The sequence below is a fragment of the Paroedura picta genome, chromosome 9 (assembly GCF_049243985.1).
Source record: "Paroedura picta isolate Pp20150507F chromosome 9, Ppicta_v3.0, whole genome shotgun sequence".
In the NCBI taxonomy this organism is placed as follows: Eukaryota; Metazoa; Chordata; class Lepidosauria; order Squamata; family Gekkonidae; genus Paroedura; species Paroedura picta.
This window is the reverse complement of record NC_135377.1, coordinates 82,126,420-82,387,593: the sequence shown is the minus strand read 5'-3', so window position 1 is coordinate 82,387,593 and position 261,174 is coordinate 82,126,420. Positions and strand designations below refer to the sequence as shown.

Below are 261,174 nucleotides of genomic sequence, written 5' to 3'. Positions count from 1 at the left end.
TAGCTGTTAATGGAACAAACACTTATATCATTTATTATAAACTCTGCCTTTGGGGACCCAAAGTGGATTCCATTGTTCTCCATTTCATCTTCCCAGCAACTGTGAGGTAGGTTAAGCTGAAAGTGTATGACTGGCTCAAATTACATCCAGCAAGCTTCCATGGAAGAGTGGAGATCAAAACGTGGGTTTCCCAGATCCTAGTTTGACACGCTTAACTGCTGCACCACGCTGACTCTCGTCAGTGGAATTGGGCGTGTTAGTGGTTTGGGAACATCAGTATACCTGTCAGTAACATATCAAGTGAGCCATGGAAGTGGGAAGAGCTCCTAGTGAAATACACCTGGCTACTATTGTTTGCATCCCATTGGCTTCACATATGGAACAGACAGTGGCCTAGGATGGAGACATCTACATGGGTGAGCTAAGGCCAAAGTGCTGTATGGCTGAGGTTGGGACTAAAATATCTCTCTCATTGGGGTCCAAAATGCAATATATTTGGACCCTCCTAAGAAGCCAGGTAATGAAATTCGTCCAGCCGTGAACAATGCCTTGGTCTCTCCTAATGTGGTCGTGCATACTGAGAAGAACAGTTGAATGTGTTTCCGTTTGAGCTTGCCATGCGCACATGTTCCGAGATACACAATGTGAGCCACTGGTCAAGATAGTTGCAGTGTCCGGTGGAGAGGGACAGGTTCCTGAAGCTGCTGATGTCTGCCTACGCTGGAGGCAATGGGTTTGCTGTGGACAGAGAAATGGCCAGGTGAGTGGAGCATGAATCTCCAGGGGCTTCTCAAGAAATTGACATGGGCTTCCTGCTAGTTGTGCATAGATTTTGTGGAGTGAGGATTGTTACTGCTGAGGTCTAGAGAGCAAAATCCAACCTAAAGACACCCGAGCTGTGGTAGCAGAATCACAAAGCCCATATTTTACAGTCCGACTCACCTGTTGTCTGTCTTGAGGTGCCCCTTGGCTGCAGGCAGTGAACTTGAGTACCGTGTGAGGCCGAACAGGCCAATGAGTAGTAGCCATGGCTGCAATGAGTGTAGTTTAAGGCGGCAGGGGTAGTCAACCTGTGGTCCTCCAGATGTCAATGGACTACAATTCCCATGAACCCCTGCCAGCAAATGCTGGCAGGGCTTCATGGGAATTGTAGTCCATTGACATCTGGAGGACCACAGGTTGACTACCCCTTCCTCTTAAGGCATTCTCAGCCCATAACAATACGTATTCTGTAGAAATAAAAGGAATTGGCTATTTCTCCTGTTTCTTGGAGTGCATAAGCATTAAAGCTTACATCTACCAGGAATAAAACTGCTGTCCTCGGGTGATTAAACTGCCCCTTCTACACAGGGCCTGGAGATCTCCCAGAATTACAGCTGAACTCCAGGTCACAGAGTTACCCCTGGGGATACCGGCTGCTTTGGAAGGTGGATTCTGAAGTTATACCCCAACTGCTATCACCAGCGTCGTCCGCCCCTCACAGACACGTTTCCTGGAACCCAGTCATGAGTTGAAAACGCTAAGCAGGTGGAGGGAATAGCTTTGTGAAGGGCATTGGATGCCTTCCCTTTGCCACAGGCTGGCTAGTCAGCAGGTAAATCTCCAGTGAACTCTTGAGTGTTCCAGTCCCGGCATGGCCAGTGGGAAGGCCCAGTCTGCTCTTCCAAGGTATCCCTGAATCCTGCATTTCCGCCAAATCCCAGGCTGGGGAATGCTTGGAGATGGTGGTGTCAGCCTGGAAGAGGCAGTTTTATCCCCTGAGGGCAGCAGTTTTAATCATGATATGAGCATCTGTGTGCCTTCGAGGTGCCACTGGACTCAAATTTTGTTCTGCTGCTTCAGACCAACATGGCTGCCTGCCCTCCTGAATCTATCAAAAGGGTCACGGGGAAACATCTCTGATACATTTAACTCACTGGGTGTTGTTGTTTTTTAACAACTCCAAGGAAACTCTTTGCCTACAGCTGAAGAATGAGCGACTTCCAGGCCTCAAGGAAGCACTTGTGTAAATTTCCCAGCATCCTTCCAGTTGTCGAGCCCCCACAAACCCTGTGATGGGGCTGGGGGAAAACAGGCACCTTTGCCGTCAAGGGGGCAGAGCTTCAATAGGGCAGATAAGTCCCTGTCCGGGGGGGGGGGGCGGCATTACTGTTTTGCTGAGGGTTGCCAACCTCCAGATGTGGACTGGAGACCTGGCCTTTCAATATATCCAGATCATGGAGGTCATAGAATCACAGTGTTGGGAGGTACCTCCAGGTTCATCTAGTCTACCACCCACAAAATGCAGGAAATGGCCACAAGAGCCAAGCACCTACACCAGGGGTAGTCAAACTGCGTCCCTCCAGATGTCCATGGACTACAATTCCTAAGAGCCCCCTGCCAGCATTCGCTGGCAGGGGGCTCCTGGGAATTGTAGTCCTTGGACATCTGGAGGGCCGCAGTTTGACTACCCCTGCCCTACACAATCCATTCTGTACACCCACTTGCAATCTGCCTAAATTCACAGAATTAGCATTTCTGCCAGATAGCTATCTAGCCTCTGCTTAAAAACTTCCAAAGAGAACTTACCACCTCCCAACGAAGCCTGTTCCACGGAGGAATTACTCTAACGGGAATTTCCGGATGTTTAGCTGAAAATTCTTTTGAATTAATCTCATCCCATTGTTTCGGGTCCGACCCTCTGAGCAATAGAAAACAACTCTGCTCCATCCTCTATGTCAGGGGTAGTCAACCTGTGGTCCTCCAGATGTCCATGGACTATAATTCCCATGAGCCCCTGCCAGCGAATGCTGGCAGGGGCTCATGGGAATTGTAGTCCATGGACATCTGGCGGACTACAGGTTGACTACCCCTGCTCTATGTGACAGTCCTTCATTACTGGAAGATGGCTATCATCACCTCTTAGGTGTCTTCTCTCCAGGCTACAACAGATCAAAATGGGACGGTTTCAGAGAAAGAAACCTATCCTGAGGCAATACGATAAACTTAATACAATTAAAAACAAGAGTAATCTCTCCCTATGTATTCTTCCTTTTCTTATTCCTTTATTGGTTGAGACCTAACAGAACAGCATCCTGGTAATGTGCCATTCTGGTTGAAGTCTCGACCAATAAAGGAATAAGAAACGGAAGAATACATAAGGAGAGATTACTCGTGTTTTTAATTGTATTAAGTTTATCGTATTGCCTCAGGATAGGTTTCTTTTTCTGATACAGTCTTCTCTCTAGGCTAAACAGACCAAGCTCCCTCAATCTTTCCTCATATGTGGTGGTCTCCAAACCCCCCACCATTTTCACTGCCCTTCTCTGGGCACGCTCCAGTTTGTCTACCTCCCTCTTCAACTGGGGTGCCCAAAACTGAACACTTATTTTGAACCCTTTTTTGTTGTGTTTAGCATTTCACTAGCCTGCATTGGTTATTTATATTCATCCTTGGTTAAAAGGCCCTCCTTCCATTTCCTAAATGCGTCTCTCTTATTACTCAAATCTTTTGAAAGCTGTTTATGGAACCACTCTGGCTTCCTCAGGCTCCTCTAATTTTTTCTTTTCAAGGGAATTGATTGTGATTGAGCCTTCAGTATTTCACTTTTAAGAAACTCCCAGCCCTCTTGAACTTCCTTCTCCTTTTTTCTGACTACTGGATTCTACTCAGCATAACTTTTAAGTTTGCTAAAAATATTGCTTTCCTGAAATCCAGCCTATATGTCTGACTATGTACAGTTTTTCTCTTCCCCAAGATTGCAAATTCCAAAATCATAGGCTCACTACTACCAAGTGTGCTCACTTCTTTAACCTCATCAACCAATTCCTTCCAATTGGTGAGAATCAAGTCTAAAATTGCTGACACCTTTCTTCTTGCATGCTTGCTTAGTTTAAAAGGTTAAGGTATCCCCTGTGCAAGCACTGAGTCATGTCTGACCCTAGGGGTGACGCCCTCCAGCGTTTTCTTGGCAGACTCAATACGGGGTGGTTTGCCAGTGCCTTCCCCAGTCATTACTGTTTACCCCCCAGCAAGCTGGGTACTCGTTTTACTGACCTTGGGAGGATGGAAGGCTGAGTCAACCTTGAGCCGGCTGCTGGGATTGAACTCTCAGCCTCATGGGCAGAGCTTTCAGACTGCATGTCTGCTGCTTTACCACTCTGCGCCACAGGAGACTTGTTTGCTTAGTTTAGATAGCGTTAAAGTGTGTTAGGGACTTTATTTTTGTTTGGTTAATTTCAAAGTTGGCCTCTGCATGAAATTTCTGGCTGAGAGTCTCTCCCCATATACATAGATGGAAGAATGTCACTGAATATCTCAGCAAGTCTCCTAGAATTGCTAATTCGCTCATCATATATTCAAGAGACAAATCTGTTTTAGGTAACAATCCCAAATGAATTGTGGGATATTTTTCTTCTGTAGCAACCCTAGTGGCATAGGCCAGCCCAGTCTTGTCAGAGCTGGAGATCTAAGCAGGGTGGACTAGAGTGAGTACCTGGGACTGTCAAGGAAGTCCTGAGTTGCTGCACCACGGTGAATCACCTCTGTTCATCTCCTGACTTCGAACCCCATGAGCTGGAATTCAAAGAAGAATCATGGAATCATAGGGTCGGAAGGTATCTCAAGGGTCATCTAGTCGAACACCCTGCAGAATGCAGGAAATTCACAACTACCTGCCCACCCACAGTGACCCCAATTCCATGCCCAGATGATGCCCCCAACAAAAAAAATTCCCAGAATCCCTGGCCAAACCTGGCCTGGAGGAAATTTGCCTCCTGACCCCAAAGTGTTGATCAGCATTATCCTGGGCAGGCAAGAAAGGGCCATAAGAGCCAAGCACCAACACAGTCCCTTCTGCCTTCCCACTGTCTTAAGAGGAGCTGATCTTTGTACCCCACTTTTTACTACCTGAAGAAATCCAAAATTGGCTTACAAACCCCTTTCCCTTCCTCTCCCCACAACAGGCACCCTGTGAGGTAGGTGGGGCTGAGAGAGCTCTGCGAAAACTGCTTTGTGAGAACAGCCCTAAGAGAACTATGACTGGCCCAAGGTCACCCAGCTGGCTCCATGTGGAGGAGGAGCAGGAACCAAACCTGGTTCTCCAAATTAGAGGCGAATCTGCACCATGCTGGCTCTCTCTGGGTCAGTTCTGACTGGAAGACCTCCTGGACTTGATGGTTGTTCCTCAGAAGCAGCTGCATTTTAGTTGGCACTCTCCCCCCCCCCCTTTCTCCTTTGGCTGAGGTCCATCTGGGCCACAGTATTTCCCACAAATCACTAAGCTTTATAGGAACATTTTTATGGCTAGCATTTCAGTAGTTCGTTGCAGTGGCAATTAAACTGCAGGACTGGCTTGCCTGTCCTCTGGAGAGCTATTCAGAGGAGAGGCCTTCCAGATTAACCCTGGAACTCCAGATGCCACAAGTTTGGGGAGCTTGTAGAGGCCTTCCAGGGGACTCAGTAGTCAGACTCGACCAGTCCCCTCCCCCCCCTTCCATTAGGGGAGAATGAGGGGAACTGTGCTGTAGCCACTGGCCTGGTTTGAACAGGGGTCCCAAATGCCCCCTGATTAAAACAAGGAGTAGTTGAGAGCTTGTTCCATGCCTGCGACTCCCATAGGCTTCCAGGTCTTTCTTGGCTACCAAGAAGAGGGGACAGGGTCACCAGATCCAGGTTGGAAAACTGGAGATTTGGAGATGGAACTGGGGAGGGGAAGGGGGACAGGGACTTCAGTGGGGTACAATGCCATAGAGTCCTTCTAAATCATCCATTTTCTCCAGGGGAATGGATCTGTATAGTCTGGAGATCCGCTGTAATTCTGGGGGTACCCAGGTCCCACCTGGAGGCTGGCTTCCCTAAACTCCCACCATCCAGTCTGCTTCGCAATGACCTGTGAAGAAGTTCCACTGAATAAGATGGAGATTACTTCTAAGCAGAGGCCCAGAGGCTTTCACCACAGCCTCTGCAGAAGATGCTGAGCATTAACATGACCTCCTCTAAGACCAGCTCCCTGAAGCACAAGGGGTGGACAGACCCCTTCTTTGAGATGCCTCTTCTTCGATGTCCATTCAGGACTACTTCCCTGTCATGCTGGGATACCAGGAGAAACCACTGTCAGGAAGGCCTCTTCATTGGTCCAATAAATAAATAAATAAATAAAAGTCCAGGTAACCTGGTGAAACCTTGACTACCTTACCCTATTCTCCCAGTCCTGAATTTCAGTTTCTTTAATTGTTGCAAAAAATACCCACATTCTTGTTGACATTTCAGAGGCTTTCACTTCGATGACCCCGGGGGACATTGGAAAGTGGAACAGAGAAGTTCTGACTCCTTGAGAAGAAGCTCAAAAACATTTATTTGTGTATTTATTAAATTTAGTTCCTGTTTTTCTTTAGCAGCTCAAACGGATGAAAGCTGGCCTTCTGGAAGGAGCCTCCGTGTCTCTTCCTCCATCCAGGGGGCCTTCCTCATGTCCAGTTCTAAATGAGATTTGCGCCATTATGAATCAGTTGGTAAAGAAGAGAAGAAAAGAAGTAGAAAACACATTTCTTTGTTCAACAAGCCTGACGCCAAACTGCTTGTTGTTCGTTTGGTTCCTTTGAAACTCCTCCACCCTCACTGTTCAGCACGTTGGCTTCATGTTGGGTTTCTGCCAGGCTGAACCCTGGATCATGGGTCTGTTTTCCCAGCAGAGAAGGGAAATACATTATGTGTCTGTTAAGAGGGGCTTTCCTGCTTGAAAAGTCCCAGGAAAGGAGAATTGCTAAGAAAGCTGCACACCGCCTGGAGGAAATAAAATGTCCTTTGCCTTTTGGTGGCCATGGAAAAGAACCATCAAGTTCACAGCTTAATTGTGGGGACTCTGTTGGGTTTTCCAGGCAAGGCAAGTCCAGAAGTGGTTCGCCATGGACTTCACAACCCTGGACTTCCTTGGTGGTCTCCCATGCAAGGACTAACCAGGTCCAGCCTTGCTGAGCTTCCAAGATCTGACCTCAATGGACTAGCTGAGGCCCCCTGGTCAGGGTGCTGCCCCTTTATCAGAGGCTTGGCGTGTGAAATTGGGCAGCTGAAGCTTTTCATGGTATCATGGCACAACAGTAAATCAAATCACCCATCAAACAACATCAGCTTTGGCTTTGCAACTTATCCTATACACAAAAATACCAACAACTGTAATAGGTCTTGTCTCATCCCTCATACCCCAGAGGGACTGCTTTGTATTTTTATTTTTAAAATATCTGGGAGTGACGACATATAGATTTTAGCCAGTCAGTCAGTCAGTAACCTTTTATTGGCATAAAATGTATAAGACATATAAAAATAGGGTTTAAAATTTCAACAAAATAATAAAATGGGGTTACATGACCAAACAGATCTTAAAATGATTAAATAAACTATAAGAGATAAAATACAAGGTAGGCAGCATATTATAAAAGCATCTTAGTTAAAACTCTGGCAACTAAAATGGTTATCTCTGGGTCTTTGTCAGAGAGCAGAAATTGCAAGGTCATAGATTTACTTCCAGAAGGCTTGTTTCCCAGCAAAGCGACAAAGCTGTCATCCCGACACTGCTCATATAAGGGGCAATCTAACAAAATGTGTGAGACAGAGTCAGGGCAACCAGACCCACACGGACAGAGTCTCGCATGGTATGGGATATGGTGGAATCTTCCCTCTAAGACCTTTGAGGGGAAAGCATTCATTCGTGCGAGGAGAAAAGCTCTTCTCGGGTGGGACATCAAGGAGATGCAAATATGAAGGCATAATATTTCTCTGCATAATGATGCCAAAGAATGCTGGTGAGCAGACTCGAGGCTGGGTAGGTATGAGTTCCTGCTGCTCATGGTCTAATATTCTCTGTTTAATAATCCGGAAGATACATTTTTCTTCCAGAGGTAGTAGGGAGTTCAGTTCGATGCCAATGGAGACTAAATTTTGTTCAATAGCCTGGAACCATCGAAATTTAAGAGGGTCACTTTTTAGACAAGTTAAAAGGCTGCCAGTTTCTATTCTAAAAAACAGTCTGACCCAAAATTTAAAAGTAGCTATCCAGGCCCTTGTCTCTACCCTAATTTGGCCAAATTCTGCGCAAATGGCATGGTAGGAGACACAGTTGGGAACCCCTGCAATTTGCCTATAGAAAGCAGATTGAACACCCTCAATAGATTTATTAAAGGCAGGAACCCATAAGGGGCATCCAAACAGGAGCTGGGACATTACTTTGGCATTAAAAATTTTAATTGCTGCAGGGATAAATTGGTTACCTTTCGCAGAGAAAAAGAACTGTTTTATCAAAGAAGATGAGGATTTGGCCAGATTGATAGCTCGTTGGCAGTGGGAGCTCATAGATTTTAGCCGTGATCTTATTTTGAAAGTTGGCAAACATTTTTTAAATGCTGGCAGCAAAGGATGGCAAAATGTCGAGGGCAGGCTTTCTCTGTAGGGGTTTCTCAACGGCCCTGGAAGGGTTTTGCTGACTGAGTTAATTAATTTTTTTTAATTTAAATTAAAAACATTTTTACTAAGTGATATGACCATATTTGGTTATGTTGACCCACCCCTCCATGGCCAATGATAGGCCTGGAGGGAGTGGGAAGAGGAGAGGCCCCAACCCTATAAATCAGGGGTAGTCAAACTGCGGCCCTCCAGATGTCCATGGACTACAATTCCCAGGAGCCCCTGGCAGGGGCTTCTGGGAATTGTAGTCCATGGACATCTGGAGGGCCGCAGTTTGACTACCCCTGCTATAAATCCTTGATGGCCAAGGCTTGTCAGACATGGCAATGACTGGAGTCCAGAGAGGGAAATACTCTCATTTTAACTTAACTGAGTTTGGGGGGGGGGTGACAGGGGGCAATGGAGTGACAGATGCCTGCCCCAGCCCTGTTTCTGGCCCAGAGAAGCAGGGCACTGGATGTTTTCTGGCCTTGGAGGGGGCAGAGAGCAATAGAGCATGATGTCATATCCTGTGGGAGTGTCTAGGTGATGTCACTTCTAGTGGCATGTGACAGAGAGCTGTGGCTTGCTGACATCACTTCCAGGTTTTCTTGAAACTTGAAAGATGTTTCAGCAGCAAAATAATTCACAAAAGCTGGTCTAGTGAGAAATTCTTATCAACAGACACAGCCTAAAACCCCCCAATTTTGAATTGTTGTGATACACCAGCTATGAAATCTTTAAGGTAAAGATTTTTTTTAATGGTTGTGGAGCTTCTTGTGGGTTTAGGGAAGGGTTGTGTGCTCATTGTGGCACATCCACAGCCCCCAAATTATCCTCTGTTCAAATTAAACAACATGGAGCTCTTTTAGGGCAAAAAAAAAGACAGGTTTGTATCAAATACAGCAGTGGTATTTTCAAACCTCTTTCTCTGAGCTTTGCCCTATTTGCTAGAATAACACTAGTAGCTCCTAAGAAACACTGCCATGCCCTTGAAGCCCTAAATTGCCTCACGTGAGAGGACCTGAATGAGTGTCGTCTCCTGCAGCTGACCAACCATCATCATAGACGGCCTTGCTTCAAGTAGCCCCAGAACTTGAGCTGAAGTGAAATGGGGCCTTCTCCCCTGTGGCATCATATTTATGGGATACTTTGCCTAAGGCATACTGTCAGGGCAGCTTACCTGACTGGGTATCTTTTTGTTTGCAGAGACATTTCTGGCACAGAACTATTACATAAGAACATAAGAAGAGCCCTGCTGGATCAGACCAGTGAGCCATCTAGTCCAGCATCCTGTCTCACACAGAGGCCAACCAGGTCCTCCGAATGGCCAACAACAGGGCTTAGAAGCTGAGGCCTTCACCTGATGTTGCCCCCAGCACTGGGATTCAGAAGATCAGTGCCTCTGAATGTGGAGGTTCCCCTCTGCCACCATAGCTAGTAGTCATTGAAAGATTGCATCTGTCTTACCACCTTGGAAAGATATTGATTCCTGTGACCATCACTACATCCTCTGACAGTGAATCCCACATCTTAATGCCTCTATGTATAAAGTAGCATTCCCTTTAGTCCACCCTGAACCTACTGTCTTTATTGGTTGCCCCTGGGAGAAGGTGGTTTAGTGAATAGAGTGGTTTGGCTTTGTTCGAGGCAGACCAAGGCGCACATCCCTAGTTCAGAGTGCTTGTGCTGGAGCTCTCATTTTGTTATAAAAGTGTTTTATGTATTGTTTAGACGTTTAATGTAAACCGCCCTGAGCCTTCAGGGAGGGCGATTGAATGAATGAATGGATGAATGAATGAATGAATGTTCTACTTTGAAAAATAATATAAATGTATCAAGATTTATAAAAAGAGCCTCTTGTGGCGCAGAGTGATAAGGCAGCAGAAATGCTGTCTGAAGCTATCTGTCCATGAGGTTGGGAGTTCGATCCCAGCAGCCGGCTCAAGGTTGACTCAGCCTTCCATCCTTCCGAGGTTGGTAAAATGAGTACCCAACTTGTTCCCTGCCTTATCAGAGCCAGTTTATCCATGTAGCACATGTAGTAAAGTGTCTCCCCCCCCCCGCCCATGGATCAAGGCCTTAGCCTCTCTCCTCCCCCCTTTTCCCTCTTAAGGACATTTGAGTGGCACTCCTTTTCACTGTGGGGAGCCCTTTCACCCCCCCCCCTTCTGGCTGCTCCCACCACAATAACACTCTGCCAATCCTTAAACTGGCTCTGGGGCTACGCGCCCCACAAATCCTTAAACACCTCCTGTGCCTTATCTCCTCCTACTGAAGGCAGTGCAGTGCTGAGTGGAACATTAATTAACTCTAATTAGGCATTAATCCTCCCCCCTCTGTTATCCCAACTTCCAACTTCCTTTCTCAGTAAGGAATAAAGAGAAATTCAGTGTAAGTTAAAAACTTGCAATTTTCTGTTCCTAAATTAGGAGGGAAAGGTGTTTTAAAAACTCTGTAGGAGGGGAAGGCCTATTTATCTTGGAGGCATTCCCAGAGCTGCTGAATGGGATCAAGAATCTATTATTTATTTTGCCTACCCTCCCTCCTTCATTGATGGGCTCCATAATGGACAATGGGATTCTGTCCCCCTGCCCAGACAAGAAGAAGAAACAAAGAGCTGTGTTTTTTTTGGTACCCCACTTTTTACAACCCAAAGGAGTCCCAAAGTGGCTTACAATCGCCTTCCCTTCCTCTCCCCACAGCCAACACTCTGTGGGGTAAATGGGGCTGAGAGAGCTCTGAGAGAACTGTGACTGGCCCAAGGTCACCCAGCTTGTGAAGAAGGGAATCAAAGCCAGTTCTTCAGATTAGACACCAGGCTGACTTTCCAGATATATGTTTTTTGGCTGTTAAGTCTTCTGTTCATATTTGAAGCAAAGATTGGAAACAAAGCTCTCTTTAGATCAGGGGTAGTCAACCTGTGGTCCTCCAGATGTCCATGGACTACAATTCCCATGAGCCCCTGACAGCATTCACTGGCAGGGGCTCATGGGAATTGTAGTCCATGGACATCTGGAGGACCACAGCTTGACTATTCCTGCTTTAGATCACAGAGTTACAAATCCATGCTTGCATTGCTGTTTTCCTTCACAGGTCACTCAACATTTCCCGTGAGCTTTATTTATGAACCATCCCTGGCTTTTGCTGCCCTCTGAAGGGCTGAATTAGGAATTACTCACCGTTGCCTCTGCTGCTAGACCAAAAGCCCTTTTGAAACACGGAAAGAGAGTTCCAGAGAAGCAACTGGCCCTGCGAAATTCGCTGGTGGGGGAGAGTCTCTCTACCTTTTTCCTGCCAACCGTTTCCTCTTCCAATCAGCGCCATCAGTGGCTTCACCTGGCCACACGCTGTTCCATATACAGGTTGCTTTTCAAACTCTATAGCAGTGGTCCCCAACCTTTTTATCACCAGGGACCGGTCAATGCTTGACAATTTTGCCGAGGCCCGGGGTGTGTGTGTTAGTCTTTTACCAAGGAATCGTCACTGCCACCTAAGCCCCTGTTCTACTTGCTTTCCTGCTGGTGCCCCTGACTTCCCGCTGCCCACTGGGGGGCGCTGCCAGCAGCAGCTGAGCAATACCACTCCGAGGGGGAGCCCCAGCCATGGTGGCTGCTGGAGAGCACCAAAGGTGAGCCAGCGGCAGAGTGGCAGGGCAGTCCCTGAGGCAGCAGCCGGGGAGGAGGACGAAGAAGAGCTGTGGCCCGCTACCAACTGATCCACAGACCGGTCCCGGTCCCCAGACCGCGGGTTGGGGACCACAGCTCTATAGGACGGGGGGGAAACAAGCACTCAGTGGGGGGTAGTTTGGAGCAGGGAACTGACAGCTAGAAGACGGTCTGGATTCATGTGGCCTGGTCTGTCCCCAGTCACTCGTGAGGGGTTAGGAGGCCTGATCCGTGCTGGGAAACTCCCGGAGCTTTGTGGATTGACCTTGGGGAAGCCTTTTGTGGAAAAACGTGCCGCCTTGGTCCTCCCCCACCTCTCCGCACACTGCCCTCTTCTCCATGTCAGCTCTCCTCCTCGCTTGTTGGCCTGGATCTGCAAGCTCGGCGCAGTCTGGTGGGGAAACAAAGAGGAGGGCTTCAAGGCCAGGCTGAGAACTCGGGGCTGTTTTCACCCCAGCCTTCCCATTGCCACTCCCAGAAAGAGTACACGATGAGCTGCATGCTTGGCACTCCGAAATACATTGATTCCTCTTTGGCGGGGTAGAATGCCACCCTCCCTTCATCTGTGGAGTTTGTATCCTGCTTGCCACAATTGGCTCCTCCTAGGACCCCGGCTGCTAGGGCAGGCCGAGTGACGGAGACAGAGAGGCTGATTCTGTGAAGGCTCACGGGGGTGGCAGTGGATGAGCGATAGGGTTGGGAGCGTCCTGCACTGTGCAGGGGGTTAGGCTAGATGACCCACGAGGTCCCTTCCAACTTGGTGATTCTAGGGGACTGCCCAGAGGCAGAAGCCATGCCGCACGACTTAGTATGAAGTGAATCCAGGGCTCCCCCAGTGGGATATTCTAACCACCCTCTGGTAATAGCTTGGCCACAGTGGACAAGTCCTGAGTTAGGACCCAAGGATATGTTCCTTCCTTCTCTTTCTCTTTGTCCTGTCAGTTCAGCTTGCCAGACGTAGCGAGTGCCTTCCTCTCAAGCTGGCAGGTCACCTACCTCATAGGGTGTCTCTTGTGGGGAGGGAGGCCATCATAGGTTGCTTTGAGACTCCTTTAGGTAGTGAACAGTGGGGTCTAAAAACCAGCTCTTCTTTCTGAACAAGCAGCAGAATGGGGATCAAGGGAGAAAGGAAGGGAAGGGGTGGATTGGAGGAACTTTGCTCAACTGTGATACAGTAGAGCAGGGGTAGTCAACCTGTGGTCCTCCAGATGTTCATGGACTACAATTCCCATGAGTCCCTGCCAGCAAGCGCTGGCAGGGGCTCATGGGAATTGTAGTCCATGAACATCTGGAGGACCACAGGTTGACTACCACTGCAGTAGAGAATGCAGCCAGTGAGATTTTTTAAAATTCAATTTATCCTCTATGAATAACACAATTAAGATGGAACTGATAGGAGTTGCCCATTTATCAAGTGCAAATCTCCTTCTCCACAGCTGCTAAAAAGTTCTGGTGCGTGTCGGTAACTTCTGTGCCCCTGCGAAAGCTTTCTGCAGGAGTCCAAGCTGTCGTGACTTGTAGAATCACACTGAAAAGAATGATTTGGGCCTCCAGTACTTACAAGAAAGGTGTGTATGGATGAGAATCATCATTTCTGACTTGTGGCAACCCTATAGATTAATGCCCTCCTAGAGTCCTTGCTCGGTTCTTACAAACTGAGGCCTGTGGCTTCCTTTACTGAGTCTGTCCACCTCCTGTTGGCCTGCCTCTCTTCCTGCTGCATTCAACTTTTCTGAGCATGATTGTTTGAGTATATTACTGTAGCCTGTATAGCACATCTTCTACCACATCTTTTAAAACTTGAACAGGGTAAACATTTTCTGTTACTTGTTAATGTGATCAATATGTTTTACGTGTAAATATCTTTGTAACAAGCCAGAAACTTTTCTGCACTCGAGTTAATTATTTAGGCATATAAGCATGATAGAGCCTCTTGTGGCGCAGGGTGGTAAGGCAGCAGAAATGCTGACTGAAGCTGTCTGCCCATGAGGTTGGGAGTTCAATTCCAGCAGCTGGCTCAAGGTTGACTCAGCCTTCCATCCTTCCGAGGTCGGTAAAATGAGTGCCCAGCTTGCTGGGGGGTAAACGGTAATGACTGGGGAAGGCACTGGCAAACCACCCCATATTGAGTCTGCCATGAAAACGCTAGAGGGCGTCACCCCAAGGGTCAGGCATGACCCGGTGCTTGCACAGGGGATACTTTTACCTTTTATAAGCATGATAGTTCTGTGCAGACGCAAAGTGGGCCCATAGTGCTAAACTGGCCCCTTAAGAGAAGAATTGCCCTCCTAGCTAAAACTTTCTGGCTATGAGCCTGGGCAGGGAACTCAGCTGGCCACCTGCAATGTATCCACTTTCTGCAGGGGAACTGAACTCTGGAAATGGGCTGTAAAAACAGGGGATCCCCAGGTCCCCTCTGGAGGCTGCCCCCAGTCCAGATTGGTCCTTAAGAGGCATGGGATGCTACAGACTAGAAAGGACAAAATAGGCTGTGATTGGGGAACTGCATTTTGAATGCTGCCTATGTAGAAAAACAAACTAACCTGCGCTTAGAAAACAAGCCCAACAGGGAGAGCTATACTCTTCCGGTTTTCTGCTTGCAAGGAGTTTTAAAAGGTGAGATACTTGACGTTCCCTGCCTGCTGTTTGAAATATTACAGCCTTCTTGATGTGCAGGAGACAGACGCTCCTTCAGCCTACAACCATCCTGCCTGAATGGCTCCCCCTGGGCATGATACTCCGTCAGAGCATTGGTGTCTCATGCTCAGTATTGTCTGCTCTGACGGGCAGCCGCTCTCTGGGACCTCAGGTTTTTCACTGTGCTCAGTGGGAGATTCTGAGTGGGGTGGACCCTTGGGCCTCCTATGCACAAAGCTGATGCTCTGAGCCACAACCTCTCCCCCTTTAACAACACCACACAGGCCTGATTTAAATGTTAAGCAAGAAGGTAGTCGTCACCAACACGCTCCTCTGTGGTCCAAACTCTACTCAGCTGGTAAATGATCGCTTCCTGTTCCCGTTGAGCTCCTTGGACGTTGATCTATGGACCGACTACGCAATCCGTCTGCAAGGAAAAACAGCTCTCTGGAGAAATCAAATTAGCTCAGTGAAATTAATTATTTAAGTTAAAATAACATTCAGACATCTGTTTTAGTGGAGGAAAATTATTTAATTTATATACCGCCACTCTCTAGAGCAGGGGTAGTCAAACTGCAGCCCTCCAGATGTCCATGGACTACAATTCCCATGAGCCCCTGCCAGCGTTTGCTGGCAGGGGCTCATGGGAATTGTAGTCCATGTACATCTGGAGGGCCGCAGTTTGACTACCCCTGCTCTAGAGACTCGCAGCGGTTTACAAAGACAATAAAAACACAATACAAACCCCTAAAACACCCCTTAACACATTAACTAGATGGCGATCAACTAGATGGCAATCAACTAGATGGCGATTCTAGTCTTTGCCCCCCCTCCCCCCGCTCAGCGCCTGGGTCAAAGAAGTTCTTCCAGTGGGAGCGAGGGTTCTGATCCGGCACATATCAAGGGATCTTCCAACCGGTCAGTCCTAGAGGAGATCAGCCCTGCCTGCCCCTTAGAAGGCCAGATCCTGAAGATGAAACTCAAATACTTTGGCCACCTCATGAGAAGGAAGGACTCCCTGGAGAAGAGCCTAATGCTGGGAGCGATCGAGGGCAAAAGAAGAAGGGGACGACAGAGAATGAGGTGGCTGGATGGAGTCACTGAAGCAATCGGTGCAAACCTAAATGGACTCCGGGGAATGGTAGAGGACTGGAAGGCCTGGAGGGTCATTGTCCATGGGGTCGTGATGGGTCAGACACGACTTCGCAACTAACAACAACAACAAAGGGATCTTCCCATGGTAACTCCGAGACCATACGCCTGACTTAAGAGCTCCATCTTACAGGCTCTGCAGAAAGCTGACAATTCTGGCAGGGCCCTTGGTTCTTCCAGGAGCTCGTTCACCAGGTTGGGCTGAGGATCAAAATGGTCCAGGCCCTGGTCGAGGCCAGGCAGATGTCTGCAAAGTAAATGTCTGTAAAGTATATTAACTTTACTTGGAATCATTTGACTACTTGAGTTAATCATAGAGGATACGGAATTGTCTTTGACTAAACCTACACCAGGCGTCCCTGACATGGGCACCATAGCATCTACCAATACCCCTTTTGGGAAGTGGGTGGGGTCGGGGAGGGCTTTTTATCCAGCAAGGCTGCTAGTTAACTACGGGAGAGCTAATTGGCTGTGCAGATTTTTTTAAATGTTGCTCTGGCAGTGGCTGCCACCACAGCACTAGGGTCTACACTGTGTTCCTGAAGTGATGCTGTGGTGATCATTTTGTGGCTGGCTCCGCCTCCTGCGGCAGCCATTTTATGGCTGCTATACCCAGCCAGCCATGTCAGAATTCCCAATGTGCCCGGAGGCTCACCAAAGGCTGGGACCCCTGCCCTAGGCCCTTTAAGACATTCCAAGCAGACCAAACATCCAGCAGGGAGCTGCTGGTTTCGCCTTCCTGATGCACCAGGTGTGCCGCTGTTACCCTCTTAGGCTGCAATGCGTAAATGCGGCCTTAATGGCTCCGAAGATATTTGTTCACTGTATTCCTTTTGGGCCATGAATATATTGACTGGGAACATACAGAGGTGCCTGTTGGCATCTTGAAGCTTGGAGGTAAAATCTGAAGGGTCCTGAATGGATCCCTTCTCCCGCGATTCCAGGTACTTCCTGTCAGCTGACTGACTTGCAAAGCCCTTCCCTTTCTGGCACACGACAGTCACAGAAATTACTACTCTGGACTTAAGCTTCGGTGCTTGTGCACGCTTTGTCAGGTGGATGCATACCATACATGCAAGCAGACAAAAGCTTATTCCCAGAATGAAACTTTGGAAGTCTTAAAGGTCTCACTGGACTCAAAACTTTAACCTTTCATGTTGTATTTCATTTAACCAAAACCACCAGGGCTCATTCCACACGCGTTGGATAATGCACTTTCGATGTGCCTTTGCAGCTGGCTTGTCCTGTGCAAAACAGGAAAATCTACTTCTAAGGCGCAGGTTGGAGGTGGTTGCAGGAATTTGTGGGGAAAGTTGGGTTTGGATCTTGAGAGTATTAAGCAGACGCCTTCTTTGTAATCTCTCCTCTCTCTTTTTCTGTCTGCCACATCACAGGAGAAGAGACTTTAAACCTGTGTAAACCTCCCAAAGAAAGAAGTTATCTGTTTGTTTGTTTTGAAAGATTGTAATTGCACTAATTTAAAAAGGGAGAAAGGACAAAGTTTAGAAAGAAGCAGCTCAGCTATAAAGATGCAGCACCCTTGATAAATCAGCATTTAGGGGGAAGGTCACACCAAGTATCACATAAGTTCGCTCTAAAGGCACAATTGCCATTCAGGTGGGTCATCCATTAACCAGCGGAGGAAACCTGATGTCACATTGCCACAGATAAGCATCCCAGTGAATTGTGATCACTCCCCAGAAGAGTCCTTCAGGTACTACTGGATGGGAGGGGGAGAGACAGAAAATGTCACAAGCAGGCAGGAATTATCCTTTTCTCCCCCTCTGTTTTTTTTTAGTTCAGGAGAGGAGGCATATCTGTTGGGCATCTCTCTAATGCAGGGGTGGGCAAACTGTGGCCCTCCAGATGTCCATGGACTACAAGTCCCATGAGCCCTGGGGCTCATGGGACTTGTAGTCCATGGACATCTGGAGGGCCACAGTTTGCCCACCCCTGCTCTAATGCAATATGGTAACCACCTACACCTTTTTTGGCACTAGCCAAGTGTCTTTAGAAAGCAGGCAGGGCCAAGGGGAACATTTACCCAGCCAGCCAGCCTGCCAGCCAGCCTGCCAGCCTTCTATCTATCTATCTATCTATCTATCTATCTATCTATCTATCTATCTATCTATCTGTCCGTCTGTCCGTCTGTCCGTCTGTCCGTCTGTCCGTCTGTCCGTCTGTCCGTCTGTCCGTCTGTCCGTCTGTCCGTCTGTCCGTCTGTCCGTCTGTCCGTCTGTCCGTCTGTCCGTCTGTCCGTCTGTCCGTCTGTCCGTCCGTCCGTCCGTCCGTCCGTCCGTCCGTCCGTCCGTCCGTCCGTCCGTCCGTCCGTCTGTCTGTCCCAGCTGGGTATTCTCCTTAATGAAAACAACTTTCCAGTTTACTTTGGACTTCTTTATTAGAGGTTTCTTAAGGGAATACCCTGGTTTACATTGGCAGAGATCCTGTAGTTACCCACCTCTCACTAAGTCTCCCAGTAATTTTCTAAATTCCCCAACTGAATTCAAGAGTCATCCCATTTGGGTGTCACATGGGCTCAAAAAGATTGAGGACCCCTACTCTGATTTTATTATTATTATTGTACAACTGTAGATTTGCTTTGCTACTGGTACTCTGGTGATTCCCTGGTATTTTCCATAACAAATGGAGAAGCCTCAATCAGTGAGTGGACCAAGGTAGGAATGTGATTTGCTCTTTGTATTGAAGGTGTCGCCCTGACAATTCAACAGGTTCAGACGGGCAGGGCACTGGGAAGGTGATGTGGCATGGCCCCATTTCCGCAGATCTCAGCAGCTAAGCAGGGTGGGTATCTGGATGGGAGACCTCCAAGCAAGGCTGCAGAGGAAGGCGATGGCAGATATGGAGACCAGACTCCAAGTGGGGCCTGAGGATTCCCTGGAATTACACCACTCCTCCAGCTTAAAGAGATCAATTCCCTGGAGAAAACAGCTGCTTGGGGTGGGGGTGTGGATGGCATAGCATTATACTCCATTTAAGTCCCTCCCTGCCCCAAATCCTGCCCACCCCCAGCTCCACCCCCAAAGTCTCCAGGTATTTCCCTACCCTGAGCTGGCAACCTAGATGGCAAACAAGCCTCACTTGGTCATTTTTACACACACTAACAACACACTTCCAGTATCTTTTCAATACACTTTCCAGCTTGGTTTTACAGTGATCAAGGGCTAGGCAGTCAGTGAGCTGTTCTTTTCTGAGTTGTTTGGTTTTAGAGCAGGGGTAGTCAACCTGTGGTCCTCCAGATGTCCATGGACTACAATTCCGAAGAGGCCCTGCCAGCATTCGCTGGCAGGGGCTCGTGGGAACTGTAGTCCATGGACATCTGGAGGACCACAGGTTGACTACCCCTGTTTTAGAGAACTGTGCTGTGACTAATATATCTGAGCATCCCCAGGATTATAATTAATTAAGATAAGATCATATATAACATTGGTTCAGGCTGGAATCAGCAGAGTTGGGTTGGGGAGATTTTCGTCCACCATCTTATGACGGTGGGATGGTGTGTTTTATGCTATTGCTGATTTAAATGGGTTTTTACGGGATATATTGTTTTATGATTTTATTCTGTAAGCCGCCTCGAGGCGACATTGTCGTGAGCAGCGGGGTGTAAATGTAAAAATAAAATAAAAATAAAATAATAAATAACATATGTATTTTTAGGGATGCCAGTCGCCAGCCTTAGAATCGCCTTCCCCTCCGTCTGCCCACAACAAGCACCTGGTGAAGTACGTGGGGCTGAGAGAGCTCTGAGAGAACTGAGACTGGCCCAAGGTCACCCAGCAGGCCTCATGTGAATCCAAGCAGCTTCCAATCACCTTCCCTTCCCCTCCCCACAACAGGCACCTTGTGAGGCAGGTGGGACTGAGAGAACCTCCAGAGACCTGTGACTGACCCAAGGCCATCCAGTTGGCTACATGTTGGGAACCAAGCTCAGTTCTCCAGATTAGAGGCTGCCGTTCTTAACCACGACTCCAATCAGGCTTTCAGAGCAGGCTGGAGGGGACAAGGAGGAAGCAGGTGGCTGCCTCTTGTCAACTTCGCCACAAAAGGTAGGGAGGAAGGGTAGAGCCAAATGGGAGACGCTGACCTGAGGAACAGGAGCAGATAGGGGAGGAGGGGACATTCTAAAAGAGAAAAGGTGAAGACCCCAGCAATGGTACAAGTAGAACTGACAACTGAACCGACAGCCCACTCACCCCTCAGAAAACCCCAGCTTCTATACACCAGCAAACAATGGATTACATTGCCTGCTTCGATCCTGCCTCAGACCTCAAGCTTGGTCCTCAGCAGGTCTACAGTTTCTATGGAAGAATTGGCTCCTGTGGAAGGTGGACTCTGTGGCATTGTACCCTGCTGAGTTGCCTCCCCTCCCTAAATCCCACCTCTCAAAATCCCCAGGGATTTCTTAGCCCAGAGCAGGTAGCCCTACAGAGATGCTTGTACCGACACAGAATTCGATAAATGACCTGACGATAGTACTAAAGAACAGTTTCAGAACACTAGCAAAGCTTCCTTGGGTGAAAGGGAAAGCACATTGTGTGGACACACTCAGAGGATGACCAAGATGTGCCATCTAAAGCTTTTCATGGTATTGAATAGTGGGTAAGATAAGGTGCCAAGTTGCTTGTGGAGCTCTTTATGAAATTACACCAGCTGGACTGGAAAACATGGCCCACCACCCGAACGCATACCCAGTCCCTGGTTCCCGCCAGAGCATGTGATTGGCTCCTTGCCAGATCCCTGGTTTTAACTAATTGGACGGTTCAAACGATCCAGGTGCAGGACGGATCCTGCATGCTAAACATTCGCCTTGAATGTCCCCACTCTTTGTAATGTGGCTCCTGCTCTGTGGGTCCCCTTCGCTGCATACATAATAAATGACCTGCTGGGAACTTGCAGAATGGTTTGTGTCTGTGTGTGTGTGTATCTGTTCCCCTTCTGGCTTTGGGAATTCTTGGAGATACGTGATTGTGGGAGGGAGTTGGGAGGGGGGTGCTCCATGGTCATGTGAAGCTAGAGTCTTTTGTCTGTAGCTGACTTTTCCTCCAGGGCCTCTTCTGCATGATGGATAAGCTGATGAAAACTCACTAAATACATTGTTGCTTTTCTGATCTCTGCACAGGACAGTGAATTTACTCTGCAGAACTGATTTTGCTCTGCATGGTGAACTGCCTCTTCGGTGCTTTAAGTGTCTTTTAAGCATTGTTTTTGAAAGATGCTTTTCACCGATTCATTTCTCTCCTGCCTGCCTGAGACGCCCTATTAGTCATGCAGAGAAGCTCCTTAGTAGAAGGTATTGAGAAGGACATTCTCAATACCATCTACGGGGAATAGGTAGTTATTGATGGTTAACGTTCCCTAGCAGGGGTCTATTGGAACAGTGGAGGGGCAGGGTCATGAGAACCCTCTTGAGGCGGGATCAGACCAGGCTCCAGCCCGCTGGTGAAATAGGACCGCCGGCTTACAGAGACAAGGTTAGGGAGGGAGGTTAGGGTGGGTTATTGTGGTTGGGATTGGGCCAGGTGGGCTAGGGTGGGATATATCAGTGTAGCTAAAATGGGATATATTAGTGTAGATTATTGGGATTATTAGTGCTAGGGAGTTAGATAGTTAGTTAGAATTGTGTTTCCACTGTGAGTATGACTGGAGTGGAAACACCACCAGGGGGGGCCCAAGCTGGGGCCGGGATTTCGCCCATAATGGGCTGAGGGCGATATGGCTGGGAGAGGAGGTTGGACAAGAGAAGGTCAGTGAGCACTTGTGATAGTCCTTGGGCCAAGCCGTGGTCACACGGCAGACACCCGAGGTGTGCTCGCTGCCCTTCTAACCTCCGTCCCAGTCTTGGTCCTGTGCAATGCAAGGTCAATCAACAAGGCCTCGACTCTGCAACAATTCTTCGTGGAGTCTGAGGCCGACCTTGCGTGCATGACCGAGACCTGGGTGAGGGGTGGCGAAATGGTCACCTTAAAGGAACTTGCCCCCCCCAGGTTTTGTGACCCTGCACCAATCCCAGGTCCATAGGAGGGGAGGGGGGTGGCAATCTTGGACCGAGAGGCTTTCTCCTACAGGGCTCAGCCGGCGCCGGACATCTGGGGAGTGGAGTGTGTCGGCATTGGGTTGGACTCGGTCGAGAGCTTGGCTATCTGGTTGGTATACCATCCGCCCAATGCACAACCAGATACCCTGCCGAGCCTGCTGGAGGCAGCGGCCGCCTGGGCTTTGCAGTACCCCAGGCTAATAATCTTGGGGGAATTTAATGTCCATACGAATGCACTGTCTCTAGGACTCGGCTAGGACCTAGTGTCGGCCATGGTGATGCTGGGGCTCTCACAAATTGTTGCCAGGCCCACCCATCAGGCCGGCCACACCCTCAACCTGATCTTCAGGGCTGGGATAGAGGTGGCTCTGGATATGGCCTTGGCCATTCCATGGTCAGACCACTATGCCATGTGGGCTCAGATCAAGAACCCACCCCCTCCCCGTTGGGCAGTGGGGATATTTTTGCCTGGCCAAGGAGACTTATGGATCCAATTGGTTTCCAGAATGCTCTGCGGGACCTGAAACCTCACGGCATCTCATTGGGGGTCACGGTGGAGGACTGGCAGTCCCGCCTGTCGACTGCCATAGATGAGATTGCTTCCAGATGTCCTCTCTGCCCTTAACTCAAACGGGCACCCTGGTATACCGGGGAGCTCCGGGAGAAGAAGAGGGAATTGAGACGACTAGGGCGAGTGTGGCGGAAGGCTCATGACGAGGCTACAAGAACATCTCATCGCACACTTATGAGGGCGTATGAGATGGCAGTGAAAGCAGCTAAATGTGACTTCTTTGCCACGGAAATTGCATCTGCTAGCTCTCGCCCAGCTCGACTATTTAGGGTTATTAGATCTCTCACCGCCCTGGAAGAAGGGCGCCAAAATAGTAGGAAATTGACCATCAGCTGTGAGGCATTTGCAAACCACTTCACGGATAAAGTCTTGTTGTTCCACCACTCCCTTCCTGCCACGGTTAATACAGTTAATGAACTGGAGGCCCGTTGGCCGCCTTTGGAGGCAACGTTTGATGGCTTCAGACGGCTCTCTCAACCTGAAGTGGACAGGTTGTGGGGAGGATGAGGGGAACCACTTGCCCCCTCAATCCCTGTCCGTCTTGGCTCCTTAAGGGGAGCAGCGGACGGATAGGTGATCAGCTCAGGGACATTGTCAACTGCTCTCTCCAGTCGGAGGAGTTCCCTGAAGCATTCAGGGAGGCGGTAGTATGCCCTCTCCTCAAGAAACCTTCTCTGGACCTGCATAACCCCGCAAGCTACCGCCCAGTAGCGCACTTAGCATTCCTGGGTAAGGTGGTAGAAAGGGCTGCGGTGGACCAGCTCCTAGTGTTCCTGGAAGATACGCTCCTTCCTCCAAAACCGGATTCGGAGGGTAGCTGTGGGAGAGGAGTTATCGGGCCCTTATCAGCTCCCTTGTGGGGTCCCACAAGGCTTGGTGCTCTCTCCCACATTATTCAGCATCTTCATGCGCCCTCTGGCTCAACTGGTACGGAGTTATGGGCTGGGTTGCCATCAGTATGCTGATGACACCCAGCTCTTTCTCCTCATGGATGGCCACCCGGACTCCCCCCCCAGATCCATTTACCAGATGTTTGAAAGCCGTAGCTGGATGGCTCAAGCAGAGTCGCCTGAAACTCAACCCCTCCAAGACGGAGGTCCTGTGGTTGGGCCGTAAGGAGGCAGATCAGGAAGCGCACTTACCCTCTCTTGCTGGGATGCAACTTAATATTGCGTCTCAGGTCAGGAACGTGGGGGTGACTATTGATGCCTCACTAACACTCGAGGCACAGGTTAAGCAGGTAGCTGGCCAGGTATTTTTCCACCTTCACCAGGCCTGGCTACTAGCGCCCTATCTGTCCTCTGAACACCTAGCCACAGTGATCCATACGATGGTCAACTCCAGATTAGATTTCTGTAACTTGCTCTACACTGGCCTGCCTCTGGGCTTGATCCGGAAACTGCAACTAGTCCCAAATGCGGCTGCTAGGGTCCTCACAGCTACACCGTGGAGGACCCATATCCAGCCAGTCCTGAGGCAGCAGCATTGGTTACAGGTTATATTCCGGATCATGTTCAAGGTTTTGGTTTTGACCATCTGTGGTCTGGGCCCAGCATATACGAGAGACCACCTTTCGCCCTATATCCCCCCGCAGGGCTTTACCAATTTATTGTTATCCCCGGCCCAAAGGAAGCCCACCTGGCCTCTACCAGGGCCAGAGCCTTTTTGGTCCTAGCCCCTACCTGGTGGAATGAGCTCCCGGAAGAGCTGAGGGCCCTGCGGGAATTACCAGCATTCCGCAGGGCCTGTAAAACGGAGCTCTTCCGCCCGGCCTACAGTGAGGCTGGGCGGTGAGGAGGATCAGGCCCCCCCCTCACAAAATCTGGCGGTAGTGAGTGCCAGCTCCCTCCACCTCCCTGTAGCTGAGGCTGCGGAGACTCGATGATTAGTACTATGCCAATTATTGTTGTTATCGTTGATCAATTGGTTGTTATTCACTGTAATTTTATGTTATTGTTATAGATTTTAGGGGATGGCATTTTATGTGAGCCGCCTTAGCCTTCGGGGAGAGGCAGGATATAAATATAATAATAATAATAATAATAATAATAATAATAATAATAATAATAATAATAATAATAATAATAATAATAATAATAATAATAATAGTTATGCACATTAGTGACTGCATTAGAGAACAAAGCGGAGTTGGCAAAACTACAGGGGTTAGGGCTATGAATTGTTCCATGCAGAGAGCATTGCAATGCAGTTTTTCAACAGACTATATTCAATGCAGAACAACGATTGCAATATAATAAAGCGGTCTAAACGGGTTGTTTTTTAAATTGTTTTATTTGGCTCCGTGCAGAATAACTCCAGGTAAACTGATCTCAGTCTAGAGCAGCTTAATTGTAATGCTAGAGGATCATTAGGTTGCCATGTCCCCCTGGCTACCATGAGGGAGTGGAGTGGGGATAGGGTTGCCAGAACCAGGTTGGGAAACTCCAGGAGATTTGGGGATGGAGCCTGGGGAGGACAGGGACCTCAGTGGGGCACAAAGCCACACAGTTCCCCCTCCAAAGCTGCCCTTTTCTCCAGGGAATCAGATCTCTGTAGCCTGGAGATGAGTTGTAATTCTGGAGGATCTCCAGGGTGTACCTGGAAGTTGGCACCCCGAAGAGATCTCCAGGCCCACTTGGAAATTAGTGATCTTACTATGGGGGGAAGGTTCCGGTGTTATCTCCAGCTCAAGAAAATCAACATGTGTTTGGGGAGCAGTAAAGTAACCTGTATTTAATTATTACAACACTGCAGCTGTTTTTGGCTGCCTTCACTTCCAAAGTCAAACTAAACCATCGTCAACATGTTGCTGGCTGCATAGCCATGATCAGCTGCAGACACCCCCCCTCCCCCATGGGCTTTAGGGTTCACATCCCTTAGCAGGAGAAGTGTCCAAGTTGGACAAAGGCCAGAGATGTTCTCCATTTCTGGTCCTGGACCCGAGAGAATTTAATGGGCTCCCTCCGACAGCTTGATTCAAATGAAAGTCTTCTTGAAGCCATGTCTGCTGGGGTGCTCCCCCCCCAGTAACTTTGCTTCCCATAATTCATCATTCTTCGGTGGGGGGAGGCAGAGTGGAAGCCTCGCAGGTGGCTGGGATTCTGAGTTGTGTTATTGTCTTCAGCAAGGTCAGCCAAATGTCCTCCTTTCTAATCTTGTTAGGAAGAAGAATGCTGATTTGCTCGCTTTGTTTTAGTGTATCAGAATCAGGATAAAAATATGCCATAAAATGCCATAAAAATAAAATGCCATTAAAAGAAACCCCCCAAACTCTCGCCTGCTATTTGGTACCGAATAATTTCTTATTTTTAGTTCGTGGTTCAGTGTAATCAGACACATGTCTCTTTCTCGGGAGTTAACAGCAATGTTTTTTCACGGCATTATTCCAAAATGTGTTTCTTGACCACTCCAGAAAGAAACTGTGCTGTTTGCTTGTGAGTGTGGGAGAGTTGGCCTTTCGGATTATTTTTAGCACAAAGGAGAGTCAGTCAGTTCTTGCGTAGGCTTCCAACAGTTTCTACAAGTAACTCATCTGTTTGTGAGGAGACCGTTTCTTTTCCCTGCACGCTCCCGTAAGAGTAATTTTATTTCTGTAAAATGTAATCTCCCTCCAAACTAGTAGAGGTATGTGTGTGTTTGGAGTAGGGTTCTGTGCTTCGGCTCGGTTCAGATGCCACAGTGATCCCCGAAGCCTGAAGCAGCATGTAGAAGGCCAGCGATGCAGAGAGAAGGGCCGCCAGCTGGCCCACCGCTGTGGCCCTCTTCGCCGTGCTGCAGTGCTGGCCACCTTGGGCTTTGGTGGTCACCGAGGCGCCCAAACCGAGCCAAAACACACATCCCTAGTTCAGAGAAGAAGAGCTGGTTCTTTTACCCCACTTCCCGCTAATTTGCTAATTACAGGGCAGGCTTATGATCCTGCTTCAGACCTCAAGCTCAGTCCTCAGCAGGTCTACAGATACGTGGCTCTGAGCTCTGTAAGAACTTATCTGTGAGAACAGCTCTAACAGGATTGTGACTCGCTCCAGGTCACCCCACTGGCTGCATGTGGAGGAGCAGGGAATCAAAGCTGGTTACCGGTTACCAAGAGGATTGAAGACAGCAGAGGAGCCAAGCGCAGCTGGAACCTCTTTCTTTCTTTTCTTGAAGGGGGGGGGGAGGATTGGAAACAGCAGAGGAGGGAGGAAAAAAACTAAGACACAAATCTCTCCTGACAGAAGTTAGGGCTTCTGCTGAGAAATTAGGGGCTTCCCCTTTAAAGCAAGCTTGTCATCTGGGCAGCCTTGGCCAATCAGGGCTTCTCTACCATGGAGCTCCAGCGATCTGCATGATTTCTCATTCCGATTCTTCAAATATTGAGGGTTAAAATGACTTGGATATCGTGAGGAAAAGGTAGGGTCACTCCGAATCAATCATGCTTGTTGCATTAGGAAATCAGACAAAATCAAAATGGAAATCGCATTCAGTTGAGATGGCAGGGACTAAATCGACCTGGGATTGGAATAAAAGCTCTGTGCTTAGTGGCTTGCTCAAGTCTCGCAAACGGAGGGCCAGGCTTCCTCAAGGGAGTAGATCCATTTCAGGTTGGGCTCTCCTTCTTCCCGCTGCCTTCTGCTTTTCCTAGCCTGATTGTCTTTTCCAGGGACTCGCGTCTGAATTGCACTTAACAGGCACCCACTGGGCAGGACCAACAGCATCAATGCTGCTGAGACACAGTCTCCTTTTTCCTCATGCTGCTCGGTGACATATTTTAATGGGCTGTTGGCTTTTTAAAAATCGGCATAGAAATGCTCTCTCAGTGTCCCTGAGAGCCTAGGAACTGATGCCCATATGTACAAAGTATGTAGAAACCTTTCCCAAGAATGACCAGGGGTAAAGGAAAAGAACATTGGCACACTGCTGAGCATGTCAAGGTCAAATGATATGTTTAATGTAAAGGAAGCTCTTTCTCTGTTCACCCAGCCTGGTGTCGTGGTTAAAAGCAGCGGCTTCTGGTCTGTAGTGCCAAGTTTGATTCCCCTTTCCTCCTCCGCCTGCAGCCAGCTGGGTGACCTTGAGCAATTCTGTTAAAGTTCTCTCAGCCTCCCCTACCTCGCAAGGTGTATGTGTGGTGCGAGGAAGAGAAGGCCATTGTAAGCTGCTTGGACACTCCTGATAGAGAAAAGCGAGGTAATAACCCCCCACTCTTCTTCTTTCTTGGCTCCACCATCAACCAAAAGGGAGACTGCAATCAAGCAATCTGAAGGAGATTAAGACCAGGCAGGGCAGCCATGAAGGAGCTAGGAAAGATCCTTAAATGTGAAAGTTCAATCAGCTCTTTTTCGTGATCTCAGCATGATGCTAGAAGAGGCAAAACTGAGCTGAGAACCCCCTCCCCTTATGTACAGCTTGAAATACAGAAGCAAACCATGGATCTTCCCACCAGTGCATGCTATTGGTCCACTTCAGTTCAAATTGACTGGATCCTGCTGATGCGCATTGGTCAGTTTCATTGCCTGCTCCAATCCTGCCTGGGACCTCAAGCTCAGTCCTCGGCAGAACCAGAAACGCAACAGCAACTTTCTCAGACTCCAGCCCCCCTCCAGACCATCCTGCAATGCCCCTTGTCCCTGGGAGGGGAGAGCACCAGGCTCCTCAGAGAGGCATATTTGGGGGTGAGAATTGCAGAAGTCCTGTGAGGGAGGAGAGGGACACAAACACACACACAACTTGTTGTGGGAGGCCCATCTACTCAATTATGTGGCAGATCCATGATCAACTCTCTTGATGTTTTTTCTAATATTGAAAAATGGGTGAGTCAAAGGGGGCTAAGCCCTTCCTCACCATTTCTTTCCTGAAAGAAACTGCCCTCAAAGGTGTCGTGATGAAGGGGAAAGGCAGGTAGCAACAGGCAAGCTGTAGCTAACAAGTCTTCCAATTTAGTTCTCCCTCCTAATGAGGCTATCAGTCAGGTCAGGGAGAGGACAAAAATCCAAATTGTCACTGCTTCTTCCACCCCACCCCACCCAGAGGCTAGTAGAAATCCCCCTTCCCTCTCTGAAGCGTCCATCAGAGAAAGAGGACAGAGATGTTAGTAGCCTCTTCTACCACTGCCTTCCCCCGATCCACTTCCACTCCTCACCTGGGCCACAGTTTAGGAAGGAAGCATCAGGAGAGCCCGTCCCCTGCGGGCCATGGTCTTCTCCATGGTCAGAGACGAATATTCTTTTAATTCTCTCCATCCAGTCATTAGATTTCTAAGACAGGCCCTCTTGGCCCAGCGAACAACCATTTCCGCTTCACAAAATTCGTACTGGCAACACGCCTCGATGCTGACATCATTTATCGTTTTTGGTCAGGACAGGCACCGCGCAAAGGGGGCTGGAAACAGATTTTCTCTCCCCCCCCCTCCCCTGGAGTCAGTTTTTTCAGTGTTAGTAATTTTTCACTCAGTCACCCAGGGCTGCTAACCTCCTCCTCCTGCTGAGTTAGGGGGAACCGTATCCTTCACTCTGGCCATCTTGGATGGAGCCTCGGGATTTGAGGACTCCTGAGAACCACAGAGCATGTGCATCTCACAGCTATGAGAGCTGCAACTGTGGCAGGACTGTGACCTTAAACCAGCCCTTCTCACCTTCTCTCCTGTAGGGAAACCCCTGAAATGTTCTTCGAGCTTTGAGAAACCCCAGAAGTGGCACGACTGTGCAGAATATGCAGAGCGGTGGACAAGCCCACCCGGGGCCCCTCCCCTTCCCACCCCCTCCAAACCCATCACTGGCCATCTTGGGAAAGGGAGGGGGGGTGAGTTGACATATATGGTAAAATCACCTGATAAATGTTTAAAAGGTATCCCCTATGCAAGCACCGGGTCATGTCTGACCCTTGGGGTGACACCAGTTTGCTGTAGTGGTTAGGAGTGCGGACTTTTTATCTGGCATGCCAGGTTGCACTCCCCCACGTGCAACCAGCTGGGTGACCTTGGGCTCACCACAGCACTGATAAAGCTGTTCTGACCCAGCAGTGATATCAGGGCTCTCTCAGCCTCACCCACCTCACAGGTGTCTGTTGTGGGGAGAGGAAGGGGAAGGCGACTGTAAGCCACTTTGAGCCTCCTTGGGCATATAAGTGGCATATAAGAACCAACTCTTCTTCTTCTTCTTCTTCTTCTCTAGCGTTTTCATGGCAGACTCAATACGGGATAGTTTGTCAGTGCCTTCCCCAGTCATTACTGTTTTACCCCCCAGCAAGCTGGGTACCCATTTACCGACCTCAGAAGGATGGAAGGCTGAGTCAACCTTGAGCCGGCTGCTGGGATCAAACCCCCAGCCTCATGGGCAGAGCTTCAGACAGCATGTCTGTTGCCTTACCACTCTGTGCCACAAGAGGCTTCATGATAAATGTTTAGCAAATTTTAAAAATACATTAAAAGTAAATTAACTCCCACACAAATGGGAAACCCTTCCAGGCCCATCAAGAATGGGTTTGGGCGCTTCAGCATCCGAAGCGGCCATTCGTGCCTGACACAGGTGCGTCGGGCCCGAGCGGCCGCTTCAGATGCTGAACCCTAATCAAGAATCCTCAGGATTTCCCAAAAGCCTGTCTTAAAACAAATGAAGCCAGAAATACCTCCCCTCCCCCCTTCTTCTGAAACTTGTACTACTCTGGTCCTGATTGTCAGCTGACCTCCATGTTCCTGTGGTTCTTCTTGACTCTTTAGCTTCCAGGGTGTGAGCCAAGCTAAGGGCGGAGCACTGGAATCCTCCCCCCCACCACCACCACTGGCTCCTCCATGTGCAGCCAGCTGGCTGACCTTGGCAGGCCCATGGCCGGAAAATTTGTCTGGGTGGGGGAAATGAGTCCATGGGTGAACAGCCGTCCTTATTTATTTTCTCTGCTTGACTGCAACCGTATTTGACTCGGCTGCCCCCCTTTGCAGGCTTCCTTTTGTGTTGAAGCAGGAGGACTCTTCAGCCCTGCTCACTGCCGATTCTGCTCTGGTCAATTCCAAATCACATCTGGAAGATCTATGACAGGAGTCACCCCTTTTATCCCCAATTCCTTCCTTTTTCACACAGAGAATTCACATTAGAAAAACTTGTGACGCATTTCACACAAGCCCCACATGCTGATTGGAGGGGCATGACAAACAATTGCTGGGGGCTGGCCTGTTTTTTTTCACCATTGTGGCTACAGGTCTGGACCTTGGGCCATCACAGTTCTCGTACTGCTGTTTTGGCTGAGCAGTTCTCTCAGAACTCTCTCAGCCCCACTTTCCCCACAGGGTGTCTGTTGTGTGCTTTCCCTTTGCTTTGGGACTTCTTCGGGTAGTGAAAAGCAAGGTATAAAAAACAGCTTTTTAAATTGTTGAGGAATTTCAGTGAAACCATTTAGTGCAAAATACCAGGTGGGTTTTGAAAAAGCCATAGGAAGGAAGATCAGTTAAATATGAGAAGAAAAATGTGGGGGGGAAGGGGGGACACACTAGTGTCTAAAGACTATTTTTTGTATGGTGTTCCTCCTATGGGTGCCAGGTCTCCTTAACACTGGCAGGTTGTGGGGAGCGGTAGGGTTGTCAGCTCCAGATGGGGAAACTGCGAGAGATGTGCGCATGGAGCTCCCAAGGCCGCCATTTTCAAACCCCTCTCTGTATTCTGGAGTTTTGTTTGTAGATGTCGGAAGAGCAGGAATCAGCTGGGCCAATGGTCTGTCCGGAGGAAGGGGCCAATCAGGCCCCTTCCTCATCACGGACTAAGCCCACCCTAACTCCTCCCACTAAGCGCTTAGCGCTTTATTTAGTCCGCGGCGCCCGCGGCGCCACGGGCGTGTTAAGGATAATCGCTCTGTAAAATGCAATGTGTTTTTATATTATTGTTGAAATATATTGTGAATAGTTCACAATTAATATGCTTTGTTGTTGTTATGTACGAAGTCGTGTCCGACCCATCGCGACCCCATGGACAATGATCCTCCAGGCCTTCCTGTCCTCCACCATTCCTCGGAGTCCATTTAAGTTTGTACCTACTGCTTCAGTGACTCCATCCAGCCACCTCATTCTCTGTCGTCCCCTTCTTCTTTTGCCCTCGATCGCTCCCAGCATTAGGCTCTTCTCCAGGGAGTCCTTCCTTCTCATGAGGTGGCCAAAGTATTTGAGTTTCATCTTCAGGATCTGGCCTTCTAAAGAGCAGTCAGGGTTGATCTCCTCTAGGACTGACCGGTTTGTTCGCCTTGCAGTCCAAGGGACTCGCAAGAGTCTTCTCCAGCACCAGAGTTCAAAAGCCTCAATTCTTTGACGCTCGGCCTTCCTTATGGTCCAACTTTCGCAGCCATACATTGCAACTGGGAAGACCATAGCCTTGACTAAACGCACTTTTGTTGGCAGGGTGATGTCTCTGCTTTTTAGGATGCTGTCTAGATTTGCCATAGCTTTCCTCCCCAAGAGCAAGCGTCTTTTAATTTCTTTGCTGCAGTCCCCATCTGCAGTGATCTTGGAGCCCAGGAAAATAAAATCTGTCACTATCTCCATTTCTTCCCCATCTATTTGCCAGGAATTGAGAGGGCCGGATGCCATGATCTTTGTTTTCTTGATGTTGAGTTTCAAGCCAACCTTTGCACTCTCCTCCTTCACCCGCATCAACAGGCTCTTTAGTTCCTCTTCACTTTCTGCCATTAGAGTGGTATCATCTGCATATCTGAGGTTGTTGATATTTCTCCCTGCAATCTTGATCCCAATTTGTGACTCCTCTAATCCCGCATTTCTCATGATGTGCTCTGCATACAAGTTAAATAGGCAAGGCGACAGTATACAGCCTTGCCGAACTCCTTTCTCAATTTTGAACCAATCAGTGATTCCATGTTCAGTTCTCACTGTTGCTTCTTGACCTGCATATAAATTTCTCAAAAGACAAATAAGATGCTCTGGTATTCCCATCTCTTTAAGAACTTGCCACAGTTTGTTGTGCTCCACACAATCAAAGGCTTTAGCATAGTCAATGAAGCAGAAGTAGACGTTCTTCTGGTACTCCCTAGCTTTCTCCATGATCCAGCGTATGTTGGCAATTTGATCTCTAGTTCCTCTGCTTCTTCGAAATCCTGCCTGTACTTCTGGAAGTTCTTGGTCCACATATTGCTGGAGCCTAGCTTGTAGGATTTTGAGCATAACTTTGCTAGCATGAGAAATGAGTGCAATGGTGCGGTAGTTTGAACATTCTTTGGCATTGCCCTTCTTTGGGATTGGAATGTAAACTGACCTTTTCCAATCCTGTGGCCATTGTTGAGTTTTCCAAATTTGCTGGCATATTGAGTGTAGCACTTTTACTGCATCGTCTTTTAAGATTTTGAATAGTTCAACTGGAATGCTGTCACCACCACTAGCTTTATTGTTGCTCAGACTTTCTAAGGCCCATTTGACTTCACATTCCAGGATGTCTGGCTCCAGGTCAGTAACTACCCCACTGTGGTCATCAGGGATGTTAAGCTCGCTCTTGTATAGTTGTTCTGTATAATTTTGCCACCTTTGTTTAATCTCTTCTGCTTCTGTGAGGTCCCTACCATTTTGGTCCCTTATCATACCCAACTTTGCATGAAACGTTCTCTTCATATCTCCAATTTTCTTGAAAAGATCTCTGGTCCTCCCCATTCTATTGTTTTCTTCTATTTGTTTGCACTGTTCATTTAAGAAGGCATTCTTATCTCTTCTAGCTTTTCTCTGGAATTCTGCATTCAATTGGGTGTATCTTTCTCTTTCTCCCTTGCCTTTCACTTCCCTTCTCTCCTTAGCTATTTGTAAAGCTTCCTCAGACAGCCATTTTGATTTCTTGCATTTCTTTTTCTTTGGGATGGTTTTAGTTGCTACCTCTTGTACAATGTTGCGAACCTCCGTCCATAGTTCTTCAGGCACTCTGTCTATCAGATCTAATTCCTTAAATCTATTTGTCACCTCTACTGTGTATTCGTCGGGGATATGATTTAGTTCATACCTGAGTGGCCTAGTGCTTTTCCCTACTTTCTTCAATTTAAGCCTAAATTTTGCAACAAGAAGCTCATGATCTGAACCACAATCAGCTCCTGGTCTTGTTTTTATTGACTGGATAGAACTTTTCCATCTTTGGCTGCAGAGCACATAGTCAATCTGATTTCTGTGTTGACCGTCTGGTGATGTCCATGTGTAGAGTCGTCTCTTGGGTTGTTGGAAAAGAGTGTTTGCTATGACCATTGTATTCTCTTGACAAAATTCTACCAGCCTGTGCCCTGCTTCATTTTGTACTCCAAGGCCAAACTTGCCTGTTATCCCAGTTATCTTTTGGCTTCCTACTTTAGCATTCCAATCCCCCATGATGATAAGCACATCATTTTTTGGCGTTGCTTCTAGAAGGTGTTGTAGGGCTTCATAGAACTGATCAACTTCATCCTCTTCAGCAGCAGTGGTTGGGGCATAGACCTGGATCACTGTGATGTTGAATGGTTTGCCTTGGATTCGAACTGAGATCATTCTGTCATTTTGGGGATTGTATCCCAAGACTGCTTTTCCTACTCTCTTATTGATTATGAAGGCTACTCCATTTCTTCTGCGAGATTCTTGTCCACAGTAGTATACCTGATGGTCATCTGAATTAAATTCACCCATTCCTGTCCATTTTAGTTCACTGATTCCTAAAATGTCGATGTTCAGTCTTGTCATTTCTTGTTTGACCACGTCCAGCTTGCCTTGATTCATGGATCTGACGTTCCAGGTTCCTATGGAATAAAAATCTTTACAGCATCGGACTGTCTTTTCGCCACCAGTTACTTCCACAACTGAGCGTCCTTTCGGCTTTGGCCCAGCCGCTTCATTCATTCTGGCGCTACTCGTACTAGCCGTCTGCTCATCCCCAGTAGCATATTGGACACCTTCCGACCTGAGGGGCTCATCTTCCAGCGTCATATCGTTATGCCTATTGGAACTGTCCATAGAGTTTTCATGGCAAAAATACTGGAGTGGTTTGCCATTTCCTTCTCCAGTGGATCACCTTTTGTCAGAGCTCTCAGCTATGACCTGTCCGTCTTGGGTGACCCTGCACGGCATAGCTCATAGCTTCACTGAACTACGCAAGCCCCCTTGCCACAACAAGGCAGCGATCCTTGAAGGGGGATTAATATGCTAGTATAAGGCATATTGTGAAACTGTTTTGAAGAGCTTAACTCTTAATGAAATTTGGCTTTGGGGATGAGAGAGATTTTGTAGATAACATCATGATTAGCAGGCATTCAAGAAATAATAAAATGTAATCTATTCCACATAATATATTTCTGGTAAGAGCTTGGAGGAGGAGCTGGTCTCATGGCTTAAGTGCCACTCAGTGCTTAACACCCACTCAGGGCGGATGTCCCGCCCCTGAGTGCCTCCTCCTCCAACCGGTTTGCCTGTCTGTCCAGCAGCCAGCCAATCCTCTTCCATCCCCCAACCCTGACCACTCCCTCCTCCTTCCACTTCTCTCTGAGGCATGGAGGCTGCAGATCCCTGCTGAGTGAGAGGTGCCCCCTGCCGTTTTGTTCCCTAACGGCTGCCTGCTGCCTTTCCTGGTCCTGGGGGGAGGGGGAGGCTGTCCACAGAGTTCTTCCACGCCACCCCCCGCCCCCTAATCTAGTGCCCATTGCATTCAGGAATACCTTCGCTGAATGCAACGGGCTTGGCCCCTAGTTCTTAATAAAATGTAACTTGATATCTAAGTAGTCTGCTTTTTCTTTTTGAAAGACGATGTGAGATTATTTTAAATTATTAACTCGGTTATTCATTCTAGTTTGTTGACTTTAAAATATGTATCTTCTGTGTTTCGTTTCCCCCCCCCCTTACCTCTCAGACGCCAAACTGTGAAACATAAGCTAAGGTACCATACAGTGTAGCGGTTTGCAGAAATCTTCCTCCATAGTATAAATATACATATTTTCTTGTAGCAAAGAAGGACATTTGCAGCTTTTATAACATGAACGGTACAGTTTGTTAAACGAATACAATCTGATGTGGCAAGATCCAGCCGGGGCCTGCACGTCTCCCAGAATAACAACTGGTACCAGATGACAAAGATCAGTTTTCCCTGGAGAAAATGGCTCTTTTGGAGCAGACTTAGGGCATGACATTGTACCCCACACATGTCCCTCCCTGGTTCCTCCCTCCAAATCTCCAGGGATCTCCCAATCCAGAGAACTCTATATGCTAAATGACAACACGCATATTATGTCATTAAAGTGTTGAAATCAGCTTAGATTTGATAAGGCGGAATGAACTGTTTGTCGTGATAACACTTATTGTCTGTGGCCAAAGGCCATTACAATCCGACATATACAGCGTAACATAATTAAAAACACCAGCGCTAAAACATTAAAATGCTCTTTTCTAGAAAATACTCCTCCAATAAAAGCGTTTCCCTCTTTAGATGCAGCTCCAGCCTGTATTTTTTTTGGCTGCTAAAGCAAAAAGGGACATGCTGTAAAATAGAAATGGGTCAACATAGGAAAGAAGAAAGAGCAGTTTCCCGGAGTCGGAAGAATTGGGGCTTGCTAAAACTACAGTGGGAAATGTGGTGCTGGGCTCTATAGAAAGAGGTCAGAATCAAACGTGATGTGGAATGGAAGGCCGAATGCTTCAAGGATGGGGAACCAGCGGTATTCGGGGATACCATCTAGCTAGCAAAGCCGTTAGCATTGTTTGAAACCACACTAAAGTAAAGAATATTCTGAGGCTATATGGCAGGGGTGGTCAAACTGCGGCCCTCCAGATGTCCATGGACTACAATTCCCATGAGCCCCTGCCAGCATTCGCTGGCATTCGCTGGCAAGGGCTCATGAGAATTGTAGTCCATGGACATCTGGAGGGCCGCAGTTTGACCACCCCTGCTATATGGGGAGATGGTAAACCAGAGAGGAGGCATGTAAAAGTGACATGGTCATTTTTGAGAAAGATGTTATCCCTATAGCCAAGCAAAAGCCTTAATGGACACTGGTCACTCTCAGTTCTGTTACCAACCTCCACCTTCCCTTCCTCTCCCCACAACAGGCATCCTGTGAGGTAGGTAGGGCTGAGAGAGTTCTGTGAGAGCAGCACTATCAGGGCTGTAAGGTGGCCAAGGTCACCCAGCTGGCTACATGTGGAGGAGCGGGGAATTTTGACCCATGCTCCTACAGCTACACTGACTCCCAGTTGAATTCCGGATCAAGTTTAGGGTTTTGGTACTTATCCATAAGGTGATCCGCAGTCCAGGTCCTGCGTATTATATCCCCCAAAGAGTGCTCTGTTCCACAAATTCCAACCAGTTGGGGATCCCATTTTCTGTCTGGCCCCTGTCTGGCGGAATGAGCTCCTGAAACACACCCGGGCCCTGCCAGAACTACGTGAGTTACAGATCAAAATCACAAGATGTCATAGTCCCATTGTATACGGCACTGGTCAGACCACACCTGGAGTACTGTGTGCAGTTCTGGAGGCCTCACTTCAAGAAGGACGTAGATAAAATTGAAAGGGTACAGCAGAGAGCGACGAAGATGATCTGGGGCCAAGGGACCAAGCCCTATGAAGATAGGTTGAGGGACTTGGGAATGTTCAGCCTGGAGAAAAGGAGGTTGAGAGGGGACATGATAGCCCTCTTTAAGTATTTGAAAGGTTGTCACTTGGAGGAGGGCAGGATGCTGTTTCTGTTGGCTGCAGAGGAGAGGACACGCAGTAATGGGTTTAAACTACAAGTATAGGCTAGATATCAGGAAAAAAAATTTCACAGTCAGAGTAGTTCAGCAGTGGAATAGGCTGCCTAAGGAGGTGGTGAGCTCCCCCTCACTGGAAGTCTTCAAGCAAAGGTTGGATACACACTTTTCTTGGATGCTTTAGGATGCTTAGGGCTGATCCTGCATTGAGCAGGGGGTTGGACTAGATGGCCTGTATGGCCCCTTCCAACTCTATGATTCTATGATTCTATGAGTTCTGCAGGGCCTGCAAGATGGAGCTCTTCCACCAGGCTTTTGGTTGGGGCCAGTGACATGGTAACATCTATTGGGCGCCACCCCACTCATCATTATACCACCTAATATACTTGTCTTGTATTAGCTACCATCATGGCAAGAAGCTCCGTCAATTAATAATATTTTCAGTTGTTTTAGTCTATTTCTTATCAAGTGTTATTGGCTGCATTCTGGGTTTGCTTGTGCATCGTCCTGAGCTAGCCTCACTGGGAGGGTGTTATAAAAGTCGAATAAATAAGATAAGATAAAATAAATCATAAAGGCACCTATCTAGCTGGAGAGGTGTGTGTGTGCGACTTGACCGTCTCATTGTGTTGAGCCAGGTCTCTCATTTGCAGTCAAGCAGCTGGCTACCACACTCCCCTCTGAGTTCTGCAAGAGGGAGAACCACTCTTTAAAAGTGAAAGGGAAGATTTGGCTCAGTCCAAACCTCCAAAGAAAAATGCTTTTCTCTACAGCCATGAAGATCTTTTCTGTAATGCTTGCAAGGTGTTGCAAGCTCTTCTAAATGTACGGTGCCGTTTTTCGGCCACAGTAACATTCCTGGTCAAAGCGATGGCCTCTGTGTAACATTGACCTTTAAGTAATGAATAGCTCTAGCACAGGGCCTATCGATTAAAGAATAGTATATGCTCTATTACTGGCATGAATTACGTACTGTAATAATTGCGGTGGGGAGCCTAATGACTTCAGCGTGGGATGAGAGGTATTGTGTAATCCATTTGAAACATAAACGAACAGGTCCTGAAGTTATTTTGTAATGGAAAGTGCTTGGTCACTGTAATAGAGACTGGGTTATTTCCTAGTTTATAGATCAGCAAACCAAAAAATGAACTGCACAGTTGTTTGTTGTTGTTGTTGTTGTTGTTGTTGTTATTCAATTTATTTCCCTCCACTTCCAAACTGGCTCATGGTGGGTTACAATGTCCACTAAAAAACCATTAAACCCCCCATTAAAAGACATAAAATCACGGGACATGGTGGGAAACCCCCCCCCTCCATCCCCACTGCCGGAGGGGCGAGGAAGGAGGTCAGGATGACTCAGTCTACTACTCATACCTGGGGGGAGGGAGCATCAGTCTTCCTCACCAACCCCAGCTTCAACCATAGACCTCTGTGGCCACAATCTAGATCAGGGGTAGTCAAACTGCGGCCCTCCAGATGTCCATGGACTACAATTCCCAGGAGCCCTTGCCAGCATTCGCCAGCGAATGCTGGCAAGGGCTCCTGGGAATTGTAGTCCATGGACATCTGGAGGGCCGCAGTTTGACTACCCCTGATCTAGAGCATGCTTCTCAGTACCCAAAGCCAACTGAAACTATCCCGATTCTGTCTGTTCTGCATTGTGGCTATTTTTTCAACTAATTTTCTTCTCTCAGCAAAACAGTAATACAGAAGATGCTATAGGTGGGCTGGGAGAGGGAGGGAGGCCCAGTCAGCTGTTTGGATGTACTTTCCACTGGCCTCAACCATAAGCCTGGCAGAATAGCTCTCTCTTGCAGGCCTTGTGAAACTCTCGTGGCTCTAGCCTTAATAGCAACAACTTAATTGCTACACAGTTGTCCAGCCCCCCTGGAACTCCCAACTTGGCCAATGACTTCAGCATGCCTCAACCTGTCTTTGCACAAAGCCTTAGCTAAGCTATCCCAGATAAAAAACAACAACAATTGCTCCTGCAAGAAGTCTTGAAAATGTGGGCATTGGGCAGTCCCTAAAAGCAAATCCAACAGTTCTGCTGTTTATTTATTTATTTTTGTATTTATATACCGCCGCTCTCCAATCAAACTCGCAGCAGTTTACAATAAAACAATAAAAACCAGTATAATCCCATAACCTCCCCTAAAAATATTAAACTTTAACAATAATCATTAAAAGATGGCGAGTTCTATGTAATGGGATCATGGATGCAGGTCCTCTGGTCACTGGCAGGGGATGAGGGGGTAAGGTGTCCAGAGAATCTCCTTAACATTTGGGGGTAGAGCCTGGAGGGTACATAGACCTCTGTGGGGTACAATGCCCATGAGTTCACCATCCGAAGCATCCATATTCTCCAGGGGGAATGATCTCTGTAGCTTAGAGATGAGCTGTATTTCCACGGGATCTCCAGGTCTCCCCTAGAGCAGTGGTCCCCAACCTTTTTGAGGCTGGGGACCGGCAGGGCAACTGCCCGCCCGCGCAAGCCGCTCATGCGTGCCTGCGCCCGCGCATTGCTCATGCGTGGCCGAAATCATGCATGCGTGAAAGTGCCACACGTGTGCTATTCGGCCGCACATGGCGCATGCGCGCATGTGCGCATGCGTGGTCCGGCTGAGCATGCGCAATGCGCGGACGCGGCTCTGATTCCCTCCCCCCCTCCTGCAGAAAGAAGCTTCCCGGGCTGCAAGCTTGCAGCCTGGGAAGTTTTTTACTGTGGGGGGGCGGGGACAGGGAGCCGCAGCCTGGCGCCAAGGCCTTCGCGGCCCGGTACCGGGCCGCGGGCTGCGGGTTGGGGACCACTGCCCTAGAGGATGGCATTCCCTAGCTAAATCTCAGGTTTGCCTTTTCCAAATCAAGCAGCAGATCCTGTGGTTGGGAAGAAGGAAGACATTCATTTGTGGCCCCAGTCCTGTGGCTTAGAGACCATATTTCTAAACACTCTCAGAAAGAGTCAGCTGTCAAGCAAGAACTGACCCATGCTGAATTCCACCCCCTTTCCCTTTTGTTCCCTCCTGTTTATGCAATTCATTGGAAAGGACTGCGCAACTCCAAGGGGGAAAGTGTTTGGACCCGAACCAAATTCCTTTGTTATTGTTCATTTCACTTTATCTCTGCATTGCCAATATCTGGGAGAAAGTAAGTCTTTGACAGAACTGCAGCTGAGTCATCTAGAACAATCAGTCATTTAGCTCTACACTGTCCCCACCCCACCCCACCCCCTAAGAAGCCTTTATCCTCTTCTCATCCCTCTTAAACAAAAAAAGCCTGCAGTTGGGGTTAGAGAACTGTGGGCAAAGGTTTAAAATGCTCTCCAGTCCTTAAAGTCTGTGGATCTTGCTGGTGGTACAGTTGCATTATATTGCACTCAGATTGATACATGCTGCAGGAATTTGCTTTGAATAGGTGGGTGATCCCTGGCCCACAGCAAGTGTACCTGGCCTCAACTTCATACCTGGTGGAATGAGCTCTTGGAAGAGTTGAGGGCGCTGTTGGAGGTATCACAGTAATGCAGGGCCTGCACGATGAAGTTCTTCCAACCAGGCATTTGGTTGAGGCCAGGATGTGGAAGATCCGCTGGGTTCCTCCTCCAGACACCCTCCCTGAGGCATAGGGTTAAAGGCGCCATTGAGTCTGGGTGGGGGGATACTATTGATTTGTAGGATTTTTATGGGTAACTAGCAAAAAAGCCCATTGCATCCAGGAATGCAATGGGTGCTAGTGGCCCCCGGCAGAGCGGGCAGTTGGGGGGCGACGTACCTTAGGCAGTGGCGGTGTCCAGGGCATTGCAGTGACAGCGGAACGTCTGTGTAGGTGGCTGGGCCAGTGCATGGGGTCAGAGGCGGCAGGGCCAGTTTGGTGTAGTGGTTAGGAGTGCAGACTTCTAATCTGGCATGCCAGGTTCGATTCTGCACTCCCACACATGCAGCCAGCTGGGTGACCTTGGGTTCACCACGGCACTGAGAAAACTGTTCTGACCGAGCAGTGATATTAGGGCTCTCTCAGCCTCACCCACCTCACAGGGTGTCTGTTGTGGGGAGAGGAAAGGGAAGGCGACTGTAAGCCACTTTGAGCCTCTTTCGGGTAGGGTAAAGCAGCATAGAAGAACCAACTCTTCTTCTTCTTCTTCTTGGGCTGGGCAAGGGGCTCTTCACTGCCTGGGGCAAGTGGGCTGCTGGTGCGCAGCTGGAGGGGCAGTGTGGCCTCGAAGGCGGTGGGTGCGCAGGTGGACCGGGCGGCAGGCTTGCCACCGTTTGGGGCTGGCTGGCCGCTGGCGGGCAGGTTAAGCCACGGTGCCCCATCGTAGGCTGGAGGTCTGGTGGCACATGGGGCTCTGGATGCGGCTGCATGTGCATTCGGCTGGCTGCTGGTGGGCGGGCCCAGGGTTGGGCAGTGGCCCAGCGTTGGGGAGCGCTGTCCTTGCTGGCCAGCAAGCCTCTGGAGGTGAGGCTGGGTGAGTGCCTTGCTGCCGGGCTGGCTGATAGCAGGTGGATGGAGTGGCGGTGCTCCATCAGAGTCTGGAGGTTCGCCAGCGCATGGGGTGACGGGCTGGCTGCTGGCGTCGGTTCCAGCATCGGAGAATGGCACAAGCCTTGGAAGTGTCCTCCTCACCATCCAGGTAGTGCCTGGCAGCGAGGCTGGGCGAGCAGCTTGCACATGGCTTGTGAAAGCAGGCGCTCCAGGGGCGGGCCCAATGTACCCAGATTGGCCCGTGCTGTCAGAAGCGCAAGTGTCCCGGACAGTGCTCCACCCTGGCTGCTGTTTCACAAATATTAGTCCAAACTTATGGTAAGGATGTGAGGATTTTATTGTTTTTATGGTTATTTTATGGTTATTGTTGTTGTAAGCCAGCCAGACCAATAGCGGCGGTCAATAAATATAACAAATAATAAATAAATAACTGAATAAATGGATTTGTGCTTATAAACATCTATGGACCTCCCTTCCTTCCAAAAGTCTATCTGCTTGGTGTTTTTGATTATATGCTCACTAGCAGTTTATCCTCATAGCACATGTAGCATGTTCTATTGGCCCTGCCATTCCAGGGGAGTCACAGCAAAGCCTTCCCACCATGGATGAGTGCAACAAGGTGCCAGAGTTCTGAGTCATGACCCATTGCAGCCATGACCCCCAACCACCCACTGACACTCCCACTAATTTCCCACTAACTTTAAATTAAGCATTAAAACAAAATCCCTAAATCAAATATTAAATATTAAAATATTAATTATTAAAATTGCCTTTAGTGCTTTATCTCTCTTACTAGGTTCAAAGCCCATTCGTCAGAATGGCTTTGAAAGCCCCCCCCCCTCCTGCTGCAGCCACCCAGCACACCCAGCGGCACAGCAAGGCGGAGGGTGTGCTGGGCGGCTGCGGGGAAGCCATCCCTGGCCCCCTCCCCACCAGCAAGGCCACGGCTTCCCCGGGGCCCACCGAGTGCACCCGCCATCTCTCAGAAGCCATCCCTGGGTCCCTCCCCGCCGGTGAGGCCACAGGAGAACTTAAATACATGCTTGAGACTCCCTCCGTTGCATGTGATTGGCCCTTAACAGAGAATCGTGATAGGTCCATAAGTCTGCTTGCTGATAGGTTAGAAACTGAGAGCCAGCAAATCCCTAACAAGAGTTCAGGACTCCCGTCTTTACTCCCAGCTCAGTTTTCCTGAATGTCCACAGACACAACAGGGGCAGAGCCAGACAGAGAGGCCAGGAGTTTCTGATGTTCCTTCTGGCCTTAGCCATAGGCCTGGTCGGGCAGCTCTATCTTGCAAACCCTGCAGAACTGTCAAAAGTTCCACAGGGCTCTGATCTCATTAGGCGAAGTGTTCCACAAGGCTGGGGCCAGGGCCGAAAAAGCCCTGGCCTTGGTTGAGGCCACTTTCATCTCCTTGGGGCCTGGGACTCTGATCTAATTTTGCTCACTGGACCTTAATGTTCCATGGAGGACACAGCTAAAGATGGGGATGGGGATAGAAAATGTTGGTGGATGGCTGAGGAGAGAAGGAGGAAAAGAAAGGGGAGAGGATATCGGAGAAAGAGGAAAATAGTGCAGGAAGGGAGGTACAGGAGCAAGTGAGGTTCTCCCTATCAAACCCTGTGGGTTGCTTGTCACGCAACTGGTCAAGTCCCAGTGCCCAGCACCACACAACTAGTCCATCTAGGACGGAAAGCTGAAAGGGCAGAAAGATAATGGTTGGTTGGCTGTTGGGTGGGAAGGAGAGCAAGAAACAAGATCGAGGGCTTTCAGGAAAGGAAATGATGAGTTATGAAGGAAGGAATAATAGATATCCCCCACATGTCCTTGCAGGCCCCTCATTTGTTCTTATAATTGAGGAGTCAGTTCTCCATAAATATTTTTTCTTTTTCTTTTTGATTTCTCCTTCTTTTTAAAAAACCGGTAAGCCATTTGTCTGCTGCCTCATTGTGTGGCAAATCGCAGCAAAGATGCCATAAAGCTAGTGAGACATAAGTAAGGAAAACAACATTTGGCAACTAAAGGGGGCTATGCAATGACCCTAGTGTGATAATAGCAGGTACTTAAAGTGGGGTGTGACAAATCCCAGGTTCTGTAATGCCTATAAGTGTCATTGTGGAGCCTGGTATTTTCAGCAATCATTTACTGGAAGTGCCTCTCAGTAAAGGTACAAAACTGATTTAGGTGAAGGATAGAGGTTAGCTTTTTTGTTGCGATGACAGCTAGCATTACCCTTGTATTTATTTATACTCTATAATATTTTGGTTATAGCTTTAAAAAATAACGGTGAAAGGGTATGAGGTAGCAATAAATAAAAAGTACGGTCATTACAATAGAAAACCCTCAAGGCTTAAAAATCAGCCCTTGTACTAAATATTTGGGGTCATTTTTCAAGTTGAACAGAATTGCTCAAGGTGTTGTTAAGGTGTTGGAACTAAGATTTGGGAGACCCAGCTTAATAAGTCTGTGGGTTCGGTAGACACAGACTACAAGTTCTTCAAAAACACAGCTCTTTTATTCAGCATCAACACCACCAAACATAGAACAGCAGAACAGGATAAATATAACTAAACTAAAATAAAATAAATAATTTACAATTCCACCAATAAACCTGATTGGTCCTTGATGGAAGCAGTTAATTGGTCTATGAGTCCATGTAAGGAGGTTCTTCTGTTGGCTACTTTTTGATCCTTAGTTAGCATAGTTGTTGGCATTAACACTACATATCAGTTTGAGCCCTGATTCTGCCATGGCAGCTGAATTTTTTGTTTCAAACAATTCCAATAGAACTTAATGAGAACATTTTATCAGATTCAGATACCTTTATTCGCATAAGATTTGATGTACATAAAACAAAATTTAAAACAGAAACAAATTCCGGGCATAGACACATGGACAACAATAATAAGGCCTTATGCCATATAGCCGATCTGCAGCATAGATAAGTTCTCGAGATAGTTGACAGGATTTTTGCAAGGTCCACTATCTGAGAAGGCTCCTTTACACTCAGCAACATCTACACTAGATGTTTCTCATCGCTGCACAGATACTTCAGTTTTCCCATAAAACCCCCCAGATAATGGTGGAACATCTGAAATTTGGGGCAGTTGAATAATAGGTGGCCAAGGGAATCTGGTACATTGCACCCGTGCAGACAGCTTCTCTCATTTCAAGGGATTTGAAGGAAGCGTCCTCTTAATAGGTTTGAAGGGAAGATGTTTAGGCGCGCAAGGAGAAAGGCCCTTTTAAGGGAATAGTCATCTAACACTTGAAGATATAGGGACATTGATTTATAAGACCAGGGCATGTCCCAATGGATTGGTGACCAGATCCTGTGGGTTGATGCGCCTATTATCTGAATATCCTGGTCTTCTAGTCTTTTAGTGATCAGCTTCAGGACCGTGCTCTCATCATAATTAACTAGAGTAGATAAATTTTTAGAAAATTTTATCAACTTGGCAAAAGTGAAATAATAAATTTATTTGGAATAACAAAAGACCTCAAATTGCTTTTAAGGTATTACATGATGAGAAATAAAAGGCGGTCTGGGAATTCCTAATGTCAAATTGTACTATCATGCAACAGTTTGGATTTCAGATTGGATTTCAGATTGGATAAAAAATCTGGGGGAAAGATTGATTAAATTTGAACAGGAAACTTTGGCGATGTGGCTCGACAAACTATTATGGCCAGGAAAAAAAAGAATCACTATCAAAAAAAAGTGGTTGGCAGCAAATTTGAGAAACAGCTTTATCAAGATTTGGGCAAAATATAGAGATAAAATAAGTCCCTGTCCTTCTCTACTGAAAATAATTACCAAAGGAGACCAAAAGATGGATCTATGGAATTTCTTTGCATGCAAGACCTAATTGATGAGTAAAGGAAAATGAAAAGTTGGCAGCAACTCCAACAAGAGGGAAAAACAACTGACTGGTTTGCCAATATAGACCGACAAAAAACAAAGAAAAACCATGGACTTATGCACAGTTTGACGAGTCTGCCAAAGAACCTGATTGGTCCTTAACGGGTACAATTCATTGTCTAAAAAGTCTCTCAATTCAAGTATCTGACTGGTTGTTTTACAATCCCTTATTTACATGGTGGTCTGAATTAGCACAACTAGAATCACATACTTAACAACCTCTGTTGTGTATGTGAACACACGAGTGATCTTACTAGGACCAAGCACATGGTCCGTGGTGGGATTAGATAGACCCGGACTCTAACTGTCACAGCCACCATAATAGCCAATCAGTTTAAATTAATCAAGGGGTCCGGGCCAATGGCTTGCCGCCATGGCCAGCCCCTTTTTTTTCTGCATGTTTATATGTTGGGGTCTTGGGGGGGTGGGTTGCAGAGTGAAGTCTTGGTGCCTTTATATCATGTACTTTCACAATTAAAAGAACTTCAACAATTCCAGTGCCATGTGGTTCTTGAACCCATAACTTTCACAACCTTTATCCATTCTAGCTAGGCTCCAAACTGGCTTCTTTATTTGTGGAAAACGTATACAAACTACACGTAATTCCGGGATGAATTTTGACAGACAGAGGAACCCAGTTCGTTGCCAAGTGTTAGCAGGAGCTTTTGGGATTGCTGGGGGTGGAGCAAGCCCTCACCTCAGGGTACCACGCAGAGACTAATGGTCAAACTGAATGAGTAAACCAAATTCTAGAACAGCACTATGTAGTTTTATTAATCATCAGCAAACGGACTGGGTGACCTTGCTCCCGTTTACATACAATAATGGGGTACACTTGTCCACTGGGGTCTCCCCTTTTGAGATGGTTTATGGCACGGACATAACGGCCGTGCCCACCTGGGAACCAGTTGCCAAAGGGTCCGTGGATGTACAAAAATGGACGGCGGGGGTTGCCTCAGCTTGGCTCCAGATTGTGAATTGTTTGGAGAAGGTGAAACAGGACTATAAAGAGAAGGCTGACAAGAAAAGAAGTGCAGCTCCATCATGGGTGGTTGGGGACCTGGCGTACTTGTCCACAAAGAACTTGCACAGCCAACAACCCTCCCGCAAGCTTGGACCCAAATTTGTGGGTCCTTTCGCAGTTAAACACCTTATAAACTCTGTGACTGTTGAACTAGATCTGCCAAAGACTTACAGGCATGTTCATCCCATTTTTCATTCGAGCTTGCTGAAAAAAGCCCCCACCTCCAGATGCTTGGCACCCTGCCTCCGCAGCACCCATCCCCGTCTTTGTGGATAAAGCCACACATTATGAAGTGAACCAGATTTCGGACTCTCACTGGCATTGTGGAAAGCTTCAATATCTTGTGGACTGGAAAGAGTTCCCCAAGGGGGACCACGAGTGGGTGGAGGCTGGGAATGTACGGGCCCCCAAGCTAGTGCGGGAATTTCATCGTAAATTTCTCCAATGCCCGAGGCCAGTAGACGAGGGGTGAAGGGGGGGGGCTGTTTATGGAAGGGTGGAATGTCAGGATCAGCACCTCTGATCTCTGTCATGATTTGTGGTTGACCAAAGAAACTCCATGTTGGTTTGATGTGTTTTGTTTGAAGAACCTTTTGTAACCCTTTTACAACCCTGAACTATTTTACATTGCTCTGTGTATCCTTTCATGCTGTGTCCCTGTCTTGCAAATGTTGCTCTGTGCTTTGTTATCTGAAAAGGAGGGCGCTTGTCACCCAAGACCGGCCGGACTCGAGACGGTCTGGCAGGAAGCCCAGGATGGCAACTGTGAGGGGGGGGTAATTATACCCTGGGAAAGAGGGGGCATTTGGGCGGGAAGGATGCATTGATAACTGCTTGCTTGCCATGTAGAAGAAGAAGAAGAAGAGTTGGTTCTTATATGCCGCTTTTCCCTACCCGAAGGAGGCTCAAAGCGGCTTACAGTCACCTTCCCTTTCCTCTCCCCACAACAGACTCCCTGTGAGGTGGGTGAGGCTGAGAGAGCCCTGATATCACTGCCCGGTCAGAACAGTTTTATCAGTGCCGTGGGGAGCCCAAGGTCTCCCAGCTGGCTGCATGTGGGGGAGTGCAGAATCAAACCCGGCATGCCAGATTAGAAGTCCACCCTCCTAACCACTACACCAAACTGGCTCTATTGATTAGATTCGACGACAGATGTCAGAGTGTTCAGATCTACTTCCAATAAAGCTTTCTATTAATCCAGAAGCCCAGTTGTGAGTCTGTCTGCCTTTGACACCACTACACCTATATGTAAAATTACAGGAATCTTGCATTAGTCTGCATGTTTAAGGGGCTTTGGTTAATTTACATTGTCTTGCAAGTTCTTTTCCCAATTTAACCTCACAGAATTTACACAGGCAGAAAGGTCTTATGGCCTTTAAATCTCTCAACTCAGCAAGCACAAAGGCAGCCACAGTTGCTCAGGCACATTCCCGTGGCCCTGCCAAACAAAATCCTAGGTAGAAACTAGTGGGAAGAGTTATAGCTGTCTTCTTGTCTCCTACTGCAGTGGAAGATTCCCAAGCTGAAGTCCAGTTTCTGAGATTCAAGGTGGCCACCTCCTCACAAGAGTTCCAAAGCCTATTATTTGTAGGGTTACCAATCTCTAGGAGGTAGCTAAATATCTCCTGAGTTTACAGCTGATCTCCAGGAGAGCAATTCTACTTCACCTCTTTGTAAAGTGGTCCCCAACCTTTTAATCACCGGGGACCGGTCAATGCTTGACAATTATACTGAGACCCGGGGGGGGGGGTAGTCTTTTGCCGAGGGATGTTGCCACTGCCGCCTGAGCCCCTGCTCCACTTGCTTTCCCACCGGTGCCCCTGACTTCCCGCCGCCCACTGCGGGTGCTGCCAGCAGCAGCTGTGCAGTGCCATGCCAAGGGGGAGAACATCAAAGGTGAGCCAGCAGCAGAGTGGCAGGGCAGCACCTGAGGAAGCAGCCAGGGAAGAGGACAGGAGGAGCCACGGCCCGGTACCAACTGATCCATGGACCGGTACCGGTCCTCAGACCAGGGGTTGGGGACCACTGCCCTAGATAACACCAATAAACTAAAACAGCCTTTATCAGCCTTTTTACTGTTGAGAAACCTCTGAAACATTAGAGAAACCCCATAACTGAGGTCGGCAGGCCACATCTTCTTGCTATGCCTCCTGGAAGGTTCATCACCCAGACATTCCCTCTGGATGTATTATCACCAGACCACTCCCACAGCACAGGAAGTGACCTCACAGAAATATTTTCAGATGATTTGTGAACAGAACTCTATATGCTGGGTTGGCTACCATTTTGCTCTTTTTCCCCAAAGGGAACCTGTAGGGACTGGGACAGCCCTATGCTTCTTTATCACCCCTGCCCCCACACCAGAAACAGGGCTGGAGCAGGCCTTCTTCGGGTGAATTATAAGAGACTAGTAATAAAGCCCATTGTACAGGAAATACAATGGGCGCTAGCAGGGCGAGGAAGAGGCAAGGGGAGCGCGAGCCAGGGGAGCTTACTTGTTGTGCGGCTCGGCGGCGGCAACATGGCAGCGTGGGCGGCAGCTTGTCTTTGGGCCTATGTTGTGGGCAGCCATTTTGGAGGGCGGGCCAGTCCTGCGCCGGCTGTGCGGCGGCCTCCTCGTGGTCGGTGGGGATCTCGGAGGGGTGGCGGCATCTCCGCAGTGTCTTCCTGGTGGTCGCGGCTGGCGCAAAGTGTTGGTGGCAGCGACAGGCTTCACGCCTCCCGACGCGTCAGGCCGCCAGCAAAGGAGCAACTGCAAGCCACGCTGCGAGCGGCTTGCAGTTGCTCGGGGCTGGCAATCTTGTCTGTTCGGAGGAAGGGTCCAATCCGGACCCTTCCTCATCCCGGACACATCCCGCCCCAGAACCCTTTACTGCTTTATTTAGTCTGCGGCGCCGGTGGCGCCGCGGGCGGTGTTAAGACTAGTATAGATTTCTAAGAGCCAATACATTAAAGACATTTTTCTTCTTCTTTTTTCTTATTGCTTTTCATCTTTCTTCTCCCCTAATATAATAGTTTCTAATACTTTACTATATAATAGAACACTCCATTGTTTCTTTCATTTTTCTCTTTTAATATTTTTCTTCTGATTATTGTTTGTTTTCCATTTTTCTCTTTCCCCCTCCTTTCCTGCTCTGCCTTCTCTTATTATCTCTCTTCCCCCTTCCCTGTCTTACTAAAATCAAATTTTAATAGACTATAAACTGTTCAGTTGGTGACATAAATATGTTTGTAAAATGATGGAAAGTAAATAAGCGCCATCCCTCATTTCAGCTCTTCCTACTTAGAATTTTCACGAGGATTTAAGATAACATCATTCACTAATATAACAGACTAGAAATTAAGCCTGCTGTACAAAAAATACAGCAGGCGCTAGTGGGGTGGGTGGATGGATGGATAGAAGGAAGGAAGGAAGGAAGGAAGGAAGAAAGGAAGGAAAGAAGGAAGGAAGGAAGAAAGATAGAAAGAGAGCAAGCTAGAGGGAGAGAAAGAGACAGAGACAGAGAGGCAGGAAGGAAGGAAGGAAGGAAGGAAAGGAAGGAAGGAAGGAAGGAAGGAAGGAAGGAAGGAAGGAAGGAAGGAAGGAAGGAAGGAAGGAAGGAAGGAAGGAAAGGAAGGAAGGAAGGAGAAATTGAATTCTGGGAGGAAGGAAGGCAGGCAGGCATGCAGGCAGGCTGGTAGATGCCATGAAGGGGGGGAAGGGGGGGTGAGTTGCAGAGGGGCAAGTGGAAAAGTTGGGGGTTGAGAAGGGTGGGTGGCTAGGTATTTGGGGGTAGGGAAGCAGCGGCAGCGGAGCGTGGGGTTGAGTGGCAAGGGGGGGCGGGGGAAAGAGTTGGGGGTTGTGCCTCCTGACTCATCAGTCCGGGGGCAAGGGGCCAATTGTTGTCCCCCCATCCCGGACCGAGCCCTCCCCCGCACCCCTTACCGCTTTATTTATACCACTCCCGAGGAGCGATGTAAAGATATATACTTTAGTTTGCTTATTTTAAAATATAAAATGGGATAGTTGTGAATTCCTATATTTGCATATTAAAAAAGTATATATGTCATCTTGCATAGGAAAAAAAACCCTGAAAACAGTATGTGGACAGATCGTATAATATTTTTAGTAAGAGAGGAATATTTGTATCACAACTTTGGGAAAAAATACTTTTATTACAAAACTTTAGAAAAAAATAATGGCAATTAGAACATGTCAAAAAGACAAAAGGAATGTAGAAGAAACAGATGAAGACCAGAGAATCAAAGAACTGGTGGGAAGTCTGTATCCCCGTCACTTCTTTACTTTGTTTTCTAAGTACTAAAAATAGATCTAAAAATTAATACAAAACTAGGGCCTCTTGTGGCGCAGAGTGGTAAGGCAGCAGACATGCAGTCTGAAGCTCTGCCCATGAGGCTGGGAGTTCAATCCCAGCAGCCAGCTCAAGGTTGACTCAGCCTTCCATCCTTCCAAGGTCGGTAAAAGGAGTACTCAGCTTGCTGGGGGGTAAATGGTAATGACTGGGGAAGGCACTGGCAAACCACCCCATATTGAGTCTGCCATGAAAACGCTGGAGGGCGTCACCCCAAGGGTCAGACATGACCCCGTGCTTGCACAGGGGGTACCTTTACCTATGCTTGAGTATTAAAGCAATCTGGTTTCCCTGCATAATAAATACAATTCTGGATGCCACTTGACAGTTTTGACAACTGGTTATGTAACAAGGAGTGTGTTATTCTTAGCCACCCAATATTGAGTAGGAAAAAAAAGTTTGCATTACTTCTTATGCAAATGGAATTCACCAGTTTTAAGTTGTGTTTCAACAGACTTCCCCTGTTGCAACTGCAGCTTCAGGTCCCAGCAGTATGGCTTCTCATGAAGGACTGACATGAAAGGCCTTTTGATAAACGCAATTTACTATATTGACAACAAATGATAATTACATTTACATGTTTCTGCTTTTCTAACTCAGTTGAATTCAACGGTCCTTCCTCTTTCACTGTCCTGTGTGTCTCTGAAATCACTTCCATGTATTGAAAATGACTGGAAATCACAAGGTTTCAGCACCCTTAATTAGGGTTGCCAGTTCCAGGTTGGGAAATACTTGGAGGTTTTGGGTCGGAGCCTGAGGAGGGCGGAGTTTGGGATGGGGCGGGACATCAGCCATTTCTTTCCTCCACACTCTGTTGTGGCATCTTGCGTTTCCTCCTTCTCACTGGCTGTGAAAAAGCCACTGGCGAGAACAATGCACTTTTTCAGTTACTGCTCCTCAGCCTGTCAATCAACAGATGCACCCAATCAGAGGTTTGGGCGCCTCCAAAGTTTCCTGGAACGCGGATTTGTTTTTTAATTGAAAACTATGTGTGGCAACAAATATGCATTGACACGCAAGACAAAGAATAATACAGCAGGGCAAGGGAGGGAGATTCCCATCCCTGCAGTAGTTCAACTGGTATCTTTTTTTAAGTAACCGCTGCTGCCGTGGTTGTCTCGCCACTCAAGCTGTGAAATCCCAGTCCCTTTGCCCCTCTTCTCCCACCCAACCCACCCCACGACACTGGTCCGTCCGCGTGCCACTCAGCCTTCCACTGGTCTGTGTACCTTCAACTTACAACCACCCTGTGAAATATTTTAGACTGAGAGGGAGTGCTTAGCTCAAGATCTCCCAGTGAGCTGCCACAGCAGAGTGATAATTTAAACATGGGTGTCCCATATCTTAGTCCAGAGGTAGTCAAACTGCGACCCTCCAGATGTCCATGGACTACAATTCCCATGATCCCCTGCCAGCATTTGCTGGCTCATGAGGATTGTAGTCCATGGGCATCTAGAGGACCATAGTTTGACTACCCCTGTCTTAGTCAGTCAGTCTAACCCAGCCTTTCTCAGCCTCTTTACTGTTGAGAAACCCCTGAAACATTCTACAGACTTTGAGAAACCCCAGAAGTGGCGCAGAGAACATGATTGGGATACATAGCTGTGCACATGCCCACCCGGGCCCCCTCCCTTCCCCCCCCCTTCAGGCTCATCATTGGCTATTTTTGAGGGGGTCAAGATGACCATATATGATCGCATTACCCGATAAATTTTAACAAATTTAAAAAATAGATTGAAAATTAATTAACTCCCACCAATTCGGGGTAACCATTCCAGGTCTGTCAAGTACTTCATGAAACCCTGGTTGAGAAAGCTTGCTCTAGCCACTGAACCCTGGTGCCCTTCCACACCCAACGTGCAATGGGTCTGATGAGTTGAACCGATCTGTTCAGCACCACTGTGTGTCTTATGTTTACTGCATCCCAAAAATGCTAGGCTATGGTGACTCTTGGTAGTGTTTGCATTCTTAGCTGCAGTCTTCAGTCTCCATTGCGTCGTAGAGTGTGGATCCAGGCTTTTCATGAGTAGCCTTATGTCACAAAGTCTGAGTCCCGGGGCACCTACAAAGTTTAATTCTGGGTATATGCTTTAGTATGCATGCACACTTCTGATTCATTGAAAGTATTAAGTCTGCGGGTTCAGTGATCACAGACTCCCATTCTTCAGCTCTTTTTATTTAGCAACTCCAGCAACAAACTAGAGCCTCTTGTGGTGCAGAGTGGTAAGGCAGCCATCTGAAAGCTTTGCCCATGAGGCTGGGAGTTCAATCCCAGCAGCTGGCTCAAGGTTGACTCAGCCTTCCATCCTTCCGAGGTCGGTAAAATGAGTACCCAGCTTGCTGGGGGGTAAACGGTAGTGACTGGGGAAGGCACTGGCAAACCACCCCGTATTGAGTCTGCCATGAAAACGCTAGAGGGTGTCACCCCAAGGGTCAGACATGACCCCGTGCTTGCACAGGGGATACCTTAGCAACAAACTGCAAATACTGAGCAGAGAAAAACAGGCAAACTCAAGTGCTTTTATACCTTTCAGGCAGCCCGCCGCGCCTCTGATTGGCCCTAAGCAGAGCAATCTGGTTGGACCTCAACAGGTTCCTTTGATTGGTTAGTTCCTTGGCTGGCAGAAGCCCTCATTTGCATCAGTGGCCAAATGCCCACAGACATAACAGAAAGCCTTATATACACGTATGGATAGATTCAGGTGCTTAGCCGTGTTGATTTGAAGCAGCAGAACAAAGGTTGAGTCCGGGGGGACCTTTAAGACAAACCAAGCTTAATTCTGGGTATAAGCTTTCATATGCATACATATTTTGTATCTGACAAAGTGTTTATGCGCACTAAAGCGTATAACTTGAATAAAACATTACTGATCGTAAAAATGATGCTGGACTCAAATGTTATATTGGGCAGTCTTTCTCATATACATTTATACATTCTTCAGCCTTCAAGAAACCCCAGAAAATAGCGAGATCGTGCAGAACATGGTTGGGAAGTGTAGCTGTGTACTCACCCACCCCCCAGAGCCCCTCCCCACCCCCTCCAGGCCCAGCATTGGCCATTTGGGGGGGGGGGAGGCAGGTAATCAGGACCATATATAGTCACATCACCTGATAAATGTTTAATAACTTTAAAATATATATTATAAATTAATTAACTCTTGCTTACTTGGGAAACTCTTCCAAGGCTATTGAGAAACCCCAGAGTTCCATGAAATCCTGGTTGAAAAAAAACAATATAGGGAGGGTGTCTTATATCAGTAATTCCACTTGCTTGATCTTCAATGCCCCTTAAAGTGGCTTACAATCACCTTCCCTTCCTCTCCACACAGCAGACACCCTGTGAGGGAGGTTAGGCTGAGAGAGCCCTGATATTACTGAAGAAGAAGAGTTGGTTCTTATATGCCGCTTTTCTCTACCCGAAGGAGTCTCAAAGGGGCTTACAGTCGCCTTCCCTTTCTTCTCCCCACAACAGACACCCTGTGGGGTGGGTGAGGCTGAGAGAGCCCTGATATCACTGCTCAGTCAGAACAGTTTTATCAGTGCCGTGAGGAGCCCAAGGTGACCCAGCTGGCTGCATGTGGGGGAGTGCAAAATCATACCTGGCTCGCCAGATAAAAAGTCCGCACTCCTAACCACTACACCAAGCTTGCTCTCAGTGCAAAGAAGATTTACATAGCATAGTACAGAATTGACTTTTAAAAGGAGCCCAGAAGGATAAGAGAGGCCAAAATGGCAATAGATCTATTGCTACCCTACATAGAGTATAAATGAATATAAAATGTAATCAAATGAGGGGCAGACCCAAACAGTGCGGGGGTAACCACTGGTGATAAATAAGCATGGCAAGTCCAATAAAGTGTATAAACACCAACAAAAGCTTTCTGTAATGACCTTGCTATTTCCAGCATCAGATTTACTAATGAGTTCCACCACGGTGAATAGATTCATGTTGGGGGTTCAGGAACAAAGCCTTGGATCAAACGGCAATATCATCTTGGTTCCCATCTATTTATCAAAACTATCGTCCAGGATAACAACATCGACCCTAGTATCAAAGGCTCATTCATGGAGGCATCCTGTAATTATAATATATCCTCAGCCGGCAAAGTGCTTCTGCCACTTTACATAGGCCGATCAAACCAAGACTCTCCATACAAGAGAATAAATAACCATTAAAAAAATGATAATGCTGAAAAACCTGTAGGGAAGAGTTTCAGACTTCCAAGATAGTCTTTAATGACCTATGAAGTCTCCATAGCTAAGCAGGTTAAAAAGGTTTCAGAAATTCTGGTGCAGAACCGTCACACTGAAATTAATATATAATATATATAAGATAGTATAATATAGTGCTGTAACACATCTCCTGCCCTCTTCTGACTTGTTTCCTTCACTTTGTGATTTTTTTTTGTTCTTCTACTGTAGGGGTTCGCAAAATGGGTGGTACCCCCCCCCCAGGGACGGTGGAAGGATCCGGGGATGGGGGGTGAAAAATTGGGCGGCATTAGAGGGGCGGCAGTCTACTCTTCCTGCTGCAGCTCTGTTTTTCTAGCAGGAGATGTTCCAAGATGGTTTTGCCATTGCCTGCCTCTGGGAAGCAGAGACTCTGGACTTCCATGGTGGTCTCCCATCCCAGTGTTGACCAGGGCCAAGCCTGCTTAGCTTCCTGAAGACAACAACAGCTTCAGAAGGTCGGCTGGATGTGATCATATTTCTGCTGACCTCCTTCCCCTCCTCGGACTCTGTCCTTCCCGGGCTCCACCCCAGATCTTCAGAAATTTCTTAACCCAGGGTTGGCAACCCTTCCCCAAAAGTCTCCATCTTCCCCTAGCCATAGGATTTCCCATTGCTTGCTTCTTTCTCTCTCTTTTCCCATCTGTCTTTCTTCTCAACGAGGACCTGAAGTGGCTTTTATAAATGACTTTTACAAGGAACATATATTTTTCCCAAACTAAAATATGGCTGCTGCACAACAACAGCAAAAGGAACCGTGTGCAATATAGAGTGTTATGAATTTGCAGTCGACCGAAGACCAGGAATGGTGTGTTTGTATATCTGTGTGGGGAGTGGGGAGGACACGAGGGAAGTCGCCTGGAACCCAAGGGGGCAGCAGTTCAAAAAAGTTTGGGAAACATTGTTCTACAGTTTCTACACTATAAGGAAACTTACCCATCCTGCATCTGATGAAGTGGCCCATGAAAGTTCACACCACAATAAATTTGCTCAGTGCCACAAAACAATTGTTGGGTTTTTCTCTGCAACAAACTCAGTTTCTCCGCTTGCCTCAGAAATGTCTCTTTGTGGGTCATCTATCTTCTCAAATTGAAGAAAGCCTCATTGCTGAATTTATTTACCTCATGGACCTTTGTCCCCAAAGTCTGAGGATGGCAGCTGGTCCAAGATTATGCTACCTTGGCAGACTGAGGACTCCAACTGGGGTCTCCCAGCCCCTGGTTCTGCACTCTAACCACTAGGTGTGCGATGGATAAATGCTTCTCTAATACAGAGACACAAAATTCTCTGAACAGCAAATGTTGATAGATTCAGAAAACCTTTATTGACACAAACAAAGTCAACAAACAAAGAATAGCAGACTTTTAAACAATTGCAGTTCCCATAAAAGATAAGCTGTCTCTTGAATAGCTGCCAAAACCCTGGCTGCTTTCACAATGAGAATAGGATCTTTTTTGTTTAGTGTGATTTTAATCCAGTGTTTCTCATCTACACAAAGGAATTTCAGGTTTTTCCCCCTGACAACCAGCTAAAGAACAATGATATTGCTCTGAGCTGGGGCATTCCAAGAGTGTATGAAAGAACATGTCCGGAATAGTACACCCACCCAAACAAAGACTCTCAGAAGAGGGAATCCACAGAAACCTGCCGGGAGTTGAATTTGAGGAGAAGATGTTTCAGTGTGCTAATAATAGTTCAGCAGTGGAATAGGCTGCAATAGGCTGCCTAAGGAGGTGGTGAGCTCCCCCTCACTGGCAGTCTTCAAGCAAAGGTTGGACACACTTTTCTTGGATGCTTTAGGATGCTTAGGGCTGATTCTGCGTTGAGCAGGGGGTTGGACTAGATGGCGTGTATGGCCCCTTCCAATTCTATGATTCTATGATTCTATTCTCTATGAGCCTCTTGTGGCGCAGAGTGGTAAGGCAGCCGTCTGAAAGCTTTGCCCATAAGGCTGGGAGTTCAATCCCAGCAGCCGGCTCAAGGTTGACTCAGCCTTCCATCCTTCCGAGGTCGGTAAAATGAGTACCCAGCTTGCTGCGGGGTAAACGGTCATGGCTGGGGAAGGCACTGGCAAACCACCCCGTATTGAGTCTGCCATGAAAACGCTAGAGGGCGTCACCCCAAGGGTCAGACATGACTTGGTGCTTGCACAGGGTATACCTTTACCTTTACCTTTATAATTCTATTCTATTATTCTAATCAGGCTCTTTTAAAAGGGTCTGGATCCAGTATGTGGAGATGCAATGGCATGGTTTTATATAGTAACTAGGGGTAAAACCCATTGTGTTCTGTAATGCAACAGGCACTAGCTCATGGTTTGGTGTGGGCTTAGTGCCTCACTTGGAAGCTGGAAACCCTAAGAGGAGATCTCTCTGTGCACAGCAGTCTTGACCCTAATCAGGTTTATGCACACCTCCTAGGGAATGTGGAATTCCAGAACATGAACCTACCCCAATCTGGCAACCTTGTCTCCTCTCTGCCATGTTTTCTTGACCTGAAATAGGTCCGGGGGGTGCTATGTGGCTGGTTAGGTGGCTGCAGAGGCATTACACACCTTTGAGGCCCCACTTCCAAACCTCAAGGAATATTTCCAGAGCAGGGACAGCCAACCTCCAGGTGGAGCCTGGTGGAGCCTGGAGGTCTCCTGGAATTGCTGCTCATCTCCGGACTACAAAGATCAGGCAAAAATGGCTGATTGTTTTGTCTTTAAATTGGAGTTTTCTCAGGAGTTTTCAGTCTTCTTGTCTCCTGCTACAACGTGTACCCACTACTGAGATCACCAATAAAGAGCTGTTCAGTTGCCCAGTAGCCTTTGTTCTTCCTACAAACCCACATATTTTACACTTCTCAACCATATTCTGCACGACTGCACCACTTCTGGTGTTTCTTGAAGCCTGAAGAATGTTTCAGGGTTTTCTCAGTGGTAAGAAAAAGATGAGAAAGGCTGTGTTAATGCTCCATTAGATGTTATTGCTGCGAAATAACCCATCAAGGTGGGAGTATTATCAAAATCCTGGAATACTTACTACTTGAGTAGGGTTTTTTCCTGTCTGTAGATGAAATTTCTCCCCCTGCTTTATGTTTACAAATATAAGGGTATATCTAGGACTGATCTTTTAGATGCCTTTTAGTCAATAAGCAGGTTTGTGTTCCCCAAACCTCACTATTGTCTTTTTAAGATACTGCTTTTGATGGTGTAGTGTTGTGCATACTTTACCTCCTTGCGCAATAAGAAGTGCCTGTTGGAATGTGTAAAATCAGCAGTATGCATAATTGAGCAGAATAAAAAGGGTGTCCTGCAGGGGGCACTGGAGGAAGAGTATATTTAGCATAGATAGGATAGGAACTTCCTGATGATTTTCAAATTATCTCCTCCAGCATCCTAACTGGCTCCCAGCTTGCCTCCAGAACTGTGGTTGATCAGAATGCAGCCAACAGCTAGCTAGTTAGGTCTCTTATCTGTTGCTTTTGACACCAAGTTGTTTCTGTTCTATTTAAAAACTAATTTATTCTTGCATATTCAAACTGTGCCTGCACTGCACTGGGACGTACGAAGGTTAGTTCACTTTGGAGGAGAGAGTGCTAGAAGCTTATGGCAATTTGGAGTATTTCTTGCATTTACAACGCTAGAGGCACAGACCAATTCCTACCGAGTGACCGCTTATGCAATTTATCGGTGCTTCAGCCAACTCACAGCAAGAGTCTGTCTGCTCTTTTCTCTCTTCCAGAGTCTCAAACTGCATTTTTCTACTCACAGAGAGAGCTTTCCTCTTTCCAGCCAGGAAGTAGGGGAGGGGTCATCTCCTCCAATCTCTAATAGGCTCCTTGAGCAGAGCCATTAACAGCCCATTGAGGGAACCTACATCTATCATGATTTCTTTTGTCATGGCAGAACCCAAGTTCCCGAAAAGATGCCAGGTTTTATTTTCTTGATAGAAGGAAGGACGGTCTAAAGCATGCTCTCTTAACCAGGATTCCATGATTCTCTGGGGCTTCTTGGGAGCCCTAAAAGGGTTTCCCAAATGGGTGGGAGTTGATTTATGAAAATATATCAGGAGATATATCGATTGACAACTCCCTCCTCCAAAAATGGCTGATGGATCTGGAGGGGGTGGGAAGGAGAGGGGCCCCAAGTGGGCTTGTACCCAGCTCTGCTTCCCAACCATATTCTGCACGATCCTGCCAGCCTAAAGAATGTTTCGGGGGGGGGGGGGTTCTCAAAGGCTGGTCTATTGACAGGAGAACAAACTGTGAGTCCAGGGGCACCTTATTGTTATGTATTTGTTTAATTTATTACATTTATGTACCACCCTCCCCTTAGGCTCAGGGAGGTTCACATGGGACGTAAACAAGAACAGTACATCAAACTCTGTGGCTATATCGAATAAAAGTCAACAGTAATAAAAATAACAATAAACAGAGAACAACATTCTAACAGTAAACAGTCTAAGAGACCCAGGGTTGGACAGTTCAGGCATATGGCTTCGAGGGAGGGAGGGAGGTTCGGGGGCCCAGTGAATGCTGTTCAGCTTTGGTCAACCTCAACCAAATGCCTGGTGGAGGAGCTCCCTTTTGCAGACCCTGTGGAACGTCTAGTTCCATTCAGGCCTTGATCTCCTCTGGGAGCTCATTCCACCAGGTGGGGGCCAGGACAGAGAGGGCTCTGGCCCTGGTTGAGGTCAAGTGGATTTTATTGAGGCCATGGATCACTAGCCGGTTGGAGGTGGCAGAGCACAGGGCTCTTTGAGGAGCATCGGTAGAGAGGTGATGCCTCAGGTAAACTGGCCCCAGACCGCATATGGCCTTGAAGGTAATCACCAAAACCTTAAGCCTGAACCAGAATTTGACTGGTAATCAGTGCAATTGTTGGCGAACAGGCTGGATGTGGGACCCCCGGTGGTGTTGCTGTGAGGACCCTGGCTGCTGCATTCTGGACCAACTGTAGTTTCTGGATAAAAGTTAAGGGTAGTGTAGAATGAGTTGCAAAAGTCTAGCCTAGAGGTGGCTGTCACGTGGATCACTGTGTCTAGGAGTTCTGGGGCCAAGTAGGGCACTAGTAGTGTGGCTTGGCATAGGTGGTAGAAGGCCAGCCATGCTACTCTTGTGACCTGTGCATCCATAGAGAGGGAGGCATCAAGGATCATGCCCAGGTTCCTGGTGGAGCGAGCTACACCATCCAGGTTGGGTAAATGCACTTCCTCGCTTGGACCCTTCCTGCCCAGCCATAAGACCTCCGTTTTTGAAGGTTTGAGCTTCAGATGACTCTGCTTGAGCCACCTTGTCACTGCATCCAGGCAGCTGGCTAATGTTTCTGGGGGAGAATGAGGGCAGACATCCATCAGAAGGAAGAGCTGGGTGTCATCAACATAGCGGTGACATCCCAGCTCGAACATCCATATCAGTTGGGCAATAGGATGCATGAAAATGTTAAACAGGATTGGACAGAATCACTCCTTGTGGGACTCCACATGTGAGTTGGTGGTGGCTTGAAAATCTCTCTCTCATCTGTCTCCTATTGCTACCCTCTGTCTGCAGCCCCAGAGAAAGGAGATCAGCCATTGAAGGGCTGTCCCCCATATTCTGGTAACAGCAAGGTGTAAAGCTAGAAGCTCATGGTCGATTGTGTCAGACTCTGCCAAAACGTCTTATATTACAAGCAGAACTCACCTGCCTTGGTCCAACCAGCGATGGAGGTCATCCGTCAGGGCGACTAGCACTGTTTCTACCCCTTAGCCCAGGGGTAGTCAAACTGCGGCCCTCCAGATGTCCATGGACTACAATTCCCAGGAGCCCCTGCCAGCGAATGCTGGCAGGGGCTCCTGGGAATTGTAGTCCATGGACATCTGGAGGGCCGCAGTTTGACTACCCCTGCCTTAGCCAGTCTGGAAACCTGATTGGAATGGAAACCTGGAAGACTAAGGTTTCTTCAAGGATTGCTGATATCGGGTCCATGATAGCCCTTTCAGACATTTTTCTCAGGAACGCTAAGTGCAAAACAGGTTGGTAATTGTCAGACTCTCATGGGTCTAGAGATGGTTTTTTTCAGCAGTGGGTGAACCACTGCCTCTTTTGCCCCACTGGGAATTCTCCTGTTTCAAGGGAGAGGTTGATTATCCCCCGGAGGGGACCCCTAATTCTAGTGGCTCTAGTGGGCATGCGGTTGATGTCACTGCTGGAAGCATCCTGCCCACTTCAGTCATCTGAAGTTACTCAGCATTCTCTCAAAGATTGCCAAGGGGCCTGGAATTCACTTTCTTAAGACCAACAAAGCTTAATTCTGGGTATCAGCTTTTGTGGGCATGCACACCTCTTCAGAACAGGTCACAACACTACACCAGAACCAAACTATAAATTAACACACACACAATCTTAACATAGGTCTATTTTACTGATACTGTGGAACTCCAAAAAGACAAAGAAGTGGGTTCTAGGTCAAATCTAGCCTGAACATTCTGTAGAAACTAACATGACTAGACTGAGGTGATCATACTTGGTTACATTATGAGAAGAGTCTCTGGGAAAGTCAGCCATGCTAGGAAAATTTGGAGGCAGTAGGAAAAGCAGAAGACCCAACAGGAGATGGGAGCCATGGATCCCCATTTGGAAGACCTGAGCAAGGCTGTTAACAATAAGATGTTTCAGAGGACATTAATTCATAGGACCACCATAAGTTGGAAGCAAGTTGACAGCACAGAATTATTTATCTTTATTTATATCCCATTTTTCACCATAATGGGGACCCAAAGCAGTTTGCATTGTTATCTTCCCCTCAATTTTATCTTCACAACAACTCTGTGAAGTAGGTTTTGTAGAGAATGTGTGTCTGACCGCAAGTCACCCAGCAAGCTTCCATGGAATGAACAGGGATTTGAACCTGCCTTTCCCAGATCCTAGTCTGACATTTTAACCAGTATGCTGCGCTGGGTCGTTATATGGAATCCCCAGGACTCAACAGGGATATTGGTTTCATAACTAACTCAGATATGCTTGCCTACATTCCTAACAATCCCTCAGAAAGGGCGAATGTCCTCTGTATTTTAATTTATCTCTTATTTGGAATAACAGATTTGAACAAGTAGATTGTAATGCAACTATGACTAGTATAATGCAATGTAGTTCAAAATGGTATAGTGATATGCTTTTCTCTGGCCTGCAAACAGAGGAGACAGCCAAGCGCCCTGCTTCAGAGATGATGCCCTGAGATGCTTCCGTGCTTGAGAGGAGAGGCAGGGGGCAGAAGGGCAAGGACTCAGCTAACCGCTGTCAGCAACTGATTATATATTTGCTCATTATCCTCTTAATGTGGACATCTTTATTGTACACAACAAAATGCAGTTCAATCTCCAGTGAGTACAAACAAATCCAAATTGCTGTTTTGTTTTTCCTATTTCTTTCTGGAATTTGTTACCCATTTTCATTACATTGTATGTAAATTTACTCTTACACTTTGCCTATAAGTATGAACAGATGGCTTCCATTCCACGACACTGTCTCTGAGGAAGAGTGCGTGCACACGAAAACTCATCCCTTGAATCAAACTTGGTTGGCTTGCTGCTTCAGACCAACACAGCTACCCACTTGAATATAACTGCAGTGGAAGACTGCAGCGTGTGCCCATAGAGGACCGATTATGCCCTTGCAATTCAGGTGTAATTGAATCAATTGCCCACATTATATTATACTGTGACTATTATAAGGTTGCCAGAAGCCGTTTAACCTTGCCCTTGTTATCAAGGTTTCCTGGACTTACAGATGATCATCTAATTAACATCTTGCTTGCAGATAAAGATAATTCTGTTTCTTACATGGTGGCAAAGTTTTGCTATACTGCCAGCAGAGTGCGGAAATCTTTGGCTATTGTTGATGCTGAATGACCTGACTGTCAAAATGCTGTATTCATGTTTTTTGCCTTTATCAACTCCCTGATGCCGAATGTCCTGTTAAAACGCTGTAATAATGTATGTCTGTAGATACTTTGATGTTGGTCAATGACCGAAATAAATAATGATGATGATGAATATAACTTGTGCCTAACACATAGACACACATCAGCTGAAGCTTAGATCTACAGCCTATAGGTCCATAGGCAAATGTGGCTCAGTACAAAACAAAATATGCTTTATTTTTAAAAAACCCTTAAATTAAGATATATTGAAGGGGTCAGTGGGATACTAGAATATCCACTGGCTTCCTATAGATGCTTTGCAGAAAAGCAAATGACAAAAGTGAATATTCCCCAGTTATTAAAGTGTGAGACATGCTTATGCCAGGACAGTAAAAATTAATTGTGCCGGGTGTTCCCATGCATATGTATTTCTTACAGGTTAACCAACCTTCAGGTGGGGCCTCGAGATCTCCAGTGTTTACAAGTGACCTCCAGACAAGAGAGGTCTGTTTCCCTAAATTGCTGCTTTGGCAGATGAACTTTATGCCACCTTACCATGTTGAGGTCCCTCTCCAAGCCCCGCCCTCCCCAAAATCTCCTGGCATTTCCCAACCCACATTACTCATTGCAAGACATCCAGGGTGCCACTTCCTAATAAAAGACTCGTGTCAATTGGTGTCTGGGCTGCAGAGATCTTATGGATGAATAACCATCACGTCGGCCGTCAGTAATATTAAGTGGTATATTTGTGTGCCATACGAGTTGGGCTTTCTTATACCAGCTCTTTGGTTCCCTGCTCTAAATTTGGACGTTGTTCAGCTCTTTCATTATAAAAGATTGTTGACCTCTGCCCCTTAAAGCTCACAGCCTTAATAATTACACTGGAAATTAGGTGGTGGACTGAAGAACTCTGGGTGGGGGTGGGAGGGAGGAGGGACAGACAGACCAGGGAGGAGGTCAGGCAAGCAAGAGTTAAGGGGGGGGGCGAGGGCAGTAAAGGAGTTTTGAGTGAGGGGGGGTCAAGGAGTCCCAGAGCCCCAGATATGTGTTCCACATACCTAGTAAGAGTCAGGCTGTCACTGATTTTTATTTTATATGCTACTTTTCACTACCCAAAGTGAAAGTGGCTTACAATTGCTTTCTCTTCCTCTCCTCACAACATAGGTTCAGGTGGACAGCCCCCAGCAAGTCTGAAGTAGCAAAACAAAATTTGAGTCCAATGGCACCTGTAAGACCAACAAAGCTCTCACCCTGAATAAGACATTGTTGGTCTTAAAAGTACAATTGGACTCAAATTTTGTTTTCCCCAGAACAGACACCCTGTATGATAGCCAAGATTTGGAGAGCTCTGAGAGAACTGTAACTGGCCCAAGGTCACCCAGCTGGGTCCTAACCACCCCACAAGTGCCATATAGTAAATACTAGGAGAACATTTTTATTTATTTTATTTTATTTTATTGTTATTGTTATTTTGTGTTCTTCACATCCAACTTGGAAACCTTTCTGCTCTCGACGGTGGCTTTGTCCCCATGTGTCTTCGGAATGGCAGCCAAGCCCTTACATTAAGTGCAAAGGTAAGGCGTGTTTTGCTAACAGAAAAAAAAATTTAGACGGCTTATTGGAGAAAAAGTTCTTTTTCTGTCTCCTGTAAGAAGGATGTCACTTGGTGGCTGCCAGCAGCTTGTGCTTTAGGCCGGCAGGGGCTCCTGGGAATTGTAGTCCATGGACATCTGGAGGACCACAGGTTGACTACCCCTGCTGTAGGACAGAACGTAGCATTTTCTAACATGCACTTGGCACAACGTTTTGCTGCATCCTTACCAAAACTTATAGTCCATGGGAGGAATCGAACATGGTCTGCAGTTATTCATCAATTAATGGGTGGCGAAATCCATCCAGGTTCCGGGGACAGCTGAGAAGACATTCCCAGGAGGGATGTGCACTTCAGCGCAGCTCAGACGCCTCAACATTCACTGAAGCCCGAGGCGGCACACAGGAGTCCAGCGCTACAGAGCTTTTCTTTTTCCAAGAAGAGTTGGCTCTTATATGCCGCTTTTCTCTACCCGAAGGAGTTTCAAAGTGGCTTATAGTCGCCTTCCCTTTCCTCTCCCCACAAGAGACACCCTGTGAAGGAGGTGAGGCTGAGAGAGCCCTGAGATTACTGAAGAAGAAGAAGAGTTGGTTCTTAGATGCCGCTTTTCTCTACCCGAAGGAGTCTCAAAGCAGCTTACATTCGCCTTCCCTTCCTCTCCCCACAACAGGCACCCTATGAAGTGGGTGAGGCTGAGAGAGCCCTGATATTACTGCTTGATCAGAACAGCTTTCTCAGTGCTGTGTTGAGCCCAAGGTCACCCTGCTGGCTGCTTGTGGGGGCGCAGGGAATCAAACCCCGTTTATCAGATTAGAAGTCCGCACTCCTAACCACAACACCAAGCTGGCTAAAAAAGAAAACAGCCTTTATGATGTCTCTCCATCCTATTTGAAACAGTACATGTCATCCACCCCCCCTTTCTGTCAAATCTTCTCCACAATTGTATATCCACACAGTTTCTCACTTTTGAATTTTACAGTTGTTCTCTGTACATTAATACACCATCTATTTTAGAAGACTCATGGTTGATTTTCAGTGAATGCTGTTAAAGTGGTATGTTTTATAGTTGTTACATATTTGAAGAATCCACCCACAAAATATATCAAATAATCAAAGTAAAGAATATGAAACATGACATGAACTAACACATTTGTATTACACCTGAGAATCTAAATTCTGTCTAGAAAAACAGCTGTTGTAGTAGTCAGAACATGGGCAAGGATCTGGGCAGATCCAGGTTCAAATTCTAAGATGAAATTAAGTTAGCCAGTTTGTTAGTAGCCAGACCTCTCCTCACTTTGAGGGGTAGTTTATAGGTAGCAAACATAAATTCCCTTTCAAAACATCTCAAATATTAAATTTGCAGCTCACTGACTGGCAGAAGCTCACTAATACAGTGGTCCCCAACCCCCCAGTTTGGAGACTGGTGGTGCAGAGTGGTAAGGCAGCAGAAATGCATTCTGAAAGCTCTGCCCATGAGGCTGGGAGTTCGATCCCAGCAGCCGGCTCAAGGTTGACTCAGCCTTCCATCCTTCGAGGTCGGTAAAATGAGGACCCAGCTTGCTGCTGGGGGGTAAACGGTAATGACTGGGGAAGGCACTGGCAAACCACCCCGTATTGAGTCTGCCATGAAAACGCTAGAGGGCGTCACCCCAAGAGTCAGACATGACCCGGTGCTTGCACAGGGGATACCTTTACCAGTCCGTGGATCAGTCAGTACCGGGCCGCGGCTCCTCCTCATCCTCTTTCCTGGCTGCTGCCTGGGGGACTGCCCTGCCACCCTGCCGCCGGCTCACCTTTGGTGCTCTCCAGCGGCCGCCATGGCTGGGGCTCCCCCTCGACGAAGCACTGCGCAGCTGCTGCTGGCAGCACCCCCCAGCGGGCAGCAGGAAGTCAGGGGCGCTGGTGGGAAAGCAAGTGGAGCAGGGGCTCAGGCAGCGGCAGCCCCCAGCAAAAGACTACCCCTCCCCGAGCCTCAGTAAAATTGTCAATTATGGACTGGTCCCCTGTGATATAAAGGTTGGGGACCACTGCACTAATGTACTCCTCTCCCCATCCAAAGCGGTTAAGCGTATCTTTGGGAAAATAGGACTTCCAGTAAGGTGCTACTAACCTCACCCACTCCCAGTCTCATCTTTTTTCACACCCATGAAACTCAAACAATGTCCACTAAAAGCATGCCCCACTTTACCATGGGCTACAATTCCCATGATCCCCTGCCAGCAAACGCTGTAGTCCATGGACATTGTAGTCCATGGACATCTGGAGGGCTGCAGTTTGACTACCCCTGCTTTAGAGCAACCATTACAGGCTTCCTAGTTTATTGTACACAGAAATCACGTCAAGAACATTGTTTTAGAGCAGCGGTTCTTAACTGCCCAAATGCCACGACCCCTACAGCCACGATGCTCGCCTCCTCCGCACCGCCTCGGTGATCTCCGCAGCTTCCATGAGCTCTGCGGCTGGGCAGAGGAGGCCAGCTCCATGCTGCAGCCGCAGCCACAGCCGAGCTTTATCAGCGACCCCTGGGAAAGGGCCGAATGACCCCTCGAGGGGTCGCAACCCCCGGTTTTTGAGGCTGTCACATCAGTCACAGCCTGAGGATACATTTTCTATAAATTAGAACACTCAGAACCACTGTGCGTCTGTTAGCATTGTTTGCATGTCCTGAATAAGCTCTTCAATTGCATGCAGTTGGCTCCTTTTCCGTCCTTGAGGAGCTGGTCATTTTGTTGGGTCCTCATCCCTCCCCTCTTCATGTCATGATGGGAACTATAGCTCAGTGGTTCTCAACCTGGGGTTTGGGACCCCGTTGGGGGTTGAATGACCCTTTCACAGGGGTCGTGGCAGGGCAAGCGGCTTGGCCGGGGGGTGGGGGGGTCGCCATCCACACAACAGCCTTGTGGGGTAGATCGAGATAGAACATTCGTCTGTCTGAAGCAGTGGAAAAGAGTGAGATCGGCATGGTAGGACGAGAGGCAGAACTGAACTGAGAAACCTCGGGGGGAAAACCCAATATACCGTATTTGCCGGCATATAAGACGACTGGGCGTCATTTCCAACATTTCCACTCAAAATATAGAGTTTGTTACAGTACTATGGGCCACTATGGACAGTTATGTCTATCCCAACTGAAGTATAGGACGACCCCCCCCACTTGGAGGCATGTTTTTCAGGGGAGAAAAGTAGTCTTATATGCCAGCAAATACTGTATAGACCAGGGGTAGTCAAACAGCGGCCCTCCAGATGTCCGTGGACTACAGCAAATACTGTATAGACCAGGGGTAGTCAAACTGTGGCCCTCCAGATGTCCGTGGACTACAATTCCCAGGAGCCCCCTGCCAGCATCCGCTGGCAGGGGCTCCTGGGAATTGTAGTCCACGGACATCTGGAGGGCCGCTGTTTGACTACCCCTGGTATAGACAATCATGAACAATGGATCTTGATGCCATTGGACAGTTTCTGTTTAATTTCTGTGAAAGAACACTTGCATCATTTTATGGTTGGGGTCACCACAACATGAGGAACTGTATTAAAGGGTCGCGACATTAGGAAGGTTGAGAACCACTGCTACAGCTTCACCCGCTTCCTCGTTTCTATTCCCATTAAACAATGTCTTTCCTTAGCTTAATTTCTTGTGTGTATGTTTCAATGTTTTTGGTACGTTTATAAACAAAGTTGCTTAAAGTTCTCCTTAATAAAACAACTTTTCAATTACTTCAGACTGGTTTATTTAGAGTTTCTGAAAGGAACTTCCCCATTAACACAGGTGGCGATCCCACTGTTACCCCCTTCCCAATTGCTAAATTCTCCAAAACAATTCTTTAATATCTAATTTGAATAACAAGCCCCATCCCTCCATTATACCCACTGGAGAGTCCATCTCATAGGATATAATGGAGGGATGGGGGTCACCCTCTTTGGGGTCCTCTAGATTTGGACCCCTTGAACCAATCATTCTGAAATTTAGAAGGGAGCCAGGGAAGAGCATCTTGGAGGTACCCTGAAGGTTTGGAGGGCATGCCTCAAACACCCACTTCCCCAGGCCCTGGGAAAGGCAGAAAAGCCGATATTCCCAATGTAGTCAATGGGGGAAGGGGCTTGGTCTAAGCTGTTTATATAATTTTATATTATGAGCACATCTATGTTTTTAGCTGTATTATGTTTTGTAACTGAGCGACTGCTAATTCTGACTTTGCTGGTCTATGACCATAATAAAGATCTGTCTGTCTGTCTGTCTGTCTGTCTGTCTCAACCTAACCTCACTTTACAGACTGTTATGAGGATTAGCACTGTGATCCTAAACAGAGTTGCAGCATTCAAAGCCCATTGGCTTCAGTCAATTCTTAAAGGCATACATCTGTTTAGGATTGGACTGGAAATGAAAGAGGAGAAAACCACGTCTGGTACCCTGAGCTCCTTGCTTGGGATAAAAATAAATTAGATAAACGCCAGACATAAATTTCAAAATGCCCCTGCTATAGTGAATTAGCCCTACATGCACAAGTTAAAATATGAGATGCTAATGAATGCAGATAAATAAGAATCATAGCATGACTTAAAGGGAAACATGGAATAATAAAAAGTTAAATAATGGTGAATATATGCATACATAGTAATAATGAATAATCACAGTGTAAAAGGAGTGAAAATATATGTTAATGAATCCATGAATACACAGTGAATGAATCATAATTAATATTCCAGTGAACATGAAGTCCATGAAGGAAGTAGTAACTGGTGTCTCTTTCTCTTTTCCTCTGCCTCTTGAAGGTCAGAAGCCTTTTGAGCAGGGGTAGTCAATGCCGCCCTCCAGATGTCCATGGGCTACAATTCCCATGAGCCCCTGCCAGCATTCTCTGGCAGGGGCTCATGGGAATTGTAGTCCATGGACATCTGGAGGGCTGCAGTTTGACTGCCCCTGCTTTTGAGCTTTGGGTCTGGATTGGAGGATGCTCCATGTCCCTTCCACTTCTAGCTGCCCCTCTCCCTAACCCCATCTCAGACAGATGTTGCCCATCTCCCCCTTTTGAAGCCCCGTCTTCTGCTGAAAGAACAAGCCTGTTGTAACAAATGGCTTTTGACAGGCTTTTCCTGCCCTCTGTTTTTAACCCTCCCTACTACCCTGTGAGGTAGGCTATAGAGCAGGAGTGGCCAAACTGTGGCTCTCCAGATGTTCATGGACTACAATTCCCATGAGCCACTGTAAGCATAATGCTAAAAAGTGGCTGGGCCAAGATCATTCAGTGAGCTTCCATCGCAGAGTGGGGTTTCACACTATGGATCTGGGGAGGGAGATATCTGGAGATTTTGGGGGCCAAGCCAGGGAGGAGTGGGACTTGGGTGGACGAAGGACCTCTGGAGGGTATCATATCAGAGTCCACTATGCCAAGTAGCCTCTTTCTTGAGCAGAACTGATCTTGGTTGCCTGGAGATCAAGTGTAATAGCAAGAGAGCACCAGGTACTCCTGGAGGTTGCAAATGAAGACCAGTTGAACCCAGCAAGTTGTAAGAGGAAGAACAGGATCGACTAAAAGGCTGATTAATAAACAAACTTGAATATCCAAGTTCTTAAGTTTCCATATTTTATAAAGCCAAGCCAAAACAGGGTACGGATTGACTCCCCTTTTTTCCATCAGTAGCTTGCTCCTATAGAAATAATTCAATATTTTAGTTCATATTTCCTATTTTGCTATATTCTAAAGTTCATGAATATTTCTTAAGTTTGAAAGTCTTAAATATTTCCTATCAAGTAAAATGAATATATTATACCATAAATAAATCTTAGCAGCTTTATATATTTATACAATTATGATCCACGTTATCCAGAAACATCATCCTCCTCTACCTCATAATATAAATAGACCATAGGTTCAAATTCTTTTCTGGAGGATCCCTTGTCAGCAATTTGAAAATGGGTCCGGGAGTATAATGCTTAGTCATCGTTTAAGAATGGCATGTCCTAAATCAGGGGTAGTCAACCTGTGGTCCTCCAGATGTCCATGGACTACAATTCCCATGAGCCCCTGCCAGCGAATGCTGGCAGGGGCTCATGGGAATTGTAGTCCATGGACATCTGGAGGACCACAGGTTGACTACCCCTGTCCTAAATGGCATGTTCCCATCTCTTCAACTCAAATCCTCTGTACTATGTGTGCATAAAGGTGCCTCTCTAATGTGGTTTTTAATACGGGAGATATGTTCCATAACCCTAATCTTAAATCGTCTCATGGATAATCTGATATAAAGTAACTCACATGGACAAATAATGCAATATAAAACACTCTTAGTGGAAATTGGATGTTAATGTTTGTTTATTAATCGATCCTAGTCTTAGTCTTGCAACTCCATGGAGTTTAGCAAGCCTACTGGCCATGCATGGTATGGCTGCTTGAACAGAAATCTCTGCACTGTGTCAGTGGATAAGATGCTTTGGGCTGATCCTGCGTTGAGCAGGAGGTTGGACTAGATGGCCTGCATGGCCCCTTCCAACTATGTGATTCTATGATTCTATGTGGGCCAAAGCTTGGGAGATCCATATGACTGAATTCTGACTAGATGTTTCCACCGGTGCAAAGAGTGAATTTTTCCATTGGACCCTGTCTATGGCAGTCTAAAATGCCCCCCCCCCTTGGATTCCATTCTGGTGGTGGTGGGGGGACGGGATGGGACAGAGAGGCCCAAGAAATAGGATGGAGGAACATTGTGGAATCCCATTTTGAAGGAGGCAAGTAAATTATGCTTTGCTGGTAGACATCCTTATGCCTACCATGGAAGTGCCAGCTGGGATCCAACCCATGAACAGATTTTTGCATTTTTCTTAAGATTAAACAGTTGACAGATTCACATCAGGGCCATGATGGGAAGGGAGCGGTTAACCCTATCCCCCATTAATTGAGTATAGTGGGGCAAGAGAAGGAAAAATCAGCAACTGCCTGTACACCCGTTTCTCCATTGGGTCTCCTGCCCATGGATGGTTTGCCCAGGGATACCATGAAGGTCATTCTCCTGACTTTTTGCAAACCCTGCAAACCTGAACTATTCCAGGGGGCTTTTAAAGTTTAATTCGGGTGTAAACTTTCATGTGCATGCACCCTGAACACAGAGTGTGTTCTATTGGTTCAGACCAACATGGCCACTCACTTCAATCTATCTAGGTAGGGCAGTGTTTCCCAAACACACTACTGCAGTATCATGTGATACCACCAGTCCTCTCAAGGGCTTTTGGGGTGTGTGTCTAAAAATGGCAGCTGAGAGCCCTCCCACCCTGTGTCCACTGTTTCTAGCTCCATGTGAAAATCAAGTGTTTATTGAAAAAAAAAAATTCTACCCTTCTTTGGGCAGGTTGATGTGCTCCTTCCTAAAGTGGCCAATGATGGGCCTGGAGAGGGTGGGGGACCAGTAATTTTAACGTTTTCCAGCCCAGGCTCCTCTTACTTTTGGGTGCCTGGCCAGCTAGCACCACTTCTCGGTATCTTGAAGCTTGAAAATATTCCAGCAGTTCCTCCAATCAAAAGGTTGAAAAAGGCTGAGGTGACACCTAATAGTTGGGGAGATCTGCTTCAGTGTATCTGAAGAAATGTTGCAGGCGCATTGGATCTGCTCCCCAGCCTTCCACTCTGTGCTCCTGGGCTCCTCCTGTGTCCTATGCTTCAGCCCAACAGGGCCACCCACCGGACTCTATCTCGGCACAGGGTTACCTGCAGTAGTGGGACCCTTCTGCCTCGGGGTCTCTGAAGAGGGGCGCGGGCATGCCAAAACGGGCGCCCAGGATGAACCTGGGTTGGCCTTCAAGGGGCCCCTGGGCTCAAGGGAACGGCAGCATTTAAGAACCTCCTCGTTGGATTCCATGGGTGATTGGGGCAGGACAGGCAGGAAAATCAGAAAAATAGCAACTGGAAGACTCTGTAGCATAGACTAATCCAGACGGGCAGCACCGCCAGGAATCCACCTGCGGCAGAACACCTGGAGTGAAGCCCCGCAGCCCAGGGGTAGGCAAACTGCGGCCCTCCAGATGTCCATGGACTACAATTCCCATGAGCGTTCGCTGGCAGGGGCTCATGGGAATTGTAGTCCATGGACATCTGGAGGGCCGCAGTTTGCCTACCCCTGCCGCAGCTCCAACCAGCCGCGGGCCTCGGCGTCCTGGTGGGCAGTGCAGGGGCATTCCGGGCTCCCCCTCCGGGCAGCGGGAAAGGCCCTCGGGCGGGCGGGCAGGCGGGCGGCGCGCGGAAGCGGTCGAGAACGCGCCTCGCCCCGGGCAGCCGCAAAAGGAAAAGAGGCGGAGGCGGAGGAAGCGGACGACTCTGTCTCCCCGCCCGGTAGAGAGAGGCCTGCTGGGAAGTGTAGTCCGCGCTCGGTCCGCTCGCAAAGGCAGGGAGGAGCCGCGGAACTACATTCCCCCGACGGCTCCGCGCGACCCTCGACGACTTCACTGGTGGTGGTGGGGGGAAGCCCTACGATTAGGTTGCCTTCAAGCCGCGCCCCTCACGAGGGATGGCGTCACCTCATGAATATTGAGAAGCCCCCGAGCGGCGTTGCTAGTGCGAGGAGGAGGAGGAGGAGGAGGAGGGAATCAAAGGACAGCCGGCACCGTCGAGGCCTGGCGTGATTAATATTCATAAGGCGCCTCGGGAGGAGAGGAGAGGAGAGGAGAGGGAGGCGCGGCTTCCTCATTTCTCCCCCCCTCCCCCCCATGGCGCTGGCCAGCCCGGCGGACGGAGCGGCAGCTGCGCGGTGGCGGCGTCGGCGGCGCTGCTGCTGCTGCTGCTGCTGCGGCTGATCCGGATGGAGCGCGGCGGAATGTTCGCGGCCGGCCCATAATCGCGGCCCCTCCCCCGCGGAAGGCGGCGCGCCCCAGCGTTCGGCCATGGAACCTGCGCAGGCGGCCCGGCAGGCAGGCGCAGCGGAGGAGGCGGCGGCGGAGGAGGAGGCCGGGCTGGCCAGGGGGGAGCGGCCCGGCGCGGACGACGGAGCCCGGCGGCGGCAGCAGCAGCAGCCCCTCCACCCCCAGCAGCAGCAGCAGCAGCGGCGCAGGAGGCGCGGGGCGGCGGCCGGCGGGGCTCCGCTGGCGGCCAACGGGACTCCGGCGGCGGCGGCTGCCGGCGGCGCCAATTCGCTGCTCTTGCGGCGGGGGCGGCTGAAGAGGAACCTCTCGGCCGCCGCCGTCGCCTCCTCTGCTTCGTCGTCGTCGGCTCCGGCCCCCGCCTGCCCGCGCAGCCTGGATCGCAAGGCGCTGCTCCTGCTGCCCAAGCCGCCGCGCCAGCTGCAGCCCCTGCAGGCGCCCGAGCGCGACTGGGTGCGGCGGGACCTCGAGCGGGGCTGCGTCCATGTCTTCTGCCACCCCCACCACCATCACCACCACCATCACCACCAGGCGCGGGCCGGCGGCGGCGGCGGCGGAGGCTCCCTGCGGCCGGTGCTGTGCAGCCTGGACACGACGGCGGCCGAGGTGGCGGCGCGCCTGCTGCAGCTGGGCTCTCGCGGGCCGGGCGGCGCCGTGCGGGTGCCGGGCAAGGCGGCGGCGGCGGCGGCGGCGGCGGCGTCGAGGGGAGAGAGTCGCCTGCTGGCCGCCGCGGAGGAAGCGCCGTCGCTGTCTCCGGCCGGCAGCCTGACCCCGGGGCCGGCGGGGCGGCGGGCGCGGGGCCGGCGCGGCGGGGAAGCGGCGCTGCTGTCGCCCTCCGACGGGAGCCCCGCGAGGGCCTTGCCGCCCAGCGAGCTCTACTTGGCGGGGCCGCCGCTCTCGTGCCCGTCGCTGCTGGGCGCCTCCGACAGCGAGAGCTTCAGCCCCAGCGCCGAGAGCGCCTCCGACCGCCTCGAGCCCTACAGCGCCGGCGGCGCCTCCTCCGCCTCCTCCACCGCGTCCTCCTCCGAGGACCTCGACGCCGACCCGGAGCCGCAGCTCGACCGCGGCGACGGCGAAGAAGAAGAAGAAGAAACCGCAGCCGCCGCCGAGGGAGACGGCGGCGCGGGATCGGGGCCCGGCAGGAGCCGGCGGCCCGGGGAGACCCCCGGCAAGGGCAAGGCGGCGGCGGCGGCGGCGCCTCGGGGAGAGCCCTGCCTTGCCGGGGAAGCCGCCGCCGCCTCGGCGCCCCAGCGTCCGGCGCTCTACGTCCAGCTGCACGGCGAGACGGCCCGGCGGCTGGAGCCCCACGAGAAGCCCCTGCAGCTCCAAAACGACTACCTCGCGCAGCTGGGCTTCCGGGACCCGTGGCGGGCGCAGGAGGAGGGCATGGACGCCGAGACCGGCTGCCTCATCCGCTTCTATGCAGGTGCGTGGACGCCCACGGCAGGCCCGGGGGACGCGCCCCCGGGTGGAGTTTGGCCTGCCTTGGGAGCAGGGGTAGGCTAACTGCGGGCCTCCGGAGGTCCGTGGACTGCAATTCCCAGGAGCCCCTGCTGGCAAATTGTAGTCCATGGACCTCTGGAGGGCCCGCAGTTTCGACTACCCCTGCTTTGGAGTTGCCCCATTAGGATTCTCTAATACAAGGGTTCTTAAGTTTCCATATTTTATAAGCCAAGCCAAAACAGGGGCTCATGGGAATTGTAGTCCATGGACCTCTGGAGGCTCACAGTTTGACTACCCCTGTTCTAATGCTTCCTATTATCATCAGCATTTTCCCTGCGGGTTCGGTCAGGTCTGGAGAATGGCCCAAATTAGGTTCTTTTCTGCATTCCTTCCCTCACCTGCCGCCCTTGCGGGAATATAGGCCGGTAACCACCCCCTTGTCTTCTTATAGGGGAAATGTTTTGGAATGCGAGCATTGAAGCCGCCTGCATGCTGCTCGGATCTTGGCCGCACCTGCAGGTTGTTCTCTGGCCCTCCTTGTGAACTGCGGGGCTTCTCCCATGTACCTGTTACTTTCTTTAGTCTGTTGGCATGCTCCTTTCCCTAAATAATCTCCGTTCACTTGCACGAAGTTCCCGCACGCAACAGAACAATCCGAATCAGACGTCCAAAAAGGCAGTTAAATCATGCTCAGGGCAGCGGCTTCAGAGTCGCACTCCCAGTGTTTTGTTTTTCCTTCTCGGAAAAATGGTGCAGCAGCAGGTGAGATTTGGGAGAGGCCACCTTGTGACTTAAAAGTCACGCCACAGAGGCCCCATTGTTTGCTTCTGGCGATTCTTGTTTGTTGGGCCAACTCTGCTCCGAGGAGGGTAGGTGTGACTTGAAAGGTTTTGGACATGAAAAGGGAGACCTTGCAAAGGTGAAGGGAGATTGGGGTTCACTTCCTTGGTCAAGGCGGAAACGCTGGTATCCTCGAGGAAATCTCAAAAAAACGAAATTTGCTGCTTTTTCACTTTGCTCTGAGGTCTGCCTGGTGATCTTTTTTGCTATCTGGTTGGTTCCAAAGAATCTGCCCAGGGTACCAGCATTGCTTGGACCTTGTTTGTATCTCTGGGGATGTCTTCAGGCACGTTGCAATATGTCACCAGTCCCCTGGGCCCCACTTTGGTTGATAAGTCCCACACATCAACAGAGAAGCTGCCCTGGGCTGAATCAGACCATCAGTGTCGGTCTTGTGTGCTCAGACCGGCAGCTTCTCTCCAGGGTCTCTGGCAGAGGCCCTCCCCGTTGCCGACTGCCCAGTTCATTTTATCCTAAGGTGCCGGGGGTTGAACCTGGGGCCTTCTGTGTGCAAAGCAGAGGGACTTGATAGAGCTGCGGCTTCCACGGAAGATGACGAAGGATCTCTTAGGCGTTTAGCTTAAGGCTACAATCCTGCCTGCAGTTGATCCTGCTGATATGATCTTATGCAACCTTAGCCCAGGTGGGAGCCCTGTGGAACAGGCATCTCTGGAGGCTGGTTTAGCAGGGTGCTCTTGGGTGCGCAGGTGTATGCCGAGGGGGTTCTTCATAGAGAGGCGGACTTCTATAGGTTGGGTGCATGGCAGCCTGTCCCGAATGCTCTACTTCCCATGTCTTGTAGGTGACAGGGACGGTAGTGCTGTTTGTGTTAGTGGATTTCCTTTGATTGCTCACCAGTGTGCTGATAGGAGCGGTGAGTCATGTTCGTTGTGACCTTTGCAAGGAGAGCAGGAAGGCTTGGCCTCCGTGTAACCAGTTTGCCTCTAGTTAAGTCTTGGTAGATCTGGGGTTAAAACTGGAAGCCTTGGGTTACTGCTTAATACAGGGTTAGTCAAACTGCGGCCCTCCAGATGTCCATGGACTACAATCCCCATGACCCCCTGCCAGCATTCGCTGGCAGGGGGTCATGGGGATTGTAGTCCATGGACATCTGGAGGGCCGCAGTTAGACTAACCCTGTATTAATATAGGAGGTGAAACAAGCCCATCACTCTTCCCTAACAGATCTGGGGGAGCTGCAGGCGTTCATGCATGCGTGCTCTGCCGTTTTTTAAAAACGGCCTGTAGACTTTGGGACCAGGAAGACAAATAGAGGACATCCGATCTGCCCCCCTCTTTGCATAGCCACACACAGCAAAATGCATGCCCTACATTTCACCCTGGATGGGCACAGGCTGTGGGTCGAGGAAGAGAGACATAAAGTGCAAGGAATAAAGGTGGTGTTAGGAACCCCGGGCTCTTTTTTGCATGCGAGGAATGACACTGGTAAAATCTTTGTGTAGTGCGGGTGTACCTAAAGTGCCTTCAAGTCGCACTACAGTTACCATGATCCCCTGGCAACTGGCTGTGCTGGCAAGCGTTCGTGGGAATTGTATTCCATGGACATCCGGAGAGCCACAGGTTGGCCACCCCTGCTGGAGGGTTTTCATGGCTAGGGTGGCTGAGAGGTGATTTGACAATGTCTCTGGGTAAAGGTGAAGGTATCCCCTGTGCAAGCATCGAGTCATGTCTGACCCTTGGGGTGACGCCCTCCAGCGTTTTCATGGCAGACTCAATACGGGGTGGTTTGCCAGTGCCTTCCCCAGTCATTACCGTTTCTTTTACTGACCTCGGAAGGATGGAAGGCTGAGTCTGCCTTGAGCCGGCTGCTGGGATCGAACTCCCAGCCTCATGGGCAGAGCTTCAGACTGCATATCTGCTGCATTACCACCCTGCTCCACAAGAGGCTCTTCTGTCTCTGGGTAGGAACCCTCAAATTCCTTGGTAGTCTCCTATCCAAGTCCTCCCCATGGCCAGCTAGGCTTGTGCACTTTGGCCGCTTTGGCCAACCCTGCTTTTCTTCTGAGGTCGGTCTCGATTAGGATAGCCTGGCCCGTCCAGGTCACAGCATGAATGTAATTTCAGTAGGTAACGAGGCCTGGTGCTTCAGGCAAGAAGCCACCGCGTTTGAACAGTCCTCGTCTCTACAGAGTGAAGTTTCATAGTGTAAAATTACGAGATTTGCTGGCATTTTCTTCTCCCCAGTGTAATTATTGTCGCATATTATATCCGGAGGGTGGGAGGGGGAGCCGCTCATGTTTGGGACTCTAGAGTCCTCTACTTCTGTTCTACCAGACTGACAAATAGGAAAAAGTGAAGATTTGGAAGGATTATTCTGAAGTGAATGTTCTAATTCAAGTCTACTTATGGGCATTGAGTTCCTCGGTGGTGTTACAGGTCTCAGCGAGAGCTCTGGTGTTGCTAGGGGGACTGATGGATGATACCACCTGATGCTTTTCATGGCTATTAGCTTTGTTTTTGCCATCAAGTTCCAGCCCACTTAGGCAGTCCAGTAGGGCGGGGATGGGCAACTGTGGCCCTCCAGATGTTCATGGGCTACAATTCCAGATGTTCATGGACTACATCTGGAAGGCCACAGTTGCCCACCCCTGCAGTAGCGTGTTCAGGGCTGGTGTGTCACTGCCTGCCTCCAGGTTGCAACCCTGGGTGTCCTTGGTGGTCTCCTTTCTGAGTGCTGGCCAGTGTCGATCCTTCTTAGCTTCTGAGATCTGATGAGGTTGGGCTAGCCTGGGCGATCCAGTTCAGGGCATTGCTGTTCTATGGGGTGCTGTCATCTGCAGATAAACTTTACTATGATTGTACATAGAGTATCACAGCATTGGACATTTCAGAAGTTTGAACTCTGTGTTTGCCCAGCAAGGCAAGCTTGCACCTGCTAAAAATTACTTGTGATTATGAAAGCTTCAGAAATCCTGGTCTTCTCTGAAGCCCGTTGTGTGATGTTGTTGCTGTGAGCATGGATTTCTTTGGCCCATTTCAATTGCGCTTAAAATATCTGCTTCTCAGGAGTTTGTGGACACAGAAATTTTATTTATTTTACCCCTTGCTCGCTAGTGGAGAACTTTCTGCGTTTCTGTAGATTTGAAACTGGATAGAGCTCACTTGCTGGGTTGATGTGACAAGCCACTGGTGGGAGAACGCAGTACAGCCAGAATGCATGAGATTTTAAGTTGTGTGCATGGGCCTTTAAGAGTAAGGCACTGTATCTGTGCCAAAAAGGATGAGGGCACTCTACTTCTGGGAGTAGGACAGGATTAGCAGGAGTTGTGAAAACGGGTTTAGAACTTAGACTTTATTGGATTGTTTTGTCTTGCTTTTGGAAGACTTCACTCTTTGAATTTTGTTGGACGGAAGGTAACGTTTTGGAGGCCGTTAGTCTTTGGCCTCTTGTAGCGCAGAGTGCTAAGCGGCAGAAATGCTGTCTGAAGCTGTCTGCCCATGAGGTTGGGAGTTCGATCCCAGCAGCTGGCTCAAGGTTGACTCAGTCTTCCATCCTTCCGAGGTCGATAAAATGAGTACCCCAAGGGTCAGACATGAGTCGGTGCTTGCACAGGGGATACCTTTACCTAGTCTTCCGCCAACGGAGTGGTTATTTGTGCATGCATGCTTTGTGAATTTGGAAGCTGTGTTGCAAATGTGTACGAATGCATACATTCTCTTGATAATCTTATGTTAACTGGACAGTCTGTTTTTGTTCTTGCACTGTAGGGTTATTAATGCATCAGTGTCAGTGTGCTGTGGAAGGTCAAATTTCATCTCACCTGTAGGTCTGTGCAGCCTTTGTACAGGTGACTTATAAGGCAGAAGGGAGGAGGTGGCTTGATTACTTTATTCTGAAGAAATGCTCATGAGTACGAACAGATTGTTGGGTTCTATCTCTGTTAAGAAATCTAATAATGTCGCTATATGAACGGCTTACCTTGATTCAAAGCATAGACATAGGATCCTTCTTAGGCACACAATGACGTCATGGTATTCAGTGATCTTGGGCATCCACGGGTAAGGACACAAGATCCTTTTGGAGACTCACTAACAAGTCATTTGCTCAAAGAAAACAAAAGGTGGGAAATTGTATCTCCTGTAATAAGTTGGTGGATCACTTTATGTCTTTATACTTAGTTGATGCCTCTTCTCTACCATCAACTATGGAGGCTATGTTGGTTTGAAAGACAGAGATATTACTCGGTACCCACCTACGGAAGCTCCCATCCTGAAACTGATTGTTGGTTTATAGCAGGCAAGTCGACAGGGCCCAACTGGGTACCACCAGATTTAACCAAGGATTTTGCCACTTGATGGTCCCCAGTTCTAACACTTTTGTTTGGGACCATTAATTATTCTGTACAATTTCCTGTGATGTGGCAGGAGGCCTCAGTGGTTCCTGTTTACAAAAAAGGGTACAAACCTGCTCCCCAAATTATAGACCTATAAGTCTGTTGTCATCTTTTGGCAAACTTCGTGCAAGCCATTTACCCACTTAACTTGAAAACTTAGATGGACTCTGAACACCTGTTGGGAATCAAACAAACTGCATTTTGAAAGGGTATGTCAAAAACATCATTGTGTGGCCCTTGGACACATGGTGGAGAAATATGCTAGAACCAAACAGGGTAGGTTATATGTTGCTTTCTTTGACCTAAAGTCTGCATTTGATATAGTCCTTGGGGATAGACTAGGGGTGACATATTGCAGGATAAATCTACCAGTTAGGCTACTTTTTTGATGTGGGGACATCTCTAGCAATGGCACGGGGGGGGGGGGGAGGCAGTGGAAGTCTATGGATGTGACATTACACTCACCCCGGCAACTGAACAACAGAATGGCGCGGCTGAGACGACTATATTGGGCCCACCTCCGCCTCCTTCATTCCAGGATGAAGCCAGGAGAAGGGGACAGGAGGGAAGGACTGTTGGAACCTCCTGCTCAGGTGGAGGAATGGATGAGGCAGGGACTGGCTAGGCCTGGTGCTGATCACCCTCACTCTGCCCGCCTGTCATCTCCCCCCCCCCCGCAGTTGGGGGAGTGCACGGAGGGCCCTTATGCTGCTGGGTGGGTAGCTTTGTCTCCATCTCCCTAGTGGAGAGAGGGTGCAGAAGACACAAAAAAGCCCACCCTACCTGGTGGCATAGTCGCCAATGCAGGCTTTGGGTGCTCCTCTATGCGCTTTCCTGATGGGTGGGGCATGGAAGACAGATGTCTGTGGTGGCAGAGAGAGAGGGGCTCCGTGCCGGACTTGGCCAGCCACCGCCGAACCCATTCCTCCGTCACCTGAGCCAGCCTGCACCTGTCCGAGGTCAGGGGAAGAGCCAAATTGAGTTTCCTGTTTGCTTGCTTTTCTTTCTCCTTCCTTCCTGCTTGTTTCTTTCTTATCTTCTCTTTCCTTCTAACCTGGAGTTGGCAACCTGGCTGCCAAAACTCCCCCACCCCCCAAAAAAAAATCAGCCAAGATGTTTCCGTATAGATTTTCTGTGAGAATCAGGTTCTCACATCCATTTTTTATTAGTCGTCTTTACTCTGAGATTAGAGTCTGTTGTGGTGCAAATGGCTGTTTATCTGCTCCCTCAGAGGTCAGTAGGGGCAGGTTTGAGTCTTTGTAAGTAAGCTGTGTCCTTGTTCCTGCCTTGTTGAATCTTTACATTCGTGACTTAGCCCCTAGATTGAATATGCTGTCTTTGCACCACCCACCTTCCACTGAGAGCTGGGGACTTACCTGATTCAGGTCATCTCCTATGCAGACAACATGGTTCTCTTATCAGTAAGGAGGGTGGGACTCCAATGATCTATTGCAAGGGTAGTCAAACTGCGGCCCTCCAGATGTCCATGGACTACAATTCCCATGAGCCCCTGCCAGCATTTGCTACCCCTGATCTGTTGAGATCTCCATTCAGTATTATGCAGATGAACATCTTATAATTAATGTCAAAGAGTCCACGGTTCGAGTTTTTGCTAGATCTTGTAGGCCGAAATTATTACGCTGGAATGTCTCAGGTCACATTATGGAAGAAGTCCAGTTGTATAAATATTTGGGAGTTACATTCCACTGTTTGCTTTACACACTGAAGAGATTAACTGTGGAAGTCCAGTTTATAGCTCCAATTTTGAGGACATTTTTTCTTCATCAGTGCTCAGTTTGTCCCTGCAAAAATTGCCTCACTGTTTTAGTATGCTATTCTGGTGTGGATTGGTATCTTGGGGATGTGCCCAGTTATGAACCATATGAATTTCCTTAGATGGATCTTAGTATGTCCTAGATCAGGGGTAGTCAAACTGCGGTCCTCCAGATGTCCATGGACTACAATTCCCATAATTGGGAATTGTAGTCCATGGACATCTGGAGGACCGGGAATTGTAGTCCATGGACATCTGGAGGACCGCAGTTTGACTACCCCTGACCTAGATGCATTGCCTCATCCTCCTAATGAATGGACACTGATCATAAGACAGTGTCTCTTACAGCTTGGCTACTGGTTATTAAATATTGGCTTGCAATTAATATAGAAGGTAAGGAATCTCTAGTTTCTCTGTCGCTATCATATTATTTTAACCCTGGATGGGTGTGCGTACTTATAGATAGCTGAACTCACTTGGTTTTTACGACTCCTGGCTCTAGGGAAGACTGATGCTTATACTTTGTTTCGTAGCCATCTTGTGTTAGAAGAACGGCATGAATTTCAGGAAGGGATGTCGCACGCATAGCCACCCATGTACTTTGGGCATTTATACTTTAATCAATAAATACTAGTTACCATATTATTTCTATAGTATTACGCACCATGCTATTGGAGATTTCTTTTTCCTTGCAAGAATGAATTCACTTCCACTTGCAGTCTTACAGGGACAATTCACTGGCCAAGAAAGAGGATCTAGAATGGGTATCTGTGATGGGTTTTTGGTAGAAACCATTGAGCATTTCCTCTTGTTCTGTCCAGTTTATTTTGAGTCTAAAAGGAAATTTCTGGATCTTCATCTGAATAAGGAGCTTGTGCACTCCCTCCGGTTATCATTTAATGACTCTTATTTATTTATTTATTTGAATTAAGGCAGATTGTGAGTAGGTGGCAGAAAGGACTGTGTTGGTGCTTGGTTCTCGTGGGCCTTTCTTGCATACCCAGGGAAACGCCAGTTGTCACTTTGGGACTGGGAAGCAAATTTCTTCCAGGTCAGAACGGCCAGGGATTCTGGGTTGTTGTTTTTTTTTGGGGGGGGGGGGCGGGGAGCATAATCTGGGCATGGCATCGGGGTCACTGTGAGTGGGCAGGTATTTGTGAATTTCCTGCATTCTGTGGGGGATTGCAGTAGATGGCCCTTGGTATCGCTCCCAACTCTATGATTCTGTGATCGTTCAATTTCTATACTGCTTCTCCCCACAAAGGGGTGTGGGATAATTTATAATAAATATTATTATTAATATAAATAAAACTCCTCCCCCTCCCCCCACTCTCTTAGCATACCTGGAGTTTAGCACAACCGAACAGTTTGTTTTTAACAAATATTGAACAGCAATAACTTTCTGTTACATTGCGGCTGTTTTCTGGTTGAACAAGCTATTGGATTTAAGACCTAGAGAGGATAAGAGAGCAAAGAGCTCTGGACTGAACTTTCCATGTGAGAGTTGTTCCTAGCTGCAAGCGCATAGAATCACTTATGCTTCATTGATTTATTTTTTTCAACATGTGGAACGTCGTTTGGTTTGGTTTTCTAAGTGGGCAGTTCAGCTTTTCTTTTCTTGCTTCCCCTTCGATACCCATAATTTCCCCAGTTTGCATTAGGAACGCTGCAGCCTGCCATTCGAGGGTGTATCTGTCATGGAAAAGCTACTGATGTGGTCTAGCCTGCCAGCGTTGTGGTTGGGCCTCGATTTGTGGCCAGCCGAAATTAGCAGTGAGGTAAATACAAACACGTGTTCTTTTTGCTTCTCCTTTTCTCGGTGGGTTCAGTTTCCAAATTGTCACTTTCTCTGATCCTAAAGTACAAGCAAATGGATCATATAACAAATTGAGCCGCGGTGGGGATAAGGAAGAAATAGAGTTGAACGGGGAGCTCACGGGGAGCTGCTAATAAGCCATGGCTTTGTGGCACCTTAAGGATGAATACGTCTTTATTCCACCGTATAGTTTTTGTGGGGTACAAATGTAGACAGGCGTTTTATGTTGATTTATATGGCAACCAGGACGAGAGATTAACAGAGGTGATTTGCTATGGCTTGCTTCAGTATTGCAACCTTAGATTTCCATAGAGGTCTCCCGTCTGTGCTAACCAAGGGTGGCCCCCCTGCTTAGCTTCCAAGATCTGGCTTCCAAGATTGGGCTAACTGGCCCATCCAGGTCAGGGATCATTTTAGGTGCCTGTGTGTGTGTGTGTGTGTGGGGGGGGAAACCAAAGAACAGTAGGGACAGGGTGCTGTGAAATGCAGGAAGAGAAGGGTAAAATGTAAAGTTCAATCTCATTGAGAAGAAAATCTCATAGAGAGGTGATTTACTAGTTTAGCTAAGGCAGGGGTAGTCAAACTGCGGCCCTCCAGATGCCCATGGACTACAATTCCCATGAGCCCCTGCCAGCGAACGCTGGCAGGGGCTCATGGGAATTGTAGTCCATGGGCATCTGGAGGGCCGCAGTTTGACTACCCCTGGGCTAAGGTATTCGTTGGTTTAAAATTTATGTACACCCCACCTCTTTCCCTTTGGGGGACCCCAAACGGCATACAACACAGTGACCGTCCTGTGTAGGAGGATAGGCTGAGAGTATGGAAGTGGCCCACAAGTCACCTTCCATTGTTAAGTAGGGATCTGAAGTAGGATTGGGCACTTCGACACCCGTGTCTCCCTTCCCCCCCCTGTGCCGTGGTGCTGGCTGCTTCGGGCATCAATGGGCTTTGGATGCCGAAGCGCCCAACCCTAATTTGAACTTGGGTCTCCTGGTCCCTGGCCCAGCCCCCTGTCCACTGTGCCACACTGTTTCTCTGTGCATCTCCCTGGGTAACTGTTGGGCTAGAGCTTTTGGGCCGCGTGTGGGTTTGTGTCTGTGTATGAGGCAGGTGGGTTCTGGAGTTTGGCGAGAATTTGTAGCTCCATTACAGGCATATTATTATAGCTGGGAGATGGCTTAGCTGAATTGGTCCTGGGACACTCACTGAGAAGGGCCTGCAGTTGACTTCTCTGAGCGCCAATTACAACCCCTCTCATGTCTGTACAAGACGGTCTTGTGGTATATTAATTTCTCCCAACAGGTTTTTTGCAGCTCTTTAAACAGAATCCGGCGTGCTCTGGATGAGGACAAATTTAAAAACGAGCATATTGCTTGCTGTAGGAATAATAATAAGAGCCTCTTGTGGCGCAAGAGCCTCTTGTGGCGCAGAGTGGTAAGGCAGCCGTCTGAAAGCTCTGCCCATGAGGCTGGGAGTTCAATCCCAGCAGCCGGCTCAAGGTTGACTCAGCCTTCCATCCTTCCGAGGTCGGTAAAATGAGTACCCAGCTTGCTGGGGGGTAAACGGTAATGACTGGGGAAGGCACTGGCAAACCACCCCGTATTGAGTCTGCCATGAAAACGCTAGAGGGCGTCACCCCAAGGGTCAGACATGACCCGGTGCTTGCACAGGGGATACCTTTACCTTTACCTTTAGGAATAATTTATCAAGGGCAGCGATTCTCAACCTTCCCAATGCCCGCGACCCTTTAATACAGCTCCTCATGTTGTGGTGACCCCCAACCATAAAATTATGCAAGTGATCTTTCACAGAAATTAAACCAAAACTGACCAATGGCTTGAAGATCCATTGTTCATGGTTGTATATAAATTGTTTTTTTCCCGGGGTTTCTCAGTTCAGTTCTGCTTCTTTGTCCATCCATGCTGTTCTTGCTCTTTTCCATTGCTCTAGCAAACGAACGCTCTCTTGATCTACCCCGCAAGGCTGTTGTGTGAATGGTGCCCCTCCCCCAGCCAAGCTGCTTGCCCTGCCATGACCCCTGTGAAAGGTTCAGTCGACCCCCAAAGGGGTCCCAACCCCCAGGTTGAGAACCACTGATCTAGGGTTTTGGAATGAAATGGGCATTCACCAAAGAGTGTTCATCTGCAGAATGGATTGTGTACGGCTCATAATTGCAAGGGGTTTTGTGGTGTTACTGGTGGGGTTGTGTTGCTAGGCATGATATAGAAGTCTGGTGTGTCAGTTCCTTATTTCTACACCCTGCTCACAGACCAAGAAACTCAGTGCATGGTTGGTTTTCCAATTCTTCCCCTCAGTGAGAAATGTCAGGCTGAAAGTGGTCTGAAATCACCCAGCGAGTATCATGATGAATGGGGGCTTGAACCCTGGTCTGACACTCTCACTGCCCCATGCTGTACTGGGTTTCACAGATCTGCAGTGGGAGTGGGAAACTTGTGGAGATAAGGAAGCCCCTGACCCTGTGGGGCCTGGTCAGCACCATCTGTGGCTAGAAAATGACTTGGGCTCCCCACAGCACTGATAAAGCTGTTCTGACCGAGCAGTAATCTCAGGCTCACCCACCCCACAGGGGGTCTGCTGTGGGGAGAGGAAAGGGAAGGCAATTGGAAGCCGCTTTGAGACTCCTTTGGGTAGAGAAAAGTGGTGTATGAAAACCATCTCTTCTTAATTTCACTTTGCCTCAGCTGTTAGTTATTTTGGCTAAAAGCTGAAGGCCTTCTAGCTGATAATTCCACACACCCCTCCCTTCATCATCCAACACTGTTACTTGAAATTTCGTAACAAATCCCTTCTTGGTGAGGGTGGTATGGATATTCTTTGGAGCTTTCTGTGCAATTAAAAAAATCCATCTGTTCCACTTAGAACATTAGACACTCCGTGCAATCTGTCAGTGATGTTACGGACGCATGAAAGCCCTCAGAATAGTAGAATTCAAAGCTGTAGCAGTTCTTGCAGTTGTATTCTTAGTCTTGTTTTAGTGAATGGCATTATTGTATCGGCTTAAAAATGAAAAATGGGGTTCTTTTTTCCTTTCCTCTTCCTTCTAATCAGGAAATATGGGGGAAGGTCTCCTTGCAGCAGCCGTTTACCTGGAAGGGTGGTCTCAAAGTTGTGTTAAAAGTAACTTTTGAATGAATTTGACGACCCTGTCCACTCGAAACAAATATGAGCAATAGTTAAAGCAGCCTTTCACAACGCCTTTTACCATTGAGAAACCCCTGAAACATTCTTCAGGCTCTTAACAAAAATAAAGCAGTTCCGCAGGGCCTGCAGAAGGGAGCTCTTCCGCCAGGCATTTGGTTGAGGTCGTCCGGAGCCAGCAACATCCGCTGAACCTGGAATTCATGCTCCTGAATTGACCAACCATGGGTCTGTTCGATTGTTATTATTAAACTGTTATCCTCATGTTACTACTGTTATCATTATCATTATTTTTATTCCATTTGATATAATAACTGAGTTTGATGCATTGTTTGTTTACGTTTCATGTGAACCGCCCTGAGCCTCAGTGCAGGGCAGCATACAAATGTAATAAATGAATAAATAAAAATAATAAACAAGAAACCCCAGAAGTGGCACAAGAAACCCCAGAAATGTGCAGAACCATGGTTGGGAAGCACAGCAGTGTACATGCCCACCCAGGCCCCCCCTTCCCACCCTTCCAGGCCCAGGAAGATTATTATACATATATATATATATCTGTCTCTTCTCATGCAGTGGAAGGGGTATTATACTCATCTGTCTGATTTGGAACTAACAAGCTATGCAGGCAATCCCTTGCTCCATTGACTTCCATGGACAAGAGTTAAATTCTGCTGAAAAGGTAGTGAGGGCAACTGTGCCTTCAGTCTTTCATGCGCAGTTCTGGGTGTGCGATAAAATTCTTGTGTTGGTTCTTAATTTCTTGGTGCACTGACACGTTTTCCATAATTGGGAGTACTCCACCTTTTTGACCCCAAGGGCACCTTTGGCATATTGATTCTGTGGGGACCCCTGGAATTTGGGCACCGCTGCCATAAATCAACTGGCGCAGAGTGGCACTAGAGGCAAAATGGTTGCCCCAGCTTACCTTCAGTCCCACGAAGATGTTTCTTAAAACAGTTTGCGGTCACCCTTGCCTTAACCCATGTAAGAGGCATACGTGTTATATTGTCTTTGACCTGTTGCAAGCATTATGATTTTTAAAAATATATCTTTTACAATAAATAGCTTCAAATTTAGACCGCAGTGCACTGAGATTTGTTTGTGGGTTTGGGTGTTAATTTTGTTTGTTAGAGGAGAAAAAAACATATTTGCTGAATCGCTTCATGCTCTTCTTTAGACCACAGGGTAAAGCAGGGGTAGTCAAACTGCGGCCCTCCAGATGTCCATGGACTACAATTCCCAGAAGCCCCTGCCAGCGAATGCTGGCAGGGGCTTCTGGGAATTGTAGTCTATGGACATCTGGAGGGCCGCAGTTTGACTACCCCTGGGGTAAAGGTTCCAGTTAGGGTTGTGTCCTAGTTACTTGTGTCTACAGCAGCTTTTGCCAACCTTTTTAACATTGATAAACCCTTGAAACAGAAGCGGTACGATCAGGCAGAGTGGGGTTGGGAAGCACAGCTGTGGACACGCCCACCCGGGGCCCCTCTCCTTTCAACCCCCTCCAGGCCCAAAGTTCGCCATTTTAGGAGGGGGGATCAACGTGACCACTTGTGTTTATATCATCCAATAAGCCTTTAATTTTTTTTTTTTAAAACCTCTAATTCATTCAGGAAACCCTTCTAGGGCCACCAAGAAACCCCATGGTCTACAGAGCTTGCCACAAGAAGGTGTACGCGGTCTGATGCAGACAAGTATCGGCCATGGTTCCCCACTGCCTGTGGTCTCCATTGTCAGTCTTGTACACTTGCTCCAGCGTCTCTGACATAGCTGTACCCAACCATCACTGTGCAGTCAGCTCTTGTCTGCCCCCACAAATGACTTCTACCGCTCGGCATGCAGAGAGGGATATCCGTTTTCTAAGGCCTGTTGTAACATCTGTAGAGAAGCAGTTTTGCTCCTCGAGGATGCAACAGCTGTCACTTTACCCCAGGGTGTTACGTAGCAACCCTTGTGAGGAGGAAGTGACTAATGGCAATGTGTTCATTTTGGAAATGACAAGCGGATATTGGGTAGGTGTTAATAAGCACTCCAACTGCAGTTTGGGGGGGTCACAGTTTGGGGGGGTCACACATTTTGGGGGGGTCACTGAGTGCAGATTCAAACCCAAGGTGTGTGTGTGTGTGTGTTAAGAGCAGCAGACTAATCTGGAAAACTGGACTTGATTTCCCCAGTCTTCCCCATGAAGCCTGCTAGGTGACCTTGGGCCAGTCTCCGTTCTCTCAGAGCTCTCCCAGCCCCACCTACCTCACAGGGCACCTGTTGTGGGGAGAGGGAGGCAAGGCGAGATAAGAGGCAAGGGGGAAGTGTGTGGGGGGGAAGGAATATGTGTGTGTGTGTCTGAGACAGGGGGGAGGGATCAGTAAGGATGTCAGAAGCGAAAGGTAAGGGGGAGAGACAAGGGAGGAAAGGAGTCTGTCTCCGTGTGTGTGGACTTGCAAGGTAGTCAGTAACAGCACAGCCTGCAATGCTCAGTGCTCTACCAGCCCCCCTCCCTTAGGTGGATGTGTTCCACATAAGGGGCGAGAATCCTTGTTGGTAGATTTATTTTTTTTTTGCTCTGCTCAGTGCCCTATCACAGGGGTAGTCAACCTGTGGTCCTCCAGATGTCCATGGACTACAATTCCCATGAGCCCCTGCCAGCATTCGCTGGCAGGGGCTCATGGGAATTGTAGTCCATGGACATCTGGAGGACCACAGGTCGACTACCCTCGCCCTATCATATGCATCAGTAAATGTTCATTTACCAGCTCTTCTTCTATCGCCCAAGTGTTTCCTGTAGGTTTCCTCTCTTGTTAGATTGTCTGGCTGGCTATACAGCATGTCTCTTTCTGGAATGCAGCCGAGAAGCCCGTTGGGTTGTCCTGGGTGTCTGGGAAGTGTTTGGGCTCTCATGGAAAACCACTGTGGAAGTAAAGCAGGAACCAAAGGACTGCCGTTCATCTATTTTGGTGGCACGTGACCAACATAAATGGCATGCTGTACTTGGCGCAGATTGCATGAGATGCTTAGCTGAACATCTTGCTCCTGTTCTGGAGTGTGTACATGTTGTGATTTTCTTTTTTTTTAAAAAAAAGGCCTTGCTCTCTCAAACGGGTGGGGGAGTGGATGAAATTCAGAAGAGGGAAAGGCTTGTCAATAGCATGCAGATTTATAATCCAAAGTAAAAAGAGGAAAAGCATGTCTCCAAAATGCCCCGTGAATATGTAGCAAGTGTGTTCCAGCTAAATTATATTGGTAAACAAGGCAAAGGAGGAAAACAACTATTGCTGGCTTGCAGCAGCAAGGTAGCTTAGTCAGTTCAGAATTTGGCTTTTCGGAAATCAATTTGCAACAGTTTTATGAAATTCTTACGCATGGGTGAATAGTTCTTGTTGGTCTCAGAAGTGAAGGTTTTGTCCTGCGATCTGCAGATACCTGTTTGAGTGTGGTGTTTACAGGTGGCTCTTAATATATAGTGGGGAGGGGGGGGGAGTGCATTTTTAACAAATCACTGGAATTCATCCTGTGTTTTTTCTTCATGAAGGAAGCTCGTAAACCAAAGATGTTGTACAGAGAGTGTGATGTGGATGGAATGCATTCCAAGCATTCATGCGGAGGATCTTGAATGATGTCTGTGGTGAAGCAAGGTTGCGTCTTTACTTACAGCGGATTAGTGTTCATCTGCAGTGTTAGTCCAATTTAGAAATGCGGGATTAGCATGCTGGTGTGTGGTGGAACCGTTGTTTGCTCCTGGTCTGGTGTTCTAAAGCAGCAGTAGCAAATCCCACAGGAAGGCCATGGCTGCTTGGGCCGCTTCTGACTAGATAAAAGTTCATTGGCACCTTTCAGATCAACTAAGTCTTATTCAAGATACAAGTTTTCATGTGCAAGCAGACTACTTGGTAAAAGAACATAGCAAAGTATACATTTGTGTGCAGGCAAGGGTAGCTTCTGTGACGACTTCTCCTCCTCCTCCCACTGACAGCTGTAAAATTTCCAGAAATGTTGAAGTTGCTGTGAAAAATTTAATGTGGGAGAAAAACTGGAATAGATGTAATATTTTCCTATCAAGCCACGACTTTTTATTGACCGAAGAACGTATAAAAAGCATAATTTTTATAAGTTATTATATATAATAATAGTACTATTTGGCATTTGTTTTCTATAAGAAAAACTAAAAACATATCCTTGAGAAATAGTTGCAAACTGCTGTACTTGGTGCTACCGTAGCACATGTCCCTTTAATTTTTGGAGGCAGTGGTGGAGTAGCTCAGGGGTAGTCAACCTGTGGTCCTCCAGATGTTCATGGACTACAATCCCCATGAGCCCCTGCCAGCAAATGCTGGCAGGGGCTCATGGGAATTGTAGTCCATGGACATCTGGAGGACCACAGGTTGACCACCCCTGGAGTAACTGAAAGCAAGCTATCTCAAACTGAAAACTTCAAGGATGGATGTCCTCTGGCAGGGAAGGAATGGGCCAGAAGAGGAAGCATGCCTTCCCATGCTGGATGGGCGCAGCTCACAACTGCACAGACGGCCAGGAACCCGGGAGTGATTTTTGATGCTTCCTTTACAGTGGAGGCTTAAGTCACAATGGTAGCTCAACCGACCTACGCCAAACTAGGCTACTAGCACTGTATCTGGACCCAGGGCACCTAGCCACTGTGCACCTCCAGACGTAATTACTGCAACTTGCTCGACATGGGCCTACCCTAGACCCTGCTCTAGAAACTACAACTGGTTCAACCTGCCTGGTGGAATGAGCTCCCAAGAGAGATCAGAGCCCTGCTGGAGCTTGCTGAGTTCCACAAGGCCCGTAAGACAGCTCTTCCGCTGGGCCTGTGGTTGAGACCAGCCAGCATAATAGGACATCACTGGGCCACTCACCCATCCCTACCTTTGTCCCCCACTTTTTTCCTCTCCAACTTGTTCCTGGAATTCACTTTATTCACCTCAGCACTTTATGCTGGTACTAACATTGATCAGCTGTGATTTTATTGTCAATTAATTATTTTAGAGTATTTTTAAATCTGTTTTACTGTTTTATCCAATTAGTTGTACACCGCCCTGAGACAACATAGTCTGAGAAGTATAAAAATCCCAAAACAAACAAACAAAGAGTGGTATGATACATTGCCAAATTGCCACAGGGTAGTGGAGGGGAAGAATCCCAAGTGTGAGTGGGATTCATGTGGGTTTCTGGAGACAGTCATGATCTTTCTGAGCGCGGCCTTATTTTAGCATGTTTATTTGGACTTATAGTTACGAAACAAAAAATTTGACGCTGACTTTATGTCACAATAGCAACAAATACTTGAGCTGAAATATTTGATTAGGGAAAACACTTACTTGTGATAAACTGGAGACAGGATGGCATGCACTTCCTTATGTTTCTTAAGAAGGAAACTGACACACTAATTTTAGCACACCCACAGAACTGTGCATGAGATGCAAGGAATGTAACTCTCACCCACTGACCTCACTGGGCACCTCTACTGCTTGTAGATTTGTTAGTTCCCTGCCAGACTGGTGGCTACAATATCCCATCCTACGATCTCAGCGGATACGCATAAGAAACCTTTGGTTTTTAAAATGTGACCTGCTTAGCCTGTTAAATGAAATCATGACTACTTATATGCATTCATGGTTTTTGTCTCTTTCCCCCGCCAGTGGTTTACAGAGCATTAAAACATACATGTACATTTTCACATCGCTCTTAGGGTTACCAGCCTAAACAGCTAGGCTTGGTGTGGTTAGGAGGGCAGACTTCTAATCTGGCGAGCCGGGTTTGATTCCCCTCTCCTCCTCCACATGCAGCCAGCTAGGTGACCTTGGGATCGCCCCAGCACAGATAAAGCAGGTTCTGACCAAGCAGGAATCTCAGGGCTTTCTGAGCCTCACCCACCTCACAGGGTGTCTGTTGTGGGGAGAGGAAAGGGAAGGAGATTTTAAGCCGCTTTGAGACCTCTTCAGGTGGAGAAAAGCGGCATATAAGAACCAACTCTTCTTCTTCAGTAATAACAGGGCTCCCTCAGCCTCACCTTCCTCGCAGGGAGTCTGTTGTGGGAAGAGGAAAGGGAAGGCGATTGGAAGCCGTTTTGAGACTCCTGGTAGAGAAAAGTGGCATCCTGGGAGAGGGTGCCAGTGGAGGGAAAGAGAGACGAAAAAGTAACAAGGAAGTAGTGGGGAAAGTAGAAGAAGACTTGGTTTTTATACCCCATTTTTCATTATCCAAAGGAGTCTCAAATTGCCTTACAGTTGCTTTCCCTTCTTCTCCCCACAAACAACCCTGTGAGGTAGGTGGGGCAGAGAGTGATCTGGGAAAGCCATGACTGGCCCAAGGTCACCCAGCTGTCTTTGTGCAATTCTGTGCATATTTAACCTCATTAAGCACAGTTCAATTCTGATGTACTTACTTTTGAGTAAACATGAATAGGTTTGGGTGTCTTAATGACTATTAGAAAAAATCTTTGAACCACATGTGTTTTGCTTTCATAGTTGTGCCATCTCAGTCACTAATAGACCCATGTAAACATTTTTCTTTAATTAGATGTCGGAAAGATCCATAACTTTTAATTCTGATCTTTTTTTGCTTTGAGCTTTATGGACTTCAGAGAAAGGGGGTTTTGTGTGCACTGAAACTGATTTAACTCTTTCATGTGTTTCTTCCTTAATTATTAGCAGAAGGATTCCAACAATTTACTTTGATTATGCGGAAGTATTCTGTATTTCTATTTCATGTCTTGGGGCAGATAGAGGTGTCTTATTTTCCTTGACTTTCTCTGGGGTTCCCCCCATGATCTTCACAGCTTTATCTAAATTAAATTTATAAATAAGTGGCCAACAGTGGTGATGGAGAATGCTGTCCAGATGATTTATCGTGACCCCATGTGGCAGGGGTGACCAAACTGTAGTTCTCCAGATGTCCATGGACTACAGTTCCCATGAGCCCCTGCCAGCACATGCTGACTATGGCTGACCCTGCTTACCTCCCAGAATCTGTCAAGATTGACCTAGCCTGGGCAAACCAGGTCAGGACACAAGCTGCTAATAGGGTAGTAGTGGTGGAATAACATGAAAGTTATTCACTGTCAGTAAAGTGATTCTGTCAGTGTCAAATACAAATATTTCCATGAACTAATAGTTTATTTGTTAAACTTCTTTGTATCATTCTATATGTGCTGCAAATGCTTGATGTTTTTAAGCAATAGCAGCTCTGTAATATATAGCATATTATTTTTAAATAAAACTTATTTATATAAGTTTTATATAAGTAGGTTTTATTTTAAAAACTTTTTTTTTAAAGTTAATTTTCATGAAGTGTTTACCGGTTTAGGATTCTTACTCTCCTGGAAATCTCTGGGCATTTTCTTTCTGGAACATTGTCAAGTTGCCACTTGGGTATGAGATTAGCGGGCCCTTGACCTATGACCTCTATATCCAAAACATCTGTGAGTCTATGTCGGTGCTGCCAAAAGGTGAACTGTTGCGTTTATGATAAATTCTTAGATGGTAATCTCCCCATTAATTATATGTCATTTAGTATTCTAACTGCTTTGAAGGCTTAATAAACCGTTTAATGACAAAAGCGTGACTTAGATTTTTTTAAAAGGCAATTAAACGCATTTCTGGAGGACAGGTTTAGCAGCGATTAGCAGCCACGATAGCTAAGTGGAACCTTAGTCTTCAGAGGTAATATGCTTGTGAAATTGCTGTTGGGAATAAAAAGGAGAAAAGTTAAAACTGCCTCATCTTGTTATTTGGCTTTCCCGGTGACTGGAAACAGAATGCTGGGTTACATGATTTATTTTGTTTTCATTTGTAGTCCCAAGTTTCTCCCTGGGACTCAGTGTTTCAGAGGTATGATGGACCAGATACTTGTGTTAATGAGCTACTTAGAGCTGACAATGGACATCTGAATCTAGCAGTAAAGATTCCTTGTAGAACAGTGCAGTGCGATAGGGCGAGGAACTAGAAAAAAAAAGCACATGCTCCTTAACAGAGAGCATCTCCTGAGCTGATCCATGTGGTCACGGCCATCCTTGGTTTTGATTCAGCAGGACTCTTCCTACGTTCTTAACCTGGCACAGTTTTGAAGGTTTCAGGGTTGTACATGGCGGTGTCCGAATTGGCCGTTCCCCCGCTGACGCAGCCAGTGCCGCGCCACAGGGGGGGAGGGGAGGCGTGGGTGCTGAGTTTTGCACCGGTGCTCATGCCTCCCCTCCCACCCGTGGCACGGCGCTGGTTGCGTTGGCTTGCAGCGGCCGATTTGGATGCCATGGCACACAACCCTAATCAAGATCTCATGATAAAATGTGTGCAGGGGTCGGTATATGCCATTAATTCTGTATTTAGGGTCATCAAGGCTGCCTTTCAGTGATCGAACTGCCTTCTTTTTGGCTTACTAGAAAAGGCTTTTTCCTGTTCTCAGACACAGAACTGGTTTTCTTCTCTCCTTTTCCCGGGTTTCGTTTTTGTTTCCCATATTCTGTTTCAATACGATCCATCTGGAATGGATTCTGTTCTCGTGCAAAACTTTCTGTTAAATATATATGACTGCAAACAAGGACAGAAAGCAGTAGACTGGCAAAATCCCTGTGGCAAGGCCTGGGGAATGAGAAATCACACCAACAAAACCTTTTTTAACAAGAAGTAGCTAGGTCGGAAGGTAGAGCAAGCCTTTTGAATAAACACTAAGAAACTCTGGAGCTACTGTATTGGCAAGTGTTGTATATCCCAGCTTAATTGGACGGTGTTTGGAGTGGGGGCAGGGAGTGATTCTTAATTTTGAATTGTAAAACAAGAACGGGCCTGCCCTCTTTGCATACCTAACAACATAGCGCCCTAAATTGTTTTTTTGAAAAGCTGCTCCATCAGGCTTAAATGTTATACAGCAAACCTAAAGGCAGTTAAGCTCCCGACTGGAGAACTGGAATGATGCTGGAACAGGCAGAAACAACTATATTCTGGTCCTGCTGGAATGCCCATATTGCATAAAGAGTCACATCAGCATCTGCTGTATTGCCAACAATTCTTGCCCAGTTCTGTCCTCTAAGCACCATTGAAAGAGGGTGAAGAAACCTGGCAATTTTGCCACACTTTTCCTGATCCTAATTGTGATGACTTTTGAGACTGCAACCTTTTCCCTCTTCCTGTGGCTCCCTCCCATGAGTGGACCCTGCTAGAAATGTCCATCATGTGATTTGTCATTTGGAGAGGTTTCTGCAATCTTTCCCCCATGCCATCACAGGTCTCCCACCTGTCTCCCACCCAGAGTCTTTGGGGGGGGGGGAATTCCTTGCAGGAGCCTCATGCCCATCGGAGACAGCTCTGTTCAGTGGTATCCGCCTCAACCAAGGGGCATTTTGGTGACCTCCCCTCGCAGCCATATATTGAAAAGCCTCACGATAACAGATAAATGCTGGTCCGTGTTACCGTGTGTGTAAGTGACAGATTCATGGTCAGTGTTGTCTAAACTGCTGTCTTGTCAATTGTAAACATCAAGGCAGAGCATTTAAGCATATTTTTGAAAGTAGGTGTGGGGAAGTTCTGACTCCCGTTGCCCATTGGCCTGCTTAACATTGAGTCCATGTGGTATGCCTTTAAAGCCTGCTTTGGCAAAATCACTTTGGAAACAGGAAACTTAGGTTCTTGATATTTCCTTTTGCCTATATGGGTGGGTATAAGTATGTGACCTAAGCATGAGGCCTGCAATCCATATATGGTCTATCTCTGATTTGCAAAGTATACTGAGAAGTTTGTCTCTTTGGTAACTGAGGACAGTATATATAAGGTGGCTTGTCGGTAAATGCAGTAGGATTATAGCTTGTCCTTTAGAAACTGGGGGAAGGCTACCTTTGCAAGGGTAAAGGTTGGCAGCCAGTGATTGCAGGGCCGTTTTACAAGTTGCTGCAAACCTCTCTTGACTTCAGGAAAAAAAGTCCACCAAATTGCAATGATTTTGTTGCCTGGGGGGGGGGGAAGTGGAAGAGCGTCAGGAGAGAAATCACTGGCTCTGCTTGCCTAGGACAGACACTTGGAAAAGATCCTTCTCCCTCCCCCATTTGTATGCTGCATAATTATATTATCAAATAAAAGGCCGAGCCCATTAAATAGCCCAGCCTTTGTGAAGCCTCTGAATTGCTTTTAATTTAGCGGCTGCAGCGAAGCTGAATTCGGGGCATTCATAGGCCTGCACTATCTCCTTGGCTAGTGGCCAGGCCTATTCATGCTGTTCTGAGGGCAGGAAGTTCTCACATTCATTCAGGAGTGGACAGGGAATGGTAGGGAGGGGTCTGAGCTACGGGCAAGTTAAGGCCTTTTGGAAAAGGGAGCGTGGGTGGGGGAGAGACTGCATTAAGAACAGCTTTAAAAAAAAGGAGATTCCCGAGAGCTTAAATAGGTTTGGATGCCACAATTAAAATAGGGACGTTGAGGGCAGATTTTGAAAGTTCGGAGGATAAATTAAACGTGAGACCGGAAAGCCCCATAAAGCAAGCAGCGGAGTCTGTCTTTCCTTTTTCGCCTTAGGAGAAGCCACTCCCCCCCCTTCCATATTGGAGCACTGTGGATCAGATGTCCATGGACTACAATTCCCACGAGCCCCTGCCAGCGAATGCTGGCAGGGGCTCATGGGAATTGTGGTCCATGGACATCTGGAGGGCCGCCGTTTGACTACCCCTGGACTATGCAGACACACTCTGTACATGCAGGGTCCTTTATGAGGTAAAGAACCAGGTTGATTCTGGGAATTAAGCCAATCCCTGAACAGGGGCTAGGAAGGTAGATCAAGATGGGGTCGCTCTGTTACTTTGTCTATATGAGAGAAAAGAGCAAGAGTCTAAAGATAAAGGTATCCCCTGTGCAAGCATCGAGTCATGTCTGACCCTTGGGGTGACGCCCTCCAGCGTTTTCATGGCAGACTCAATACGGGGAGTTTTGCCAGTGCCTTCCCCAGTCATTACCGTTTACCCCCCAGCAAGCTGGGTACTCATTTTACCAACCTCGGAAGGATGGAAGGCTGAGTCAACCTTGAGCCGGCTGCTGGGATCGAACTCCCAGCCTCATGGGCAGAGCTTCAGATAGCATGTCGCTGCCTTATTACTCTGCGCCACAAGAGGCTCTTAGCAAGAGTCTAGGAACACCTAAAAAACGAAGAAAATTGGTGGCAGGACAGGAACTTTCTTGAGTTCCTGCTTGCCTCAGATACCCCATGAAAGCTCTTGCCCTGACACCCGTGTTGTCCGTCTTTCAGGTGCTCCTGCATAGGGTTGGGAAATTCGGCATCCGAAGCGGCCGTTCGCACCCGAAGCAGCCAGATCTGCGGGTGTGAACGGCCACTTCAGCCACCGAAGCACCCAACCCTACTTGAGACTGTTGTTTGTGTTTTGAATTATGTATCTTGAGGGACAGTTTGTTCTCCTTGAAAAAATGTCACGGATGGCTGGCCCGTCATAATTTCCCACTTTAGTGTAGGTAAGTGTTGTGTCGTCCTGCCGCCCCCCCCACGCCCCCAAAGCGAATTCTTGCTGTCAGCTATTTTGCACGAAGGCTATGATACGATGTTTTGTGAAGCTTAAGAACAGGGATTCTTCCTAACCAAGAATAATTTTGTGGGATTAAAAGGGAAAAAAAGTCTCTGAGGGTTATTAATAAAAACCCATGGCTAAACATATCAACCATTTCACAACTCTCAAAGGGATTTAAGGAGGACTGGGAGAGGGGAAATGTAGATTTGAGGAGAGATTACAAATGTAATAAACCGTGTTGCCAGGCAGCCCAGGAAATTAGATCTGGCGTCCCTTGAAAACAAGAATAAATTGGGTGGTTGGTTTTCTTTTTTAGAGATTACGCAGGTAAACAGAAGATGAATACTCTTTTAAAGTTCCCAGTTCCTAATTCTTATAGGAAAATGTGCAGTGGGCAAATTGCTGAACAGTTCCTCAAGCAACTAGGAAAATCTTGCACTAATTATAAATATGCCTCTTGTCTCAAGTTTTATTATTATTTTTTAAATGACATTCAAGTAAAATTAGTGGTATCTTATCCTCCCCTTGACCACTTTCCAGCAAGGGTCCTGCTCAGAGTCTACCTGGGTCAGGATGGCCAAACAGCAGGTCTCCAGTTGTCTATGGTCTACAGCAGGGGTAGTCAAACTGCGGCCCTCCAGATGTCCATGGACTGCAATTCCCAGGAGCCCCTGCCAGCGAATGCTGGCAGGGGCTCCTGGGAACTGCAGTCCGTGGACATCTGGAGGGCCGCAGTTTGACTACCCCTGGTCTACAGTTACTATGGCCATGCTGGGAGGGGCCAGTAATTGTAGTCTGTGGACATCTAGGCATCCACAGTTTGACCACCCCTGATGTAGAGGAACAGCGGTGTGTGCAGCTGTTGTGGAAGCCTTGTGGAGTGAGCAGTCAGAGATGCAGACAACCAGACTTGTTTTTGGTTCCTCCCCCCCAAACTTGGCATGCATTTCTCACCCCGCCTCCATTTTCATAAATGTAGTCCAGGTATGGCTAAAGTCGTTGGAGTTGCTGCACTTGAGATATTTTATGTGCCTTGTAGTTTGGGTCCCTTCCTGCCCTTGACATCTTCAGTCAGGCTTAGACACCATTATGAAATTGCATCAAGAATGGAAGCGTAATGGGAAGGTCAGTTTGTGTGATGACATGTCCTTTCTCTTCCTCTTGCTTTGAATTTGCTGTGTTGCGTAGACAGGCACATGGCTCACAGAACTTATGAATACACAATGAGACCAATAGTGGTTTCAAACTTAGCATCCTCCTTACGTAGGGTGACAGCTACTTCTTCGTGAATACTTCCTGAAGCCTCAAAAAGGGTGCCTCTTCTGGTCTTCTGAACCCCTTCTAGTTGTGGTGATTAAGAAGAAAGCCAGGTTTGATTCTTTGTTCCAGAGGTGTTTTGAGGGCAAAGCCTCAAATGGATATCTGGAAATATATGGTGAACACTGTGGTACTTCCAGGCACTAAGCCAGGGCATCTCTTCTTTAATGCCCCGGGGAAGAATGAACCTGCTCCTAAGTGAAAGGTTAGTGTGGATGCTGCGATTCTTTTTAGGGAATGAGAATAGGTTTTACCATGACATTTACCATGATATAATCTAGAGCTGGCTTTCTCAATCAAGGGTTCATGAAATCCTGGGGTTTCTGGACGGCTCTGGAAAGGTTTCTCAAATAGGTGGACATTAATTTTAATTAATGAATCCTTTAAATTTGTTAAATATTTATCAAGTCATGACAATATATGATCCTGTCAACCTTCCTCCTCCAGTGACCCATGAGGGCCTTGGAAGGGATGGGGAGGGGCCCCTGGTGGGTGTGTACCCAGCTATGCATCCCAACTGTATTCTGCACAATCGCACCACTTCTGGTGTTTCTGGAAGCCTGAAGAATGCTTCAGGGACAGCTGATCTAGATCCAGGGAAGTTATAATATCACTCCATTTTGCATTGGTTGCACCCAGTTTGGAATATTGTGTCCAGTTTTGGGTGTCACATTTCAAGGAAGATATTGACGAGGTAGAGGGTTTCAGAGAAGGGTGACTAGGATGGTTGAGGGGTTGGAATCCATACTTAGGGGGAGAAGTGGAGAGAGGTTGGGTACGTGTATCTTGAAGAAGAGGGCAAGGGGGCAATAGGATAGCTATCTTTAATTGCATAAAAGGTGGGCATGTTGAAGAGGGGGCCAGCTTCTTTGCTGCAGCTTTAGAGACGAGGTTTTAGGGGCAATGAGTTCAATTTATTGGAAATGAGGTTCCACTTAAATATTAGAAAGCATTTTCTGACAGCGAGGGCTATACATAGAGGGAATACACTGCCTCGGAGGGTGATAGTGTCCTTTGCTTGGAAGTATTTAGGATGAGATTGGATGAGCACGTGGAAGAGGGTGACTACATGGCCCTCTGTGGTCTCTTCCAGCCCTGTATGATTCTGATTGTGTCCATTGACTTGCATATGGTAACAAAATGGCTGCTGCTTTAGTAGAATGTCGGACTGTAGTCTGTCAGCCACCGTCTAGAACAACCTTTCCTAACTTTTTTACCATTGAGAAACCCCTGGAACATTCTTCAGGCTTCGAGAAATCCCAGAAGTGGTGCAATCGTGCAGAATATGGTTGAGAAGCAGAGCTGTGGACATGCCCACTGGTGGCCCCTCCCCTTCCCAGCCCCTCCCAGCACATCATTGGCCATTTTGGGAGGGAAAGGGGGTTGACATGGCCATATATCATACGACAAATGTTTAACCAATTTAAAAAATATATTAATTCACTCCCACCCATTCAGGAAACCCTTGCAGGGCCTTCAAGAAACCTCATGGTTTCATGAAACCCTGGTTGAGAAGAGCCTAATCTAGAATTTAAGTAATATCCTCAACAGGTGCTTGGCTGTCTTTTTATGTTTTATTCGGTTTTTCTGGCTGATATCACTGTTTAGTAATACCAATAAAATATCTGTTTAGAAGCTCACACTCACTTGATGACAACAGCCAAGCTGGATGGCTGAGAATACTTGTGTTGGATCAAAATCCTTCTCTCCCCCCTCCCCACCTCGTTTGAAGTAGGATTACACCTTGCTGGCTCTCCCTTAATATCTTGTGTCACAACAGAATGGTTTTGCAAAAGTAATGTTCTGTATAATCATTTGTTTGATTTATAAAGGGCTTGATTTCTTGTTCCTCAGTCTGCTCCGTGCATGTTGTAAGTTAACATAACATTCAGGCTGGCAAGATACAGAGCATGAAGCTATATGGATGTTCACGCCTGAGCAAAGAATAAAGCCTGTGGCGGCTGTTTGGAAAATTGGATTACATTAATGTGACATAATGCTGAGGTATGACAACTGGGAGGGAGGAGTGTACTAACTGTAGCAGACAAGCAGAATGAGAATGCAGGTTCCCTTGATGAAGATCTTGGCTCTGTTCAATGCCCACCACTGGTAAAGCAGGCCTACCCAACATCTGTGGTGTGGCTTTTCCAGGAAAACTTGAATTGGAAAATATCAGAAAACGTCCAGATTCAGATTGAAGTAATTTAAATATTTTTAAGGATGTTAGCAAATGTTCATTCAGTTCACTTTATTTTGACATATGATCCGCTTGAGAAGCATTAATTAGAAAAAGACAATTAAAACTACCATGTACAACAGGGGTAGTCAACCTGTGGTCCTCCAGATGATCATGGACTACAATTCCCACGAGCCCCTGCCAGCAAACGCTGGCAGGGGCTCATGGGAATTGTAGTCCATGAACATCTGGAGGACCACAGGTTGACTACCCCTGATGTACAATACCTGGACCAACAAGCCAAAAATACTTACATGTGACATTATAATTCGTTTCAAAATTGCTTTAGAGGGGGTCATTTATTGGAAGACTGAACCATCCGCCTTCATATTTATGAGCCCTTTATCTAAAATTTCTTATATTAGAGTAATTCCCTTAGAGTAGACTGAAAGAAGAAGTGTGCAGTTGCTCTTACCTTCCTGAGGAATTTATTAACATCAGTGTAGCATCTTGGGAATGTGCATCCTCATAGTAGGGACAGTGTAATAATACATGGTCAGATTGGTCTCAGCCTTTACCATTTGACAAGGACAGAGTCATTGGGAAGGTGTAAGATCTCGAAGAAAAATGCCAAAGTCTTCCAGAAAAGTCTTGAAAAATGCCAAAGTGAAGATGGTCAACAAATGAAGGAAATGCGCCATGCCCAAATTCCTGCAGTTTGTCCATATCTCACACTTAAGCCATCTAACATGACTGAACTCGAGTTAAGCAGACTGGGGCAAAGAAACTGCGAGGGGGAAAAATATAGCATTGGAAGATTTTTCCAGATTTCTCAGCCCACACCACTGCAGAGCTTGTGACCCTCCAGGCCAAATGCTGACTATGAGCCATACATTGTGGCCTGCCTGCTTCTTAACAGTGCCTCTTGTTTTTGTCCTTCAGTTGGCAAACTGTGTTCACTTTCAGTCACAAGGCCTTGAGGTAGAATGGTTTCCAGAGATGAACCTTTGTGGTTTGGGCAGGGTGGATGACGGTGGATCTCCAACCTTGAGGAGATGCTAGGCTTAACAGCAGGAGTTCTTATTCCTGAGACACAAGCTTATGCAGTGCTCTGTGGCCCACCAGGTGAATTTGGCAGAAGATGGGGAAGGCAAAATGGAGTTATGATATCGGCTAGTGCCTCAGAGTGTGGTCAGTTCGCTTGCTACTTTCCATGTCCATCTGCTCTCCCGTTGGTTGTTCAAAACAGCTGGCCATGTCTTTTTGATTAAAAAGCTTAGGTCTTTGCTTGCATCACTTAAAGTAGATTTTCATTAGCGGTCTGGGTGGTTTTTTGTTGTTGTTTTTTGTTTGTTTTACATGCTCACATGATGCTGGAATTCTGTTGTGGGTTCTCTATTATGTGTGTGGCGGTAGGGTGATGTTGATGCTGGTATTTGCTTCCACATTCCCAGGCTTGCCTAAAAACTGTTAGTGTGTCCCTCGCCCCCAGTGAGGGGCAATGAACACCCATTCCATTTTAGGGACTCCTTATAGGAGTGTGGACTTGTGCAGAGTTGGCTGTTGAAGGGATGGACAAGGGAGACTGCACATTGTCTGCATGCTTGATTGCATTGCATGGGAGAGAGGTGGGGATTTACTCATGAGCAGGGGCAGGATTTTCTTTCCCAGGGAACTTCCCGTTAAGAATTTTTGACTAAACATCTGGAAGAAGTTCCTGACAATTAGAGCGGTTCCTCAGCGGAACGTGCTTTCTTGGGAGGTGGTGGGTTTCTTTGGAAGTTATTAAGCGGAGGCTGGAGAGCCACCGGACAGAGATGCTAATTCTGTGAATCTGTAGGCAGATTGTGAGTGGTGTGCAGAAGGAACTGTGTCCATGCTTGGCTCTTGTGGCCTTTTCTTGCATTCCCAGGGAAATGCCAATCGCCACTTTGGAATTGGGAAGCAAATTTCTTCCAGGCCAGGCTGGCCAGAGATTCTGGTTTTTTTTGGTGGGGGGGGGCATCATCTGGGCATGGAATTGGGGGTCTCTGTGGGCAGGCAGGTAGTTGTGAATTTCCTGCATTCTGCAGGGGGTTGATGACCCTGAAGGCCTCTTCCAACAATAATTCTGGGTGTGCTAGGATGAATTGAGTTCAGCTCTGGGCCATTCCAGGGCAGAGCCTGGACAGCCAAAGATGAAGAGGAAGGCTAGATAGTCTGGCAGCTAAGGCACTAGCAAGAGAGAGCACCAAAAAGGGGGCAAACAGAAGGAGTTGAAACTCTTCTCTCAAGCCCGTTTCCCTGTAAAGTGGACTGTCGGAGAGAGCCAGAGTGCTGGAAGCCCCCCAGGTCATCACGTCCTCACAGTTCCCCCACCCTTTGGTGCAACGGTTTTTAGTTGTTTCCAGTGCCTTTAGTTGGTGTAATTAACTTGAGTTTCGTTAGCAAGGGAACAACATGGTGAACGTTTTACGTAACTGTGCAGCTTGCTAGGGCTCTGATCTCACCGAGGATTGTGAGGTTCTAAGAAACAAAAGGGATTTGTGTTGCTTGGAGTTCGCAGTGAAAAAGACATCAGAATTACCATGGGCTTGGAAATTACTTAGAGTCAAGCTATTTGCTTCATTATTAGGCATCTACCATTAATGTCTTTTTTCCTTCTGCCCCTTTACCCCCTCCTGTTGTTCGCCACAGAGGGGGGAAAACACCATTTGGGTATAGTTTTCTTGGGGATCCAGACCACTAGTTGAAAAGGCAACCACGTGAACAACTTCTAATGCCACAAACCTGTACTGGTTTACAAGGGAGTAAGTCCTGCTGATGATTCAGACATTTTATCCAGTTGTATAGATTTGAGTGCCTGTCTTGAATAGATAATGAGGCACTGAACCACATGGCCAGATTTTATCGTAGATCAAGACTGGAAAGATTTGTTGGCTGTGACCATCTGGTGACATGGCTGTCCCCATTTCTGAACCACAGTCAGGAATCTGCAGAACTGCTGAGACCTTCCATGGTTAGTTTTTAACCACAGTGTGGTGTTGGGTCTGGAATGGTACTAACCGTGGCTAATGCAAACCAAGGTTACTGTAGAGCAGGTTAGTCAAACTGCGGCCCTCCAGATGTCCATGGACTACAATTCCCATTCTCATGGGAATTGTAGCCCATGGACATCTGGAGGGCCACAGTTTGACTACCCCTGCTCTAGAGATCAGCTTGCAAACCCTGGCTGTGTGGGTCATGCCCAGGTTATCTTAACTGCATTTAGCACTGGTGCAGACTGAAGTGTTGGCCATGGTTAAAATAAACCCATCTATTCAGATCAACAGGAGAGGCAGAAAGAATCCCAGTGCCCCGGCTGCTGTTCTTAACTATGATTAGGAGTAGATCCAAATGCGTCACCATATTAGGCTGTCTGTACTAATGGAAAAGAACAAGAGTCCAGGAGCATCTTAAAAACTCACAAAGTTTGTGGCGGGGTTGGAGTTTTCATGAGTCACGGTTCTCTTCTTCAGAGTGGGCAGGTAGAGTTCACTAGGCCTGGGTGAAAAGCCTCCAGGTTCATCAGTCATGGATACAAGTTTTGCTTATGTGGATCTTTGAACCATCAGTGGGGGTGGATGGGGGGTAAGGTAATAACAGTTTCTGTGAATTATCATAAGGATAGGGAAAGAGAAATAAAATGGCAAATTGACCTTTGATTGCTTGAGTGGAACATACATATGACCGTTCGTTCGTTCGTTCATTCATTCATTCATTCATTCATTCATTCATTCATTCATTCATTCATTCATTCATTCATTCATTCATTCATTCATTCATTCATTCTGCCGCTCTCAAATTTTAAAAATTATTTATTGACCGTATTTGCCGGCGTATAAGACGACTGGGCGTATAAGATGACCCCCCCCCAACATTTCCACTTAAAATATAGAGTTTGTTACATTACATTACGGTACTATGGGCCACTATGGGCAGCTCTGTCTATCCCAACTGAAGTGCACCCGGCCTATAGGACGACCCTCCCACTTGGAGGCATGTTTTTCAGGGGGGAAAAGTAGTCTTATACGCCAGCAAATACTGTATTTAGATTTTTATAACGCCCTTCCCTACGGCTCTAGGCGGTTTACAGAAAACATTTTGGAACATTTACATGGAACAGTAACAATATCACTATAACAATATAACAACAATAACATACCAACTAGAACAAGAACAGTTTTTCGACAACAATAACTTTGACACTCCCTTGGTAGCTTCGACCTCTCAGTCTCGGGGGGGGGGGTAAGATGTTATGGGTCAGTCGGTCTCAACCAAATGCCTGCTGGAAGAGCTCCCTTTTGCAGGCCCTGCAGAATTGTGGAAGTTCCGCCAGTTTACAGTGTCTTGCGGCGGTTTACAAAGATTCATGAGTACAATAAAATCCTATAAAAACCCATTAAAACGTAATTAAAACACAATATCACAGTGGCGGATAATACATATATAACCCACTCCCCTCCCCCTGTCCAGAACAGTCTATTACTCTCTATCTGGGAGCGAGAGACTTAGTTGGTTTCAGCTAGAGATCCGCAACTGACACCGCTGGGAGCTGCCCTGGCCTCAACCATATGCCTGGCGGAAGAACTCCGTCTTGCAGGCCCTGTGGAACATTATTATTTGAACATTATTATTTTTTTACTCAAAATACAAACATTTTTCTACATTCATACTCTTGCAGTATTTCCCTGCTTCCACCACTCACTATGCATTAGCATTGGGACAGCATACAGCAGGGTTAGTCAAACTGTGGCCCTCCAGATGTCCGTGGACTACAATTCCCATGACCCCCTGCCAGCATTCGCTGGCAGGGGCTCATGGGAATTGTAGTCCATGGACATCTGGAGGGCCGCAGTTTGACTACCCTCGGTATACAGGGACATACTGCATAGCTTCTGTCATCTGGCAATAAAGATAATAAGTTGTTCACAGGCTGGATAAGAGCTCCGGATGGACCATTCCAGCCCGTGGGCCGTATGTTTGACACCCCTGCTGGTGTTTTCAAGATGAGAAGGTGGTTTGCCATTCCCTGCCCCTGTGTAGCCACTCTGGACTTCATTGGTGGTCTCCAACCCTGCCTACTTTTTGAGATCTGACAAGGTCAGACTATACATATCGCTGGTGCTGTTTGGATGTTGTGGAAAGATATTGTTAGCACCTAGTGCTTGCTCTCCAGGGTACTTAGTAACCTCTGATGCCAGCTGCATTTTACTTTGTGTAGGTATTTTCTGTTTTCTGTCTCTCTCCGTCTCTCAGCACATGGTACGGCGTTTCAAGGGGAATGACTTTAGACAGAAACCTGTGCCCCGTGGGTTGTTTTCGTCCCTCTGGAGTACAGGTGGATGCTGCAGCAAGCTCAACAAACCAATTTGTCTGCGGGCGCAGTGCCATCCTGCTGGGTAGACAGGAGGATTGGCTCAGGCAGACTCCCTTCTGCAAGGGTTGACAGTCCTGTGATTGATCCTCTCCAAGGGGAATGGAGTTGGCTCCACTTCACAACGTGCTGAATGGCAGCAAAGTCGAACTGTAGGCTGGGTGCCAGAGCATTGGTGGTTATAGTGCCTCATTTAAGGGGAGCAAGACAATTGAAGGGGTGAGGTTATGCGTATCCCTCTGAATCTTTATGGTGTAAATAGCAGTGTTTCCTAGCATTCTGCATTACTTGAGAAAAATAAGAAACGAAGAAGAAGTAAAGAAGAAGAAGAGTTGGTTCTTATATGCCGCTTTTCCCTACCCGAAGGAGGCTGAAAGTTCCTCTCCCCACAACAGACACCCTGTGGGGTGGGTGAGGCTGAGCGAGTGCTGATATCACTGCTCAGTCAGAACAGCTTTATCAGTGCCGTGGCGAGCCCAAGGTCACCCAGCTGGCTGCATGTGGGGGAGCGCAGAATCGAGCCTGGCATGCCAGATTAGAAGTCCACACTCCTAACCACTACGCCAAACTGGCTCTCTTGCAAACTTGCAAAGAGTGTCTGACTGTGGCCCCAACTTAGTGGAATGGACTCCCAGAGGAGATCAGGGCTCTGTTGGAGCTGGCACAGTCCTGTAAGACAGATCTCTTCCACCAAACCTTTGGTTGGAGCCAGTGATCTGGTGACATCGATGGATCTCCCCGACAACCCCCCCCCCCTTTAGTAATATCCAGCCTGGGATAAACCTGCTGTCAACGATATTGCTGCTTTATTTATATTTTAATTATTAAATGGCTTTGTTAATGTACTCTGAATGTTTAATGTTTTATTGTTTTAACTGGATTTATAATTATTTTTATTTAGTTATTTGTTTCCCATACGGCTCAGGGCGGTTTACATATAATGTTGCTGGGGCGATACATGAAACAACCTAAGCATATAATATAGTCAGAAATAACATCAACAATAATCCAACAGTGGTTTAAGCTAACATAATGATTTAGACCTACAATAATATAGTAGGAATGCCAACTATGATTAAAAAAAAACCCCAGAGAGGTAGGCCATGGAGGAGGTGTCTGAGGGGGACCAGTAGATGTTATTGGGTTGGTCAGTCTCAGGCAAATGCCTGGTGGAGGAGCTCCCTTTTGCAGGCCCTGTGAAATTGTGGGAGTTCAGGCTGGGCCCTGATCTCTTCAGGGGACTCGTTACACCAGGTGTGGCCAGGACAGAGAAAGCTCTGGCCCTGGTTGAGGTCAGACAAGCTTCCTTGAGACTAGGGATCACCAGCCAGTTGGTGGTGGAGGAACATAATGCTCTTTGGGGGTATATAGGCTGAGAGACAGTCTTTCGGGTACACTGGGCCCAGCTCGCATATAGCCTTGAAGGTAAGAAGCAAACCTTAAGTCTGATCCGGAATTCGATTGGGCCCCAGCTGAGTTGTTGAAGTATAACTGGATGTGGGATCTGTGGGATGCTGCATTTTGAACTAGTTGTAGTTTCCGGGTCAGGGCTAAGGGCAGGCCTGCGTTGAGTGAGTTGCGGAAATCCAGTCTAGAGGTGACCGTCGCATGGATCACTGTGGCTCAGTGTGCTGGTGCCAAATAGGTGTGGGTGCACGGACGCATATCTTAAAACAGTATGTTTCTGCAGTTTTAAATTGAGACACTTATGAGGTGCTACTCCTAATGTGATTTCTGCTATTGAAAAATAGAAGTATGTGTGTCTGTTGGAAAACTTTTATTTGTTCTTTTCTAGCTTGCTGTTGGCATTTTTGTGGGTATTTTAAAAATATGCCTTAGCATGTTTCCCTTATGCTTAGTTAGAGGGCATAATGGAATTGGAGATCCAATTACATTCTGTTCCTGTTCTTAACAGGTCCATAAGTATCATGTTTTGTATTTATAAATACATAGGCCCCAAATATTTTTCTGAATCGTCTTGACATTCTCAATGTATATTTGAATTCTGGTCTGAATGACTGTAAATAAAACTTGTTGTTTATAAAGATATAGGATTTTTGATGGTAATTTTCTTGACCACCATGCAGACACAACCCCAAACTTGTGATTGTGCATACCAGAGCCACCCTTCCCCTAGCTCACCTTCCTGGCCTGGCGACCAGCCTAGTAGAGGGTTGCAGCCTGCATTTGGGTCCCAACCCAGAGCTGCTGGATATTGAGTCAGGTTTCATAATGGTGGTTTAGACCAGCGGTCCCTAACCCCCGGTCCGGGGACCTGTACCGGGCCGTGGGTCAGTCGGTACTGGGCTGCGGCTCCTCTTCGTCCTCCTCCCCAGCTGCTGCCTCGTGGGCTGCCCTGCCACTCTGCTGCTTGCTCACCTTTGGTGCTGTCCGGCGGCCGCCATGGCTGGGGCTCCCCCTCGGCATGGCACTGCACAGATACTGCCGACAGCACCTCCCAGCGGGCAATGGGAAGTCAGGGGCGCCGGTGAGAAAGCAAGTGGAGCAGGGGCTTAGGCGGCGATGTCCCTTGGCAAAAGACTACCCCCCTACCCCCTGCCCTCAGTAAAATTGACAAGCATTGACCAGTCCCTGGAGATAAAAAGGTTGGAGACCACTGGTTTAGACAGGAGTGATTCAATGACCGAGGACTTAGGACTAGGTCCCAGGTTAGTGCGATCTCGTCAGATCTTGGAAGCTAAGCGGGATCATCCCTTGCTGGCATTTGGAGACAGCACTCTCCACCACCAGGGCCCAAAGGGTTCCAGAAATCAGAGTTGGGTTGCTAACATGAGAAGGTTCTTCAGACCCTCTTCCAGAAAGCTTTGGCTGAAGCTTTTGAGTGCTAGATGGCAGGAAATCGCCTTATGTACTTTTAAAGGTTTTTGCTTACATCGGGAGGGTTTAGAGCAGCGGTTCTCAACCACCATAGCTCCGCGACCCCTACAGCAGGGGCGACGGTGTACATGGCGGCACACATGCGTGTGCACTGCCGCCCCTCCTGCTGTAGAGGTCACGGAGCTGCTGCAGCAGCGGCCGGAGTGGCGACAGCAGCACGGTCCCCAAACACTCCTCGTGTCAGAAGGTCGGGGCACATGAAATAGAACGAGACCTAGATTTCATTGGCCATCTTTTGATAAGGGAAGAGGTGATCCTTTGGGGTAGGATCTTGGCCACAGGCAGTCAGTATACCCTGAATGGTTTTTCAACAGGAAGTTTAGATTTATCAGTCATCGTGAGGATTTTCTCAAGGTAGCTTTGATGGGTCTCTTCATTGACCATTCAGTACCCAGTAAATCATGACTGTCCCAGCCTTTCCTTTTAGCTGGCTCTGCTCCAGCAGAGTGTTTGCATTTGGGAGGTGGGGGGTGGGGGTGGTTTGTTTGGCTCAGAAGAATCATGCCTTTGAAGCGATTTAGGTATGAAAAGGTAGTGGGCTTCCTATCCCAAAAAAGTCTTTCAGCAGTTTGCATTCTGCAGGCATCTGTTAATAGTTTCTCACATCACTTTGAATCACGGGGCTACAGAAGATATTCTTGGGGAGGGTTTGCCTTTCCTTTATAGTGTTTCCACTTTTTAAAGAAAACGGTACAGTGTGAATATAAACAGATGGCTCAGGGTTGCAGTTGGATGTTCCAAAAATGCACTTTTATTTCGTATATTTGAAGTTAGGCGGCAAACACGATGGTTTGTGGTTTACAGGAATTTTGGCTAGAGCTCTCTTCCATCCTCCATACTGTTTCCCCCTTTTTCTGAAGGATGTGTGTCTATAAGGATGCATTTGTGCTTTCCGTCGCTTATTTTATTTTCACTTTCTTTTCTGTTGAGGGTGACTATTAGAGTGAAATTTGCCTCTCTCTGCTGTTTCTCCTGCTGAACGAAGGACTTGTTCCTAGATGTCTAAGCCAGGGGTAGTCAAACTGCGGCCCTCCAGATGTCCATGGACTACAATTCCCAGGAGCCCCTGCCAGCATTCGCTGGCAGGGGCTCCTGGGAATTGTAGTCCATGGACATCTGGAGGGCCGCAGTTTGACTACCCCTGGTCTAAGCCATAGCTCTTGATTGCAAGGGGCTTGAAATAATAGGGACTTTGCCTGTTTTGTGGCATTTGTGGACTTTTGCTCCATGATAATAATCCCCCTTTAGAAATCCCTGCCTTCATGTGGGAAGAAGGTACGGCAATGAATCAGGAACAAGGAAGTTGTGGTGGATGTGGAAACATCATGTGCCTGTACCCTGCTTATCTAGCTCTGTATAAGCCATGAGGGAATAATACCCAATACTTTGGGTGCCTTAGGACAGGGGTGTCCAAACTGTGCCTCTACAGATGTCCATGGACTACAATTCCCATGAGCTCCTGCCAGGGTGTGTCTTCAGGTGAGTCAGCCATCGAGACTGAGGCCAGCCCAAGTGGTAGTTGTCTCGAATTCTGACACAGGATGATGGGTGAAGCCACAAAATGGCTGCTGCCGACAATGGAGCCAGCCACAAAAAAATGGCTGCCCCAACTCACCTTCAGTCACCCAATGGAGAGCCTTGAGCTGTGGCAGCAGAAGCTGCTTGCCCAAGCAGTGTTTTTAAAAATCTGCACAGCCAATAATATCTCCAGTGGCCTTGCTGGGCAAAAGTTCCCCCTGTCCCTGCCTACCTTCTAGAAATACCTGGCAGGTGTCAGGAAAGGTGCCACTGGATGCCACGGCCCCTTCAGGCACCGTGTTAGAGACCTTTCAGTTCGATAGTCCTTTTTAGTTGTAAGCTGCTTTGACTTCCCAAGGGAAGAAAAGCAGAGCATAAATTCTCGAATGCTCTGTCCTTGGTAGGCCAGGCAAGCCCAATTCCATTGGATCTTGGAAGCTAAGCAGGGCCAACCCTGGCTAGTATTTGGGTGGGAGATCACCAGGCATTTGGATGGTAGTCCCCCAAGTTACATTGGGGGGGAGGGTCATGACACTGGGGGGGGGGGGGGTTCATGACGGAGGCATGCAATGGCTAACCACCTCTGAACGTCCCTTGCCTGGCTGCCAAGTATCCTGACTACACAACACACAGTATACAACAAATACATCCTTGAATAAAGAAATGGGGTTGTGATCTTCATCTCTAGGCTGGTGGCCAGTTCAGCTCACGTGAACCCCTTCTCCATTGTCAGGTTGGTAAACAGCAGGTGGAACTGCAGATTTTGCTCCTCAGGGACCCCTTTCCTTGTGAGCCCCTCGGTTGAACCCTAGGAAGCAGCTTTACACTGAAGCTGACCCTTTGGCCCAAGGGCCCCGCTACAGTCTCCCTCCCATATCAGGGGACCGTTTTGCTATCCGAGACCCTTTTAAATGCCAGCTCCTCTCGATCATTCGAGTAGACCCGTGTCCAAGTAGAAGGGTAGCTCAGCATTCATTCATTTTAATTTAATGTGAATTGTGCAGCACCTAACTAATTATAGTGAGGAATAGACCTCTAGCTTGTTACATTTCGCCAGTTGTCCCCCGGGTGTTTAAGAAGTTGGCCATTGTTGGCTGAATCTGGTCTTCTAAGCAAACTCATTTGAACTTCTCCTGATTAAACTAGGCCATGGCCCTGCATATTTATAGCAATCTCCCTGCATGTATTTGAATTTTATTTTTTGCTCCGAACAGGGGTACGTCTTTCCACTTTTCCTTTTCTGGGCGGTTTCTAGCCCTCTTTGCATGGCATCCTAATTTTGGCCTGCACTGCATGCTGTGCTGTTGGATAAATGCTGCATTGTACTACCGATCGCAACAAACAGCTATTGTGCCGCGCTCTTCAGGATGAATGTCGTCTATGTTTTCTCGCTAGCCGGGGTAAGAAGGGGAGCTTCACTCCTTGAGAAGAGCAAGCCCTTTTCTGCCTCGCTGGCTTTTCTTCCCATTGCTGCTTTCATCTTAGTTTGTCGCCCTCTCCCCGAGACAGCTATCTCCTAGGCTTCCAGTAATAACTTGCGTTTTCCTCCTGTTGTGTGACATGGAAATAAAACCTCCTAGTAAACAAATGTGAGATTATGAAGCAGGGCAGACAGGGAGTCTGCTCTGTTGGGGTGGGGGGACAGCTCTTTGTTCTTTCTTTTTAACATTCTGTTTCCACAGGGGCATTGCTCTGACATATTTATACTTGAACTTTTCCACCCAAATCATCGGTGAAAGCAGTAGTCCACAACTTTCCACTAATTTGCCCAAACACAATTTTTGCTTGGAACAAAATGCAAGTGGCAATGGGAATTTAGCGGCGGTGCAGTGTAAGAGCACTGGCTTATAGGTTTTCTGCCAGTTATATTCTTCTCTCCTCCAGTACACATATGAAGAGCTCGTATATAACCTGACTGTCTAATTCAGGGGTAGTCAAACTGCGGCCCTCCAGATGTCCATGGATTACAATTCCCAGGAGCCCCTGCCAGTGATTGCTGGCAGGGGCTCCTGGGAATTGTAGTCCATGGACATCTGGAGGGCCGCAGTTTGACTACCCCTGTTCTAATTAGTCTATGGTTGACTGTGTCAATTCCTTGAGTTGTATTAGTTACACCCCTGTGGAAGGTAGCAGTCAGATCAGGTAGCATTTCAGTAGCTCCACTAGCCCAAGGAGAATTGTTGTATAGATAAGGGAACAATCTCTTTTGTGCAGTGGGCAGAGGGGGGCCTGGGGTGGGAGAGGCCAGACTGCTGAAAATTTGCTGTGATTTGTCAACCTTTTGTTTCCTTCCTGCAATCTTTGGGTTAAAAAACAAAGGGTTAAGCAAGCCCTCTTTTGTTCAGCTATAAAGGCTTAGATGGAAATCTCTATTGTAGAAAGGAGCCCAGAGGCAAGGCTGGGAAGGGCAGTGGTGACCCTTGAAGGCACTGGCCTGACTCTCTAGTCTAGTGAGCCATAAAATAGATAAGAAGTGACACAGGTCATCAGTGTTACAGAAAGCAAATGGGAAAATGATTGTAAGCTGCGCTCCATCTGTAATATGGATGCGCATGAAAAATCCGTATTCTTGAGTGCATGCGAAAATCACGCAGCGTGGAGTGCAAGGCAAAAGGAAATATATAGCCGGGAGGTGCTTCACTCTCCCCCCCCCCCCATTTTGGTTCACTTAGCAAAGCAGGCCATTGTTGCATGTGTCTAGGAAAATGGGGCAGTGAAGGTCATAGTCTGAGAAATCAAGTAAGACAGGAGAAACGTCTGGTGACCTAGCGGTGGTGGGTGTTGGAAGGCGGCTGTGGATGGATGGAAAATTCGTGATGGACTCTTGTGGGGAGAGCCCGGGCTGGACTCCCTGGCTTCTCCCTACGAGAGGGTTTCTGGCAACAGAGGTGGTAGTGGCAGTGGTAGATTTTGACTGGCTGCTGTGTGACCTATGTATTTTAACAAAACAGACACAACCATCCCCTGTCAATAAAACAAAATCGGAATCCAGTGGCACCTTTAAGACCAACAAAGATTTATTCAAGGCGTGAGTTTTCGAGTGCAAGCACTCGAGTGCAAGAGAGCCAGTTTGGTGTAGTGGTTAGGAGTGCGGACTTCTAATCTGGCATGCCAAGTTCGATTCTGCACTCCTCCACATGCAACCAGCTGGGTGACCTTGGGCTCGCCACGGCACTGATAAAATTGTTCTGACCGAGCAGGATATCAGGGCTCTCTCAGCCTCACCCACCCCACAGGGTGTCTGTTGTGGGGAGAGGAAAGGGAAGGCAAATGTAAGCCGCTTTGAGCCTCCTTCGGGTAGGGAAAAGTGGCATATAAGAACCAACGCTTCTTCTTCTTATTATTGGGCTGCTTCAGACCAACACAGCTGCCCACTTGAATCTGTCCCGTCAACGTACTGTGTTGTACAGAGAGCAACGTTTATGCCATAAATAAATAAATGGATATTTTTGGTCTGATCCTTGAGCAGGGATGAGGCTGTAGCGGGAAAACAACAGTGTCAGGTTTGGACAATTTACAGATGGCATGCACATGGATTTTAATTAAATTTCAGTGGACCTAAGTGAACGGGTTAAGTGCTACATCGTCTACCCTGGCCGGCATTATCCAGCTGGCAGCTGCTCTCTAGGGATCTGTTCTCTGCTGGGCAGAGATGATTCTTTCAGAGGTCTGGATCTGGAAGTGTTCTTGACTTCAATACATCACAGTTTTTGTCGAGGATCCCTAATGGAGAATTTGTTTTAATAAAAAGCCTTTTTAAATGATCGAGTTTGGTTTGGGGTCGCTGCTCTATGATGTCAAGATAGCAGTTTTTGGCTAGCAATATGCCAGTCCTGCTTCATGGTAATTAATTAGATGCTATCCAGTCTCCAAGCCAAGGGAAGGCCCCTCTTTGAATAGGGTGGAAAGGCAGCCGGAGTTTTGATTTGAAAGGCGACCAGTGTGGATTTCAAGATGGTTGGGGCCTTTTTCCTTCAGAGGGGTGGTATCTTCAGGAATGTTTGAGGGATGGGCTGCAGTAAACACGTACCCACCCAAATGCACACCCACCCACCCACCCCTGCAAGGACTTCTGCTGGGCCAGATATCTTACATCTGCATTTCTGCATACAAGTGTGATTTGTTTAGGAGCCTGACTGGACAGCCAAGGCAAACTCAATCCCATCAGATAGCAGAAGCTAAGCTGGGCTGACCGTGGATAGTATTTGGATGGGAGACCGCCAAGTCTTTGAGTGGTAGTTCCTCTAAAGCAGGGGTAGTCAACCTGTGGTCCACCAGATGTCCATGGACAACAATTCCCATGAGCCCCTGCCAGCATTTGCTGGCAGGGGCTCATGGGAATTGTAGTCCATGGACATCTGGAGGACCACAGGTTGACTACCCCTGCTCTAAGGAACACAATCCTCAGATCTCGTTTGCTACATGCCATATATATGATACATAAATTTGATTAGGATTGCAAGCCAGAATCGCGTTCAGTAGGAGCGTTTTGTCAGCTTTGGCACTTAAACTAATGCAGACTGCAGAACTGTGCGTCGCAAGGTTATCAAGGTGCAGAATTGTGTGTTTGTAATAGGCACAGCCTAATCACAGTACAAGCTGCCTTGGAGACAGTACAAGCTGCCTTGAATGACTTTTCAACGTAGAGTCCGTGCTTCTTAAAAGAGATGGGCCTGAGTGGGATAGTGGTTAAGAGCAATGTTTTAGACAGGGGTAGTCAAACTACGGCCCTCCAGATGTCTATGGACTACAATTCCCAGAAGCCCGTGCCTGGTTTAGAATCTGGCGAGCTGGGTTTGATTCTCCATGCCTCCACATGCAGCCAGCTGGGTGACCTTGGGCTTGTCACAGCCCTGATAATGTTCTCTCAGAGCACTCCTGTCAGAGCTCTCTCAGCCTCACGTACCTCACAGAGTCCTCTCTGTTGTGGAGAGAGGAAGGGAAGGCAATTGTAAGCCACTTTGAGACTCTTCTTCCAACTTTTTAAGGCATTGTTTCAAGCCGCCATTTCATAGAAAACACAGGTATTTGTGTCCTGCTGGAAGTTGTAACCTTTATGTCAAAAGAGTACAGTTTTGCATTTGGGTTGTACTGCTACTTTCTTAAAGGCAGTGGTTAGATTTCCTGGGAATCCTGCTTTGGCAAAGATAGGGTTTCTGAAGAGGTAATTATTATTATAGAATATAATTCCATAATTCCTATTTAATCAGCTGTGCTGCAAACAAGACTCCTGTGCTGTGTAGGCAGTGCCAGGTCACTTCCGTGCACCAAATTTCATTTAAAAGAAGCTTGAAAGTAACCTTTCAGCTGTTATCCAAACTTACCACTGACCAAGTCTTCAAAATGAAACTGTTGTCACTTTGGGCATTTACTCACTCGCTCGCACATTCACAATGCACTTTGTAATTGGATTTTTCTGTGTAAAATGGCAAAATCTACTGGCGGATAATTGCTGAAGTGGATTGAAGCTGCATTACTTAGCATGTGTAGAAGGGCTGTATCGATTGTACTTGGAAGGTTCTTCTTCAGCGCAAAATGTGTGTTAAGCCTTTGTGTACCTTGCGGGCCAAGATTGCAGTCTCCTTTCCTCTACCCTATTTATTAAAGAAGCTGTGCTTTTGTGTCTTACAATGACATAGATTTCAGAGTACAAACTGAATAGTAGTTACCTTAAGGGCTCCGGGAATTGACACGGAAGGTCCTTTTTGTACCGAGATTATCGGTCATGACCTTGTTGGCTTTATTTATATTACTCAGTTTGCACCGCTTTATTATATTCTGTAACCGCTCCACGGGAGCGGTATTAATAATTCACTAAGGTCCCTTGGGGAGTGGTAGTTCCTCTAAGGCGATTGGGCCCTCCGGCGATTGGGCCACCTGGCGATTGGGCCCTCCGGACGTCAGTCTGCCACCAAGAGGCCAATCGCCCCCTTGGCCCCTGACTGATGAATCAGCAGGCGCGAAGGGCTGCCGACCCGCCCCCCCCCCATGTGGGTCGCCCTGAACCACCGCCGCCATTACCCTGCAGCCAAGCAAGGTAGGCGGTGGCACGGATGGCTCTCCGAGCCTCGGGGCGGCAAAGGGACAGCCCGGCCGCAGCGCAGCGGCAGTGGGGCTGTCTCTTTGCCACTCTGGGAGCTCTGGACCTGGCCAGGAGCCTCGTGGGCCCATCGAGCTTTGGGGCGGCAAAGGTACTCTTTGCCGCTCTGCCTCTTTGCTGCTCTGGGAGCTCCGGCCCCAGCCCCCAGCATGGCGGCCGGAGGGAGCCCACAGCCCGGGAGGCAGGCGGGAGACGGGCCCCAACCCCACCCAACGGCCCCTTCACCCTCCCTCCTTCCCTCCTGCAACATCTCCTAACCTTCTCCCCTCTCTCTCTACCTTCTGTCTCTCTCTCTCTCTCCCCGCTCCACCGCCACTTCCCCCCCAAACACCCACCCTCCCACCCATCTATATTTAGATCTCTTCCCCCACTGCCACCCCTCACCTCTCGCCCCCCCTCACCTGCCCAGAGGACCCTTCACCCCTCCCCCCTTTCACCTTCCTTCCTTCCTTCCTTCCTTCCTTCCTTCCTTCCTTCCTTCCTTCCTTCCTTCCTTCCTTCCTTCCTTCCTTCCTTCCTTCCTTCCTTCCTACTTTCCACCCATCCCTTTATCTCCCCGTGCTGAGCCAGAGGGGGGGGGGCCTGCCACACCCATCCACTGCCCGCTAGCGCCCGCTTTATTGTTTCTACAGTGGGTTTAATTTCTAGTAGGGAATATTTCTAAAAGTTGGAAAATTGAGAAGGTGCACCATTGCTCCGGCAGTTCTTTTGTTCACAGACTTGTAAATTCCATCAGAAGGAATTCCATCAGTTTGGAATTGGATAAAAACTATCCAGAGCAGCTGGAAGCCCTATCCTAAAAAATTTTTAGCTATTCAAATCTAGCTTTCGTATTTCTACCAGTAGTCACTTCAGATGTTGTTGTTCAGTTTTGTATATTGAAGAATCCCGAACATCATCTTGTGAAAATCTGGGATATATGCTATTTTGTTTTGTTGACTAGCTTGTTTTCTCAGGCTTGAGGCTATCTGACACAGATTCTCCAAATAGGGTGATCTTCGTAAGAGCTATAGGGCTGCTTACAGTTTCACTGTGAAGGCTGTTGTTTAAAAGCCAGCCTGTCCCATCTTAACCTCCAAAAAATGGGACAGGGTCTCCCCCCCCCCAACTGCTTGGTCTTTCAAACCTTTAGTGTTTTGATGTGCGGAACCAGCCTGCTTTTGGTTTGCAAGCCCTGTTCTGCCTCATACACCTTTTCTGGCTGGTTGCCAACTCCAGGAGGGCAGCAAAAAGGTCTCTCTGGGTAACACCGGCACCACCTGCTATAGGGACGCCAGCTGGGAGGACTAGGATGCCTCGATGCCCTTTCACTCCTGAGGCCTTCCCTCTGTGACTCCCACAGCCCCAGCACATGAGCACTGTGGGGACAATTTACAGCAGGGTACACACCTCCAGAGGAGTAGCTGTTTGCCAAGCTCCTTTCCCTGAGCCGGGGCTTTCCCCTTACACTGGGCTAGTGTTTCTGAGGCGTGGGAGCTCGATATGGTCAGAGAACGACGGCCAGCTTCCAATTTATAAAAGATGTATTAAAAGAATAAGATTCATAAGCAGATCTGTAGCACAGCACAGAATTAAGCAAAAGAGTCAGAAGAAATTGGATGAAACACAATCCTTCTGCCCCACTACGAAAACATACCCTATCTGACGTTAAATGCAGGATAGGCGCCTTTGCTTAAAGTGTTTCTAGTTCTCATGGAACGGTCAGTTCACCTGGCGGCCACATGGCCCAGGATGGCTGCTCCTGTTTTCCTAAGAACAAGCCCCCCCCCCTCCCGTGTCTGCTTCCTGGCTAGGCCAATTGACATCTGAAAGGAGGTGAGCGAGTGAGTAGCTCCCCCACCCACAGCACAGAGCAAGCCCAACTGGGAAAGAGGGGTAAAGGAGAAGAAAGCAAAAACTGTGATGGCAGCTGCCACTGAAACAATGTTAATTTAATCTGCATAATTAACCACAGCAAGTCAAAACCTTGCTTCATTAGAGTCCCACCCATGTTCTAAAAACACTTCGTGGGCACCAAGGAAGGTGTCAGTGGGCCCAATCTTTGGGATCCTGGATGGGGATTGCAAGGAAAGTGTTTGTGTCACTGGGTTTGGTGCATGAGCTGGCAAGTTATTTTAGGTGTTTACATCCAGTTGCTGCTTTCATCAGGCTTACTTCTTGGGCATCCCTGGATGTTCTAATTATACATGTGTTCTGATTCATGATCCCATGATTTGGGACCTTCAGGTAGGTCATCTATTGCAGCGGTCCCCAACTTTTTAAAAGTTGCGGCCCGTTGCCAAAGGGTGGGGAGAGAGAGCGACCCAGCCCCCCACGCATGCGCGTCACCCCCACACAAACGCGCATGCGTGGACCTGCCGTGTATGCGCATTTGCACCCAGTGGGGCGCAAACGCACATGTGTGGCGGCTCTGCGCATGCGTGAAACTGCCACGTGTGCATGTTTGTGCCTCCGGTCGGCCGCAAATGTGCATGTGCACATGCACGTTTGCGCCACTGGTGTTCCGGCAGCTGCGCTTCCCTCCCCCCCCACCTCCTGCAGCAAGAAGCTTGCTGGGCCGCAAGCTAACTGTCCGCTTCGGCGGCCGATTTGCTTGCGACCTGGCGAGCTTCTCGCTGTGGGTGGTGGGATGGGGAGAGGGAGCTGCGGCCCATTGCCGAAGCTCTTGCAGCCCGGTACTGGGCTGGGAACCGGGGATTGGGAACCACTGATCTATTGGACAGCAAGTCCTTGCAGAGCTGCCTTTCCTCTCTGGCTTTTGAAATTACTTGCTGCTAGTGATAAAACAAAATTTGAGTCTACTTAGCACTTTAAGTCCAACAAAGTTTAACTCTCAGTATAATTCTGCATGCACATGAAACTTTATACCCAGAATAAAACATTGTTGGTCTCAAAGGTGCCGCTGGACAAACTGTTGCTTCAGACCCACATGATTCTTGCTGCTAGTGTGCATTTATAGAGAGCAAAGGCACCAGACGTCTTGCCCATGTGTGTTTCTGTGCTGAATGGAGCAACAGGATGGTCAGATGCCCTCCTCTTTCTAACTTTGGTGCTCCTATGATTGCTCCGTTTGTCTCTTAATCCCAGCTCTCTTGGTCTTCTGCCCAAGGTTAAGGTTGGGGTTAGACCTGTACCTTGATGAAATCATATCTATCTCCTCCCCTTTCTGTCATGTGACTTACATGTATTTGCGACTCACTGTGTCATGGTGAAGACCACTGCCCCGTTTTATTGTGTTCTAACTATGGGTACTTGAATTATGAAGTATGTAGTTTTGGCCTAAGTATTTGAGATATTACCAACCATCCAGGTAACACACGTTTTCTGTTTTATGTAAAACCAAGTACCCAGCCCTTTGCTACTGAAATGGCTTTACTTGGTGTCCTTTCATGTATAGAGAAAGAATCCCATTAATTTCTTTGTTGTCCTTTTTTATCTTGAGAGAGAATACTAAAAGGGTGAAATAATAGCACAGGGAACATTTTGGATTACCCTCGTGGGTGCAGTATAAATGCTTGGCTTGATTGTAAATTGATTATATTTTAATGGTTATAACCAATTAGGAAATATTATTGCCAAATAGGAAACACTATTTTGACTATTACTTTTTCTCCCAGTCATTTAAATGGTTCTTACCATTTTTGTTCTTTTATTTAAACAGCTAAACATGTTCCTTACAAGAGATCCATCATGAAGTTTTGTCACTTAACCCTCTCAGTACACTCGTGTGTGTTCACCATCGGCTAGATTTCATTTTTTATGGCTCTTGGGTTTCCATGTTTGCAAAGAGTTTGAATTGTGTCTGACAAAATGTGGGAAAATTCTGAGAACTGGTAGCATTCCCTTTTCGCTCTGATTAAAGTTTGCTAACTGATATTTTAATTAATCACTAAATTATTGTCTCGATGATAGCTGGAGACTCTGATAATCCGCCAGTGACACGCAGCGCATTCTACCAATAAACAATTAATTACAGTGCAGCCTTCTGCCAAGGGTGATGTAATCACTGCTACACAAAGAGCCTTTAATGTTAACTGTGGCGAGAGGGAATTTGGAAGGGAGACTTTGGCACAAGGTTTTTAAAAGATTTTGAATAGGGTGGTGGAAAGTTCTGTTCTCCTTTTCCTCCCTGCTTCTCTACTGTTTCCTGGCCTGCTCAGTCCTAGGTTACCTTAAAAAAAAAACCCAAACCAGTATTTTTCGGTTTCAGGTATATCAAACCCAAAAAAGATTGGGGAAGCCAAAGTTTTGAGGCTCTGAGGCATTTAAAGGGACTGAAACCCCTTCCCCAGACAGCTGATCACTCTTTGCAATAGTCTGCTGGGGGCCCTGGTTTGTGCTGCCTACCCCTGCATATCCCATCAGCTCACAACCATTTTAGCAATCCTTTTCACTTCCTTCCCTTTGGAAGGGGGTGGGAGAGTGAAACTGATGGTTTAAATGGCTGCTGGCTGGACTCAGCAGCCATTTAAGTGGTATAGCTGCTGAATATATATTACTAATTTTTTTTTAAATTGGCTCTCTATTCAAGCCAGTGATATTGCTAGCCAAAACGGATTAGAGAATCTATTTGACTTAGAAAAAGAGATTAGAGAATCTTCATTTGGTTTAGAAATTGTGAAAATAAAATACTTTACAGGTATCTTAGAAACTGTGAAAAGTATTTTTTCCCGGTTTGTGTGAACTGCATGCTCATACCTCCTAAGTACTATCACGGGACAAATACTTCTCTCAGATTAGATTCAAATGAGTCGCCGTGTTGGTCTGAAGTAGCACAATAAAATCAGAGTCCGGGAGCACCTTTAAGACCAACAAAGATTTATTCAAGGCGTGAGCTTTCGAGTGCAAGCACTCTTCGTCAGATGCTGTAACACAGTTTACTAATGTAACAGGATTAACTTTTGCTTATATATTTCTACTGTCATGATGGTCAGTTCATAGTTTGACGAAGAGTACTTGCACTCAAAAGCTCACGCCTTGAATAAATCTTTGTTGGTCTTAAAGGTGCTACTGGACTCTGATTTTATTGTTCTCTCAGATTAAACATCTACCATCACATCAGATAAATCAGGATTGTTCCTCCCTCTGAATCAGTTTCCCTGAATACATTCCGATAGGCTGCATAATTTCCTAATTTAGGGGCTCCCGGGCTTTTTCCCAATGTAATGCCTGCTCTCCCAGGATGCCTGAATACTTATCTCTTGATTTTCCCTAAGCAGTTCTGTCCACCCAGCCACAGCATGCAGAGATTCCTTCCTTGTGGCCTGATTTACCACTGTCAGTTGTATCTGGATATGTTGGTGTCAGCACAGTAGTGGTCTCTCTTTGGCTGAAACGGGTCGAAGACATTAAGGAATGTGGTTCCTGAGGAATAGGACTCATGTTGGTGCTGTTTTGGCTGCTTCTGCTGTACCTGACCTTGTTTTCTAAGGACCCATCACTGACTTTAGCATGCACATGGGAACTCCTAGTTGCATTGTGTTCATAGCAAATGGTGCTGTTAAATTTATGGAGAAAGGCAAGAGATTTTTGTTTTGTCCATCCATTGGCTCCTGGCAACAAAGCATTATTTGAAGGGAAGATTTGGGCTCGGAGAATATCTCTCCCCAAAACACTGACTTCTGTAAATTTTTAAAGGGGAAGTATCATCTACTCTGCTCTCCTCCTCTCTGTTCAGGATTGCTAGGATTAGAGCTGAGACGACCCCACCTTGGCCATCGACAGGGGATGGGGGGGCAGGGTTGCCAGATCCAGGTTGGGAAACTTCTGGAGATTTGGGGAGGACAGGGACCTCGATGAAGTAGAGTGCCTTAGAGCAGGGGTAGTCAAACTGCGGCCCTCCAGATGTCCACGGACTATAATTCCCATGAGCCCCTGCCAGCGAATGCTGGCAGGGGCTCATGAGAATTGTAGTCCATGGACATCTGGAGGGCCGCAGTTTGACTACCCCTGCCTTTAGAGCCTCCTGCCCCCCTCCCAAAGTGTATAGTTTCTCCAGGGGAACTGATCTCTGTAGTCTGGAGATGAGCTGTAATTTCAGGGCATCCCCAGGTCCCAAGCAAATCATAATGGAGTATGGAAAAGGCAAGGGGAACGAGAAAGCTAATGTTGCTTGAGTATGAGTTGATTTCAGTTGAGTTTAGGAAAGGACACCATTTTTGTTTGTTGTTGTACTAGTTTGGGGGGAAATAACTGGAAGAAAAGTTTACAACTGAAAGTGTTCCTTGTGGGAAAGCCATCAATGAATGTGATACCACCGGTTGGAATAGAATCAAGGAAGAATTGACAGAGCCTTCATTGGTAGTTTTTAAGTCGTTTGGAGTCCAAAAGCTGCTCACCTTTGCGTTCTAACATCAGCGTGCCCAAGTTGTGCCGAAATTTCGAGAACCTTGACCTTGCATGGCTCAATTCAAACTGCCAGTGAACCTTTCAGCCTTCCTTAAACAGGTTTCCATGTCTTCGGCTTTCCTTTTATGCTTATGTACTTAATAGTTAATTTAATGCAGACGTCACTTGGACACACACACACTTTAAGCACTCTTCTAGAAGAGCTGTGAGAGAAACGGTCTCCTGAGCATCGTTCTGCGGTTGATCTGTAGCTGTTGGGCCCTTTCAAAGCTCCTTAATTTTTAATAGTTGTTTATGTATCTGCCGATCATTCCTCTGAAGGTTTTTTTTTTTTTTTTGCCAGACTCTTTTTAAAGTCAGATTGGAATAGACGGCAAAAAGGACAAGAGGTCTGTTAACAACCTGGCAAAGGGGAAGGGAGAGCCCTGGAGACTGCTATCCATTCATTCGCTCTCTCAAAATACAGATGAAGAGTCATAAATGCAGGTGTTCTATATTGACCTGGTATGAGAGGGGGGTGAATCTCAGTCTTGCATGTCTGCTGGCCTGGTAGTGCTGAATTCCCAATTCCAAAAAGAATGGGAGGAGAATAATATTACCAACTTCCATGAACTGTCTGATTTGAGCTGACCTTGCAGCCAGCGCAAAAATACACACCTTTTCTTCTGTGATCTTATTTATTTATGTACAGCAATGTTGAATATATAATTTTATCCCTCCAAAGAAAACTAGGCAGATTAAGGTGCTCTTGCAGCTTACTAGGGGGAAAAGAATTCCCTCAGCCCTGGTGCATTGGAGAATTTTTGGCCAGTCTCCTGTCTGCCGTTCTTAGGCAAGGTGCTAAAGCAGGTGGTTGTTCTTCAGCTCCAGGGGTTCTTGGGAGAGACTGACTTTCTGGACCCATCTCATTTCTGGACCCATCTCATTGTTACATGGTTTTGAAACAGAGATAGCCTTGGTCAGCTTGGCTGATGACTTCTGTTAATTTGACCCTTCTAGTTCTGCTGGCAACCATAGTATTACTATTACTATTACTATTACTATTACTATTACTATTACTATTACTATTACTATTACTATTACTATTACTATTACTATTACTATTACTATTACTATTACTATTACTATTACTATTACTATTACTATTACTATTGTTTGTTTCCCGCCACTCCCTTGCAGCTCGTGGTGGGTTACAGTATCCTAGAGTCCCCATAAAACCCCATTAAAAGACAAAACATTAAACATTACCAACATTTACCAAGATGGTGGAGATCGGCAACTCAACTTCCCCCCCTCCCACTACTGGCGGGTGGAGAGGAGGTCCTGATGATGTTCACTTCAGGTCCCAAATCCCAAATCCCAGGGCGGGCGCATAGATCTATGTTATCAGCCCCGTCCTCAAGTCTCTTCAAGACCTGTCGTGTGTGTGTGTGTGTTTGTGGGTCTTGTTGTGGAATTCCTGCTGTGTCCCATGGCTTGGGAGTTCTGCAGAGCTCAGTCTTATCCCCCATGCTGTTCGATATCTATATGAAGCCACTGGGAGAGGCCATTGGGAGTTGTGGGGTCACCGATATGCCAAGGATACCCAGCTTCTAACCTTTTCCAACCTATTTCCAAGAATGCTGTTGACGTTCCAAACTGGTGTTTGAAGTCTGTAATGGGCTGGATGAGGGTGAACAAGCTGAAATGTAATCCCGACTAGACAGAGGTTCTCTGGGTTAGTAAAAAAAGGCAGAGCAGGGACTCGAGATATCTCCTGTCCTGCATGGGGTTATACTCCCCCAATTTGCTGCTTGGCACTGCAGTCCCCTTAGCAAACCAGGTGACATCAGTATTTTGGAGCACTTTTGCTGAGCTTTGGCTGGCACATCTCTTCCTGGTTCAGTCAGCTCCACCCTTGAAAAATGTTTGGAAGCTGCAGCTAGTGCAGAATGCTGTGGCTAGACTGCTGGTTGTGACCCCACATGTATCCCAGATGCTACAGGAGTTACACTGCCTTCTGATCCTCTCCTGAACCCAATTCAGGAGGTTGGTTTTGTCCTTTAAAGCCCTACATGGCTTGAGGCCAGCATATCAAAGGACCATCTTGTCTCATCCATTCCTGCCCAGGAATTAAGATCACAGGAAAAGGTCCTCCAGAGTGTCCCACCAATCAACAAAATTTGTTTGGTGAGTACCTGAGAGAGGGCCTTTTTGGTGGCAGCCCCACGGTTACTCAACAGCTTCCCCATGAGACAGGTGAACATACTTTTATTTAGGACTACATTTGCCTAATTTAGTTTTGTATTCCTTGGCAATCCTAAATGAGATTTTTAATTGGGAGTTCTCCTCCAGTGGGGCTGAAGTCATCCAGAGTGGTTAGGTCACTTCTCTGCTTTCTCAGCTAGGGCAATTATAGTGAAAATTTTTGCAGCCACCTATCTGGTGACTGGAGCCTGACCTTACAGTCTGAAATTTCCCTATTGCTCGGGTAGGTGATTCTGAGCTCTGCTCCTGATCATTTAACTGAGATTGGAGGTTAAAAAATTGTTTTAAGGCAGGAAGAATAAGATCTTGTACTCTCATGGAGGGTTTTGTTACTTAAAGCTGGAAAGCAGCAGCCAGGGCTTTCACTTTAATCCAGGGGTAGTCAAACTGCGGCCCTCCAGATGTCCATGGACTACAATTCCCAGAAGCAGCATTCGCTGGCAGGGGCTTCTGGGAATTGTAGTCCATGGACATCTGGAGGGCCGCAGTTTGACTACCCCTGCTTTAATCTCTCTGAAGAAGGATGGGGCTGTGAGAGAGCATCCGGCTGACAAGAGAGGATAGCAGAGGGGTCGTGACAGCAGCCAGTGACCCCAGGGAGCGGTCCAGAGCTCTGGTCCTCAACTCCTCCAATGACCCGGTGGCTGAGTGCCTCCCCCATCCAGCAAAGAAAGTCGGGAGTTTTAATGTATATTTTTTAATTTATACTGTAAGAAGCCTTGAGTTCCACAAGGTTGCTAATAAATGGTTCAAATGAAGAAATGGCTAAATGTCACCTCGGATATCCAAGGGCGGAAATCCTCTGGATAGCAGTTGGGGGTGGAGGCATGTGGTCGACCACCTTATGAACCAAGATGCTGAACTGTAGGCTTATGCACTTTGGGGCGGTTTGGCCACCTCGGTGATCACTGAAGCCTGAAGCAGTATGTAGGAGGCCAGCGCTGCGGAGAGGAGGGGCGGCGTGCCAGCCAGCGGCTCTGTGTCTGCATGTGGCTGCTGGCTGGCGCACCACCCCTTCTCTCTGCAACGCTGACCGCCTTGAGCTTCGGTGATCACCGAGGCAGCTGAACCATGCTGCAGTGCACAACCCTAGTATGGACCCATGGTGTGATCCAGACTAGCCCCTCTTATTGTAAACTGATGCTCCAAGGAAGTGGGGTGGCATGAAAGGTACCACTGTGCACATGCGGCTGTATAGAAATATCAAGCGTTGGAATTGTTTGAAGCCCAGTTTTTCAATTCTTTGTGCCCTTCATCTCTCAAGCTGTGAGACCATCATGGCATCCTTTAATCTGCCAAATCTGTTTTCAGCTTTTGTCCCGTTCTGTCACTGCCATTCAAATATAGTAACACCAGAGGGAGAGATAGAAGTTTGCATGTGCTGGCTGTTCAGTTCCTTAGGAGTAGTGACATCATTACTCCTTTGCTGGAGCTGTGCAAAGGTGGTTGCTGAAGTTAAAAATAGGAGGAAGAGGGGAGGGGCAGATGAGAAATCAGCGCTTCTAACCACTACACAGAGCTAGGATTTCATCTAGAAATTGCAGTTAATTTTCTCAGTCCATTATTGGGGGATGGGCAGAGTAGCATAATACCTTTTCTGGTGAGGACATCTAAAATGTCATAATACTATGAGCAACCTTTTGGGTGCCCTTGACCATCTGGTTGCGTAGTAAAACAAAACAGAAAATGAACCATAACGTTAAAGTGGGGGAGAGAAGAGAGAAAGTTGTTTCTGGGCATGATGGACCCACATTTGTCATTACATTCAGATGGATTTCAGGGAACATTATGCAGATTCCCTTAATGGATGTTGTGTTCAGTGTCAAACATCTTTCGGATTGCACTAGGAGAGAAGGAAGCCATATGCCTTAACATACACTGTGACAACACCATCAGACAAATATATATATATTTAAATTAGTAAATTAGTAAAACATTTATCAGGTAATATGGGCATATTGATCTGCCCTCCCCTTCCAAAATGGCTTGGAGGGGGTAGGAAGGCTATGGGCCCTTCTGCATGATCACGCCACTTTTAGGGTTTCTCAAAGCCTGAAAAATATTTCAGGGGTTTCTCGGCAGTAAAAAAGTTGAGAAAGGCTGCCATCAGAGTTTATGTTCCTCTTCTTAAGGATGACGAGACGCTTGGTTTTCTTGCTTCTTTCCTCCTCTGTATAAGTTGTTTTTTGCATAAGTTGGAGAAAGTTAATTTATTACAGTTTGTTAGTGAGATTACAGCTTTAGGTATACCAAGACATTAAGGGGAAGGAGGATTTGTTCCTCTCTCTCTAAGAGATTGGTGGGAATCACCCAACCAAGATGCCCCTCTGTCCTCAGTGGAGAAGGCCTGTTCTTGGTAAGTAACAAGTGGTCATTCACTGCCGTGTGGACATTGTGATGGTCACGAGCATAGATTGCTTTAAAGAGGGATAGGACCTGTAGTCTAAGTTGGATGCAGCAAACCATGTGGATATGCTAGCAGCATCTGATTTGATGATTTGTTGAAGCAAATTGAAGGTAGTTTAAGATGAAGGAGTAAGCCAGCGACTCACGAAAGCCCATCCCCTGCCACAAATTTTGTTAGTCTTTAATGTTCCACTGGACTCTTTTTTCCTTCTAGTAGATAGCTTATAATAGCTATAAGCTGATGATACTATACAACTCAGGAATTCATACGTATCTATTGCATCTGACTTAGGCTGAATGTAACCAGTTTCTTCAGCAAAATTTTAAAAATGGAGTAGGCAGATTTCTGAAAGTTAGAGCTATTAATAGCTGCTAGCTATGGTGACAAAATGAAATCTCCATATGCAGATTTTGTGAACCTTTTTCAGCCTTTTAATGGTGGAAGAACCCCTGAAATAAATTTTCAGGTTTCACAGTCCCCTTGTGGATCTCTGGTTGGGAATCCCTGCTAGGTGACATCAGAGGAATGCCCTGACATTGGTTTCCTGTTTTGGCCCTCCCAGGGCAATTGACTAGCCACTGTATAGAATGAAGTGTTGGACTAGATGGCCCACTGGTCTAATCTGGCAGGGCTGCTCTTACATTGTTATGCTGCGGGAAGGGAGGACCTGAAAAGTTCCAGTAAACAGAGAGCATTTCATCCCACTGCACTGGAGTATCTGTGTTAATTTTATCGTGATCCTGGCCCCTGGTTGCCAAAGTCTAATCTTGTTGGGGTAAAGCTGTTGCCTGTGGGATCTCACACTTGCTCAGCATCTAATTGAAACAGGTTTGCTACTGCAGGAAGTAAGTATGCCTACCCAGTTAGCATGCCAATGGTTCATAGTCCAGGTGAGCTGATGGGCAAATCATTGGTAGTTTGGACCAGCTACTTGGGGTGGACAGCAGCCTGGTTAAATGAGTCATGTAAATGCCAAGTCTCAAGGGTAAGCAGCATTTATGTCAGGCCCATGTGCAGCACAAGGAGGGTGTAAACTCTTTGGGTAGAATGGACTATGCCATACTGGTGGCCAAGTGCACCAAGAATTGGTAAAATCCAGTCTATCCTCTCATTGTGCTGTGTGTGTGTGGTTCAGACCATGTGTGCTCATGGTAGTACTTCATAATACACCATCTTCATTCACGAACAAGGCAGATCTTGCTGCACTTGTTCAATTGTGAATTTGAAAGCCAAATGGGCTGTGTCCATTGCTGCCTTCTTAATTGTCCTTTGAAGGTTCTCACGCTAATGATGAATAGAAGAATAAAACTTGATGCTGCCAGTTGCAGAAAGAGCAAGTTCTCAATTGGCTTCTAATGTGATAATAACAACTCCAACTTGATTGTGTGAAGGTGTGAAACTGCTATCGAGGATCAGCAATCAGATCATTGGGCACTTTCACACATGCTAAATAATGCAGTCTCAATCCAGGCAACTTCAGCGCCTGTTTGTGGTGGATTTTGCTGTTTCACACACATTTGCCATACGCAGCCTGGGCCCAGTATACCCGAGGGACCGCCTCTCTACCTAGGCCCCTCAAAGAGCTCTGCGCCACCTCCAACTTGGCCCCAAAGAAGTTCATTTGACCTTCACCAGGGCCAGGTCTTCTCTGTCCTGGCCCCACCTGCAGGGCCTGCAAAATGGAGCTCCTCCACCAAGCATTTGGTTAAGGTTGACCATACCTAAACAATTGCTACTGGGCCCCTGAACCTCCCTTCCTTGAACCCATATGGCAGTTTTGACCAACTATGGTCTTGTTAAGCTGTTCACTCTGCTAGAATGTTATTTTTCCGTTTATTGTTATTATTATCATTACTGTTACCTTCATAATAATTCCTTATAATCACTGCGTTTGATGTATTGTTCTTGTTTATGTTCTTTGTGAACCACCCTGAGCCTTAGGGGAGTGTGATATACAAATCAAACTAGATAGACAGACAGACAGACAGACAGACAGACAGACAGACAGACAAGTGTATCAACCATATTGAAAGTGCATCATTTAGTGATGGGTGGCCAAAATATGGCTCTCCAGATGTTCACGGTTATAATTCCTATACACCCCTGCCAACATGGCCAATTGTCAGGGGCTCATGGAAATTGTTGTCCATGAACATCTGGAGAATCACAGTCTGACCATCCCATTATAGGTCACGTGTGAGAGTCAAAGCCTACAGCAGGGGTAGTCAAACTGCAGCCCTCCAGATGTCCATGGACTACAATTCCCAGGAGCCCCCTGCCAGCATTCGCTGGCAGGGGGCTCCTGGGAATTGTAGTCCATGGACATCTGGAGGGCCGCAGTTTGACTACCCCTGGCCTACAGTGAATGTTTGCATTCTACTCTTCTCATGTTCTTCCTTCACAGGATACTTAGTGAACTTGTGAATGTTATTACAAGATAGAGTGCTGGCTTTAAAAAGGGATTTGTCCCTAGTTCATCCAGGCTGGATGCAATGGAGTCTGCTGGCACTACACATGCAAACAGATTGATTGAAGCATGAACCTTCTGTGGGTTGTTATCGGGATTTAAATATGATGGCTAAATTGAGCCGTCTTTTTTAGAGGTTGGCTGCCTCTGCATATCAGATACTAAGGACAATGGGCTGGTATCACTAATCAAGCCAGGTGTGAGCCTGTACTGTAAAGCTCAGAGCCATTTATTCTCCTGTTCTCTCTCCCAATTGATGCCTTTAGACATCTCCAGGTAGTCTTTGAAAAGGATGGCTTGCCTTTGATTTTTGTGTGCAAGTATCATGAGTTTGAAACTAAGAAATATACTGTGTGGCAGAATTTGCTAATTACAGTAAATAGCAAATAACAAACTTAGCATCACAGTTTCTTCCTTTGATTAAAATATTTATTAGCAGAAATTGCTTGAAGTAAAAAGAATTGAAAATGTTTCAGTATGTGCCGTCCTCAGTTCAGTTCTGTGTAATCTATTAATGAAAATTCCACAAATTAGCAACTTCCTAAGTTTGTCTGCTATCAGAAACAGAATGTTGGTCTTTTGGGTTTATGCTTGCAAGGCAACTCCTCCGCTCCTGGTGACACTGCACCCCGTTAATTGTGGGTTCTTGCCTCCCCTCCTCTCCCTCTATTGAAGATAGAAGCAAGAGTGTAGAATTCCAGTTACTGGGGGTGGGGGAACAAACCTCTCTTTTAAAGAGTCTGTGTTTTCCTCACAACTCTGCTGGAATTGTCGTCTACATTGGGCCCTCACCTAGCCATAATTATTATTTTGTTGTTGTCGTTGTTGTTGTTGTTGTTGTTTGACTTTTAGCCCGCCACTCCCGGAAGGCTCGTGGCAGGTTACTTTCAATAAAAATCTCAATAAAATATCCCTAAAAATACAACAATACCCTGACAAAAACCAACATCCAAGACATATGCGGTGACATAACACAACTAAAATACCCCCCTAAAAACCAACTCTGGGGGTGGCATGGAAAACGATCTCAACTGCCCGTAGAATAGTCCAGGAGGAGGGTCCAGATTTTCCTGGTGCGCTGGCCTCAACCGTAAACCTGGAAGAAGAGCTCCATCTTGCAAGCCCTGCAGAACCCCGAAAAATCCCGTAGGGCCCTTAGGTCTTCCTGGAGCACATTCCACCAAGTAGGGGCCAGGACCGAAAAGGCCCTGGCCCTGATTGAGGCCAAGCGCACTTCCCTGGAGCCGGGAATGACCAGTAAATTTGTCCCCGCAGAGTGTAAGACTCTGAGGAAGGCGGTCCCAGACCATGTGGCCCAGACCGCAAAGGGCCTTAAAGGTAAGAACCAAAACATTGAACCGGATCCGGGCAGTAACCGGAAGCCGATACAGCTGCCTCAGCACAGGCTGGATATGGGCTCTCCAAGGTGTTCCAGTGATGACCCAATGAGCTGCCTTCTGTACCAGCTGCAATTTCCGGATCAAGCCCAGGGGCAGGCCCGCGTAGAGCCTGAGGGTTTTCCACGCAAAGAAGGAGAGCACATGATCCTTAAAACCGATTAGGTTTTTTGGTTCTTTGTACATCTCAGTGGATCTTTTATAATATTGGTATAGTTAGTGGTGCTGGATATACGTATAATATTTCTGTCAGTGTCTTTAATAATAGTGAGGGGAAAGTCTCTATGCCGCCCCTCCCTCTTCTGTCAGCTTGGGGCAGTTTACATCTTCTTGATCTATAACAGGGGTAGTCAAACTGCGGCCCTCCAGATGTCCATGGACTACAATTCCCAGGATCCCCCTGCCAGCGAATGCTGGCAGGGGGCTCCTGGGAATTGTAGTCCATGGACATCTGGAGGGCTGCAGTTTGACTACCTCTAATCTATAACATAGCACAAGAATAGGCCTGAGGCCGATGGATTGCCTTGGGAAGGGGAAATCGATATTGATTCTTCCGTTCCATCTGCCTGCTCTATAATTGAGGAAAGGTGTGCATCTGCTCCGTAGTGCAGATTTCCCTGTAGGTGTTTCTGCTTTCCGCAGGCCTACATTTGAATCTGCAGTTGTCACTCGAGCCGCTCCGGTCGTTGTGAATCATTCCTGGTATGCTAATGACCGAAGACCCATTTATTTCCAGTTCCCCATGGTTATACTATAATCAGATGAGTCACTCCTTCTGAAATGTTACTTAACTCTCGTGGTGGCGGCTTAACAATTTTCTCTCTTTTGTTTAGCTTATTCTTAAAAGAGTCGTTGACTAATCGAGTGTAACCTATGCAATAAGTATTCTCATAGGTGGTGATGGTAGTGGAATGGGGGGGGAGAACCACATGTGCAACTGGATCACAACAGAGAGGCATAATGTTGCAGACAGGTATAATGTTGTGCTGGCTTCCAGTTGAATTTTGGATCAGACTTAAGGTTCTGGTTATCATCTGGGCCCAATGTAACTGAGGGATTGCCTCTCTGCTTACCCCCCCCCAAAGAGCCTTACACTCTAGCAATTCCAACTTCTTGGTGATCCCTGGCCCCAGGGAAGCTCGCTCCAGGGCCAGAGCTTTCTCCATCCTGGCCCCCACCTGGTGGAATGAGCTCCCAGAGGAGATCAGGGCCCTGACAGAACTTGAACAGTTCTGCAGGGCCTGCAAAAGGGAGCTCCTCCACCAGGCATTTGGCTGAGGTCAACCTGTACCATCTCTTCCCAAGGGCCCTCCTCCTGAGCTCCCTCCTATGGCACCCAACCCACTGGGCTATCAGTATGACTTACTTTAATGTTTAATTTTTCTACGGTTCCATGTTGCTTGTTGTTTCACTTCATTCATTATTGTTAATCTAAGTTATCTGTATTGTTTCTGTTCTGCTTTATGTGAACTGCCCTGAGTCGTCGGGAAGGGCGGTACACAAACACACACACACACACACACACAAATAAATAAATTCAAGTCTTCACATCATTCCACATATGTTCTGTTGCTTTGATTGCTGGCCACTGTTTTCTTTAGTGCAGTGTAGGTTATAATCTAGTGGCAAGGCTTGGGGGTAGGCTGTCCTTTGAAAAAGTGTTGCCTTATGACACTAGAGACGCCCCCCCCCCCCCGTCCGCCATCCCCCAGGGGTGGTGCCAGTTGTTGAAACCACTCAACTCCCAGTAACCTGGGAAAACGATTTGTTTCATTAGCAGCTGTCCTTCCTTTCAGCTCTGGAAAAACTGAGCTGTCTGTTGCCTATATGTAATTTTGTGAGAAATCGTCTTTGTTCCATTTCTTTAATTCTTGGCCACAGGCTCTGAAGATGGTAATGTTCGATCATAACATTTTAACAGCGCTAGGCAAGGCTTTGATAAAACGAACAGTTCTGTCTCGGAATACTAGAGTTGACCTCTAGTTTTAAATTTTAATTTATGCCCCTATCCCCCAGAAAGAACACAGAGTACTAGTAACTACTGAATACAAGAACTCTGCCTGGGGTTTCTTTCTGTTTGGAGATTCCTCCTGCTCATTTGTTTACAAAATTTGCATGCTGCTAACTTTTGAAACAAACTTTTGAATCCAAACATTATAAAAACATGCCAATTTATTAAAATATCAAAACTAAAATGTGTATTAAAGTCCACAGAACAGTAATTAAAACATAGGGCAGGAAGGAGGACATTTTTAAAGAAAATCTCAGATGAAACAAAGAAGAAGGCTTGTTGTTTTTAATACCTCTCTTTTCACTACTCAAAGGAGTTCCAAAGCGGTTTACAAATACCTTTCCCTTCTTTTCCCCACAGTAGACACCCTATGAGGTAGTTGGGGCTGAGAGAGCTCTGAGAGAACTGTGACTGGCCCAAGTTCATCCAGTAGACCTCATATGGAGGAGAAGTGGAGAATCAAACCCTGTTCTCCAGATTAGAGTCTTCTGTTCTTAACCCCTCCGCCATGCTGTCTCTTCTTCCTGGTGGAAGACAGTGACTGAACGGGGCAGACCAATATACCCGGGGAGGGAAGAGTTTCATAGTTTTGGAGCCATGGCTGCGAAAGCCCTCCCTCACTTTAACGCCTGCCTACACTCAGAAGGCAGGGGTACCCAAACCAGAGCCTCTGAATATCATCTGAGCTGCTAGGTAGGTCTGTGTGGGAGTAAATGTCCCTCCAGGTGCATATGTCCCAAGTCTTACAAAGTTGTAAAGCTCAGCACCAGCATCATGAATTGGGCCCAGGAGCCAGTATAGGTGATCCAAGACTTTAGTGTTACAGTTCCCATGACTCCCTCCCATTAACATCCAGGCTACAGCAATATGTACTGGTTGAAACTTCTGAACACTTAGAATCATAGAATAATAGAGTTGGAAGGGACCTCATGGGTCATCTAGTCCAACCCCCTGCACTGTGCAGGACACTCACATCCCTGTCGCTCATCCACTGGAACCTGCCACTTCTTGAGCACAACAGCACAACAGAGTATTCTAATGTAGGTGTGACATGGGCAAGTACCACCATGGGCAGATCTTTTCCGACCAGGAAAGGCTGTAGATGATGAACCTATCAAAGCCAGTGAAAGGACACTAGGTTCAGCTGCTGCTTGTGTCTTCAACGGAAGCTCCCAGGCCCCCACCGAGCTGGGGACCTGTCCTTGAAAAGGACCTGTTGTAGCTCTGTCCAGTAGGAGATGTTGGCTTGTTGTGCCCTGTGCATTCTGCAGGGCCTTGGAGTCAGGCAGACTTCCCTGGTGCTAACAAAAGCTACCAAAGGGAAACCGAAATGCAAATGTCCTGTTTGCGTGATGGCATTCTTGGTCTCGTGGAAAAAATTTTATGATGCTGATTTAATTTACTATCTTGCTATTAATTATTAACGGCGTTGGTGCTTTATTGTATTTAAGTGGCTTTATGGCATTTTATTACCACTTAACTGGATGGTGCCCTGGAAACTGTGGATGTGGTAGATTAGTGTTTTAAATCAATAAAGTGTAGTAAAGTAATGGGGTGCCTGCTGTCAGCATCTAACCAGTCAATTGACTCGTGTCAAGGCCTACATTGTAGACCAGGCAGCCGTGTTCTGTTGTAACAGCAGATGAGCTTTATATTTCAATCCTATATCTGAAAATGAACTAGTTCTCAGTGCAGATTGAAAAATCTACACAGTGTGGCCAACTGCAGGGAAGGGAGCTGTTCCTACAGACGTGGGAAACAGGTTTGCGGAAAAAATCCCAAAGGATTGTTGACAGATTTCTATTTTTTTTTAAAAAACCTTCATAATGGAGATAGAAGAATCGTAGAATCATAGAGTTGGAAGGGGTCATACAGGCCATCTAGTCCAACCCCCTGCTCGACGCAGGATTAGCCCTAACCATCCTAAAGCATCCAAGAAAAGTGTGTATCCAACCTTTGCTTGAAGACTGCCAGTGAGGGGGAGCTCACCACCTCCTTAGGCAGCCTATTCCACTGCTGAAGTACTCTTGACTGTGAAAATCTTTTTCCTGATATCTAGCCTATATCGTTGGGATGCATTGTGTGTGTGTGTGTGTGCCTGCTTGCCTCTGTGAAATGACCCTGGACTTCCGTGGTGGTCTCTTGTTCAATTACTAACCGGGGCTGAGTCTGCTTAGTTTTCAAGCAGTGTTTAGATTGGGCTAGCCAGGGCATTGCAGATCACCGCCCCATCTGTACACCGCCCGTGGCGCCGCGGGCGCCACGGACTAAATAAAATAGTAAGGGGTTCTGGGGCGGGATGTGTCCGGGATGAGGAAGGGTCCGGATTGGACCCTTCCTCATGACAGACAATCAGAGGGATCAATGCTGGCAGGGGCTCATGGGAATTGTAGTCCATGGACATCTGGAGGACCGCAGTTTGACTACCCCTGCATTAAGGTGTTCCTCCTAGACTCTTGTTCTTTTCTGCTTCTACAGATAGACTAACACAGCTACGCATCTTGATCTTCTATGAAATGGTGGTTGTTGTTGTTATTTTAAAATTTAACAAAAGTACTCCAAGTCTGGCCGGGATTGATTTCGTATTCACTCTTTTTCCTGCTGTGGGATAGACCGGCACCTGAAACTTTACTGCGTGATTTGCCTAGGAAGGAGCTCTGTTCCAGTTGTGTACTAAACGATCTTTTAAAATTGGTAGTAGGAAAATGCAGGCAGGCGTATTAGGCTCAACAAAGTGAATTAAAGGGAACGACAGCAGTGTGTAACAAATCTACATAACAAAGGTAAGTTTCTGTAGTAGTGCTATGTAGAATGAGGAAAAGCAAATATTTAACAGAGCACACAAGGATTATAAGCACAGTAGATCAACAAATGTGTATTGTCCTTAAAATCCAAGTCTATGGAAACAGTAATCTTACAAAAGACTTGTGTCTCTACATAATCGCAAAGAGCTCGCTTGAGCAGCAAGCAAAGAAAAAAGTCCTTGGTAAAAATCTTTCCAACCTGTTGATGCTCTGAAGGCAAAAATCTTTCCAATTTCCAGACCTTCAAGCTCTTAAGGCAGGACCCCAAAGATGTAACGCAGCCTTGAAACTCTGATGGCTGGAAGGTGTGATGACTTCCCAAGTATTATCATTTCTATTTCAAATAACTCTTTCATGAGATATCAAAAAGTCACAGCTTTCATTATCAAAGACAGACTTCAGCCTCGCATAAGGCATTTCAAAGCATGCTAATGGAGTGGGACTATCTGGGATGTGGAGGAAAGAGGATGTGAGCACGCAGGAGGTGATGTTATCTTAACCACAGATGGAAGATTTAGTTTTCAGAGTCTCCACGTGGAAGACCATCCCATACATCCTGCTGTGAAGTGCAGTCCACTGTTTTTGTCCTTCCCCAGATTTTCATTTAGAGGCAGAATACTTTCACTGTAAATCTACTTTGGGGTTGGTTTGTTTTCTGCCCTATGGGGCAATCATGAGGCAAGCTATTCCCTCACCACCACATGCACACACACATACATCTGAGGGGAATAGTCAGGCAAAAGCACTCCATGAAGAGAAGCAGAAGAAGAAGAGTTGGTTCTTATATGCCGCTTTTCTCTACCTGAAGGAGTCTCCAAGCGGCTTCCAGTCACCTTCCCTTTCCTCTCCCCACAACAGACACCCTGTGAGGGAGGTGAGGCTGACAGAGCCCTGAGATTACTTAAGAAGAGTTGGTTCTTATATGCTGCTGTTCTCTACTTGAAGGAGTCTCCAAGCGGCTTTCAATCGCCTTCCCTTTCCTCTCCCCACAACAGAGGGGAGGTGAGGCTGAGAGAGCCCTGATATTACTGTTCGGTCAGAACAGCTTTATTAGTGCCATGACGAGCCCAAGGTCACCCTGCTGGCTGCATGTGCGGGAGTGCAGAATCGAACCGGCTCACCAGATTAGAAGTCCGCACTTCTAACCACTACTCCAAGCTGGCTCTTCTCAAAGCTCTAGTTAAATTCTTCCACATCCCAAAGCTGTGTAGGTGCAAACACAGGAGCAAGTAGGCTGATATGAATGCCTGCATACAAGTTATTTCCCCTGTCTGTCGGGTTGAAATTTTGTTCACCTGTGCTTGAATGCCTAATTACAACAGAGAACCAGGATCTGGAAAATGGTGAGACCTGCTAGGCTACCTCCGTATTGCTTCTGTACGACAAGACTCCTGTGCTACTCTGTGGTTCAAAGGGGCCTGGTTTTGTATAGCTTTTATATGTTTTGATATTTTACCCTTTCAGCATTAAATGTGTTTTCAGAAACCCAAGTGATATGCTTTTAGAGAGTCCTGTACCATTCTACTGTCAGATTCTCTACTTTTATTTTATTTTTATTTCTCTGCAATGATATTCTCTAAATGCGAGTGCTGCCTTACATGAGCATTGCCCCCAACATAAAGGTTGCTGCTCTTGTTATTTGCGACGAGGGTTTTAAAATCCCAAACAAGTTGTGAAGGCAGTTTGGGTTCGGAAAAGGCTTTCTATAATTTGAAATGCATGTCCTACTTTTGCTAAAAGAGAGAGAGAGATAGAATGAGAACGAAAAGACGTTGAATCTTAGAAACCAAGTCCAAGGCTTATGCCAAAGTATGTCAAATATTTTTCTTGTCTTCCCCTTCCTATCTCGTCTCCCCACTTAAATTTCTTCCCTGCCTTCATTTAACGAAACCGCTTCGGTCTCTGCCTAGCAGGGTGCCAGTCATGAATATGGGGAAACGTTTCCCAATATAGGATGGCCCTTACCAAGTGCAGTGTGAGATTCTTTCCCCACCTCCTTTCGTTTGCCCCATTTTGGATTTGAAGTGTATGCTGAAATGCTCCATCATGTGAAAGATTGCCTGCCTATTTAAAACTAAATATATGGAGAAGGGTAGCCTCAAACAGACATCATACAGAGCTGTGGATCTTGGGTTTTAGGGGTGCAAAAGGTGGAGCAATTGTAACAGTGGCGGCTCTCATGATAGGGCTTCTGTCCACACAGGTTGCCTTTAGATAGATCTGCCTTCCTCAATTTTCTTACTGTTGAGAAACCCCTGAAATATTCTTCAGGCTTCAAGAAACCCCAGAAATGACATGAATCATCGTAATATATGAGCCTACCTGGGACCTTTCCCCTTCTCACTTCCTCCAGACTCATCATTGGCCAATTTATGGGGGGGGGGAGGAGGAGGCAGCAGATCGGCATGACTATATATGATCATATCACATTTTAAACAAATATATCCCACATATCCGAGAAACCCTTCCAGGGCCATCAAGAAACCCCAGGGTTTCATGAAACCCTGGTTGAGAAAGTCTGCTCTAGATCAGGGGTAGTCAACCTGTGGTCCTCCAGATGTTCATGGACTACAATTCCTATGAGGCCCTGCCAGCATTTCCTGGCAGGGGCTCATGGGAATTGTAGTCCACGAACATCTGGAGGACCACAAGTTGACTACCCCTGCTCTAGATCATTATCTGCTGACACTGTGGATTCTCAAATAAATTCAGTGGTTCTTTAATTTGAATGCACTTGTTGAGCCAATGTGATTTCGCTATCAGACCCTACTTCAAATCCCTTATCCAGGTGGTCTTCTAGAAGCTTGTAGAAGATTCTGTGAATATTTCCCATTGCAGGGGCTTTTGTGGGGCTTCTAGACTATGAAGGGCTTTAGAAGATGGTGGTACCTACAAGCATGGACAGCTTAAAGAAGGGACTGGCTGAATAAATGGGGCAAAGGTCCATTAGTGGCTTTAGTCATAAGTTATAGATGGAATATCCTGTCTGGGGCAGTGGTGCTCTGAATTCTTTGGGCTTGAGTAGGGGCTCTGGAGTTCTGGCCCTACTGGTGGACCTCCTGATGGCACCTGTGTTTTGGCCACTGTGACACAGAATGTTGGACTGGATGGGCCATTGGCCTGATCCAACATGGCTTCTGTTATGATCTTAAGGTCAGAATCAGAACCTTATATTGAAATCACAAAATGTCATAGTCACATTGTATACCATGTTGGTCAGTGCATCTGGAGTACTGTGTGATGTTCTGGAGGCCTCACTTCAATTAGGATGTGGACAAAATTGAGAGGGTGCAGAGGAGAGTGATGAGGATGATCTGGGGCCTGGGGATCAAGCCCTAGGAGGAAAGGCTGAGGGACTTGGGAATGTTCAGCCTGGAGAAGAGGAGGTTGAGAGGTTGAGAGGGGACATGATTGATCTCTTTTTAAGATTGCCTCTTGGAGGAGGGCAGGAAGTGGAAGCCCTCGCAGCAATGAGTTAAACTGCGTGTAGAATGGTACCGGCTAGATATCAGGGAAATTTTCACAATCGGAGTAGTTTAGCAATGGAACTGGCTGCCTAAGGAAGTAGTGAGCTCCCCTTTGCTGCCGGTCTTTAAGCAGCAGCTGGACAGATGCTTATCGTGGATGCTTTAGGCTGACCCTGCATTAAGCAGGGGATTGGACTAGATGGCCAGCATGGCCCCTTCCAACTCTAGGATTCTATGTCCTTGAATGGAGCTTGAACAATCTGGGAGCCATTGTAGCTGTCTAAAAATAGGCAAGATGTGTTCCCATTGGCTAGTGTCAGAGTCCTCAAGACAGCATCATATCCTCCCTTCTCTTGTTGTTCCCTTGACTTTCTCAGCAATCTCTGATCATCACCAGAACCTAGCTGCTGTGCTTCTTTATATTGGTGTAGGTTTTCAAGGTGTGCTTGAGTCCAGTCAGGTGCAGCACAGTGCATAATGTGGACGACATCTTATGGTTCTAGAGAGGGCCCAGTTTCCTTATCTCTCCAGCATACAATGGTGCTGCCCACCCAGCATGCAGAGGAGGCATTGCGGGTGATGCAGGATCCGTGCATGCTTTCAGCATCTCCACTCAGGCCTTGATACTTCTGCTTCAGAGCCTGAAATAACTTGAATAATTAGTAACGTGGTTCTAGAAGAGACAGTTCAACAGTCTTTGCATTGGATACCCCCACATTTAAAGTGAGTGGACGCTCAAGAGTTTGGGATCTTGCCCAAGAACATCCTCTTGAGCGCTACTTGGCAAGCTCCTACAATGCAGAGGACTGGTGGTATCTGCTGGGCTTTGCAGGTCCAGGGATGTGGCGGCCCATCTGGCGAGCTTAACTGGGAAGCATTGATCTGCTGGTTGCACTTTCTGTCCTGCAAAGTGCTTCAAGGGCCCACTGACCCCATTTGGTCCTATTAAATGTATTCAGTCTTGGCGATATTTGGCACAAATTGTGCTGAGTCGCTGACTGACATACAAAGTGGCCATCTTTTGAGGTTTTTTCTTTTGCTTTTCCCGACCAGTGCAATTTGAAGCTAACGAAGTAGGTCGTGGAAAAGCTTTTGTTAAAAAAAAAAAAAAAAGCTTGTAACTTCATTGCGAATGTGACTAATCCATTTGGACGAGCAAGGATGGACTTCTGAATGGCTTATTAAGAGACGCTTGAGTAACTCGGTTGGCTAGAAACAACAACCTTTGTGCTGGCTTGACAGTCTTCCTTCGGTCCCCCGCTCCCCAGCCACGAACAAGTGGCTATGCTTGATTCAAAAGCAGGCTATTTTTGTTCAGAACAGTTGGACAAAGAGCCTCCAGGCAAGGCACTTAAAAAAAAAAAGCCATCACTGTAGCTGAAGGCTGTAAAAATTATTTGGAGCATCAGCTGTGGATAGATAGAACACAGATGAGCATGTCGGGGAGATGGCCTGGTGGACAGGAAGGTGTATTGGGGAACAAAACAAGATGACTTGAAGCACAGGTATTTCAAAGATGGGACTCTGCATGTGTCAATCCGATTCCCTTGAAATGGAATAACTTTTTTCCAAGAAACGCTGCCTGTTGTGTGGCTCTTAACGCTAAACTTAGTTGTACCACAAACACAGGACGTATTGCTATTAATACCTTCTCCTTACCTGGCCTTGCAGAGATCCTCTTCAGTATGAAAAGAGGGATCTGAATTCAGCAGGAATCTTTAAGGTGGCCAGATTCCACAGCTTCCATGGCCCATTTTCCATTTCTGTCACCTTCCCTCTACTCCGTTTCGTTCCTGTTAACTCTTTCTTGTGTTTATGTGGATTTCAGTTGGTAGATGTGTTGGTCTGAAGCAACAGACCAAAGTTGGAATCCAGCAGCACCTTTAAGACCCACCACAGTCTAATCTTTTGTGCACTGTGTCTCCAGAAGTGTGCATGCCCATAAAAGTGTATACCTTGAATTAAACTTGGCTGGTCTTAAAGGTGCCCCTGGATTCCAACTTAGGTCTCACATTTATGTGGGTGGTAATAAACCTGCCTTTACCTTTTTTTTACCTTTAATAAACCTGGAGCTAGCAATGGGCTCCACGCATACTAACAGGCCTTTGTGCAGCTGGTATTGGTGGAAATATTTCACTCATCTCTGTTATAATTATGGCCCTCTTTGCTGGGTGGTGGTTTGTGCAACTGTGGAAAGATATATAAGAATGGCTTACTGAGGGAGGGAAAGTACCGGTCCATCTCTTATTGATGCAAACTTTGAAAATAGCAACCTGGGTTTAGATCAGGCTGTCCTGAAAGAGCCAGCAATAGTTAGTTATGCGCTGTAGTAATGACATGCAAATTAGATTCAGCAGACAGCGCAGTCCTGTTTTCCCTCTGACAATTGGATTCCGGGTCATTGGCTCCTGTTGTTATCACTAGCAAAGAGCTAGTACAAAAACTCCAGGGTTTTAGAGCACGGTTTTGAGGGAGATGAGTAGAGACAGCCAAATATGGTTTTCATATTCTGGCAGCTATGGGGAAAGAAAGAGAAGGAATCCTTGCCCAGTTCCTTTTTAGAGAGAGATGCTTCCCTGGCCCCGTCCCATGGGTGCAGTCATGCTGCCGTCTTTCATAGCAGCATTTGAACTGAAATTTTTGAACCTGTGTAAAGAGCCTTGACGGGCTTTCCCCCCGCGTCCCTTCTCATTCTGGCATTACAGTTTGGTTGTTAGAGACACAATAATGCCCAGTTCTGCCTTCATAAATCTCCTTTCCTCTTCTGCGCTTCCTGTCCCTTTGACCGCCATCGCTAGGCAACGTTCCCGGATACTTGGCATGTTCCCCCCTCTTTTTTTTTTAATGCAATGACCACCGCCGACAGCATAAATAACTTTCTGATTGCAGTGAAGGATCTCAGCGGTGCCCCCCTCCTTCTTCCCACGGGCCTTACCTTAGGAGTTTCACAGGTTTTCAGTTTCCAGGAAATGTAACAAACAAATAAAGGAAATGTTTCTGCAAGGAGACAGGCCTTAAATAGGCTGGGGGGTCTGTCCCCTGCTCCACGAGTACAAAGATCCGACTGCAAGCAGCCCCAGGCGGCCTGAGAAGCTCTCTAAAGGGGTGATGTGAGTCGAGGAAAGGCCGGATTTGCTTGTCATCGGCAGCAGCCAGCCTGAAGTAGAAACTGATCTTTGCAAGGTCTCCAGTATGCATGAGGCTGGATAGAAGAGAGAGCAGACTCCTTCGCTGCCCCTTCCATAGGAGCTGCCTCTAGACTCACCTCAGTGTTGCTGCAATTCTTAATTAACCCTCCGCACACACCCCTGCAGGGGAGTCAGGGTGCCTTACAGCATTTAAAGTGCAATAAATAAACATCATGCCAATAAAGGCCAGTGTAAAATGAAAACCAGGATGGTGAAGAGCAATTAAAACATCAGCTTGAGAAGCCAGTCTAAAAGCAGGGGTAGTCCAACTGCGGCCCTCCAGATGTCCATGGACTACAATTCCCAGGAGCCCCTGCCAGCGAATGGGTGGTGGGGGGGGGGTGGGCTAGATAATTAGGTTGTTTGATGGCTGGTGACTGACTGGTTAGATTTTAGTCTTTAAAACCTCAGTTTCAATTTAAATGAATTAACTACTTGGTGTATTTTTAGCTATGTTGTACACTGCCTTGAGCCCGTTATGAGAGAGAGGCGGTATAACAAGCCAATTGAGGAGGAGGAGGATGAAAAGCTAGCCTTGAATGCCCTATGGCAGGGGTAGTCAACCTGTGGCCCTCCAGATGTCCATGGACTACAATTCCCATGAGCCCCTGCCAGCAATTGACTACCCCTACCCTATGGAACACTGGAAGACCCTGTATGCCCTTCCTTTCCCTGGGAAGCTGGTTCCAGAGAGAGAGAGACAGTGACAGTGCCTTGGCCCTGAAGCTTGACAAGCGAGCAGTTTGTAGAAGGCCTCACAATGATGATCTAAGGAGCCGGGAGAGGGAGAGGTGGTCACACAGGCAAGACTGTCCCAGGCCGTTTAGGGCTTTATGAATCAACAGCACTTGAAATGGAAGCTGATCAGAAGATAGTGCAGGTGCTATTGGTGTAATAAGAGCTGGCCAAGGAGACCCAGTCAGCACTGTAGCAGCCACATTCTGGACTGCTGGAAGCTTCCAAACCGTCTTCCAAGGCAGCCCTATGTAGAATTGTATTGCAATAATTCAATGATGACACTTACCTTCTCTTCCTCTCAAAAATACCTCTTAACACCCAGATTGCTGCGGTAGCAGTATTGGAGACAAGAAAGAAACAGATGAGCACGAGTCCCCAACCTTCTTGAACCTGCGGGCACCTTTAGAGTTCTGATACAGTGTGGCGGGTGCAGCCACAAAATGGCTGCTGTAGGAGGTGGAGCCAGCCACAAAATGGCTGCTGTAGCTTTCCTTCAATCGCACAGTAAAGACCGTTGTGCTTTGATAACCTACCAAGAACACTAATAGCGATGTGTCTTGGGCCTGTGCCACTCTTTGGATAATGCACTTTCAATGTCCTTTTGCAGCTGGATATTCCTGTGCAAAACAGGATAATCTGCTTCTAAAGTGCATGATCCAACATGTGCATAATGGGCCCATTTTGTGTGCATTGGATAAAACTTGGACACTTTCTCACATGTTGAATGAAGCAGTTTCAATCCAGCCACTGAGTGCAAGTAGATTTTGCCATTTCACGCAGTAAAATCCAGTTGCAAAGTAGAGTTAAAGTGGATCATAAGTGCATTTTTCAGTGTGCATGTTTTCTTGCCTGTCATAACCTCATTCCTGCTCCTACTTACAAAGGATTGGTTGCATCAAGTGACACCTGCAGGGCTTTTCCAGTCTGGCCAGATACAATTGGATAGGACAGCCCAGAAGAGGCACGCACCGTAAAACCAGTTTTAAATTCTGTGGCTGTACTGGTCTGTGTTAGGTACAACTCTGATAAGTGACAGCAGGAGTTTGTATAGAGTAAGGTGAGGAGGTTTAAATCTCTGTTAAAAAATATGCGCAGGTCTAAGATTTATCGTGTGTGTGTGACTTGGATTTTATAGGCAGCGCCTTTGAATTAATAGTTTAAGGGAGATTTGTTTTCACCTTGTAAAATTGTCGATTGCAGGAGAGGAAACGATGAACATGCTTTACAGCGGCTTGTCCTTTGTTTCTTAACTGAAATGATTGATGGTGGCTGATTTGTAACAACTTCTTAGGTTTCATCTGAAAATAGTAGCTCTTCTACCCCCCTCCCTTCCGTTTATAGTTCTTCAAATTAAGAGCACATCAATCCACTTTGGAGATTTTGAAAGTGTGTATATATTTTAGGCATATCCTTAACCTCTCCCTTCCCTTTCTTGCATGGGTGGAAATGAAGAAGAAACATGAAACATAAATAATGTCATGGTACAATAACTGCTGTTTTTTTAGTAGGGCAATGTTTGAGAAGGTGAGGAGGTTCTGGGTTTCCCTCCCTTCCAGAAAGGGGCTTTCCATGGTGAATTTCAGGCGTTCAAGAAACGCTGCTTCTTGGGCTGCATTTATAATGTCAAGCAGGACTTAGGCCTACCCGACCACTGTGTTACCATGGGTTACCAAAAGGCATTTCTTTTTAATTTATTGCTGAGAATACGAGTTTCAGAGCGCAGCGGTTAGGCTGAGGGAGGCCGTGGCCTCCGAGCCCCTGCTTTGTTGGGGGATAGATGCGTCTTTTGGGGCCCCAGATGTGTCCTGACGCTGAATGGCCATGTGTTTGGATCACGGAAGGGGTGAAGAGAGGATGTAAGGGTCCACCCTGTGAGGTAGGAAGCGGGTCATAGTGCCAGTGGAGTGTGGTGGTTAGACTGGTGTTGGGCTGGGAGTGTCTGGAAGATTCATGTTCAAATCCCCAATCTGCCCTAGAAGTTCACTGGTGACCTTGGGTTGATTGCATGCCCTGAGCCAGGGGTAGTCAAACTGCGGCCCTCCAGATGTCCATGGACTACAATTCCCAGGAGCCCCTGCCAGCATCTGCTGGCAGGGGCTCATGGGAATTGTAGTCCATGGACATCTGGAGGGCCGCAGTTTGACTACCCCTGCCCTAAGCCAAGCTTTCTCAACCAAGTTTTTAAAAGAGAATATCAGATGAAACGAAGAAGGGCTGGATTTTTTATACCCCTCTTTTCACTACCCAAAGTGGCTTACAAGCACCTTCCTTTCCCTACAGTAGATATCCTTTGAGGTAAGTAGGGCTGAGAGAGCTCTGCGAGAACTGTGACTGGCTCAAGGTCAACCCTTAGGCCTCCTATAGAGAAGGAGTAGGGAACCAAACCTGGTTTCCCAGATTAGAATCTGCCGCTCTTAACCACGTCACCAAGCTGGCTCTCAAAGATCTCATTCTCAACCAGTTGGAGAAACTAAAAACCAATAAGTTTCCAGGTCCTAATGGCCTATGCCCTAGAGCAGGGGTAGTCCACCTGTGGTCCTCCAGAGGTCCATGGACTACAATTCCCATGAATGGCCACCAAAGCGCGCAAGCCTATTCTGAGGAAAAGTTAACAAGAGTTAACATCCAAAACGTTATAACTTAATGTACCTAACAAAAAATTGTGCAGTTTTGAGCCTTGTTATTGATCCTCTTTATTTCTCCTAACCCCTGTGCTTAATACAAGCCTTTGTGTTTTTATCCTGTTTCTCTTAGATGCAAGTACTGTCTTTTGGGGGTTCTTGGTTCAGTTTGCCTATAGAAAGCTAGACAGTAGAGGCTGTTGTTGAAATGACATTTAAATCTCCAACCTATCCACCATGTACCCTAGGACTGTACCTTACAATATTAAATCATTTGTTTAAAAAAAAAACAGGGTCGCTCAGGTCATAGTCACCTCTGCAACTCAGTGACCTTACTCTGTCATATTTATAATGCCTGCAATCAAAAATGAGATATCTGTCCCACAGTTTATTCTTTTGCCTGGATAAAGCTGCACACTGTTTGACCGAAGGTCACGGATTCCGACTTCAAGTGCTCTGTGTAGGCCGAGTTGTATTTGTATTAAGATCAAGTTCATTCCAGATTAGTTTTTTTTAAAGTTGATTCTACTGGGGAAAAGGGACTCAGAGGAAATATGTCAAAGTAGATCTTCCCAAGCAACCAGCGGTTAGTCTGGAGATGAGCTGTCATTCGAAGGGGGGGGGGTCCCTGGTCCCCCCTTGCAGCTGGCATCCCTCCTCTTCCTCTTCCTCTTCCTCTTCCCTGCCAAGTTCTCTCTTGAGGGGAGGAGGGTGTGGCTTTCTTCTTTCAAGTGAGGAGGATGGGGGGGGGGTGTAAGTGCAAAGCAAGGAGGGGCACTTGGCAGTAAATTGGAAAGGTGAATTTAAGCAACCCTGTTGACTGGGCTATCCTCCACAACGGAATCCTCTCTTTGGCTTCGGTTTCACGAAGACGTAATTGTTACCAATTTGTGGCTTTCTTTTCCTTTGATTGCACGCATCTGTTATCCCAGATGGATTTAGGCAGGGTTTGCAGCAGGAGTCCCAAGATGCTTTGATGCTGCTTTTTCCGTCTTCCTCTCATTTGCATCACTGAGGCCCAGAAAGTGTTGGTAGAATCTCAGGCTGCTGCTTTTTGCTTTTTTCTACTTCCTTTTCTTCTTAGACGCAATGCAAACATCTCACGCGTCTCCCCCACTGTACTGACTGCATTCCATCATGGTTCTCCTCCTCGATGTGAAAAAAAGTTTTCATCTTGAACTTAGAGACAGAGTTCAATGAGAAAGCCAGTTTGGTGTAGTGGTTAGGAGTGCGGACTTCTAATCTGGCATGCCAGGTTCGATTCTGCACTCCCCCACATGCAACCAGCTGGGTGACCTTGGGCTCGCCACGGCACTGATAAAATTATTCTGACCGAGCAGTGATATCAGGGCTCTCTCAGCCTCACCCACCCCACAGGGTGTTTGTTGTGGGGAGAGGAATGGGAAGGCGACTGTAAGCCGCTTTGAGCCTCCTTCGGGTAGGGAAAAGCGGCATATAAGAACCTTCTTCTTCTTCTTCTTCTTCTTCTTCTTCTTAATTCTCTGTTGGGGGCACTAGCAGTGCTCCAGGTTTTATCCAGGCCAATGAACTTCCTACAGGACCTCAGTAACGTTTGCTCAGGTCTTGCTGTGTAAATGCAACCCTCCCACCTCCCCAATATTCAGAAAAACAAATACAGTTCGGCCAGTTCAGTGCCGGCAGTTGCCTAGCAAGGAAGGAGTCTTCTAGGAAGTCTGCGATTTTCATTATCTTTGGGGTTTCTTTAAATGTCAAACGCCTTGTCAGCGAGGCTCCAGTTTGCGTGACTTAACAGAAATAAATGTGCATTCTCAGCATTTGGTGGCTTTTGAGGGCGAAGCCTGAGATTTCACAGGAAGCAATTGAATGGACATTGGAAGCACAAGAGGCTGCAAACCAGACATTCTTTCCGGAATAGGCAAAGGGATTCTTAACTTTTTTTGCCACTGCCTGGTGAATTTTCTTTAAGCAGAAACCACACACCCGTGAAAATGCATAAGCATAATCTGGATGCATGCCATTCACCTAGCAAAACTGCAGAATATTCCTTTTTTAAAAAAGACTGGCTGAAAAAGCAACAGTGAGGGATCTTGTAGTGGAAGCATCTCAAAACCACAAGCGCTCTGCAACAGAACAACCAGGGATTTTGTGATCTGAGTCAGAGGTTCAGATTTGCCTAACGATGCTACAGGGTCTACAAAAGAATTCATTTACAGTCTGCCTTTCTCATGGAAAATCAGCATGGATTAATCAGCATAAGACAAGCATACAAGCACCATTTAATAGTGCAACAAAGTTTGAGTCCATGGACACCTTTTTAGACCAACAAAGTTTTAAGCCAGTCATTCTGAAAGAAGAAAACACTGCAGGAGCTCTAAGAAGCCTATTTGGATGAACAGAGAACTTCAAGAGGAACTAAGAAAGAAAAGGGAAATGTTCAGGAAATGGAGGGAAGGACAGAGCTCTAAAGAAGAGTACCTACAGGTTACTAGGCACTGTAGATCAATCATCAGAAAGACCAAAGCTGAGAGTGAGCTAAGATTGGCCAGGGAAGCCCATTGTAACAAGAAAAGATTTTTCAGTTATGTGAGGAGCAAACAGAAAGTAAAGGAGGCAATAGGCCCACTGTTGGGTGCAGATGGACAAACTCTAACAGAAGATGCAGAGAAAGCAGAAAGGCTTAGCGCCTATTTTACATCTGTTTTTCCCCACAGGTCAAAGGGTTTAGGCACATCTAGAGATGGCAGTAGCCAAGGGATAGTATCTGGGTGGCAGGTTGACATGGATAGAGAGGTTGTCGAGAGGCATTTAGCTGCACTGGATGAGTTCAAATCCCCTGGTCCGGATGAAATGCACCCGAGAGTGCTCAAAGAACTTTCCGGAGAACTTGCACAGCCCTTGTCCATCATCTTCGGGACCTCTTTAAGGACTGGAGATGTCCCAGAGGACTGGAACAGACCAAACATTATTCCTATCTTCAAAAAAGGGAGGAAGGATGACCTGGGAAACTACAGACCAGTGAATCTGACCTCTGTTGTGGGGAAGATAATGGAGCAGATATTAAAGGGAGCAATCTGCAAACACCTGGAGGACAATTTGGTGATCCAAGGAAGTCAGCATGGATTTGTCTCCAACAGGTCCTGTCAGACAAACCTGGTTTCCTTTTTTGACCAAGTAACAGGTTTGCTGGATCATGGAAATTCGGTTGATGTCGTTTACTTGAATTTTAGTAAAGCTTTTGACAAGGTTCCCCATGATGTTCTGATGGATAAGTTGAAGGACTGCAATCTGGATTTTCAGATAGTTAGGTGGATAGGGCATTGGCTAGAGAACCAATCAAATCTTTCCACAGGGAAAGTTAGGGTTAGGCATTGTGACTGCTCTCAAAAGGTTGGGCAGAATATGTTAAAGTCTTAACTTTATTTAAACAGGCAGAATGCTTTAGTCATCTCCAAGCGTGATTCTTAATGCTGCTGTCGGAATCAAATTCTGCGGGTATGGGAATGCATTCCACAGTTTTGTGTGTGTATGTGTAGGGGGGGGGGCGATGCTTTTAAAATTAAGAGCAGCCAACTTTAGTGTACACCAGCTGCCTATAGTTCAGAAGCTCAAACAGGTGGCCAAGGGAAGGGGAGTGGGGGAGAAAACCAGCTTTTCTGCCTATTGATAGTTCGACAACAGCTGTAAGAACAAAACACCTGGAGTCATTTGAGTTACAATCTGGTCATTTTCCTTGTCTCGTTTCCACTCCCCCCCCCCCAATGCCCTGAGAAGGGATTCTGTATTCTGTTGCTAAGAGCAGGAAGATGTTAGGTGCTGCTTAGAATACCAGTTTGGTGTAGGTGTGGACTTCTAATCTGGCATGCCAGGTTTGATTCTGCACTCCCCCGCATGCAGCCAGCTGGATGACCTTGGGCTCATCACAGCACTGATAAAAAGGCTCTCAGCCTCACCCACCTCACAAGGTGTCTGTTGTGGGGAGAGGAAAGGGAAGGTGAATGTAAGCTACTTTGAGACTCCTTCGGGTAGAGAAAGGCGACATATAAGAACCAACTCTTCCTTCTCCTCCTCCTCCTCTTCCTCTAAAAGCGAAACTGGGCTCTATTTTTGTACTTTTTCTTTTTTAAGTCTCTACCTGTGTTTGGTTTTGATGGAAGCAGTCTCTCTATCCTGCCCTTTCTCTTGGGCAGGGATTCCCAACCAGAGTTCAGGGAAACCGCTCCCCAGGGGCTATGTGGCCTTTCCCAAAAGTTCTGATAGCCACTAACATTAGGGTTGTGTGCTTTGGCTCGGCTTGGCTACCTCCATAATCACCGAAGCTGCGGCGGTGGCCTCCTATGTGCCACTTTGGGCTTCGGTGATCGCGGAGGCGGCCAAACCGAGCCAAAACGCACAACTCTATAGCGCTAGGGCCCACTTCCCCTGTTACTCTACAACAGCCTTTCTCAACCTTTTCACTGTTTAATAACCCCTGAAACATTCTTCAAGCTTTGGGAAACCCCAGAAGTGGCGTGATTGTGCAGAATATGGCCGGGAAGCAGAGCTGTGGACACGCCCACCTGGGGCCCCGCCCATTTCCACCCTCTCCAGGCCATTTTGCAAGTGGGTTGACATATGGCCATGTCACCCAGTCATATCTCTGCTCCGTGAGAACAGCTCTCACAGGACTGTAATGAGCCCAAGGTCACCCAGCTGGCTGCAAGTGGAGGAGCAGGGAATCAAACCTGGCTCTGCAGATTAGAAGCTGCCGCTCTTAACCACTACACCAAGCCATGATAAGAGCGTGAGGAAGTTGCTCACCAGTGAGTATTCTTAGATTTCCCAGAGAAACATCAGTGCTCCACCTCTGGTGACTTGCTTCATGTAGATAAATGTGCCTTACATTCCACAGTGGTCTTTTTAAAGCTTTGAGCATTATAACAGGGGTAGTCAACCCGTGGTCCTCCAGATGTTCATGGACTGCAATTCCCATGAGCCCCTGCCAGCGTTTTCACCAATCATCTCTGAGTCTCCTTGTATGCTGTGTTTGGGGGTTCTCTGCCTGCACTCCTGGGCCACAATTCAGGGATCATTTTGGTCTGTAGCCAGTGAGGCACTCTAGGTCCTGAACTGCTGACAGAAATTCTTCTGCCAGTGCAAATTCCCTGCAAATTTCAAGTCTTTGTTCATTGCTCCAGAAACAAGCATTCGCCGTCTTATTATCATTTCCTTTGTTCCCTCGACCACCAACAACTAGTAATGTTGACAGTGTTGTAGCTCTTCCTTCAGAGGCCTTCCTAATTATTGCTTTGTAATTGCTGTTTGTTTTCTTAGCTTGAGTTTTACAAGTTTTTCTTCTAACGCGGTCCAAGGAACTTCCAATTAATTCAGAATGCCTGTGAAATACTGCCGTCTTGCGCCTTGAGGGCTGTTTAGATCCTGTTGACATCCAAATCTCTGGTTGTAATAAAGTATATCATAGTTCAGGGGCTCTTGTGCTTGATATCCAGAGAGACCATCCTATCTTTTGATAAGACTCAAGCCAGTAATGGCCAAATTCCTTCTTAGAGACAGGGAGTGGGGACGGGGGGGGGGGTACCGATTGCGGGAGGGCATTGTGACTTGATGATATTGTGACTATTTTGTGAGTAAAGACAGCGTCCACACAAACTTTTGTGATTGTTGGAGTTGGACTTTGGAAAAAGCAGGTTTCCATTCCATCATTTTCTGCTTGTTTGAAACGGCAATGCTGTCTGAATCCCTTATCACAGAGAAGAGCCTTCATGCTGCCGCTCTGCCTTATGCTTTCTGAAGAGAGGGCAAAAGGAGAAAACTATCCTTCCTGACTTTTTTTTTTTTAATCCATTTGCTCTTTCCATTTCAGGAAAGCCGCACAGTATCGGCAACTCCGAACGAATTCAGCTCTCAGGAATGTACAACGTTCGAAAAGGGAAAATGCATTTGCCGGTCAACAGATGGACGAGGCGCCAAGTTATCCTTTGTGGGACGTGCCTAATTGTATCCTCGGTGAAAGAGAGCCAGACGGGAAAGATGCATGTCCTCCCCTTGATTGGCGGAAAGGCAAGTTGCGTGTTCCCTTTGCCTGTGTTGCATGCGTGGAAAATAGGCCTGGTAATCTTCTGAAATAAGATCCGGTAGAAGAAAGCTTCAAACTTCAAGAGCATACTTGGCAAATCAGTTCCCACTTTTTACATCAGGGGTGGGCAAACTGTGGCCCTCCAGATGTCCGTGGACTACAATACCCATGAGCCCCTGCCAGCGAATGCTGGCAGGGGCTCATGGGAATTGCAGTCCATGGACATCTGGAGGGGCCACAGTTTACCCACCCCTGGTTTATATCCTTATCTAGAGACTAAAACACTGTGTTTTTTTCAGAGAAAAATATGTACGGGGGCATTACTGGATATGAAAAGTAGCATATTCTGTTTGCAGTTAACCTTATGTATGCCTGATGATGAATTCCATGTTTCCGGCATGTGGGTCAGAAACCTTTTAAAATTTAAAAAAGAGGAAGAAGAACTGGGTTTTATACCCCGCCTTTCACTGCCCGAAGGAGTCTCAAAGTGGCTTACAATCACTTTCCCTTCCTCTCCCCACAACAGACACCCCGGGAGGGACGTGGGGCTGAGAGAGCTTCTGACAGGACTGCTCTGTGAGAACCACCCTAAGTGAACTGTGGCTAGCCCAAGGTCACCCGGTTGGCTGCATGTGGAGGAACGGGGAATCAAATCTGGTTCCTCAGATTAGAACCCACCACTCTTAACCATACACCACGCTGGCTCCACAAGATTCAGAGTAGACCATCAAGAAGAGAAGTATTTTCTATTCCACTCTCCTCAACAAGCACCTTAAATAAATCTAAAAAAATAATCTTTATTTTTATAACACGCCCTTCCTAGCTTCTCAGGGGGGGAACAATATAGAATTACGTCAATAAAATAAAAAAAACACATTAATAATAAAACCTTTTGTAAATCAGTTTGCCCCCAACTAGTTTTAAATTGGGGGGTCAGGTCCTTGGAGGGCAGCTCTTCCCTCCGTTTCCAGTGGTGAGGCCAGCATTTCTTGGTGGTCCATCTGGGCCTTGACTGTAGACCTGGTGGAACAGCTCTGTCTTGCAGGCCCTGTGCAACTGGTTAAGGTTCTGCAGGGCCCTGATCTGTCCTGGCTGAGCATTTCCCCAGGCTGGGGCCAAGGCCAAAAAGGCCCTGGTTGAGGCCAGTCTCACCTCCCTTGGGCCAAAAGGCAGTCCCACATATAGTCTGTCCCAGGGCTTTAAAGGTTAGTACCTGATCCGGTTCCCAATCTGGAGCCAATACAGCTGGGAAGGTTGCGTGGTAGGGGTGAGTCTGAGAGAAAAGGGAGTGGCCCAAGGTTGCCCAGTAGGCTTCATCTGAGGAAGGGGTGGGGAATCAAACCTGGTTCTCCAGATCAGAGAATGTCCCTCTTAGGATGGGACTTAATCTTAGGATAGTCATTAGTACAGAAAACAGACCTGAATTTATGATGGGAGAAATAGCAATCCTAGGAGACAGTAACAAGTGGAACGCTCCATCAGTTGATTTACAGGAGGTAAAAGGTAAAGGTAAAGGTATCCCCTGTGCAAGCACTGGGTCATGTCTGGCCCTTGGGGTGATCCCCTCCAGCGTTTTCATGGCAGACTCAATACGGGGTGGTTTGCCAGTGCCTTCCCCAGTCATTACCGTTTACCCCCCAGCAAGCTGGGTACTCATTTCACCGACCTCGGAAGGATGGAAGGCTGAGTCAACCTTGAGCCGGCTGCTGGGATTGAGGCCCTTTACCTTTACCTTACAGGAGGAGGTAGCCAGAAATCTCAAGCAGAGGCAGACTTTAGGAATTAATAAAAAGGAGTCTTTTTAAAATGAAAAAATGAAAGTCCTGAACACACACATTCACTCTATTCAAGCTGGACAAGCACCCAAGGGGGGGAAAAAAAAGGTTGAGATGGTGCTGAAGAGGATAAAATTTTGGGGTCAGCCCAGGTTTGAATAGCTGCAGTCCACCATGCAGAAGTCCAATGGAAGTCCATGTCGGGGCAGGGGAGACGAGGCAGCCTGTGAAGCTGGGGGAATGTTGGGTCCAAAATGCTTTTACAACCAAAACTGTACCCTAGGGCCATGTTTGGGTGATTAATTCCTAGGACAATGTGTGAGACAGTGAAATGGAGCAAGCCCGTCTTTGATAAAGACACGTTAATTTGCTCGATGGGAAACCTCCAGTGTTCACGTTTTCCTCAAGGAGTTCCTCAAGGATTGGCCACATTACCATAAGACTGGGCGCTTTGAACATAATGGATCCACCCCAATGGGAGTTTGATGTGCCAGCAATTAAGGATAGGGAAAAGCTGCCAGGATGACTTCATCAGGAAAAGACATGAAAGGAAAACAACCTTTCCAGGTGTGTAGGGTCGTTGAAGTTATTAGCCAACCGCCAGACCCTGTTGATTCCTTTGTCCTTCTTGTTCCAGGGTGGGGGGAAGGTTAATGGCCCAGATCCTCTTTTGTGCAGATAAATTGCATCACTCCTGTGACAGCCAGATTCCTTTGCAGTAAACTAGGTCAGTGGCCCCCAACCTTTTTATCACCAGGGACGGGTCAACCCTTGACAATTTTACTGAGGCCTGGTGGGGGGGGGTAGTCTTTTGCCAAGGGACGTCACCGCCGCCTAAGCCTGATGCCTGAACTAGGCTACTCAGGAGAGCAAGTTTGGCAGATATCTGAACGAGCTCCCTGGCCAAGCCATAGTTCGCTAAGCCCCCCCCCCCCCCCCGAAATATTAATACAAGCAGGTTTGCTGACAAAGTGCTCCTTGCACACAAGGAAGGGGCCCAGGGCCCTAACCTCATGATTTGGCAATGACCATATTTATAGTATATGTAGGGAAAGGAAGGGAAGGTGACTGTAAGTGGCTTTGAGACGCCTTCGGGCAGTGAAAAGCAAGGTACACAAACCAGCTCATCTTCATCTTCTGTAATATGAAAACACACTGGTAAGTAGAACTAGTGTGGGGGAAGGGGGTCGCATGGGGAGATGCTCGGTGTGTTTGCATGTGTTGCTGCCACCCACTTTTCATCACAGTGTGTAGTTCTGCTGTGACAGTTCAGGAGACACACAATGGCCTTGAGGGTCGGTGACTGTAGCCCTGGTCCCAAAGGGTTACTAGCAGTTGTCAGTGCTCCGTCTGTAAAGTATACAGAGCATTTGGCTTCCTCCTTGGGACCTCTAAGGACCCCTCACAAGAAGATTTGAGCTCGCAGCATGTTTGCACCTTTTCCACTAATGTTTATTTAGTGAAGGGAAGAAGTTGGATGCCTGTATTATAAATCTGTAGAAACCCTGTCTAAAACAGAAATAATATCTGCTAAAGAAGCTTTACCATGCATCTCGTAAGGGAATTCAGTAACTAATTCTTGTGTTGAGGTGTGTGTCAGGAAGTTTTTCTGTGTGTTTTAGCACAAGCTGTGTTTTGGTGCTTGTCAGCTTTGCTTATTTCCTGCGCCGTTTCACCTGAGGGAGAGGTGTGTCGTTGTAGCAGAAGGTTTGTCAACAATGCTGGTTAAAAGATCCTAGTATACCCCCAGGCCCGTAGCCAGAAAAACATTTTTTTGGGGTGGGGGCGGAGTTGCAAATTAGTACTGTGGTGTAGGGAGCCCATAGTTATTTATTTACTTATGAATGAGCTATAATGTAGTGCAATGTCTCTACAAGGGATCATTTTACATAGAGGATTAAATGATAATCCATTTTGTTGGAAACTAAATATCCCTTTCCTTTATTTACACATGATGAACAGTCTTAGAAAGGCATGAAAACCCCCCCTCCCCTATTGCCCCACGTCCCACTTCCGCTGGCTTGCAGTGTGCCAAATGGAAACACCCCCCCCCCCAGCAATGTATAACCATAGAAATGTCTGATTCTTTCTCTTGAGTAGCTTTTCTCAACCTTTTTACAGTTGGGAAACCCCTGAAACATACTTCAAGCTTTAAGAAACCCCATATGGTTGGGAAGCAGAGCTGTGTATTTGCCCATCTGGGGCTTCTCCCCTTCCCACCCCCTCCAGACCCATCATTGGCCATTTGGGGAGAAAGGAAATGGGTTGACATGAGCACATATGGCCATATCACCCAATGAATATTTAACAATTTTTAAAAAATGCAAAAAACTCCTACCCATTTGGGAAACCCTTCCAGGGCCATCAAAAAACCTCACGGTTTCACAAAACCCTGGTTGAGGAAACCTGCTCTTGAGCATGGAATGAGGCATTGTTAGCAGAGATTGCAGGAAAAGGTGCGTTTTTCTTTCATGGATGGTCAGCCCTTTTAATGCAGGGGTAGGCAACCTGTGGTCCTCCAGATGTCCATGGACTACAATTTCCATGAGCCCCTGCCAGCATATGACAACCCCTGCCATAGGGCATTCAAGGCTACCTTTTCATCCTCCTCCTCATCAATTGGCTTGTTATACCGCCACTCTCTCATAACGGGCTCAAGGCAGTGTACAACATAGCTAAAAATACACCAAGTAGTTAATTCATTTAAATTTAAATGGAGGTTTTAAAGACTAAACTCTAACCACTCAGTCACCAGCTATCAAACAACCTAATTATCTAGCCCACCCCCCCACCCCCCAGCCATCATTTGTCATTTCTTGCCTGCTGACTTTTGGGGCAGCTTTTGGGAACTGGGGAGCTGGCCGGTTGCATTAATCCTTTTAGACTGGCAAACTGTGGCCCTCCAGATGTCCATGGACTACAATTCCCATGAGCCCCTGCTCGCAAATGCGGGCAGGGGCTCATGGGAATGTAGTCCATGGACATCTGGAGGACCACAGGTTGACTACCCCTGTTTTAATGCACAACACCATTTCCCACCGAACTCGCCCTCTTCCCCTCCCAAGTTCCAAACTCCGCTCAGGTTTGGCTCTACTAATCTTGCTGTAGGAAGACTTAAGGATATCTATAGATGATCAGGCTGTTATGCAATGGGTTTGCCAATCTCCAGGTAGGGCCTGGAGATCTTCCAGAATTACAAGTGATCACCAGACTAGAGATATCACTTCTCCTAAAGAAAATGATTACTTTGGAGGATAGAGTCGATGGTATTATACCTGATTAATGTCCCTCCTCCACCTTCCCCCTGCTCATTCCCCAAATCTCCAGGAGTTTCCCTACATGGAGTTGGCAACCAGCACACACCCCAGGTGACAGTTTGTGTTGAAGCAACATTATTTTAGCCTGCACAGAGAATCAAATCCTCAGTACTAATCAGAAGCCGTTTGGGGCAGTTGCCCTACCTGGCCATGGCCACTTTCTACAAACACATGGTGAGGACTGGAAAAGGTGCCAGCAGGGGCCATGGCACCCCCCATTGAGGACCCCTTCGGCAGAGGCTGGACTGCTAGCTTAGAAATCTGTTACAACTTCTCTCCCCCTTCCTTCTCTTCTCTGAATGCAGGTTGAAGAAGTTAAAAAGCACCAGCACTGTTTAGCATTCAGCTCCTCCGGACCTCAGAGCCAGAGTTATTACATCTGTTTCGACACCTTCACTGAGTATCTCCGCTGGCTCAGGCAGGCTTCAAAGGTAAGAAGAGCTGCAGACGCCACTGGCTTCTAATTGCACCGAACACTGTGCGCTTTCACATAAAGAGTCAAAGTTATTAGCATAATGAATGTGGAACAGGCAATTTTGGATAAACGTTGACCTTTGCACATGTTTCTGATTCCAAATGAGAGAGATCCTTGCTGGCTCTAAACTGCAGAGACGTTGATCAAAATTGGAAAAGGAAGGAGGGGATGCTCCGGAGTGGGCAAAGATCGTATTTAGCAGCCGGTCTGCGTGTTGTGTGGAGCCAGGCGGCTGAGTAAGGTGATGCCTCAGACTTGGCCTCCTGACCCAAAAGTAGGTTGTGAATTTCTCACAGGTGGCTCCGAAAGCCAGGAGCAGGGAGGTCGAGCAAGGCAATCCAAGAGAATCCAAGGCCAATTTGGGGCTGGCATAATATCTATCTGACCCCCCTTCTAAACTTTCTGAATTTTCATATGCTGGAACATTGATCCATCCTATCCCAAAACAGCTCACCCCTAGAACATCTTGTGGCATGGAACTGGGGAATTTGGTTGGGTTGAAAGGGGCTGCAGGGGGAGGGTTGGGGGTTTCTTAACGGTTGTTGGATGGTTTTATTGTGTTTTATCCTTTTGTTGTGAACCGCTGAGATCCGGCAGGTCCAGGAGTGGTGGGTAATAAGTCAAACGAACAAGTGAGCAAACCATGAAATGCAGGCCTTGGAATTCAGCTGGTAGCTCAGTTATAGTACATTGGTCTGATCCAGCCAGCTTTGCCACTGATGGAAAGGGGATGCCCCCTTTGACCAACAAAAACTATGAGGGGTGGTTGTGGGGCCTTTATAAGCAAAAATCATGTAGACAGTGGTTGTAATGAGGAGGAGAATTAGGTGAGAGAGTATGGGGGGAAAGCTGGCTAGCCCCAGCCCTAAACTTAGAAATGCTAAATGTGAAAAATGGAATTCAAACTTGTTCACGATTAATTAATATGGAATTCCCACAGCTTGGTGTAGTGGCTAAGAGCGGTGGTTGATAATATAGTCTGGTTTGATTCTCCTCTCCTCCTCCTCCACCTGCATCCAGCTGGGTTACCTTGGGCCAGTCCACAGTCCTGCTAGAGCTGTTCTCACTTAACAGTTCTGTCTGAGCTCTCTCAACCCCACCAACCTCACAGGATGTCTGTTGTGGGGAGAGGAAGGGAAGGTGATTGTAAGCCGCTTTGAGTCTATTTTGGGTAATGAAAAGCGGAGTATAAAAATGGCTTGGGAGGGAAATTTGGACTGCCCCTTGAAGCCAAGTCGTCTTCTGGAGGTTCTCCTGCCCCCCATAAAACAAAACTACTGTGTCATGAACTTGCCCGTTGGGGAGAAGGTGATTCAGAACTAGGGTTGTGCACTTCCAATATACGTATTTTTTAAAAATCAGGGAGTTCTTGTGTGTGGGTGTTAAAAAATGAAGCATCCCATCTCTTGGTAGTGCAAAATAACCCAGGCCAAGGATTGTACTCTCCAAATTATACAGAACGAGGAACGGCTCTCAAGAAATCAGGAGCTCAGATAAAATTGTGCTGCTTTTCGTTGTGATGTGTAGGCATTGCAGTGTGTCAGTGAAGAGAGAAGGTTAATCAAGACCATAATCAAGGCTCTTTGTGCTCACACACCTGTATGGAAACTGCGGTCTGGTGCAGAAAGTAGTGTGCCTGCCTTGACTGAAGAGTGATATAATCCATATGATTTTGGGAGTGGGTCAGGGGGCATCACGAAAGCTTGTGTGTCTTCCGCATGTTTGAAAAACGAACCGTTTTGTGAGGTCTTCGGTGGGGTTAGGCAACAGCACAAAGTCCCAATTCTGTTCTCTCCCGTGCGGCATAATTGTTGCCTTTCAGTTAAATTTACCTGTCTGTCATTCTATTATTCTCTTTTGTTCTGTGTCAGTAGTTCTCAACCTACCTGATGGTGTTGACCCCCTTTGGATTCCCGAGGTTGCAACCCCCACGTTGAGAACCACTGTTCTCAACTTTCTTACCACTTGAGAAACCCCTGAAATATTCTTCAGGCTTCCGGAAACCCCAGAAGTGGTGCAGTTATTCAGTAGGGTTAGGCAGCATAGCTGTGTACATGTCCACCTGGGGCCCATTCCCACCCCTCCAGGCCCATCACTGGCCAGTGGAAGGAGCAGGTAGACAGTACCATATATGGTCATATCACCCAATAGATCAGGGGTAGTCAAACTGCGGCCCTCCAGATGTCCATGGATTACAATTCCCAGGAGCCCCTGCCAGCGAATGCTGGCAGGGGGCTCCTGGGAATTGTAGTCCATGGACATCTGGAGGGCCGCAGTTTGACTACCCCTGCAATAGATGATTAACACATTTTTAAAAATTACATTAAACATTAATGCTATCCGTTCGGGAAACCCTTCCAGGGCCATCAAGAAACCGCACAGTTTCACAAAACCGTGTTTGCGAAAGCCTCAATCCCTTGGGAAAGTACTTTTGGGTGCCTTTTCCTCCTTCCCCACCATCTCTCTTAATGCTTAACTCAACAGTCTTGTTGCTGTGTGCTGATGAATAGAAGTTGCACAATCAGTTCTGGTTGTTCTTGCTGGGAGCTGTCTTGTCTTCCAACAACTTGTCAGTGAAATTTGCGGCCGATCTCCTAATTGAGGGAAAGCCCTGTTAAAACAATGGGAGACGGAGCAAAAACGATTGATGCTTTGTTTCCTTTAAATTACCGATGGCCCGAGATTGCTTTGTGCCATACTGTGCCTTCTCTCTTTCCCTTTGCTCAGCTGCCTCGGGAAAGCGGCCAGCCTGAGCACATCTCTTCGTGAAATCGAGGTGACATCTTGTTTTCTTTGCATTTTGATGGATTATAAAATTAGCGACCGTAACCTCAGCTCCGAAAATGGGCCCCTCAATGTCAGACAGCGGTTTGTTTAAGGGGGAGAACCCTGTCATGCATTGGGTGAAGGGAACAATACATGTGGTTTGTCAGGTTTTCCAGTTTGTGTGTAATCAAAACACCCGGGAAGCTTTCCTAGTCTCTTATCCCCCTCCCAGAAGATAGATTCAAGTGGGTAGCCAATGCTAGGGTTGTGTGAGGCGGCCTAGACGCCATATTGCTCTGAAGTGACTGAACAAAGTTGGACTCCAGTGGCCAGCCTTTGAGACCAGCCAAGTCTTTCAGGTATCTGAGGCACTCTGCACGCACACGGAAGCTTACACCCAAAATAAAACTTTGTTGGCTTTAAAGGTGTCACCAGACTTCTTCTCTTATCGCTACTATTAGCTTTGCCCAGAATTGTCATGTTTGGTAGACTGAAGATGGGCTAAGAGAGTCACCGCAGATTCATTGATTGATTGATTATATTTATATACCGCCCTCCCCTGAGGCTCGGGACGGTTTACATAAAACAGGGACCAATACGGATAACTCAGTAGTTGTAAACAGTAACAATACAGTGATAACAAATAGAACAATATAAACAGGGGTAGTCAAACTGCGGCCCTCCAGATGTCCATGGACTACGATTCCCATGAGCCCCTGCCAGCATTCGCTGGCAGGGGCTCATGGGAATTGTAGTCCATGGACATCTGGGGGGCCGCAGTTTGACTACCCCTGATATAATAGAAAAGTAGAACAGTGGTGAGAACATTAAATCAACTATAGCATAAGGACTTTTTGTCAAGTTGTGACTTACTGTTTGGAGGGATAGTTGTTGGTTCTGTTATATGATGAGGAAAATTGACCTCACTTGTGCATCTGATGGAAAATCCCTGGTAGGGTTAGGGTAAGATCTGGTTTGGCAGGATGCTCCCAGCAACCTGACTTCTGCATGTGGTTTTGTGCAGGCTGCAGCAACTTTGCAGTTGGTTCTTGATATGTGTGGTACGTTGTGTTAGCTTTGATATGAGAGTTTGGTTAAACTTCTTTTCGTATCTCAGCATTTGTTTAGTGCCTCTTCTTTTTTAACACCACCCTTTCTGCAAAGAGCTTAAAACAGCATACCTGGTTCTCTTCCCAGGTACACTTTGGATGGGAGAGGAGTAAGTGGCCCATATTCACCCATTGAGTGTCATGGAAGACAAAGCATGTGTGTTTTTATGAGGGACAAAAGGAACTTGAGGGAAGACTGCAAGACATGACCTTTGTTTCATGCAAAGCCTACACTTAACGTACTGCTTTGACAACATGAAAAGCATAATCTATTTCAAATTGTACTATTTAACAGACTTAATGGAATTTAACAAGTAAAAGCCCATTAATTTTCTACAAGCAAAACTGCGAATGCATCCAGAGAGATCCGCAAACTTCTGCACCCAAATGCTACCTTTCTTTAGTCTTTGCCGACTGAGATAGATGAGAAAAATAAGTTAAAATTACAGATGTAGTAAAGAAAAGAAAGTATTATTCGTGCAAAACCAGTATTGAATGGTTGCAAATAGATAGGGAGGGGCTATAGATGAGTGGTAGAGCATCTGCTTGGCTTGCAGAAGGTCCCAGGTTCAATCCCCGGCATCTCCAGTTAAAATAACACCTGTTCCTGAGACCCAGGAGAGCTGCTGTCTGGCTGAGGAGACAGTACTGAATCAGGCAGCCCAAAAAAGGTCCGATTCATTAGAAGGCAGCTTCATGTGTTCATATTCGGTTGTCAAGTTAAACACTGAACTCGGCAACAATTTATTATCTCACGCAGTATTAATTGTTGCCAAATCTGTCGTTTAAACCAGGGGTAGTCAACCTGCGGCCCTCCAGATGTTCATGGACTACAATTCCCATGAGCCCCTGCCAGAATTTGACTACTCCTGGACAATAAACATGTCATTAAAAGCATGTGGTATATGCCTACAGTGTACATGGGAATTATCTTTATCTAATGCTGTAGCTTGCCCTACATAAATATTTTCACCTGACCTATGGAGTGAGTAAAACCTTGACTTAAGAAGCATTTCACTGAGATGAAGAGCAAAAAAATATTGGTGCCTTTTCAGGATTCCTACAGTTTCAAAAAGTTATGGGAAAAGTACAGGCGTGGGGGGATATTTCCTTGGGAGTGGGTGTTCTTCACCCCTCTACTCCCCAGTTCCTAGCCCAACACTCTTTAAGTACTGTGCTTGATGACAGGCTTTGCAGTAACAATGCAAAGCAGACTTACAGGATTGTCTAGTCTGAGGCATGAAGGTTCTGAGTTGGCTTGAGGCTGTTGTTTTTAGCAGGTGAGAATTGGATCAGTTGCCTTAACTTGTATCCTTAGACATTAGGTAAGTTAAAATAAGAGTTAAAACCCCCCATTTCTGCCCACCTCCAGAAAGGAATATTTTCTTCCCCTGCTCCTGGTCTTCACAGAAGCCTGAATACCAAGAAATGACCATCCCAGGTTAGATATGGATGAGGATGGGGCCATGTTTCCATCTGGCTCTGCCCACTTCATGGTTTCCTTAAACCACCTCCTCTTTATTTGGAAAGGGTCGCAGATCCTGGCACAGATCCAACTGGTGCCAGTAAGTATGACCTACTGTCTGTTACAAAAGGACCCATGTTCAATGCCCAGTATTTCCAGGGCTTTATTAGTGTCAGGTTGTAGGCTATGTGATAGACATATACCTGTCAGTGTGTCCATACAGCACTGCAAAAGCCCCTCAATGACGCTTTTCAAAATGGTGGCTGGGGAAAGGCCTCCCTCCTTGTGGGGGGAAAAGGGTTTTTAAAAAATCTATCCTTATTTAGGTTGACCTCCACTCCCCCAGTGGCCAATGATCGGCCTGGAGGGGGTGAGAAGAGGAGGGGGCCCTGACCATTTAAACCTTTGTCACCCAAGAATTCTTTCACTTCTGGGGGGCATGGCAGAGAGGCCTGGTCAGCTGACGTCACTTCCTGGCACCTTGAAGTCTGAAAAATATTTCAGTGGTACCTTCATGGTCAAAAGTTTGAAAAAAGGCTGGTGTAGATAATACCAACTCTGATAGAACACTGGTTTGGCCCGATCCAAGACAGGTTTCATGTGCTGGATAATCAGATCCCGGATGTAATTATGCAGGTGCAATTATGGGTATGCCTAATTAGACAATTATGTGTGTTTAAACAGGAAATCACAGTGGTATAATCTGCCTACCTGGTTCCTCATCTTAACTTCTTTTCCAACGTTATGAATGCCTATACATGAATTTTGAATTCACCTTAGGTATTACAGCTTCTTTATGGATTTTTTCCACCATGCTGCCCTAGTAATCGTCGGGTCAAGGAGCTTTATGGTGCAAAGAAAGGGACATTTTTTCTTACTACTCTCAAGTTTCAGTCCATCCTAACTGCGTGGTAACTTGGATCCTAAGGAGCAATCTTGTTGGGCTCTCCTGCGTATGGTCCTTGGTTCCAGATGTTACTGGGATTGTGCAGAAGCTGTAATGAAAAAGTGGCTACAGGGAATTTTAACATTGTTGGCTTAAAGAGGAAGGATTCCTGAACCCCTTACAGCGGAGAGGTTTTCGTCCCTCTTACTCATTTAGAAAATGTCTATTGCACTTCTCCAGAGGCCTGCTGAAGGCATTCCTCACAATGTTTGTTTTCTTATATAATAGTTAATGCTGGGGTTGCCCAGTTCGGCCGTGGTGCATAGGAGGCCAGTGCCACGGAGAGGAGGGGTGGTGGTGGTGCACCAGCCGGTGGCCGTACGCAGGCGCAATCCTGCGCCTGCGTGCGGCCACTGGCTGGTGCACCACCACCACCCCTCCTCTCCACGTCGTGGCACTGGCCGCCTCATTCAGTGTTCGCCATGGTGGCCGAACTGTGCCGAAGTTTAGAAGCTGTTACAGTTTAGAAGCTGAAGCGAATTGGAATGGTTATCTCTCTAGGGTAACTTCTGCACCGCTTTGCTGTCGTTCCAAGCTGGCCTGAAAACAGTGCAAGGTAAGGTTGCTATTTGACCAGTTTCTCTGTGGCTGCATTAAAACGGCGCTGGGCTTTCATGTTCGTAAGATGCTGCACGTGTGACCCATTATTCTTTGTCGGGAGTGAAAGGGTTCACCTTTGTGATTGAGCATATAAGCACGTGGCAATTTGAGGGAAGACCCCCCCCCCAGCAGAATGGTACACAATTGGGCAGGGATGTAACGATCCATTTAGCTCTTGTGGTAAAGCATTTGGGTTGGGGGTAGGTGGGTGGGTCAGGGGGGCATGCAAATGATAGCTGTTTGAGGATGTCTGTGCTTTCTACTTACATGTAACTTTGGATTATTAATAGTACATGTCAGTCTTAATAGTGTTTCCAACCTCCAGGTGGCACCTGGAGATGTCTTGCTGTAAAAATTGGATCTCTAGGTTATCAGGATCAGTTTCCCTGGAGAAAATGACTGCTTTGGAGGGTGGATTGCATAAAGGAGGATGCTAAAAACTATGCCAGTTTGGTGTAGTGGTTAAGGGTGGTGCCTTCTAATCTGGCGATCCTGGTTTGATTCCGCACTTCCCCACATGCAGCGAGCTGGGCTCGCCACGGCACTGATGAAGCTGTTCTGACCGAGCAGGAATCTCAGGGCTCTCTCCGCCTCACCCACCTCACAGGGTGTCTGTTGTGGGGAGAGGAAAGGGAAGGCAATTGGAAGCTGCTTTGAGACTCCTTCGGGTAGAGAAAAGCAGCATATAAGGACCAACTGTTCTTCTTCTTCAGTAATCTCAGGGCTCTCAGCCTCACCCACCTCACAGGGTGTCTGTTGTCGGGAGAGGAAAGGGAAGGCGATTGGAAGCTGCTTTGAGACTCCTTCGGGTAGAGAAAAGCAGCATATAAGGACCAACTGTTCTTCTTCTTCAGTAATCTCAGGGCTCTCAGCCTCACCCACCTCACAGGATGTCTGTTGTGGGGAGAGGAAAGGGAAGGCGATTGGAAGCTGCTTTGAGCCTCCTTCGGGTAGTGAGAAGCAGGGTGTTAAAAACAGCTAAATATTACTAATAGAATAACTATCCTATAGTTGCCTTCTCTAGTTTAGGTATTTTTTCTGTTGGGTTTTTTGGGTCACTCAGATTGCAGTTCATTCAAAATCAAGTCAGCTTTGCTCACTGCTAGCTTGTGAGCTATTAGCATTTCTGAAGCAGTGAACTCCTGTCCACCATCTCTGGGTATTTCTTACAGCTCCTTTTTATTTCTGTCTAATTTAGGTGCTGTGTTTGGCTGTATTTCTAATTGCAGTTTTATTAACTCACCTCAGTAGAAATGTTCCATAAATAGCATGTCTTTATTAGGTCCTGGAATGACTGGGGGGGAGAGTTTTTATTTGTTTTATCTTATTATTTGATCTTTAGACTGCCTTTCCCCATAAGCAAGCTCTGGGCGATTTACAACAATAAGCAAAGAAGATTGTTAAAACCCACCCTCTCCACCTGCCCTTTTAATCTCATCCTGCTGGCTAACGATATTAGGTAGTTATAGGTATAGGAGGAGCTGCCCATATGATTTCAGGCTGCCATGGCCTTAACCATCAGCCTGGCGGAAGAGTGCTGTTTTACAGGCTCTGCAGAACTTTGGCAGCTCCATAAGGACCCAGATCTCAACTGGTTAACTCAATCTACCAGGTTGGAGCAGGACCAAAAAGGCCCTGTCTCTGGTCTAGACCAGGCAGACCTCTTTAGGGCCAGGGATTACTCACAAATTGGTGTTGTTAGAGCGGTTTCTTAGTGGAACAGGCTTCCTCGGGAGGTGGTGGGTTCTCCATTTTTTGAAATTTTTAAACAGAGTCTGGACAGCCATCTGACAAAGAGGCTGATTCTGTGAAGATTCAAGGGGGTGGCAGGTTACAGTGGATGAGTAAGAGGGTTGTGAGTGTCCTGCATAGTGGGGTTGGACTAGATGACCCAGGAGCTCCTTTCCAACTCTATGATTCTATGAGGGCGGTGCTCTCTGGGGAATGTATTAGGAGTGGCGATCAGACAACATGGTACTCTATATTCTTTTCTGTTCATTCCGTTGAGTCACACTTCTTGTGGGCAAGGTACCTAATCTCCCCAGAGTTCTCTTTTCTGGCCCGTTGTTTGTATTCTGCGCAGAGCGTGGATTTGTCCGTGTTGTAACTTGAACCAGTCCAAATTCACTGTCCTGCGTGGACAGAAAAGTTACCCCCCCCCCCCCATTTCTCCACTCATCAATCCTCTTTCAAGCATTTCTTTCGTGGTGCAGCCTTGGCTTGTCTGCATCTCTGGTGCAGTGGTGATGGCTGCCTGCTGAACTGTCTTTCCCCCAAGGGTCTAGTTTTGCAATATTTTGTATTCCAATGAGTGCTTTACTCTGTTCATATTTAAAAAAAAGAGCCAAAAGACCCCAACCCTCTTGTGAACACATACAATTTTCCATTTGGAAATGTTAATCACCTCTTGTGTTAACATGACTTGTAAAATAAATTTTAATGACTCTGAAAAATTCCTTCTGCTGCCTAACAACAAAGTTGAAATTCAGAGGTGCACAGCTAGTTCATAGACCAGGGGTAGTCAAACTGCGAATGCTGGCAGGGGGCTCCTGGGAATTGTAGTCCATGGACATCTGGAGGGCCGCAGTTTGACTACCCCTGTCATAGACAGTCCGGTGGATCACATGATTTTAATTCAGCTCTTTACCTGAAAACAGATGTGTTTTTTAATCATGGAGAAAATTAAAGTGCGAAGGCATGGCATAATCCTTCCTGCAGAATGGCTGTGTGTAGTGGTGGGGTGAATCGAGATTAATGTTTAAACGTTGTCCTGTTCTCCGTCCATAGAAATCTTAACATGTAGGTGAAAAGTATTTTAACCTAGCTTTGTTCCTTATGCTAGCAAAGACCATACCACATGTTATTTCTGCACATCTCAAATATATCTTAACTAGCTTCAAAGCCCGTTCCTAAGAAGGGGCCTTCAAGGGGGCCTTGAAAGGGTCCCCTCCCCTGGCCCCTGGCCAGGCAGCTTAAAGTGGCTTTGGGCGGCAGCTCACAGCTGGATCAAGTGGGGGCAGGCGGGGCTGAGCAGCTCAGTAGCAGGGCCAGGACAGAGCTCCTTAGCCGTCCTTAAGGAGCAGTCAGCAGGCCCAGCCTAGCAGGCCAAGAGTGCCAGTAGTAGCACTAATTGATGGCCACAGGAATAGACACTTTGCAAAGGGAACTAGATAGACTAATCCTCCAGGAATCTACTAACCGTGGTGGCTGAAGGAAACCTCCACGTTCAGAGACACAAATCTTCTGAATCCCAGAGCCATGAGGCCACATCAGTGGAAGGCCTTGGTCTCTATGCCCTGTTGTTAGCCCTCCAGAGAACTGGTTGGACACTGTGTGAGACAGGAGGCTGGACTGAATGTACCACTGGTCTGATCTGGCAGGGCTCTACTGATGTTCTTATTAAGGCCTCAGCCTCCATGCCCTGTTGTTGGCCATTTGGAGAACTGGTTGGACACTTTGTGAGACAGAATTCTGGACTAGATGGACCATTGGTCTGATCCAGCAGGGCTCTTCTGATGTTCCTATTAAGGCCTCAGCCTCCATGCCCTGTTGTTGGCCCTCCAGAGGAACTGGCTTGCCACCATGTAAGACAGGATGCTGGACTAGATGGACCATTGATCTGATCCTGCAGGGCTTGTCTGATGTTCTTATGTCTTGTATACCACTTTTTATTGTAGCTACTCAAAAGGCAAAATACCAAGGAGATTCATCTAAGCCAAGCTGTTCACCTGGCCTTCCACATAGCTGTTGGTGTTTTGTAGAGGGTCAGGCAGCCTCGCTTGTAGTGAGATTCAATACAAGAACAATGTAGAATTGGCACCTCAAGTTCCAAGCATGAGTTACAAATGACTGCGTTTTGATGGTTTTTAACATAAGTGTTTCTGGTGCTTTCTAGATTGCGTCACAGCGAATAAGCTCAGTGGATCTCTCATGCTGCAGCTTGGAGGATCTGCCAGCCAACCTGTTCTATAGCCAGGACCTCACTCATCTCAATTTGAAGCAGAATTTCCTGCGGTTGAGCCCCAGCTCATCAAAAATCAGAGGACTTAGTGAACTGCAAAGGTAAGCCAGACACGTGATTGCTTTTTTTGGGTTGTATTTTTCTTTTGCTTGTATTTGAAAGATTCGAGCTGTTTTCCTTTCCTTCACAGAGGTGGGTGCCCGCTGTTGCTTCCATGAGCCCTAGACACAATGGAGACCCCGCTGTAATGGGTTTAAATTACGTGTAGAACAGTACCAACTAGATATCAGGGAAAAAATGATCACATTCGGAGTAGTTCATCAATGTAATCAGCTGCCGGAAGAGGTAGTGAGCTCTCACCCTCACTGGCTGTCTTCAAGCAGCGGCTGGACAGTTACACTGGATGCTTGAGGTTGATCCTGCATTGAGCAGGGGGCTGGACCAGATTGCCTGCATGTCCCCTTCCCACTCTAGGATTCTACAAGTCTAGTTCAGCAGTGGAATCTGCTACCCGAGGAGGTGGGAAGCTCCCCGGCACTGGCGATCCTCAAGCAGCAGCTGAACAGATCCTTCTCCTGGATGCTTGAGGCTGATCCTGCACTGAGCAGAGGGTGGGACTAGATGGCCTGTATGTCCTTTTCCCACTCTAGGATTATGTAAGTCTAGTTCAGCAGTGGAATGGGCTGCCTAAGAAGGTGGGGAGCTCCCCCTCGCTGGAAGTCTTTAAGCAGCGGCTGGACAGATCCTTATCCTGGATGTTTGAGGTTGATCCTGCATTGAGGAGGGGGTGGGGACTAGATGGCCTGCGTGGCTCCTTCCAGCTCTCAGGGTGCATTGATGCAACCACATCTGACAGTGGCCTCAATTCTCTGTGAGCAGAGTGCCCTGCCAAACACTGGGTAAAGGCTAGGAAGAACAAAACCCCCCAGTCTGCATTTAGTATACTCACGCAAATAAATATAAATAAAGGAATAGCTTTGCAAGCTCACTAATTTTTTTGCTTGCTTGTACATAACTTTTCTGCACATCAAGAGACAAAAGAGCCACTTCTCCAATTTACAAGGTCCTTTTTCCCTGCTTCATTTCCTGTAGGCAAATTCTTGAGTTGCCCCGGTCAAGCAGACAAGTGGCTGTGTACAAGCCTGAATTTTAAGCTGGATGTTTATGCTTTTCCAGGGGCTGGTAACCTTCCCTGTGCAACATCTGCTCCACAATCCAGCCATTGCCTGCTCTTGCCTTAATGCAAAGGAGGCAACTGCATATGTAGGATTAGATGCCTTTAACTGGGATTGGGCGACTTTTGCAATAGATGTAGGTGATGAGAGAGAATCTAGGCAGGAACAAATCTGTTTAATGTTACTTGGATTGAATGACTAATGGAGGCAATATTAGTACATACCTGTGTCACAAAGCCGTATCTTAATAACTGGTTAGAGTCAGTTTAGGAAGGTACATCATAATAAGGCAACAGCCCATGCCTTAAAAGCAGCGTTTAGGGCAGGGGTAGTCAAACTGCGGCCCTCCAGATGTCCATGGACTACAATTCCCAGGAGCCCCCTGCCAGCGAATGCTGGCAGGGGGCTCCTGGGAATTGTAGTCCATGGACATCTGGAGGGCCGCAGTTTGACTACCCCTGGTTTAGGGAATAAGTGTTTGAGAGCTGGTTTGTGGGCATAAAAGGCTGCAAAGCAGACCCATGTGTATATTCAACTATGTTGAAACTGTTATGAAAGAAAGAGCCCTGACCGTTTAGAGGATGTGCTTAGAGAACTTCTTATATAGATGTGTATACATTTTATCCTTTGTCTTGGTGCATAGAACTCCAAAGAGCCTTATCATTAAATATAGAGAGAAGAAACTGCAGTAATATGTTGAAAGAAGTGAGGTTGGTGACCAGTAAGCCATCTTGTGAAAGAAGAAGAGTTGGTTTTTATATGCCGCTTTTCTCTACCCAAAGGAGTCTCAAAGTGGCTTCCAAACGCCTTCCCTTTCCTCTCCCCACAACAGATACCCTATGAGGGAGGTGAGGCTGAGAGAGCCCTGATATTACTGAAGAAGAAGAGTTGGTTCTTATATGCCGCTTTTCTTTACTCAAAGGAGTCTCAAAGCGGCTTACAATCTCCTTCCCATTCCTCTCCCCACAACAGACACCCTGTGAGGTGGGTGAGGCAGAGAGAGCCCTGATATTACTGCTCTGTCAGAACAGCTTTCTCATTGCTGTAGTGAGCCCAAGGTCAACCAGCTGGCTGCATGTGGGGGAGCGCAGATTCAAACCCAGCTTACCAGATTAGAAGTCCACCCTCCTAGCCACTGCACCAAGCTGGGGTTGCTGCACCAGCCACCCCAACAACATCATAATTGGGGAGATTCTTCATGTCTTCCCAGGCCTGGTCTGATTGGCTCTTTGAGAGCCACCTGGGTCTATGCTTAAGAGCGGCAGCCTCTAATCTAGAGAACTGAGTTCGATTCCCCACTCCTCCTCCAGATGCAGTTGGCTGGATGACCTTGGGTCAGCCGCAGTTCTCTCAGCCCCATCTTCCTCACAGGGTGTCTGTTGTAGGGCGAGGAAGGGAAGGTGATTGTAAACCCCTTTGAGACTCATTCAGGTAGTGAGAAGCACGGTACAAAAACCCAGCTTTTCTTCTTCTTTCTTGCATCAACAGTTCTCAGTATAACTGTAAGTGATTCTTGGAACTATCCGTTTTCAGGACAGATAGCCAGGAACAAGGGCCATATCTTGTCACTCAGTGGTTATCAGGTGCCAGCTCATGTGTTGACTGCTTGACTGTAAAGAAACCACTCCCTTTCCTTTCATGGTGAAGGGTCCTCCTGACCGATAAGCACTGAGCAGACTATATTATTGTGCTGTGTCGAAAATGACTTAGAGGAATCTTCCTGCAAGGATATTGTTGGGAGAGAAAACCGGTTTCATTCTGTTTTTAAGGCTCAGGCAGTGCGGTGGCTGGTCCTCTTGAACAAGGCTGCAAATCCCTTTATAAATGAACATAGGGGGAGGCCGTTCTCCTGAAAACCAGAAATGCTTTGGGGCCCAGGTGCTAGACACCCCCACACACCCCAGTTCCATGGCTGCTGTTGCTTTGATTCCAGGAACCCTGGAATGTAAGTTGGGAAGCTGTGCGAAAGCAGCTAACGTGTGTAGCATGTTGCTTTCCAACTGAACGTTGGAAGGTTTTACAACAGGAAAAGGACTCTTAATACAGTACTGTATATACAGTTTCTGGGGGTGTGTTGGGGAGGGGGGCTGTTGCACAGTCTTATGGTTAAAGAACAAACAACAGGATGTTTTAGAATCTTTTGATTTGGGCCAGAAAATGCTTTATTAGGTTTTCCAGCAAAGTTCAGATATGGTGCCGGTACGGTCCACTTGTCAGAATTGCTCTTGGATGAGCAGCAGTCCCATTTCAGCTCTTGACCTACCTTGGCAGTCATTTCTCAGTCTCTGTTTTTCTGGGACTGTTTGTGATTAATGTCTGTATATTTGCACTTTGTCAAAGCCACACACAATGCGCACGCGATTCGGAACGGAAGCCGCAGCAGTAGAATGTTATTCCTGTGCGGGGAGGGGAACATGGATTCCCACGTTATCCTTGAGAAAGGAAGGCACTTCTTCCTTGACAACAAAAGTAATTATTGATCAATTGGGAAGATTAATATGAACATTATTGGGAAGATTAGTCAAATCATACTGAAAGTACTAGCTAAATAACCATGACATTAGCAGATTTGGGAGATAATTATGGGAGGCCCTTTTTACATGATAGCTTTTTAAAAAAATTAAGCACACAGTTTTAAAAAACACATAAACTTATAGAATATACCTGTCAGGGAATTAGACAGTTTCTTGAGCAATGATATGTGAATGAATTGTTACCTTCTGATAGTTCCACCTTATTTTGCACTTGATAAAAACCTATTGAACCGTGGTGGCCTTTTGCCTTCCGCTCAAGTAAAAGCAAGACCTCCTTTTCCATTTGGGGGGCTGAATCTCTTTTCTAAGCCCAGACGGAGCGGGGAAATCAGCACAGTGGGTTATGGTCATTGTCTTTCGCTCTCAGGGCTGTGGTGGACATTTATTATCTGCCCTTCCAACACAGTGTGTTCATTTTGTTGTACCTATCTGTCTTTGAAGCTTTTTCTCGAACTGTGTTTGCTTGTGTGTAACCCCCCCCCCAAAAAAAAGAACACCCCACCCCTACACAGGCTGAATCACAAAATAATCACCACTGTGTAGGTTCACTCTATTTACGTTAGTAGAAAGTCTCTTGTCTGTCCATTCCCTTTCCTTATCCTTTGACTCTCCTTGTCAGGAGTACAAAACTTGTGTTATCTGTAGTGAAAAATGCTTGCAATTTGGATGCACTCCTAGTTTGATCGCTCATCTGTGGCTATTTGTCTGCTCTGAAAGGAAAGCAATTAGGCTTTTGCTACTGTGTGTGCAGTACATGACATTCCTTTGGCCTTATCTCTCCATACGCCTAGACCCATTGTAACCGGGAGAATAATCCTAAGGCATAGCAGGCAACCTGTGCCTATTGCTAACCCATACTGAGATATCAGGATGGGATGGATCGTGGGCGGTGCTGGCTCCAAACACATGAGCACCCTGAGCCAATGGAAGAGCTTGCTTCAAGTCCCTAGCCTTAATCCTGGGTAGGATTTGTCACAATGCTCTGATATCAGGGGTGAAATACCACCAGTGGATATTGGTTGGGAAGCTGTGGAAAAGGGAAATCGGTGCTACTTACAGTTTAACCAGGTTTTCTTGACAACTCCAGCTTTATAGTTTTAGATAACATTATCCAATTAAAAAATTCTCCTGTGAAAACGTACCCTGGGCTCTTAGTGCAACTTTATAATCTCTTGCTCACCTTAGGCTCCAAAACAATAAATTGAATCTGCCTCGGGCATGTTACGTAATGGAGCAGTGCTTCCGAGCCTGTAAGCCAGACCAAAATTGGATTTCAAAGCCTGTGAAAGTGGTAACAGGCTACTCCTCTCTAATGGTTGTGCCTGCCCCTTCCGTTGCCCTCTTTTGTGTTTTGGAATCCAGGATCTGACCCTAGAAAGAACATCTTCCATGTCATGCATGAGTTGGTATCTCTTCTTCACTGCACATACCTGTTGCTCAAGTTAAACAGGTCCTGATGGTCACTAGTGCGGGTTTCATATAATCTTAGGGTGGATTAGAGGGAGGAAGGGGGAAGGCTGGAATGTTAACTTCCCTATATCAGAATACCACCTGCATGGGCCTCATAATGGGGGCTGCTGGGCCCTTTGAGTGATGGTTGTGGGTTTCTCAGTAACATCTGGAGGGCCACTGCAGAAAATGGTACGCTGGACTAGGTGAGAGGTCATTGTTTGCCTAGGGAACTCTGTTTGCCTGTTTGCCAAAGAACTCTGGATGAGTCACCGTATCAAGTGAATTTGGACTTGTGGGTCAGCCTGCCAAAAATGTTGGGAAACTACCACCATAGCTTGCTGCAGAGTAAATGGCCATTATGGTGTTCATGTGTGGGGTGTGGTAGTTCTTGTTGAGGGTTCTGTAGGAATAAACAAAAGCCACTGGGAGGGGGCTCTTAATCACTATGAGAATGGTGGCACGGTCAGAAAATTCTCCTGAAGTGGGCACCACGCTTTGATTCAGTCGGCTGTAAGCCTAATCTCAGTTTTTTGAAGGAGGATGATCAATTGTTGCTTATAGAAGAAAATGGATCATCTTGATCAGCAAGCCTTTAGTCACTCCTTGGTATGTTCCAAAGGCAACCTTACACGTTTTTGGCCAGGATAATAAGACTATTTTTAAAAAATCCGCTAACCTGTTTGTTATGGTTCCTATTAATAACAGCATTCCTCTTCAAGCCAACAGGACATGGCAGCATATTTACCTTTTTGATTTTCTTTTTTCATCCCTTTGACCCTGATGTTGCCACTGTGACTGATGCAATTGCTGCTTTGGCTTTACTCGCACACCCCACAGAGAGCCAAGATCAATGGCGTGACCCCTCAACTGGCAGGCTTAGAGTAGAGTTCTCAGTTTAAGTATTTGTTTGCACTGTTCAAAGACCTCGTCCAGCATTGTGATAGATTTAGTCCCTTTATTGGCATGAGCAGTGTGATGTTGTTATTGTGGCTTTGGGGACAACACAATAGCGATATTGGTATTGATTATTTCTGCATCAACGTCAATGGTGCAGTGCATGGGTTCTATCTTGAGGAGTTTACCTTTTCAAGTTAGCATTGTGGAGTCAACCAAGGGAAGCATAAGAGCCAGAGCCTATGTGCTAAACAGAGGGACATGTTTGTGTTCATAATTAGGCTTAAATTTGGGATGGAATGGGAGCTAATTTTGCACTTATGGTATTCACTTGCTTCAAAATTCATGGTCATTTTCATACTTTGGTGTGCAGGGGAATAGAAACAGCAAAAGCTAATGCGCAAGAATGAATATTAAGTAGACCAGTGCTAGAACGGATCGGTAATTAATCTGGTCCACCACCTTGTTGACCCATGGCGATCCAATTTAGATGGAAAGGCAGCACAGAAATATTTTATACTGGGGCCGCCATGTTTCCAGAAAAGACCTCAAAGAATTGAATGGAGATTTCTCACAGTGAAACTTCTTGAAACGACTTGAAACGACTTGCCATGTTCAAGTTCTTTCTCATCTCTGTACATCTATGAACCACCCCCTTTTGGAAGCTATTGGACATCTGTGGTCTGCCCCCTTTTGGATGGCATGGTATGTCTCTGGACTTGCCCCCTTTTGGAAGGTATTGGATGTCTGTGGATTGCCCCTTTTAGGAGACATGGGACATCTATGGACTGCCTCTTTTTGGAAGGTATTGGTTTCCCGTAGAACCCTGGGGTTATGTGAGTGCTTCCTAGGGGCTTGGATGGATGCTCACATCACTAGACATCACTGATGCCCACTTCCTCTGTTGCTCTAGATTTCTGATCTCTTTCTTCACAATGGAAACAGTAAATGATAGACTGATCAATTGATAGATTGGCTGGCTCGCACATTAATGTGCTCACTTCTCTGAAGGGATGTAGTACCACTTCTGGGGTTCTTTGAAACCTGAAAAATATTTCAGGGCTTCCTCCATGGTCAGAAGGTTAAAAAAGGCTGGTTGAATGTTTGATTCTGGTTCCTTCTTTTATGGAGATGCTGTGTTGTGCGTGTTGATTCCCTGATTCCCTCTCCTTGTCGTGATTTGATGAGGGGAAAATGCATCAGAGTGAATTTTGTCTGGCCAAACAAGCTCTTTCCTTTCATTGATCCACATTTGACATACATGTTTTCATTCAGCCCTTAAGTTAGTTGCCGGCAGGGATCCGCTCCCAATCTCTGTTTGGTTGCACTTGCTGGATGGATAACCGGATTGTCCCCCTTTCTTTCTTCTCGAGGGCAAGCCCCACTTTTGGGGTGCTGCAATTACTGAGGAGAAATAGGAGGAGAAACCGTTTAATGACAAAATTTTTAAAAATGGAATAGTTACTGCCAGTCTAGAGGTCTAGCTGGAATTTCAACAAATGAGTTCTTGACCAAAAATAGCTAATGTAAGAAATGCTGGCGTTTTGAGCAGAGTGTTTGAGGACAGGAGAACCATCTGATGATAAAACCTTAATATGAACCCATCCAAACTGAGCTGTGTATGTTCAGGATGTACTCAGTGGATGGCCAAAATGCTAATTGATGGAATTGAGATGTCATGTGGGTTTTGAGGCAGAGAGGAGCCTCATTGGACTATAATACTAGGGAGTCTACCCTCCACGGCAGCCATTTTCTCCAGGAGATGCCTGGAGATGAACTGTCAAACCGGGCATCCTTAGATCCCATCTGTGGACTACAAGGGGAAATAGATTGGCCACATGGTAATTAGGCATGAAGAAAATCCCCTGAGAGGAATTAACTCCCTGCTCTGCAGCCCTGTATGCCTAGAGCAGGGGTAGTCAAACTGCAGATGTCCATGGACTACAATTCCCAGGAGCCCCTGCCAGCATTCGCTTGTAGTCCATGGACATCTGGACGGCTGCAGTTTGACTGCCCCTGGCCTCGAGGGAGGAAAAGCATTGACTCTAATTCAACTCCTCAGGCGCGATGAAATATTTCTGAAGAAAGGAATAATTTAATCAATAGCTATCCAAGCATTATTTTGAAAGATTCATCAATCTGAACATACTTGAAGCTTTTCTGTTAAGACTTTTGGGCCAGAATAACCTGTATGATTTAGATTCTTTTTCGTTATATTCAAATGGGTTGGTCTGAAGCAGCACAATAAAACCAGAGTCTAGTAGCACCTTTAAGACCAACAGATTTATTCAAGGCATGAATAAATCTTTGTTGGTCTTAAAGGTGCTACTGGACTCTGATTCTTTTTCGTTGTTTGCCTCTCAGTGGGATTTTCTTCAAGCCCACCTGGGGTCTGGCATCTCTAAGAAGAAGCCACAGTGTCTGATGTAAAGATCAACCGTCTTAGTGTCCAAGTCCTGAATAATGTGGTATTTAGCTGATGATCAAGCTGCTTACGTTCTTTCCATCCTGTGTTTTTGATCATAGGTTCAGCAAGCTGAAGAGTCTTAACCTTTCCAACAATCACTTAGGAGAATTCCCTTTGGCAGTGTGCAGCATCCCTACTCTGTCGGAGCTCAATGTCTCCTGCAATGCACTCCGAAGTATTCCAGCAGCCGTGGGCGACATGAACAAGTAGGTACACCGGACGTGGCTTGGGTGGCCAGACTTTGTCCTTGGTAAATTAGTGGAAACAGAGCTGCAGACATCAGGGGCACGCTCCAGTGCAGCTAGTTTACGGATCGTCCATTGCATGTGCATAACGTGCCGTCAAGGTGCAGCTCATGTGTAAGTGACCTGGTAGGGTTTTCAAGGCATGAGACTACCACGTAAGTGGTTTGCCATTGCCATGGTCAGGCAAGGCAAGGCAGCCTATTTAGATCAGGTCTGTTCCATGTAATATTTATATCTCTGGTTTCCCTAACAAATTTGGAAAAATGCTAAATTAGTGCAGTTGAAGAATTAGTGCTCTTGAACAGGGATAGTCAACCTGTGGTCCTCTAAATGTTCGTGGACTACAATTCCCATGAGCACCTGCCAGCATTTGCTCATGGGAATTGTAGTCCATGAACATCTGGAGGACCATAGGTTGACTACCCCTGCTCTTGAAGACAGTTTTCCCCATTATGGCCCATTCCGCACACAATAGATAATGCACTTTCAATGCACTTTAGAAGTAGATTATCCTGTACTGCACAGGAAAATCCAGCTGCCAAAGCTCAATGAAAGTGCATTATCCTATGTGTGCAGAATGGGCCTATGTCAAGCACCATGAGTTTTCATGCAAAGTTCAGATTGTCACCAGGAGATGAAACGAACTGGCATTGTAGAGGAGTACCAGTTTTGGCTCGTTCTAGTCAATAAGCAGAAGCCCAGCCCAGTCCAGTCGCCTCCTATCTCTGCACTTCCCTCCCTCTGGAAGAAGACAGCTTCTTCTGTTCCTCGGGACGCAGAGCATTTTCTTTAATCTGAACTGCTTAAAAAGAAAAAAAAAACCCTTGCATCACAAAGTGTGCTCTTTCGTCCGTGTTTTGTTTGTTGTCAGGTCTCCACTCAGCAGAGGGCCATTGAAGACGAACATTCCATGATATCATAATAGTTCAGCCAAGAGCTAATGAGGGGACACTGGCAGGAAATGATGGAGAGGGCTCAGCTTGTTCTTCGCAAAATTTATATAATCTACGATGACTTAAACCCAAGTCATTCCCTCGTGGTGTTTTTTCACTCCACGCTGGGTCGATGCTTGTCTCAAAGTTACTTACCAGAACACTGAGATAGATATTTAGCTAGTTCCAAATCCTTTGTACGTGTGTGTATGTTAAGCAGGCTGTGCATTCTGCAGGCTTGTGTTGCTTCTCTTCTGGGGTTTTGGAATCCAAAATCCGTGGATTCGAGCAGCAGAATTCTGAGGGACACTCTGCCCCAGATTTATTTTTCACCAAATTTTGCTCCCTCCAGAGTCCGGGTGAAATGACATACTATTTTCCCTGTGGAGTCCTTCCGTCTGTCATTTCCTTTCCCCAAAATTATTAGAGGGTACCTGGGCATCAGGGCCAGTGTGCTGCTACATATATGTGCGGCAGTGCTAAGAAACATGGGGAATGTAGTAGAAATTAATTTGCCAAATCCCAAAAGGCTTGACAAAATAGAGTAGAATTTGGCTTGAGTTAAAGTGGGATTGCATCCTTTAAAATCTTTGCATTTATGCAGGCCCTAGACCAGGGGTATTCAAACTGCGGCCCTCCAGATGTCCATGGACTACAATTCCCATGAGCCCCTGCCAGCATTCGCTGGCAGGGGCTCATGGGAATTGTAGTCCATGGACATCTGGAGGGCCATAGTTTGACTACCCCTGCCCTAGACCATAGTATTCAACACATCTTGGTATTGATCTTAGAAACTTACTGATGTTTGATGTATGTGCTGTGTCTGATAACATGATTTTTCTTGCCTCCCCCTCGTCGTCTTCCAACAGTTTACAGACCTTCTTGCTGGATGGAAACTTCCTCCAGAGCCTTCCAGCCGAGTTGGAAAGGATGCACCAGCTCAGCTACCTGGGCCTTTCTTTCAACGAATTCTCTAACATTCCAGAAGTACTGGAGAAGCTCTTGGCCATGGAGAAACTCTGCATGTCTGGAAATTGCATAGAGGCGCTCAGTTTGCAGACGTTACGGAGAATGCCGCACATTAAACATATAGATTTAAGGTATGTGCCCTTGGAAGAAATGAAAGATAAAACCGCCCCAGCCCGCTTTTCTTTGTGGAGGGAGAAGTTGACCTCTTTCTTACTGGCCTGTTAAAATTGACCACCAGTAGTTTGTCAGATATTAGTGAAATTTAGTTGCAAATGTTAATTTTTAAATCCAAGTGAAGGATGAGGCCGACTCCCCCAACAAGCAATAATTCTACTTCCGTTAATTGATTATTCCACTTTCGTTAATCCAACTTACTTACTTACTTTTATTTACGGTCATAGACCAACCAGTAGAATATATAAGATTACACATATAAAACCAACCATGAATGGATAAAAACTGAGAAATAAGAACAATTGTATATGGATCCAGTGTAAAAGTATTAGGGACTAGGGTTGGTCCAGCTCTGCCTTATTTTTATAGCTACCCAAGCAAATTTAGCAATAGTTTTCGTTAAGTCTTTATTTGTGTCTAATAATAATAGCTCATTGATCAACCAAAACCGATGGTTCCGGTGTCCAGGCCTTAAATGTTATAAGCCGCTGTAGCTAGCTGGTCCAGGGGCTTGGGCATGGAAATCAAACAAACAAACATCTGGTGGCAGCAGGGTGTGTGTGTGTGTGGGGAGGGGGTCATTTCCATCATGTTCCCAATGGTCTTTGGTCATAGGATGTGTTAGCTCCCCCAGGGGCGTCCTGGGCATTCCCTTGTGGAACATGGAAGATGCAAGCCCAGTTTATATCATTGGGTCCATGGTCCTGGTTGGAATTAGTTAAATTGGATTGGGGGGACTATTGTTGAGCCTACACAGCTGTCTTTATTATTGTTAATATTGGGGACATTGTTCTTTTAATGTTTAATGGGATTTTAGGGATTTACTCTGTTTACGTTTTTATTCTGTAAGCCGCCTTGAGGCAACATTTGTCAAGAGAGGCGGGATATAAATTTAAAAATAAGTAAGTAAGTAAATAAATAAATTGCTGCAGGCCCTAAAACTCTCAGGCAAGCCACCCAGTGATATGTATCAGTAGCAAAGCTGTAAAACAGGCTGTTTGCTGGCCGAGAAGATGAACCCCATGAGCATCACAGCTGCTCTGAACTGCTTCTTTTGCTCTGAACTCTTATCAACGGAGGTTGTTCCTGTTTGCCTTTCTCAAGCTATTGTGAAGCTGAATCAGAAGAGTGGCTTCACCAGGCTTTCTCAACCAGGGGTTCATGAAACTCTGGGGTTTCTTGATGGCCCTGGAAGGGTTTCCCGAACTGGTGGGAGTTAATGAATTTTTAATATATATTTTTTAATTTGTTAAACATTTATCAGGTGATATGACCATATATGGTCACATCACACACACACACACACACACACCGCAAATGACCAATGATGGGTCTGGAGGAGGCAGGAAGGGGAAGGGCTTCAGGTGGGTGTGTTCACAGCTCTGCTTCCCAACCCTATTCTGCATAATCGCACCACTTCTGGGGTTTCTCGAAGCCTGAAGAAAGTTTATGTGGCTTCTCAACACTAAAAAAGTTTGGAAAGGCTGACCTACACTCGTGCCTTGCCTGCCCCCGGACTGTCTGGCCACAGCCAGTGCTGAGGCAGCTGCACTGGTTAACAGTTTTTGCCCGGATCGAGCTCAAGGTTTTGGTTCTGACCTTTAAGTCCATTCACGGCTTGGGCCCAACCTGTCTGAGGGACCACTTGTCTGCTTACGCTCCCCACCCCAGGGCTCTTTGCTCAGCGGGTACTGATCTGTTGGTGGTCCCTGGCCCCAGAGAGGTACTCCTGGCCTCGACCTTTGCCTGGCCTCAGCCATGCTTAGTAATGTGCTTGTAATTGATGGTTCTTCCTTCACTCCTCATCCCAGGCTCAATGTCATCAGAAGGTTGGTGTCAGATAACGGGGACTTCCTGCATCACGTGACCCAGCTTGACCTTCGGGACAATAAGCTAGGGGGGCTTGACGCCACCATCTTCAACAATGTTGAAATACTGCACTGTGAAAGAAACCAGCTGGTAACCCTCAAAATCAGTGGATACTTGCTGAAAGCTCTATATGCTGCTTCAAACGGTAAGCTTGGCTTTTCAGGTAGCTTCCCCCATTCTGGCTCATGCTGCCCTTGTAAACTTGTTTAGGTTTACACCTAGCCTAACGCTCACGGGGACAATATAAAGCGTTTACCCATAACAATAAAAATGTAAGGAGAGAGAGCCAGCCCAGTAGGAAAATTTGCAGCAGCAGTAATAATCCGCAATTCATATTAGTTTTGTTTCACTGTATAGCAGAGGTGACTAAACTGTGGCAGTCCAGAAGTCTGTGGACTACAATAACCATGAGCCCCTCCCAGCACCATAGTGGTAGGGGCTCATGGTAATTGTAGTCCACAGACCTCCAGAGAGCCGCAGTTTGGCCACCCCTGTTATATACGGTTAGTCATTCATGTAGTTTATGTTTCCGTCCAAGGCAGTTCACGTGTTCAATATTTGAGTAGTTGTATTCGGAACAAGCTAGGCAAGCATTCTCTGCCAGGTGAGTTCATAGAATCATAGAGTTGGAAGGGACCTCCTGGGTCATCTAGTCCAACCCCCTGCACTATGCAGGACACTCACAACCCTATCGCTCATCCACTGTAACCTGCTACCCCCTTGAGCCTTCACAGAATCAGCCTCTCCGTCAGATGGCTATCCAGCCTCTGTTTAAAAATTTCCAAAGTTGGAGAACCCACCACCTCCTGAGGAAGCCTGTTCCACTGAGAAACCGCTCTAACTGTCAGGAATTTCTTCTGGATGTTTAGATGGAATTTCTTTTGAATTAATTTCATCCCATTCGTTCTGGTCTGTCCCTTTGGGGCAAGAGAGAACAATTCTGCTCCATCCTCCATATGGCAGCCTTTTAAATACTTGAAGATGGCTATCAGATCCCCTCTCAGTCTTCTCTCTAGGCTAAACAGACCAAGCTCCCCAAACCTTTCTTCATGTGTCTTGGTCTCCAAACCCCTCACCATCTTGGTTGCTCTCCTCTGGACACATTCCAGTTTGTCAACATCCCTCTTCAATTGGGGTGCCTAAAACTGAACACAGGACTCCAAGAGAGGCTGAACCAGAGCAGACTAATGTGGTACCATCACCTCCTGTGATCTGGACACGATACTCCATTTGATACAGCCCAAAATCCATTTGCCTTTTTAGCCACTGAGTCACACTGCTGACTCATGTTCAATGTACAGTCTAAGACGCCTAGATTCTTTTTGCACATGCTACTGCTAAGACAAGTCTCCCCATTTATATTGGTGTATTTGGTTTTTCCTACCTAAATGCAGAACTTTACATTTGTCCCTATTGAACTTCATTTTATTCTGTTTAGCCCACTTCTGTTTTAATATTTATATTTATCGATTTAAGCATTTTTAGGCCACTTTTCTCTCCAGAGAGATCCAAAGAGGATTATACAAAAATAATTAAAGAATTTAAACAGGACCAAAGCGATCAGGGATGCGAGGTGGAGGAGGTGCAAAGAAAGCCATACAGGAGATGGGAAGCCATGGGGAGCTGATCAGGCAGGCCAGATTGCCCTTCCGTCCTTTTACACGAGTGGACAACCAATGAGATACAATCCCCAAGTGTTTCTGCCGTGAAACCGAATAGGATCAATGTGTGAGTGGGACAAGCTTGTACCACACCCAAGGAAAGAGAGATTTAGGCTTTTCTGGTATCCTTCAAGGTATGCAGGGTAACATCTGGGGGTTTCTTTCTTCTCCATTGCTCCTCTCTCTAATTTTATGAGGCCGGTTGGACTAAGAGTAGCCTGCTGCCACATAATGAGGATTTAAATCCACGTCTCTGTGGTCCTACCCTGCTGCTTTGCTACTGTGGCCCTTCGTTTCCACTGTGTCTTGCCTCGTGTGTCCTTCCTTCTTCGGGGTGCCTGCTTTTGCCACAGTCCTTCCCTTGAGTTCCTGTTCCTCCCTGTGTTACCGAATCCATCCCCCCTCCTCCTTCCCTGCTCTCTTCCCATCCTTCAGCCATCTGGTCTGCCCCAGACCTGCCTCTTTCCTTCCTGCCAGAACTCAGGCCCTGTAGCCCTCCAGCCCTGTACAAACCCTTCCGATCCTAACTGGCCTTTGCCTCCACTGGTAGCCTGCTATTCCAACACTGGCCATTTCTCTTGGTAAATACAATGAGTGCAGTTTCTTTGTAATAGTTCCCCAGTCAGTAACTAAAGAGGGCTTTATGGGCCACAGATGCAGCAGAGTATATAGTAGGAAAGCTATTCTTTTTAGCATGGTTTATATCCTTTTTTCCAGTAGCAGCGGGTTGACTTGAGATGGTTCTCTTGTTTCCCATTTTGTCTTTACAACCCTATGAGGTCAGCTGGGTGCCGGGGTGGGGTGGAGGGGTTGCTGGCTCAAAGTTACCCAGCTGCATGAGGATTTGAACCCAGGATTCACTAGTTTTAGTTTGACTTGGGTTCTGCTTTTCAGTTCCCTTTTTTGCCTATTGTTTTTCCTTATTTATTTATTAGTTGATGATTTTTACCCCTTCATTTCCCAAAAGGGCTTGGGGAATTTCTACAATAAAAAATGAATACAGTACAGGTTTAAAATTTAATACAGGTTAAAAAAAAATTAAATTTCGATTTAAAATTCAGCTAGTCCAATTGGAAAACCCTGCAGCTGTCTGATAAAATATTAAGATAAGATGGGATTCCTGCCCCGGGGAGGGGGCAGGTAGGGGGGGATAGCAGTGCTTCAGATATTGCTTGCGGGTGGACCTTCCAACAGGGAGGCCAGCATCTTCTCGATGTTAACTCTGGCTCAACCATAGGTGTGGCGGCACAGCAGTATTTTGCAGGCCATGAGGAACTAACAAGTAAGCACATTCTTTGTCCTGGCCCCCACTTGGTGGAATGAGCTCCTGGAGGAGTTCCGTGCCCTGTTGGAGCTAGCACAGTTCCACAGGGCCTGCAAAACAGAGCTCTTCCTCCAAGCTTTTGGTTGGAGCCAACTACTGGGCCCCCAGAACCCCCTTCCATCAGAAATGCCCCCTGGATACATCTACAGGCAATCTGCAGTCTGGCCAATCTGACAAGTTATAGTTAAATATTTTAGTGGCGGAAGGGTTTAAATGTTCAATAACATTGATGGAATTGACTGAGACTAATGTTGGAATGTATTGTGTTCTGTATTATATCAGAGCATGTATATTAGACTGTGTTGTGAGTCGCAAGGGAGGGCGGTATAAAAACAGAATAAATAAATAAAGTGTCCACAGGGTCCTGATGTCCTTTGGCTGAGCATTCTACAGGGCCAGGGCCAAATGGGCCCTTGGCTCTGGTTGAGGTCAGTTTCACCTCTTTAGGCCCTTTGACCCTGAAGGAGAGGGCTGCTGGCACAGCTGAAGTATTTGCTGAGCAAAGAAACACCAACCACACTAACAAGCGAAAGCAAACCCTGTTGACTGGCGAATTATACAAGCAGAGCACATGCTCAGAAGGAGATCTTTGCCCAATGCTTACAACCCAAGCCCTGGGAAAGGGTCTCTGAAGCCCAGCCCCACTGGAAATAAGCAGCTGGGCTCAAGAGTTACAACAAGGGGCAACAGCGGCAGCACTTCCCTTATTTCCCTTTCTGGTTCATGACCCGGCTCTTGCTTTATCCATTCTCTGAGCTCCAGTGTCCCAGGCCAGAGGTGTTTCACATCACCTCCTGGCAGATCCTTGAATTGACGATGCTGGGGATTGATCCTGGAACCTTTTGCATAGCAGACAGATGTTCTACCACGCTGCTGAAATGACACAGACATAGCTGTGCTGTGGAGCAGTGGCAGATTTAAACTTTTAAAGAGGAGCATTAATGGTGTCTGGCTGAGTGGTGTTGTTGCCTCCAGGTCACAGCGGATTTATGGCAACTAGAGTTGGGCGCTTCAGTGTCCGAAGCGGCCGTTCGCGCCCGAAGCAGCCAGTTCCGCGTGGAAACCACATAGGGTTTTCAGGACAAGAGAAGTTCAGAGGTGGTCTGCCATTGCCTGCCTCTTTTAGAGAGGATTTGAGTCCAATGGTACCTTCAAGGTCAACAAAGTTTAACCCTGGGTATGTCGGAGCGAATTTGCCATTGCCTCCCTCCACATCATGATCCTGGTATTCCTGAGTGGTCTCCCATCCAAATATTAGCCAGATCTGATTACATTGGGCTGGGCTGGCTGAATGTTATTATAGGTTAATACATAATAATTGTAGGTTAATACACTGGCCAGAACGTTGCCCGGCCGAGGGAGGCAGTGAGGGATTGGGGATCGTGGCCGCAGCTGAGCCATGGGATTGCCAGGAGTCAGACACGACAGAATGGCTGACAACAAAAACATAAGAATACCTAGTATGGTGGCTAGTTGTGAAAATGTTTGGGTGTGTTGTTGTTGTTGTTGTTGTTATGTCTCAACTCACAAGGCCTTCCCCTAGTACAGTTGGGGATCTATATTCATGCATTTCAAATTTGGGTGCTCATTTTGTGAATTTCTCTTTCAGAACTTGTTACCCTTGATGTGTACCCAGTTCCGAACTATCTAACTTATATGGATGTTTCCAGGTAAGTGAAGATCGACATGGTCATATATGGTCATATCATCCAATAAATGTTTAACGAATTTAGAACATCCAATAAATGTTTAACAAATTTAGAACCCTTCCAGGGGAGAACTCTTCCAGGGCCATCCAGAAACTCTAGGGTTTCTTGGTGGAAGCCTGCCTCAGTCAGAGGATTAAATCCCGTGGGCATAAACCCACCTCTGAGCAAGCAAACACAACCTCCGCTCCAACACTTTACAACCCTTTGTAAAATAAGGCTTTGCACGTGGCCTGTTCACAAAAGTTCCCCTTCTTCATTTGAATGGCGGGTTTTGTTCTTCCGTGAATGATGTTTACTAGTGAAAGGGTGTGAACATTTGGAGCCCAGGAAAGAAATAGTAGCCAGATATGTCTGACTTGGCCTGTTAGCACTCGGATAAAAATAATAAACAGGAAGGCTGGTTGTGGTCCCCCTCCGCCGCCCCCCCCCCCAGTCGATTCAACTGGGCCCTGGAGCCAGCCGTGGCTTGCCTGGTCATTATCTTTGTGCTTAGCAGGTGAATGGCAGGACTTAATTGGGAGGGCTGAGTCAAAAGCCCCTTAAATAAGAATGCAAAGGCTGGCCTCTGAGAACAAGGCCTTGTGGAGGGAGTGAAAGGGATAGCAGGTAGGAAGGAGAAATCAACTCTTGGTTAAGAGTGGTGCTTGGTGTAATGGGTAGGAGCGGTGGCCTCATATCTGGAGAGCTGTGTCTTATTCCCTGCTCCTCCACATGCAGCCAGCTGGGTGACCTTGGGCCAGTCACAGTCCTGTTAGAGCTGTTCTCACAGAGCCATCTCTCAGCCCCACCTACCTCACAGGGTGTTCATTGCAGGGAGAGGAAGGGAAGGTGATTGCAAGCCAGTTTGAGTCTCTTTTGGGTAGTGAAAAACTCTTCTTCGGCCTTGCCCTGTCTCCAACCCTTTTGTCTCCTTTGGTCACTTTGTCCTTCCCTCCAGTCTCTTGAAACATCCACTGGGGTGTTCTGATCACAGGTTTGAAAACACAGAAGCCCTCTCCCTCTTTGGAGAGGTTCCCTTTTCAAGAGCAATCCCCTTTTCAGCCGGCCCCAAAGAGCCAACAGACTGTTAGGTCCAAACAAGATCCCCGCGGAGGCGCATAGGGGGTGTTGCTGGAGGGTGTTGCCAGTGACTTGAAGCATAGAAACTCATGAGTCAATGGGGTTGCATGCCAGAAACTCATCACGATGTTTGCATGGCTACGTCGCTGTGATTTATTGGGGCAAAGCAAAGGTTTCCTTATTCCTGCTAGCATAATAACGAGCAATCTTTGATTTCACAATATCTCTGAGGCTGTTTTAATGACTTGCTTTCAGAATGAGATTGCATGCTGAAAAGGTCTGCGATGCATGAATCTCCCCCCCCCCCCAATGAGGATTGTGTTTGATTAGCATGGTGTTTATTTTTGAGTCCTTTGGAAACATATATTTAAATACTGGATGCATTCCAGAGAGCCTGCAACGTTCTGTAGATGCTTGCGACTAGGGTTGGGTGCTTCGGCACCCAAAGCAGCTGGTCTCTCCCAATGCAGCCAGCACCGCGTTGTGGGGGGGGGAGGCGCAGGCATCAGCACACCGGTGGGCGCATACACACAGACGCGGAGCTCTGCGCTTGCGTGCGTCTGCTCACCGGCACGCCGACACCCGTGACTCCCCCCCCCCCCCTCCGGAGTTCGGCACTGGCTGCCCCGGGAGAGACTGGCCACTTCAGGCTCCAAAGCACCCAACCCTACTTGCAACTAGAAGGCCACCTTTTCTGGGGGACACCATGAGACTTTGCTTTTCCGCTGCCCTGCACCTCCTCCAGGCAACAGGCTGTGGGTCAGCATTATGTAGAAGTGTCATGCATTAGGGTTGCTAACCCCCCCCCCTCCCCGGTGGTGGCTGGAGGCTTGGCATTACAGCAGAGGCAACAGAGGTGATCTGAAGAAAACGGTGGCGTCGGAAGGCGCACTAAAGACCTTGCTCAGCCCTCCTCAGGCTCCGCCCCCAAATCCTCTGCGTATTTCCCAGTGTGGAGCTGGCAACCGTTGTGGGAATGTGCTTCCTTAGCTGCCTTGAGGTCCATAGAAGGAAAGGATCGTAGAATCATAGAGTTGGAAGGGACCTCCTGGATCATCTAGTCCAGCCCCCTGCACTAGGCAGGACACTCACAACCTATTCTGGCAGTCTTCAAGCAAAGGTTGGATGCACAATTTTCTTGGATGCTTTAGGATGCTTAGGGCTGATCCTGCGTTGAGCAGGGGGTTGGACTAGATGGCCTGTGTGGCCCCTTCCACCTCTATGATTCTGTGATTCTATTCATAACCCTCTGCGTATCATGAGACCACTCTTTCCTGTGAGCACCCTGGGCGTTAGCAAAGCCGTACTTGGGGCACCATCAGTTGGTCATGCCAGGCTCTCTGGCTGGACCTCCGTTTTTTTGAGCTCCTTCCGTTCTCAGGTTCAGCAAGCAGAGTCTCTTTTGGGAGGGGAGCGGTGAAAACGTGCCTCTTTTCATTATGCCACTGGCAGTTATCTTTATAACATTCATACTTAATTTCTATCCTGCCTTTATCTCCAATGAGTGCCCAAGTGTCTTACCTTGTTCTTCTCTCCATTTTACCTTTACAACAACCCTGCAAGGTAGGATAGGTTGAGTGTGTGTGTGTGTGTGTGTGTGTGTGTGTGTGTGTGTGTGTGTGTGTGTGTGTGTGACTGGCCCAAGGTCACCCAGTGAGATTCCATGGCAGAGTGGGGATTTGAACCTGGGTCTTCCAGACAATTCTGTGAAAGGAGGTGTTTTAGTCTTGCTATGTTTTGCTGTGTTTTGATCGTTTTTTTCTGGGTGGGATTTTTTAGAAATCTGTGTTGGTTGTAAACTACCTTGGGAGCCGCTACAGTTGAAAGGAGGTCAATCAGAATAGTAAACAAATAAACAGAACACAATTTAGTAGGATATATATAGATTCATCATCTCAAGTGGTTGTTTTTTCTAGTAAATACAGTACTTAATGAATGCAAATCTTCCTGGTTACAGTTCAGTAATTAATTGGGCTCTGTGATCTCTTCTGATTATGTCTTGTTGCTCAACAAGGTCTTATTGGAAGTGTTTAGAAGCTGGACTGGCAAATCCTTAAGCAATTCACTGTTTAAACCCAAATGGAGAGCCTTACTTTTGAAGGGAAACAAAACTGAATGTTCAGATGAGTAGCCGTATTGGTCTGAAGTAGCACAATAAATTCAGAGTCCAGCAGATTTGGTCTTAAATCTTTGTTGGTCTTAGTTCTCCCAACAGAGATGCAGTGCGGCACACGGCTACTACTCATTGTTTGAAAAAAGAAAACATTCTTCTGTAATGCTCAGGATCAACTGTGACCTCTGCTTGTTTGTTGTTAAACTGTGTTATCTTGAAACATAATGAACCTCATAGCCTGGCTGGGTCAAAACCAGCAGATAATTCCAGTAGGCACAGTTAGTGAGAGCATTACGCAAGAGTCCCCAAGGGCTTGTCATGTCACCTGCCTGTGGTTTAAAACATGCATGTCAGCTTTGGGCTTCCATGCCCGTTAAATGACAATTAGTCTGAGGAAGAGTTCTTGCACTCGAAAGCTCACACCCTGAATAAATCTTTGTTGGTCTTAAAGGGGCTCCTGGACTCTGGTTTTGTTGTGCTACTTCAGACCAACACGGCTGCCCATTTGAATCTATGCCAGTTAAATGAGTTGACGTAGCGAGTTTTGTGCCCTCTCTTTTTCTCTCCCTCCCTCCCTCCCTGCAGAAACCACCTTGAGAGTCTTCCCGAGTGGGTCTGCGACAGCAGAAAGCTAGAAGTCCTCGACATCGGCCACAATCAGATTCACGAGCTGCCTGCCCGGTGAGTCCTCCCCGACAAAAGCCACACAACCGGGAACCGGATGCCCAATTGGGAACTAATTGCTCAGTCAGTGTTTAGTTTCCTTCGGTGATGGACAAGGGGGGCGCTTTGATCTCTCGTTTGATGTTTCTGAACCTCCGTAGGGCGTCCTCCTGCCATAAACCTCAGTGCAGCCCTTCCTTGGAGGACGCTTTCATGTGGACAAAAGCAAAACAAAACAGCCGGGCTCTTTGATTTCCAGACAGGAGTTCTCAAGCGGCACATGCTGCATCATTTTCAAAGATGCCAACTTGTTCCTTTTAATGCTACAATAGTTCTTAGCAGCACCACGCTGTCGGCAACAATGCCTTGCTTTTCTTTTCCTTAGGTTTTCTCTTTTTTCTTGGGGGGGGGGGGTGCCTGAAAAGTCCGGGTGGGAAATCCAGCTCTGTGACTGTATAGTAAAAACAGTCTTTGGCAGAAACATATATGATGCTTAACAAATGGATTAAGTGATGGATGGTCTGAGGGCAGGAGGTTGTACTAAAACAAATGGTTCCTTGCACGGGAGCTTCTCTTGCAAGGTATTTGGCCTCTGAACATATTGCAGATGTGGAAAGAGGGTTAATATTTGCAAGCTGGTCAAATATCTGAACTGATTCTGATCAGTGTATCAAGCTGTGGAGGGAAAGCTGCGTGACATCTAGGAAGGAAACAGGATCTTGTTGAGACTTGAAGATGGGAAGCAGTTAAAATGAAATACTTGCATATGCATGAATTCTCATTCATTCATACTGATGAAAAGGTATACCTGTCTTGTTTTGCTCGGAACGTCGTGTGCTGAACATCATCCAGAACTGTGCTTTGATTCATTATTTAATAATCAGGAAATTATTATGCTGAGTTTTTACAGTACATTTCCATTTTGTGGAGGATAAATATCTTGCATTTTCTCCTCCTTTTGCTCAAGCAGTTTGAATGGACTAAGTTGCCTGTTTCTAAAACTGACTTAGCAGCTGCTTCATATTTGTATATATATGATGTAGCCCGTTCTGTTTACCCTTCTCTTTTGGCCAGTAAAAGTAGGAACCTCTCTCCTCCCTAGGGCTTCCATCATTTTGCCAAGCACCATGCACACGTATCCAGACCAATCTTTGAGGGCAACAAAGCTTCCGCCTCTCTCTCATTTAAAATGAAAGTTGAAGTTCTCTAGGGATCACAGGCAGGAAGATTATACTGCGGTCCTCTTTCTTGTGGGCTTCCAAGAGGCAGCTGCAGCCTTTTCCAACCTTTTGACTGTTGAGGAGCCCCTGAAATATTTCTCAGGCTTCAGGGAACCCCGGAAGGGGTGCCATGCCCCTTCAGAGAAGTCTCCACAGAAGAAAGGTGCAAGAGCCAGCCAATCAATGAATGGATCGTTTATGGTTTCCATACTGGAGAAATAGGCTAGGCCTGTAGAGCAACAGGGGAAGGGGGCTTCAGCGATGTCTCGTGATGTCAGAGGCCATACGAACTTCCTGGAAAGGCCACGTAACCCCAGATTGCCAATTGGGAATCCCTGGTCCAGCCATTCTTTGAACAAAATGTGGAACGAGATGGGCCTTTTTAGTCCGATCCAGCGTGGCTCTTTTTAGTTTCCATATAAACATTGAGTTTAAAACACTACTGAAACACTGTACGTAATTGCAGAAGCACACAGACTTGGCTACAGACGTATATGCCATTCTTAGGTAATGTATTGCATGTTAGAGGCCCTACACAATCTCCCCCCCCCCCCCCAGTTCAGGCTTGTAATATGTGATCACAAGGTAGCAGTGTTTTGCTGCATATCCCAGCTCATCTGTTGCAATCTTTTTTTCCCGTTTCTCCGGTTCAGTAATTCCCCCCACCCCCCAGTAGGTTCAGATGGGTAGCCATGTTGGTCTGAAGCAGCCGTTGAGCCCGGTGGTGCCTAATTCTGAGTATATGCTTTGGGGTCCATGCACCGTTCTTCAGATGGGTCGTGTGCATGCACTTGAAAGTTTGTACCCAGCATAAAACTGAAAGGAACCACTGGACTCAAACTTTTTATTCTCATGTTTCCCTGGGAAAGTCTGGAATTGCCGAAAGGAGCGTTACCACAATGGGGTTTGCGCTCGGAGCTAATTTGCGTTCAGTTTTGCAATCTGGCAACATGCTCTGAGTGGTGCGAACTCTGTGGCCGAGGCCATCTCCTCCTGAATCATGTCATGGCGGTCGCGCGGCTGGCGTGAAACGAGAAATCTCTCGTTAAGATCCCACCCTGCGTTTTTTGGTCATGAATAGGTACCTCCCGAGAGTAAATTAAGAAAGGACGTAAGCTGTCATCGTTATTGCAACACAAGAGAAGATAATTGAAAGGAGAAACAAAAGCGAGAAAACCGCACCCGGGCTCACATGCTGCCATTTGGGAGCAGAGTCAAGTTTATCGACTTGTGTCCTCAAAGCAGCCAATCGGCATACTGAGGCAACTGTTAATGCTGGCTCTCGCGCAGTTTGTCTGACAACATCCGTCAGGGGAAAAACCCAGCCTTTTATTGATTATTTTGGCACAACGGCCCCATTGACTCGTATTTTCTGGTCGGATAATGGGTGGGTGCAATCCGTAATGGCAGAGAAGAGACAGATAATTAATTCTGCCTTTCTTTGCCTGCCTTTTGCCAATATCTAAACGGGCGGAGAAAGCCTCATCTGTGGTTACAGTGAATCTGTAACTGCAAAAAGGGTCAGCATTAGGGCAAGCGTGTCTCCTGATTGAATCTGTACAGCTGCACGGAATATATAGGGCAGGTGGCAGACAAACTTAATCTTCTTCCTCTGGCGAGATAATTTTTTTGTTTGGACTCCCACCGCGGCACTGGAATGGGAGAATCTCACCTCTGGTGGTGCTGTGGATCATGGGATTTCTGCTTCCAGCTCCAGTTTTGTTTGGTTGGACTGGTTTGGTGGCAGGGTTTTCTTAACCTATTAATGTGTCTTGTCGGTGCCACCCTTTCCTTCATTCCCCTCCTCCTCCGAGAGACAGAATCCTTGGCCACCCATATAACATGTAAAAAGCTCAAGGCAGTAAAGCGGATTAGATACATTTCATTCCCTGTAGAAGTGGAAGGGAGGCATTATGCTAGACTGGCATTAACCAAAACAGAGGTAAGGGTTGTGGTGGCAGCGGCGAGGGATGAGCAGAATCTGAAAGCCGAAACATCGGATTCCGAGTTGGCCTTATCAAGCAGGAATGTCTCTTCTGGGTTTGTGGTCCAAGGAAGGGGTGAAAAGTCTTGGATCAGGAGGTGGAGATAACAGGGAGAAAAACAGTCTTATCACCAAACACAAAATATGGCAATGAGGCTCCCTCTATTTCAGAGTTGATTTCATTGGCTGGTAAGTTTTTCACATGCTGTGAATCCTACCCGGTAGTTCTGAGGCCTGTACATGAATGTGATTTGACACGTTATGCAGTAACCCGCTTGTGCTTCTGGATCAGCACTTGCTGTGCTCCTCCACGTTATCTTTTGAGCGAGGGGTTTGCTCAAAGTGAGCGAGCCTCTTAGCAAGTCCTTCTTCACTTTAGAGAGGTCCTTTTGCTTGAAACTCGATGGGCTGAAATTATTTGGGTTTCCGTCTCCTTTCCCCCTTCCCCTCCTTGAACTTCAGGAGTAACCAGACATTTCAGCTGGGTGTTCCATCAGGGACACTCAGCACCCTGTCTTCTGCAGTTATACAGTCCAGTAGTTCTATAGCAAGGGTAGTCAAACTGCGGCCCTCCAGATGTCCATGGACTACAATTCCCAGGAGCCCCTGCCAGCGAATGCTGGCAGGGGCTCCTGGGAATTGTAGTCCATGGACATCTGGAGGGCCGCAGTTTGACTACCCCTGTTCTATAGAGTCTTTCCTCTCGCTGGACCAAGTATATGTTTTAGTTTAATGAAGTAAAGTCAAAATAGATCTGGTCACCAACCTAAAAGACCCTATGTAACGTGGGCTGTGGGGAAGGCCAAGCAGAAATGTAGAATAATCAAGGATCTATCCATTTGTGAAATCAAAGCTTAGGGTCTCAAATTGGGGGCTGGCTTCATGGATGGTCAGGGAAGTTCCAGTGCTGAATGTGAAGGGAGTCGAAACATCGTGGCCCACATAATCCCCAGGTACCCCTGGGGACACACACTCAAACACACTTTTGAGTGGAAGCCTTGGTTGTAACTCATCCAAAAATAAAGCTAGGAGCCTGAACATTTACCCCTATCTTTGAAATGCTGATATGGGAGTTGCATTGAGCTCATAGCCTTGACTCTCCATGATACAGGAGCGTTTGCCTAATTATACTCAAATATTAACAAGGACGGAATCACTGCCACTGACGAAAGATTGAAAACGGAAAACAAATCTAGAGACAGTTCTGGCAGAGTCGAAGCCTGAATAAATAACATGAGAGACTCTTTATCTTTTCAAGCTTTATTAAGCCACTGGATAGATTCTGTTTTTCTCTTGTAGCTTCAGGATGATGGCTGGACTTGCAGTGCCAGTAATGAAAGGAACCATCGTGGTACAGATTGTAGTATCCCTCTGCTGTTTGCAGTGGAAGCAAAGGTTTGCTCACAACCATCTTGGAAAGCACAAGCGGCTTGGGCAGAGAGGCTGGAAAATATCCCCTCTCAGACTTAAACAGCGGGGGGTTAACAAGTTCCTGTCAAGAGTCTGTGCAGACTGATGGTTAGAAATCCAGGCTCAGGTCCTCATTGTGCTACTGGAAGTTGCTGGATGACATCGGGGAACTCACACGCGCTCACAGGGTTGTTGCGAGGGTAAAACGGAGGAGAGGAGAACAATGTAGGCCGCTTTGGGTACCCACTGAGGAGAAAAGTGGGTTATGACATTAGGTATGAAGCTAATTTGGGCTGTTCATAAAACATTTTAAAAGTGAATTTTGGCTCGATTCCTCAAAAAGGGATGAGTGTTATTGCTTCATCTGCCATGGCCAAGCTCTTTTGGCAGGAGGCACAACCACTCATTGGGTATTTCATCTAACATAAGAGGAGCCATGTTGGATCAGAACCTGTGGACCAAGGGTAGTCAAACTGCGGCCCTCCAGATGTCCATGGACTACAATTCCCACGAGCCCCTGCCAGCATTCGCTGGCAGGGGCTCCTGGGAATTGTAGTCCATGGACATCTGGAGGGCCGCAGTTTGACTACCCCTGCTGTGGACCATCCAGCCCAGCACTCTATGTCACACAATGGCCAAAATCCAGGTGCCATCAAGAGGCCCACCAGCGGAGACAGAACTCCAGAAGCCCTCCCACTGTTGCCCCCCAAGGATCAAGAAGGCAGAGTATCACAACTCCAGACGTAAGAGCATAACAGAAGCCTTATTGGATCCGACCAATGGCCCATCCAGTCCAACATTCCATGTCCTACAGTGGCCAAACCCCAGGTGACATCAGGAGGTCCCCCAGCAGGGCCAGAAGCCCAGACACCTCCCCCTGGTGCCCCCCCCCAAGCAGCAAGAAGACAGAACATTATTGCCCCAGACACAGTGTTCTATCTATACCTTGTGGCTGGTAACCACTCATGGACCTCAGCTCCATATGTTTATTCATATAGTCATACTGTACATTTAGCCGTACAGTTATAATTATACTGACTGTTTATATGTACTGTTATATAAGGTGAATGCACAGAGCTATGAGGTTGAGGAGTGAAAGGAGTGGGAGAGCCCCTAGTAGATGAATAAGTACTGATATCCTGCCTTTCCCAGAGCTCAGAACAGCTTAGAATAGCAAACAGATTAGATTGGTAGCGTTTCCTAAACACCTATGGAGGTGTATCCCTCCTACCCTTCAGGGACCACATTCCATAGTATGTGGGCAGTATGATGGAAAGGCACAGGTTCTAGTTCAGGGGAAGTGTGGCTCTCCAGATGCTGGCAGGTACTCATAGGAATTGTAGTCCATGGACATCTGGAGAGCAACACTTTGGCTACCACTGCTCTAGCTGATGCCAAATGGGGCAATTAGCAGGTGGCAGGCCTGAGGATCCCAGCTGCATGAGTGGCTATGTTAGAAGAGCCAGTTTGGTGTAGTGGTTAGGAGTGTGGATTTCTAATCTGGCATGCCAGGTTCGATTGTGCACTCCCCCACATGCAGCCAGCTAGGTGACCTTGGGCTCACCACAGTGCTGATAAAGCTGTTCTGACTGAGCAGTGATATCAGGGCTCTCTCAGCCTCACCCACCTCACAGGGTGTCCGTTGTGGGGAGAGGAAAGGAAAGGCAAATGTAAGCCGCTTGGAGACTTCTTCGGGTAGGGAAAAGCGGCATATAAGAACCAACTCTCCTTCTCCTTCTCCTTCTTCTTCTTCTCCTTCCTTTCTTCTTTGAGCCAGTTGCGTCTGATGTCCGACAGCCCTACAAAATATGGATCGAGGAACGCTGAAAGAAATTGCTTGCAGTTTTATTTGGGAGGGAGGGGGGATATGTTCCAGGTGAGTAGGTGCAATGCAGGAAAGATGCCTCCTTAATGCACTTGATGGGACAGGATCTAGTCCGCGGAAGTTTACGCTGTGGTAAATCCATTAGTCTTTATGATACCATACAGGATTCCTGTTGAGATTTTTTCAAAAGCAATTTTTTAGAAAGATTTCACATGAGCCTAGCATCTTTTTAGTGTCATATCACAACAACCCTGAGTGTGACACAACAGGTATGCTCCGTAATTGATTCCTGGTCTGTTTTGTGGCGCTGATGTTGCTAGAATTGTTCCCACGGTAAGGGTTTGCTGTAGATTGAATTTGCTTTAATTAGTGCTTTTCTTCTTTCCCTTTTCTTAAATTTAAAGGTTATTTTGCAATATCAGCTTGCGGAAGTTGCTTGTGGGACACAATCAGTTAGCAAGACTACCGGAAAGGATTGAGCGGACACACGTCGAGGTCCTTGATGTGCAACACAACCTGTTAACAGAGCTGCCTTCCAATCTTCTGCTGAAAGCTGACAGGTAATTAGACACCAAAATTGGGGGGTTGGTTTTTAAAAAGAAGAAGACCAATCTCTGTTCAGCATTTCCCTCACTCCTGGTGGCTGAGGCCACATCTCTTTCCTTGAATTAAAGTTGGCAAGAGGCTTCATTCTTAGAGTTTCTTTCATTCGTTCGTTCGTTCGTTCTCCATACCATCCTGCCTTCCCTCCTCTGACTCAATTAGGAAGAGACTTAAAAAAAAAACAACATTTAATTTGTTGTGAATTTCCTGCATTCTGCAGGGGGTTGTACTAGATGGCCTTGGAGATACTTTCCAACTCTATGATTTTACTAGCAGAAAAGCCCGTTGTATCCCTGAATACAAGGGGCGCTAGGCCACCACCACTCTGTCCCAGGGAGGCCAGCTATGGCCTGGAGAGGCCACGGCATGGCCTTTTTTTGGGGGGGGGAGGTGCTGGCAGTCCACTCCTCCTCCTGCTGCCCCAGCAGCTCTACCGAGGCCTGGCTCTACCGAGGCTTGCCATCGCCCTCCCTCCCAGCTCCTGTTTACCAGGCAGGAACTTCTTCCCAATAGAAGGAGTTGGAGGGGGATACAACCAAGAGTGGGATGTCCTTTCTGATTGGCCGTTCTTTGGATGGATAGCCAATCAGGAATGGGAGAGCTGACCTGATTGGTGGTTAGGCAGTGAGTCTCATCTCTTCCCAGCACCCCTTTATTAATGATTACAGATTACAGATGATTTTTGTTGTGGAGCCAGCTCAGCTTCAGTCTTTCGTGGATTTAGATTTTGGGTTTAGCAACAGATGGATGCTTGGTTCTTAGGAGTCCTTTGCAGCCACTACTGTCTGGCTCATTATTGATTTCTGTACACTTGGAGGAGGGAAATGGAACAATGTGATGTAATTACCATTGATGCTGACTTCTGCAGCTCAGCTTGAATGTAAAGTTATAATCTTGAACTTTTTGGCTTCAAAACTTCCAGAGAAGTAATCACTTCTGAGGAAGTTTTACTGAAATTGCACACATATGGAATGTGTAGCAGGGCTTCGCTGTATACACCAAGAAAAACCTGTGGGGTGTGGCGCTCTGCAGTTTGATACTTTCTTATCTTTGGTGCTGAATTAGCGTGTCTTCTGCCGCAAGGCCAGCATGATAGCATTAATACATGTTTTCTCAACTAGGGTTTCATGAAACCCTAGGGCTTCCTGATGGCCTTGGAATGGGCGTTTTTAGAATCATAGAATCATAAAGTTGGAATTTTTAGAATCATTGTGCGATTCAGAGCCTCCATGTTTACCCCAGAGAGCTTTTGGAGAGAGAAATGGTCATTTTATGGTGAACTAATGAGGGGGAAGGAGGTTACTTTGGGCCTTGCCAACTTTTGACATGTAGATTTGGTCGCACCACGTTCTGTTGCAAGACTCAGGAATTCACCACTGTTAAATTGGTAGGGCAGAACAGCTGTTCACTTCTGCCCTGGAGTGAGGGTGTCCCGGGATCTTGGGCAACCAGCTGATTGTGGGGCTCCTTTTTGTACTCTTCCTTGACCCCCATCTGTTGTTTTCCATCTGCTTGTCTACTCCCCCCCCCCAATTATCATCACATCTCCTTTCTTCCCCATCAGATTCAGCAAAACAAGTCCCACTATGTGTTCAGCTGGAAGCATTTCCCAAATCCTTGTGGCAATTTAAATTTTCAGGCTGTGGCCTTCTAGAGTTGTGGCTGTTCATTGCTGCTTCTGTTTTTACTTCCTTTCCCAAGTTACGGAGCCCAAGAGGACCTGTCTTTTATTCTGCTTGAAGTTACCTTGCTGTTTAGTTTGTGGGCCATCTGTTGGGAGAGAACAGCTGCTCTCTGTCTAATCCAGTCAGATAAAAACGATCCTCCTTGTAAAAGGTTTAAAGAAACAAACAAACAAAAAACCTGCTAGGTTTTCTATTTGAAAACCATTAGCATTGTAAAATTATTTCCAGCCAACTGCGTGAATTGAAATGTTAAAAGTATGGCCTGGTGCTGCCCTTCTTCAAGATGATATAAATATTGTTTTGGAGTGATATTTGGCAGGTGGTGATTTTTTAATCACAGGATAGCTAGTATGAGTTACAGATGGGTGTGTTCTGAATACCAGGAATTTTTCTCTGGAAGATCTTTTTTTGTTCTAGTTCTTGAAGCATGCCTTAAATAATTCCTCTGTTTTGATAATACAGGGCTTGGTAATCAGAGAAGGGGATACATATATAGGTTTCCTGAATCAAAGGCAAAATGTAATTTATTTAATCTTTAGTCGTCTACTGTCAGTTTTTCATAACTCTTCAAGAACATCTTAGACTTTTAGCTGTGTTGCTTGGCCTGGGGAGGGGGGGGGGAGTGCTGATGGGGCCTTTCCCACCCACTTGGGAAGGCTCCGCCAAGGCCTGGCAAGACTGTGGTGAGGCTGCTGCTTTGGCCCTTTCATCAGATAGAACAGTGGTCCCCAACCTGCCGGCCACGGCCCGCTGCCGGGCCGCGAAGGCCATGGCGCCGGGCCGCGGCTCCCTCTCCCCCCCCCCCCCCCGCAGTAAAAAACTTCCCAGGCCGCAGGCTTGCGGCCCAGGAAGTTTCTTACTGTGGGAGGGCGGGGAGAGGGAATCAGGGACGGGCCGCAATTCGGCCGCGCTTGGCACAATTGTGCATGCGCAATGCGCGGGCACAGCCCAATGCGGGGGCGTGGCCCGCGCGGGCACAGCCCGCAGGCGCAGCCCGATGCGTGGGCGTGGCCCGCGCGGGCACGGCCTGATGCCCTGCCGGTCCCCATCCTCAGAAAGGTTGGGGACCACTGAGATAGAAGACAGCTCTGCCTTCAGAGCTAACAGTTTTCTACTTAAAAAGCAACTTCCAATATTATCTTTAGCAATATGGAAGCTTGTAGAACATGGGTGTTTTGTACGTGTTTTGTACGGCTTGGTACCATTGATGGTGTGTGGTCACGTGGGAGGAGTTCACACCGTAACGCCTTCCCATGCTGGAGATCCCTGCCAAGATCAAACACACTGGAAGTTATTGAAGGACTCGTACTTTTAGCCTGATGGCGTGGTCACTTGAAGGCAACCTCTCCTCCTCTGCAAATGCTAGACCTCAAGGACATCCAATGTAGCTGATGGGCAGTGGGTTCATGGTAAACGAAAGGAAATACCACTTTACACAGAAATTCGCTGCCAAAGGATGTAGTGATGCCACAAGAATAAGCACCTTCAAGGGGGATTAGATTAATAGAGGATAGGTCTCTCAGTGGCTCCTAGCCATGGTGCCTGAGAGGAACCTTCCATGTTCAAGGCAGTAGACCTCTGAATCCTAGAGCCAGGAAGCAACATCAGGGGAAGCCCTCTGTGCCCTGTTGCTGGCCGTCCAAAGGAATTGGTTGGTCACAGTGTAAAACAGGACGCTGGCCTAAATGGACTGTCGGTCTGATCCAGCAGGGTTTTTTAAAATCATGTAGCAGCTGCTGCAAACACTTGTGTGGGGTAGGGAAGGGAAGTTACGAGAGAGTCGCTCATCATGTCAGTTGCCCCTGTCATTTTGAGAATATCTGTAACTCCCTGGCACGTTCCCACTAGCTGCTTAGGCTGGTATGGAGACCTAGAGTGGAATAGGAACTTCCATTCAGTGATGTTGATGTGAAAATCATCCCTTGATTGCCACTCAGTCTTTTATTCTATTCAAGCAGGCTTCAGGTGACTCCTGCAGATAGAGTCCTTTCTGTGTTTAGTATTGTTATTGCCAAGAGGTAAGCTAATATGTATTGTGGCAGAATAGCTGGTTTAGCAAATGTATTTTTCCTGGAGGTAAGATTGACAGCCTTGGTGAAGGACCCTGAGTCATGTACAATGGTTGCTTTGTTGTCCCGCTTTCTTAAACTAGTTTTAGCTGTGTTTCTTTACCTTTTCTTTGGACCCTGAACATTCAGATTAGAGTTTATTGAGAAAACAATGCATGCTTGGCTCTGTTTTGGCTACACTGGCCTCCTTCACTGCTTTGGAAACTCTTAAACTTCATACTACATTCTACTACATTCCTTGATAGAAATGGAGAGCTCCCTCACTGTACATAGAGAGAAGAGCTCGGAGCATGGTGTAGTGGGGTAGCGTGTTGCTCTAGAACAGGGGTGGCCCTCCTGTGGCAAACTGGGGCAAATGCTGGCAGGGGCTCATGGGAATTGTAGTCCATGGACATCTGGAGGGCCACAGTTTGCCCACCCCTGCACTAGAATCTGGGCAACCCAGGTTCAGATTTACTCTTCTGTGAATACTGTGCGACTTTGTGCTGGATACACACTTGTATCCTAGCCTGCCTCACAGGGTTGTTGTGAAGATAATATGGAAGAGAGGGAAATGATGTAAGCCACTCTGAGTCCCTATTGGTACCTAAATAAATTAAAATAAAATATTTTGAAGCTGTTTGTTTTGTAGGGGCAGATACTATGCTTTGTTAAACCCAGATCTTTGTCAGTGACAATCAGTGGTATCAACTTGAGTGTGCCTCCTCTGAGACGCACAGCCCTTATAGCAGGGGTAGTCAAACTGCGGCCCTCCAGATGTCCATGAACTACAATTCCCAGAAGCCCCTGCCAGCATTCGCTGGCAGGGGCTTCTGGGAATTGAAGTCCATGGACATCTGGAGGGCCGCAGTTTGACTACCCCTGCCTTATAGGGTTAATAAGGAGTTAACATAATATTGAAGAAAATAAGGTGGAAGTGACAGGGTTTTCTGAACTTCAACTGTGGTCCTGTTCCACAACTGGGATTCTTTGCTACAAGCTGGCTCCTATCAGCCAGCTCTAAGCAGCTCTTCTCCACGGTCTCCTTCAGTCAGACGCCCTCTATTCCCTCTCAACACCCCCAGCGGCCAACTCCCAACTGCCGTTTCCCAACCGTCTTCTCAGCATTCCGTCAGCTCTCATTGGTCGCTCCTAGGGAGGGGCAGAACCAACCCTGTCCGTCACAGGGTAGATGCCATTTGACAGAAAACCTGCCAGTCAGGGTGGATTGTTCTGAGCATACATTGTGCCGTGTGTAAGCTTGTGATGTTATAAGAGAGGCCTAAAACTGTCCTTCAAAGATCCATATTTTTCTTTCTTAGCCTACTTTTACTGCAACTATCAAAGAGGGGGGTGGGGGGGTGGCTCCTTTTTAAAAAGTAATAGGGCTGATTATAACTTTGAAATTACTTGTAGCCTGTCACGTACAATTCTCAAGATTTTCTTTCCCTCTGTTCGTGGTTTATGAAATTTTCATGCCTTTTGACATTTGAGGTAGCCTTCCCTTTTTGGCTTTTTACTGTCTGCATTTTGAAACATTTTGGGTTTTAAAACATGCGTCGAGAGCTGTAGTGACTGAGTTTAAAGATAAACATGGGCGTTGTGTGTGTTTGGTTTATCTGCAAAGTAAAAAAAATAATATTTCAGGTTATGATATTAAAAGCTGCTAACCAAGAAGAAGAGGAGTTGCTTTTTATATCCCACTTTTTTTCTACCAGGAGTCTCAAAGCGGTTATATTTGCCTTCCCTTCATCTCCCCACAACAGGCACCCTGTGAAGTAGGTGGGGCTGAGAGAGCCCTGATATTACTGCTCTATGAGAGCAACACTATCAGGGCTGTGACAAGCCTAAGGTCACCCAGCTGGCTGCATGTGGAGGAGCAGGGAATCAAACCTGGCTCGCTTGATTAGAAGCTGTTGCTCTTAACCCCTATGCTCCTTGAGTTGACTGCACATAAGTAGGGGCCTCCCTTTAATAGAATCATAATTTTGAGCTCTGAGACCATGAATCTTTTGGACCGCCCCACACAAGAGGATTCTGGCAGCTGGAAGTGGTTGCCCAGTGCAGTGGAATCTAAAGGAAGCCTATTTACAAACTTGTATTTAGTAACTTCCATTTTAACCATTTTAATGACTGTTTTAATTTTGAAATTCTCATTTACATTGTCGCCTTCAGGAGACATTTCTTTGCATGGCGGTTTAGGCCAGGGTGATACTTCTGTTGAAGACGTTGGAATATATTCACATATATTTTGCGGAGCTCTACGCTCCGCCACCACCAACCGGCTAATGATCCCTGGCCCTAAAGAAGCCCTCCTGGCCTCAACTAGGGCCAGGGCCTTCTCTATCTCCACCTGATGGAATGAGTTCCTGGGGGAGATCAGGGCCCTGAAGGAGCTAAAACTAGGTCTGGGGATTCGGCATCAGAGGTGTCCGTTTGTGCTTGGAGCAGCCAATGCTGTGGTATGGGGGGGGGAAGGGCGCCAGCGTACCGGCCGGCATGGGTGCCTCCCCCCCGCACCACGGCGCTGGCTGCTTTGGGCCCAAGCCGCCGCTTCAGATGCCGAAGTTCACAACCGTAGCTAAAACAGTTCTGCAGGGCCTGCAAAAGGGAGCTCTTCCGCCAGGTATTCGTTTGAGACCGAGCAAAACCAGCAACGTCTACTGGGCCCCTTCTCCTTCCCTCCCAGAAATCCATTCATGCCTTCTGTCCCTGGACCTGTTTGCACTGTTATAGTTAACTCTGTTACAGTTATTAATGGTAATATTATTGTTGTGTTGGTGATCTATACATTATGGAAAAACTAAGTTCCTTGTATTGTTTTCTATGTTTTATGTAAACCTCCATGAGCCTCAGGGGAGGGTGGTATATAAATACAACAAACAAATAAATAAAATAAACCTTGAGATGTGATGGTTTGATAGAAACCATTTCAGCTAAAGCAGTTTGGGGCAGGGGTAGTCAACCTGTGGTCCTCCAGATGTCCATGGACTACAATTCCCATGAGCCCCTGCCAGCAAATGCTGGCAGGGGCTCATGGGAATTGCAGTCCATGAACTTCTGGAGAACCACAGGTTGACTACTCCTGGTTTGGGGGACGCCTTGGTGCAGTTGGACTCCTTGAGGAGCTGCAGCGCATCCGGTATCAGGTGCAGGCCGTGCTGTCGGAGGAAGACTCCTCCGGGTGTTCAGAGCTGGTGGAAAGACTGGTGGGGCAGAGTCCTTGCCTTGGAGCAAATGGCCACTCCTGAGGTTGTTTCCCTAACAAGACAATGACCAGATCCTCTCCTTTCTTCCTGTTATCTATTCAAATCTCCTTTCCCCCTTTAAGCTGCTTACTTCTGTAACTCAAGGCACCCGAGCGCTGTATTTGTTGATGGCAGCCAGACGAGCGCCGTGAGTAAAATATTGACTCAGATGTAGGAAAGACACATTCAAGCGCCGGCGCTGATGTAAATCTCACTGGGTATCCTTGGGCGAGTGATTGACCCAGCAGGGACTTAATGTCTTCAGGATCATGTTTGAAGAGATTGGAGAATTGTTATGACTCCGACCAGGCCTAGTTCTCTTAGCCTAAGCTACCTCGCAGAGTTGTAACATGCTGTTCTGTCCTCTTTTTGGAAGAAAGGCAAGAGAACAAATTAAATGGGTCTATTGTTCAAGCTATGAATGGTAACAAAGGAAATCTGCAGATTTCCGCCTCTTTAAGGGCATGTCTATGTTGTTGCATTTGTCTGTTTTCACAGCAAGAGCCAAGGACTCCTTCTACAGGTTGCCTTGTTTTGTTTTATGCTTTGCAAGTGTAATCTGTGAGTTCAGGTTAATACTTGCATTTCTTCATCAGTTGCATGGGCTATGGCAGAGGAGGGCTATGTCAGTGCCTTAAGTTATCTGCATTTTTAATAGCGGACTTGGCAGATTGAAAAAAAAACTGTTGATTGGCAAGAGACAGAAACGTGGCAGTCCATTTGTGTAAACTTGAATAGCACAAAATCACTAACAAAGGTTTCCTTCTGTACATATGGCAGTTAAACCAACCCAGGGTAGTTACCCATACTATGTGATTTTTTTTTTTCAAAAGCAATTCAGGCTACATAGAGATATATATAGCAGTTGTACTAAGGAACTCTTTGAGCAATATATTTGTTGCATATTGTAACTCTGGGAGGCAAAGGGTTAAGAAGCAGTTGGCCCCACCCTCTTATCGGTTAGATATTGAGCCATCTTTGGCCAATTCTTGCCTTCTGTTTTATCTTACATAGGACCTCTCTTCTCTCTTACTTGAGCTTGGAGCTGTAGATAGTAACATTTTTGAAGTTAATCTGTTCACAATCGGTTAAATGTACCTACATGTACATATCATGTAAAATTTGCTATTTTTGTAAGAGAAATTTCTTTCTCTTGTTACCTTTGTAGTATGATCATTTTTGTAGTTGTTCGAACAGCATTTTCCCTGTAACATGGAGGCTCGGGAATACTGCATAACGCCTCCAAATGATTTTTTCCTAACTTGTTACTCTGCAGCACAGTGTAGGGAGTAGAACAACTGAGTAGGATCCAGGAACCCCGGGTTCGAATTCCTTCTCTGCTTTGGAAGCTCACTGGGTGATCTTGGGGCTGCCATTTCCCCTCAGCCTGACCTGACGCACAAGGTGGTGGTTGGGAGAATAAAATGAAGGAAGGGAGAGCAATATTGTATTGTCGAGGGCCTCTCCCTTTTTGAGCCTGTAGGCTACAGGAGGTGTATCTAGCCAAAAAAGGATCGTCCTGGGAGGCAGAGCCAACAGCAACATCTCAGGGAGTGAGGTTGCGCATAGTAATATTAACTCTTCAACAATTCAGGCAGAAGCTATGAACGTTTTCTTTAAATATTCTGCCCAGCCAGCCAGATCTCCATTGGCTAATCAGAAGAACTGCTGGGCAAAAAGCCCTGTCCACTTTCTTGAAACCCTTGTTAGGCGCCAGGAAGGATGTCCGTCCTGGGGACCACGTTGGGAATCCCTATTGTAAGTGTTTTGGGTCTTGCTGGGGACAGACAGCAATAATAGACTTCCCTGAAAGATTCTCTTTATGTCTGCATGAACTCATTCCCTTTTGAGCTTTCGAGTCTTGAAGGGATGCAGAAGCCGGGTGGTGTAATCCTTCATTACGGAAAATTAGTTGTTGCCAGCTTCTTTCCTCCTCGTTTAGACTCCTCTGCTGATTCTGAAAAATTGACCTGGCTCGTGAGAGGCCGGCTATTGCCCTTCCTATAGCTTTATAGCAGGGGTGGCCTAACTTTGGCTCTCCAGATGTCCGTGGACTACCATTACCATGATCCCTTGCTGGCAGGTGTAAGACTCAAGAGCCATGGCTATGTCCTTGCAGACCCGTATGTGTCTTTTTGAAGTTGAGACTACACTGGAGAATGAGAGGCATCTCTCATAGAAGAATTGTTCTCTCCCAAGATAGTCTGTACCAATTTAGGGGAGAGGGATACGCTGCAATAGATTTTTGTCTTGCCTTGGTTTCAGTTTTACAACTCGGAGTGTTAACAGCTCTCATGGCATTTTTGGCATTTTTAGCTGTTGATTGTGAGAATGGACCTATATTGTGTTTTGCCTACTAGGTAGAACGATTAACTCCCTGTGGCTTTCTATTTTGTTTTCCCCTTCTTTTTAGAACCATTATACTGGGGAGGGGGGGTTCCCCTCTCTAAAAGCCCAGATTTCTCGTTAAATAAAGAATGGTTATGACGACAAAGCCATTTCCCCCCCCTGAGAGAACTGCTTCTATGGAATGCATATAGCTAACCTAGTTTTGGGTGTCTTGAACTCCTTGAGGTTTTTACATTTTAAATGGAAAGCTCCCCCCAAAAAAAGAAAGACAGACGAATCTTTCTTGCGTCATCCACGTGACTGCTCCATCACGTGGCTGATTCTTGTATTTGTAAAAGGCGTGTCTCAACAGACTTACTGTATTTGCCCACATAGTTTATCTGAGAGGAGAACTCTTACTATTTCGCCTGATTTCCTTTCATGACATAGCTAGCTACACCATAAATCCTTCAGGGCAGCTTTTTAGGTGCTGCTTTATTGTTGGTAGTTTACTTTGCTGTATTTACGGGTTCAGTAATATGTCCAGTTATACTTCCAGATTAGTGGAGCTGTTATTTGCCATCTATACGCGAGGACCAGAGCTGTCAGAAGTTTTTTTTTCCTTTTCCAGACAGGATTCTCCATCTCTTTCTCTTGAGAGAAATTGAACAACGTATGTTGGGGGGGGGGGAGTATTTGTTTGATTTGACTTTGAGACTTATATCCCGCTTTCTCCCTCAGTGCTGGCTCAAAGCAGCTTACAGTATCATAACCAGCAGTAAATAGCTTTTCAAATACTGCATGCATCACTTACTACAAATCTTTCTGCAATCCCACAGGGTGGGGGGGGGGGCTGCAGAAGGTGGTCATAGTTCTGCCCTGGAGGGGAAACAGTCTCACCCCATGCACACGTAGTCCTCCGCTGACCCAAGAGCTTCTTGCCTCAGGGAAGGTGCCTACGTGTTGGAGGAAGTCGCCTACTGAGAGAGGAATGGGTCCTCACACTGTAACCCAAAGACAATGAAAAGGGGCTGGCGCCACTGCTGTATTCAGGCCTGCCTTAGGCCAGTGGTAACCCTATTTTGATCCCCACCTCCATTTTGAAAACAAGCTAGCAGAGCAGCATTCGTGCAAAACTGCCCAATATGCAAGAATGACAAGGGAAGGTTGAGATTGTTTCTGAGTCCAAACCCCTTAAGTATTGAATTTTTGTTGTTTCCTACTTGATATCCTAGCAGTTCTCCTCTTTCTCCTACATATGAAGGAATTGCATATCCTTGTGAGAAACAGTGAACTTGGTCCTATCCTGGAGATGTTGGGGAGGGAATTTGAGCCCACGTGTGGTGGACTCAATAGGAAAGTGGTCACTAGCTCTGTTGTGGCTTAGACAGATCCTGTGAAGGCTTAAAAGATCAGTACATTTGTCGTGGCCCCAGTTTGTCCCTGGCAGAGGTCACCAAATTGGCTCCAGCCTAGTTAAGTTTGTAAATCCAGAACAAGGATGTGCGCTTTTCCTAAAGGAGTTTCTCTCATGCTGTTTGGACTTGAACTCTCCTCTTGGAGCCGGTTCACGTGACCCGGGAGGGGAAGGGTGGTGCCGGTTCAGTTTTTATCACCCTTGAACGTGTTTATGTGAAAAGGGAAATGTTCCCTGGCCATGGAGGGTGATGAATTGCAGCTTTGTGAATACACCCACACGTTCCAGAAGATGAAAATTGTCACCTTCAAGCCTGAATACCTTAAGCTGGTCCTGGGTGGTAGCATTGGGGGTGGGAGAGGAACGTAGATCATGTGGAGCTGATCCTTGTAAAACAGAAGCCATTTACACTTTGCATGTTTTAAAAAGGGCTTCAGGATTGGCTTTGCATTCATAACTCCAAGACACACACCTTCTCTTGCACTCTCTGCAACCACGAGGCCTTGGAATGTCAAAATAGCTAGAGCTCTTGGAATCCTAGGAGATGGCAGAAGGCCCACCAGTCACTCCCGCGTTCTGTATGTTGCATAGAAGGACCTCTGTCTTTGCTCTCAGCAGTGCTGATCTAAACATCCTGCAGAGATAGCCTCAGCTGTGTGCTCAAATCAACTGTATGACATTTGCAAGAATGGCGGCATTTCCATTTTTGTTAAATGCTGAATTATTGGCGATTTGAGAGAACGGAAGAAAAGTATTGGATTGCAGAGTGGAAAAATGCAGCCATGGCAGTTGCTCTTTCTTGACCTCTAGAACTTTGGTCCCTGGCTATCTTTTGCTTTTTTGGTCTTTGGAGTGTAGGCTGCCCATACATATGTTTTGTGTGTAAACGTAGACCACAAACCCCATTTCACTCTTAACATGGAGTTAATCTGTCCCCAAATCTACACAATTGTGCCATGCATGGAAAATTTAATTGGTCAAATCTGGGTTACAGAAATACCCACGTGTCATTAATTGCTTACAAATATTGAGATTTTCAACTATGGTGCTGGCATATCACAAAAGATCAACTAGAGCAGGGGTAGTCAAACTGCGGCCCTCCAGATGTCCATGGACTACAATTCCCAGGAGCCCCTGCCAGCAAATGCTGGCAGGGGCTCCTGGGAATTGTAGCCCATGGACATCTGGAGGGCCGCAGTTTGACTACCCCTGAACTAGAGGGTGGAAAGCGGCTCTGCCATATTTGGTGCTACTTCATGTTACATCTTGCCTTTACCAAAAATGCCATTGCGTATATGTACATAAATCATGCATGTGCAGAAGTGCTGTAGGCAGTTAGGTCTTCCCACCTTCAGAACTTGCTGTCCAATCATTGCCCATGAATTTCTACATGTAGATTTCATGCTGTTGCTTATGTGGATAATTTTTCGTACAAGAAATACGTAACGCATTAAGGTTCAGGAGCACCTTAAAGACTTCAGAAAATTTGTGGCAGGGTATGAGGTTTCATGAGTCACTGCTTATAGCTAGAATGTGAGTCCATCTGTTCTGTATTAAGGGAGTGGGGAAACAATTCAACCATCCAGGACATGAAGTTGCTGACTTAAGAGTAGTAGTTATTTTACAAAGGAATTTCAAAGGGAGATTAGAAAGAGAGACTACTGAGTTGCAACTGATGATGAAGCTCAAAACAATGTGTCTTCTTGGACTGAATCAAAATCTAGGTTTCCTTTTTCATTACTGCATATAATATGTACTCTGCATATAAAACCTAAGCCAGTCATACTTGTTACCAATTGCCTACTAAGGTCATGCAGCATCTGAAATCATTCCACTCTCCAAGATATAAGGAGAGATGGACTCACATTCTAGCTGTATCTAAAGAAGTGAGTGGTGACTCACGAAAGTTCCTGCCTTGCCACAAATTTAGTTAGTCTTTAAGGTGCTTCCAGAACTCTTGCTCTTTTCTACTGCTACGGACTACCATGGTGACCCATATTGGTTACAATGCATAAAGTCCCTGTAACGACATAGTTTGGATCTGCCTTCAGGCTGGGGCTCTTAGGTCACATTTTATAAAACATCACGTCCAATGAATAAGCTGTGCACATTTTTATCCCTGATGTCTTGTTTTGCAGCTTGAGGTACCTGAATGCTTCTGCCAACAAATTGGAAATGCTGCCTCCAGCCACTCTTTCAGAAGAAACCCGCAGCATTTTGCAAGAACTGTATTTGACCAACAATCACCTCACAGATAAATGTGTGCCCTTGTTAACGGGACACCCACATCTAAAGATCTTGCACATGGCCTACAATCGCCTCCAGAGCTTTCCTGCAAGGTAGGAAGAACTTTCTCGTCTGTGAAGCTACTAATAGAACAGTTTTTGTTATGATTATGACAATATTGTTAATCCGGTGTTGAGGTCAGTGTGACTGCAGTAAAAAAAAAAAGCCAATGTTCTGAAAATTATTAGGGAGAGGAGTAAGACAAATCAGACAAATACATAATGCCCCTGTACAAAATCTGTAGTCTGACCTCATTTGTAGTACTGTGCACATTCTGGTCCCTGTGCCTTAAAAAGGAGCAAAACAGGTCAACTAAAATGTTTAAGGGGAGGGACATCTTCCCTATGAAGAAGGGTTAAAGAGGTTAGGGCTCTTAAGCTTGGAGAAATGATGCTGGAAGGGTGGCATGATAAGAGGTTTGCAAAATTTTGCATGGACTAGAAAAGGTAGAGAAAGGAGCCCTTTTCTCCTTTTCTCTGTCACAATATCAAAAATCACAAGCGCTGAATGAAATTAATGTACAGTAGATTTAGAATGGATTTTTTTACTTGCTTATGTATTTACCTACCACCCTCTCAGAATACTGTCTTGGGGCAGTTTACATGATTTAAAACACAAGAAGATTAAATAGCAATACAAATATACTAAAATTATAACATTTAGGAAACTGCAGTTAGTAACTATTGCAGCAGGCAGTACTAATAGTGAAGTAATCACTTTGGCCAACCAGATTTTGAACTAGGAGGAATCAGAGGGGATAGAAGGTGGTACTTCTTGGCCCAAAGAGTGCATGGGATTCATTGCCACAGGAAACAGTGGCGGCTACAAGCACAGACAACTTTGAGAGGGGATTGGCTATACATATGAACCAAAAGGTCCTTGAGTGCCTTTTAGCCACCAGGTATAGATGGAACACTCTGTGTGAGGCAATGATGCTCTGCATTCTTGGTGCTTGGGGGTCAACAGTGGGAGGGCATCTGGCATTTTGGCCCCACTGGTAGACCATTGATGGCAACTGGCTTTTGGCCACCATGTGACACAGGCCTGATCCAGTATGGCTTCTCTTACCGTCTTATGTTCTAATGTTCTCACTTGGATGGCTCAGGCTATCCAGATTTTGGAAGCTAAGTAAGGTTTGCCCTAGTCAGTACTAGGATGGGAGACCACCAGGGAAGTTCAGGTTAGATGTAGAGGCAGGCATGGACTAAACCAGGGGTGGTCAACCTGTGGTCCTCCAGATGTTCATGGACTACAATTCCCATGAGCCCCTGCCAGAGTTTGCCTTGAAAACCGCATGGCATCAAGGAACCCAAAAAGGTTAATAAAAAGGGAAACGTCTGTGGAGGTGCACCATAAAGTTTCTAAAATATTATTGAAGTTATAAAAATACCAGCATTTATTAATAATAACATTAAAAATTCTAAAAACCCAAAGGCTTTATGCATCGCCTCAGATAAAATCTGATCCTATAACCATACTAATGTCTCAGCACTGCTGACCAAACACATTTCGGCATTCGGGCCTTTTTCGGTGATCTGGCAAACTTAAGTACAGCATACGAGAAATGAACAATGAATTTTCGGGCTCCCCCCCTTGATTGGAGGATGCTGAAAGTGGAAGCTGGGACATGATTCATACTTGCCTTGACCAGGGCCTGTTTTTGAGCATTTAGAGGCCATTTATTTTATCCGGCCTCCTGCTCCTCAACTGTGACTAACAAATCAACACACTGCCCGTTTTCTATGCTTGTTAGAGTTCTGTCTCTGTAAAGGAGCTAAGATATTCCAGAATTCATTTCTGTTTTGAGCCCTGTTGCATCACCAAAAGTTGACTCTGACTTGGCGGCACTTTCCGCCCTCTACCAACGTTCAGCTCGTGTGCGGTTTTTGCTCCTGCCCCGGCACGCTTACCACCTACATTTCGACAATCCAGTTTAAGAGCCAAACCAGCCATGATGCTTCTTCTTAACAAGCAGCTGCAGGGAAATCCTTTTTCAGGGACTGCAGGGTTCAGATTTGGCTCATACTTCTGTATGGGGTGCGGGGGCTCCTCCCCTGTGACATTTTCCTGGGCTGAAGTGGCCTCAGGTGGGGAGAGGGATTTGGTTTGGGGCCTTTTAAAAGAGAGGCTGAAAACATGTAATATGGAGAGGAAGGGCCCCTTGTGCTCTGAGCTCCCTTTTTTAAATATGTGAATATCTCTTCTCTTTCATGCTGGCAAGTCCCAGTTCCTCCCCTCTCCTGCTTACCTAGTCACTGCCCACACTCTGTGGCTGGGATCCAAATGCTGGTTGGCTGGGCACCCCAGGTGTGAGAAGGGCTGCCAGCTCTGGGTTGGGAAATACCTGGAGATTTTTGGGGTGGGACTTGGGTTACGAAGGGACACAGCAGGGTATAATGCCACAGAGTCCATTCTCCAGAGCAGTCCTTTTCTCCTGGGGAGCTGATCTTGGTTGTTGAGAGATCAGGTGTAATAGCAGGAGAACTCCAGGTACCTGCTGGAGGTTGTTCCCATCACTATGGGAGAGGAAGCTGAGCCGGCTTTGTATTGGGCACACTGTGGAGAGGCACTTTGTTTCTTAGCTACAGAAGAAGCCGTCCAGGTAATGGGGAGGAACGCAGAAAGGAGGAGTCGGGAGCAGCAGGGCTTTCCAACTTCCAGTTGGTCTGTTATGGTCTGGAGATGGGTTAGGTTTGTGTGGCCCAGTGGTAAGGCATTCGCTGGGCACGCAGCAGGTCCCAAGTTCAAGCCCCAGCTTCTCCAGTTAGAAGCCTCATAACAGGCGATGTCAGAGTCCTCCACCTGAGACACTGGAGAGCCCCTGCCCTACGATACCGCCCCACGATACCGAGGCAGTGGCCTGGTTGGTATAAAGCAGCTTCATACATCTAAATATAAAAGCAAACCTGGTCACACGGATGCATGGAGTTTTCAAAAACGCTAAATTCATCTTTGGCTTGAGACTTCATGCGTTTCTGTGCCAACCCTGCTTAGCATCCAAGATCCAACGAGATTCAGAGAGCCTGGGCCATCCAGGTCAGGGCAAATTGAAAGAACGTGCTTAAAATACATGGTGTTGCCTTTTCATAGTAAAATGGCCAAGCTTGAAGAACTGGAAGAAATCGACGTTAGTGGAAACAAGCTGAAATCTATTCCTACTACCATTATGAACTGCCGACGCATGCATACTGTGATTGCCCACTCCAATTGTATCGAAGTTTTCCCAGAAGTCATGCAACTTGCGGAAATCAAGGTATGAGTTTTGTCTTTAAATGGTTTCTCTCTCAAAGATTCCCTCAAGTATCAGGAGAATAGCCTGAAATGGAAAGTTTCCTTGGAAGGCCCAGACCCTAAAGTCATAGTGTCTTATGCATCCATTTCAACTGTGTGTGTATCATTGAAGTTCATCTGCCGTCTTGTTGTGCAGTAGGCCCAATGTGTGCCTGCACATAAGACGTCAATGAACAACAGTTACTTGTAAGCAACTTTGTTTTATTTGCTGACCAGTCCTGTAGATCAGGGGTAGTCAACCTGTGGTCCTCCAGATGTTCATGGACTACAATTCCCATGAGCCCCTGCCAGCAAATGCTGGCAGGGGCTCATGGGAATTGGAGTCCATGGACATCTGGAGGACCACAGGTTGACTACCCCTGCTGTAGATGGTCACTGATCTAATTTGAGATGCAAAAGAATCCTGGGAAGATCTAGATCAAGTGGACTTAAGTGTATGGGAATGTAGCAAGGGGGGGGGGGAGACATATGAAGGAATATGTACAGTTATGCACTAGAGACATTGAGTCTCATTGCATTTTCAGGAGAAAGGGACCTGCCAACCTCCTCTGTATATTAGTCCAAATTTTGCAGCATAGCTGGGCCACATGATATAGCTTCTTTCAGGAATGCACAGCTATTTCCACTTCTAACACCAGTAAGCAAACCAGAGGTCACTGGGACATCTAAATGGTAACACAAAATTGCTAGGTCCAGTGTAGCAAGTAGACACACAAGGAGTCTTCAGTCTTCAAAACACAGTTTCTTTAATAAGAAGTATTCTTTAATGATTCCCAACGCATTTGGCCAAGCGGCGCTTTATGAAGGGATTCCGAAATCTTAAAAGCCAAAATATACAAAACGATGGTTAATAATTAAACATAAAATAATATTTGTATTGAAAAAATTGTTAAAACATGTCATGAATACACACTGAAAATCATTTCAACCGGATATTCAGTTTCATAAAAAAAGAGATCAAAGCTACACAAATAAAAAGGTAATCCAACAATTGCTATGGTGCATAAAATTATATATAGCACTAATAGTAAATACAAAAGGTCTACCTGATATGTATTAGTCCACCACCTAGTCTATTTCAGCAGCCAAACACTGTAAAACAGATCTATTAGGAAGATATATAGCTGCAAAAATGAAGAGACCACAACATTATCACATCAAATCTGGTCCTAATAGTGACTTACAAAGCTTATGAATACCTTTCCACAAGTGGCTACACAGATCAGGTTGGAAGGCCCGAAGACAAGGTTTAGTGGCCTGCATGTGGCTTTGATCCATGCGGCTCCCAGCAGTCTCTGCTATGGCTGTAGGCTGCATCTTCAGACCTTTGTCACGCTTTGATATCTCCTGGTGACCTTTCCTCCCTCTCTGCATCCCTATTTAATAACTTTAAATTAAAACTCACTTAATAAAGATGAGCTCCATTAACTTAAAGAGAGTAATTACCCTGTTAACAGACAGTTGGGTGAATCAGGGCTTGTTCTGAAACACACAGGAATGGGAGGGGGGATGTAATACATTTTCAAGACGTCTTGGGATGCCGTTGTGGTTCACAGAGGGCTCATGGCATGGAGCTATGCGTTTTGAAACTTGCCTTGGTGCTTTGAGTGAGGTGGATGTTACAAAATTCTATAGGGAAGTTCCGTTTCAAAGGGCATCTGTGGTGGGTGGTGAATTTTTAACCAGCCTCTTTCATTTTTGCGATTGAACGCCTGCATTTGTGAGTGTGCGCCCGTGTGCCTTTGAACCTTCTTGTGGTGTTGGCAAGCCACCTGGAGTCTGAGGAAATAAGGCAGGATGTAAGTGTTTTCAGTAAGGTTGAGGGCCAGTATTTGTCTTACAGCAGTGGTTCTCAACCTTCCTAATGCCATGACCCTTTAATACAGTGCCTCAAGTTGTGGTGACCCCCAACCATAAAGTTATGCAAGGGTTCACAGAAATTAAACCGAAACTGACCAATGGCGTGAAGATCCATTGTCCAGGATTGTATATAAATTAGGGTTTTTTCTGGGGTTTCTCAGTTCAGCTCTGCCTCTCGTCCCGCCAAGCTGAGCTGCCACCTGGAGCGCCTGGCGGGAGACTACGCTGTGCTGGAGGCACTGCTGGAGCGGCTGTCGGCTGAGCGCAGGCACCTGCAGGAAGTGGCAACAGTGGCAGCACCTCCCCCAGCCAAGCTGCTCGCCCTGCCACGACCCCTGTGAAAGGGTCATTCGACCCCCAAAGGGGTCCCGACCCCCAGACTGAGAACCACTGTCTTACAGGGTTAGGACGAGGGGCTAGAGCAGTGTCCAGATGGTTCCACTTCAGACTCTAGGTAGAGGTTCACATGACAATGTTCATTACAAGAAAAAAGTCCTGTTCCTCAAAAAACACAACAGGGAAAATGCAAAAAATACATCTACTCCATCTTTCTTGGTTCCAGGCTATTGCTTCTGTGTGTTGGGTTTGGGGAGGGTGAGCCCCTACCACTCCCAAATAAATACTGGCCAGGCTGTCTCACCTGCTTAAGAGTGGGGCCTTCTCCTTCTCCTATTCTGCTTGGCTAAAAGCGACTATGAGGTCCGCGTGATTGAAAACTGAAACATTTCTCCTCCTCCCCTTCCCTCCAGTGTGTGGATCTGAGCTGCAATGAACTGACTGAAGTCACGTTACCCGAAAACTTGCCTCCGAAGCTGCAGGAACTAGACCTGACCGGAAACCCCAGACTTGTCCTGGATCACAAGACCCTGGAGCTATTGAAGTAAGGAACAGTCGGCTTTATTACCCAGTAGGCAGAAGGCTACGCAGAATACTTAGGGAACACATAACACCCTGTACACAAACATCAGGTGCCTGGGTTGTTTTCACCATAGCCCTCTCCAACTTTTATTGACGTGCTTGCTAAATGACTAACAATCTTGCTAGCCAAGGCAGGGGGCAAAAGAAAGTGCCAGGACACCCTCCACCCACACACAAAAACACCCCAGTATTCACAAGGCCATTGTGTCTCCCTTCCCATGATCTTCTTCCTTTTCCCTTCCTCCACCCTGGGGAAGATTCCAGTGTCTCCTCTCCTGGCAGATAGAATCATAGAGTTGGAAGGGACCTCCTGGGCCATCTAGTCTAACCCCCTGCGCTATGCAGGACACTCACAACCCTATCACTCATCCAATTGTTCTTGACACAAAAATGGGTTGGAAAGCCCATAAAAAGTGGATCCCAGAATCTTTCCGTTTTGACGGCTTATGACTGTAGCTCAGTGGCAGCGCTTCTGCTTGGCATGCAGAAGGTCCCAGGTTCAGTCCCCAGCATCCCCAGTTATCTGGCAGTAGCTGATGTGAAAGACCTTTGCCTGAGATCCTGGAGAGCTGCTGCCAGTCTGAGCAGCCCAAACTAAGATGGACCCAGGATGTGGTTCAGCAGGAGGCAGCTTTATGCGTTCATGTTGACTGCTCTGGTTCTTCAGATGAGTCCCCAGGCCAAGGAGATTTGATCACGTGGGACACCCTAACAAAAAGGCCGTGATACGTGTCCCCTCACTCCCGTTGACTCTTCTGGCCAAGGGCTATTTAAATTCAGGTGACTTCATACACGCATACACGGTCCACTGGGCTGAAATTCATTGCTGTCATTTGAGCACGAGGGCGAGGAGTGACTGCTTTTTCATGATTCTGGGAATTGCACTGTAGCCCTTTCTTGCAGCCCACTTGACGGTCCAGAGGCATTCTTCTTCCTGCTCCTCGTGTGGGCACTCCCACGTCGGGAGCAGAGCCATAAGCCTTTAACAACTGTCATAACCTACAGGTTCCAAAGGGTAAAGCCGTCAGCAAATTCATATCTTTTCACCTTCTCTTTCAGAGATCACTTTCTCCCTCTTGTAAACAGAAGGATTGTCTCTGAGCCGCACTTGCTGAGCTTGCACAAACATGCCCTTGGTTGAATTACACTGGCTGTAGTGCTGCCTACCTGGAGACGGCAGGCCCTATCCTATTGGGATCATCAGGAGTTTCAGACTCTTCCTTAAAGTTCACGTTCCCTTCCCGAACTTGTCCTGGCCCGCGTTAGACATACCGTGCTGCGTGCTGCCAGTTCCCTCCTCCTCATTCTGTGTTAGATTTTCCAGTTCTCATGTTGGTCCACTCATACCTAGACCCAGTTAATACTTTTATTCATTTATTTTGTTCTCTATATATGTAGGCCACCTTTCTCACAGGGACACACCAGGCAGGCAACACATAGTGAGTCTATCTGGTTGACAGTCTATCTGGTTGACATTAAGATTTTGGAAGCCTGGAACCTCCCCGAAAGTCCTGAAGCAGAGCAGAAGTATTCATGTGACACATTAAGACGGCCGTTTTCAACCTTTTGGCTGAGGAGGCACCACCTGAAATATTTTTCAGACTTCATTGTATCACGAAAGTTATGTCAGCTGGCCCCACCCCACCACATACTCCACATGCAAATTTAAAAAATATTAAAATATATCTTTCCCCCACTCAAGACAGTCCTAACACCAAACAGAAGGCCCACTGGAAAATCAGCACTGCTGTGGCAGTGACTGCCAGCTCCGTGAGGCCGCCATCTTGGCCGCCCCATGCCACAGGACATCTCAGAGCCTCTCAAGGTACACTGCTGGATCCCAGGACACTGGCTGAAAAATCCTGCATTAAGAAATTGCATCACTAGGATCCTACTTACAATAAGTTGTGAAGAGCAGTGTGGGCCATTGGCCCTAATCCTTTGGACTAAGCATTTATCCAAGAAAGTCTGTAAAACTATTTTGAACCATGCATCTGTTCCCCATGCAGAAAAGCCATTCAAAATAGTTCGGTCCTGCATCGTTTGCAGAAGGTCTGGAGAGCGGGAGCTTTCCCCACCTCCTCCGGCAGGCCGTTCATCAAGGTGGGAGCCACAGCAGAGAAAGCATCTGTCCAGGCAGTTGTCGATTTTGCTCCCTTGCAGGTTGGCTCCTGCAGAAGTCCTGGCCAGCCTGAGCAAAATTGTCGTGGTGGATTATAGGGAAGAGAGGCAGCCCCACGAACAAGTGGCCGAGGCCACGGCGGCCTTTGTCCACACAAATCTTTTGCTCAGGGTTTGGTTGTGTGCCGTTATAACCCTACAGTGATGGATGTTACTCTCTTCTTACTCTCTAGCAGTTGTTTGCAACCAGATTGACTTGAACCCACGGGATAATCCCATTGGAAGTTTTAGCTGACCAGGGGCCAACGATGCGTGGATTTTATTTAATTACTTATTTGCACTTGAACTTTTATTCTGCCCTGTCTCAATAGACTTAGTGCGGATTTTTATGTTGGTAAAATCACATCAATAAAATTCTCAAAAGGCAAAAAGAAAAAATTTAAAATGACATTTGAAACGCTGTAAGATTAAAAGACTCCTATTGCCCACAGAAATTTCTCTTATCGTATGGGAAGGGGGGCAATCATAATAGCATAGCCCTCACTGGGGGGTATAGTTTGACAGGTACTGATAGAGAGGTCAATGGGTTCAGATGTCAGATGCAAGCTGACCCAAGGTTAGGTAAAGAGCTGGCTTGATTCTCAGTGACGTTCATTGGTTGCTTCTGCATTTCTTGTACGAAGACCGATAGAGGGAGCTGTTGGGAATCAAAGGCAGCTGCTTAGCCATGCAGCTATATCGTCAAATGCAGCTACGTAGTGTGCACAATCAGGCTAGTTCCTTCTTCCAGAATTGGGATCACCCGGGGTCAGATGTTGTCCTCAACTAAACATGTATCTGAGTACCAGCCTTTGTTCTTCTCCATATCGAGCAGTTGCCATTCATCTCTATGTGGAAAGGTCAATTGATTGTACTGGGATGGGGTGGTTCCCCTTGCTGGCCTGGCCACCGAGCAAGGAGAGGACAGAGCACGCAGAGGAAGAGGCTAGTACATCTTGTCTCTCTTCTGCCCCGAAACCTTGAAGGCCTTCTTGCTGGCTGTCAGTGCTCCTTTGCTGTTTCCCAGCTGTATTTTCCCAGGAGGTGTGCCAGTGGTCGGGCCTCCGTATAGGAAAACTTGTACAGCTAGGATAATTTTAATGAGCTGCTCTCCCAAAGCAAGCAAGTGTAGAGCAGTCACTCATGCATTAAGCCATGTTCAAAGGCCGTATTGCACTGTCCGCTCTTTGAAACGCCTGCAGTTCACACAGGAAGAGGTTCCACCACGTAACAGCTACAGCAGGGGTAGTCAAACTGCAGCCCTCCAGATGTCCATGGACTACAATTCCCAGGAGCCCCTGCCAGCGAATGCTGGCAGGAGCTCCTGGGAATTGTAGTCCATGGACATCTGGAGGGCCGCAGTTTGACTACCCCTGAGCTACAGGTTAAGATCTCCACCACTAGCTATAGGAAGCTATGAATTTTCCCGTTGTGTAGCCCCGTTTCCCTACCCTAGTAGTTCTAGTGAAATATTGTGCTTTAACACTGCCACGTCTGTCATTTCAATCTTGCACAGAAAAAAAAAAAACAATCTGGGTTTCCAAAACCTTATGTTGGGTATTTTGTAAATTAAAAGTAGCAGAGTTAAAGCTAAGTGATAAGACCAGACATGGCAGTGTTATTAAAATACATTAAAACATATGAGACGAAAGAATTGAGATACACAGAAGAAGAATGCCGTTTTCTGTGTACAATATTGAACTGTGATGGGGTTTATTCAGAAAACTGAACGGCAATTGTGCACTGTGCCCTGGGTGGGTGGGGAGGACAGGATGAGAGGTTACAAAAATCAGTGTATCAAGATCAGGAATGGATCCGTCTTATCAGTTCTTTAATGACTAAGGTGAATTTGTACCTGATGGACTCGGGAACGTGGGAAATGGAGAATCTCCTTCCATTGCTGTAGAAGACATGTACATACACCTGAAAAAAGTAACACAAGTTGGGTAAATATCCCAAAACTAATCTGAACATGTTGAAGTTGCCCTGGATGTGTTTCATATGGGGCAACAGTTGAGAAGTCATCTCTGTGAACAAGGCATAGGATATTTTTCCCTGGCTCATAGGAATTGTAGTCCATGGGCATCTGCAGAGCCACAGTTTGGACACCCTTGAACTACAATCCAGGTGGCTCATGTTCAAATCCATAATTGGTCATCCGAACTCTCCGGGTGACTATCAGCCTGTCGAACATATATACACACACTCCCCCTCTCTTTCCTCCCCTCTCCAAAAGCCTAACCTACCGCATAGGGTGGTGGTTAGGACTTAGAGCCAGTGTTGTGCCGTGGTTAGATCCGGGCAACCCAGGTTCGAAGCTGTACACTGCTACAGAATCTTGCTGAGGGACTTTACCTCACAGGGTTGTTGTGGGGGATAAAAGGGGGAATGATGTAAGCTGCTTTGGGTCCCCCTGGAGGAGAAAGCTGGGATAGAAATGAAGGAATTAAATGGAAGTGGAGAATGATAGAAACAGTTTTGAAATCTCACTGGGGAAAAAATCTCGGGTTATAAACACCTGATTAAAGAAGCCAAGTGGGCGGGGGCCAGGCTTCTCCCTCCCTTTCTTCCTGCTGATAGGAGGGGAGGGGGCTGTCAGCCAGATCTGGAGCTGGAATGCTTGAAGGATACTTGGCTGCCGCCTGGATCTCCCTCCTCTGCGCTGGTAGCATTTGATCTTGTAGAGGCAAGGGAAGCAGGTGTCTCCGCTGGGCTTGGATTCAAGCTCTTGCTGCAAGTATCTCAGAAACTAGGAAAAAAATATTCATTTCCAGCTTGTTGTAGTAGTTAAGCTCAGCGGCCTCTAATCTGGAGACCTGGGTTTGATTTCCGACTCTTCTTCCACATGCAGCTGATTGGGTGACTTTGGGCAAGTCACAGTTCTCTCAGAGCTCTCTCGGCCTCACCTACCGCACTGGGTGTCTGTTGGGAGGGAAGAGAAGGGAAAGCAATTGTAAGCTGCTTTGAGACGCCTTCAGGTAGTAAAAAGTGGGATACAAAAAACCCAGCTCTTCTTGCGTAGAGCTAGGTCTTCCTCCCTGACCTGGATAAACCCAGGCTAGTTCGATCTCATCAGATCTCAGAAGCTAAGCAGGGTCAATCTTGGTTAGTATTTGGATGGGAGATCTCCAAGGAACATCGGGGTTATGGTCCAGAGGCCAGCTCTGGGTGTCTCTTGCCTTATAAACCCCTTTGTCTTTACATGCAACACAAGTTTCAGCCTGGGGATGGTTCCGTTTTGTTTCATCACGTTTCTCCACAAGGCAGAAGTCCCGTTTCCCTCCAGGTGGTGGCTCGTTCCTCACAGCTTGCATTCGTAGATGCCTGACTGATAACCCTGAACACACTTTGGGGCAGCCACTTGAATTACAGCAGATTCAATAGAAACAGAGATGGGGGCGGAGAAATGTGAGATTCTCCTCCTTGTCTTCTGAAGCACTCATTCTTTTGGGGGGCTTCTCATTACAGCAACATCCGCTGTTTCAAGATTGACCAGCCATCGGCCGGGGATGCGTCTGGAGCGCCAGCGGTGTGGAGCCATGGATTCACAGAAGCTTCCGGGGTGAAGAACAAGTAAGTGCTTAACACGGGCAGAAAAACTGTTGGTCCTCCCTTGGCTGGGTCGGCATACACATCAGGTGGACTCTGCCAAAACTGGCTTAGCTATTAGATTAGCCAGATTCAGACCCGTGGTGAGGATGCAATTCTGCTTGGGAGGGGAGTCATCTATCCAGCTCTTTCTGCCGTACTCTGATTGAAACCAGTTACCACTCAGAACAGATGCCGTTCCTCTTGCTGAACAAAATCCGAGGCCAGTAGGCCCTTAAAAGGCCAGGAAATCATTCCCCTATATCAAGGGCCCAATCCAGGGTCCCCCTGAGCCACTGCCTCTTGGGCAAGCTGGCCGAGCTTAGAGATGTAGGTTCTTGAGGCTCTGTCTGGGCAAGAAGCCTGGTAAAATATATGAAGGTTTATTAAATGTTATAAGCATTAATGTATTACTCAGCAACCCAATCTCAGCAGCAAGAAAATAACCAAGCAAACTTTTCTATATAATGCTTAGATACCTGATATTCGATGGCACACCTTTTAAAGATCACAGTCCAGGCTAGAGGCTCAAGCATCTTCTATATGGCTGTCTATCGCAACATAGCCTTTCATTTTCAGAGCCACTGTCCTGTTGAATCCTCGGAGTTAACACGGCTTCCCTCATGTCTGTGGCTTGGATAGAGTCTCTTGCCATCTGGCAGCAGGTTATTATTTACATCCTGTCAAGGTGCCTTTTTGCTGGAACCCTCTAGGACAGGGGTAGTCAACCTGTGGTCCTCCAGATGTCCATGGACTACAATTCCCATGAGCGTTTGCTGGCAGGGGCTCATAAGAATTGTAGTCCATGGACATCTGGAGGACCACAGGTTGACTTCCCCTGCTCTAGGACAGCCCTTTTCAACCTTTTGACCATGGGGGAACCCCTGATATAAATTTTCAGGCTTTGAGGACCCACGGAAGGGAGGTCAGCTGGCCACGCCTCCAGGAAGTGGCATAACCACCCACACTCTTTGCCCTTCTTTTGCTTCCTCCCCCCACCTTTACTGCTACTACAAGGGCAGGAGCTGAGAAGACAGCCCAGACCCCCCCCCCAATACCACACCATAACCAACTTCCCCCCACTTTGATTTTTACACCCATGGCCTCCCCACCCAGCCTTCCAGGTGAAGGTGACCGGCTTCCTTGCTTGTGGCCAAGTCCATTTAGGCAGGAGAAGAAAGGCTGAGGACCCCCTCCAGAGCTTCTGCAGACCCCTGGGGGTCCACAGACCCCTGGTTGGGATTCTCTGCTCTAAAAGATGGAAGCAATGCTCCTGTCTCCTCCCCCCCTCCTCACTCCCATCTAGCTGCCAAGTTGACTCCAGGGTGCCTGGATTAGCCAGTCACCACATTCCTGAACCCTAAGGATGGTGTAGGCAGGGAGGCCTGATAACAGACACCTGCAAGACAAAGTAGGCCCACTGGTATTCACATTAACCTTTGGGAGGAACAAAACTAGATTCTAATAGCACCTTTAAGAGCAACAAAGATTTATTCAAGGCACGAGCTTTCGAGTGCAGGCACTCTTCCTCAGACTAAAATAAGAGTGCCTGCACTCAAAAGCTCACGCCTTGAATAAATCTTTGTTGGTCTTCAGGGTGCGATTGGACTCTGATTTTTGTTGTGCTACTTCAGACCAACACGGCTGCCCATTTGAATTTATCCTTGGGCGGAAATAGGGGCACCTGGAAGTGGTATAACCACCCACACTCTTTGTCCTCCTTTTGCTTCCTCCCCCACCCCCACCATTACTACTACTTCTACTACCACCATTACTGTGTACGAGGAAAAGAGTCCTTGGCCATCTGTGGAAAATCTGAGCCCTCAGATTGCCAGTGCCTTGCAAAGAGCCACCTCCTCGTGGGCTTCCAGAGGTCCGTCTGGTTGGGCATTCTGTTTTCTCGAGTGGCCAACTGTAAGCCTCTGGAAGGCTGTGCGCACGCCTTCCTATGTGCAGCATGCATGCCTTTCCCAGTGTGCGCTAACCCTTGCGATTACCCAGGGCTGGTAACTCCTAAAGTGAAAGCAGAGAATTGGAGCTTGGGGTTTTCAGTTTCTTTGCCAATGCTAGAGAGTTTAAACCGATCCTGAGTTTAATGACGCATTATTACTATGCCAACCAGATACACAGCCTATGATGTAGCGTGTGTGTGTGTGTGTAATCCTAGTGCAAAATGCTAAAGTACTTGGTGGTTCTTGACATTTCGGTGAAAAACAACATGCCACAAAGCCAACACAACCGACCTCCTTTGGTGACTGAATAACACCTTTAAAATTGCCTTGCTCTTGCTGCTGCTTTTCTGAAGCTCAAATCAGCCCCGGCTGGGACTGTGTTTTGTTGGTCTGAGGGGGGAGGACAGACTCTGAAGGGCTTGGCCCTGGGGCTTGAAAATCGGCCAGAACCTCCAAGTCGTGATCATGTTGAGCGGCTCTGACAGCTCTGGTGGAGGTCTACAGCAGGGGTAGTCAAGCTGCGGCCCTCCAGATACCCATGGACTACAATTCCCATGAGCCCCTGCCAGCATTTGCTGGCAGGGGCTCATGGGAATTGTAGTACATGGACATCTGGAGGGCCGCAGTTTGACTACCCCTGCTCTGGAGGCTAAATGCAATTTAAGTGATGGCATCCGCTTTTCATCCCTTCATATTCGTTGACGCATGCCGAATAGCCACTGAATTTGGATGGGCGGCTGTGTGTGTGCTGAGCAGTGAGAGTCAGCAGTGCGCTGTTGCAGTCAGAGGAAGAACAAACAAGAAGGAATAAGATTGGCTGCAGTCTGAGGTGAAGATCTCCTGCCACTAAGCCACTGGATCCCTTCTTGTTTTCTTTACCTCTTGTGTATCGAACAAACCAACCAAAAATTATCCCCTCCAGCTTTATCCACAGTAATTCATCGTGGTGGGGGTGGCCACGATGTGTATGCAGCCATCCATGCGCCAGAAGCTTTCCCATGTTCTTGTCCGTTCTTGCAGCCCCTCCTCCCTGCCCCCCCCAGCGTTATTCTTAGGGTAACGGGATCCAGGTCAGTGAGAGGGAGTAGGGAGAGGGGGGTGCCTCCAACCCCTTTTCTCAAGAGTAGTGCTTCTGGAAGAAAAAAAGAGCAGAGACGTCACCTCCCTTCCTCCCTCCAGTAGCTGCCACATGCCTGGCAGCTCTAGATGGCATCTTTGGCAGCTGGACTTCATATTTGCCGTAGGATTTGAATCATGGGCGTGCTCAGTCCTAGTGGGGGCTGCTGAAATCCACTGTGGGCCCTGGACAGAAATCCCTTCTTGGCCATTCCTCCTAGTGCATAGACCCAATCCAAGCGCCACAGGAAAAAACTTGCCCAGTTCCTTGGGCCACCAAAGTGACCAGGCCCCTCAGGTTTGGACCCCTAGTCATCTCCTGCTCCCTCCACCCCGGGGCTATTCAGGTACTAGACGAGGAACTTTGCTCATATCTATCTCTAAATAATTAGGGCCTGTTCTGTGTATGCATTCTTCCTGATGGTATGCAGGTGAGGCACTGCAAAGGACTTGATTTCAGGTTGTGCTGAAATGAATTTCTCTGTATGCTTCTGAAATGGGAGGAGGGCTGTTGATAGGCTTACGGAGGACTTTCAAGGGAAATGCCCGCTTGCTAAGTTGTCCACAGTCATTCCTTATCCCCCTTTTGTACTTCCACAGGCTCTGCGTGGCAGCTCTTTCCGCCAATAACTTCTGTGAGAACCGGGAGGCTCTCTACGGAGTCTTTGATGGCGATCGTAATGTGGAAGTTCCGTACCTCCTCCAGTGCACCATGAGTGACATCTTGGCAGAGGAGCTGCAGAAAACAAAGAACGAAGAGGAGTACATGATCAATACGTTCATTGTCATGCAGAGGTTAGTTTAGCATGTTTGAGGCATCCAGGTGTTTTCCATCCGCTTGTTCCGTTGGGCTAACTCGGAAAGGTATAGCCACTGTGCCACCGGTCACGGGTCGAATTCAGCGGAAGATTTCCGCATGCACTGCTGCGCTTGCAGAAGAGTGTGGAAAAGACCGTGCGGGCAGCTTGTGCCACCTTTAAGTGTTCCAAGTTGCATTTCCAATGTTGCGTGGCATTATTGCATGCTGAAGCAGGATGTGTTTATGCATGGCAGGGAACAGTCCCACTTGTTCTAGTTCCTGCATCATTTAAAAAAGTAACAAAGAACAAGGAGAAGAGAAATATTTATTTATTTTATTATATTTATATACTGCCCTCCCGAGGCTCAGGGCGGTTCACATGAAACATAAAGGAACAGGAACAATACAGAGTAAGTCAATTACCATAAATAACAATAGAACAGTAATAAATAGTGAGAACTGTAAATTCATAACCACAGCATACTGACGGATCCCTAAGTGGTCAGTTCAGGAAGTTTTAAATTCCTGGGAGGGAGGCTTGGTGGTCCAGTAGAAGACCTGGTTCAGGTCAAGCAGGCTTCCTTGGGGGCAGGGACCACCAGCCGGTTGAAGATGGTGGAGTGTAGAGCTCTTTGAAGGGTATAGGCAGAGAGGCAGTCCCTCAGTTACACTGGGCCTTAAAGGTGATTACCAGAACCTTAAGTCTGATCTAGAATTTGACTGGTAACCAGCGCAGTTGTTGAAGAGTGGGCCATGTGAGAATCCTGGCCACTGCATTCCAGATCAAAGGCACTGTGACAGATTGCAAATTCAAGTGACAAATCCACGGGTCAAACCTTTTCGGATTCGATGTGCTCGCTCTTAGTAGGGCTGCCACAAAAATAGTTCCCGGGAGCAAAAGGCAAATGCCAATTTGGAAGTCCTTCTCAGGCAAAACATCTGAGGAATTTCAAGGGAAGCCAGAAGCATTCTGATAAGGTGGAGCCACATTCCCCAGGGACATTCCCTCCCAGCCTTGCACACTGGAGAAAGCAGCGTTATTCCACTGCTGTGCTGCAGGACGTCCATCCCGGGATCACCGGCCTCTGTCCATAGCAACCTGGTAAACTTTCTAAGTGAGCGAGAGAGAGAGAGAATAGAGCAGGGGTGGCCAAGCTGTGACTCTCTAGATGTCCATACACTACAATTCCCATGAGCCCTTGCAACATTCCCCCCCCCCCCCGGGAACTGAGGGTTCTTTCCTTCGTTCTGTTGCCAGTCCTTTTGCTAGAGCTCACTTCTTGTGCAGTCTTCTCTGCCTACATTATCCATCACTGTGCAGACAGACAGCCTTTTCTTGACATTTTTAGGAAACTTGGAACTGCTGGACAGAAGCTCGGCGGCTCTGCTGTCCTTTGCCATATAAAACACGATCCGATCGACCCAGGTGGGTGCTTCACCTTGACCTCTGCGAATGTGGGGAAGTGCCAGTCGGTTCTCTGCCGGAACGGGAAACCCCTGCCCTTGTCCCGGTCTTACACCATGAACTGTGAAGAGGAGCTGAAGAGGATCAAGCAACATAAGGCCATCATCACCGAGGTAAGCGAATGGGCAGGGTCGGGGGAGAGAGAAGGCAGGCAGCAAGGGAGGGCCCGCAGGACACTTTTTTCCTTCAGACAAGCGCCTGAAAGCCCCATGCACAGTCTGTGCATCCACACAAACGCAAAAGCCAGTTCCTTTTTGCAGTTCTGCGGAACATTGCAAGCTGTGTCTTCAAGACGCAAAGCAGCTTTGCTACCTTCTGAAGTTTTTTCAGTGCAAAAGTCGTCCATTGGTCTCTCGATCTTCCTGGTGGGTGGCCAAATGGTCAAACTTTCTCCCCCCCCCCTCCAGAAAAACCCATTTCTTCTCAGCCTGGAATTTGATAGCTTGTGGTTTTGTTTTCAGCATAAGGGGGGTGTGACTTAAGTGAGAAGTCACCGCTGCTTTTTGCATGCAGGCCACGTTTGGAACCTTCCCAGGAAGGGCAGCATTGTTACTCTTGGCACGCGGGGAGAGAAAAGGGCTCTATTTCCTGCATACCCAAATTAGCCAGTTGTGTGCATTGCTTGGACTTGAAATGAATTAGGCGCTTGATGTGTGTCCATTTCTTGCTTTTATCACATTTTGGGGGGCATTCATTATTGCATGCAAAGCTTGCAGGGAATAAAATACGTTACTTGGCTCCAGCTTGATGAACTGGATCAGGGCCAAGGTTCTGGTTCTCACCTCTAAAGCCCTAAACCAGGGGTAGTCAAACTGCGGCCCTCCAGATGTCCATGGACTACAATTCCCAGGAGCCCCTGCCAGCGTTAGCCCTAAACGGTCTGGGACCATCCTATCTGCGGGACCGCCTCTACGTATTATGTCGCCTAAAGGGCATTAAGGTTCAGTGAGCAAAACCTGTTCAGGATCCCCAGCCCCAAGGGGGTTAAACTGTCCTTGGCCAGGGCCAGGGCCTTTTCGGTCTTGGACCCGGCCTGGTGGAACGTTCTGCCAAATGAGATCAGAGCCCTGTGGGACTTCAGATTGTTCCACAGGGCTGAGAGTGCAGAGTTGTTACTCCAGGCCTATGGTTGAGATCTGAAACTGGCTTGTGCACTTCAGCCGCTTTGGCAGCCATTCATGCCAAAGCAGCCGAAATGCACAAGCCTCGGACTCCGGAGTGCCATCCGAATCTGCTGCCCTCTCTACTAGAATTCCACCAAGCTAAAACTGCAAATGGGATTCACTGTATGATCTCCCCACCACCTTCTCCAGTATGAGAATTTCATGTATGTAATTTTATTATCCCGGTTGTACTTCACCCTGAGTCTAGGAAGACAGGGCAGAATCTAAATGTAATAAATAAAGACAATTAATAAATGAGACTGTCTTTCCCCCTCTGCCCTGTTCTGTGCCTACTCCCAAGAGACACGTGCAACTAAATCCTGCATTATGTTTCAGCTCCCACTCCTCCTCTTAATTTGGTTAGATCCTAACCCAGCCAGAGACTTGGGGATCTAAATGTATCCCTAGGATTGATTTCTCTGAGGCTTTTTTTTTTTTAGAAAAATAGTGTGTTCCTCTTCAGGCTTTCTGGGTGCAATTGGGCCCATCCCAGTTCTCTCAGAGATCCCTCAGCCTTACCTACCACACAGGGTGTCTATTGTGGGGAGAAGAAGAGAAGGCAATTGTAAGCCACCTTGAGACACATGAGGGCTGCTGGGTGACCTCGGGCCAGTTCCAATTCTCTCAGAGATTTCTTTTGTGGGGAGAGCAAAGGTAGGCAGTTGTGAGCCTCTTTGAGACTCCTTCAAGTAGTAAAAAACGGAGTACAAAAAATAGCTTAAAAATACTGCTGGACTCTTGCTTCAGGCATAGAACTTGGGGGGTGCTGACTTTCTGTATTGTTCCCCCGTCCCAGGCCTGGACCCAGACCCAAGCTTGTTACAAATCACTAGCGCTCACCATCATCCGTTTCCCTTTTTCCCTTCCAGGACGGCAAAGTGAACGGCGTGACAGACTCCACCCGGATTTTGGGATACACCTTCCTTCACCCGAGTGTGGTTCCTCGCCCTCACGTGCAGTCCATCACTTTGACTCCTCAGGACGAGTTCTTCATCCTGGGGAGCAAAGGCCTGTGGGACAGCCTCTCTGTCGACGAAGCGGTGGAAGCCGTCCGAAACGTGCCCGACGCTCTGGGGGCGGCCAAGAAGCTCTGCACGCTTGCCCAGAGCTATGGCTGCAACGACAGCCTCAGCGCTGTGGTGGTCCAGCTCAATGTCACCGAGGACAGCTTCTGCTGCTGTGAGCTCAGCGGGGTCCCTCCTCCCAGCCCGGGCATCTTTCCCCAGTCGGTCAACGTCGTCATCAAAGATAAGCCTTCCGACGCCTTGGGCATGCCGTCCTCCAGCAGCGGAATGGCCTCCGAGATCAGCAGCGAGATCTCGACCTCCGAAATGAGCAGCGAGGTGGGGTCCACGGCCTCTGACGAGCCCCCTCAGGTCACTTTGAACGAACACAGCCCGGCCTTCCCTAGTGAGCAGCGTTGCATGCTCCACCCAGTCTGCCTCTCAAACTCTTTCCAAAGGCAGCTGTCCAGCGCCACCTTTTCCAGCGCCTTCTCCGACAACGGCCTCGACAGCGACGACGAGGAGCCGATCGAAGGCGTCTTTTCCAATGGCAGCCGCGTGGAAGTGGAAGTGGACATCCACTGTGGCCGTGCCAAGGAGAAGCAGCCGTCGACCCCCGCGGAGGCTCACGACGAAGGCATCGTCATCAGTGCCAACGAAGACGAAACCTGCCTCCCGAGGAAGGCGGACCCGGCGGCCACAGGGACCATCGGGCGGCGCCGAGGCAACGGCTCCGTGGCGCCTCAGGAGAGGAGCCACAACCTCATTGAAGTAGCCACCGACGCGCCCCTCAGGAAACCGGGGGGTTACTTTGCTGCCCCCGCTCAACCCGATCCGGACGATCAGTTCATCATCCCTCCTGAACTCGAGGAGGAGGTCAAGGAAATAATGAAACAGCACCATGAGCAGCAGCAACAACAGCAGCAGCAACAACAACAGCAGCAGCAGCAACAACAGCAGCAGCAGCAACAACCACAGCAGCAGCAGCAGCAGCGGCAATACCAGATCGACCAGCTGCCGGATTATTACGACACCCCACTATGACCCAACTTGCTGGCGCGGGTTCAGGAGACATTGCAGGCGGGAGCCTCCTGGGCCCGTATTACGCTGGCCGGGGACGGGAGGGAGGGGCACGCTTTCCCGCCGTCTCTTCCCAGCCCCACCCCTCCACCAAGAACTGCGGCTGCTTCTTGTTCTGTCTGCTCCAATAATCACCGATTCTCTTTCTAGTGATAACTTCACCAGTTAGAATTAAAACTTCCCCACCCCCTTAACATATCAAATGTTAAAAAAAGAAAAAAAGAAAAGCAGAGGAAAAAAAAAAAGATTAAAAAGTACAAAAGGTTTAATATATTGCAGAGACAACTGATGACACTGATGCTGATGTAATATTTTTTAAAATTGTTTCTTTTGTGGGGGGGAGGGGGTCTGTCTGGAGACTGGGCAGCCTTGGCAGTGCTAAATGATTTAAGTAATATTGTAATACTGTATTTCTTTGAGAGAAAACAAAACAAAAACAAAAAAGGCTTTTTTTGGTCTTGAAAATGGATAGACATTTGTAGAATTATGGAGACTAACTCCTAGGAGTTGCATTTACTCTTTCAAGTGGCTTTGAGTCACTGAGATTCACTAATTTTCTCTGAGAGAACAGCTGATTGGGAAATTCCTGTAAATAACTCAGTGTTGTATAGTGATGCTTTAAAATGTTTTGTAGTCTCGGCAGGAGGACGCAGCTTGATAAACTGACATTTTCCCCTTCCCTTCCCTTCCTCCCTCCCTCCCTCCCTAAAGCGGGTTTTGGCCCATACGTCAAGGCTCCCTCCGTGAAGGCGGAGCCATAGACATGTGACGTTCTCCTGAGTGAGATGTGGGGGGGCCCCGGGTTGACCCCTTGTACCTATGCCAGCGGTAGTCAACCTGTGGTCCTCCAGATGTTCATGGACTATAATTCCCATGAGCCCCTGCCAGCATTCGCTGGCAGGGGCTCATGGGAATTATAGTCCATGAACATCTGGAGGACCACAGGTTGACTACCCCTGATCTACACCACTGGGTCCAGTTGCCATCGGTCACCAAGGTTATGTTTCGTTCCCAAGCAACGGCTGTCATGCAGAAGATGCTTGGGGGCCACAGCCTGCATCCAGTCAGCCAGGGGCGGCCGTGCAATCTGCGTTAGGCCATGAGGTGGGTTCTTGAGCCCTGGTTGCCCAAACTAACTTCCTCCTTTCTTCACCGTTAACTTTTACAGGCACATTTTTACATGTTCCTCCCTGCTGCCACAACCAGCATGATTGTATAGAGTTCACTTACTATAGATCATTTACATACCAAGAGTTATATTAAAGAAGAATGCACAAATGAACATGTCATAATTTTTGTTATAATAAATATAAAAAATTTGCAAATAAATCCTAGACGATGGTAATGATTTTTCCCCCCTTCCTTATTGGGAATTAGCCATGGATTCTTCCAAAATCTTCATTTATTGGGTTGCCAGCTCTGGGTTGGGAAACACCTGGAGATTTTATGGGTAGAACTGGGGGAGAGTGGGATCTGAGAAAGGGGGGGAGGGGCTTCAGCAGGGTGAATCTACCTCTACCTTTCAAAGCCGTTGTCTTCTGCAGAGGAAATGCAATAGCAGGAGATTTCTAAGTATGACCTGGAGAGAGATTGAAAATGCTACTTGATGCCAGATCTCAAGTCCTCAAAATCTTTGTCCCTACAATGGACAGGCTGCTAGACCTAGGGCTTGGGAGCAGGAGGGGGGGATGGGACATCAGTGGTACAAACGGGTATCTCCCCTGCAAAACTCACCTTCTCCCTCCCTTATGCTGGTATGGCTTACCTACCTTTTGGAGCTGCAGCGAGGAAGAGAAAGCTTCCCTTGTTCCACAAAGGCTGTTGCCTGTAAACAGGCATGAAGGAGCATCCTTTGCAAATGGTAGCAAACCACATCTTTTGCACACGGTCCCTTACCCACAGACAACATCCACCATTGCTGGAAATTTGACTGCTTGTCAGGGGCATTAATACAGTGGTTCTCAACCTTCCTAATGCCATGACCCTTAATACAATTCCTCATGTTGTGGTGATCTCCAGCCATAAAATTATCCAAGTGTTCTTTCACAGAAATTCAACCAAAACTGATCACCTTGAGCGCCTGGCGGGAGACTGCGCTCCACTGGAGGTGTTGCTGGAGCGGCTGGCGGCCGAATACAGGGGCCTGCAGGAGGAGGGGCAACAGTGATGGTGCCCCCGGCCAAGCTGCTGCTCACCCCTGTGAAAGAGCTGATCTACCCCCAAAGGGGTCCTGACCCCCAGGTTGAGAACTGCTGCATTAATATGTTATTCGTGATGGACAGCCTGTGAGTGGGGGGCAGGTATGCCTGTTGGGGCCTCTTGCAAGGAGGCCCCGCAGAGCCTTCTGCGTTTTTTGTGATGCTCCCACAGAGGGGCCAGAGCAGTGACTGCCTGCTTTTCCTTTATTAAGGAATTTAGCCCACAAAATTAGACTGTGGCATCCCATCAACATGCACAGTGTGTCTAAAAACCTGTTCCAGGAGCTGGATAAAGGTAAAGGTATCCCCTGTGCAAGCACCGGGTCGTGTCTGACCCTTGGGGTGATGCCTCCAGCGTTTTCTTGGCAGACTCAATACGGGGTGGCTTAAAAGCATGCTTTATTGTGAAAAGAAACAACTTTGGATAGGAAGAAGGCATTAAGGATCCAACCACCCTGTTCTGTTCATCCTGCCTCTTGTGGAGGCAAGCAGTGATGGAGTGGGACAGGAAGTCCCTAATGAGCTAATCTGGACACTAGGGATGCAGCCACCTCGGTGATCACCAAAGCCCAAAGTGGTGTGTAGGAGGCCAGTGCCACTGCACGGAGAGCAAGGGCGGCAGCAGTGTGACATCCAGCGGCCACACACAGGTGCAGAGTTTGTGCCTGTGTGTGGCCGCCGGCTGGCATGCCGCCACCACCACCTGTCCTCTCCGAGGTGTGGTGCTGGCCTCCTACAAGCTGCTTCGGGGATCACTGAGGCGGCGAGGTGCATATCCCTACTGGGCACTGGAATAGAGCATTTGAAAAATGGCAGGAACTTCCCAATCTATGCTAATTACACATCTCCGATGCTCCCTCCCCCTCCCGTAGGATATTCCTCGGATGCTCTAATGAGGCACGTTACAGGTCCTGCGTGTTCCCACACCGACTGGCCCTTGGATTTTTAACTGCGCAGAATTTTACGAAGGTCGCTCTGGCAGCAGGTGCCACCACAGCACAAGGGTCTTCGGGCGTAATTGAAGTTAAACCCCAAGAGCCTCTTAGTGATTGGCCCCGCCTTCTGTGGAAACCATTTTGTGGCTGCACCCACCACCCTATGTCAGAATTCCAAAAGTGCCTGCAGGCTCAGAAAATCTGGGGCAGAGGCTCAAGGGAATTGTAGCCCATGGCCAACTGGAGAGCCGCAGTTCTCTTGGCCACCCGTGAGCTAGGGACTTCTAGCACAAGATGCTTCGGCATGAATGGAAACGGCAAGGGCCTTGGGCCCAAGTCTGCTTGTTGCCCCCCCCCCCCCACTCCCACCCTGAGTTGCATGTGGTTCTTCAGGATGGCAGTATGCTGCTCCACGCAAAATCTTTAAATTGTTTTGTTTATTTACATGATTTCCAGCAGTATAACTTATAGAATAAATCATGTTTCTTTTAACTACTGTAATAATCGAAAACGGGAAGATGATATGGGACACGACTGTATTCACTTGCATCCAAGAAGAGGCCGAAGAGGGAGGGACACCTTTCCCCTCGTGCCTTAATGGATTCAGCTTCAAGCAAGAGTACCAATCCATTCCATTGGTCCTATCCCTCCACCCTCCCTCCTCCCTCCCTCCATTGGTCCTCTCCCTCCACCCCCAAAGCGTTTCTGTACCAGGGAGAGGGTGGGGCCTACACACCTACTCCTGCCTTAGGCTGCCTCCTCTCTCTCCTCCCACCCTGTCCTCCTGGGGCAGGGGTAGTCAAACTGCGGCCCTCCAGGTGTCCGTGGACTACAAGCAAACACTGGCAGGGGCTCATGGGAATTGTAGTTCATGGACATCTGGAGGGCCACAGTTTGACTACCCCTGTTCTGGAGACTGCCTGCTAGGGCTCCTTCATGTTCAAAAGGTTGAAAACAGCTGGCCTAAACCAATCCATTTCCTGAGTCAGAGAGCTTTTCTACAAAAGATCGGTAGACCAAAACTGAGTGGAGTTGCACTTTTTAAAAAAATCTCTGCATTATTATTTATATATCTGCATGATAGTATTGTTTATTAGCCCATCTACTGGAGCCTCTTGGTTTAAAACGTAGGTCCTATACCTCTCTGCACAATTCTACCACGCAGCGCCAAAAGTTCCCAATATTATGGCTGCTACATCGTTTTCCTTCGTTTCCAGCCACGGCCTATACCAGTGTGGCAAACGTCGTGGCAGGCTGGCAGCTTGCTGGACTTTTGTAGGTTTTGCGGAGGTCTTCCTCCCGGTAGTTCCGTTCCAGGTTGTACTGCATCTTGGTAACCTCCCTCTGAAAATCCCGGACGCTTCGGATGCTGAGAATACAGACCACGGCGCTGGGGAAATACAGGCACGCGGCCACGAGGCCAAAGAGAGCCACGGCCGCGTCTCCCCCTTGCACATCGCAGCTCATCCACGTGTACCCTCGCCGCGCGTAGACCCTCTCTCTCCTCTTGCACACGTCGGTCGAATTGATCTGCATGACGAAATGGAGGTAGAGGCCGACGGCCACTATGTACCCGAGGCAAGCCAGGACGTCGAAGATGAACTCGGCGACGAGCAAGCGGACCGAGAGGCGGTGAATCGGCTTTCCTCCGGCGATGAGGAAGAGGAGGGTGAGGGCCATCAGGGTCAGGCTGAAAGCGACGCCTCCGTACACACAGGGCGCTCTCATCTGGCTGTACTGCATGTCCAGGTCTCTCACCTCTTTGAGCTCCGTCCCTTCGAAGGGGCTGTAGGCCGAATCGATACTGAAGGACCCCAACCCTCCCATGGCGCTGAAGCCCGCAACGGAGGCCTGGGAGGCGCCGACGCAGATGAGCACGAGGATGCTGACGATGATTTCGACAAACTGCAGGATGCCTGCAGGAGGGGAAGAAGGGGACAGAAAGAACGTGAGCTTTGTCTGCACAGCCTCATGCGCCAGCTGCTTTCTGGGGTTTCAGATCTCCGTTGGAACAAATGTACGTCCTTCTGGTGATCACATGTGGTGCCCTTTTAGACAACATTTAATATTTATTTAAATATTCAAAGCAGGGTTTCTGGGGTCCTTGGGAGCCAGCATGCTGTAGTGGTTAAGGGCAGCAGCCTCTAATCTGCCCCCCCCACCACCACCACCACAGACATCCTGGGAGGCAGGTGGGGCTAAGAGAGCTCTGAGAACCAGGATTGGCCCAAGGTCACCCAGCTGGCTGCATGGGGAGGAGGAGGAGGAGGGAGGAATCAAACTGCGTTCTCCAGATTAGAGCACAGCCTTGTGCTGTGTTGGTAGCTACTGTCAAAGCAACTTTTTAAAAAATCTGCACAATCCATCAAATCTCTAGTGGCCAGTCAGAAGCCTTGCTGGGCAAAAGGCCCACCCATTCCCTAAAAACACTTGAAGGACAGCAGGAAAGGCACTGGTGTGGGCCATGGCATTCAGGGGGGGGCACGTTGGGGACCCCTGTCTAGCCAGCTATGGGAGAGGAATGGGAAGGCGACTGTAAGCCGCTTTGAGCCTCCTTCTGGTAGGGAAAAGCGGCATATAAGAACCAACTCTTCTTCTTCTTCTTCTATCTTGCAGAGAGAGACTTTTCTACTTCTTCCTGGTGCCACAGTTCATTGGATCCTCTGAAGTTCTCAGTTTTCTTCAGGGAGAACAATAAAATCAGAGTACAGAAGCACCTTTGAGACCAAGAAAGATTTATTCAGGGTGTGAGCTTTCGAGTGTAAGCACAGAGTGCTTGCACTCGAAAGCTCACGCCCTGAATAAATCTTTCTTGGTCTCAAACGTGGTCCAGGACTCTGATTTTGTTGTGATACTTCAGACCAACACGGCAATCCACTTGAAGTCTTCAGGGAGAGTCAGCAAATGAGAACAGCTCAGGGGGCCAAAGATGGGGGAGATTAGAGGGAGGTCTTCTTCTGAAGCCTTCAGTGTGACTGGATCCAGGCCAGGGTTCTAGGGAGGCCTATGAACTGGCTATGCCCCATCATCACACAGGTAATAGAAGGATCTTGTTCCCCCCTAATTTAGATCTCTACTGTTTTACACTAGCCTTTCTCAACTTTTTTACCATTGAGAAACCCCTGAAACATTCTTCAGGCTTCTTGTCCTTAAAATGCCACCAGACTCCTGTTTTATTTCAGCAATGAGAAACTTCAAGTTTAAAGAGCAGAGTCCTGATTAAGTAAGTCTGTCTTATTCAGATACTCATGAGCCTTTTAGAGTCAATACAACAACATTTGCCTTCAGGGGCACCTTCCACTGAGAAACCCCTGAGAGATTTTTCAGGCTTCTAGAAACCCCCCAAAGTGGAGTGATTGTGCAGAATGTGGTGGGGAAGCATAACTCTGTACTAGGGATGTGTGCTTCAGAGCAGCGCAGCCGCCTCAGCGATCACCGAAGCCAGAGGTAGCACATAGGAGGCCAGTACCTCCTCTCCTCTCCGCACCGTGGCACTGGCCTCCTATGTGCTACCTCGGGCTTCAGTGATTGCCATGGCGGCTCTGCCGCGCTGAAGCACACATGCCTGCTCTATACACACCCGCCAAGGGACCCTCCCCTTCCCACCCCCTCCAAGCCCATCCCTGGCCACTTGGGAGGGGGGTCAAAATGACTATATATGGTCATATCTTAATCAAGGTTCCACTTAATATTTGTGAAACTGCCTTGGGGGTGGAGCGAGTCTGGAGTGTCCGAGTTGGAATAGGGCCGCACACTGATTGGCCTGTCTCCTGTGGCTCCTGCCCTCCATCGCCAGCTGCTCACTGCCATGCCACCCTGCACACAAACCCGCACACACACACCTGCCTGCCAGCCCAAGTGCCTCGTCAATACTCTGCCGCTCCACCCGCCAGCCTGTTCCCATGGACCACGCCTGCCACTTGCACTGTGCAGGCCAAGTCGCCTGCCCACCTTCTGCTTTACGAGCAGCCGTGTCACCGTCGAACACCCACCCCTGCCGCCCACTAACGGGCCAGGGCCATCGCCGCCAGCCAGTCCGCCGCCCGACAACAGCCTGGAGACATTTAGACGGAGATGGGGGGGGCAAGAGAGTCATGGGGAAGCCTCACTCAGCTCCTGCCGGCCGACTTCCAAGACAGGGAGGGCCACCAGAGTACCCCCCTGGAGGAAGTAATGCACACCGAGAGGTCCACAACATGAGACACTTGCCCTGCTTCAGAGGGCAAAGGCTGAGCGATACACAGAAAGAGAGAGAGCGGGAGAGATTTAAACCAAGAGCAGAACAAGATAGGCTGTAAGACCCAGGAGGCATTTAGACAGAGATGGGGGGGAGTCACCTAGAGCAGTGATTCTCAACCTTCCTAGTGCCGCGAGCCTTTAATACAGTTCCTCATGTTGTGGTCACCCCCAACCATAAAATCATGCAATTGTTCTTTCACAGAAATTAAACCAAAACTGACCAATGGCATAAAGCTCCATTGTTCATGATTGACTATAAATTGTTTTTTTCCCCCCGGGGTTCCTCAGTTCAGTTCTGCCTCTTGTTCCACCATGCCGATCTCGCTCTTTTCCACTGACGAACTCTCTATCTTGATCTACCCCGCAGACGAACTCTCTATCTTGATCTAGACAGACAAACTCTCTATCTTGATCTACCCCGCAAGGCTGTTGTGAAGATGACCCCACCCAGCCGAGCTGCTTGCCCTGCCACGACCCCTGTGAAAGGGTCATTCAACCCCCAAAGGGGTCCCAGCCCCCAGGTTGAGAACCACTGACCTAGAGAGATAGACAGAGAGATTTGCAGAGCTACAAAAGCAGGAGAGACATCGACAGAGAGAGAAACACACAGACTGAGCCGGCAGGAGAGCTTCAGAGACACATGGCACAGGACGAGACAGGTTGACAGAGAGGGAGACAGACAGACGAGCCGTAAGGGAGTGGTGGGGAATAAATCAAATAATAATAATAACATGGGAGGAGAGATTTGCTGACACTTTGCTAAGAGACAGAGAGGATACGGAGAGGGCAAGTCAGGCAGGGAGGGGAGGCTTGGAGATGGCACGCCAGGCCTTCTCTGGCCACTCAGGTCTGCCTGCAGGGACTCCCCTCCCCCCCTCCTCTCCAACTCTTGCTGGCCCTACTCGGGTCACTGGGGGGGGCCCTACGTGGGACTTTCTTTCTCTCTTTCCATCTGTCTCTTTCTCTGTGATTCTCTCCCTCTCTTTCTCCCCATAGTTTGCTCTCTCTCCTTCTGTCTTTCTTTCTCCTTTTTCTCTCTCGTTCTCACTTTCTTCCCATCTCTCCACTTTCATTTCTCTCATTCTCCTTTCTCCCCCCTCCCCCCCTCCTAGTGCCCATTGTATTTCAAGCTACAACGGGCTTTTACTCTAGTCACCCAATAAATATGTGACAAAATTTTTATATTATATATTCAATGTATTAAAATTAATGAACTCTCACCCATTTGGGAAACCTCTCAAGAAAGCCTGTTTTAGCGAGTTAAGACACCGTCTGCATGATACAGGCTTGTGATGCGGAGTGTAACTCAGGGAAGAAAAGAAAGCTCCAGAACTCGATGCAAATATCTATCTGCGTGAGATTTTAGCTTTCTCTTGTCAACATGAGCCTGTCCAAATGCAGCTCTTCCAGCTTCCTTTCACAGCCAAAACCAAAACCTGAACATTTCTGATCCATGTGCCAAAGAAGAGAAACACTTGTTTAATTGCATAGCATGATTTTAAGCCTCTCATCAAATTATAAAGGATATAAATTACAGAAACTGGTTTCAATCCAGGGATCCGCTCCTAGGCAAACGGGGCCGTAGCTTAAAGCTAGGGTTTTGCCCTCTGCAGAGCCAAATGCTTTGGTTCGCACCACCAGGGGGCTCACCAAGATTGGACCATGTCCCCCTTCTACCAAGGCTTCCCACAGTGCAGTCAAACCTCAGGACTTGATTTCCCAGTCACAGGACTCTTGCAGAAACGGTCCCTCCTGAGCAATAACTGCTGTGCTACGCATGCTGTTTGCTTATGTGTGGGGAGCTGGCTAAACCAGTTGTCTTTATGAGCTGTGGTCAAGCGAGAGAAGCCAGTAAAGGGGTTATTTCTTCGAGTAACTTCCTGGACTCCACCATGCGTTGCTCAGAAACGCCATGGGTTTTGTTAGGTTAGGTCCTGGGGAGACCGCAGGCCAAGAAATCAGAAGCAGAGGCTGGGGCTGGGAAGGACAGCCCTGAAGGAAATATTCTTAAGTGTGGGGACGACCCAGGCCAGAAAATTTTTATTAGGGAGGCAAATGAGGACATGGATGATCAGTCATCATCACTTTCTCTGTTCACTATAATGTGATTTTACTTCTTCTTTGAGAGACAGATTTGATTCCCCCACTCCTCCATATGCAGCCAGCTGGGTGACTTCGGCGCAGTTTGGCTGCCTCTGCAATCACCGAAGCCCGAGGTGGCCGGCGCCACGGTGCAAAGAGGAGGGGCAGTGGCAGTGGCACACCAGTCGGCTGGCCTCCTACAGGCTGCTATGGGCTGCAGTGATCACCAAGGCAGCTGAACTGCGCCAAACCGCACAACCCTACTCATGCTTCTCTCTCTCTGGACACCACTGAACTTTATCCTGAATTGCCTGCTGAGAAGGTCAGGACTCCCAGCTTCCCTTTTCAGTTTTGAGGTCTTGCCTGCTGTGTCTTGCCCCACACCTGGCCACCGTGGGGACAATTTAATGCCTGGCATACGCCTGGAGGAACAGCTGCTTGCCAAAAGAACTGGGTCAAATGCAAAAAGAGACCTTTCTTTTCTCCACCTATTGACCAGGTCAAGCTGGGTCAGCTATTTCCTGGAGAATCTCCAGGAATTCCTTCCTGGGGCGTATGCCCGGAGGCTGTCTGGTCTAAAGTCCTCCAGAGATCTATTTCCTGCTCGGCGGAAGGGAGAAAATGTGCCCACTCCATTGTCCTTAGACAGACTCATTTGCATTTCTATCATGGTGAACAATTAGAATGTCTTTCCTCTCCCTACTTGGTCTGCCCAGAGAAGAGGGAAGGGAACTACTCAGCTCACATTTCAAAGAGAAACCCTACAAGATTGTACTAAATTGTCTGCAACATAACAGTATTTTCTATCAACATGTATACTCAGAAACACAAATATAAATGAGACTGTATCGGTATTGGGCGAGAGTTTTATCAGTTGTGGTTTTACGAGAATGCACAGAAGACACTGACCCAACAATTAGCGATTACGGGGTGGGTACAAAATCTGGATTGGTGGTTCCTCCCAAGGCTGTGAAGCCAAAAAGAGCCCTGCGGGGCTGCTCAGAAAGTTCAGTTAAGGATTCCGCCCGCTGGAACAATGGCCACAAGAGTCATTTCTACTGAGATTTCTATCAGCCTTCAAACACTTTCTCAATTGAGCAGGATCAACAATGATGCTGTGTCCTGAGGAACATGACTTGCATGACGGAGGAGCCTGGCGAACTTTTCCTTGTGCTCAAAACCACAGTCCTGAGGCCGGGCCCCAGAGGAACAGAGGAAACCGAGACAGAAATTCAGTGTGAGAAGGAGCAATGAACATTAGCACATGTTGGTTGAGCCACCCACGCATGGAATAGTAAAGTGGCGCTTCTCGGCATCTTAGATATCTATGGGGAGGCACAGGCACAACCCACAAACTGCATATACAAGTTGCATCATATACACAGAACACAATTCCCCTACCTGCATCCTTTGTAGCTGAAGAACTCTGTGTGCATGGGCAAGCTTATACCCAGAATTAAACTTGGTTGGCCTTCAAGGTGCCCTTGGGCTCAAACGTTTATCTCTTGCATCAGACCAACACAGTTGCACACTTGAATCTATCGGTGGCGTCTCCAGTAAGACACTTTGGGTGAGAATCAAGTAGCAAACGTATCAGTCTCTGTGTTACTCAGCAGTACTCTGCACAGACAGGGTTGTGTGCTTCGGTGTCCGAAACGGCCGCTCTAGCCCGGAGCAGGCAGCATTGCAATGTGGGGGGGAGGGGTGGCACCGGCATGCCAGTCGGCGCATGCACGCAGGCATGCGCCTGCATGCATGCACCAACTGGCGTGCCGGTGCCACCCCTTCCCCCACACACACACCACAATGCTGCCTGCTCCAGGCTAGAACGGCCGCTTTGGCCCGGTTACCACGTCCGGGGTGGGAAATACCCAGAGATCATGGGGGTGGAGCCTCAGGAAATGGGCAGGGTTTGGGAAGGGGCAGGGCTTCAATCGGGTATCATGCCCTAGAAGCTGGCACTTTCTCCAGGGGAACTGATCTCGGACCCTGGAGGAGGAACTCCAAAGCAGTAGTCCCCAACCTGCGGGCCGCGGCCCGCCACCGGGCCGCGAAGGCCATGGCTCCCTCTCCCCGCCCCCCCGCAGTAAAAAACGTCCCAGGCTGCAAGCTTGCGGCCCGGGAAGCTTCTTACTGCGGGAGGGCGGGGAGAGGGAATCAGGGCCGGGCCGCGCCCGCACATTGCACATGGCGCATTCACGCATGTGCAATGCGCGGGGCGTGGCCCAAAGCGCGGGCGCGGCACGCGGCCGCGGCCCAATGCCCTGCCGGTCCCCAGCCTCAGAAAGGTTGGGGACCCCTGCCCCAAAGGACTGCAGCCACCACTGATGATCTGATTCAGTATATGGCTGTTCCGTGTGTGAGAGCATTGACTCCCAAAAACTTCCACCCTGAAACTCTCACTGGTCTCCAAGGGGTTATTTCTGAACTCAAATCGAGCAGTTCTGCTGCCGACCAGCACAGCTACCTGCTGATACCAGTTCGCCACTGCTATTCTAGCCCTTGAATTAGCAATTTATGATTTTGGACAATATTAACCCATAATATTAAAGTCATTAAAGGGGGAAAAGAATGAAAATGTCAATTAAATATGGGTTACTTTGGTAAATTATTTAAAATTTTCAAACTGTAATATATGTCAAATGATCATGCAATTGAGATTATGTAATGGATTACTTCTCAGAACTGTGTATGCGTAACTGGGGGGAGGGTGTTGAACTGAACACTGAAAGAAATGGGAAGAGAAAGGACAACATTCAGCTCAGGGAGGGTTGTCTTTGCTAGAGAGTGCCATGGAATCTTGAGACCACCTTTTGCATTTGACACTCCCTACAATCTCCGCAAGAGCCTCTTGTGGCAGGAGCAGGGTGGTAAGGCAGCAGACATGCAGTCTGAAGCTCTGACCATGAGGCTGGGAGTTTGATCCCAGCAGCCGGCTCAAGGTTGACTCAGCCTTCCATCTTTCCGCGGTCGGTAAAATGGGGGGTAAAATGGTAATGACTGGGAAAGGGAATGGCAAGGCCACCCTGTATTGAGTCTGCCATGAAAACACTAGAGGGCGTCACCCCAAGGGTCAGACATGACTTGGTGCCTGCACAGGGGATACCTTCACCTTTACAATCTCCGCAATGCAAGGGGCCAACGTGTCATGCAATACTTTTTCTAATGTCGTTTTAACCTCTCTTTTCTTAACACCGCTGTGTCAACTGCTCCTACATTGGATCATTTTTTGAATTTTGTTGTACGTTGGATTTTTAATCTTATTATGATTGAGGACGGAGAACCCTACTGGGAGTTATTACCAGGAGCAAGGAGCAGTAACCTGTTAAATAAAATTAATGAACAATGGAATGTGCAGGGAGTGATGTTAGCAAGACAAAAGGCATACAATGTTTCCAAAATCAATTGGGGAGAGGTGCAGCACCCACAGCTCATGTGTGTGTGTGTGGGTCTGTGTGTGTGTCTGTGTGTGTTTTCAGGGCTGTCCTCTTGATGTCCGACCAACTGGGGGAAGCCCCTCTTCAAAGGTTAATTTTTGCTCGACATAGACAGTAATAAAGTTTTTTAGACTTTTAATACAGAACCGATTGTATATTTTATATTGTGAATGCCATTAAAGGTTTTGTATTGTATTGTATTGTATTGCCAGTCCTTCCTTGCAGCAAGAAAGTCCAATCAAGCAATGGGCTAAGGTAATTCTGGGTTCCCAGAGCAACTCCGTCTCCTCCCTTTTGTGGATTTGTGAGGCCCCTGGGGGGGGGGTCAATACGTGCAAGGGGCAGGGGAAATATTTTGCCATGGGCCAGGGATGGCTTTCTACAGTCCTGGTGTTGGCGTGTGTGACTCAGCTTGCCTGGACAGAAGGGGGCGCTACATCGCTCTAAGTCTGTATAGACCAGGCTTTCACAACCAGGGTCTCAGGAGAGTCCTGGAAGGGTTACCTGAATGGGTGGGAGTTAACACATTTTTAACATAAACATTTGTTCAACATTTATTGGGTGATATGATAATATATGGTCATGTCAACCTGCCCCCCCCCCAAATGGCCAATGATGGGCCTGGAGGGGGTGGGAAGGGGAGGGGTCCCGGGTGAGCGTGTCCACAGAGATGTCAGACCGTCCCGCTTGGAGCCAATCAGGGGCTCGATCGAATTCTGCTGACACCTCAAAGAAAACATCGGGACGCCTGACCGTGCCGTTGGCCCACAGTTCCCACCCCAAACAACCCGTCTGCTAGCAATGACATCGTAAACACACTCATCAGTCCTCGCAAATTGCAGCGTAGTGGACTCCCAGCCGTTAGTTAGCCAGCCCTGCTCCTGAGCTAGTGCTACAGAAAGGGCGGGGAGAGAGGCCGAGCATCATGATTACCGTCTTTTCATGAAGGGCCCCGAAACACATAACTCTTTTGGTTCTCCCAGTCAGAAGATTAAGTATAAACACTGGCTCCGAGAGTCATTACCAGGGGTAGTCAAACTGCGGCCCTCCAGATGTCCATGGACTACAATTCCCAGAAGCCCCTGCCAGCAAATGCTGGCAGGGGCTTCTGGGAATTGTAGTCCATGGACATCTGGAGGGCCGCAGTTTGACTACCCCTGGTCATTACGATACGCATGTGAAAAATCTGGGGCTATTTAAACCACTACTCCCATTACACTAATGGCTTGGGACGCAGAGGGATTTCTTTGCCCAAAGTCACGTTTCTAAAAATGGGACTCATGGAAAGTTCCGAATCTCAATTGTTTCCTACTCACTGCGTTCTTTGTTCGGCCTGAAGAAGAGCTAAGTGAAAGCCGAAACCTTGCACTTACTTGCCCTCGCAAAAGGCCAGGCTCCACGGGAGATGCTATCGTATATCTCACGGCACCCCTTCAACCCGAGTCACATGGGCTGGGAACAAGGAGACGGGATGAATGGGATTTTTAAAAAGAGACGTTTTGCTTACCTCTTCTGGAGCACAGGTGGGAACATTTCTGAGAAAAGGTCTCCTTGGGAGGGTACAACGGTGGGGAGGGTTCAGAAGACCGGAGACTCGGAGCTGGGTATTTGAGGACAGAGTCTGCAAAAACCACAGGGTGCCTCGTGTGCTCACTATACAGTGATCCTTGCAAAGTCCTACAGTCGGAGGAAGAGGAGAAGAAAAGAGTTACCGGTTTTTATGGTAGGCAGGCGTGCTTAGCTGGATCGTATTTCTGAGGAACAAAGGTCACCTCAAATTTCACCTGTATTGGCTCGAGATTCAAATGGGTCTGAAGCAACATAACAAAGTTTGAGTCCAGTGATGCCATAAAAACCCACAGGAGTTTTATTCGAGGGATAAGTTTTTCTGTGCAATTTAGGGATGGGCGCTTCGGATCGGCTCGGCCGCCTTGGTGATCACCAAGGTGGCCGGGCCGAGCCGAGCCGAAGCACCCATCCCTAGCTGTGCATGCTCACTTCATCAGATACAGATGCTTACAGATGAAAGCCTAAAACAGGTTTTCTCGTGAAAAACCATGAAATCCTGGGGTTTCTTGACTGCCATGGAAGGGTTCCCTAAATGGATCGGAGTTAATTCATTTTTACATGTTTTTAAGATTTGTTAAGCATGCATCAGGTGACATGGCCATATATGGCCATATATGGCCATGTCAACCCCCCTCCCCAAAAGGGCCAGTGATGGGCTTGGAGGGGTGGGGCCCCAGATAGGTGTGTTCTGCAGCTGTGCTTCCCAACCACATTCTGGGGTTTCTAGAACAGGGGTAGAAGAAAAAGAAGAAGAGTTGGTTCTTATATGCCGCTTTTCCCTACCCGAAGGAGGCTCAAAGCGGCTTACAGTCGCCTTCCCATTCCTCTCCCCACAACAGACACCCTGTGGGGTGGGTGAGGCTGAGAGAGCCCTGATATCACTGCTCGGTCAGAACAGTTTTATCAGTGCCGTGGCGAGCCCAAGGTCACCCAGCTGGCTGCATGTGGAGGAGCGCAGAATCGAACCTGGCATGCCAGATTAAAAGTCTGCACTCCTAACCACTACACCAAACTGGCACTACACCAAACTGGCTCTGGTAGTCAACCTGTGGTCCTCCAGATGTTCATGGTCTACAATTCCCATGAGCCCCTGCCAGCGTTTGCTGGCAGGGGCTCATGGGAATTGTAGACCATGAACATCTGGAGGACCACAGGTTGACTACCCCTGTTCTAGAAGCCTGAAGAATATCTCAGGCGGTTCTCGATGGTAAAAAAAATTGAGAAAGGCTGGCCTAAACTTTGAATGGAACTTGGTTGGTCTTAAAGGTGCCACTGATTGCAAATGTTGTTTTATTGACTCTAAAAGGCTTATGAGAAATCTGAATAAGACAGACTTACTTAATCAGGACTCTGCTCTTTAAACCTGAAGTTTCTCATTGCTGAAATAAACCAGGAGTCCGGTGGCATCTTAAGGACAAGCAGAATTTATCCCAGTGTATGTTTTCAGAAAACCTAGCGCAGGGTGAAATGAGATAAGCAGAGAGCAGTTTTTGCTTTCTTCTTTCCTATCAGCCTTTGGGGAGCGGGGCGTCTCACGCCAGTTCTTGGAAAAACGATACTCTTGTTTTGAATCTGCCTCTTTGTAATACCTGACCAGGAAAGCCATTGACAATTCATTGCACAACTGTGTCTCACTCCCATGACATCTGTCGTTTCTGCATATGCATGTGCATGCGCGGGCGCACGCACATATGCACACACACAAATTGCTTCCCAGCCTTAAACGCAGGGAGCGGTCCTCTCTCCAATCTTATTTAGTTTCTTCATGAGCCCTCTTGCTCAACCGGTGTGGAACTTTGGGCTGGGATATCACCAATATGCAGACGACACCCAGCTCTTCCTTCTCATGGATGGCTGCCCTCATTCTCCCCCAGAAGCCTTTGCCAGATGCCTGGAAGCTGTGGTGAGGTGGCTCGAGCAGAGCTGTCTGAAGCTCAACCCTTCAAAGACTGAGGTCCTGTGGCTGGGAAGGAAGGGTCCAAGTGAGGAGGCGTGTTTGCCCAACCTGGATGGTGTGAGTCTATCGGTAGCTCACTCCGCCAGAAACCTGGGCATGATCCTCAATGCCTCCCTCTTGATGGAGCCTCCAGTCACAAGAGTATGTATTCGCGCCCTGCTTGGCTACAGAACACATAGCCACAGTGATCCACGTGACAGTCACCTCTAGACTAGACTTCTGCAGCTTGCTCTATGCAGGCCTACACTTAATCTTGATCCGGAAACTACAGTTGGTCCAGAATGTAGCAGCCAGGGTCCTCACGGCAACACCATGGAGGTCCCACATCCAGCCAACAACTGCACTGGCTACCGGTAGAATTCTGGATCAGACTTAAGGTAATCACCATTGAAGCCATACACAGTCTAGTGTACCTGAGAGACCACCTCTCTGTCTACACCCCTCAAAAAGCTTTATACTCTGCCACCTCCAACTGGTTGGTGATCCCTGGTCTCCAGGAAGCTCATCTGACCTCAACCAGGGCCAGAGCTTTCTCTGTCCTGGCCCCAACTGGTGGAACGAGCTCCAAGAGGAGATCAGGGCTCTGACGGAGCTAGAACAATTCTGCAGGGCCTGCAAAAGGGAGTTCCTCCCCCAGGCATTTGCTTGAGGTCAACTGAAACTAACAACATCTACTGGGCCCCTGAACTTCCCTCCCATGAATCAATGCCCTGAACCAACCAACCATAGGACTGTTAAAATGTTGAGGTTATTAATTCCTGTTCTCTGTTATTGCTGTTACTGCTGTTATTGATCTGACCTGGTTACTGAGTTTACTGTATTGTTCCTGTTCCCCTATGTTTCATGTAAACTGCCCTGAGCCTCAGGGGTGGGTGATATATGAATGAATGAATGAATGAATGAATGAATGAATGAATGAATGAATGAATGAATGAATGAATGAATGAACTAACAAACTAACAAACTAACAAACTAACAAACTAACAAACTAACAAACTAACAAACTAACCATGCAGTTACATCCGTACTGCAAACCAGTTTCCAAAATCTGGCCTTTTACTACCCACAGTCCCTCCAGATTTGTTAGGATTTCTTATGCCTCTTTCCCATTCATTCATGGGATTTCTCACTGCTGGCACTCCTAAGTTCATTTGTCTTCTCCGACACAAGCACCGTTCCAGCATTCCCTGTAATCTCCCAACATGAATTACCAGACTCCTGCATGCAAGCCACGTTCTCCCAATTACAAGGATCACCTGCCTGCCCCTAGCTCCTCACTCTTTTGACCAGGGCCTGCCCCAGCCAGGAACAGACCCAATTATTTAGTTGTCATCTTGGACGCCAAGAAGTCTCCATCTGGCGCTGAAAGGGTTCCCTCTTTGACCTTGAGGTTGCGCATAGACTGAACAGCTGTGCAACATAAACGGAGTGGCTTATAAGACTTCCCAGTAACCAGAAAGCAATCCCTCAGATAACAGCGACCCAGCTGCCTCTCTTGTAACAAGCCGCTTGCTGCAGAAAAAAAAATCTTATGCTCACCCAACTGAGAGTGGCAGACTTAGCCGATAATAGTTGAGGGGGTGGGCTGTGGTTTCTTTGAATTACTGCAAAGATTTTTTTAATGCCTCTCCCTCCCCACTTTGAGTCGGTTTCCTTGATTTAGAGCAGCCTTTCTCAACTTTTTTTTTTTTTACCAGGGAGGGACCCCTGAAACATTCTTGAAGCTTCAAGAAACACCAGAAGTGGGGGGATCCTGCAGAATAGGGTTGGGAAGCAGAGCTGGGGACACGCCCACCTGGGGCCCCTCCCCCTCCTCTTCCCTCCCCAGACCCATCACTGACCATTTTGGGAGGGGGCAAATGGGTTGACATGACCATATATGTCATATCACCTGATAAATATTTAACAATTTTTTACAATATATGGTTGGGAAGCAGCGCTGTGTCCACGCCCACCTGTGGCCCCTCCCCTTCCATGCCCATTGGGGGTTGACTTGACTATATATGGTCATAAAGGTAAAGGTTTCCCCTGTGCAAGCACCGAGTCATTTCTGACCCTTGGGGTGACGCCATCCAGCGTTTTCATGGCAGACTCAATACGGGGTGGTTTGCCAGTGCCTTCCCCAGTCATCACCGTTTACCCCCCAGCAAGCTGGGTACTCATTTTACCGACCTTGGAAGGATGGAAGGCTGAGTCAACCTTGAGCCGGCTGCTGGGATCGAACTCCCAGCATCATGGGCAGAGCTTCATGTCAGCTGCCTTACCACCCTGAGCCACAAGAGGCTCTCTATATATGTTCATATCACCTGATAAAAGTTTAACACATTTGGAATATATCTTAAAAATTAACCCCCAGCCATTCAGGAAACGCTTCCAGAGTCAAGAAACCCTGGTTGAAGAGGGTTGGCGTAAGAGTCGGATCAACCGGGTTGGAGACCCATTCTGCACAGAAGGCTGTCAGGTGACCTCGGACCAGTCACTCCCTTTCAGCCTGGCTGACCTCACAGGGAGGTTGTGCTCAGGATCAGGGGGCAGAGCAGAGAAGGCGGCAATGAGCTGCTTAGGGGCTACACAGCCACCTCTTCTTCTTCGAGGGACTCTGCTCCACAGCCCCACGGGGGGGGGGGGGTCAAAGATGTTCTGCTGGGTTTGGGCCACATGCAACAACAGAGAGAAAAGCCGAGGAACATTTCCAGGAAAGTGTATCTGGGAGTCCAGTCTTGTTACCGTGCACCGAAAACAAGGCAATCCTTTCTGCTAACTAGGACTCCTGTTACCCCATCCGGACGAAAGGGAGAATTCACCCTCCCCGGGTCTGCCTACCCTGAAGAGAGAAAGGTGACATGAAGGAGAATGGGGCCCATTGTGTGGGACTTTGCTCCCCCCCCACCCCGATTGAGGTTTCAGCTTACCTGCCCTGCGAGGGGTACATTTTCCTGCTTCTTTCTTCCATAGCTCTGCTAGCCGTGGGGGTCTCTCTGTGCCGGTCATCTTTACCGCGAGGGGGTCTCTCTGAACGGGACATCTTCCTGGAGCTCACTGTTCACACCAAAAGCCACCGATCTGTTTAGGATTCCATGACTGAATGGCTGGCATTTGGGAAATTAATTCACACAGGTTATTCAGCAAAGAACACCCTCGCAGGGGTGGCCAAACTGTGGCTCTCCCAATGTCCACAGACTACAATAACCATTAGCCCCTGCCCTCGCGTGTATGGGAGAGGGAATGGAAAGTGCCCTCAAATTGCAGCTAATTTGTGATGACTCCTAATGGGGTTGTCAAGGCAAGAGGCAGTCAGGGGTGCCTCTACATTTATCCTTATCTATCAGTGGTTCCTCTATATATTTGTGAAACAGCCTGGGGGGTGGAACGTGTCCGGCTGTCCAAGCTGGAATAGGGCCAATCAGGATGCAGCCAGCGATTGGCCCTGCTCCTACAGCTCCCACCCTCCCTCCCTGGATGCTAGCCACGTTCCTCTCAGACGCACCAGAGACACACACAGAGCCCTGCCAGACCAAACACGAGCCCTCATTACCTCCTATCGCTCCTGCTGAGAGGAAGGCTGAGAGAGGCACAGAGCTGCCCCAAGCTGCTGACCAGCCCTGCTTCTCTTACGAACAAGCCCTAATTACCTGCTATGCCACGGAGAGAGACAGAGAGAGCTGCCCTACGCTGCTGACCAGTCCTGCTTCCCTCCTAAGAACCAGTCCTAATTACCTGCTATGCCACACAGGGAGAGGGAGAGGGAGAGAGAGACACAGAGAGAGATATGCATCTCCCGGTATCCCCTGGGTCCTAGTGCCCATTGCATTCCTGGTTGCAATGGGCTTTCTTGCTAGTTTAATTATATTTGTATATCACCACTCACAAATGTCTCACAGTGGTTTACAGATGTCAATAAACACACACCAGGACCCTGGTTTTCCATGGAGGTCTCCCATCCAAATACTACCCCCCACTCCTCCAAATCATAGCCGAACCTAGACATTCAGGGCACCCCACTTCAGAGCCCCACTCCGGTTTAAAGTTCACTGGGCAGACAATCCCTGTCAGCAGACTATCCCTGTCTCTACTCCCCCCAGCATTATCTACCTTACAAGGTTGTTGTATGGATAAAAGCAGCCTCCTTCTCTTGGAGGGAGGAGTTTAGAGCAAGCAGTCAGAGCTCAGGAAGCCCCTTCCCTGGTAAAAGCCAGAAGCTGCTGGCCGAGGCACAAACTGTGTGGCAGGCAGGGCAGGAGCTCTCCTGAGCCAAGGAAGAGGCGTGCAGTAACTCCGGGAAGCTTGCTAGCCTTCCGGCCGCCAGAGCTCTTTTCTCCTGCTCCATAGCAAAGTTTGACTCCGGCGGCATCTGGAAGCGCCGCGAAGTTTCACGCTGGGCCGAAGCGTCCCAAAGCCAAAGTCTGGGCGCCTGAAAGGGGCCGCGCGGGACCCAACCGGTGTGCTCTGGACCTCCCCGCCACAGGTGAGGGGGGAGTTGGGGGTCCGGGCCAGACCCTCTTGCGCTCCGAGCGCCGCCTACACCCGCGCCGGGAGAGCTTTCTAGGGTAGAGGGGGGGAGGCCCCTCCACTGCCCAAACGGGCTTGTGGATCACACGCACGCACCCCCCCCCCCGGCTCTCACCCGCGGAGAAAGGGCGACTCAGCTCCGGCGCCTCGCTCGCCCGCGGCTCCTCCTACGGCGGCCCCCCCATCCCGCGGCAGGAGCGCCCGGACTGCGCGCTTCCTCCTCCGCCGCCGCCGTCGGAAGGGCCGGGAAGGGGCTGGCAGCGCCGCCACAGGACAGACCGGACGAGCCACCTGGAGGCCGCCGCGGGCGGGGCGCGGAGGGATGGGAGGGGTGGGGAGGGGAGGGGAGGGGAGGAGAGGGGCGGGACGCCGCCTGGTGCAAGAAGCGCGGGGGAAGCCCTTCCCACCTAGGCGGGACAGTCTCCAGGGGGGGCCGGGGGATTCCCCGGAATGACAGCTCCTGGAGGAAAAGGCTGCTCGGGAGAATGGACATAGGGTTGCCAGCCTCCAGGAGGGCCCTGGGGATCTCCCGGAATGGCAGCTCCTCGCCAGGCTGCAGAGGTCCCTTCCCCTGCAGGAAAAGGCTGCTCAGGTGGGTGGACAAAGGGTTGCCAGCCTCCAGGAGTGCCCCGGGGATCTCCCGGAATGACAGGACAACTCCAGGCTGCAGAGATCAGTTCCCCTGGAGAAATTGTCTGCTTTAGAGTTTGGAGTCCCTTCCTCCCCAGGTGCCATCTCCAAATCCCCAGTCGTCTTTTAACCTGGATCTGGCAGCTCAGCCTCTCCACACACAACAGAGGCCAGGAGGGGCATGCCTGCCCTAAACGTATGCAAATGGTGTTTAAATTTGTCTGCTCCTCGTTTTTGGTTCCTTCAAGATCTTGGGGGTAAATTCCAGCCAGCTGGAGCAGACTTTCCGCCACCCCTGGGGGATTTATCAGTGAGAGACCTTCAGAGATGGTTTGCCATTGCCTGGCTCTGGGGAGCAACCTCGGTGGTCCTCTGTGGTCTCCCATCCAAACACAACCCGGGCTGACCCTGCTTAGTTTCTGAGATCGGATGAGATTAAGCTAACCCGGCCCCTCCAGGTGTCCAAGCCCCTATTCAAGGCACCAAAGGCAGCAAGAAGAAGGCACTTTAATCATTTCTGGCAGACTGCACTTGGTAGGAGGCCAAGTCAATATTGGAAGTCAACATTTTCAGATAGCTCCGACCTCTCTCCACGCGCCCTTCCCATGCATTGCAGGATGCCCTGGACCTCTGTGGCCCTGAGCACGGAATTCCCTTTCGGACGCTGAATGAGTAGGAATGAATTCAGGATTTTTGCTTTGAAAAATAGATTCTATTGTCCACACCTTGAGCCAAGGCCACGGCCCTTCAGCAGCTTGAGGAGAACCGGATTTTGAAGGCAACAAGTAGCAGGGAAGGGCATTTCTCCACATCAGGATCTTACCTCTAGAACTGTGGAGAGCCTTCACTCCTAGCTCGTTCCTCACCCCCCAGGTACACCAATATGAGAGGTATTTGTAACAAGACATTAAAATATAAAATAAAGGAGAGAGAACCCACATGGTAAGCTCCTAGTGTCCCTGGGGTTTCTCTGTGGTAAAAAAGTTGAGAAAGGCTGCCCTAAGGACACCACTGCACACTAGATCTTTAATATGAAGCTCCAATATGAAGCTCTCCAAAGAGCCAGCTTGGTGTAGTGGTTAGGAGTGCGGACTTCTAATCTGGCGAGCTGAGTTTGATTCCGCGCTCCCCCACATGCAGCCAGCTGGGCGACCTTGGGCTCCCCATGGCACTGATAAAACTGTTCTGACCAAGCAGGGATATCAGGGCTCTCTCAGCCTCACCCACCTCACAGGGTGTCTGTTGTGGGGAGAGGAAAGGGAAGGCGATTGGAAGCTGCTTTGAGACTCCTTCGGGTAGAGAAAAGCGGCATAGAAGAACTGACTCTTCTTCTTCTTCTTCAAATAGATCTCCAAATCCAGATTAAAGCATTGCTTCTCAGATACCATGGGCTGAAAATAGGAGAGCATTTGTTTGGTTGAACTAGGAGGAGGAGGAGGAGGTTCTTCTATGCCGCTTTTCTCTACCCGAAGGAGTTTCAAAGCGGCTTCCAATCGCCTTCCTTTTCCTCCCCACAACAGACATCTTGTGAGGGAGGTGAAACTGAGAGAGCCCTGATATTACTAAAGAAGAAGATTTGGTTCTTATATGCTGCTTTTCTCTACCCAAAGGAGTCTCAAAGTGGCTTACAATCTCCTTCCCTTTCCTCTCCCCACAACAGACACCCTGTGAGGGAGGTGAGGCTGAGAGAGCCCTGATATTCCTGTTCGGTCAGCTTTATCAGCACTGTAGCGAGCCCAAGGTCACCCAGCTGGCTGCATGTCGGGGAGCACAGAATTAAACCCAGTTTACCAGATTAGAAGTCCACACTCCTAACCACTACACCAAACTGGCTAACTATATTTCCTTACCAGGAGTCTCTCAGTGGCTTACAAAGGTCATCAGCTCACCCAGCTGCTTGACAGTAATCAGATTTGGCACTGAGGAAGACTTGTATTTGCGGGTGGCATTCCCTTGATGGACTAAGGTGGGTTTTTCATCCAGGTTGGAATGAGGGCAAGCAGCATGCATCCAGATGGGAGGGGGGTCCCCTATTCCTGCTTCCTCAGTTTCCACCTTCCCAAAATCTCCAGAGTTGGCAGCCCAACATCCATACAGGATGGAAGATCCCCAATGTCTGGAGCAGGCTAGTAGGACAGGAGACTGTTAGGGAAAGGAAGAAGAAGAAGAAGAAGAAGAAGAAGAAGAAGAAGAAGAAGAAGAAGAAATGGTTTTATATGCCCTATATCAGGGGTAGTCAACCTGTGGTCCTCCAGATGTTCATGGACTACTATTCCCATGAGCCCCTGCCAGCAAACGCTGGCAGGAGCTCATGGGAATTGTAGTCCATGAACATCTGGAGGACTACAGGTTGACTACCCCTGCCTATATTTCCTTACCAGGAATCTCTCAGTGGCTTACAAAGGTCATCAGCTCACCTGGCTGCTTGAGAGTAATCAGGGTTGGCGCTGAGGAAGATTCAGCGGGTGGAATTCCCTTGATGGACTAAGGTGGGTGCCTGGATTTTCATCCAGGTTGGAATGAGGGCAAGCAGCATGCATCTAGATGGGAGGGGGGACCTTGGTAACCCCCTCACCTCATAGCAAAAGGTAAGATGGAGATGGGGCTGCTTCTTTCCCTAAGGACACCGTAGCAATGCAGGCATTCGTATCTCACCCAATAATGGAAACCATCATGCAAACCTAACTGCTGAGGGGCATAGAACAGCCAGGCCGACCCGGCTAAAAGTCCAAAATATTTGGGGAATGCACCTTCCCCAAACATGGGTCCCCAGAGCAGGTTCAGTCCGAATTTCGGCTCATGTGCCTTGGCTGGGTCACTCTATTGTAGAACGTGCAGCAATGCTGACCTCTAGTGGACCCTGTGGCACATAGCGGACCTTCAAGGTTTTCAGGCTGCGTTCCCACAGGCAAACGTGGAGGGGGTACCTTCGATTTGGACCAATCATGTTGACACAAGACTCACCTCTCAAAGCTGGCCAAGTAAACTGGGCCTTGATGGGCATTAGTGTGAGTTTCTTAGGGGGGATTGGAGAGAGGAAGACCTCTTGTCAGCTGCCAAAGAAAACAGAACAGTTCATCAGAATGGAGAAAGTGACAAGGATGATCCGGGTCCTGGGGACGAAACTCTAGGAGGAAAGGTTTGAAAGACTTGGGAATGTTCAGCCTGGAGAAGAGGAGGTTGAGAGGGGACAGGATGGCTCTCCTTAAGTATGTATGAGAAACAGAGGAGGGCTGGGAGCAGTTCCTGTTGGCAACAGTCTGGGTTTAAACTACATGTAGAATGGTACCAGCTGGACATCAGGGGAAAATTGTTCATAATCCAAGTAGTTCAGCAGTGGAATTGGCTGTCTAAGGAAGTGTTGAGCTCCCCCTCACTGGTGATTGGACAGATACCTACCCTGGATGATTTAGGTTGATTCTGCACTGAGCAGGGGGTTGGACTAGATGGCTTCTGTGGCACCTTCCAACTCTAAGAGCCAACCTTAGATAAGTCACCGTACTGAATAAAATTGAACCTGTGGTTCACTTGCCCTAGAAGGTTGAGAACTTCTGCTGTATTGTGGGGGATCAGGGCCAGGCTTGGGCCACTCACAGTGGCTAGTCACAGTCCTGGTACATCTGTTCTCACAGAGCAGTTCTGTCAGAGCTCTTTCAGCCCCACCAACCTCACAGGGGGTCTGTTGTGGAGAGAGGAAAGGGAAGGCAAATGTAAGCCACGTTGAGCCTCCTTCAGGTCATGAAAAGTAGAGTATACAAATCAACTTCTTCTGTACCCTCTTTTCTCTACCTCAGGGAGTACCAAAGTGGCTTACAAATGCCTTACTTTGCCCTTCCCATAACAGGTGGGTGGGACTGAGAGAGCTCTGAGAGAACTGTATGTCTGGCCCAAGGTCACCCAGCTGGCTGCACGTGGAGGAGGAGAAGGGACTCAAACCCAGTTCTCCGGTTTAAAGGCCGCTGCATTGTCCTGGCTCCTAGTATCAAGGATGCTGCCAAAGAAACTCCAACACCAGTAGAGGGATCCCACTTAAGGTTTCTGCCCTCTCAGTGTGGCCCAACAGAACCATCACCAGGTCCAGCCTCCCCCCCCAAAAAAACAGCTACATGTGAAAAAACTGGCAGGGAGATCTGTGGCAATTCTGCCTTCCCCTCAAAACGGGCTCCTAGCTCCTTCATTTCGCTCACCTCTGCAGGACTTCTACCAAAGGCCCATAGAAACAATTACAAATCTATTCCCAGAACTCAAAGAAACGGTTCTCCATCCCCTTTTTGCCACCAAGTTTTCTGTAATTGGGTCAAGGATATAACATATCTTTCTCGGATTTTATTTGTTTAGACCTTATTTTTCTCTCCCAGTGGGGACCAAAACAGGTTACAACTTCATTCTCTCCACAACAACAATCTTGTAAGGCGGGGTAGGATGAGCGAGAGCTGCTCAATGAGGGTCCCCCAGCAACCCGCATTGAGTGGGGATTCAAACCGGGATCTCTACCGGAGCCTGGTCCTCTCTGATCCCTGCCCCGTGCCCATACCCAAGGCAGCTATAACGCTGAGAGGCCCAGGAGTTAGGAACAGAATTGCTGGCAGGGCTGCTTTCAACTTTTAAACTTGACCCTCCCTTAATAACAAGTTGATCTTCCAGAAATACCAGCAGATGTGGTTCCCTCCAGACCATAAGAATAAGGATGCCAGCCTCTGGCGGGCTGAGGATCCCACAGAATTACAGCTCCCTTTCAGACTAAGGAGCTCAGATCCCCTGAAGGGAAGGGCTGCTTGGGAGGGGGGACTCTGTGGCACTGGAGCCCACCGAGGTCCCTCTTCACCCCCACATCTCCTGGAGTTTCCCAGCCTGGATCTGGCAATTCTGCTGAGGACTGAGGCAGGATTGTAATCCTGCTATCTTGATAGGTCAACGCACAACTGGATCCCGACTGCTGGACCAATAGAACCAACACTGATAGGAAGTTGCTTTTGTTCTACCCTGAATACACGTTGGTGTTTTCTGGGGGTTTCCTCAGTTCAGCTTCGGCTCTCTGTCCCTTGGAGCCGGGGTAAATAAAAAGCTGAAAGGAACCTCCAGCATCCTGGTCTCTGTACCCACAGATTGAACACGTAACCCCTGTTTCCCTACCTGGTGGCTGGGGGGGGGGGGAACCTTACATGAAAATCTTGCACTGCCTGTTTACATACCTCTTGCACTGCCTGTTTACATACCATCCCAAGGCAGTTTTTGCTTGCCACCACAAGGTGGCACCAGTTTCAATGCTTAGTATCCCCGGAGGCCTTATTTCAGGGGTAGTCAAACTGCGGCCCTCCAGATGTCCATGGACTACAATTCCCATGAGCCCCTGCTGGCAGGGGCTCATGGGAATTGTAGTCCATGGACATCTGGAGGGCCGCAGTTTGACTACCCCTGCATCTGCTTTTGCTTTTGCTTTTTCTGCAATTCATTTGCTTCCGCTGCATCCGTGTAGCAGCGCCCTGACCAGTAATGTCTTCTGGGAACCTGCCCTCCAAATACAAGGGTACGTGTTGCCAAGGACAGAACTCACAATGCCCTTGGCAAACCCTGTCGTTTATTAAATATCCTGACTGATTGGTGACAGGGTGGGGGGGCTTCATGGCTGGAGCAGAGGAGCGTGTGTGGAATCCGAATGGGTGGAAATCTAGGTCAAGATTCGTCTGAGCTCTGTTGTCAAACTAAAACACGTTCAGGTCGAGGGGGGAGTCATAGGAGGAATGGAGTCTGCGGCCTCCGTGAATTAAGCAAGGCAGAGGAATTGGCATCTGTCACCCCTCCTCCTTAGAAACCCACCAGACCCCCAACGTCCACTGCCTGGTTGCTGTGTTCCCCCCCTTGCTGTGCACACCTTCCAACGTTCCCTCTGAAATTGGAATGCCTCAAAACCTGCAGTTGCAGATTTCCCCTCCAGCTCCATTGGGGACCCCCGGGTGCTGTCCGTGGGGGTCATGGCCGGTGTTCCCTCTAAGCCAGGGGTAGTCAAACTGCGCCCCTCCAGATGTCCATGGACTACAATTCCCATGAGCCCCTGCCAGCGTTCACTGGCAGGGGCTCATGGGAATTGTAGTCCATGGACATCTGGAGGGCCGCAGTTTGACTACCCCTGCTCTAAGCTGTGTGTGAGTGACCTCTCATGAGCACAGGAATGCCGCTGACAGGGGAGGGGGGGGCTTACTGGAGGTTGATCCTGCGTTTCAGCAACGTGGCCACCCAGTGCAGAAGTGCCATAGGTCATGTTGAAGTCACGTTGGCACATGGTAGAAATGTCCAGTATGTCCTCCTTTTGTGGGGTGGGGTCCCCCCTGCTGGCGCACCGATCGACAAGTGGAGAGGTGGGGCCTGGCGGAGGGAGATCCCCACATCACGTACCTGCACAGCCCCATTGCCCATTTTAAGGTTACAGCAGTTCTATTGCACCTTGCCTCGACTAGGGCCAGGGCCTTTTCAGTCCTGGCCCCTGCCTAGTGGAATGAGCTCCTGGAAGAGCTGAGGGCCCTCTTTGAGCTATCACAGTTCTACAGGGCCTGAGCTCTTTCATCACCAGGTGTTTGGTTGAGGCCAGGGCAAGGAAGATCTGATGGGTCCCTCCTCCGAGCCAATTTGGTCCTGGACCCCACCGGGTAGAATGAGCTGCCGGAAGATCTCAGGGTCCTGATGGAACTGGCTCCTTTCCACAGGGCCTGCAAGACAGAGCTCTTCCACCAGACATTTGTCAGCCTGGGCCCCTCCTCGAAGCCAAGACACCCCTCTCCTGGTCGGACAATAACATCACGGAGCTGGTTACAAAGTGCACCTACTTACTTTTGTTAATTCTGTGAGATGATGCTGTTGTTGGGCTGTGTTAACTTTTGTGGTGTGGTTTTAACGTCTGTAGACCATCTTAAACTGGTTGTGAGCCGCCATGGGCTGCTGAAGCCAGGAGTGGTGGGAGAAAAATTGGGAGCATAAACAAAAATAAATATATAAATAAGTAAATGTATGTAGTGTTTTTCTGGGGGTTCAGAATGCCTCAGAGATATCGTCTCTGGAGCCTACAGACAATTCAGTCATGAAGGTCGTTTGATAGCTGACGTGTGGATAACTGAGCCCTGATGCCGGGATCACAGCTCCTCCTCTGGTCAGCGCCGTGATGAAGTCGAGCGGTGGCTGAAGGATTTCTGTGCAGGGTTGTTGTGCATTCCCTGGAGTGTGTGGAATCTCCAGGGTAGAAAACCAAGAAATGTATTGATAAGCAAATTGATCAATTGATAAATAAAATTAATTGATTTAATTAATTAAATGGTGCAAATAACATACCTACAACAAAAAGGAGAAAAGGCTTAGCCCAAACAAAAGTCCAGGAATCAAGAAAAGGTGAACAAAAGAGGAAATGGTCCAGGCCCAATGGGGGTCCACCATAAGGTTTCTAAAATATAATTATAATAATACCAGTATTGATTCATAATATAATTTAAAATTTTAAAACCCAAAGGCTTTATGCCTAGTCTCAGATCAAATCTGAACGTACGAATGCCTCAAGGACGCTGCTTTCCTGCTTGGTATTTAGTGTAACAACAAAATCAACCCAATGGTGTTTGTTGATCCAATCATTTTGCATACAGAAAACTGGATTTCCCTGCCTTCCTTTCTGTTCCTGCTGCCCCACTTGCCCCCTGGAAAGCTCACTCCTACAGTCACAGGTGGGCCGGAGGGAGGAAGGAGGGGAGGGAAATTACGCCCCCTTCCTCTTCTGCGTGTCTTGACTGGGGGAAAGCAGTCAGTTGAACCCCCCCCCCCCGCCACCCCATTGATACACATGACTGTTCCTCTGCAGGGATCCCACAACCCCAGGGATGATCTTTGGAACAGACTGTGCGGATGGGAAAACCCCTGTGTACAGTGGACTGGATATAATGAATCATAAAGCTGGAAGGAGCCATCCAGGCCACCAAGTCCAGCCCCCTGCTCACTGCAGGATCAGCCTCAA

At 47.6% G+C, this 261,174-nt stretch overlaps 2 protein-coding genes across 2 annotated transcripts; one reads left to right on the top strand and one right to left on the bottom strand.

Annotated features, from left to right (window-relative positions):
- The first annotated feature begins 73,303 nt into the window (after positions 1-73,303).
- Positions 73,304-231,882, top strand: PHLPP1 (PH domain and leucine rich repeat protein phosphatase 1). Its single transcript, XM_077353419.1, has 17 exons — positions 73,304-74,898; positions 153,312-153,508; positions 158,922-159,047; positions 169,873-170,039; positions 178,520-178,666; positions 180,507-180,737; positions 182,592-182,794; positions 187,244-187,304; positions 191,101-191,196; positions 198,022-198,177; positions 211,085-211,285; positions 214,323-214,485; positions 217,133-217,263; positions 222,930-223,034; positions 226,718-226,912; positions 228,266-228,494; positions 230,414-231,882. Exons 1-17 carry the CDS (start codon positions 73,497-73,499, stop codon positions 231,590-231,592), a joined length of 4,989 nt encoding a protein of 1,662 aa, XP_077209534.1. The 5' UTR covers positions 73,304-73,496; the 3' UTR covers positions 231,593-231,882.
- A 3,297-nt stretch (positions 231,883-235,179) lies between these two features.
- LOC143845216 (MARVEL domain-containing protein 3-like) lies at positions 235,180-252,843 on the bottom strand. The gene is made up of 4 exons (XM_077353418.1): positions 252,670-252,843; positions 250,958-251,134; positions 246,027-246,196; positions 235,180-236,677 (listed from the first exon to the last, which is right to left on the bottom strand). The coding sequence occupies exons 2-4, from the start codon at positions 251,068-251,070 to the stop codon at positions 235,986-235,988; spliced, it is 975 nt and encodes a 324-aa protein (XP_077209533.1). The 5' UTR covers positions 251,071-251,134; positions 252,670-252,843; the 3' UTR covers positions 235,180-235,985.
- Between the last annotated feature and the right edge of the window lie 8,331 nt (positions 252,844-261,174).

Coding starts and splice junctions, on each gene's coding strand:
- PHLPP1 (XM_077353419.1), top strand. CDS start 73,497: ATGGAACCTGCGCAGGCGGCCCGGCAGGCAGGCGCAGCGGAGGAGGCG. Junction 178,667..180,506: donor GCCGTGGGCGACATGAACAA/GTAGGTACACCG, acceptor GTCTTCCAACAG/TTTACAGACCTTCTTGCTGG. Junction 211,286..214,322: donor CTCCAGAGCTTTCCTGCAAG/GTAGGAAGAACT, acceptor GCCTTTTCATAG/TAAAATGGCCAAGCTTGAAG.
- LOC143845216 (XM_077353418.1), bottom strand. CDS start 251,070: ATGTCCCGTTCAGAGAGACCCCCTCGCGGTAAAGATGACCGGCACAGA. Junction 246,197..250,957: donor ATGTACCCCTCGCAGGGCAG/GTAAGCTGAAAC, acceptor CTCCGACTGTAG/GACTTTGCAAGGATCACTGT. Junction 236,678..246,026: donor CCACCTGTGCTCCAGAAGAG/GTAAGCAAAACG, acceptor CCCCTCCTGCAG/GCATCCTGCAGTTTGTCGAA.